Genomic DNA, 288,358 nt, shown 5'->3' with positions numbered 1-288,358 from the left:
TCTGTCAAAATGGATGACATAGAAGCTTTTTCTTTCCTTGGAATTTCAAATTTGGTTAATTTAGATACAGTGTGATGTTGTGAAAACTATACCAACACGGTTTTATATTCTTTGCAAATATTTGCCAAATATTGCAAATATTGCCAACTTTCCTATCATTTTCAAGGAAATCTTGAATTGGAGTTAATAGTACAGTAAAACTTTCTAAAACTGTTCCACAACTCAAGCAGAGAACATTGGCAAAGATATCATGGAACCATGAAGTTCATTGTCTTCTATTTCTTTCAACAGTTCCATAAACTTATAATGATTCATTGCATTTGCATGTATACACTGAATGATTTTAACAACAGTATCCAGGACACATTTCATGGAGCCTGCTTCAAAAAACTGAGCATAAATATTTGTAACATGTATCATGCAGTGAAACAAAGAAATAAAGGAAACATCAGTCTGTTTTGAAAAACTCCAATAAATCTGCAGTTTTGAACTAACATAACTGGAGAACTGTTGTTGTTGTGTTAGGAACTAATATTTTTTAATATCTAGCCAAAATTCTTCTTTGACAGATGTAAACTATTGAAAAATATTTATTCCATGAGTTTGATATTTTAGGCCATGAATGAATAATATTTCTCAGTAAATTTAAAAGTCTTAGGGGACAAAACGTACCCAAAGTACTAATTGGACAGTGTATTTTATATCTCCTGACTCATCTAAAGCTAAACAAACAAACAACAACAACAACAACAAAAACCTCAAAAAATGAACTTGCACTTGCAGTTTTTCAGAATTTGAATCAATTCATTTTTTTATTGTTATGGATTTATATTCTTCAAACACTTGTTTGCTGATTGCATTGAAGTTTTTATTTTTTTGTGAAGTATATTTGTTAAGTCTTTTCCTTATAATTTCCTCACAAAATTCTTGTAACTGAAAAAATTTCTTTTACCATTTTTCCAACTAAAAATGTCTGTATATGTATATGCATATGTGAGAATCAAAGCAATTTAATATCTGGCCAAAGAGAAGAACTTGGATCCTGTTAAAAGTCTTCAGATTTTATGGGGAAAAAACAAACTGACTTAAATTTTTCATCTTTGATATTCAGTTTTTATTTCAGGTAAATACTTTCATCAAGTCTCATTTGAATGTTGGGAGTAAATTGACAAAATTTACTATGTATCTGTTGAAAAAGTCTCATTAACTAATGTAGAGTGCTTTATTCTCTTTAAACAAATTACAACAATCAGCTTTCTGCTTTTGCTCCATTTGAGTAAATCATAATTGCCATCCACTGTGGAATTTGCAACATACCTTCTTTCAATCTCTCTCATTTTTAACTCTTTGTCTCATGGGATTGGCATTTGTACCTCTCCACAATTCTCCATCAGTAATACATCTACATTTTGGATTTAAATTTTTGTCTATGTTTATTTCAAACTAGAAAAATAGTTGAATCAAGGACAATGACATTTTTATTCCATTACCAATTATGATTTGTAAAGCCATAACTGTAACTTGTGCTGTTTTCCTAAATTATTCAAAAGCACATTATAAAGTTGTATCACCACGTAGCAAAACAATAATTCAAACTCAATCAATACGTGAACATAGATGAGATTAGTGATGTGTTTATGTTCTGTAAAGTCACATATGCACCAGAGAATATTAGTGCTTTATGTGAGAGAAAAGTGCAATGTAGAGCTGCCAAAATGATCAAGTTGGAAAATACTGGAAAAATATGTACACTGCTTCAGTTTTTAATGTAAAGTAATTACAATGAAGTAAAAATAAGAAATCTGGTGTTACAATGGCACTAGCCATATTTCAAGTGATTGCAACCCAAACGTGGTTGGATTAGCATATTGAAATGTGCAGTCTCCCATATGTAGTCTCTAGACCTGGTAGCCAGTCTCCCAGCTCAGCCTAAAAGCCCTCCTCACAAAGCTTTTGATTCCATTTCCTTAAATGAATAATTTAGAACTCCCATGAACAGATATTTTTAAAATATGATTAAGCTACAATCAATCGTGACTCATTCCAAATAACGATGCAATGAAATAAAACACAAATTAAGAATAAAACAATCTTGACTTTCAGAAAATCTGGCTTTCATGCTTTCCACATTTTCATTTATTGCATAGTATATTAAAGGAGAGTTCCATGTAAATCATTAAGCACAATGTCTGGAACATAATAAGTCACATGCTTGTTTGTTTTCTCCCTGTGTCATCTGATTGCTGATGATTTTGAGCCAAGAGAGGGTGGTGCTGTTGTCCATTTGCTGCTGGTGCTGGGGACAAGGGGAGGGTCAAGGGTGGTTGACGGTTGAGAGCTGAGGCTGGACTTCCAAGGTAGCAGATGTCCATTGCCTTCCCCAATCATGACTTCATTCCTTGACTGCCAGGGTGTGGAGATGGCTCACCATCTGGGGTCATCATCTCAAGCTGGTGTCTTCTAGGCCCCCTCCTCTGGAAACACATGTACAGGGAGTGCTGGCCACTATGGAGGACCTACTCATGGTTAACTTGTATAGAGAGCAGAGGAGATTCTCATTCAGCATTTATTTAGGAAGCAAGAAAGATTTCCTTTCCTCCAACCCAATGCTTGTGCATCCTGGTCAGGGGAAGGGTTATATGGCTTTACTCCCAGCCTATGGGTTATCAAGCCTTGAGCTCTTCTTCCATGATCACAGCTGCTCTACCTTGGCCAGGTGCCTGTTAAAGATTGCCATATATCATTTTCTATCGAAAACAAAATTAAGATTTTTCCAATATTTCTCATTTGGGGGACACATCCCATCCTGCCCTAAAACAGGTAAGCCTACTGGTCAACTTCTGTATATTGGTCTTTGAATATGTCAGGAATACTGTTATTATTAATAAAAGGGGAGTTGGAAGAATGAAAGCTAGTGTTTATTGAGAGCGTACCATATTCTAAGTATTTTATAACTTCTCAAAACATTGTGACTGTTTTTGTCTGCAATTTTGAGATGATGAAACTGAAGCAATGCAAAGTAACTTACCAAGGCCGAGAACACACTGCTGGTAAAAGTGGTGCTAGGATTCAGATTTAGGTGGTCTGACTCTAGTATTTATATCTTTGTTCTTATACAGTGGTGATTATCTAATTAAAACGTCCCTAGGTTTTTTTTTTTTTTTTTTTTGTCTCACGCAGGGATTGAACTCCAGGATGCTTAACCAGTGAGTCACATTCCCAGTGTTTTTTTGTTTTGTTTTGTTTTTTGAAACAGGGTCTCCTTAAGTTGCTTAGGGCCTCGCTAAGTTGCTAAAGCTGGTGGCAATCCTGAGTTCCCCCTGCCTCAGCCTCCTGATTTGCTGGGATTACAGGCAGGTGTCACTGTGCCCTGCTCCTAGTTTTTTCTTAACTTCTATTTAAGTCTTTCTGAACAGAAATATATTAACTATTTGATGCAGCAATTTACTCACACTTGCTAATGTGACTGACCCAGTATTTTTTTTGTTGTTGATATTGTTGAATTAAGTAAACTAATTTTTGTTTTCCTTTAAGGTTTGGAAGTTGTCCTGCCTGCTACTCCAAAAGGACCCCAGAGTAAGACACAGTGCAAGGCAAGATAATTCACAATGAAGTCCTGAAGATTCCACTGGAAGAATGGAGGGTGGACAGGCAAAATTCAGGCACTGACACTGAATGAGTTGGACACGTGATAATAACCTGACTTTATATAAGCTTTCTGGCAGGCAAAGCAAAAGCTGAAGATGTTGGATTGCATAGTTGTCATTTACTGACAATCAGAAAGATAAAAATTCATCTGCAGACAACTCAAGTAGAAATTGATTGCATGAGCCTTTAAAAAGGGAACTGAAAGACAACATGGAAAATATCTCACTCTGGCTTTATGAGGCACAGAAGAGTCATTTAGATACTTGGTTGTCATATTGCTCTTAAGTAAGAGCAGATGCCCTTTTATACAAACCTGATACTTGTTAAATCCTTTCCACGAGGCTTAAGAAACATAATTCTGTGCTTCCTTCAAGGCCTGAGGTTACAAGATTGGAACCTGGAGAAACTCTTATGGGTAATTTATGTGCTCCGACTCGCTCAAATCCCAGATGTCTAAACAATCACCGGGCATGTGTAAAATACCTATAAATAATGAGCACATCCTCTAAACAATATAGATTTTTCTGAACTGTTGGTTCAAATGACAGCTATATGCTTTAGATACAAGGTTGGTAAAAAATAAATGTTTCATTGGCATTTGCGGCCCTGGGCATGTCATGCTGCCCAGACAGGCTGACCACTGCAGAAGCCTGAGCCACAGGGAGTGGGAGAATGAAGAACAATGGACTGTGAAATCATGTGCTAGGTATTGTTTGGTATAACTCTAGGAGGGAGCTATTGTTATCTACATTCTCCAGATGAGAAAACTGAAGATAGCAAAACCAAAGGTTCCTTCTGAACAGCACTGACTGCAAAGCGCCCCCCTCCCTAAACACAGTGCTATTATCCAAAGACACTTAACTTTAATGCATACTTTTGGGCAAATCTTTAGCCTGACAAGTCATTTGCTCAGTGTTAGCACCTGTCTACACCTTCCCAATGCAAACTTCATTATTGTACTTATTTTTTTGAAGAAAGCATCTATTGGATGCCACAAACAAAAATAGTGTTAAAAAAAGCAATGATTCCCTTTAACCAGTTGGATAAGACTGTATAAACTTCCCTTTTAAATTTTGATAAATGCCTACTTAGTTCTATGATTTAATCATGGTATAATTAATAATAGTTGATGTTCCTTCTGACCACAGCCGAACAACAAATTCAACTGCTGCTAAGGCCTCTCCTATTTGGAGACAATAAAACAATGCCACTTGTTCAAAGGAGAAAGCCCGGCCTTCCTGCTTCCTATGGCAGAGGCGCATGAACCCAATTGTCCTGGGACCATAAAGATTAGAAAAGAAGCAGTGCTAGGTCATTGCCCAAGTTGACGCCATTTAAAATTGGCACTTTATTTACCGTGAGAACCAAACTGTTCTAATGGGCCTGTTTTCCTAGAACTGCTGAAGAACCAGGCCTACAGTGAGTGGTACATATTAATGATGTTGAGTTGCTCAAGTATCCTTGAGGTTTTCACACTGGGAAGGAAAACATGCTCTGACATAAAGCACTTTTTACTAGTAAGGGTAGGAATAGGACAGTGGTGCAGATAGGAAGTCAAATTATTGGACAGAGGGACTGTAGTGATATCAGGGCTATGGGCGGAGTTAAAGATGACAGGAATTTTAAGTTTCAGTAGTCCAGATGGTTAAGCAGAAGTAGGAAAATTAAGAACCAGATAGTTTCAGGTTTAGAGGGAGAGGAACATGTGTAAGTCTACTTGAAGGTGGCTGATAAATTCACAGTCACCTTCCTTGTTTGGGACCTGTGCTGTCACTTTAGTATTCCCCATTAATATTGACAAGCATCAAGAGTTCCTTAACAGTGTGATAAAGGTCTGCAAAGGGGTAAGACTTAGTGGGGCTGACACTTTCATTTCACAACCTGATCCAATTTATAGAACCAGGTTTGGGTTGTCCTTCTATCTATTCTTCTATTTGTTTGAAGTTCATTCAGAAAATCAGCAAGCACTTCCAGGCCAGGCATTGTGCTGGTTACTGGGGATGAAATGGTCAACAGCACAGGTCTTATTGGAGATACAGAAAACAGTCAGTAACACCAGAGTGAGCACGCAATGTGGGATCATAGGAAAAGCATTATGAGTGCCCCTAGGAGAAGCATCCAACTCAGTCCTAGTGAGTCTAAGAAACCTGCCTGGAAGAGGCGATGCTCAAGAGCAGACCAGAAGGATAGGGGAGAGAGCCAATGAAGTAGCTCCTACCTCGTAAGAAGGCAACTTCCAGGAGGAGCTGGGAGAGGGCCAGCATGGTTGGAGTGTGAAAGTGAGGTGAGATGAGAGTAGGGGCAGAAGAGGTAATCATGAAGGACTAGATCATGAAGCATCTTGTAATCCTTGTTTAAGAGTTGGGACTTGATTCTAAGAGTGGTCTGGTGCTAATGTACTAGAATGATCTCTCTGTCTTAAGTGGGAAGGATGGAGTGGGCTTGAAGGAGAGCTTTGAGCAGTGCTTGTTGCCTTTGATCATCTGCCAGCCCCATCAAGCTCTTTGGCTCACACTTCAATGGGGAGAATCTAAAAAAAATCAGAGTTAAAGATAGTGAGACCTTTGGCACCAGAGTTATTCAGCCCTCCATCTCTGAGTCTGTCTATCCGACTAGCACTTTAACAGTGCTTATCAAGGAATAAATAATAACCTGACTTTCATAAGCACTATCTGTGTATATAAGCCCTTCATGGCCTCCTCATAACAACCCTATGTTATAGGGATTATTGTCTCCATTTCACAGATGAGGCAACAATGGCTCAAAAACTTGACTACCTTGTCCCAGATGACAAAGGTAGTAAGTGACAAGGGAAGATCTGATCCCAGGCAAATTGACACTAAAGCCCTTATGAGTGGCTGCCAGTTATGAAAATTCAGGTAGCATTTATATCTCTAATCTGGATATTACCATGACTCAGGGGAAGAGTCTGAAAGATAAAACTACATGATTTTTTTTTTGTGTGTGTGTGTGTGGTATGCCATTCAAACCATTGAATGACATCCATATTATTATGTAACCATCACCACTCTCCACCTCAAAACTTTTCCAGCATCCCTATTAGAAACTTACTACTCGTTAAACTCTCCCCACCTCACCGTCGATGAAATAAGCTGGACATGAAAAGACAAATACTGTGAGATTCTAGCCCATGGTAACCTCTACTTTCTATCTCTGTGAATTTGCCTTGTCTAGATGTTTTGTATAAATGGAATCATATAGCATTTGTCCTTTTGTGTCTGGCTTATATCACCTAGCATAATTAGGTTCATTCATTTAGCAGCATGCATCGAATGTCATTCTCTTTATGACCAAATGATCTTCCATTGTATGTATGCAGCAGGTTTTGTTTATATACTTCTCATTTGTGGGACACCCGGATTTTTCTCCACCTGTTTTTACTATTGTACATAATGCTACAGTGAACACTGGTGTACAAGTCTTAAAAAGGATCTTGCAGAGTATTTAGTTAGCTCTTTTTCTTTACAGCTTGGGCAGATAATAATACTTTAAATATTAATTGCCATTTTTGAGCATTGACTACATATGCCAACCATTTTATGTGTATCATTCCATTTAATCCTCTCTAAAGCCTTTTGAAGTGTCTATTATCTCAGTTTTACAGACCAAGAAACTGGTGCTCAGAGAGGCTAGACACCATGACTGGCATCTCTCCAATGGTAAATGGTAGAGCTGAGCTTAGAACTCTACTTGTACCTAATTCCAAGTTAACTCAAGACTCTGAACATAAATATTCTTGGTGGCATGGAGGTACTCGGGGTTACTTGCAGGAAACCAGATTTTAGTTTTGTCCATCTCTGGACTGTGCTTGTAGAAGCTTTTGACTATTTCTTTAAATTTATCTTGCATTTTACCTTTTGTGTGTGTGGGTGAGTGTTTTCTTTTTACCTGGGTTTATGTTTTGAAAATGTGCCTTCATTGTCAGTGAACAATGAAACAGGCAGGAAACCAAACGCTTTGTTGTTATTAGTGGGTAAATATAGCATTGGGGCTGGTTTTTCCTCTTCTGAATCTTTTCCAAAGTATTTCTCCATATAGCAACTGTAATATGAGCCTTAATAAACATTCTGCTCATTTGGATGCCCTTACTAGTTGGGAGAACTCATTTGATTTTCATGTCTTTTTGCTCTCCTTGGGTGAGCTTATCAATCATCTCTTGTCCAATTTTCTTTGTTACAGATTGAATTTCGAAATGCGTCTCACAGTGCCTGTAGGCTTTCTTCCCAAAGATCTCTTTCCTGTCTTAGACAGTTCACACACCATTGTTAAAGCACAGGCACACACCATCTTTAGCCAAGGATAACATCTCCTCCAAGACTTCTGTTTTACAGGTGTTTGATTCCATTCATTTGTTGTTGAATGTCTCCATTACTAATGTAATGTGTTCTGAATTCCTCTTTCATTTTGCTCTCTAAGCAAATTAGTTGACCATTTTGAGGATCATATTACTTTTTTTTTTTTTCCTACTTAGGATTTTGAATTCTGTTCTTGGTAATGCTGAGAATTAGCCTAGTATGTTGCCTTAGTCTGCTTTTCTCACTTGGGTAAGAAAGCACACTCAAGAGGAGACATAGCCCTTGCAGCTATTCCCTAAAGCCTTCTCCAAGGGGCCCTTTTTCTCTCTGCAGGTTTCTAGATGTTCAAACTGGGACTTTCTCTGGTGCTGGCTCACCTGGCTGCCCTGAGCATCCTGCTGGTTGTTCTGATTTAAAAATAGTAGCTTGCATTTAAATACAGGCTTTTATTTTTAAAGCACATTGAAATATACTGACTTAAGTCTCGCTTAAATGCAGTGAGTAAGCATTATAATCCCTATTTGATAGATGAGGAACTAAGATGTATGGGGGTGAAGTAATTTTCTCAAAGAGTATAAACTAAGTGGCAGGTTCAGGGTGCAGACTTTATCTTTTGCTTATATTTCATCAGCACTTGGGTATAATCACATTCTTTCTAGTTCCTAGTAATCAGATTTTTTTTTTTTTTGTACTTGTAAATGGACAGCATGCCTTCATTTTATTTGTTTATTTTTATGTGGTGCTGAGGATTGAACCTAGGGCTTCACACGTGCAAGGCAAGCGCTCTGCTACTGAGCTACAGCCCCAGCCCTAGTAATCAGATTTTGAATTAAAAATATTTATAAAGAAACTAATGGAAAACAAAAAGGAAATAAGTGTGGGGAAAGCAAGGTACATGAAGTCAGATGAAAATGAGCAGGTTTGTCCTAAGTTTGAACCACATATTTCTTCATGGATCTGTATGCATTTTCTTTTTTTGCAAAAGAAATCACCACAAATTTAGCAACATAAAAGAATATCCATTTATTAGCCCAGAGTCCTGCAGGCCAGACAGATTTGGAGTCTTGTATGGCACACCTGAGTTCCCTGCTTGGAGGATCTCAAGGCTGAGGTCAAAGTGTTGACCAGTTTGGGCTCTTCTCTAGAAGCTCTGGGGAAGAATTCACTTCCCAGATCAAGCTTGTTGGCAGAATGGAGAGTTGCAGACCTGAGATGCCTCTTTCCTGGCTGTCTGTCAGATGGAGGCTACTCTTAGCTCTGAAGCCACTTAAATGTCCTGAAAAGTACCCCCTCCATTTTCAGGACGCCTCAAATCTTCCCACCTGAAGACTCCAACCTCCCTTCTGTGATCAGACAGACAGAACTCTCTGCTTTCACAGAGCTCATATGATTAGGTCTGGTTCACCCAAGTAATTCTCTGATCTTGGGGCCCACTATACCATTTAACATAACCTAATGATGAGAGTAAACATCGTAATATTCAGTCTTGGGGATTATGCAGGATGTGTACACCAGGCAGATGAAAAATCTTAGAATCCTATCTTCTGGGAAAAAAATGTTATTTTGAGGAACACAGATCTTGTTATTCTCCACCATTTTAGGTAATACTAAGGGTGTTGGGACCTTAATTGTAGGGCCCGCAGGGAACCCTAAAACCTCAACACTATTTGTTGATTTGGTCTCTGAGTGTGGCCTTAAGCAGCCATATTGGACATCCTGGTGCTCAGATGGAGGCCACTCATGACTCCAGCCCCAAGAATTCCTAAATCTGTCTTTCCCCATGCCCCTAAAGGTCTTTTGGTAACTGTTCTTGTCCTGAGCCCTCTGTTAATATTCTGAGTGGCTGGCCTCAGTGTCAATCACCAAGAAGGTACAGTGGCCTGTGCCTCCCGTGCACTTTAGCTTCTTCCCTTATTGTCCTAGACAGTGTCAGGAATGGATTCTATTTCATCCCAAGTAGTATGAAATGATGAATGATACCTGGGCTCAGCACTGAAAGCCTCTTTGGCTTCTTCCCATTTCCTAGTTTCCGATTAACACGAAAGAACATGTCTTTGTCTCAGTTGCCTGCCACCAACTTGGCACCTTCCAGCCACTTCTCATTCCTGATCAGATGATCCCATGGAATTCTAAGCTCATTTGCTGAGTTGGGTGACAGACATTACCGGACCTGAACAATACTGTGGACCAGTGCTTCTGACCATAAATTCTCAGATAGCCCACCTGCCTCAGAAAAACAATCTTTTAGAATTATAGCACTAAAATGCCTTATTATGTCCCCAACATGTTCTTAGGTGCCTCACTATAAATAAGAATTGTGGCCACACTTCCCCATGGTACAGGAAAGTATCATTAAACACATTTCACCAATGAAGAAATGGAGGCTCAGGAAGTTCACAGAGCTTGCAGGCATAATGGTGCATGCCTATAATTCCAGTGGCTCTGGAGGCTGAGATAGGAAGATTGTGAGTTCAAAGCCAGGCTCAGCAAAAGCAATGTGCTAAGCAACTCAGTGAGACCCTGTCTCTAAATAAAATACAAACTAGGGCTGGGGATGTGGCTCAGTGATTGGGTGCCCCTGAGTTCAATTCCCTGTACCTGAAAAACAATAACAACAACAACAACAACAGCAACAACAAAAAAGTTCACACAGATTACCTAAGGCTACAGAACTGGAAAGTGACAGAAATACCAGTTTAGACTACTTACCCTCCTTTGATTACTTGTTCATAGGGAAAGATAACACTCCCACTATGAGAACACCAAAAACATAGGGAAAGCAGTGCTGCTTTCTCACACTGGGCTACTAGATGCTTCTACCCCATATGTTTTCTTAAAACTTTGTTTTAGGAAATATTCTGCTGCTGTCGATGCTGGCATTCTGTTCCCAGTTCTATCAGTATGGCTGCTGCCTGCACATCCCAACACAACACTGCACTGAGAAGGGTTTCACAATGTCTAAATTAACAAAACAACTCTTAGAACATTTCCCACAAAGTGCTATATGCAAAACTCATGTGTGGTGTGCACATTTTGGATAGCAGCCGTGTCTCTGCTTCCTGTGTGGATATGTGGTGGGGGCACCTGCAGCAGGGATATTTTCTGAGCTGCCTGACTTGATTGGGGGCACATCTAGATGGTCAGGCAGACATTTTGGCCAGGCGCCCCTTCCTCTTGGGTGTGCAATGACAGAGAGAGGTTGCAGTGGGAGTGGATTCCTTTGTCCTCACCCTGGTTGGCTCAGCTCTATTGTTTCACTGCTGGGCTCACAAGTTTACCCAGGGCACAGTCTCCTCCTCATGGAACTTCCCAGCCCAGGGCCTCTGCGGGGACCTCAGGCTGAGTGGGGTTGGCCATTTCCTGTATTCACTCTCTTGTATTCACTCTGATTCATCAAGAAGTGAAACCTGATTCAAAGATAGCCAATCCATAGACTGACCATGACCTATGAGGTGGCCCAGACTTTTCCCTATCAGAAGCTCTGGGAAATCCAGTTCTCCTTCTTGAAAATCTGAACCAGAAGATAAAGAAAGAACCAGTCAGTTGGTAGACAGAACAGCAGACACAAAATGGGCAGATGACCAGAGTAACTGCCCACTCTGGTGGTGAAGCATTGAGGCTCAGAATTGGGAACTCAGGAGATTGATGTAGAAACAAAATAATGCAATGCTTAGAGTTGCCAGAGATCCCAAATGTCCCCTTGACATCTCTTTTTCATACCTGACTGGACTTTTGTTTCTGTTCATGTATTTTAGCAAGATTCTGGTCTCACTATTGTATCCATGATGATGGTTTGGGCTGCAAGTAATAGAAAACTTAGCTAAAAGTGGTCTGAATAAGAAATTCATCTCACTTAACAGAACAATCCCAAGGGGTTTCTTTCCTTCCTGTGTTGATTAATTTTGTGACACAATAATACCACAAAGATCCCAAGTGTTTTCTGAATTTCTCCCATCACCCTTGTATTTTGCTTGACCTTCTATCTTAGCTTCTTTTATGATTTTGCAAGACTACAGAAGTTTCAGGCAATGACACCCCGAAATAAAAAAATAAAACTTAAAAAAAGGTAAATATGGTTCTCCAGTGTCCTTTTAAAGATGGAGGAAAAGTCTCCATCAGCTCCCTACAAGCTCCTCCCAGGTCTCATTGGTTAGAATTGTAGCCTGTGCCCATTCCTAACCAATCACCAGGGTCAGTAGATAGGAACCCAGTTTCCTTGAAGCACAAGGTAGCTCTATGCTTTAACCAGTCAGCACTAGCTTTCTATTAGCCCAGGAGAAGCCACTCAGCAGTGTGTTCCACTTATTATCTCCTACACCAAACACACAGTTCCATTTCATGAGATGACCTCCTTGTACCTGTTTCTTTCACTCCAAAGATCAGCTAACATTCAGATCATCATTAGCAAGTCAAGGAAGTGGTCCTCAATAGGTATCCTTAGAGAACAATTGAGAGCTGAGTAGGTACACACATGCAACATTGGATAGATCCCTTAAAGTTCCCATTGTTTTCCCATACTTTATGGGGCTCCCAAGATTTACATAGGTGCATATATACACACACTTCACAGAAACAAACACCAAGGAATGATCTTTCACCCTGCTGCTAACCACTGGGATTCTCAGTTCATTTCTTGCCTTCAAGGGCCTCTGAAGTACTGTGGCAGTCAATCTGTTGTTTGCAGGGACTTCCTCCAGCTGACACAGAAGGTTTTCTAGAACAGTGGTTCTTAAAAGTCCTTGTGCATCACAGAATCACATGAAGGTCTCCTTAGAACAGAAAATTGCAGGGTGGGCTCTACTATTACTGAGAGTGAAAACTCAGTCCTTGTCCCTGATGCCAATTCATGCCAATGTAATAATGAGTACACAGTTTTAAGTAAATGTAAAAAGAAGGTTTATTGCTTTGCTAGCAAAAGAAGAAACACAGGGGACTACAGTCCCAGAGGCTGTGGCTCTGCCTAGTAGGGAAAACAGAGGGCTTTTAAAGAAGCTATTCAAAGGCTATATTTGTGCCCAGGCAGGGGGTCCCAGGTGAGCTCTGATGGTGTGTTGAAATTCACTTGTTAATTGGGAGATAGTCACTTCCTAGTTCTTCTGGTAACATCTCCTGCCTGTGGAGGACAGATAACTCAAGGTAATCTTGTTCTATGCCTCCAGGTTAGAGAGGGAGAGAGGGAGAAGAGGAAAAGGAAAAAAGAAAAACATGTTCTTTTAAAAATAAGCAGCAAGGGTTATATTCAAAAGATAAAATGGACCACGGTTACACTACCTCCACAATTTCTAATCCACTGGGTCTAGGTGGAGCAGATAATGTGATTTTTCACAGATTTCCAGGGAATGATCATGCTATTGGCCCAGGGGGAATGCACTTACAATCACCACCAGAAGGCAAGGGGTTCAAACCTTTATCCCAACTGGCAGCTCAGCATCTAAGGAGGCCACGCATGTACCTTCTCTCAGGAAAATGTACTTCCTCCTCACTTGCAATCACCACTCCTCCACACAGCAGGGGTTGGCAGGCCTAACTCAGAGAAGCAGAGGCCTCCTTTCTCTAGGAATGTTGGAGGGTGGAAACTTGGCTTTCTGCCAGGAGAGAAAGGCAAAAGGCCTTCAACCTTTGGTGACAGAACCTAACTAGGCAAATGGCACAGGATCCCTTGCATTTCTCACTCCATTTGCTTTCACAGCTTTAAAATGAACTGATAGCAGTCCGGAGGTTACTCAGGTTTCTTTAAGATAATCCTTGTGGAAGGGACCCTACGCAATGCAAAGCTCTTCAGATTTACAGTCTTTTTTTTTTTTTTTTAAAGAGAGAGAGAGAGAGAGAGTTTTTTTTAGTATCTATTTTTTAGTTATCGGGGGACACAACATCTTTGTTTGTATGTGGTGCTAAGGATCGAACCCGGGCTGCACGCATGCCAGGCGAGCGCGCTACCGCTTGAGCCACATCCCCAGCCCAGATTTACAGTCTTAATCACAATAAGGGGGACTAAACCAGGTCTGGGTTAGGGCCCTTCTAAAAGGGGCTCAGCACAGGGAACTTTCTGGGCTTTTTCACCTCTTCCTAAAGCAGGAGCCCTTTTTTTTCCGGGAATTGTGCACACCCACCCTCAACCTCAGCTCCAGAAGGACTACCTGACCTGGGCATGCGCGTGTATGTGTGGTTTTCTAGTGAAAATCATAACTGCCTTTCCCCGGTTTCTTCTTTCGTCAACTCCGGGATCCTTATCCCACGGGAGAGCCGGGGAACCCGGAGGTGCTGAGGCAGGGAGGAAGCCGGTGCTTCCCGTCAAGTGCCGGCGCCGCCCTGCCAGAGCTCCGGGGGGACACCGAGTTTTCGCAGCACCTCGAGGACGCGGCGCAGGCCGCTTGGCAGAGTGTCCCAGGGAGCGCTTTGGCCGCCCCTCCAGCGGGTCTCCGCCAGGCCCTGGGGGCTGCGCCGGCTCCTCCACACATTATTCAGAATCGCGCGTCAGCCTTGGCTAGGGCGCCTGGCGCGAGCGCTCCGGGCTTTGGCCGCCTCGGCCCGGTCTGAACCCTACGGGCCGCGGGCCAGGGCGGGCCCGAGAGCTGCGCGCCAGGACCTTGTCCCGACGCCTCCCGCACCAAGTTCCTCCAGCCGGGCCTCGCGCCTGTGGTCCCTGCTTGCAAAGCAAGGACTGCACTTTGGAGCTCGCCACTTGGTCTGCGCCCGAGGCTCCCTGCGCTCGGTCTTGGGCTCGCAGCACCCAGCTCTCGACCCGGCAGCGTCGAGCCCCAGGAGTGCCACTCCTAAGCTGTGGCACTCCATCGTCCAACGGCGCCCGAGCGGGAGTGGGAAACAGGGGCGGGAGCGGAGGACGCGCTCTGCACAGGGCAGCAGCCCTCACGTCTCCTCGCGGCGAGATTTCGGGTGGAGAGCACCCCTCCGGGATCCAGCTGGGCGGTGTTCCAGATGTGTGCAGCTGTGCAGCGGGAGACTTTCCCCGGGTTCTGGGAGGGGACCGGCGCAAAAGTAGTCGCTGCTGCTCCCTCTCTGTGTGAGTCAGTGGGGAAGATTTGCCTTGTAGGACTTGCACCTTGCACCTTGCACCTGAGCACAGAGGGTGTGAAACTTTTTTTTTTTTTTTTTTTTTGGCGGGGGGGGGGGGAGTAAAAGGGACTTTAGATGAAGAACTGAGGGCTCCGTAGTTGAGGTTTGAATCTTAGTTCCACCATTTACCAGCTGCCCAGCCTTCACAAATCCACTCCCCCTCTCTTTTTTCTGGGTTATAAATAATTATAGCTACCACTTGAGTGCCTATTATTTTCCATGTACTTTACATGCATTATTTTTGTCTTCCCAAAGATTTTGCAGGCTAGGTGTTATTATCCACATTCTGCGGATGGAAAAGTGGGATCCCGTCCAAGGAAAATGACTTGCCAAGTTTGTACCACTGGTAAGTGGGGACAATGACTTGATCCTTTCTCTATCTCCAGAGACAGTACTGTCTCTGAAAGTGAGACTGATACCATACAAAGAATTTTTAAAATGTGAAAGGATGATGGAGACTTCTCTTTTAACCTGTCCTGGGGCCAGGTGAAGTCCAGGTATTTTACTGGCATGACCATACCTCCTCTCAACCTCCACAGCAACACTTGCTTGGGTCGGTCAGGGTACAAGGGAATGGGGCTTAGACTCACATTCCTGACAGTCAGCCTTACCTACCTCCCCAACTTGGAACCAAAGGGTTCACCTCCCTCTTTCCCATTCTCATTTACACCCACATCACCACATTCCTCTGTTTTCTTCAGAAGGATGTGGTTCACTGTTGTGGAACTTCCCTCCTCCACCAGTTATAGTCAAATAGATTTTCTCTTCTGTTCAGAATGGGAAAAAGAAGGTCAAGGAGGTCTCCATGAGGATTTTTCCCCACACCCTGGTCTTGAGAGGCCAACAGTGACTTAATTTCTCATCTGTGTCTAGAATCTATCTACTTTGCAGATAAAATATTGGAATGCTGAGGAGGGCCTGGGTGTTAGAGAAATTTGGGTGGTAGTCTTTTATAAAATTAAATCTGCTAATAATAATACCACCAGTCTTGGAGCCACAAGAGCTGTGGTAAGACTCAAAATGGATAATGGCCAAACATGTGCTTTGAGAAGTGTGAAGAGCCTTGCAAATATAAGATCCATTCATTTAAGGAACTCGGTCGAGACAACAAATATAAAGGTGAATGCTATCTTGGAATCTTCCAGACCATCAGGGCAAATAAACATGGCTATACAGGAGAAAGGGGATCCCTAGTGCACCATTGGTGAGAATGTAAACTAGAGCTAGTATAGAGAACAATATGGAGATGCTTCATACTAGAAATAGATGGAATTATTCCACTACTGGGTAATTATCCAAAGGAAATGAAATCCATATGTCAAACAGACATCAGAAATCCCATGATTATTTCAGCTTATTCACAATAGCCAAGATATGGAATCAACCTAGGTGTCCATCAGCAGATGAATGGATTTAAAAATGTGGTATGTATTCAGATAATACTATTCAGCCACAAAAAGAATGAAATCTGTCATTTGCAGCAACACGGATGGAATGGAGGACATTATGTTAAGTGAAATAAGTCAGGCACAGAAAGAAAAGTACTACCTAATTTCACTTTATTTTTTACAAAGTTGATCTCATAGAATTATAGTAGAAAAGTAGTTACCAGAGGCTGGGAAGAGTGGAGGTGGGTAAAAGAAATGGAGAGGGCTAATGGATACAAAGGTACAGTTTTTTAAACTTCTAATGTTCTGCAGCACAGTAGGGAAACTGTGATTGACAGCCATCAATCATATATTTCAAAAAAGCTAGGTCAGAGAATGTTCCCAACATAAAGAAATGATAAATGTTTGAGATAACAGATATTCCAGTTACCACCATCTGATTACTACATGTATTGTAATACCATGCTGTACCCCATAAATATATGCAATTATTATGTCAATTAGAAATAAAAAAATTTTAAATGACTATACAAATAGTTAAAATATAAGATACATCACATGCAAATACTGTACAAATATATTCCCATTATGTAAACTTACACTTTTTTTGGAATAACAAAGAATATGGGCATCTGGTTGTATTTAACATTCCTACTCTTATAAGTACTCCTTTTTTCAACAGGAGCTCTTCAGTTAGTTTCCTTCTTTCCACTTGTGTGGGTCTATGGCAGGGGAGTGTGTGTGTGTGTGTGTGTGTGTGTGTGTGTATGTGTGTATTAGTTCCCTATTGCTGCTGCAACAACTTACTGCAAACTTAGTAGTTTAGAACAATACCATTTTATTATCTTGCATCAAAAGTCCAACCTCTGTCGGACTTGGCTAAAGTCAAGGTATTAGCAGGAAGAGTATCCAAAAGGAGGCTCCAGGGGGATTTTTCCTGGCCTCTTCCAGGTATTAGAGGCTGTTGCATTCCTTGGCCTGTGCCCTTTTCCATCTTTGAAGCTGGTGGTGCATTACCAGTTGAGTCTTACACACACTGAATCACTGTGCCTCTGCTTCTGTCAGCACATCTTCTGTCCCAACACTGATTCTGATGCTCCTTATAAGGACTCTTATGATTGTATCAGGCCCATGTGGATAATCCAGAATAATCTCCCCATGTTGAGATTTTTTAATGTACTCATCCCCATAAAGTTCCTTTTGCCTGATAAGTAACATTCTCAGTTTCCAGGGACTAGGACTTGGACATCTTTGTAGGGGAAGAGCATTAAAAAAAATTCTAGGGCTTCAAACCAAACAGTTTTATGTATATACACATATGTTTTTTCTACTCTCCCTCTTCTTCAAATAAGAAGTCATAAAGCAGCTTTATAAAGGTAACAAATCATGAAATAAAACTATATCCATTAAAAATCAGATCCTTTGCTATCAGGGAAGAAAAAAACAAAGGATAACAACACAGGCCCCACATAAAAGGTAAGGAGAAGGGCTTGGTAGACTGGAAAGTCATAATACTGTATGTGCTTCACTGGGAATGCTGGCTACAGCCCTTGGAAATGATTAGCTGTTAACAATTGTTCACAGCTCTTCAGTTGCTCTAATCTACAATTCTTTGTCTGTGTAGACTTCAAAACATTTTTTTTAAATCAATAAACTATATTTTGTAGAGCAGTTTTAGGTTCACAGCAAAATTGAACAAAAAGTACAAAGTGTTTCTATATACCCAGTCCCCACGCCCACACCCTCCTCCACTTGAAACATTTTTTAAGGCAGTAATAGAATTCTTGGCTCCTTTTCTTTTCCAAAAGTAAAGCTAGTTAAAAAATAAAAGTGATACTGCTCTGGTTGAAGTGGGTACACACAGCCCCTCAACCTCTGTCAAATCCCAGCACAAGATTTGAAACCTGTTCTTAAGTTACTTCTCTTAGTTAAATGAAGAGAACACTTTAAGGTAGAAAGCACCCTCTGCACTACAGAAGTAGGGAGACTATCATGTTGGAAATTCCTCTCCAGTCTTAAGAGACAAAACTTAAAATGTTCTGCCAAGAACTGAAAGGATAGGCTTTCTCGCTGAGACTTGGTTTCCCCACTTCTGTCACATAGCATAGGAATCTCCATGCTGGAATCTGCTATTTTAGTTACCAGAGTGACAGGGCCAGGGGGCAGCACCTGAATATTACAGCAATGCGGGTGTGCATGGCATAGCTCTGATTCATTCATTGTATACTTACGGAGTCCCTATCATGGCCTGGATTTATATGCTGGGGACATAATATTAACTAGGACTTACTGTGGGCCTTTTGCAGTCTGGTGGGTGGTGGTGCAGAGAAGTGAATAGCAGGCGGCCCTGAAATAATGTTGGATAGGATTCTACAAGCTAGGTAGAGAAAGACTGAAAGATTTCCAGAGGGAAAGGTCTCTAAGCAAAATCTGAAATGGTCAGAAGGGAGATTGGGACGGGGGAGTCAAATGTGCAAGGTCACAAGATGGTGAAGAAATGGAATAGAACCGGGTATTTTGGAAAATAAACACGGGCAGATGATGATGGAAGGCCTTGAGGCTGTGTAAGTGTGTAAGTCTGGGCAGCCACTTGAGGGTCCTAAGCAGAGGACTGAGGTGGTCTGATTTGCTTTTCATTGGCGAACTCCATGACTTTGGCCAGTTTTCTCTTCCATATGCCTCGCGGATCCCTGTGGCGCTTCCCTGCTGTGGTTCTGCAACTCTTTAAGCAGTGGAAAACACGCAGTTTGCAGGCCTATCTATCAGTGGAGGCTCACATGCAAAGTGGAGGTCCCATGCTTGGGTCCTCTGGGTCAGTGCAAATTCTGTAGTCAAAGACGGAAGCGACCGTGCTCAAGCTGGATGGACGGAGAGTGGGCCAGAGGAGGGGCTTTGGCCGGGCTGCGAGAGGCCGGTGGACTTGGGAGACTAAGGCAAAGTGGCAGCCGGTCCGAAGCCTCCGGGTCAGCCGGGCGATTCTTTCCAAATCCTCGGTCATCACCGCAGCTCACTGCGTCTTATCGCGTCTCTGGGGCCTCAGAGGAAGGCTGCCCGACCTGGACGCCCGAAATCCGCCCATTGTTCCCTCCCCGGGCCGCAGAACCACAGCTCGCGGCGGGCGGCAGACAGCAACCCCGGCAGCCGGAAGCGCGGGCCGGGCGCGGGGCCCAGGGCGGCGGACTCGGGTCTGCGCAGGCGCAGGTGGAGCTGCCTAAGGAAGACGGACGCGGTCCTGGTTCTGCGGCCCGCGGCTGCCATCTGGTGGATATGCAGCAAGGTGGCCGCTTCCACCCCGCAGAGGCGGGCGCTGGCTGAAAGCGGACGCTGAAACCTTGCCGGGGAGCCCAGCCAAGCGCTGTGTTTTTCCAGGTCCGCGCAGGCCAGGGGAGCCCTGCGTGTTTGCTTGGTAGGAGTGGATTACCGGGAAACTAGACGGAAGGTACCCTGCAAATAGGCATGTACTGTATTGTTTGGGAGTGAACAGCGTGTAAAGTAAATGTCAGGTGAGAGCAGTGCCGGGAACCACCGCCCGCCCCCTCCTGCTGGCCTTGGTTGCTCCCTGACCTTGAACTGAAGCACCGCGGGCAAAACAGCTCTGAGAGTGCGAGCATTGAGAGGAGGCGGGGTGGGAGGAAGAGGTGTCAAGACAGAAATAAGAGCTAGCCTGCCCAGCCCACGCATTCCACGGCAGAGAGCACACCCCTTCTGCCCACCCCACCAATGCCGTAGATACGTGGTGAGCCAGTTTTCTGCCAGATGTGAGGGGTGGCTCAGGGCCGGCTCATTGATGACAGGAACAGAACCCATGCAGAAAGGGGACCCCCAGCCCATGGGCTTAGAATTGCATATCTCTCTTAGGGAGCCACTACTTACAGTTGTCTTGGCCTTCACTGGCTGGGTGTGGCCAAGTAGTTCCCTATCTCCTGGTTCTGAGCTGTCCTTGATCTTGTGGGTTCCCACCCTGTTCTTGTATCAAGCAGTCCCTTTAAGTGTGTTTCCTCTCTTCAGGGATTTAAAGATTAGTCCTGAACATCTTCTTTCGCCTTCTGTCCTTGCTCAAGGGCATGTTGACTATTTCTTCACCCCACCTGAATTTTCCTGGGCTGCCTGCTGGGAAATGGCTTCTTTAGGGCTCCTCCTGTTGCAGAGCAAGGACATTTTTTCCCCTGGATCCTTAGCGACTGGGAGGTCCTCAATCGCCAGTTCTTTGTGATCATGCCATACAGATTTCAGACAAGTCACTCAGAGTAGCAAGCATTTGTTTATTAGAAGGGTTTGGAAAAGGGAAAAGGGGACCCTCTGAAGGAAAGGGAGGGAATGGGTCCTCTGGGGAGAGGTGCAGGCCACGCCTTACCTTCTGTTTTATTGGGGAATCCCAGAGAAGTTTCCAGAGTCCTGACTACATCCACCTCTTGACTTTTGACTGGTTGAATAACTTTCAAGTCACCACTGTGCATGGTCTTACCCCACGGAGGGGGAATTTTATTATTATAAAGACATGCTAAAGATCCAAGGCAACTGTGGGTCACCTTGGCCCACACTGACTGGTTCTAATTGGAACTTGTTCTTACAGATTTTATGGTTGGGGGGTTTGCCTCTAATCCTGTCCCTCTTAGTCCTGGAATCTGGTCTGTGTGAAAGTCACAAAACTCTGCCCTTCAGGGTAACTTGTATTCTTATCTGCAGGGCTGAGCCTTTTGGGCTGGTGGTTGTTCCCTGAGGAATGTAACATGTCCTATTGACTTAAGCCAGACAAGGCCAGAGCGGCCTCAGGCAAACTGCCCTTCAAAAGAAAGCATGGGGGTGGGGGTGGGAATCTACAGAGAAGGCTCAACTCACAGAACTCCCTCCAGCGGAAAATTTATGTTCCCACTTCTTATGTCTGCCACCTATTACATCCCACCACCATCATTTTTATGCTCCCCCAGTTCTCCTTCATTCTACTGACGGACATCATCCAGTGTCATCAAAGGGAATTTTTGTGCCTAGATTTTCAGTGGGCAGAGAACAACTTCAGAAATGAGATTACAGCAGACAGTGGTTTTACCACTTTAATAGAATTCATGTATTCCATTCATAGATATTCCTTTCTCTAGTTTCTAAATACTCCCCTGGTTGCAGGTGACATGGGTTTTATTATTTGACTCCATCACATCTGCATCTGTGGAAGTTAGCAAGAGACTTCATGACTGGGAAGGAAAAAGACAGGGACAGACCACAGGTCTGGAAGGCTCTTGGCATGAACTTGAATGTGGTAAATTGATGTCTCATGTTCTTCAAGAAATGTCCAGACAAGGTGACCTCACTGGGGATCTGGCCAATGCCCTTGCCGCACAAAAGGACACATTGAGATCCAGAGAGAAGTGACTGGCTCAGGTTACTCAGCAAGCTGGTGACCTAGCTGGAATTCGGTCCTAGCTCTCTGGACATTCAGCTCTTTCATTGATTGCACATATTTATTGAGGACCTACTATGTGCCAGGGACTGTGCCAAGCATTGGGAATACTGATATGAGTAAAAGGAAGTACTTTTGAGATGGGGATTTAGGGATACAGAGAGAACACTTGAGTCTCAAAAGAGAAACACTCATAAACTGTTGGAATGCAGAACAAACAACCCAGCCAGTGTCCTTGTGCCAGCATCCTTGTCTGCAGCTTGATGATTGGCTAATGAAAAGAAACAAAATTGCAAGATGACCACAAGAAGTCTGGAGGAACCCCTCCTTTAGGAAGCATGGGTATTAAAGAGAGAAATGACCCTAGAACACTAGAGGGCAATGTGCAAACCCAAGGAAAACCGCATGAAATTGAATAACTCTGCCCTGACTCCACCTCTAGTCCAGCTCAATAGTTACTGTCCCTTTATAAATGTTAAAATAACAGACCGAGATTAGGTGACTCATTTTCTCTCTCTCAGGTCACCCATACGTCTATTCTTGAGTATACTTTCTTTCCATAATAAATCTCTTGTTCTTCATTTCATACCTGATGCATTCTAAAGTTTTTTCTTTAATGTCATCAAGAACCCCGATACCTTCCTGTACAATGACACTTGTATAGTGCTTGTATCCTCTAGTGTATAAGAGATTGTAGGCAGACAAATAAATCTACCCCATAATGCCTTATGGTTAGAAGTGCTAAGATAATCTGTGCGTCTTTTCTGGTATTTTGGAGGGTTTGAGGCTTAGGAGATGTTCATGAATATGTTCACTAATCAAATAAATATTGGTGGGTGTCTCACTCTGTGTGAGGCGTATGGGGGACAAACATATATAGTGCTGCATAATGATGTTTCAGTCACCAAAGAACCACATATACAAGGGTGATCCCATAAGATCATAATGAGGAAAGATCTACTTTCAAAGACTGCCACTCAGCTGGATAGAGAGCGTGCCTCTTAGCATCCTTACATACACTTTATAATTTTTGTGTTCAATGTTTCCTCTCCTGATTTCTTCCAAAGAGGAGGCTTGTAGAAAACTCTGATTCTGAAATGGTGCCAATCCCTGCCCCAAAAGGCATCTCAAATCCAGCCGCTGCTACTGACTTATTGATGGGCACCATCCAGTGGCCTTGGGGAGGTGGTGGGCAGCCCAGCCATGGCTTATAATAAGGAGAGACAACTCAGCATCCACCCCGCAGTGAATAATAGAACAAAAGCTGCTAGCGCCTGCAGGATCAAAGCGCATGAGCAATCACAGTGTGTCTGGGTTAAATAGATCAGCAGAGGGGGCTGGGGCAGCAGGCCGATGCCATGGACGCTTCTCGCTTCTCGGGGGAAGTCTGGGCTGCAGAGGAAACTTCAGCAGGAGAGAGGTTTCCTGTTTCTCACAAGATACTCTCCTGTGGCTCTTCTGTTAACCTTCCCTGGAGAGAGGGGACTCATTCCTCTATCCATTTTCTCCACCACCTGTCCTCAAAGCCTAAAGAGATGGGTGGCTATGTCAAGAGGGGACAGGAAAAGAGTACTGAACCATGAGGCAGGAGACACTGGACCTGTGAATTTAAGCCACCCTGACATTCTTCCTAGGCCTAAATCTCCCCATCTGTGAAACGAGGAAGTTGAATATAATATGATTTCAGACTTTCTCTTCACTTTGGAAACTACATTTCTCTGAAAAGAGGCAGAAGGATCTGTTGCCTGCTGGCTTCCTGTCCAGTTACCTCTAGTCCAGGTGGAATGATTACCATCACTATTCCCAGTCCATCCTTAAACTCAGTGTATAAAACCCCATTTTTGTGGAGGAATCAGGAAGAGAGCAGGAAGCCAGATTATATTGTTTATTTCCTCCTGCAGCCTGCTCCCCTGGCTAATGGACAAACCAGAAGTAGCCTCCAAGTAATTTGGGGGGAGGTAAATTCTTATTGGGATTTTTTTTTAAAGGCATATTTTTAGATTGAATCTCAATGTATATGCAGTTCTAGAGGAGAAGCTTCTGATGGAGTAGGGGCGCTCTGGAAGATTTGTAGGTGTTTAACTCAATCCAGAAGACCCCCTGGGATTATGAGCATGCTCTGAGAACATAGCCTAACTGCTCCTTGTGAAAGTTTGTATGTGTGGTGTGTGTACATATGTGCATGTTTGTGTGTGGTGTGTGTACGTGGGGGGGTGGTGCATGTGGGTGTGTGTGTGGGTGTGCTTGCCCTGAGTCAGCCCAAGTCCAAAGATTTTTATTGTTCCTCTTAAATAAGCCAATGGGGGAAGTTAGTATATAATTAGAGGAAGAAATGTGTCAGGAAATAACTAATTTTACTAGTGGAAAATTGCTGTAAGCCTTTCCTTTTTTTGTGTAAGCCCAGCAGCCTGCAGGCAGGTGAGAAGTCTGAGAACAGAGGCAGGGGGATGGCTCAAGACACTTCCCCATTTGAAATAATGTGTGGGTCCACAGATAGATCACATGTGCATGTGCACACACGGACTCTCACGCACATCACATGGACTTGTGTGATGGCATACCTGGACGTGGGTACAACTGAATATCTTGCTAGATAAATTTCAATGTAGGGTAAATACTAAGTATTGTGAATTGAACTGTGTTCCCCAAAATGATGTGTATAAGTCCTATCCCCAGTACATGTTTCTGAGACCTTGTTTGGAATAGGGTCTTTGCAGATGTAAAGTGATTAAGATGTGGTCCTACTGAAGTAGGGCGTGTGAACCCTCATCCAATATGACTGGTGTCTTTATATGAAGAAAATTTGGGCACGGTATGCAGAAAGAAGATGGTGAAAACAAGCAGAGATTGGAGAATGCTGCCACATGCCAAGGAAATCCTGGGCCATCAGAAACTGGAAGAAATAAAGATCCTTCCATTCGGAGACTTATGGGGAGCAGTATCCTGTAACTTGGTTTTGGACTTCTAGCTCCAGATCTATAAAAGAGTGATTTTCTGTTGTTTTATGCCCGGTTTGTCATTCTTCATTACAGTAGCCCCAGGGAATGAAGACATCAGAGGTATAGGGTGTGAGTTTTCACGCCCAGGCTGAGGGTGTAGGGGAACTTTGGCACACAGGAGTGGATGGGTGTCCCTGCTCCTCTGCTCCCTCCCAGAAACCTCCACCTTCCCCGCCTCTGACCTCACCTGTCCACTGACCTTAGGCCACCTCCACTATCCAGCAGCCAACGTTTATCACGCACTTCTCTCTGCAGAGCTCTACTCTAAATGCTTCAGCTCAGTTAACTGAATCTTCACGGCAACCCATATAACCCCTGTGGATGAAGTGTTCCCATCCACAGGTGAGAAAACTGAGGCCAGAGGAGTTTAATAACTTGCCCCGGTAAGTGGGGACAGAAAACACTGGAGTTGGTAGCAGAGTCAGCCTTCCATCTCCTGCAGCGAGGACTGCCTCTTTCCTAAGGGACTTTGTTCCCAATCATGCCTGGACTTGTCACTGGCTTAATGGTCTCCTGGGCTGAGATGTCCAAAGAAGAGGACCAGGGTGCTGTGTGGGGAAGTCAGAGGCGGGCACCGTGGGATCTGAGCGTTTGTCACCCTTCTCTTGGATTACTTGTTTTGAGTGAAGAATATATTATTTATTGAAAATTGATTTACACCCCCTAAAATGCACATATTGGCAGTGTACAGTGTGACAAAATTGGACAAGTATATCTAGTCATATAATCACCAAAGCAATTAAGAAACATTAATATCATCATAGACAGGTTCCTTGTGCCCTATTCCACCGCCATCTCCATCCCAGGACACACCTGATCCCTGATCCTGTTGTTAGCATTACAGGTTATTTTACCTGTTCTCATACTAAAAATATGTGGAAATATGTTATATATATATAATAATAACAATATTATATGTTTATAATGTTATTATATATATAACATATAAACATCTATTATATGTTTATAATGTTATTATTATATATAAGATATTATTTTTTACTTACCATAATGTTTTTGAAAATGATGTTTTTGGGGCTGGGGATGTGGCTCAAGCGGTAGCACACTCGCCTGGCATGCGTGCAGCCCGAGTTTGATCCTCAGCACCACATACAAACAAAGATGTTGTGTCCGCCGAAAACTAAAAAATAAATATTAAAATTCTCTCTCTCTCTCTTTAAAAAAAATCATGTTTTTGGTTACATATGCCAATACTACTACTACTACTACTACTTCTTCTTCTTCTTTTCCTTCTCCTTCTCCTTCTCCTTCTTCTTTTTTTAATATATTAGGGATTGAACCCAGGGATGCCTAACCTCTGAGCCACACCCCCAGCCTTTTAAATTTTTTTTTTTTTTTAATTTTGAGACAGTGTCTCACTAAGTTGCTTAGGGCCTTGCTAAGTTGCTGAGGTTGGCCTCGAACTTGTGATCTTTCTGCCTCAGCCTCCCAAGCTGCTGGGATTACAGGCATGTGCCACTGCACCCAGATTCATTTTCAATTGCCAAATAATATTCCATTATATAGGTGAATCAAAACTTGTTTTTTTCCTTCACATATTGATAGATATTTATGCTGTTTACAGTCTTTCATGATTACAGATAAACTTTCTCTGAACATTTATTTATGTCTTTGTGAGAACATGTGATTTTTATTTCTTATTTCTTATGGGTAGATACCTAATAGTTGATGGCTAGATTATATTTTTAAATTTTTTGAGAAATTGCAAAAACTCTTTTCCAAAGTGGTTGCATTATTTTACGCTCCCACTGGTAGGGTATGAGTTCCAGTTGCTTCATATCCACCAATACTTGGCATTGTCTATTTTTAATATTTTTGCTATTCTATTGGTTGTGAAGTGGTGGCTTATTGTGGCCTTAATTTGTACTTCCCTGACAACTGAACAGGTTGAATATCTTAATGGGCTTATTGGAAGAAGGTTCTATACCTTCTTTTGTGAATTGTTTAAGTATATTAACAGTTCTTCAATTGGGTTGTTTGCTTTCTTATGATTGAGTTGTAGGAATTCTTTCTGTATTCTGGATATGAATCCACTGTTGGATATATAAGTTGTGCATGTTTTCTCTCTGTGGTGTGTCTTCTTTAAAAATAAAAGATGTCTTTTGAAGATCAAAACTCTTAAACTTTTGTTAAAATCCAATTGTGTATACTTTTTCTTTTGCAGTGTATATTTTAGTGTACTAAAAAAAAAAAAAAAAAAAATCTTTGCCTCCCTCTAGATCACTGATATTCGCCTATATTTTCTTATAGCTCTAGAGTTTATGTTTGGGGGGTCTATATCTCATCTTAAATCACTTTTTGGTTGAATATGAGCTAAGGGTTCATATTTTTTTGTATAGAAATAGCCATTGTAGCAGGGCATGTTGGTGCACACCTGTCATCCTGGCAACTTGGGAGGGTGAGGAAGGAGGATTTCAAGTTCAAGCCAGCCTTGGCAACTTAATGAAGCACTAAGCAACTTGGTGAGACCCTGTCTCAAAATAAAAAGGGCTAGGAATGTGGCTTAGTGGTTCAGTGCCCCTGTGTTTTATCCCTGGTACAAAAAAAAAAAAAAAATTCAATCGCATCATCACTTAAAATTGAAAAGATGATGATTTTCCCATTGAATTGCTCTGCACTCTATAAAAAATAAGTTGATAATATAAGTACAGGTCTATTTCCGGAGTTGCTATTCTGTTCCATACATCTATCTTTTTAAAATTTTTTAAATTGTAGATGGACACAATGCCTTTGTATTTATTTTATTATTAACTTATTTATTTTTATGTGGTACTGAGGATCAAAACCAGTGCCTCATACATGCCAGATGAGTGCGCTACCACTGAGCCCCACCATCAATCCATCTTTATGTTTGTTTTGACCTGTCTTGATTATAGTAGTTGTTTAGTAGGTCTCAAAAAGATGGTAAATGCTTTATTTTGTTTTGTTTAAACATTTGATATTGGGCTGGGGATGTGGCTCAAGCGGTAGCGCGCTCGCCTGGCATGCGTGCGGCCCGGGTTTGATCCTCAGCACCACATACAAACAAAGATGTTGTGTCCGCTGATAACTAAAAAAATAAATATTAAAAAATTCTCTCTCTCTCTCCATCTCTCACTCTCTCTTTAAAAATAAATAAATAAATAAATAAATAAATAAACTTTTGATATTATCCTGAATTTTTTGCGTGAAGTTTAATTTCTAAAAATATTGAATAAAATATTATTTATCTTGATTACTAGAACTTTACACGTGAAGTGAATGTCTTACTTTCTTCAACCTTAGACCAGCGTGACTCACCTCCAACTTTGTTTTCTTAAACTTCTTTTGGTCACTCAAGGTAGTTGTATTTTCATACAAACCTTAGGATCAGTTTGTTAATTTTGACAAAAAAACCCTCTTTTTTTTTTAATAAAGAGAGAGAGAGAGAGAGAGAGAGAATCTTTTTTGTAGAGGGACACAACACAATGCCTTTATTTTTATGTGGTGCTGAGAATTGAACCTGGGTCAACCTGGTCAACCTGTGCTAAGCAAGCACTCTACTGCTAAGCCACAATCCCAGCCCCACAAAAAAATCTTTTAATTAATTATCTTTTAAAAAAAAATTTTTAGTCGTAGATGGACACAATACATTTATTTTATTTATTTATTTTTTATGTGATGCTAAGGATTGAAGCCAGTTCTGCATACATGCTAGGCAAGTACTCTGCCTCTGAGCTATAGCCCCAGCCTGAAAAAAAATTCCTGTTGGGATTTTGACTGTGATTACATTCAATTTATAGATCAATTTGTGGCTCTTACTATAGTGAGTATTTCCATGCATGAGCTTTGTACATTTTATTATTAATTTAGATGGTCCTTAAAATCTCTAAGCATTGTTTTATAATATTCAGTTAGAATTCTCACATATATTTTATTAAATTTATTCCTAAGAATTCTACATTTTGATGTTTATTGCTAATGCTTTATTAAAAACATTTAAAATAAAATATTCAAAATAAAACATTCAAATGTTTAAAATAAAAAATTGTTTTATTTCCATTTCCATCTCAGTAAATTTTGGTTTCCAATTGTTTGTTGCAAGTCTGTAGAAGCACAATTGATTTTGTACCTGTACATTTGCTAAATTAATGCATTAGTAGTGTGTGTGTAGGTTTCTCAGGGTTTTCTATGTAGACAATCGGGATGCCTGTGAATACACAGAACAATCCTTCTTTCTTTAATAATGTGTGCTCTTTTCATTTCTTTCAGAACCTCAGTACTATATTAAATAAAAAATTTAAATAAAGGCAGACATCCTACCCTTGCTTCTGATCTTGGGAGGACACAACTCAGTCTTTTGTGCTTGTCTATATTAAATGCATCCAAAGCCTGTGCTGCTGTGGGAAATGTTGCTCTGTGGACCAGCCACAGTGCCAATGTGTGAATAGGGTGTGGCCTTAGGAACATGCTCCAGGGGAAAGCAGGACAGAGTTAAGGAAGTAAACACTTCCTTTATGTCTTCCTTCCCCCATGTATCAGCAACCACAGCTTCAGGTTCCTTCGGTAGAAGGTAAGGTCTGAAGAAATAACACAAAACCAGCTGGACTTACTTTGCAGAGCCTCCCAGATTCTGCAGACTCAAATCTCAAGGAGTTATTTGCTCAGATCTTTATTCTCTCCCTCTCTCTCCCTCCCCTAGCTTATAGTGTTTATACCTCTTGCAGTTTTTCCTTCTCCATCCCTCCATATCCTGAAGCACATGCCAATATACAAGTAAACACTCATACACCCTCAAACCAGATTTCACATCAGAGATTTGAAAACATTAGACCAAAAATTGATGGAGACAAAGACAGTCTGGAAGTGGTTGCTCAGTCTATCTCAGGGAGTTCACCATCATTAATGGAAATAAACATCATTAGGAAAAGGGTAGGGGAAACTTGACAAACTCAGCTGTCTGCAGACATGGTGACAATAATAGAACCGGGAAGCCTTGCATACCTGTTGTCCCAGCTACTTGGGAGGCTGATGTGGGAAGATCGCTTGAGCCAAGGAGTTTGAGACCAGCCTAGGCAATATAGTAAGACCCTATCTCAAAAAAAAAAAAAAAAAAAAAAAATCATAGAGGATAGAGATGCTATGGTGTATCATCTCCAAAACTCATGTTGAAACTTACTGCTTATAATGAGATATTAGGAAGTTGGACAGATGCGATGTTTAGGAGATTGATTAGAGCTCTACCTTTATGAATGGGTTAATCTATTCATGTGATTAATAGATTTATCCACCCATGTGACTAGTGGATTAATGGGTTAATGGGGTATCTCTAGAGTGTTTGCTGTAAAAGCCAGTTTGGCCAGGTCTCTTAAGCACTGTCTCTTGCCATGTGATGCCCTATGTTAACTACTTCAGGGTTCTGCCAAGCAAGAAGGCCATCAGCAATGTGGTCCATTCATCTGGACCAGAACCATGAGCCAAAATAAACTTCTTTTCTTTATGACTTACCCAGTCAGTGATATTGTGTTATTAGCAACAGAAAATAGGCAAGATGAAGCTTTAATAGAAGAGGAGTGTTTGGGAACTAGAAGGGTCTCACAAAACTAACTTCTGTTGAGATGCAGGAGACTATCCCAGATCCTAATCCTTCTTTAACTGACCCTTTGAATTTGTGAGATAAAGTCTGAGTATGGGTAGGAGGTCCCAATTATAGTCAATATTAATGAGATTTTGTACGACAGAAACACAACTAATACTGCCAGCCCCAAAGGGAGTATTTAGGCTCATATAATTGAAAAGTCCAGAGGATAGGTCTGGCTTCATTCATAACTGAGTTTGAGACCACAACAAATTCATCAGGAGGCTTTGTGCCTCCATATTCTGGGCATAGTGGCCACCAGTTATGTAAGGCTCACGACCTACAAAGATATTCAACTACAGGAAGAATAAAGCTTCTTCTCCATAAGTATTAGTAGAAAAGTCTCATGGAAGGATTAGATTGGCTGGCTTTAGGTCATGTGACCATCTCTGATCCAGTTGCTTGAGCCAATTGGACATGGTTGCTTAGCCTATTTCAGGGATTTCACTATCATTAATGGAGATAGAAGTCATTAGGAAGAGGGTAGAGGAAACTGCCAAGGGTATGATGTATTCTGGCTTTCTAGCCAGGATCTTGTGCTCATCCCTGAAGGACAATGGCAGTCTTATCCACTGGGAATAGCTTCCTTATAGAAAAAAGGGCTCTTCTACCAGAAGCAAAGAGGCAGGTCTGGACACAACACAATAGCAGCCTATTGCAGCTTAAACCCTGACTCACGTATGGTTATATAAGACAAATTATTTGTCCTAATTGTGCATCAGTTTTGTCATTTGAAAGAGAGAGGTAACACTCTTGGTTCATGTAATATTTACACAATGGATAACATGGACCTATGGTCAAGAATGCACTTGGAGATGGAGGGGGTTTCTATTCAGCTGTAGCCCATGGCACAGTTTCTCTGTGGGGAGCTGAAGAGTAGGTGACTCTATTCCATGAACCTCACTATCTTAATAGCAAACCCAGGTAACAGATTGTCCTTGGAAACACCAAGGCACAAAAATCACTGAAAAGAGAAGGCAGTAAAGATTCTCAAGTTCTCCTGTTCTCTCTCCCTGCATGGAATGCCACGAGTACATCCTTGGACCCCAGAGCAAGAACAGGTGTCAAGTAGGAGGCCTTCAGACATGCATTACGGGGTCTTCTTTCCCCACCCAGTTGCCTTAATACAAGAACAAATAAGATTACAGAAGCCAAGAAGGCAGCATTTGGAAATGTAAAAGATAAACATGCAGAGCCTAATTGAAGAGTTCCCTGATGAGAAGGGAGCTGTCAGAGTTCATAATCAAGGCTATGCTTTACCAAAGGGCTCTCCCTGCTCTCTTTGCAAACCCAGGAGGCCAGCAGCTTTAACCCTTTGGGAGGACTCTGCTAGGGGAAGGCAGGTTTGGGTTGTGTGAGGACTGTCTGAGGAGCCCATGAAAAAAGTCTGTGATAGTGTGAGCTGCTGATGTGGGAGGATGCTCTATGTCACCGCAGTTTTCACCTAAGGTTGGAGGGGAGGGGTGAACCTTGTGATAGGCCAAGAGGCCTGTCAGCTCCAGGATTCTAATTCTACCATTATGATTTTTCAGATTCAGTCATCAGAAGCCTATCAGACGTGCTTGGACTCAGCCCTGAAGAATCAAAATACAAATAGACGATAATATGGTGAGTAGTCGATGAAGCAGTTCATATGTGTCAAGCATTGTTTTAAGTGCTTTTCTATAGAAGCAAATTGGATCCTCGTGGCAATCATAGGAGGTATGTAATATTACTGTCCTGATTTTCCAGTTAAGGAAACTGAGGCACAGAGTCTAAGTAACTCCCCCAAATTCATATAGGCAACAAAGACTGGAGAGGGATTTGGACCCAGAAAACAGAAGAAAGAATACAACATATATTTAAGTCTAAAGAACATGGTAACACAACCTCTGCTGGCTTGACCTCACCATCTTGGGGAGAGCAGGAAGTGTGAGGGTTTGAAGATGAGGGACACCTCATGAGACTCAGACTTAAAGGCCATCAGGGTCTTTTCTGTCAATCCCTTGCTTCTGAGGCTTTGGCCTCCTCGGCCACCCTGGGAGGTGGCTGGGGATGGATGGATGTTATGCCTGGGCCATAACTCACCAATGTGCTGGCACACCCCCACTTCCCTAATCTACCTCCCACTCCCCATTTTTCCCTTTCTCTGGTTATCGTAATTATTGAGAATTTACAGAATAATCCGTCACGAAGTCCTCCAGAACAAATTGAATGTCAGGTTTATAAAACAACCTAATAAAGCAGATGGCATTACCCGCTGGTAAATCTCTTCCCGTTTCCTGCCCCACCCCCCCTCCCCACTTCAGTGTCTCAGAAAGCTGACAGATTATCCATTTACAGGCAGATTAATCCTGAACAGTATAAACATGGGGAGAAAATTACACTTTCTTGTCTCCATAATTGATAAGAAGGACGCATTAATCTATAAAGCCTGGAGGAAAGGCCCATCTGTCTACCGAGACAGTCATGGGGGTGTCTGGGAAGGAAGGAGACCTGTCCATATGTCTGTCTGACTGCATGCCTGACTTTTTATCACAAACCACTTTCCCAGAGGCTGGGCACCTGCAACCTTAGACAAATGCCCATCGCTGCCCATAAGCTGGCAGGGCACAAGGTCCCGTACTTGGAATTCTAGGCCACATAGAGATGCTGCCACTTTCCTGCTTTCTTCTTACTACACGGTTCTACTGTACTTTCCTAAGCTGGCATTGGATGTCCACTTGCTAACCCTCAAGGGGAATTCCAGGAGGAATTTGTTCAATAAGATTCTGATTTAGTTCCCTCCTCCCTTTCTGCTATTGCTTCATAACTTTTTGTTATGTGTTATCTGGCACCGTTAGAGACAGCGGTGAGGCCTTAATTGTCTCCTTGAGGCCTGTCAGAGCTGGTCAGTGTGTAGGTGCACTGAGTGCTAAGGATCTGAAGTGTCCTGCCAGCCCGTTGCCCTCTGCTGAGGGACAGAGGTGGAGTGAGGGTTTTTGAGTAGACTCTGCCCCAGGACCAACTGTCTCTCTCTCCCAACTCAGAGATGACATTGACAGGGACACACAATCACTGCCATGCCCCAGTCCTGTTTGGAAGATTTAGGGCAGGCTCCGTCTGTCATTGTGATTGGGATGGCTTGAGGTGGAGATGAAAGGAACATGGCAAGTAAGGCAGAGGGTCCAGGAGAAGTCCTGGCAGACTTTGTTCCTGGCCAGGAGGACCTTATTGGATGAGAGAGAGAAATGAACAATGAAGATGGAAAGGGGAGACAGGCAGAGACCACCAATGCTGAGGAAGCAGGGAAAAGGAATGAGGAGAGATTAAGTAAAGGAGAAATACAGAAGATTGTGGCATGAACTCATAATTTCCCCTCCAGGATGGGTGGGCATTTCTGGGTGTGTGTGTGTGTAGGTGCACTGAGTGCTAAGGATCTGAATGAAGAGCAGAAACTTCTCAACAGCATATTGTGCTTTATAAAACCCAGCACACCCGCCCCTAGGACTGGACACACACTTTGACTAGGTTTCTCCAAAGAGGTGAGCTAGGGAAGGAGGGCCATGGGCTGATCACCCCAGGCCACTTCCCACTGCTAGGCATCTGGCACAAAAGGCTCCCAACAAATGTTCCAGTCTTTGCCTTGGGACTCCAAGGTCTTTATACAAATGACACACTGCTCCTGCCTAGAGTTTGAGGATGGCTCTAACAGGATTTCCCAGACCATGTCCCTTGGAGCACTGGTGGTACTTGAGCTATTCTTTGGGTCCCATTGTTAAACAAATTTAGAAGATGCTGGGTTAAGTAAATTAAATAATGTTATCTCCTCTGTTTTATATTTTTGGTGTATTTTGCTTCTCTTCTCTAGCTGATTTTTCTCCATTTTTTGTTTTTTTTTCTCTCCTACTCCATCTTGATTGTGAATTTGACAGAATCCAGTAAAACTGTAAATAGTAACTCATTTGGTTTCATGCTTTCCTATTTAAAATAAATGATTTTATACACACACACAAATATATCTATCTATCTATCTATCTATCTATATATGTATATATGTATATATACATATATATTTAAATTTTTATATATGTATATATAATATATATTTAAATTTTTATATATGTATATATAATATATATTTAAATTTTTATATAAAAGATTAGTGACTCACCCCAGGGTCTTACAAGCTTGAAGGTAATATCATTCATTTTTCACTGACTCATTTTAATAAAAATTATTAGGACATGAATTGTAAAGTAATGATATGTAAATTATCTAGAGAAACCAACAAAGCACTTAATTTTAGCCCCTTAAATGTAGTAATTAATGTTGGATGAACATCTAAGGTTTGGAGGGTTAGTTTTAAAAGGTATAAGTTTGGGTGATAAAATGAATCTTTTTTTTTTTTGCATATTATTTTTTTGCTTGAATGTTTCAAACCACTTAAACCAATTAACTTGTTTCTGTCTAAAGAAGCGAGTTTTGTGCTCTTGTAGTTGAGAGAGCTGTTTTTAGGCCTGTCACTTCATCTTTATAAATCACAACTAAGATTGGCCTCCCATATGCTGTCCAAAGAGCCGTGTTTTTTGTTTGTTTTGTGGTTTTTGTTTTAAAATTTCAAAGCCTTATGTTCATTATCCTCAGAAATACAGGGGAAGTGGGAAATACTATCTTTGCTCTTAAAAAGAAAAGGCAGAGTGAGAAAACGTTCCCGTCTTGAGGATGCCATTAAAGGATGTCACCAAACAGCCACGTGCAGAGGCACACGCCTATAATCCCAGGGGCTCTGGAGCATGAGGCAGGAAAATTTTGAGTTCAAAGCCAGCCTCAGCAACTTAATGAGGCCTTAAACAATTCAGAGAGACCCTGTCTCTAAATAAAATATAAAAAATATAAAAAGTAAAATATAAAAAAGGGCTGTGGCTGTGGCTCAGTGGTTAAGCTCCCCAGGTTCAATCCCTACTATCCCTGCCCCCCCCCAAAAAAAGACATAAAATAAAGTCATCTGGTTAAAAGAGAAGAAAAATAAAGGGATGTGATATGAAAGAGCATCGGAGACTGAAGAACTAGGTTCTGTATGGGTTACCTGTTATGGTGCTGCTCACAGCCCTCTGCCTGAACTGCCTCGCTCATACTCTGTGTCCCATGCATTTCTGACATCTCTTCCCCTTCCCCTTCATGGTAGAAGGAAGAGGGATCCTTTGAATTGAATCTTCTCCATTTTTCTACTAATATGTTATTGAATTTTTATTTTATCTTGTGTTTTCAGCTGTCAGATTCAGAAGCTTAGTGAACTCCAATAAGATAAGTTAAAGGAAAGCCACACCTAGACTCATCATAATCAAAGTGGTGGAAATCAAAGCAAAAAAGGTCCTTGAGAGTAACTAGAGGAAAAATTATATTTCACATATAGGGGAACACAAATTGTAAGGCTGCAGATTTCTTCTAACCCACAAAGGTCAGAAGGCAGCAGAAAATTACATTTAAAATATCGAAAGAAAAAAAAATAGTCAATCCAGAATTCTATATCCAGCAAAAATATCCTCTGGGTATGAAGTCAGACTAAACCTATTCTCTAATGGAGGAAAACTAAGAGAATTTATCATCAGGATATATTTTCTGTAATGACTGTTAAAGGAAATTCAACAGAGGCTGAAGGAAAATGTTAACAAAAGAAAGTTCATGCTCCTGCCCACCTTGCGGGGAGGAGGAGAAGTGACCTCACTGTACCCCCCACCCCCATCTATCATTACGTGGCTCTCCAGCCTGCTTCCATCCAGAGACAACAGCCAAGACCTAGAAGACTATCACCAAGGTCCCCACAGGTCTGATTACACCAGAGGTATCCCTACTAGCCTACTTCTCTTGATTCCTTTTTCACTCTTCCTATGATCTATTACCTCTATATTCTTACCTCCTACCTCATAAATCCCACATCCTATACCTCCCCATCTTTGTCTACCATTGGAAAACGTAGACCCTTATGCAAACCTACCATTTATATAGTAGACATTAATAGAACACATCTGTTATTGTGACAAAACACGTCTGTAATTGTCTAAACGAGCTATTTGCTTTAATGCTGCATATTGTTTGCATTGCATGCTGTAAATATTGATCTGCTCCTTAAAGGTGAGGTATTGGTAACCTGAAGGGATACCACAGGATTAGAGGGTAGAAACTGTAATACATCAGATCTGCTCTGCTAGAGAGGAAGACATATAGACAATATGGGGAAAAAAAAAAAGGGAAGAAAGTGTCCAAAACAAACCAAGATGCTTTAACTTACAACAATAGAATCCATTGACAGTAGGTGAAGTCTCAGAGAAGGAGTTCAGAATGTACACATTTAAAATTATCTGTGAAGCAAAGAATGCTATAAGAGAGCAAATACAGGCAATAATTGATTACTCCAACAAAGAGATAAGAGAGGAAATTCAGGTAGCAAAAGAAATTTCTCCAAGAAAAAGTTAGAGATTTGAATAATAATAATAATAATACAGAAATCCTTGAAATTAAGGAAACAATAAACCAAATAAAAAATTCAATAGAAAGCATCACCAATGGAATAGATCATTTGGAAGACCAAACCTCAGGCAATGAAGACAAAATATATAATCTTGGAAATAAAGTTGACCACACAATGAAGATGGTAAGAAACCATGATCAGAACCACCAAGAATTATGGGATAACATGAAAAGACCACATTTAAGAATTATTGGGATAGAGGAAGGCTCAGAGATACAAACCAATGGAATGCATAATCTCTTCAATGGAATAATATCAGAAAATTTCCCAAACATGAAGAATGAATTGGAAAATCAAATACAAGAATGAAGTAAGTATAACAGAAATGGTCCCAAATGTACAAAATTACAACAGAGCCACACCAAGGCTCATTATGATGAAAATACCTAGCATACAAAATAAGGATGGAATTTGAAAGCTATAAGAGAAAAGTTTCAGGTTACATAAAGGGGAAAACAATTTGGATCTCAGCAGATTTTTCAACTGAGACCATCAAAGCTAAGAGATCCTGGAACAACATATACCAAGCTATGAAATAAAATGGATGCCAACCAAAATTCTTATATCCAGCAAAATTAAGCTTCATATTTGGTGATGAACTAAAAACCTTCCATGGCAAACAAAAGTTAAAAGAATTTACAGGGAGAAAGCCTGCACTACAGAACATTCTTGGCAAAATATTCCATGAGAAGGAAATGAAAAACAACAATGAAAACAGCAAAAGGAGGAACTATGGTAAAGGGAAAGCCAATCAAAGAAGAAACCAAGTCAAGTTAAAAACCAAAATTAAACTAAAATGACCAGGAATACAAACCATATTTCAATAATAAAAGAAAGTTCGCTTTTCAAGAATGAAGAAAGTGTAACAGAAATGGTAAGTATCTAGGTAAATGTAAGGGACTATCTTTTTTTTTTTTTTCTCTTCAAGTACTTTCAAACACATGACCATTAAAAATAAAATTTATAACATTATCTGGTAGAGTTTTCAATGAGTGAGATACAACACAAATGATAATTATAACATATAGATCAGTTGAGAGGAAGAGTAAAAAAGTTTATATGGTTGCAAAGCTTTTACATTTCACTTGAATGTGTATATATTTGCATGTGTGTGTGAAATAATTTCTACAGCAGCCACTAATATGGAGACATTTGGCCAAATTACCAATGATAAATTTAAACAATACAAAAATTATTTAAATAACTCAAAACACTGAAAAGGGGTCAAGAAGAAACAAAATAGAAGGTAAAATAGAAATCAAGTAAGAAAATGGCAGGACTAAATCTAACAGTATGAATAATTATATTAAATGCTGATGGTCTAAATCCTTCAATTAAAAGGCAAGGATTGGTAGAGCAGATAATGAAGTCCTTGCTATATATTGCCTTCAAATGACACATTTCAACTATAAAGACATAGATTTTAAATATATATTATGTATATATTTAATAAGCATAAAATACTAGAATTGCTATTTTTAAGACCAGATAAAATTATCTTCAAGGCAAATACTACCACTAAAGATAAAAAGGGATAATTCATGTGGAGAACATAACACTTATAAACTTACATTAACCTAGGAAGAGTCATTCTGATCCTGGGAATAAAAGCACTGTTAGACAAAGTTCAACATTTCTTTATAGTTATTATTTTATTTAGAATAGGTCCCATTGAGGAGGTATAACTCAAATATCATGGTCAAAAATTATTTAGATTCCCCCAAGAACTTTGGGTTGCTTCTCCCAACTTTGCCCTCTTTCAGCAGGAAGAACCTTGGAGACGTCATAGCCCATTTTTCCATAAAAATGGAATGTAGAAATTGACAGTGGGGAAATGTAACAGTAGTCCACTTTATGCTTTCTGCCTCCTTCTCTGAAAAAAACAAAAAATTATTTGGATCGATTTTTCCCCTTCTGTCTAGATACCTTATTAATTTCATATATATATATATGTTGGTTCATTTGTTTCTGTTTATATTTTATCTTAGGACCTTTATTCCATGTTTGACAGTTTTATTTTATTTTTCCATAGTAACATATTCTTGTAGAGTAAAATATTTATGTGGGTCAAAATTGAAACTAAACAAAAGGTATATTTTGAGAAGTTTCCTTTCCTTAGCATCTCTTCCTTATTTTAACTCATTCCTTCTAGGTAACCAATTTCACTAGATTCTGATTTATCCCTCCTATGCCTCTTTTGCAAAAATTGGTGTATATTTTTAATTTATCATCTTTTTGGGGGGCAGTGAATGGGGTATTGAAGGTGAGTGAACACCCAAGGGCAGCTGAAGTCCACATCTGGTACCATTATCTCTTACCCAAGCTGGATTTTAGGATTTCTCCAATAATACTCTTGGACTCCTGGAGGTCTTGGCTGTGATGCTGCTTGTGCATCTGGCAGTGTGTGTGTTCGTGTGTGTGTGTGTGTGTGTGTGTGTGTAGGGATTACAAGACAACAACTTTAGAACTGATCCCCCACTTCTCCTTCCTCTATTCCCATTTATCCACCACCCATTCCCTCTGCAAGTATACCTGTTCTCAGTTTTCTAAAGTGTTTAATCTCTTTGAAATTTCTCATGGTTTTTAATCTTTAGATCGTCAGATCTATGACTTATTTTCTATGCTGTCATTTCCTCAATATTAATTTTTGGGGAGTCAGCCATCAGCCTATGCTCATTTGCCATCTTGTCAGGAAACAGTGACTCATTCTGTCCGGGTAAGCAGTCAGTCTCTGAGATGTGTTCTCCTTGTCTTCTGGCCCTCTTCATTGTGGTAGAGGGTTTTCAAGACCTCGTGTAGCTAAGGGGAGAAGGATGTCTTCTAAATGGGGCTACTGTGTCCTGCAGAATGACTGATCTGGGCTAGTGCCTGGTCTGGTGAACCCACTGAGGTCCTGTCTGGCTGTTTGGGGCATCATCCCTGCAGTCCACCCTAGAGTGGAACTAGGAGCTGAGACCTCAGCCTCATGCTCATCTCTGCAGCAAGCATTCTCTCCAATGACTGCTTGTATGCTGTGTGCCATGTGGTTGTGCCTGTGTGCTGAGCTTCTCTTACATGGAAAGTTCCAGCGTCCCCTCACCTACACCCAAGAGGGTAGTGCAATTCTTCTAATGTTCTTCAGCTCCCTACATCTATCTGGATGTTTTCATAGTGTTTGCTTTCACTAAAACCCAGAGTTTTCCTTTCACCCAAACTCCATACAAACTCCTGTTCTGACCTCTGTCCCTCTGCATCGTAAGTATTTACGCTATCTCCTCCCCAGATAGATTATGAGCTCCCCTAGGGCGAGTATGGTGTGTCGTATTTTTTTCTTGCACTACTCAGTGTCTGGCCTTGGGCTCAGCATAAAATAAGCACCAGATAAATGTGTGTTGAATCACATTGAATAATGCAAGTTAAAAAGAGATGAGTGCTTTAAACGAAGTGTTTGGGGGAGAAAGACATTATGTTTTAGGGAAATAGAAATATTTCTTAAGAAGGTGACGTTGGTCGGTTTTGACCAATGGAAAAAGCACTTGGGGAGAGAGGAACATCATGATCAAAGGCAGGAAGATGGGTAGGCACAGGATGTTTGTTCCTTTTCAGAGGAGGAATTGTTCCTTGGGCTTCCTTGCAAACATTTTATATAGAACCTCAAACATAAGTGATGTTGAGACTAAACTGCCCTGAGTAGAATAATGTCCGTCTCCCCCTGCATCTCTAGGAAGATGAGCAGGAGTTGCGGGTGCACAGAGGTCATAGAAGACTTTAGCTCAGAGAGAAAAGGGCCTTTACTTGGTTCAAGACATATCCAAGGTTATAGTAATTCACAGGCTCTATCATTGGAGGTCCTTGCAGGAAATAATTAACACACACAGACTAGGTAATTGGAGAGAACTATTTACAAAGGTGTGGCTGTTAAAGGAGACCAACAAGGGGTGGCAAGGCACCCCTGGGCTAGCAAAGTCCCGTCTGGGTAGTAGGGACAGAAAAGGGAGGAGTTACCTTGTGCAAAGGAGGAGGCTGTCCTACAAGAGCTCTGCCTTCCCTGGAGGTGTAGCCCATTCTGTGTGTATACACCTTGTGCACACATGTGTTACACAGGTGTGTATGTAGGAGGGGATCCTTTTTTTTTCCTGCTGCCCTCTGGGGTCTCCCACCAGTGCCTGCCATTGATTAAACTCAACTGAAAGCCTCCGGGGGTGCAAAGCAGGGCACGGAAGGTGGAGAAACAAATGCAGAATATTTTGTACAAACCCACTGTCTATTTTAAATCTCAGAACAGCCCAACAATTAACACCTGCATATTGTTTTTGAGGGAAATAAGGCCACACAGGTTGATTTGCCTAAGATCAAAACACTACATGGTAAGGAAGACTCAGGTTTTCACCATTTGTAGGAATAATTGTTTCATGCATGTGTGTGTGTGTGTGTGTGTGTGTGTGTGTGAGAGAGAGAGAGAGAGAGAGAGAGAGAGAGAGGAGAGCAGGAGGCAGGTGATGAGAAAAACAGGGGCACACAGCAGGCTAGAGCCTTCTCAGGCCATGGGAAGCAGAATCCCTGGAAGGAATTCTAAAGACCTGACTGGCATTATGAGCCAGGACCTTGACCTTGATCCTGGGGCTTGGGTGCAGGAGAAGCATTAGGGCCTCAGATCCAAGGAGAGCAGAAAGTGGTGGGATACACTTATCTCCAGCAGAGAGTTTCAGCCCTTGGGAATTTTTTTTTTTTTTTTTGTACCCAGGGGCTCTCAATTATTGAGCCACATCCCCACCTATTTTTGTATTTTATTTTGAGATAGAGTCTCACTAAGTGGCTTAGGGCCACACTGAGTAGTTGAGGCTGGCATTGAACTGCCTCAACCTCCAAGGACACACCAGCAGGAATTTTTAAAAATTGTTTATTTATTCTAATTTGTTATACATGATGGCAGAATGCAATTCATTTCATATTACACATATAGAGCACAGTTTTTAAGTCACTGATTGTACACAAACTATTTTCACATTATTCACGTCTTCATACATGTACTTAGGGTAATGATGTCATTCCACCGTCATTCAGGCAGGAATCTTTTCTAGACTTAAAAATGATAAAGGACTCCAAAGAGTTTTCATGTATATGGGTTGACTGACTGACTGACTTTCTTTCTTTCTAATATTTTTTTAATTGTAGTTGGACACAAATCTTTATTTTATTTATTTATTTTCATGTGGTGCTGAGGATCAAACCCAGCGCCTTACACATGCTAAGCAAGCACTCTACTGCCAAGCCACCACCCTAGCCCTGGGTTGACTTTCTAATACAATATTTTCTGTGCTAGATATTACAACAGAAATTTAATAAATACTTATTTTCAGCTAATTTAAAAGTGACAATAATAAACAGAGTACATGTTAATATAAATAACATATTTTTATGAAAAATGATTTTTCCATAACAAAAAAAATTAGTCCATGAGCAGGGTGGCACATTTTACATTGTTACAAATCTCTTTAATGTCTAACTGGATTCCCCATCTGCTTTTGCAATCAATCTGTTGGGGTATGTTGTTTTGGTTGAAATATGTGAAGAAAATCTGGCCATTACAGATACATAGTTGGGGCTGTTCAGTTTTGATTCTAAACTTAACCTCCCTAAATGCTAGTTACTTGAAGGTTATTTATGATGTGGAATTAGAAACCATAACAGTGAACCTTCTATGCTCTATTGCATGTTTTGTATAAAGTGTAAAAACATCGTATGAAAACACATTGGTGGTTCTTCAACTGCTGACAGTGCTTGGATTCTTTCATGATCTTATGGAACTACTCACTGAGCATTTGACAAGTATTACTTCACAGAATTATGCAGCTTTCCTGAATGTTCCCACATGCCATTATACAAAAATAAATAAATAAATAAATAAAAAATAAAAGCAGATTTGTCACTATCACCACTGACCTCATCAGGAAGATTTGAAGTATTGGGAAGCTATCAAGTTCACCGTGGTGAACACAAATTTTCCAAAATTCTAGTCATTACATGAAAGCTCAAATCACAGCCTTGGCCTCAAATTTGTCAGTTGTTTTCCTTAAAGTGACAGGCTCACTTTGTTCACTTTCGAGATGATTTGTATCAAAAGCACAATTCTGAATAACTATGGCTTGTTGGTCGTCCTTTCAAAGAAAAATGACATTCCAAGAAAGCAATGGAGGGTTCAGCTCTGAACTCACCTCGCCCCAGAGCTCCCTCCTTGAGATGAGCATCGGGTTTCCATTGGCAGCAGGAATTGCTTTGTGTGTACTTCTGAGTTAGTCGCACAGCATATTAAAAAGATGTGTGCTCAAGGATTGGGATTTAATAAAACTAATTATTCCCACTGATTCATAAAGAACATTCATAAATAAAAATGGCTTAAGACTGTTAGTGTGTGGTGAGGGGAAAAAAAGCTATTAATAGAATTTGGTGCTTTTCTTGGTCCATGTGGGTATTGACAGTTTATGTTACCACAGCCTTTGCACCCCCAGGGCAAATGGCCATGCAGTAAAAAGGACAGTGTCTTCATATTATTACAAAAATGTTTGGACCTCGTGGATCCTTGAAGGTATCCTGGGAGACACCGGAGGATCTATGGGACCACACAGATGTGCTGAGCGAGGGAGAGGATGAGGAACAGATGGGAATAAGGCTTGGGAAGGCAGAGCCCATCCTGCAGGAGGGGCTGGCTCCAGCTTCTTCACAGGAGCTTTGTTGCATCCAGGGAGTGGCAGATGTCCGAGCTGGGGATGTGGGTGCCTGGTGGAGCCACGCCCAGCTGAAGTTTGTCTTGGTTGAAGGAGGCGACCTTAGTGGAAACCAGGGTCTGAAAATGAAGCAGAGCTCACCTGGAGCAGCACTTGCTAAAAGAGGAAGCCCCAGAAGGACCCTTGGGTGGGCCGTCCTTTCAAAGATTCTCCAGCAGGTGTCTGGCTGTAGGTGTGCTGATGTGGCTCTGGGGCCCCGCCCTCTCCACCTGGTCCAGGGCCTTTATCCACTGCCTTTAGGTGCATAGAAAGGCAGATGCCTTAAGCTGAGGAAGTCGAGTCCTAGTGTCATCTCACAGATCTGAAGAGGGGGCAGGAATTGGTTTGGAGGATCTGAATTTGGTCCTATTTTAATGTAAAACCCTGCACACAGACCCATTACATGTTTATTAAGAAGAATCTTCCCAATAGAACGCCAATGGATTCTTAAGTCTGATGACTCACAACACCAAACCTATGTCTGGTCCCTTCCTTCCTGCCTCCCTCCAGAAATGCCTGACACCCTCCTCTTCCACCCCCATCTCAGTGCACTTCCTTCCTCCACTTTAAACTTGCCTTCCAATTTGCCTCTTCCAGAAACCTCTGTCCATTCCACCGGCTCCTGACCTACCTTGTGGAAGCCTCATCCTCACTGTCTAACTCCTTCAGAGCTCCTAATGTGAGAAGTCCTCACCCCAGGATGGACTTGGTGCTGTGCTGAGTACCTTCAGCATATAGTTTCTAGTTTGGGTAGTAGGAGTTAACCTTTTCCTCGCCCCACCCCCCACCCCCGTGGCTCTCACATCCCTTCTATCTGCAAACCCTTCTATTTGCAAAACCCATGCAGGGTAACACTCCCAGCCCCTCATGAACAGGCCACTAGGGGATGTGGGGGGATGTGTTGATTCTGTTATCATTCAACACAAAACTTACTTCCATTATTTTTCTCTTCATCCATCCCTGTGGCCACCACCCTGACTGGAGTCTTGATATCTCTGCCCTGTGCTACAGCAGAGCCTCTTACTAGTCTCCCTCCACTCCCTCCCCAAACTGGAATATGAGCTCCCCAAGGGCAGGCCTTGCAATGTTGGTTGGATCCAGCACTGTATCTCCAGGGTCTGGCATGATGCCTGCCTTATGGTTTCTGTTCAGTATTCACTTTTGCATGCATGAATGGAAAAAGTGAGTAAATGAAAGAAGGAGACCTATTATACAGTTGAACTTATTGAGGCTTATTAGTAAAGTGCCCATGATCTCAACCTCAATCTTGATCTCACTGTGGGAGAGATGGCTCAGGACTCTAGCCTGTGTACGGATCACGAAAGCCTGTGTTCTTTCTACTCTCGACTATCTTGGTATAAACTCCGTTTTGTACCAGGGTCATATTTGCTCTATGCATTTTTACCTTTGTACACTTTTGGTATTTCTTTAATTAAAACATAACTGCATATGTTTATGGGGTACAGTATGATGATCCCATACATATATTCAATGTGTAATGATCAAATCAAGGTAATTAGTATTTCCATCCTTGTAAGCATTTGTCATTTCTTACCATTGGGCGCTCTCCATCACCTGTCTTCTAGATCTTTATGCAACATGTATAAATTATAATCACCTAGAACTCATTCCTCCTGTTGGTATCTGTTTTCTGACTTCCCTCTATTCTCATTCCCCTCCTTCCTAGACTCTCTAGAAAGCATTTCTTGCTATGGTTAAGTATGGTCATCTACTAAGAAATTCATGTTGAAGTTAAATCTCCACCATGATAGGGTGGAAACTCCTACATGTTTGATTTGGAATTGTGTATGTGCACGTGTGTGTGTGTGCCTCAAAGTGTAAGCGAGAGAGGCTGCATGCAATGAGCACATGCGGAGTGCCAGGAAGGGTGTGCAGATCTGCATGGATGGTCAGCAGGGCTCCTGGCAGCCTGTGAGCCTCTGGGAGTGAGACTCAGGCTTGGGTCCCTATGATTTGTGCTCACTGAGTCCATATTTGCCTGCCGTCCACCCCTCCTTTAAAGTTCAAGCCACTCTCCCTTTGCATACATGAGCTGGAAGTTAAAGAATAAAGCAGGAGGAGAAATGGAAAGGACTTGGATTTGCAGTATTTTTGTTCGTCCAGCGACTTCCCCTGCCCCAAATCCACACACCCTAAAGAGCTGTTTTCGGTGCCAGCTTGGCCTACCCATTCCCACAGCCCAGCAGAAGGACTGTCCTCACTTGGCTTTTGCAAATCCTGGCCCGGTGACAATGTGAGTCGCCTTCCCAGTGCCTCCCCCTCCCCTTCCTATTGCCACTTTGCTTTGGCAGGTGTGAAATATTAATTGCCTCACTGGGGACTGGGCTCTTTCTGTCTGTCGTGTCTGACCAGAATATCATTCTCTCCTGCAAATATAATTACTGGGGTGGGGGGTGGGGGCCAGGGGACGAGGGAGGGGTCCTGCTGCAAGGTAGGGAGGGGGTGCGTGTAGGGGAGGGGTGTCGAGAAGGGGCTGTGGCGTTTTTTTCCTAATCGCCTCTCGCCTGTCTGTTAATTAGGAGCCGTGCTTTGCTACATGCTGTGATATTTTGGTTAATTATGAAAGAGAAAAGGACAAATTTGTCACGTCTTTTGTTTTCGTTCCACCACGTCTGGTGGTGACAGCGGTGTGAAGGCTGATGGACTGCTCAGGCGGCAGCGCCAGATGCTCACACACGCCAGGGGCAGGGCTGTGAGGGGTCCTCTGGGCCGGGAGGTGGGCAGGGGCCACCAGGCAGACGGGTGGGCATGGAGCCTGTCTGTGCCAGGTTCACAGGGTCAAATGGAGAGAGTCACATTCTTGAATATGGCTGCCAGGGAGGAGCCCCAGACCCCACTGGCAGGAGGGGGATGGGACACTCATTCCCATGCTGTCCAGTATCTGGGGTTGGCCTCCAGTAAATACTCTAGTGATCAAAATTAAACTTGCTGTTAGCAATCAGAGCAGACAGGAAGCTTCAGGGGTCTTGAGGAAGAGGAGTGGGTGCTCATGGTTGAGCATAATGCAGGGTAACAAGCCATTAGGGGATGTGGGGGAATATGCTGATTCTGTTACCATTCACTGGCCAAGGCCCATTTCAGGTCCCAGCTTACACATCATGCCCTGTGCACACACATGGGATAGAACCCCCATCTTTGGACTCTGAGGCTCACTAAGCTTCTGTCATATGAAAATTGTATATGTCAACTGGTCAGTGGTGGTGCCAAGTTGTTTGGTCAAACCCATCTAGCTCTTTATTTGATTACCACTGATAACCAGTAGACTTTGAGTAAAGCATTCTAGTGTGAGTGGATCTCATCCAATCAGAGGAAGGCTTAAGATCAAAGACTGAGTTTTTTGAAGAAAAAGAAACTCTGCCTCAAAATGCTACACAGAAACTGTGTCTGAGCTTCTACCTGCTGACCTGGCCTACAGACTACAGACTTGCCAGTCCTCATAATTGCATGGGTCAGCTTTGAAACTTCAATCTCTGTCTGTCTGTTAGTCTCCTATTGGTTCTCTGTCTCCTATTGGTTCTGTTTCTCTGATGAACTCTGACAGATACTTACCCTACTGCAGTGCTGAACACTAATTCCAGGCTCTCCCGATCCTGAACCTGTTTCTTCCAATGTGAGGACAAAAACTGACCTGGGCCCTGTGGACTGCAGCATCCTCTGGCCTAGCATAGGGTCTGCCTGTAATAGGCCTTAATGTGTTTGTTACATATTGAATGAATTCATTTGGGAAACAAGAAAGACCTACATCCCTGAACCAATCAAATAACCATCCAAGACAGCACAGGCGGTTCCTGGCTTATAAATAGGTTGAGTTCCAAAAATTCATTTGAGTTAGTTGTCTGAAGCTTTTTCCCATAACAACAAGGATATCAGAGTTGGCAAGGCTCCCGGGCTGGCTGCCAGAAACCTATTTAACCCATAGTATAGATTAAGTACTGTGCATTTGCCATGAAAAATAGTAGAAAACAATACTCTTGCAGGCTAGTAATTAAATGAGAAATATGATAGTATTGAATAAAAATAGGTATAAAGTTTCATTTTGAATATGAGAGTTTGAGGAAAAGTAGTTAGAAATGGATGAATAAGCAAAGAGAGATGAAGAAACATCTGAATGGAATTTCCGAGTATTTTCAAGCTTTTCAGAAGTAGATGGAACTGATTTTCTTTGATCTCATTTCTTCTCACAACTCTTAGTTGATCTTTCCCCTCCATGATTGCTCTATGAAGTCAGTTCTTATTGTTCTCAATTAAGATTATTAGTTTGTTCACAAAAGTAATAAGACGGAGAAGGAAAGGAATTGGGGAGTGCTTGGGCAAAGACATGGAGGAAGAGAACCAGTGTCCAGCAGGAAAGGGTGTGCAGTGCCTCTATGTGGGAGTGAGGTGGCCTCCTTGGGTGAAATCAGCTGAGCCACACTGGGTGAAGGAAGGTTTGTGGATGCCCAAAGGGTGGGGAGGAAAGGTGAAGAGAGGTGTGTCAGTTCTGAGGATCAGGCACCAGGAGGCGCTGTTGCTCTGTTTTGGCTGTGGCCTGGAGATGAGCAGGCTTTGAGGAGTTGGTGGGAAAGTGGGAGGGAAAGAGGGCTGTGGGCATTTCCAAATTGCTGATGCTGCAAAGGCACCCTTAGTTTTAAAGAAGCAAATGAGTGATGTGGATGACAAATCCTGTGGGTCCAACAGAGAGAGGGTGGAGGGTGGGAGAATTGGTGGGGTGAGCTGGGGCGAGCGGGGAATCAGGGTGGCAGGGTCCTAGCTAGGAGGACTGCAAGAACAGTGTCCATGAGGCCAAAGGAGGCTTGGTGTGTTTGGTGAAGAGAAATCCAAATATTTACTTTGTCAAACATAGCAACTTAAATAGGAATGTTAGGATGGAGAGTTTTGTTTTGTTTTTTTTTCCTTCAATGCGTAAGACAGTGAGTTCTTATACAAAATTTATTTTGAAATAATTTAAGAAAAATTACAAAGTTAGACTCCCAGGGTACCCTTCACCCAGTTCCCCCAAGTTTAACATCTTGCATAATGTTGTAGTTTGTATCTTCAAAGTCCCTCAAAGGCTCAAGTGTTAGAGCATTTGGTCCTCAGGGTGGAGCTATTGGGAAGTGATGGGGTCTAATAGGAGGTCTTCAGGTCATTAGGGGTGTGCCCCCCAGTGTACTGTGGGAACCTTGGTCTCTTCCTCTTTCTCTTTTTTTTTTTTTTTTGGTTCTTGGTCAAAAGGTGTACATCCTGCTCTATCACAATGTGCTGCCTTGCCACAGGCCTAAAAGTAATGAGTCAACCTGATCATGGACTGAAACCTCCCAAACTATGAGCCAGCTGGGTATGATGGTGCACACCTGAAATCCCAACTGCTTTGGAGGTTGAGTCAGGAGGATAGCAAGTTTGAACCAGCCTTGGCAATTTAGTGTCTTGTCTCAAAATAAAAAAATAAATAAATAAAAGAGGCCTATAAATGTAGCTCAGTGGTAAAGCACTTGCTTTGCATGCTTGAAGTCCTGGGTTTAATCCTCAGTACCACAAAAGAAAATCATGAGCCAAAATAACCCTTTTTACTTTAAAGTTGATTATCTCAGATATTTTGTTATAGTGGCAGAGAGCTGACTAACACACCTAACCATGGTACACTTATCAAAATGAAGGGATTGTCACTGGTACAATACTATTAGGATAAATATAGACCTTGTTCTAATTTTTCTAGTTTTCCCAGTAATGTTCTTTTTCTTTTTCAGGGTCCAATTCAGGATACCATGTTATATTTAGTTGCCCTTTATCTCTCCCAGTCTGTGGCTGTTTTTCAGTCTATCCTCATTTTTCATGAGCCTGACAGTTCTGAGGAATATCCATCAGTTTACTTCAGTTTAGGTTTGTCTAATGTCTTCTCATGATTCAAGTGAGCGGGTGGTTTTAGGAAGCAAACCACCGAGGCATAGCGCCCTTCTCACCATATCAAGGTAGGAGGCATGTAGTATGAATAAAGCTTATTCCTGGGGCTATGAGTTCTTCAGAGTCTTCTCTTAGGGTACAGCAAGCCTAATTTTCCAGAATAATCTAGCATCTCTGCCTATACACACCTTATTTTATCCATACACTAGACAAGGTCTCTTGCTCTGGAAAAGCTCCATACCTCTGGATTCTCCACTGAAACCTACTATTTTCCCTTTCTATACTCTGTTAGAAGCTACCCACCAAGTCCAGCCCACACTCATGAGGATGCAAATTAAGCTCCCCCTCCCAGGGGAAAGAGTAGTAAGAAATTGTGAGATGTGTTAAAAGCTATGCAGTTATTAATAACTATTTTCAGGGAGATGCTTTGAGATCGTGCAGAGATCCTATTTTGATGGGTTGATTATTGGGTAGGCTGATTTTGCTGTGATGACAGAGGACATATTTAGAAGGAAAGTAGAGAACTCTGGGGGGTGCCTTGAAATAGAGACGATGTCAGAGCCAGAGAGGAGTTAGCTGTCTTGCCTATGGCCAGTTCTTCCCACAGCTTGACAGTGGTGGGAGGGTGGGGGTTGGGGTGTGAGAGGAGAGAGGTGTAATTTGCACATGTCCATCCTAATGAATTCTTGGCCATCTTTTGCAGGGGAGGGATCAGGAACTTGATCAGCTGTAAGGATGCAATCTGTTTTGTCCCATGGCCCTGCCTGCTTGGTCCTGGGAATGACAAAAGGTGGTGAGAAGATGGCCTTCAGCTTTGTCGAGGGCCACACTTCGAAGTTGCAGTTGGAACCTGTTTCCCAGCCCACTCAGGAGCTATTGGCAGCTTCTGCTTCAGGTTTGTGACCTGACTCGCTGATCCACTGATTGGTGGTCTGTTCCTGATCCATCTTCCCTGTCTTACTTCCTTCCCAGATTTGGGGAGTCAGTCATCAGCTGAGGTTCACCATAGCTCTGCTGTATGCCAGTAGCTGCAGTAGAGCATGACCTAAAGTTGACATCCCAGCCTTGGAACCTTTGAAATCTAGCTTCTCTGTTTTTTTTTTTTTTTTCCCTCCACATCTCAGCTTTAAACTCAGGTGTTTGGATTGCGGAGCTCTGTTTTTGCGAGATAGGTTTGGATTGGCTGCAGGGTGGCCCATAGACTGATTAGGAACCACTTTTGCTGAAATGACTTCTTAATTTAGATGCATAAATGTTCGTGTGTGTGTATGTGTGTGTGTGTGTGTGTGTGTGAGAGAGAGAGAGAGAGAGAGAGAGAGAGAGAGAGAGAGAGAGAGAGAAATGAATTGTGTGGATTGTGTCTTTCAGCATCTACAGCCTGTCTTTGGTTTATTTGATTCCGTTCATCTGAGCTGGCTCCATCTCATCTCTTCCAAAAAGAGATGATTGATTGACATCAACCTAATTCGATTTAGCTAATTTAACTGAGGTTCTATGCTGTCCGCACATATTACTAAGTCATTTAAATGTGAGCATCCAGACGCCCCAACTTGAACATAAGCTCTTTGAGGGAGTCTCCTGTCTCCTTCCATCTGTGCTATTGACAGGCAGATGTAAAGATGAAAATAGAAGGTGTTTTTTTTTTTTTTTTCTTCTCCCAATCTTTTATGATGCTTAGTGACTTGTAACTCTGTCCATCCTTTGGGAGCGTTGATCTAGATGAAACTGCTGGGAATCTAGGCTTTTCATTCATCCTCCTTCCTTGGTACATGTGTGTGGGAACTGGATTATATGTGGAGAAAAGGGCTTCTTATTTTGAACATGTGGCAAGGTGTTGGGACTGCAGCTCCTCCATTTCCAAACAAAATGATCTGGAAACAGAATTACACCTCCTCAAAAGGGGTCCAACGAATCCCCCTTATCTGAGTCAACCACCTGTCCCTGGTGCCTGCAGAAAAAGGGTCCCATACCTAAATTAACGATACCATGGACCAGTATCTTCTTATTTCTACCCAGAATGGACAGTCTTTCTTTCTTTCTCCCTCCCTTCTTCCCTCCCTCCCTCTCTCTTTCTTCCTTCCTTCCTTCCTTTCTCTCTCTCTTTCTTCTTTCTTTCTCTCTTTTTTTTTTGCCTCCTTATTTGTATTCAGTAAGGAGGGGACACATTCTAGAACATAACCCCCCCTTTCATTCCCAGAATCTAATTGTTATTTCTGTGTTTGTGAAAGATAAAGGATTAGGGAGAATGCTTTGCATTAAGACACCATTTGTAAATGCTTTATAATTATTTATGAAATTATCCCACATTTTATAGCATGGGAGATAATAACTTAAATTGATGTATTAAACATGCAAAATCATTATTTTAACAATATTAAATGCACCTCTGTAGAATAATCATTTCATAAATATGAAGAAAGCATTCAGAAGTGGCACCTTAATTTAAGACATTACAGGATTCATGACACCCAAATCCACGACCCTTTTTCTTGAAGACAGATGGAGTTTCTTATCTGGCTTCAGTTTTCCTCTTTCTTGAAGTGAAAATGAATTCTTAAATTAAAAAATATATTATCGAGGTAATTTTGGCAATGAGATGAAGCAATGGGAGAGGAGATAAGAAGCGGGATTTCCAGGGACCAGAACAAATTGGACAAACCTTATCTTTGCTCAGCTCATTCCCCCCATGCCCAGGGTACTGGGAGAGCCATCCAGCCTCTGGGAATCCTGCAGGGATGGGGAGGAATTAAGAATTGACTGATGGTGGGGACAGTTTCATTATTCCCCTATAATGCCAAGGCTCTAGGCTGTTTGAACAAGAGAGACCCCTAAAAAAACATCCCAAGGTGTCTGCAGTGAGGGAAAGAATTCAGAGGGGACTTAAAATTTGGCAAATAGGCAAAGAAAGAGGAGAGAGGAAAAACATGAATCCCCAATTGTCATTTGTGTAAATGTACTTACTGGAGGGAAGACTGCCTTCTGCAGATGGTGCCCTCTACTGGCCATCGTTGGAATTTCATCACCATACATTCAAAGAGGCTAATGGGTGGTGTCTTAATCCTCTCCATTAGTAATGAAGCACTTTCTAAGGCTTAGGCCCTGCCCTAAGGGTTTTATGAACAGGATCCTGTTTAATTCTTTTTTCTTTTTCTTTTTTTTTCACGGTACTGGAGATTGAACACAAGGGTGCTCTACCATTAAATTACATATCCAGCCCTTTTTATTTTGAGATCCAGTTTCATTTAGTTGCTGGCCTTAAGAGACTGGCCTTGAACTTGTGATCCTCCTGCATGAGTCTCCCAAGTAACTGGAATCACAAGCATATGCCTCCATGGCTAGTGATCCTGATTCTTACAATAATCTTGGGATAAGAAAGCTGAGCCCCAGGCAGTTTAAGGGCAGGTCCTTCACTACTGGGCAGGCCAGAGAGGTGAAAGTGGCCATATTATCCATCCCCATCAAGGCCAGGGATGAGTGAAAATCGATTCTGCATTTAAAGACATATTCCAGGGTCTTAATGATCCAAATGGATGTTCATCTTAGTCTCTAGAAACATCTCAAGTGCATGTCCTTTGCGGGTAGCATAGGTCTTAGAAATTCATATTACTTATCATAAGCACCTAGTATTGGCCCCTGTGGGTTCCAACACCGGAAGTCAGGCTGATTCATCTTTTTCTCTCTTGCCCTATACTCAAATCCCATCAGGAAAACCTGAGAGAATTTCCTTCGAAATACAACCAGAATCCAGTTTCTTTCAGCCTCTTTGACTATAACCATTTTGGTCTAAGGCACCATCATCGCTTATTTGTATCACTGAATCAACTTCCCAAACTGGTCTTTCTACAGTCTATTCTGAGCACAGTAGCCACCAGTTGGATTGTGTCTCTCCCTCCATCTCATTCCAGGTAAAAACCAAATGGTCTTACAATGGTCTAGAATCACTACAAAATTTGGCCTCTCTGACTTTATCTACTAACTTTCTTCCCTTCATTACTCTCTGCTCACTCTGTTCCAACCCCGTGGGCCTCCTTTGAGTTTCTGGAATATGCAGCTCAAGCTCTACCTCTGAGCTTTGCTCTGGCTGATCCCTTTGGCTAAAATGCTCTTTCCTCAGGTATCCTTATAACTTGTTCCTTCATCACTTTCAAACTTCTGTTCAAATGCCACCTTCTTAGTAAGCCTCCCCGATCACCCTTCTTAAAATTACATCTCCCACTTGTCATTGCCAATCTCCCTTCCCTGTTTTTCTTTTCTCCACAACATTTATCACATTTATCATTTTCTAATATATTATGTGCTTATTCACAAAGTTTATTGTTTGCCTCCCTCCACGAGAACGAACTCCCTGATGGCATAATTTTTTTTGTCTGCTTTGTACATTTCTTATTTTCTACCATCTGGGAACGCGCCTGGCACATTGTCAGTACTTAACAAATCCTTGTTAAGTGCACAAATGGGCATGTAGTTAGTTAATGGTACAGTATTTGACCCTGGGTTCAATTCCAACACCACACACACACACACACACAAACATTCACATACACACAATGCACAAATGATGGGCTGCTTCCTTGTGCCAGTTGGTGACAGGTATGGTGACTAACTGTCCTAGCCCTGTACTAACCTGGTTTTAGCATTGAAAATTCAGCATCCTGGGAAACTCCTTAGTCACCTGTGTGATTGGCAGGCACAGCATCAAGAAGGAACAGCTGGCCAGGTGTGGTGGTGCACTCCTATAATCCCAGAAGCTTAGGGGAGGCTGAGGCAGGAGGATGGTGAGTTTAAAGCCAGCCTCAGCAAAAAGTGAGGTGCTAAGCAACTCAGTGAGACCTGTCTCTAAGTAAAATGTAAAATAGGGCTGGGGATGTGGCTCAGTGGTTGAGTGCACCTGAATTTAATCCCTGGTTACCCCCCTCCCCAGTAAAAAAGAAGGAACAGCTGTTTTCAAAAGATGGGAGACTGGATGAGGTGCCTGTCTTCACCTGTATCCTGAGAGCATGGGGTGGGGGCGAGGGAATGGCTCCATCTCAGAAAGATCCTTTTGAGTTATTGAAATTGCAGCTTATTATGAGGCAGAAAGTGAGTTTCTATTTCCTTGTAAGTGGCACAGGAGTAGAAAAATGATAGTGTAATGATGTTCCAGTGGAACAATTATTTTCCCGAGATGGAGCAACGTAAAGTATCACCTTGGTTATGCTCTGCTGTCTCATCCCACCCACTCTCGCCTAGTTTAGTAGTCAGTAAATCTCCAGCCTTCGTGACCTGTGGCTGCCATCTCTGCAGGAGCTCATGGATGAACTGGTCCTCCGCTGTCCAACCAGTCCTGCTTCTTCTCCTAACTGTGGTGTAGAATGATGAATCCAGGCCAGTGCCAAGAGCAGAGGTGAAAGGAGACTGAGGCAAGGTGAGAGAGGTAACCTTGAGTAAGAGATGAAGTCCTGAAGTGGATCCAGGCAGGTCTGTGGTGAAGAAATGGGGAGAGGAAGAAGGACCAGAAAGAGATCTGCAGGCAGCCTGGATCCGGTTGTTTCGGGAGGGAAGCAAATAAGAGGATCAGTTCGAAGGCGAGGATGGGTCTGAAAGAGCAGGGGCCACGGAGGGTCTCCTCTGTGCAGCCTCTGTGGGGACATGGGAGATCTCTCATTATTATCATCATCTCACCCCTCTTTTGTCCCTGAGTCTGCCTGTCTCATCCCCTTGGGCTGCTACAATAAAAGACCTCAGACTGGGTGGCTTGAATAAAAGTTATTTCTCACAGTTCTGGAGACTAGGTTCAAGGTAAAAGACCTAGATAAGGCATTTGGTTCTTGCTATCAGACAGCCTCTTTTTCAGAGAGCGAGATCTGGTGTCTCTTTCTCTTCCTAGGAGAACACTAGCTCTATTAGGTTAAGGCCCTATGCTTTGTCACTTCTTCCTGGGCCCTATTGATGCCAATATTGGAAATCAGGATGGGGGTCCTTGTTCCCCTGGTGTTGAAGATTAAACACCTGAGAAATGCCTCAAGAGAATCAGAGACTTCTCTGGAGAGAAGGGGATTACAGCTGGGTATCTGTGAGAATGGGTGTGTCTTGCCGTTTTTATAGATCCCAGGTTTCCTCTTTCTCCCACCTGCCTATGCCCTAAGGGCAGGAAAAGAGCAGCCCGAGAGTGGTCATTAGCAACTCCTTCTGGTGGGGGGAGGGATTCCCTGGAGGTGTTAGCAACCCGGTTCCTTGGTTCCTTTTCTTTGATAATTAGCCAATTAGCCCTCATCTTTCCCACCAGATCCTTTACTACCTACATTGATCACCTGTCGATTGCCCATCTTGCTAACTCCTAATATATGGATTTCAGGAGGACACACACCTTTAGGCCATAATACCAGTGCTGTAGATTGAGTTTAGTTCCCCCCAAATTAATATGTTGAAATCCTAAATCACAAGGAGAGTAGAGCCCTTGCAAATGGGATTAAAGTCCTATAAGACAGGCCCCATAGAATTCCCTCACACCAGTTATGGTGAACCAGGAAGCAGGTCCTAACTAGACTAGACCCTGAATCCAACTAGCACCTTGACCTTGGACTTCCTGGCTTCCAGAACTGTAAGAAATAAATCTCTGTTGTTGAAGTCATTCAGTTTGTAGCATTATTACTGGAGCCTAATGGACTAAGATAACTGCCTAATTGGACTCATTCCTTTTTTGGGCCTTCTTTTCCCCCCTGGGCCCAGAGATTTCATCTGACACTAGCTCCCTTTCAACCTAAGATGGTGTATTTTCCCCAGATATTAAAATCAGTGGTTCTCAAAGTGTGGCCCTTAGAAAAGCAGCATCATTGTCACCTGGAAACTAGTTACAAATACAAATTCTCAGCCCCTACCCCAGGCCTCCTGAATCAGGGACTTGGGGGCAATATGAGTCCAGCAATATGGGTTTTAACAATTTCTCTAGATGATTCTGGTGCAAAGTAGAGTTTGAGAACAACCTCTTGAATGAAGAAATCCCTCCACTGAGAATTGCTGTTTTGTTTTCAAGTTTTAGCATCACCTGGAAAGCTGATAAAAACAGAGTTCTGGGCATTACCTCCAGATTTTTGATTCTGAAAGACCGGGCTGAGGACCAATAATCTGCATTTCTATCAAGTACCCAGGTGATCAGTTTGCTGGTCCAGAAAACACTTCCTTATATGAAATCTTTTGTCATTTTTTTTTTTTTCTGAGAAATTGCCCTTCTGACCAGGTCAGGACATTCACTCTGGATCCACTTCCAAAGTGTTCTGTTTCCTTAACTTGGATCAGACTGCTTCTGACTTCTGAGGTTCCTTTGCCGTGGGTTATGATTACTCAGTACCCACTGTCTAGCCCTGGTGGAGAGATGCCTGCCACTCTCTAGCCAGAACCCACCAAAGCATCTGTGGCATCTCGATTCAGGCTCAAACTGGAGGAGGGTAATGGGCCCATTTAATCCAGCTTCAGAGCTGCTTCTCTGTCCCTGACCAGGCTTCTCTTGCTATCTGTATTTCTGGGCTAAACAAGACTCTAGTCAGGACACTTGAGCCCAGCATTTGATCTTGATCCTGTTTCCTCACTGCTGGTGGAATATTGTCTTCTCTGGTGCTTTTATCTCCTTTCAAGTACCTTGATCCTCTTTAGCACCCAGCTGTTATACATCACTGGATCCTTGTTTTAATTTCTGTAGCTGAAGCTGGATGCTGTAGTCACAGAGTGGTTCAGGGTCTTATGATTGCCAAACTTCACTGATTCCCTTCTCCGCTGACTCCAAATTTTCAAATATGGGCTGCTGGGAGGCAAGTCCCAGCCACTGTAGTTGTCTGCGTGTGATGTCCCTCTGAGGTGCATCCTGAGGGCCTGGGCTGCCAGCTCCAACTATTCCTTCCTCCCAGCCTGCATCTGTTGGCTGGACAAACCTCAATACTAGCATCAGCCTCAACCTTCATGAGCTTGCCCACCCCAGTGGGCAGTTCTGGCCCCATGCACTCCCACCTCTTAGCCTTCCTATCCAGCTGTAGTCCTTCTAGGCTGGACCATATAGTAGAATATGATAGGTCCCGGGTTGTTCCTGGGGTGATGCTGGCACTTTAGAGATTCAATGTTGCTAAATTCCACATTTCTCTGGCCACTGAAATTTGGGCTAAATTGTTGACGAGGTTGCCAAGTCCTTAGGATAAAAGACAGGTGGTGGGTTTTTATCACATTGTTTTAAATTAAAGGGGGTCCTTCAGCAATTGTTGGCTGGGAATGAGGGAAATGGAGAAGCCTGTGGTTTTTGTCCTAATTTGTTTGGTTTGGGGCTGGACCCCAAACCCAGGAACCACAGTAATTAGCCCAGCTGCAGAGTTGGGCAAACGTAGCACATGGCTGTCACTGCTAAAAAGGACTGGGTTGGCACTAGAGCCATTGGCTGGAACAAGGGCTTTTGTCAGCTTGGGGGTTGTGATTGCAGTGGTGGATGTGGAGGCGACTGGGGCTTTGATTTCAAAGTCTCTCCCTCCCCACTCTCTCACCCACCCCTTTTGGCTTGTGGAGCTGTCCTATTGCTGAGGTTAGAGAGGAGGCTTTGGGATTAGGAGGGCAGAGAACAATTGAAGTGGGGATGACACAGCCTGTGGAGGTTTATTTGATGCAGAGGTTGGGGTTTGGTGCTCACAGAACAGAGAAGAGCAGAGGAGAGGGAATAGCAGCCACATGCCTACAGAAATCATGCACAGGCCTAGGGCTCTGGGGAAAGAGCATCTGCAATTTGCCAAGCCAACCAGAAAATTAAAAAGATGGCTCAACATGCATGTTAAGGCTCTGCGTGGGAGTGGGTTGGCAAAAGCCAAAGATGTTGGAGAGACCGGGTCTACAGAGAGAGGCTGTGTGTCAACCAATGACAGGAATGATGGGACTGGGGGTCACCTTTCCATGGTGGGACTGGTCAGTTTCATTGGGAAGTGCATTTGCAAGGCCTGTGACTAGAACTACAAGCCATGGGGGACAAATACACTGGGATACTCCCTATGCTCCCATGCAGGCTCCTGGGCCTCTGGGGGAGTCAGTCTCACCATGATTTTCCTCTGTTCTTCCCAAACCCCACTTGAGATATTCTGTCCTCAGCTTAATAGTGTGAACATCTGGCAACTTCAGGGACTTCACGTCTGTGTGCTGCAGTGTCCAGAATCTGGGACATTTTGTTAACTCTAGTTCTTTGCTTTCCCTTGTAGAAAGCAAACAGTGGTTGGAAGGAAGAAACTCTTACCTGTAACAGGAGGTGAGGACTGGAAAAAATGACTCAGAGTTGCTTCAGCAGTCTTTTCAAGTACCGTGGCCAGAAAGTCCACTGGTGTTGAACTGATTGCTGGCCTCTAGGGAGGCTGGTGAGGAATCCACCAATCTGAGACATTTGGATTCTCTGAAGAGACTGAAGGTAGATGCCTACTTCAGAGCTGGAGACTCAGTGGCTGCTATTTTCTTCCTTCTCTGAGTCTGTCTTCCCTGTAGCATGTTCATAGCACAATTGTGAGTAGGGCAAGAGAAGAGAGTGGGCCTCCCTTGTTTTGGAACAAATGCCCCTCTACCTCTCCCATGTAGAGATCTGTTGGACATACTTCCTTCGTCTTCCTGTCAGCAAGACTGGAGAAAGCTGCTTATTTCTAAACTCATGGCAAACAGCAGCCGTTGACTTTTGTCTTTCCAAAGAATCTGAATGGACCAAGGAAGAGGTATGGCAAGGCTACAATCCCCAGATCCTGAGAGTTGGACAGCATAGTGAAGGATGGAGAGAGAAGTGGACCTGAGAGTTGGAACAGAACTCAAACACTGGGCTCTTGGGCTGTAGCCCAAATCCAGGGCTCGGGTTTGGTGTGCAAAAGGTTTGGAGGGACATTTTACCTCAGATTGGTTCTCTTGTAGGTGGGCTGCAGACCAGCAGGACACGGATTCTGCTTTGTAGTAAGATGACCTCAATTTCTTTGGCTCATACCATTTCATCCTAATGACCTGCAACCTCCCTTGTGAGCTTTGTTGTTTTGGTTCCATTTCTCTATCTCCTCTCTAAGGGACTCTGAGAGAACAGCAACAATTTGCCACACTTTGGAAGTTAAGTGTTCCCCAAAGGTCCATGTATTCAAGGCTTGGTCCTCAAGGTGGCCCTGTTGGGAAGTGGTGGGATTTTTGGAGGCGGGGCCTATTGGGAGGAAGTTAGGTCATTGGGGGTGTGCCCTTGAAGGGGATTGTGGGATCCTTGTCCCTTCCTTCCTCTCTTTTTCTTTCTGGCAAGGAGGTAAGTGGTTGTGCTGTGCCATGGGCTGTCACCATGGTGTGTTGCCTTTCTACAGGCCCAAAGCAATGGGACTAATTGATCACAGATTGGAAACTCCCAAACTGTGAGCCAAAACAAACCTTTTCTCTCTATAAGTTGAATATCTCAGGTATCTGTTATAGTGACAGAAAGCTAACACAGCTGTCCATTTCATTCATTGTTGCATCCTAAGGGCCTAAAACATAGTAGGGACTCCATGATGTTGGTTACATGAATTTGCTCTTGAGGGATCACTGCTGGAAACCCAAGTGGCTACTGTGGGTTCTTCCATCAAGTTTCTCTTTTCATATCCACTGTCTTCTTTATATTTTACTACTGTCCATTTTTTTTTTTATTATTTTCGTTATTTTCTTTCCGTAGAAGTGGCCTGGTTTCTGATTGTCCCTAACCATATGGGCAGATGTATTTATAGCATACATTCTCAACAGGAATCTACCCAAATGCCTAGTTTCAGTATGAAAATATGCAGCCAGAGGTTCGCTGTGTTCCTTCTATGGACCTTCCCAGAATTCCAACTCCTTCTCTCCCAGACATTCTGAAAGGACTGAGTCAGACTTCTCCACAGGGCAGCTGGGCAGGCCCAGAATAAGACCTGACTTGATGTGCGGTCACTCACTGTATATCATACCCCATGTTCTTACCAGACTTGCTGATTCTTAAAATTCCTTTATGAAAGTAGAAACCTTTCCAAGCCACTGAGAGAAATAAGCTTTATTTTCCTAAAGTGACTGACTCTGGATATTGCAGCTCTGCTCCCAGAAGATGTATTAATCAAGGTAACATTGTGAGATAGTGCAGATGCCTAGAGGCTAGTGCCTTTTGTATATGAGGCTAATTTGTGGCACAGAATAAAACTGTAGAATTTTTGAAAAGATGGGATCAGTGAGGTAGCAAGGACAAATGTCAGAATTTCATCAGTGATTTGGTCAAAAAGTCAACTTTCTAGAGAAAATCTGGGACTCAGTCTAATCACCCTATCTGTCTAATCACCCTATCTGTCTACACCTTCCTCTTGACATCTGCTGCCATAGATAATAGTAACCCACGTGGAATACATATGAGTCAGAGATTCTGCAAGATTCTCTTCCAGCACAGGAGTTTATCCTACATATTGGCCTCCAGGTTGTAATGATCCTCACATGAACCTGGCTTGCCCACACACATTCCCTTACTTTGCATCTCTAAGAGCAACCCCAGTGCAGTAGGCAGCCTTTAAGATGGTTCCAAGTGTTCTCCATCTTTTGTATTCACTCAATTGCTTAACTCCTTCCCCTTCAGCATTGGTGGGGCTTATTGATTTGTTTCCCTCTCCAGACTTGCGATTTTTTTCATGTCATGCCTTGAGATTAAGTTAGAAAGAGACTATAGTGTCTATCTTGGATGTTTGCTTTCTACCACTTGTGTTCTTGCTTTCTGATTCTTCCTCTCTCTCTCTCATTCTCCAATCACCAGCAACCATGCTTGAGGAACCCCAAGCCACCTAGAGGGAAACCTGTGGGTTAAGGGTTGAGATCTTCACAGTACTCAGTTGAGTGAGCAGATCCTCTCTCCCATCCAGACCCCAGTCCAGCCTACACAGAAGCTTCCACCTAAGATATGCCTAGATTCCTGTCTCTAAACAGCGAAATACTAAATCTTTGTTGTTTCAAACCACTGAGATTTTGGGGGGTAATTTGTTTTGCAGCAATGGATAACTAAGACACCCAGATATCACCAAGTCTTTATCTCTGGAGTTCCTTGGACCCTCCCTATCTCCACTACTCCTATTTACTGTGCTTACTTTCCTGACTACCCACTTCCCCCATCTCCTAACTTCTTGTTTTGGCTCTGTATCTTTAGCTTCTCCTCTAACTGCTTTGACTGAAGGTCAGGACTTGGACTTATCATGTGGTTTTAACCTTGGTACCTCTTCAAACACAAGGATGGGCATCTGACTTTTGACTTCACCCCTCTATCTTATGTAAGAAACCACCTCCTGAACCCTACCCTGGGCCTTTCAGCTGCCCCAGGTCTGACCCAGAAGTAAGATCAGAAAACAAACTGTCTTATTAGAGGAAGAAAGTTTAACCAGACCCTCTGGCAAGACTTTCAATGAAAGCTGAAACAACCTTCTTATCTTGAGAAAATTCATTGCATTTCACCCTTCTCCCCATTCTCCTGGTGTGCCTGTCAATCAGGGCTTTCCTGCATTTGTTAGCTGATGGATGGCAAATGGCGGGTTCATTTCTTTGTAAAAACAAGATGCCGTTTTCAGATATTATTCTTTCCTCCCTCTTCCTCCCACCCCTGACTCACTTAAAAGCTTTCATTCTTTATATCTAGTCAGCATTTCATTCATTATTATCATTATTTTTGGCATTCAGACATTCAAATGATCAGGTCTGGGTTCCATTACTGGGCTCTGGTGACTTAGGGTAAATAGTCCATGGAACTGAGAGAGTATTTAGCTACATTTCCTCAGTCATCCCAGTCTCATCATAGTTCAGGCCTTGGAGTAAATCAGAGGCCACCCCACAGTTAGGCAGTCGAACTGGAATTCAATCACTGTATTGCCAATGGATACTGATGACTCAAATTAAATTCAATGCTTCCAACCTAGCATCTTGCCTAGGTTGGAAATTGGACACGACAGTCCTCATATATTGTCACTAAGGAAACATTATAGCAATAGATCAAAATGCTTGGTGACAAGAGATAAGTGCCTTGCGCACTAGGGGATGATGTGTGGTGAAGGTGAGCTGAAAGCGTGAGCCGGGATGGTGAAGGCCCACTGAGGACCTGTATGGCCATTCTGCCCACTGTCCCTGCAGAATTTTATCTATGACCATCTTCCAATCATCATCTCTGACCTAATAATTCCTAATGCATCTCCCCAAGTCATAATTTCTCTATATCCATTTAGTAACCCACTGGACACCTGACTTTGAATACCCTTCAGAAACTGAGAGCTCCTTATGTCCAAAATTGAACTTGCTATCTTTCAGCCCTCATCTTCTCTTTTTTATCTTTGGGAATCCCTCCACTTTGCTCAAGCCAGAAAAACTGGGTCCAATGTGGCTCCTACTTCTCCCTCACACTGGACTTGGGGTTGGTCACTGAACTTGGTTGTTTCTGTCTCTTGCCTGTCTTTGGAAGGGGCACTTCCCTCATCCCCATTACTACTCTCCTGCTCTTTTGCCTGACTCCTCACTGGCCACTGGCTACCAGGGTGGCCTGTGGCCAGTTCATCCTCCATACCTATCAGAGGGATGGACCCAAAAGTCAGTTCTGACTCTAGCCCGTGGCTAGTGCCCGCACGTGATTATGGCAGGCAAGGGCATGCCTGATCTGATCTGACCCTGCTTCCCTCTCCAGACTTGCAATTTTTTTCATGTCATGCCTTGAGTTGTGTGTTTCAGGTGCAACAAGTTACTGACAGCTACTCTTTCATGCCTTCACATGCATGGCTTTCTTGCCGGGATCTCTCTTCCCCCTTTCTCACCGCTTGGTATGGGCTTTGTCTCTTTGTCCTTCCAAATTTAGTGAGATGCCTCTACTCTGAGAGATCTTCCCTACTCTCAAGTCTGGGCTGGGCATTCCCTGTGTGCTGCTATAGCCCCTATTCTTGCTTGGCCATCACAAGTACTTGCTTGCTTCCCTGGGAGCAGGGACAGTCATAGTATCCTGTGCACAGGAAGTGTCGGACTCCCAGGAAGGGATGTGGAAAGATGTACTGGTCAGCAATAAAATGCTGAAAATCTGGGGCTAGGGATATAGTTTAGAGGCAGAGCACTTGCTTAGCATGGGTAAGACCCTGGATTTCATCCCCAGAACTGGAAAAAGAAATTGTTGACATCTACTAAAGGGGAAGTTTCCCGCCTGCTAGGTATCAATGCATAAAGAACATCTTCCACACACCCAGATCATTCAGCCCGGAAAAGCAGCTTGTGTAATAGAGTGAGAGCTGGACTCGGGTTCTGAGGACACAGGTTTGATTCCCAGCCCTGGCTCTTTTTTAGGAGACATTACTGAACATGGAAGTGTCAGTTTGCTCAACTGTGGATCAGAGAGCACAGCACGCACCAGACCTGTTTTAGTGTGTGATAATACCTGCCTCTGTGAATGGCTGATGAGGATGCAGTTACCCCCGTTGCTCCCACAGAAGCCTGTACCCAGGGCAATGAACTTGTGCTTTGAAGAGTGAGGCTGACGGAGCAGACTTGATAAGAGCCTTGGTTGTCGGATATGATAATAATAGTCTCATTTATTAATATAAAAGCCCGCTAATAGAGGCGGCACTTTTAATTAGCCAACACGGCCACGATATTAATTTTTATCCAGAGTTATTTAAGTCCAGGAGCCTTCCTCCCCTCTTCTGTTAGCACTTAGCTGGAGGGCGATTGAGAACATTTGTAATTGGATTTCTGTGCAGGACTTAATTATAAGGAGACAATAAAGCCCCTGAAATGCGGCAGGTTCTACCCTGCTAACTATTATTTTCCAGAGACATGCTCAGGCCAATGAATGCGCAGATTTATCTAAATTATAATTTTTAAACTTAACAAAGCTTTACCTCTCCTTCCCCCCCAGGCTGGAGAGGAATCTGCCGGGAGTACAGATTTGCAGGGAGGCAGGCACAGAGGCGGAATACCTCATTCCTGTAATCAAGTCTTTCACTCCATGGGCCACTGAGCGGCTTCCCCAGGCCCCTTGGGATCTCGGAAGTATATTTTCTTCCCTTGGCCAAATGGCTTATTAATAGAATTGGCTTATTTATATCTCACCCAGAAAAAATCCCAAAGTGATACAGCAACAGGGAGATATCGAGCCAATTAGTTGTTGGGCTTGTTGTCATGGGGGGAAATCTAGTTATTAATTTACTGCCCTTCACCAGTGGCGGAATCGATTCAGAGGAAACCAGAAGAAAAAGAGAGAAAAGAGCCGCGTGTCTCAGACCACCTGAGAAAACTCAAAGAGACAAGGCTAAGCCACTTATACCTGCCGCATAACTGTCTGAGCTTAGGAGAGCCAGGAGCGGAAGGCCTTCTCTGTGGTCAACCGGGGATGCCATGGAACCCAACATTGACAGAACGTCTACAGTGGGCCTGAATGTTAACAGATTTCATTGTGTTTGGTTCTCATAATCACTCTGTGAAAGAGGCTTAGTTCACCCACTTCACAGATGAAACTGACTTTTCATTCATTCATTCATCCATTTGATATTTGTTGAATCCCCTCTGAGCCAGGCTCCAGAGAAATGATGGTAGACAAGAAAGAACCTGTCCCCCTGGAACATACTTTCTAGTTCAACAGACCTACCCAAGCTCATCAGCTGGCATTTGTGCTCCACAGGGCCAAGACAGGAGCCTAGGTGGGTTCTGACAGTGCCACAGTCTGGAGAATGGCTTCTCCTGGGTGCTAGGCCCTGTGGGTGGTGTGGCCATCTACAAAGCACACTCTGAAGGGCAACCATCCTCCTGACTGCATCCTAAAGGAGGAAGAGAGATCACCAATGAGAGTAGCCTAGTTTAGCTCCTGGGAGTGGAGGGTCCACTGAGTTTGGGAGATGGGAGAGGTCCTTTGCTGGCCTCCAGGAGTGATTGTGGAAGATGAGGAACTCAGGAGCACATACTTTTTCTTTCTTTAAAGAAATGATGGGGCAGGGATGTAGTCAGTGTAGAGCACTTGCCTAGCATGTGTGAGGCCCTAGGCTTGACGTTCAGCACTAATACACACACATGCACACACACAGTTTCAGTTGTCATTACACTTTTAGAAGCTAGTGGTGGGATGGGGTGGCAAAAAGAATAAGTAAGATGCTGCAGTCTGGCTGCGCACAAAATCACGAGCCACTCAAACGGGAACAAACTTTATTTTTGAAACTCCCGCTAATGCCCTGTATGCTCCCGGGAAATATGCGGACCCACACACACAGGAAATCCCCCCTCCGGAATTCCCTCCTACCTCACTTCCCCAACCAATGGGAACTCTACAGGAGTAGGAGGACTCTAGCAGGCCGAGGTGGACAGCAGGGGTCTAATATCCGTTTGAATGCAGAACTTAACATAATCATATCATCTCAATGGCTTGCTAGCGTCACCTTTCAACCAAAAATGCCATGCATCATTACTACTTGGCTATGGCTCTTAGCAGTAAGAAAATTCACTCCCAATCCCACTGCCTTATTCAAATCACACTGTATCATTGTGAGCAGTTATTTATTTATTTATTTATTTTGGTACTAGGGATTTAACCACTAGCCACATTCCCAGCCCTTTTTTATTTTTTATTTTGAGATAAAGTCTCACTGAGTTGCTTATTAGGGCCTCAATAAGTTGCTGAAGCTGTCCTGAAGCTTGTGATCCTCCTGCCTCATTTTCCAAAGTTGCTGGAATTATCAGTGTGTACCACACCCAGCTTGTGTGCAATTTTACAAAGCATTAAAAATCCTTTGTAGACATAGCTTTAAATGAGAATATAATATTCCATTTTGTGGATGTAGTATAATTTATTTAACTTTCCCATACTGGCGATATTTCTTTCCTATTTATTATTATAAAGAAAAGAGATGGGTGCATGAATTTGTCCTTATTTTCACTTGCTCAAAATTGAAGTGGAATTGTTGCAACAAAGAGAATGAATCCTTTAAAGACTCTTGAGACTTTACTATCATATCACATGCTAGAAATATTATACACATTTCTATTGTGTTAGCAGGATGTGAAACGATCCATCATTGTACATCCTTCCTTTATCAATACTCTGCATTTGCTTTTACAAATATTTGCTAATTTGATAGGGCAAAATTTGTATTTCATTTATTGTATTTTCTTTACTTACTTTGGTTACTAAAGAGCTTCAGCATTTCTTTGTTTGTTCAAACCATCATTTGTATTTCTCCAAATGGGCTATTCTTGTTCTTTGCACATTTTTCTTTAAGGTTTAGTAGTTTTTTAATGTTTATAAATGCCATTTCATATTTTAAGAATATTAACTTTTTGATGTTTTTCTTGCAGCCATTTTTCTTAGGGTGATTTTGCTTTTATTTTTACTTTCTGTGCTGTTCTTTTATGGAGATGGTTTGAATTTTTATGTGAACAAAAATATCAATTTTTCTTTGTGATTTCTTCAATTGCTTTTAAGCTTAGAAATTTCATCTCCACAGTGAGATATACATGCAATTTATATTTTATTCTAAGGATTTTTATGGTTTCTTTTTTTTTTTACATTCAACTTTTTAATTCATCTGAAATTTATTTTATCCTGTATTGTGTGGTAATGATTTAAATTGATTTCCCCCCCCAAATAGTTAATCATTTACTCTAGCATTGTTTACTGAAGAATGTTTTCTTACCCTATTGGCTTGAAAGCTGTCTTTATCATGTGGTTATTTTTTCTAATTTACAGTAGACTATTTGAGCTGTTTTATTCTGTTCAATTGTGTTTTTTTTTTAATTTTTAAGCACACTGATTTATTATTGTATTCCTATACTTCCTTGTATTTTACAATATGACACATTTTAAAATGACATGTAACATTTTAATATCTGGTAAAACAAATCTCTCACAATTTCTCAATTTTTAAGAAAAAAAATTGCTTTTCCTGCTCGTTTATTTTCCAGATTCATTTTAGAATCACATTATCTAGCTCTGGAAAAAAACAACCCCTTTTGGGATTTTTGTAAGAGATTCAACATATATCATAACTCATGAAACATTTGTATCTTTATACTATTTATTTTGACTATTATGGAAAATGGCATGTTATAGGGTTTTTCTTTTTTTTCCTTCTATTTATGTTGTTTTTACAGTTTAACTCTTTGATCTAAATGGAAATTTAGTATACACTGTGAGATGAGAATCAAGATGCGATTGTTTTTCAAGTCCTTTTAACCTAAATCCCAGTTTTTGTGTAACTTCTACCTTCTCCAATGACTTCAGTGCTTTTTTATTAATTCCTTATGTGTGTATGTTAGGATCTGTTTCTAGGTTATCTAATCCCATTGATCTGTTCTATTCTGTGCCAATGCCACACTATTTATTACAGCTTGATCTTTCAATTACTAATCAGAAGTGCTATGCCCTCTAGATGGTTCTTGGAGTCCCTTCTGGCTTCCTCCAAAAAACAGGATTTGTTTGCTGAATACAAAGTCAGCCCATTGGTCAGCATCTCTATTCACAAGGATCTTGGATGGAGCAATTTAATGCCAGGTTTCAGGTTTGAGTTCAAAAACTGCCTGGGCTGATAGAGACTGATCCCAGATCCTGGTGCATTTGAGGGAGATGGTGCAGGACAATAATACTAGACTGAAGACCTCTGTATTTCTCAGGTGCTCTCTCAGTGCCAGACCTGTGATAGGGACATACATTAGCTCTGATTTTCACCATAGCCACCTGAGCTCATACTAACCAAATTTTATACATTAGAAGACTAGCTCAAGGGGAATAGGAACCTTATAGAATATCACCCTGCTACTAAGTGGCAGTGCCTATTTTTCACCCCAGTTGTGTGTGATCCCCAAACCCACGATCATTACTCCTGTCTGTGGGTGGTTGACTTGGCCAGAAAAAAACAGCACAACCCCTCCCCTAGACTCATCTGACAGGGGACAGATCACCTCCAGAAAGTATTTGAGGCTTCTTTGGCTTCAAGGAGTCCAACTCCAGCTCTGTGGTGATAAGAATCCAGGTGTTTGAAGCTGGTGACCTGAGCCAAAGGCTAGTGGTCATCTCTCCACCGTAGGTCCATACGGTCCTTGACTGGGGTGCAAACTCTGCCTCCCTGTCCCTTCCTCTGTTCTGACCACTGTGCCCTCTCCTCTCAGCCTCCTCCTCTTGGCCTTGTTGGCCACTGGTGTCCACATGAGTGGGAGAGTGCCTGAGTGTACAGTGAGGTGGGAAGCAGAGGTGTGGGGGCTGCTGGGAGGAGGGAGAAGGGGAAGCCATTGCTTGAAAGAGGATTCTGTGACCTTGGTCTCCTTCTGTTCAAAACAGTAGCTCTGGTGATGACAACAGCCAGAATTATTAAAACAATAGCATTCATTGATTGAACATCTACTACTGAAAAATACAATCTAAATTTTTCGTCTGATTTTGGTCAATCACATGGTTACATTCCTATCCATGTAATCACTGCATGGGTTACAGTGGTGTAGCCACTTGAAGTTTCTCTGTAATCACATGTTTCTTGTGTATTGACACAGTTCTCCCATTTAGTTTTTAATGGTCTATGTAGCATGCCATCATGTTAATAATCCATAATTTAATAAAAAACATTATTTCGAAAGCTATCTGGAGTGGACAAGGCATGAGCAGAGAGAGAAGGATCCGTCATGGGAGGAGAGATCCATTCCCGGTGTGATGAGGTTTTGCTTTGGGAGACCTGTGAAATAAGACCACACAAAGGATGATTCTTACAGCTTTCCTTTGGCATGGATGAAGGCCTGGGCTAGGGATTCAGGCACCTGGGTTCTGATTTTGACTTCTCCTTTTGTTTCCTTGGTATTTCTCTGTGAGATGCTTTCTTTCCGTGCTTCTCAAATTTTATTTGTGCCACTCTAATAATCTTAGAAATCATGAAACTGCAGAGATAGAGGCAGCCCTGGAGGTCAGGTGACTTGCCTGAGGTCACAGAGTCAGCCATACATAGTTTTTGCAGGCATCACCTCTGCCAGCCTCATGGTTCTGGGGAATTAAGTCAGAGGTGGAGGCTTAACCTTGCTTTGAAGAAGGGCCTGAAGGAACCTTCATTAGCTTCACGCCCAGCCTAACTGAACCTTCAGAGCGTTTTTCCATCTAAGGAGCAGCCATGTGCCTCTTGGACTTAGATCTTTTATCCTGAATGCCCAGTGGGTTTATTGGACTATACTTCATAGAAAAGAGGTGTAAGAGACAGGAGGGTCCCCTTGGAGCCCCCAGGCTGTCCTGTTTTAGGACTTATCTTTTCATCCATATGATCTGAGCCACATCGTGGAGCAGGTCCAAGCAGTCACAGTGTTTTTGGAATGTGCATTATTTATTTATTTATTTATTTATTTATTTATTTATTTTTGGTACCAGGGATTGAACCCAGGGATGCTTAACCACTGAGCCACATCCCCAGAACTTTTTATATTTTATTTAGAGACAGGGTCTCACTAAGTTGCTTATGGCATCACTAATTTGCTGAGGCTGACTTTGAACTTGAGATCCTTCTGCCTCAGCTTCTCAGGCTGTTGGGATTATAGGCATGTGCACTATGCCCGGCTGGTGTGTGCATTATTCTTAGGCCAGGATACTGCAGTCATTGATGAGTTCAGGAGAAAAACTGATGGGAAATTGCTTCTAATTTTTCATATTATTCCCTATGGTAAATTCAAGGGTCATTCACATCCCTGGGCCAAAGTCAAAACCTTCTTAGGTCCACATCATTACTAGCCTTAAGGGGCCTTCACACTCCATTGATGGGAGAGCCTTTTCTTCTTTGGTTGGCCAGCAAAGATTAGAATCTTTCAAAAGTATATATATATATATATATATATATATATATATATATATATATATATATATATATATATAACTAAGGGTGAAAAAAAAAAGATAGCTAAGAAAGCACCAAAGAGAGTGGATTTACAGATCATGTGCTTTTAACTTAATTTCAGCATTTGATAAGGACATCGACTTGGGTTTTCCTCCTTGTGATGGTTAGTTTTATGAGTCCATTTGGCTGGATTATGGTGCTCAGTTATTTCGTCAAACACTAGTCTAGTTGCAAAGGTATTTTTTAAGATATGACTAACATTTAAATGGGCAGACTTTGAGAAAAGCAGATTACTCTCCATCATGTGGATGGACCTCATCCAACAGTTGAAGGTCTTAAGAGAAAAGAGAGAGATTTCTCAGAAAAGAAGAAATTCTGCCTCAGACTAGAACTGTAGCATAAACACTTGCTAGAATTCCCAGACTGTCAGCCTGTCCTGAAGATTTCAGACTTGCTAGCACCCACAATTGCATGATCCAGTTCCATAAAATCTTTTCCTCTCTTTTCTGTCTCTCTCTCTACACACACACACACACACACACACACACACACACACTCACTCACTCACTCACACACACACCCTATTGGTCTATTGATTCTCTTTCTTAGGAAAACCCTAATACCCTTAAGACCAGTTGGGGATAGATGTGCCTGGACTTCTCTGTTCACCCTGCCAGTTCTGCTGAACACTTGATTCTTTTTCCCACTATGCTTTCCTGGCTTAATGCTGTTAATAGACCTTCCTGGGTCTGTGACTTCTGCCTTCCCTACCTTCTACCTGTCCTTCTCTGTTGTCTCTGTCTTCTGTGCCCTTGGCTCTAGGTCCAAGGGGTATCTTTCCTACTAGGCCCTAAACACTTTTTGGTGTGATTTTTTTTTTCTTTTTCTGATACTGAGGATGGAACCCAGGGGTAATTTACTCCTGAGCTACAACCCCAGCCCTTTTGGGGTTAGGATCTTGCTAAATTGCCAAGGCTGACCTTGAACTGCCTCAGCCTCCCAAGTTGCTGGGATTATAGGTACGTCCCACTGCACCCAGCTCCTTGGCCAGGCTTTCACCAATCCATCAACTAATGTGATAGCCAACTGGGTCCTATCTGTGGCCTCAGCACAAGGAACCTTAGCTTCATCTGCTTTTCTCCACTAAATTCCATTTACCTGTGGAATCTTAACTGGCTGGTCTTGCTTTGGGGAAAAACCTTGATTCATCTCCTGCGTTCACAGGTCAGCATCTGTGCCTAGTTTCCTAAGGGCTTAACTCTTCAACACCAGCTTTCATTTCTGAAACTACGTATATTAATTAAACTTCTTTCCACAGCCTTATGGAAACCCTCATCTCTTCCTACCTGTATATCCTAATGGACGGCCTATGAAAGAAGGAAGCACAGTTAATTTTCTCTTTCTTCACTTACCTTTTGTAATATTCATTGAGTCTGTTACATTCATTATCTTATTTAACTTTTACAAAAATCTTATTTGATACATATCCAATATATTTGATTATTACCTCATTTGAAAGATTTGAAAGTTGATGCACCAAGAGTTTATGTAACTTTCTTCAGACCACACAGTTTGAAAATGAAATTTGACCTGGGGCAATCTGAACCCATAGCCTGGGCTCTTAGCCAGGGACACCTGAAACCCAGCAAGGAGAAAAGAATCAGGGGCGAGGAATAAAGACGAGGCAGGGATGTAAAGCAATTCCAGGAATAAGGTGAATATAATAACATGCAGCAGAAAGTCCTGTATGTGAGCCAGGGATGGGGCACACATTGGTTCTAAGCTTCTAACAGCTAATGCAAACAGGTACGTGCTGCCTCTGTCTTTCGGCTCACAGACAGCAGAGATAGTGCCAGCTCCTGCTGTCAATGTGATCGAGCATGGCTTACCAGCATCCCACTCTCTAAATTCTCTTTAGTGACTTTTCATACAGGTTTTACCCTCGAGTTATAGATCCCTGCTCTCTGAGATTCTTATTGCAGCAATTTGACAAAATTATTTTGTATTTATGGTAAAAATGATAATCTAATTTCCTCTAAGAAGGAGGATGAGTCTTTCATGGAATATGGATTTAGTTCTGATATGAGATCATGAACTCCTGGGAAGTTGAGTTCTGAATCCTGTAGGACTCAGCTTTTGCTCCCTTTATACACCTAACCATGCCTAGTCTAGCATTGTGCTCACAGTGACTGGTGAACAGATATTGATTGTGTTGAACAAATATGAATATAAATAAATGCTGAACATGCTCATATAGCACCTACTTGCTACATGAGGAAGGATTCACTTCAGGGGAGGACTAGTCAGTACTAAATTGTTTTAGAGCAAAGAGAAGGCAGGGACTAGGAATGTGGCTCAGTGATAGAATATTTGCCTGGCACATGTGAGGCCCTGGGTTCAATCTTCAGAAATGCAAAAAAAAAAAAAAAATAAATAAATAAATAAAAAACAAAGGAAAAGCAGTATTGATTGGGAAGTGAAAAAAGCATGTGATCTGAACTCTGGAGTCTGACATTGATGGTGCTGCTATTTATTAACTATGTGATTTTTAGAAAAGTCCTTAATCTCTAAGGAATGCTTTTGTCATAGGTGAGAAGCCTACAAGGGAGTATGTGTAGGGCCTGGCATTTTGTAGATGGTTCACAGGTTCTGTTCATTTAATCATTTGCTCATTCTGAGCATGCTCACTGGGTTTCTTTGGTAGGTCAGGCACTGCACTCTGTCGCAGGAATACAGCAGTGAACAGAACAGCTCAGGCACCTGGTGGATTCCCTTCTGATCTTTCTCTTTCTTTCCTGAGGATGGTAGTTCCTGCAGTAGGTATTTAATAACAATATGGTATCCCAAGTCCAAGGCGCTGAGAGGAGTGGCCGGAAGATCTATTGGGGGGCAGGTGGTGGTGTCAAAATCCCATGCAGAGGAAAGGCTGTGTCCAGGTTCCCCTGTGACCCAGAAGGCTCCTCTTGCAAAACCAGGGTCTGTCAGGTAATGACAGAGGCTGGTCTCATCTGGCTGCCCATACACAGTATGAATATGGCCATGAACACACTGGAGCCACATTATTGCTTCTGAGAAATGAATGCACCTTCTTCACAGTGGAATAGAACCTCTCCAGTGCTCTAGGTCTGCATCCCAGACAAGAGCAGAGGATGATTTAATGTTAATAAACCAGGGGCGAGAGCCCAGATTCTCCTTGCTACTGAAAACAATGCACTAATCCCAGGCAGGCCTCAGCCCTGTGCTTTTCCCTCCTCCTCAGTGTATTTTGTTTGCATTTTTCTCACTTTCAGAACAAGCATTTGCATTTCTCCTCTCTCTCCAGGGAGAGGGAGATAGAGAGAGCGTGAGAGCAAGCGCGCACACGCACATGTGGTACATGGGGAACATACAAATGCCATGAACTCAGAAGATGCTACATAGAGACTGAAAAATGTTCACCAGAATTACTTCCTTGAACTGAAAATCCTACAGCTCTCAACCACACCATGTTTATTAACATGCACTTGTTGGAATGCTTTTGTCTCAGGCCCCCTTCTTGGGCTTGTTGGCTATTCACATCAGACTGGGGATCTCCTTAAGAGCAGGTCTGTTTTGCCTTCAGACTGAGGCCCTGAGGGTGGGGCTGCACTTCCTCCTTCAGGAGACTCTACTCTTGGCACCAGTTGCCAGCTATGGTCCCAGAAACTCTCCTAGTCCCCACTGTCAGGAAGAGGAGGACCAGCCATTTCTGTGCACACTTAGTTGAGATGTCGGGTGGATGGGCTCTTGAGCTATTCTCTATTTGTCTGCTACTCTAAGGGCAGGAGTGCCACCCACACACCTTGGAATCTCAGAAAAATAGAGAAATGGAGGGACATGGAGGAAGAGGACATGGCATCCTCAAGTTGGAGGAGCCCAAGGGTTGGGGAATCACATGATCCCTTCCCCGTCTCTAAGCCTCATTGCATTTCTGTGAAATTTCTCCTCCCTCTGGGCTTCATTTTCTCCCCCAGGCCAGGGCTGCCCTCTTCCATTTAGATCTACTGTGTTGGATCTGAAATACACTGGTATTTTTTCCTCTGATTCACCTTTAATCCTTCAACTGAAAAACAAAAACAAACAAACAAACAAACAAACAAAAAACCCCCAAAATCCTTCTCAGCACCTGGCTGAAACATCCCTTTTCCAGGATCCATGAGGTGGATCCAGGATTTCACCCCATGGAAAGGGTGGCGAGGGCAAGGCGGATGCCTTCCTCATTTACTATTTCAGCCCCTGTACTCACCATGGTGCCAGGCCATGCTTAGCAGAGGTTTGGAACAAATGCATGAGTGCATTTTTTGTGAAGGGCTAGAGGTGGATGTCCTCCTTCTTCTGTGACCTCATTTCACTCTGGGAAGGGGCCTCAACCCTTGGAGTCTGCAGTAGCAGTCTCTCCTGGAGGAAAGCTGTATTCTGGGGTCCTGGGACTAGGGGGCAGTGCTCACCCATGGTACTGTGTGTGTGTGTGTGTGTGTGTGTGTGTGTGTTGAGGACTGGACATTAATAAGCTCTAGCTCCAGGAAGAATTCAAAAACTCCCTGAAAACAACTTAGTTCATCTTTCTGTGAGTACTCTGTTTCAATTTAAGGCCCATGAAGTTATTCTGCCCATATGCTGCCAAACAACCATGTTTATTTAAAGATCTAAGTTTTTTTTTTTTTTTTATCCAGTAAACTTTATTTATATATAACAACAGTACAAATTGTGTCCTTGGCTTGCAAAATAGGAGTGTTTCATATTTACAATAGGTACACGATAATATATTAGAATAACAAAAAAATTCCATTTTATTGGAACATTTTAAATACTTAATTTTCTTATTATTCCACAACACCTGTAAAAACAACAAAACCAGACAACCATCATTGTATTTTCTTAAAAATAGATATAATACAGATTCCAGTGTGTCAAGGGGAGTGGGTCTGAGTTGGAGGAGCAGGGGGTGGAAAGACAGGTGGGTTCTGGTCCCTAGTCCTGCGGTGTAAAGGGCTTGTCACTTCTTTCCCTGTCTGCTCAGGAACATCTGTTCGGTTTGATGGGGACCCTGCCCCATTATGCTCTCCACCTGTGATACCAATATGGGGACAAACAAAGTCAGAGTGAGGACCTTGACTGAGCTTTGGAAGAAGCGTCCCACCTTCCTTCAGCTGGGGCAGTGGGCAGCAGGCTGCACGGCAGCTCAGAGGACATGGCTCCATGGGGAGAGCGAGCTTTGCTGTGGGGAGCAGCGAGATGTGGTGGCCATAAAGGCCAAGGAATCTCCAGTTTGCTTACTGGGCAGAGGCCCTGTCTCACAAGCAGAGATCTTGATGGCCTCTCAGGACATTCCCTAGGGCTAGTTTGAATGTACCAAGAGTGAAACTTCATCCTTCATTTCCGGGCACCCATCTCTGAGCCCCAGATGCTGAAACTTCACTCTGGGGAAACCAGGAGAAAGGATAGAGATGGGGAAAAGAGACCGCGGAGTTATGAAAAGAATGCCACTGTTCTCTCTCACCAAGCACATTCCTGAGATGGGGCATCCGAAGGCCTTGAACTTCACCTCCCAAGTCCTCTGACCCCCCTGGGATCGGCTCCCACAGCCCTGGGACCATGAGGCCACTGTACATGTTCTCACCCACAGAGCCCTCTGCATCTCAATTCTTCCTTGTGTCCAGGTCCCGGGAGTCCCTCCATGACACAGTGAAGCTAGGAAAAACCAAAGGGCCTCAGGAGGTGTGGGCTCAGTGTTTCCAGGCAGCAGGTAATAGGGACAGGTGTGTGACCACTGGGATACTCCTGAAGATTGTTCAGCCAGGGGCTGGCCAACATTCTTTGCTTGTTTGGTCCATGTCATTTTATAGTCTTTGCACACCCCTGCCCCCCCATTGCTTCTGCTTTGTGCTCAGCAGGTCCAGAGGCCTTGATTGCTATTTCTTGTCCTCATTTGGTGGAATTGAGGGAAGGTCAGGAGCTCAAGCAGCAGGGGAGGTGCCACTAGAAGAGCCAGTGGCAGTAGAAAAGAGAGCAGCTCTCAGTGCTGGGGGAACGTCCCCAGGCTAAGGTAAGGCAGCTGGGTGGGTCGCTTTCTTCCCTCACTGCATCCCCTTTTGTATGCAAATGGCACCCTCTGCTAGTTGGGGAGACCTGTGCCTGCTTCTTGGTGGCAGGAACAGGCAACCGGGAGAATATACATTTGCTAGAAGGACCTTCTTGGTCTTGCTCATGGCTGCTTTCCATCACCTAGAACAGTGCCTGGCAGATAGTTGCTGCTCAAGATTCCTCAAATGAATGGATGCAGGAATGGTTACCTCCCTCCAGTGAGGTTCACAGTTCATTCATGCTTTAAATGACTGATCTGTGTAAGGAGAGGCGGATCAGAAATAGTTTTGAGAGACGCGCTATGCAAAGAGGTAGGACAGCCAACACAGAAGCACCTGACCCATGCAGCGGGTGGGAGGTGGCAATAGGGTCCAGCCAGAGGGATCTGGTCCCCATCTTGTCCATTGGCATCCTCTGTCTAGCCAAACCTTTCTGGAGTCCTGTTCCTTTTCCAGAGAATTGTCTTGGGCAGATCAATGAAACAAAGCAGAATTGGATAGACTAAAGAGAGAGACTTCCTGTCTTCGCCCAAAATGGATGGCTTCTAAGAGGGAGGAGCTGTGGCTTTAACTTCTTTCACGAGACAAAAATTGGATAATAGCAAGAAGAGAGGTCACCCAACTCCCTCTCCTCCCCAGTTCAAGGGTGTGGACTCCATAGGTTCTTGGTGGTTTAAAGCAAGGAGTTGGTGGAGGAGGTGTTAGGTGAGAAGCTAGAACTGAGTCAAAGTTCCACAACAATTTGCCCTCCTGGTTGGCCTGTGTCCAACTGAGTTTTCCTTTTTCTTAATTGTCTCCTTAAGGACATTTCTCTGCCATTTCCTTTGCAAGCTCAAGTTCCCCAACCCTCTCATGGAATCCTGAGAATTGTGGCCAGGCTACTCACAGCTGGCCCTGGCTTCTTTCTTCACCCCTCTCCAGCCAGGTACCCCCCCACCAATTCTCCACACTCTCCACACACCTTCAAGGAAGCATCCCTGGTGCAGTGAGTTGTCACTCAGAGTGGCTGTTGGGAGACACCAGGTAGATGCACAGAAGTGAGGGTTGGGTAAGATACTGTTCAACGAGAAATCTGACTTTCTTTTATTTCTTGGGGGTAACAAAGACCTAGTTGCTAGCTTGAATAGTAATGCCATCAGGAAACCATTCAAACGGAGCTCAGCAGTGAAATCAGGGTGGGATGGAATTTTTCATGGGCCGTACAATGTCTCCCGCTCACATTCTTCTTGCCCATATCTCTTCTCCTTCCATTTCCATAAATTATGGGCTTTGAGCTGATAAGCTTTGGGTGCTGTGAAGAGCAAACACTTTGGCTTAGCGTGGAAGGGCAGTCATTAGTATTTCTTTCAGGCTATTAATAGGGCCCCAAGAAATTTTAACAGAAGTAGATTATCAGAAGAAAGTGGCCTTGGCATGGCTGGTTGTGAATTATAATGAAAACAGCAAGTTTCCTGAGTGTTTTGCTGAATGCTTTTCTCTTCCCATTTGTCAGCTGCATTCAGGCAAGAAACTGGAGCTGAAGAGACCAGGCGACGTCCGCTGTGTGCTTAGACAGCGATCCAAAGCCACACACCCAGGATGGAAGCCAGCTCTCTGAGCTCTCTTCCCCCAGCCCTTTCCTGGGAATCACATGTGGTCAGCAGAGCCTTTGGAAACTGGAATTTCCTGGAGGTATAGCAGGGCACATAGAAGCTGGGGCCCAGAGTTAATGACAGAGGAAATGACTCTGGTCTATCTCTCTTGGGGCAGCTGGTCCAGTTTCCCAACATTGCAATCTGGGATTCCTGACCCCTTGAAGAGCAAAAGGTGGGAAGGGGAGAGTGTTGCTCTCCTGCCTCTTCCTCTCCACCCTGGGCCTTTCTCTTGCAAGGTTGCCTGCAGAGAAGTTGGATCTATGCCAAGGTGGAAGGCCTGGGCTTCTTGATGGCTACTCCAGTCACCAATGACCTGTTACCACAGAGCTGTCTTCCTCTGGGTAGTTCCCACTAGCTTTTTTGGGTGACTCTAGACCTAAGCATGAAGCTTTAGTCTCTGTTGGAAAATTGCACTCAGAAGATCTGGCTGTCCATGGTTTTAGGTGTCCACAGGAGACAGAATAGGAATGGAGCCCATGGAGAAACCATCTGCTTGTTCTTCCAACACACATGTCCATGAGAGGCAGAAGACAGCAACATGGGGATGTTTCACTCATTTCTATTGAAGCAGGTGTGGTAAGCCCAGGTGGCCAGGAGCTTCTGAATATGTCCGCATATGACTGAAGGGTTGTCTCCCCTCTCCAGGCACGAGAGAATGAAAGAAAGTGTAACAATAAATACCGAAGCTTCTTAAACCTATGCTCTTCAAGTATTGCTTGCTGTAAACAGTGTTTGATTTTTGCTTTCTGTTTAATTGCCAGAAACCACCAGATGATTGGAATGGAATCCAGTGCCAAACACCTGTGTCCTCAATTCAATTCCCAAAGGGTACCATCTGGAGGCCTGTTCTGCACATCCTCCAAGCCATTCATTCCCCAGGGTCCCCGGGTTGTGACAGGGACTGATGTAGGGCAGAGCCGCTCAGCATCCTCAGGGAGGCCAGGTGTCTGGTCTGGGAGAAGCCGACCTTGCCCACTTCCCATATTAACTTTAGGAAAACCAAAAGGAAAAGAACCCAAGGCCAGATCCTTATTTGTTGAGGGTTAGGATTAAATAAACCAAAAACAGTAGCAAAAAGCATTGGTACGATACAGATACCGCCCTCCTCTCAAGAGATGAGAATCCGCAGGTGTGTGGTAGGTAAAGCTCAGCTTCCTGCCAGCCAGGCACAGCCACGGGATGGCTTTGCAGTTGTGTGCAAAGTTCTGCGATCCCCACACTCTTCTGGCCTTTGGGAGGACTACCGGTTGTATTGGCCTCTCCGTTTGCGAAGTGTTTGGTTTGAACTTGTGCTCATTCATTCTCCTCTTCCTCTTTTTATTTTTTATTTTTTGTGTTTTCATCACAGGAAAGGAGACCATTTTCCCGCTCAGTTTCTCTCAGCATCTCTTTGCAGGGTTTTCCTGACATTCAGAAAGAGGAGTTACATGAAGAAGGAGAGAGACGAGGGGACAGACAGAGGCAGAAATCAGAATTAAACAAAAGTTGGACGGGATGAACAGGGCAGCTTTTTGTTTTGTTTTATTTCTGTTTTTTTTTTTTTTTTTTCCGTTTTTCTTAAAAAAAATTAAATAAAGTTCTCATTATTTCCCCAATATACATCAAATGAGTTTTCATGCAAAGCAGCAGTTATGGAGGCAGGACTGTCCCCGCTCCAGCTTGAAGAGCCACCTTCTCCTGGCTGGTCCTTGTCTCTTGTTCTGGCTGTGGATGAATGGTGCCCTCGGTCTTTCCTGGCAGGAACTGGCTGTGAGGAAACCTGCTGGCGTCAGGAGAGGGGCCCTCCCCTCTTCCCGGGGTGGGATCTCAGGGGCTGCCAGCTCTTGGGCCTGATCCCCTTTACTGTCCTTCCTTCTGAGACTCCAGCATGACAGCGTGTGGGTCCATCTTCCCAGGAATTCGGTCCCTCCTCTCAGCTCTCAATGGACATGGCACTAATGAGCTGCTCCACCTTGTAAGCCAGCCGCTGCCGCCGGGCCTGCTCGTCCTGCTCTAGTGCCCCAATGAGCTGAGGGACAGAACAAAGGAGAATGATATCAAGACTCAGCATAAAACACACCACTTCCTAGAGTTCTCTACCCTTCGCCCATCCACCTAGCTTTCCATTCTGCCTTAATGAACAGAACCTTAAACAACTGAAATGATTAATGGAATGAATGCATAGACAGTCATGCTTTGCTCAGCGACAAGGATACTTTCTGAGAAGTGGAGTGGTTTGTTGCGTTTTGTCATCATGCAAACATCTAGAGTGTACGCATACAAACATGAGATCAGATCAAGCATAAGAGAAAAAGTTGCCATCAAGAGATGTGCTGTATAATGTTGCTGCTCCTGTAACATGGTACATTGTTACACTGTAAACTTTTGGAGAGGGGAGTGAGGGATATGGGGGATTGAACTCAGGGGCACTCAACCACTGAGCCACATCTCCAGCCCTATTTCGTATTTTATTTATAGACAGGGTCTCACTGAGTTGCTTTAGCGCCTTGCTTTTGCTGAGGCTGGCTTTAAACTTGATATTCTCCTGCCTCTGCCTCCCAAGCCACTGGGATTACAGGTGTGCACCATGGCATGTAAACTTTTTCTTTCTTTCTTTCTTTTTTTTTGCATGTAAACTTTTTAAGTAGAAGAAATATACTCTAAAATTATGATAGTAAGTATAGTGAACTCATAAACCAGTAACAATTGTTTACTATCAAGTAATTGTATGTACTATATTTTTATACAACTGGCAGTGCAGTAGGGTTGTTTATATACTGACATCCCTGCAAATTACACCTGGGCAATGCTTCATGGCATTAGGATGGCTATGAGGCCATAGAGGGATTTTTTTGGCTTCCATTAAAATCTCTTGGGATCACTATCATACATGTGATTGGTTGATGACTGAAATGTCATCACACAGTGGGTGAATGTATATAAGCATACATTTACATAGATGTACATGAATAAATATATGTATGTCCATATATGCAAAGTGTTTAAAACAATATTCAGCATATAGGGCAGATAGGAAGCATTATGTGTTAATTATTATTATTATCATTATTATTATTATTATCATTACTATTATTATTACTACTACTACTACTACTCCTGCTGCTGCTTCTTTCAGGTTCAATGTTACTGCATGACTTCTCATCTCCCTAAGCATCCTATTGAACCTCTATTTATATTAAGGTCCACCTGTCTTTCTGCAATGTGACTGACAGGATCTGCCTAAGAGCAAAATACTTTGATTCATTGTTTAAGAAAGAATGAAATTCACCATACAACACTTTGAATTGGAAAACAATTCAATTATTAAAAGTGCTATTTATTGTGCTAACAATGACTGAAAGACAATGATGTGTATATAAGCAAGTGTTCAGTGAATCAGCAGAGGTTAGGCTGCCTTATAAAGGAATGACAATGATTTTGAGCTTATGGGCTTTTTGACTCCGTGAGCTCAGTTTGTAAATTACCCTCTATTGTTATTTAAGGACCGAGTCAAGCTTCCTGCTTAAGGGCCTTGCTTCCTACATGTGGGTTTCTGTCCCTTCTAGGGCCCTGTCTTACCTCCTCACTATACTTGCTGACATAAGAGTAGATCTCATTGAGGGCGCTCAGCATGTTGAACTCCACGGCGTGCAGGCGTGACTGCTCCGCGAGGTAGGCGTTCATGTCCTGGTCGCTGATGGCGGGGAGCTTGGCAATGTCTGCATAGTATCTGCCATAGATAAGACAAGGTCCTTGATGGGGACTCAGCAAAATTTGCCCCCACCAACCCTGGTCCTGGGGCCCCTGATAGCATTAGGTGTCTCCAGTTGTTCCTGTCTTCCCATGTCTCCTCTAATGTGTCTTCTGCCTCTGGCCTCAAGTTGAGGCTGACGCCGACGGCCAAAGTCTCTAAGAGACACCGCCCAGCTGAGCACTCTTAGCCTCAATGCCCAGCAGAAAAGCCAAGACTCTGGTCATACTTCTCATGTTCAAATCCCATCTCTGCTTTCTGCTCGCTGGTCATCTTGGGCAACTTCTCTGTGCCACAGATAATAATAATGGGGATAATAACAGCTACTTTCCAAGTCTATTGAACATTTGAATGAGATGATACCTACAAAATCCCTATCACACAATGCAGGGTGCTTAGCAAGAACTCCATGAATGGTAATTAGGATGATAACAATCAGACCTCCAAGGGCGCGAAGCCACCCTTTCTCCCCACAGTAGGAAGTTTAGAAGAAGGAGGGGAGCAAGAAGTCTAAAGGGATCGCAAGTAGAGCGTCCTCATTGACGCCACAGGGCAGGCAGTGCAGCAGAGAGACCGGGCCAGCCTATCCTGAGGAGCTACTGACCTCTCCACCCAGCTCTTGTAGCTGGGAATGTCCTTGGCATAGAGCAGCTTGTTGGAGGGGGAGTCCTTGCCCAGCCGGTGCTCTGACGTGGAGCAGGAGTCCATGAAGGTCTGGGCCACCACAGAGAGGCAGGCGTCCGTGATGCTGCCCTTGTGGATGTCAAATACAAACTGGGGGTTCTTGATGACATTCACCCAGAAGCGCAGAGGGAGGCTGCAGGAAAAGGCAGAGAAGACCTGAGAATGCACTTTGGCCGTGACCTTGGCGCCATCCACTAATATTCCTCCCCTCACCCCCAAATGTCAAATGGCCTATCCAAAAGGCAAGCGGATGAAATCAGGAAAAAACGGACCTCGCTGGGGCTGCTCATTCAGCCCAAGCTGTTGCTGACCCTGGGAGAAAAGGCGAGGGGCGTTGTACCTTAACAGGGCACTGACCCTGTTCCCTGACAACTGAGGAGTGGGCGTGGCTGGACCCGGTTCCCTCTTGGCAGGCTTTTCTGAAGGCTTCCGTGCCCCAAGGGAAGCCCGAGTACACAGGACAGCATGATTTTCTCAGGGCTTCAAACAAAGCCACCAGGCTCCTAGAGTCCCCTCACAGTGCTGGTGGCCATTGTGCGCAAGGATGCAGCCGGCAGCCCCGGGCCCTGCCTGAGAGCGGGCACAAAGGGCACCACCTGCCCTCCCCGCCCAGGCCGGCTGCTGGAGCTGCTTCCCAGGGCTGGCCTGCCTGGCTGGGCCGAGGAATGGGCTCCCCTGGGGGACATTCTTTCACGACTCTCCCCAGGGCTTTCTTGTGTCTGGGCAGGGGCAGAGGGAGGAGAGGAGGCCATTGTTGGCACCCTGGGAATGGCTTACTGTAGCACAGAGCTTTTCCCACCCCAAGAGGAACCCATCAGTAGTTAGGAGACTTCCTTGTGCGATTCAGGAATTTATAAGCAGAGAGGAATGAGCTTCCCCTGCTCCTGGGGCCATAAGGCGGATAAGCCCATTTACCCTCCTTCAAATCCAGAACAGCTGCTGTTTTGCCTCTTTCTCAACTCTGCCTTCTCTTCCAGCTGCCTTCCGGCCTTAACTCTTTTGATGCCTGTGTGGAGTGAGCCCTGTCCCCAGGCCTGTCCTTCTAGCCTGAGTGACGTCCCTAGCTTCCTCACTTTTCCCCTTCTTCATCTTCTCTTGAGTCTCATAGACCCAGATGTCCCCAAATGTCTTCATCGTGCCAGGTCTTGGGAAAGGTCAGCGTTCCCCACCCCAAGCCCTTCCATCAATGTGCAGCAGGATGGCTCACTTTCCCGTGACCCAGGAGAAGCCGCCTCAGCCGAGTCTGGGCAACTCTTCCGCCTTCCCCTTCTCTCCGCAGCTCTGGGGGCTTCTGATCATCTCTCCTTGGACATTTGCTATTTGGACTTTCCCCACCACAACACTAGGAGAGTGCATTTCTATTATTTGGCCTGGCCAGTCTATAGGAGGCACAAAGATGAGAATAACCCAGAACCTTCTCTTGATTTCCCCCAAATCACCCATTCCTGGAATTGAGCTGGGAATCCTCCAAAGCCAAGGAGATAGTGGGGTTCTGCCCTGAGAATGCAGACAGAAAGCCGATCCTGGCATAGTGCACTGTGGGCTCCTCACCCCATGGCCATACGGCAATCAAAGCTGCAGACTTAGGAGGACTCAGTGCCCTGGACAAGGAAGGAATATATGGGTTTGGGGTTGGCTCTTTTCAAAGTGTTTTGTTGGTTGCTAGGACTTTTGATTCCCAAATAACAGCCTGGGCCCATCTGTGCCGGCTCTGTTCTCTGAGGAGATCGTTGACTCCAGACAGCTGTGTGGGCCGCCTGCCCAAGCCAAATGCCTGGATCTCCCCTCCCTGTGCTCTGCCGAAGGAGCCTTTTAAGTCCGGCTCTTGGCCAGGCCCTGTCTGACCTAAAAGTCAGTCCTTAGCATGTTTTGTGGTCCAGGTTCAAAACCTAGGAGGGGAAGGTCTCATGCCAGGGGCCTGAGGAGCTGCTTCTCCCACTGCTGGTCTGGGGTAGAGGTGACTCTAGGGAAGACAGTCTTGTCTGCAGTACATGCTGCCTGCTGCTTCCTGAAGCTGTGGTGCCAGGGTAGTAACTTGTCCCTAAGAGATCGTTTTCCAGTGAATCCTTAGTTTGTGGGCTCAAGTCGATAGCAGGTGTGTGTTCTTTCCTGGCACTGACCAAACTTCACCCGGGCTCCCATCTCAGGAAGTGCCCTCTCAGAAGCCTGGCTCTGAAGTTCTGCTACAGGTTTTAAATGTGGCTCTTTGCCTAGGTTCCCCCAGCTCTCTTTTCCTAAGAACGAGGGGAGGGGGGCTCTCCCTGGGGAAGGATCTTGGGTTGAAAGGGCAGAGCTCCAGTGTATGTGCAGAGCTCATGCCAGGTAGGCCCTGCTTGGAGCAGGCAGCCTGGAGACCATGCTGGCTCTGCAGAGCATGCGTGTGTTGCATGTTCTAGGAGCCTCCCATCACCCAGGCCCAGTTTGGGAACAGGCTGCCCTCTCATCTCCAGGGTTCCTGCTGTTCTCTGCCTCTCCAGGCTGCACCTCCCACTGAGCTCCCCTAGGGGTTACCAGTTGCTCTTCCAGGTGTGTCGCACATCTGTGTCGTGGATGCTGTGTCTGTCTGCCTGCTCATCCAGGAAATCAAACATGTATTTGATGGCCAGGGGGAGTGCGCTGCCCCGGTGCACAGTGCTGAACAAGGTCTCAAACAAGTCGTCCACGAACTTCTGGAGGGTACCCTAAGGGAGGAGTGGAGGGACAGTGTGAGGTGAAGGGGGAGGCAGTGGCAGGAAGCAGACAGGCATACCAGATGGTGCCTGGAACCATTCTGCCTTGAAAATTTGTCTGTAATGTGAGGCTGTGCAATGTGGCAAAGGTGCAGATGGGTACTAGCTGGGGTGTCCTGGAGGCAGGAGGAACTGAATGGGCTGGGGATCTCTGGGAAGAATGTCTCCTCCAAACCGAAGTAGCATGCCACATTGATGCTGCATCTGTGTCCAGGAAGGGTGAATGGGAGGGCATGGGCTGCAGCCCCATCTGTAGAAGGTATCCGAGGAACAAGTTGGAGAACTGGGCAGGACCCTGGAGGGTCTGATAGGAAATATGAAGAGCCTTAAAATATCAGTGATCTGGGACAGATGAGGTCTGAAGCATGAGCTGAGGAGTGAAGGTTTAGATTTCAGAACACCTAGGTACAGCGAGGACCGAAAGGCATCGAAGGGTCTCCAGGGCAGGGACAAGACTAGGCTGTCTTGTCCCTGAGGATCAGTGAAACCTCTAACATTTCCTAGTGTCTCTTTGCTGGTCTCTTATTGGTATGCTGAGCCTATTATGCATAGCAAAATGGACATTCTGAGAGCAAGTCTGGGAGCTTTAAGTTCGATGCCACTATATGAGGATCTCAGAAGCATTGTTTTAAGGGCAGAGAATTTAAATCTAACTTGCCCTGGAAAATGCAGGCCATGTGATCGCCATCCTTAAAGGCTTATCTTGTTCTCAGCTAGGAAGGCTAAAGACAATAACTTTCATCAATATGTGGGGACAGATGGAATGGGGTCGGGGAGGGGGCTTTCCCTTGGATTACTGGACCTGGCTTCGTGCTTTCTCTCCCATTGTGGAGTGGAAAGGCAGTGATGATGGAGGCTGGCACATCTGTTCAGCTACGACAGACAAGAAACCCTAAGTGTCTTCCTAAGGGAGAGAGTTGCTCCTCTGAAGGGCAACGGAGTCTTGAGAGTGGGCAGAAGGCAATGGTACCATTCCTGTTTTTGCCAAAGGGCAGAGGATAGCAGTGGCCTGATTCTCTGGAAGCCCTCCCCAGGGTCCTAGACCAGGGGTCATCTGAATGGGTCCCCTTAAAGAACACATGCTATGATCTCCTTCCTGTGTGTGGAGGGCCAGGACATGCCTCTCTGAGAAGCCCTCCCTGGCCTGAGTAAAGCAGAAGTTACCTTGGTGGCCAGTAGCCGAGTCAGGTAGATCTCAGACACCATCTTGCTGCCCCGGTCACCCTCCTTCTGGTCACCGTGGTCATGGTTCTTCACCAGATGCCACACCTTGACCCCGCTCTCCAGGTCTGGGGTGATCATGGGGGCTCTGGACCGCAGGCTGTCGGGACTGCCTGTGTACCTGAAGGAGGAGTCTGAGGAGAAGGAGCGGTGAAGGGCTGAGTGACCGAGGCAGAGCCCTGCTTGCAGCATCCTCCCCAAATCCTGCCCATCTGCTGCTGCACCCACTCAGAACAAACTTGTTTCAATTGGGAGGAGACCGTTGGGACCTCATATTTGGTGGATTATTTTAGGGGTCCTTAGTTGTCATGAGGACAGAGGAGCCTGATGTCTTTTTTAGAAAGAGGTTTAGAAATTCCATGGACTAGAGAGACCCTTGGGGATTGGAAAGCCCCCTCCTCTGATACTTCCAGCAATGAATAGTCAACAGGTAAAATGTCAACAGGCTACTCTGGCAGGTACTTTAGTAAAACTATGGATACTAAAGAGTTGCAAGCTGTAATGATCCTTTTGGGAATCAACGGGTCCCTTTATTCTTGGGCCCTGCAATGTGACATTTCCTGACCCCATTTGGAGCTGCTGGGTTTTGTCCTGTGGTGTCTTTCCGAGAACATTCAGAGGCCCAACGTTCCTCAGCAGTGGAAAGACAATGATGGTCAATTTATTGTCCAAGTCGGGACAACTTTCCAGAATAAAACAGGATGCTGTTCATCATTCAGCCAGGACAATAGGCATCAACTGGAACTGGCTCACCTAAACTGGGATGTACGAATCTCCCACCAGGTGCCTCCCTATACTGGGCCACTCTGAGTCGCTCACCAGGGCTGGGATATCAAAGGAAGGACAGATGGTGCCACCTGCTCCCCCTGTTTGGAGATGAAGCACCAAGAATTACTGGACTAGGGACAAGTGAGTGAGTGACTCTGAAGGAGGCCAGGCAGCAGCAGGAACTTCCTGCTGTGAGGAGGGGTGGTTAGGGGTCCCTGGAGGGTGGCAGAAGCCTCCATTCTGAGCTGCCCAAACTGCCTTCGTGGTGCTCACCGTATCTGCTGATGGACGTCCTGGAGATGCTGGCAGAGGCAGGGATGTTGTAGGAGGAGGTCTGTTTGGGGACCAGAGCTACCACCGACCTGTCTGATACCTGAGAATGGTACAAAAGGTACAGTGTGTGTGAATATAGGTGTCTTGGGTAGGTGAATAGCCAGGTTATTCCAGAGGGTTATGGGATAGGAGTGGGTAGAGAGGAAGAAGTTCAGGAATACTATAAATAACTAGTCCTGTTTCTGAGTTTTTATTGAACCAGAACAGCTTGGCTCAATAGGGCAGCTTCTTGTAATATGTGGCTATCAAGCACCTGAAATGTAGTTAGTCCCAACTGAGACACATTCTAACTGTCTGAGTTGAAATGTGCTAAAAATGTACAAAACACACGAGAGTCAATGATTGAGTATGGATAAAAGAATATAAACTATCTCAGTGATTTTTATATTTCTCACACATTGAAACAACAATGATTTTAGACTGACTGGGTTAAACAAATACATTGTTAATTTCATCTATTTACTTTTGTTCGTTAACGTGGCTAATAAACATTTTAAATTAAACATGTGACTTGCGTCTCTAGGCTTGTTCTCTATTTCTGCTGGACAGAGGTCCCCTGTGGCCTCCCATCATCTTTGGGAGTACCAGATAATTATTCCCATTTTACAGATGAAGAGATGGAAGGGTGGCGTCAGGGTCACATTACTAATACAAGGTAAAGCCAATATTTGTAGCCAGATGTGTCAGGCTCCAGAGCACATATCCTCTTTATATATCCTAATTTGGGATTTTATTTCTAGTCACACTGGTCTGAAGCCCATTTTCCCTTTAGGCTCTGATTTCATTCTGGCCTGGTTCCCATTATGCCTGGGCCACCTTGAACAGTTTTAGCACAAAGGTAGCTGCCCTTGGGGAGTCAGAAAGATAGTGTCTTGCCCCATCCTCTGTAAGGATGCCAGGCTCAGTGCCCAGCCTGTAGGGAAAGGGCTGATAAATGAGGCGCCATATTGAAGACATTTGGGGCCATTTTGATTTAAGATTACCCTCCATCCAATAAAAACGGAGAATCCCCAGAATTGTGGCGATCCAATTAAACCCCTAACGCAGAGGGAATAAAACAGCTATAATAATGTTATGGGCCATAAAACATTCCTATTAAACCATTTTTTATTTTAACAATTTTTATGAACTTTATAAGTTTGATTTATAGCTGCACCAGCCATAAAACCATCTTTCTGGGTCTTAAATTGTCAGTCCCTCTCTCCCACCAAAAAAGAATTAAATGTTGGGAAGTCAAACTATAAATGAACATTAGTGCTAACGAGATTCCCTGATAGCTGGTTTTAGTGATGGTGTTTAATTTTACCCTCCCTATAAATCTGCAGGAGCCCAGGCAGTTTTTAACATCTCTTTGTTAATTAAGATTATGCAGATTTTCTTCTGTAGGGGCTCCAAGGACCTTTGACTCCAGGGAGGGTAACGAGAGGGCAATGCTTGACTTGCGGGCATAGAGTTCCAGGGTACTGAGCCCTTCTCAGTGCTAGTCTGATGCCCCGAAGGTCCGCACGCTATGACTTCCAAGCTGGGGGAAGCGCTCTAGACTTGCCAGCAGTTGCCATCATTAGTATCCGGTCTAGGACTGAGGGAGACTCTCTACCTCTGCCTTTCAGAAATTCTTCTTGCCACCAACAGCCCAGAAATGATACTCTGGAAGCTCAGTCAAGGCAGGGGCATTATACTCGTGGGGCGAACAGATTAGATTATTTGTGGTTTGCTGTCATCTAAAAGGAAGATCCACAAGGTGACTCACATCACCATGGTTCAGCTCAATTCCGGATCTAGTCACTAAATCTCTGTTGTCCTTGGTTTTTCTCTCTCTCTGAAGCCACAGGCAGCGCAAGTCTGTGTTCAACGTATCTCGCTGGGTCTGACTGAGGCTCTGCCATTTCCCAGCTGGATGAATTAACCTTCTGGACCTCAGTGATCTCTTTTGTCAATGTGGACAACCCTCGGGTCTAACAATCACTATTGTGGGAATTAGCAAAGGAATTAAACCACATAAAGGCTAAACACGGTGCTTGGTGCCCAGTGAGCGCTCAGCAAGCATTGGCATTAGTGTTGCCATTATGAGCATCATCGTCATCATCATCCTGGTCATTACCATCCTATTCCAAAGGGAAGAAGAGTCTTTGCTGTCCCTGTCACTCAGAGCTAGCATGTGGGAAGTACCTCACACTCAGCAAAGCTCAGTAAATATTTGAGGAACGAATGAATACATGAATGATAAATGACATCAGGGAATTGGAAGTGCTTTGTATGATGAGCACCATTAGAACAGGATATTCCTTTCTTCAGGTTGGAAGCCATAGGATGGGCAGCCCAGCATTAGGGCATCAGACACAGAGGCAGACAAACCCTACTCCTGCCCTTTAGATGTAGAATTTGGGTGCATAGTGCTATTCTCTTTTGCACTTTCTTATTCATCACTAACTGGTTCATTACAATCATTCTACAGGATGCACTAACCACATGGGGTAGTGGTGTGTGTGCATACATGTGTAGAATTAATGGGGAGTGATCACAGCTGCAACCTTGGGGACCTCACCTGTTGTTTTTAAGCCTTCCAGCCACTTCATACCTTCACCAGTCAGGGTTATAATCTTCATTTTGCAGATGACAATCCCAAGGTTGGGAGAGATTAAAATCATGCCCAATGAGTGGGGAGGTGGGGTTTAAATACAGCTCCCCAAACCTTAGTTCTTCCCTTCTACAACTATCCTCACTCCATGTGGGGCTGGGGTCCAGGCAGGGTGCCACTTAGGGGAGGCTGGTCAGAGAGGGGGATGGAGCCCAGAAAAGAGCAGTTGGGTTATCCCCAGTGGCCCCAGCCTCCTCTGTAACCTCGAGGCCAGCTCCAGGGCCTCCCAGCATCCTGGTCATTGGCAGCTCAGCGTTCGCAAGCCCAGACTGCCAGCCTTTCTGCACGTCTCCCTTTGTGAGACAGGGACATAGGAGGATATTATTAATCAGACAATCCCATGGGTCTTGCAGCCTGAGGCACTTCCTCTGGTTGGTTTAATTTCCCTTGGTGTCTCTCATTTCCAGTTTCTATTTTAGTATTTTTCCTGAATCTCAATCTGTCTACCTGTGCTTAATCTTACAGAGACCCCCCCCACAGCTGTGAGCACTTCCCGTGGGAGGGAAGGGGAGGTGGGAGTGAGTGTTCCTGGATCCTGTGTTCTCGGCTGGATTTTTTTGGACTATTCATTCTGTGTGTCTGCCAGTATATCAACATTGCACCTTCGACATTTAACTAGTCCACATGTCTGTATGGGGCAGGGATTGCTAGAAGCCACCTTTTACAGGAGAGAAGAGAGCTTAAGTAACTTTTCTAAGGACACCAGTTAGTAAGTGGCAGAACGTAAGACCTAAAGGCAAGCCCATCCAATTTCCAGCTAAACTGCAAGCCAGAGCATCGGCTGCAAGAGTAAGAGGCCAAAGAGAGAAAGTGCCAGGCATCTTAAGATAGTTGTCCAGGTGAAGGACTTTGTAATATGCAGGGCTTTCTGAATATGTAGAGATAATAGAAATGCCTACACCTTGCTCCTGACCTGTTACAGCTGTTTTGAAGGTGGAATCTCAGGACTCATGTTTTTTACAAGTTTTTTTTTTTTTTTTTAAAAACGTTCCCCAATCTAATGAGAATCTCTGCCCCAGCATCAGCGGAGAGGAAGAAAAGGAAGAGAAGAAAATCCCTTTTAGGCTTCTGAGCTAATATAGCAAAGTTGAGAGGGAAAGGGACATTCTGGGATGCTAAAGGTCTTGAGGGCAGAGCTCCTGTGGAAAGGAACACCCACTCTACCTGGTAGTGCATCAGGGTGTTGAGCCGCTTCCAGTCGCCCTCAATCTTGGTAGTGATGTCCTCATCCTGCAGCACGACTCGGGCGATCCGGCCTTGGCGCCACTCTGGGTAGAGAAGGTGATACATGTGGCAGTGTGAGGGGGTAGGGCCAAGAGCCAGGGCCACTTGGTCTGTGCCAACCCTGGCTCTCTCCAGCTGGGGTCCCTGATAGAGCTCAGAGACATTCAGAATTCCATGGAGTCAGGGGAGCAGGGGAGGATGTGTGGGCTTCTGCAGAGACGGACAGGTCTGCCTGAGCAGGCAGTGCCAGGAGGGGGGAGCAATGCCTGTGGCCCTCACCTGGCCAGGACCCAGTCCCTCCCGGGAGGGGAGTGGAAGGTCAGGGCAGAGCTTCTTATCTTCCCACCCCTCTCATGACCTGAATGTCCTCCAGGAGGCCACAGGTCTCCCCTCACCCTCACCCTCCAAGGCCAGGCTTCCTACCCAAGTCCATGTCCACGGCCCTGGGCCGCTGGGAGTAGGGCACATTCTTATACACGGCGTCGAGGATCTTCTCCTTGACTTGTGTGATGGTGTCGCAGTTCAGCACCTTCACTGGGATCTCAGGACTGTTCTCATTGTCGGGGTTGACACAGTTCAGGATCTACAAGGTGGGGATCTAGGGTGAGCAGATCAGCCCGTGAGGACAGTTTGAGGCAGAGGGGTCGAGGACTCAGAATCTTCTTTTTCCAAGGTTTGCCCTCTTCTCCTTGTAGGAGAAATAAGGCTTTGTTCTTTGCCTCAGTTTCTCTTACCTGCCTGCCCTCTGCCACATGGCAGCCTGAGTCACTATGTCCACTCCTTCTTTCCCAAAGAAACAGGACTCTACTCTTTAGCTCACCAGTGGCTGAGGGGAGTCTACGATCCTGGATTGAGGCACCCGAGGGGTTCAAAGATGGTTCCGGGTGCATCGGGGGGCCGGTCTCACACTTCGCAAAGTTTCTCCACTAGGAATCAGTGCATCAGTGATGATGGTAATTACCCCATTCCTAGGGTGGAGTGACCTTTTTCCTTCCCCCGATATTATCTAGGGTAAGTGGAGGCGTAGAGCTCTCTTAAGGCTCACCAAATGAGATGGGAAGAGGGGAGCCCAGGAGAGTCTTGACCTTGCTACGTTTCACATACCCCTTGGGCTTGCCCCAGACTGGTCCCTCCACCTCTGTGCTGATCCCCACAGACTGCCTCTGGGGTCAGAAGGTAGAGTATGGATGAGAGCAGGAGGTGTATGTGCTGTCCCCTGAGCGGGTGGCCTCCTCACCAGGGTCTTGTATTCGATCTGCTGCCGAATGAGCTTGTCCTCGCTCAGGGAGTAGCGGGCCTCGCCTGTGATGGCATCGATGGGGCCCTTCTCCATCTGCTGTTTGATGGCGCAGTACAGCATGAAGAGCGGTTCCCCCGCGCACTCCTAGGGACACAAGCGAGGCATGGGAGGATGGGCTTGGGCCCCTCTTTTCTGCCTCTGGAGCGGAGGCAGTGGGAAAGACCTCCTTGGCCTGCTTTGCTTGGGAGCATCCAGGACCAGGAGTCCCTGTTTCTCAGGGCGGGGACCCCCATGCAACCCTGGAAGCCAGGCTTGTGCTCCCAGCTCTGGACCCATCTCACTCCCCTCACCTTGAGGAACTTATGCAGGAGGAAGGCAAACCAATTGGTCAGCATCTTCTCAGCCACAGACTCGGTCCTGGGGGAGGCAGAAGGAGGATGAGGGTCAGTCCTTTATGGAGGGGTCTTGGTGGTGGGATCTGGGCTTGTTGTGTGGACAGGAGAGAATACAGGGCTAGGAGTCAGGAGGATCCCTGGGTCCCAGCCCACCTCTCCTAGTATGTAACTAGGAGTGTGACTTGAGCCAGGGATGGCTTCTTTCTGGGTCTCAATTTCCTATGAAAATGGAGGGCCAGGACCTTTCATCCCTGCTGGTTGGTGGCACCATAAACTGCTTTGGCTGCACCCAACACGGGGAATGCAGAAACAGGTCACCATCCCACAAGGTTATACTACACTCCCTTCTGGTCTCTGGGCGATGAAGAGTTTTCCTCTTCCTGGGGGGTGTCTTGCAAGTCTCTCTGCTGCTTTGCATCCCTGGTACCTGCCCCTCCAAATGCTCAGAGGCAGGCTGCCTTGGGTTCTCAGACTGGTTGAGGGACCTTGGGCAAGTAATTTAACCTCTCTGGGTTAAGCTCCCCATCTCTAAGTGCAGACAGTCATGACACCTATCTGACACAGTTGTTGCTAGCATCGAATGAGTTAATCCATTTAAAGTGCTAAGAATAACGCCTGGCGCCCCAGCAATATTATGTATGTAAATATTAGCTATCATTACTGCCGTCTTTAGGGCTCTCAGATCCCAGCCCTGCAGGTAGAGGCAGTGCTTAAGAGTGTAGCCAACAGGAGATCTGTTTCTGCGAATGGAATGGCTTCTCTCTCCCCTCCCCCATTCCCAGGCTTGCAGATCTGGGCACTTGGGAAGAAACAAAGCAGCCATGACAGACCCTTGGAAATGGGGATGCCGGAAGGGTATTTTAACTCCCTGCACGTGGTGCAAATTATACCCTCTGGCTGCAGTAAATCCCAGGCATTTGCCAGGGCTGCTCAGCAATCTGGGGCTGGGAGAGAGTGACAATGGCAGAAAAAATTGTAGCTTTCTCCCCGGGCCCACCCAGCACCCGCTCTCGGCATTGTGCCTGAGATTAGCTCTAATTTAAATACAACAGTTCTTAATGAGAGTTTCTAATGCTCAGATTGGCAGGATGGGGGCTCAGTACTCATAAAACAAAGCCATCCTTCTTCCCTCCTCACCCCACGTGGGGCCTGGAAGCCTGAGACCTCCTGAGCAGAAGGCTAGGGAGGAGGGGCGCTGAGTGGAGAGGGGGTGTTCCAACTCCTGAAGCCCAAAGGAGCTCCAGAGCCATGTGTGGTTCCCCGTGGCCTTGGGAGGCAGGGGTGGCAGGGTCTCCAACCCTCTCGCCTGCCAGGAAAGTGGCACCTGGGGCTTGTGGTGGATGCTGATGACCCCAATCCAGAGAGCTGGACATGGAAGCCACACACGGACTCTCTAAATCAGCGCTGTCCTTCACAAAGGTCTGCGATGATGGAAATGGTTTCTATCTATGCTGTCCAATATGGTGGCCACTGGACATAGATGGTGGGTCACTGAGCACTTGGAACATGGCCAGCATGATAGAGGAATTGAAGTTATATTTTATTTTATATGGCTAGTGGCTACCTCGTTGTGTCTGTGAAGAAACTAAACAACAGAGAGGTTACGCCATTGACCCAAGATCACAGAGCTAGCAGATAGCAGGGTTGGGTTCCAGCTGAACTCCTAGCCTAGGCACGGGCTCTTCCGTCATACTTGGGTGACTTCAGACCCTGCAGTCCCCTGGGATGGCCAGAAGGTCAGATAGATGTCAGGAGACAGGCTGCTTTGCCCAGGTACCATTTTTTGGGGAATGGAATCTCTGGGCTCCACAGGGGCTCATCGAATAGGGTGCCATGTCCCTGTACAGATACGGGCCACCCTCCCACATCCTGCCACAGGTCAGACCTCCGGAGAAGCAGCTTGGGGTGGTTCTTGTTCTCCAAGTTCTTGTCAATGAGGTCAGACAGCAGCTGCTTGAGGACGTCAGTGGCATACTCCAGGCGACCCTGCAGGCCAGTCATGATGAGGGAAGCCACGTTGCCCCGGTCCCGCATGGAGAAGCTGCGCTGCAGCTCCAGGGTGCGGATAAAGGTCAACAGGAACACCTTGTTGTTGATGAGCTGGGCGAAGAGCTTCAGGGCTTTCTCCACGTGCTGCTGTCCGTTCCCGGGCACCTGGGGCAGGTGTGGAGGGGCGACAGCTCAGAGGACAGGCTCCTGGCCTCCTACCCCAGGCTCTCAGCAGGGCCTGCTGGTGATGGGACCCTCTCATGAGGCCTGTAAGTACCCCCACCCTGAGGCGCCTCTGAAGGCTGCACCTGCCTTGGCCTTCCACAGGGGGCAGGGAGCTTGGGCTCCGCGAGCCGCCCGCCCAGGGGACCGTGTGATTTCCCAGGATGCCACAGGACATCACCCTTCAGACTTCTTCCGTTGACTAGTCTTCCCTTAATCTCCTCCGTCCTGATTTATTAACTTCAGGAAAACAAACCAACAAGTGAGCCAACAAATCTCTCAGAGTCCCAAGTCTTTCTTTAAGCCACCTTAAATCCATTCTAGAATGAGTCAGGATCTCAGTTCATTAATTCAGTCATTAATTAAAAGCTCACAAACAATGTTCCTTGTGCTGTCACTGTCCCCAAATGCCCGGGTGCCCCCTTTGCCCATGATCATTCCTGACAGCCCCGCTGCTGTCATGCTGGGATCGACTTTTGGCCCCGCCTCACCGGTCACCTTACTCTATGCTGCTGAGTCCCATCTGGACTTCCTGGGAGAAACCCTGTACTGCATCCCTGCCGGGAGATGGGCATTACCTCCAGCTCCCGCAGGACAGGGTGGTCCTCAATGCCCGGGAACAGGACCCTCATGGCATAGGTACGATAGTCCAGGTAGGGGATTCCTGAGCGGTCCAGGTCGCTGGTGAGCTCATTGATGTCCGTCTGGAGCTCAGCAAAAGCTGTGAGAGTGAGTGAAACAGGTTGGCTTTGTAAAGAAGGAGTGAGGTGCAGAGATTGGGAGGGTGGGAAGGGAGCATCTGGGTGGGAGAAGAAATTCCCAGGTTGCCTGCTCTAGTCTGGATATTAGATGTCTCCCAAAGGCGCATGGGTTAAAGTCTTGGTCCCCAGGTGGGCACTATTGGGAAGTAGAGGAGCCTTTGAATTGGGGACGGGTGGGAGATCCTGGGTCATTGAGAAAAGGCCCTTGAGGAAAGAGCAGGGCCCCAGCCTCTTCTTCTTCTTCTCTTTTACTTCCTGGCTGTGAAGTGAGTAATTCAGCTCTACTTCGTACTCCTGCCGTGACCTGCTGCCTCATCACAGGCCTAAAGCAGCAGGGCCAAATGACCATGGACAAAAAATCTCTAAAACTGTGAGCCAAAAAAACCTTTTATCTTTATAAGCTGATTATCTCATGTATTTGTTACAGTGACGGAAAGCTGACAGACACACTGCTTTTCTTAGGTATTAAGATGGACAATTTGTATTGTCTCCTGTGCTTGTCTATAATTTTGATTTTCTTCCTACATACTGAAAATGTGGTTAAAACAAAGAAAAAGGAAGAATACCCCAAACTGGGCCATTCAGTAGAGACCCTCCTGGAGGAGCTAGCAGCAGGTAAAGAAGTGGCGGGGGCTCTGGCAAAGACCCAAACAGGCAAATTGCTGCCCTTTCTTAAGCAAGAGGATGAATCAAGATGCAAAAACCTTGGGGAGACCTGGTCATCAGATGCTGGGCCAACAGGCAAGCCTGGGCAGCACAGGGCTTCCGAGGTCTCACCCTGGGCCTGTCTCCTTGGTGCCTGAGCTCTGTGGGCCTGGCGCCAGGAGAGCCTCTGCTGCTCTTCTCCCAGCCAGCCCCTCCCTTCCATCAGCAGAGGGCTTGTTTCTGAGAATGATGTTTGCAACAAAGGGAGAAATGTTTTGATTTCTAATTGAGATGTTTACCCAGAGAGCCTGCCAGGTCCTCAGCTCAGGAGGATGCCAGGTATACTAGTCACCCTATGACGGGCGCTGCGTGGGAGTCGGGAGCCATCACAATCCCCATTCCCACACAGATTCCTGGCCAGGGGTGCCAGCAAGCGTGGCCTTCCAAGCTCAGCCTGCAGTACTGGTAGGAACCAACCCAGGGGGAGGTGACAGGGCCCAGCAGAGGTGAGGTGCTCTCCTGCCTTCCGGCTGCTGCTCCCACACTCTGGCCTAAGCAGGAGCTGGATGCTCCACTGGGCCGAGACAATGGGTCTGCGTGGCTCTGACTGTGTGGGGGCATAGAGTCTCTGAAAGGGAAATGGAGTCAGCCAGATTGTGAGTGGAGTGAGGGGAGGGGGTGGACAAGAACAGTGCAGGGGGACCTGGGTCCTCGTCACATGTGGCCATTCTTTTTTTTTGTGTGTGGTACTAGGGATTGAACTCAGAGGTGCTCTATTCCCACTGAGCTACATCCCCAGTCATTAAAAAAAAATATTTATTTATATATGTATCTTTAGTTTTAGGTGGATACATTCGTTTGTTTTTATGTGGTGCTGAGGATTGAACCCAGTGCCTCATGCATGATAGGCGAGCGCTCTACCACTGAGCCATGACCCCAGCCCCATCATTTCTATTTTTTATTTTGAGATGGCACCCAGTTGCTCAGGCTAGCCTCAAACCTGCAATCCTCCTGCCTCCCAATAATTGGGATTACACGTGTACAATACCTCACCTGGCTACCTGTGGGTATTCTTCATAGGGCTTCTGTGGCCCTAGAGGCAAAGGAAGTTTCTGGAAAAACCGAGGCTGGCGGTGGGAGATTGAGAGTGAAGATGGGACTCATGTGCAAAGAAGAGGGAGATAAGATCAGTGGAGGATGGGGGTCCGAGAAGCGGAGGTATGTATGCCTCACTCACCTTCCTTACACTCCAAGGCCACGCGAGATTCCAGGTTGTCCATCTGCATTTGGAGCCGCTTGAGCGTGAGGTCATTTTCTCGAGACTTGCGTTTGTAGGCAATGAGGACGATGATGACGATGATGAGCAGGAGGCTGCCGCCGGCCGCGATGCTGACGATGGCTGGCAGGGTCAGCAAGCTGTCTGAGATGACACTCACCGAGCCAGGCGAGAACACCATCCCGCCCACGTGAACCTGTGCATTGTACACACACAGACGCACACGGATGCACACAGGTGTAGAGCCCTGGCATGCCATCAAATCCTTGGACATGACAGATCACAACCACATGGTACAGATTTGGATACAGAGCAACTTCCTGCCTTGGTATCTGCCTTCGGTTTCTTGTGTCCTAAACTTTCTAACCATTTCAATGTAGAACACGGAGATGAGGAGATACTTGAGGGTGTGAGTCAGGCAACGAGGTGGAAGAGAGAGCTTTTCTTTATGACAGATCATGCATGCACAGTGGTGGGAGGAGGGACAGAAGGAAGAAACAGAAGAAGGGCTCACTCACCATGACCTTGTGCTGCCCTGTGAGGTTGGGGGGTTCGCAGAGGAGCTGCGTTTCAGACACGGTGACAGCGCAAGGGGTCTCTCCAATCAGCACCGTGTAGTTGAGTTTCGCTCCTCCAGAGGCGGGGGGACAGAGGTTTTTGCCCTGTGGAGAACAGTCATTTTAACAGGAGTGATTGACACCTGCCCACAGATGCTAATTGTGTACTTAAAAAGACACTCAGGAGCCCAGAGGAAGGAAAGCAATGAGAGAACCAATAAATGGTTCCATGGCAGGGTTTTTGGAGCCACAATTTAGTGAGGAAACAAAGGAAGGAGATAATGAAAGGGAAGAAGAGAGTAGGAAAGACCAAATCCTGAAAAGGAAATATCTGGGGGAGGATCCCTGGGATTTAACCAAAATGGCAGGTAGAGTAACGAAACTCTTGAACGGACAGCATCTGGAGACTACAAGCTCTTGGTGTGGAGACCACTGTGGCCACGGAGGTGGCACAGACAAGGAAACAGTTACCCCCAAGTCTCTGCAGAACCTCTGCTTCCCCAAGTTCCCCAGAACAGCAGAGAGTCGAAAGCATTATTTGAGAATCCCACGTGCACTCTACGTGGCTCAGTGGGTCAATACCTTCCTTCAAACAAGCTCTGCCCATTGGGAGATGGAAGCTTTAAGGGTCCAAAGCACAGACAGGAGACGCAGAGAGACAAGCAGGAGAAGTGGGGTGCTCCGTCCCACCATGGTCTATGGGGAGGGGCAACTCTCCTCTCTGCAGACCCGTACCTTCAGGATGATGGGCGATCCTGGCTTTTGATCCAAGACTCCTGTGGGGCTGAGCAGTTCAAAGGTGGGGTTGGGGTAGTAGATGAACTTGGTGTCGTTGTAAATCAGCAAGGACTGGACATTGTTAAAGACGAAACCGAACTCATCTGGCCGCTCCACAGTGTCCAAGCCTGGCCGGTAGTCCGTGGTCAGGGAGGGTGCCAGGCAGGTCAGGGTGGTCGTGTTCACAACTTTACACACCTATGAGACCCAGAGAAGAGGATTTGAATGTGAGCACCAGTGGGCAGAGGCCGGGATCCCACAGCCCGTCTCCTACTCTGTGCTTGCTTGAGTTTGCTGGCTTTGGGTTACTTGCTTATTTTAATCACATGGTGGGGTTCTGAATGAGAGGTGGTGGCATTTGGGAGGAAGTGCATTTTAATCTCATTTATCTATTCATTCATTCACTCATTATCTGGAGCTGCTACTCTGTGGCAGGTACTGTGCTTAGAGTTGAGGCCACAGAGTGAAACAGACCCAACCCCGGGGGCAGACTGCTGATTAAACCAGCCTTGCAGTGGCCACCTGGCAGAGGGCCTGCGGCATTGTAGGGCACAACACAATGCTGAAATGCAAGAATGGATGTGAAACACACAGTCCCTGGGAGGATCAGGGACTCTGGGAGTGTGTGTGAATGGGGGAAGGATGGCCTGCAGCAGGGTGGTGGTGACTCATCCAAGTTTTCCTTTGGAAGAAAGGAATGCACTTTAATCTCAAGAATGAGAAGGCTTATCTAGACAAAGAGAGGGAGGTGTTGGGGAACAAGTTCCAGGAGGGACCAGCACTTCAAGGGCCTGGGGGTGAGGAAGCAGGGGATGTTTGAGAAAGAAGTAGGACAGAAGCAGTGTAGGGTATGTGGGCAGGTGGGTAGCATGGAGCAGAAAGTGGTATGAGATGAGCACTTTGCCCTGCTTAGCACATAGTAGATGTTCAGTTAGTGTTTACTGAATAAACAGGACTGTGCAATTCCACGTCTTACCCAGGATATCTCTCTCTCTCTCTCTCTCTTACAGAATTGACACTGAATTCATGTTGTACTTTTTTCTTTGGTCTGCCATTTAAAAATCCTAGCTGGCTCCGCCACCCGCCTTTTCCTCTGGTGGTTAGTTCTGGAGGTGCCCCAGGTGGCAGCCAGACTGAAGAAACCACTAAAGAGGACTCAGGCAGGCCTTGGGAAGGAACTCAGACTCCTGCCCCATCCCCTGGCTCTCCCACTGGGCACAGCTCAGTTTCAGCTCTGGGAGCCAGGAGGCCCCAGGAATAGCCAAGGGTATCTCTGAGAACTCGGACTGCTCAAGTACACACTGTCCTGGCAGGGCCCCACACGTGTTGTGTAACTGGCCAACACACACACACACACACACACACACACACACACACACGGGCTTCATGTTCAGAAATAAGAATTGTGTGTGAAATTGCAAAAGAGCTGACACTTGCATAGAGATTTTATCTGGAGATTATGTCAGAGCTTCAAGTCCAAGTCTTAACCCTTCCTTTCTAGAGGGAGCTCCACAGTTTAAACCAAATGGCTCACTGTGGCCTTCTCGCTGTAGTGGTGGTCAGTACCCACTCCTGCCCTCTTCATTGCACACTTCTGCAGTTCCCTTTGAACTTGATGCACTTTTCATGTTGCAGCTGGGGACACTGAGGCACAGGAATGCAAGGGCTGCAGTCAAATAGGTAGAGTTGAGCCAAGGACTGGAAACCCTGGCTCAGGAGGGAAGCAACCAGCTTTACTCAGAGTGTCTCTCCATCCTCGATCCCCACCGGCCTCCCTGCTTCTCCTGGTTTCCTTGTGAATAAGCAAATCAGTCCCAAACAAGAGGCCTCTGTGTTTCCTGCCCTGTGCTGCATCCGCATTTTTGTCTGCCAAACATTCCTTTGGGCCTTGCAGCTTTGCCCTGGCCCTCCTCGCCATCCACTCGGATTGCTTCAACCTAGAGGTAAGAGATGGCTCCGGGTGGGCTGAGATAGGACCCGAAAAGGGTGATGACAAGGAGGGGGGGGGGCGGGCAAAGTGCTTCCTTCCCTCTGTCCTGCAAGCTTCCCACTGTGGGGCCAGACTTGAGGGACGCTGTGTTCCCACAGGCCTTTCCTGTGGGCCTGTGGACTACAGGCAGGGAGGCCCAGGGCCCCCAGCTCTCCAGAGGTGGAACTAAATCTTAGTCCCTTGAAACCCTGAGATCCATGGTGTGGGGGGCTGGGGGAAGTGCTGGGGAGATTCCTGCCAGGCTGCCAATGAGTCCTTGTGAGGCGCGGGGACCCGAGGCTCAAGCCCCATCAGTCTTCATTCCCATTGGCTTCCCTGGGATGAAGACTGTGGGCTTCGGGGGTCACTCTTGTCAGTCAGGTACTCACTCCAGAAAGTTCTCTGTGTATGGTGGTCATTATGTCTTTGGTTTTCTGTATACTGAAGCTTGGCATCTAGGACCCAGCTCTTTGGAAAGAGCTGCCAATTCCTAGAGATGGCAAAGGACTTGCCGGCTAGGGACATGCCTTTCAGATGCAAACCAATCAACCCAGCCCCACTTTCTAACCACCTCCTTTTACACTGAGTCACTGTCCACATTCCCTAATCACCCCAGGGCTCAGTACCAAACAACCAGGGAGGACAGTCCCTATGCACATTGCCACTGAAATGACTCCAGCCAGCTGACCTGAAACCCATGGCCCTGCATGCCTATCCCTTCCTGCCGAGACCTCAACAGAGACTCTAGCTGCCGTTTCTCCTCTCCCTCTGCCTCCTGATAGGGCTGGGGTTTCCCCATGTGGCCCCCATGGCATGGCCCCCTTTTTCTTGAACTCGGCTCTGTGTGTAGGACAAACTACACTCTGGCCTTGCTGTGTCTGAATAATAATAAACTCTATTTTAAAACATGTGTTTAATTTTCTTGGGGAGATGGCTTGTCCATCAAGGCTGTCTGGGACTGTTCCCGATCCTGCGTCTCACCTCCTCCCAGAGACCCTGGGAATGGGGGTGATCTGTGAGCTTCTGGGAACACTTAGATTCTTACAGAAGCCAAATGGGGTACAGGCTCTTTCCCCATGGCTCCAGCCTACACCTGGGGGAAGAGGCCTGTGCTCACCTAACTGGAAGTGTGTGACCAACTGTGGTGGGTCCTGAAGTGTGCTCCTATATCTCTGGCAAAATGGGAATACCTGGCTCACCAGCATGAACAGTCCAGATGTTTGGGATCTAGCGTGGCCCTGCCACCAGTCCCCTTTATGGTTGCAGCAAGTCATTTATCCATCTGGCCTTAGTTTCCTCAGTCAGCTATGCAAGGAGCGGGCTGGACCAGATGAGCCCTGAGAACTTTTTGGGCCCAGTGTTCTAGCACTCCATCATTTAGTGTATTTTAACGGTCTCTAAGCATGCTGGGAATGGGTCGGAGATAAGAGAAGAGATGACACCATCTTTGGCATCTCCATCTTAGCCTCTCCAATCCTCTGAAGGTCAGAGCAGTAATCACAGAACTGCCTATGAAAATCAATGGCCTTGACAGCATCTTCTGGGCTATAATGGTGAATATGATAATATTTCAGAAAATACTGGCTTTAAGAGTGAAATGGAGCCACTAGACTCAACTGAAAACTTTATGATAACTTATCAGACATTCTGTTCTCATCAGAATAAGAGAACTTCTTTAAACTCACAAAAACCCACCCTGGGGTTGGCGGGGGGGAATAAAATTATGTGGCCCTGAGCAAAGGAATAAAGTAAAATGTTCAACCTGATCATCCCAGCAATTAGGTTCTGGGCAAGGTCAGAATTATTTGTCCGAAGCGACTAATATTTATCAAATGCCAACCAAGCATTGGCCAAGGGCTGCCACATTACAAATCTGCAAAGCGAGTCTTAGCACCGCCATGTACCACATGGATCAGAAAGAGTAAGTGACTTGATCATAACAGATGGCAGAGTCCTGCTTCCAATCCAGAAATGTCTGCACGCGGAGCCGGAATCTCTCCCCCAGCCACCCAGCGTTTCTCAATGAACCTTGAAGGGAACGTGCCATAAAATAGGAATCCTTTTATGCTCTGTCATAAGCTCTGAAACCATACACTCAATACATCACCTCTGACAAGAAATTATCTGTAATTATAAAAATGATTTTAAAGCTCTGGTATTTGGGATCCTGATTCCAGGCCCAGAGTCTTGAGCCGATTCCCCTCTCCAGTATCTAGGTGTCTCTATGCCTGACCCATAGTTCACAGGGAACTGTGATAACTGAGGACTGGGGTGGACCGATGGCTACTCACATTGACAGATTCTTTGCCATTAAACTTGACCCGGATCCTTGGTTCCTGAATGACATCCAGGTTGAAGCCTGTGATGGTCAGGGGTGTGTGGCCGCTGAGGACAAGCAGAGGCTAGATTAGGTAAGAGATCCCTCAAACCTGGAATGGTGAACCTCAACCTCTGGGATCCCTCCCATGAACCACCCTTGGGCCACAGAGGTCATGCCACTTGGCAGCCAGGTACATTCCACCATTAGCCTCACCTGGCAATGCTCCACTCTGGTTCAATGCGCTGGACGCGAGGGTCATCTATGTACTCAAACTGCAGGCTGTTATCCACACGGGCCCTGTCAACACTCACGGAAACCGGGACTGGACCCAGTCCATTGGCTGATGGGGGTGAGACACACACGATCTCATTCATGGACCTCCTGATGGGAAGAAAACATGATGTTTGAGAAAAAAGGCATGGGGACTAGGGAGTGCCCTTTGGCTTGAAAAGATACTTCCCTTGGTCAAAGGTGTGGCCCAGAAATTTTCTGCTATTCCTTTATGCTCTATGCTATGGCTCACACCCCTCACCTGTGCCCTCTTTTTACCTGAGATCCAACCCTAGAAGGGTCAGGGAAGGAACACATTGGAAAAGTAGATTAGAGAATGTGGAGCAGGGGTTAGGTTCCATGGGCTTTGTGAATTCCTTCTTATCTGGATTTTTCTAGACGATAGACAGTCTGGTCAGGCTGTCAATAAATATTCATTGAATACTTACTATGCATAGTGATTACCACACAGTGCTTGCTTTTGTAGAATTTATAGTTTATTATCAGGCAATACTGGGCAGACTGAGTTCTCAGGCATGGAGTCTTTCAGAATTCTTTCAGGAGTCTCTGCATCCCCAGGGCTCATAGGAGTGGCTGATAATAGTAAGTGTACATTTTTTTTTTAAATGCAGGGGATTCCTGGAGCATCAGTATCTGTGCTTAAAAAGCAGACCATGCAGCCTCCATGTTTCTCAAGCCACTATAGTGGGGACTCAATGAATGCCCCATCCTCATGGTGACTAGGAGAGCTCCTAGGAGCCTTCTCATGGCCCTCACTTCCAATGACTTTTTGAAGTAACCAGTCCCTGTGATGCATGGGACATAAATTGACAAGTGGATTGTATGTCTCACAATGGCTGGAACAGTTTGGGCCCAGGAAGTAGCAAATAACACGGAGGCAATGGGGCAGGCCTATGCACGAACATTCAGAGGAGCGTGTGGGCACAAGATCCAGAGGCAGTCTTCTAGCTAGGTTTCAAGTTCATCTCACCCGTAGAACTCGCAGGTCTGGTTGCCCAGGTATACGGCCACGCGGCTCCCAGCACCAAGGTAATGGCCTGTGATGGTCACCATGGTGCCTCCAGACTCTGGCCCTCGGATGGGGTTGAGTGACAGCACGGAAGGGTTCTTTGGGAAGAAGCAGAGAAATACTTGCAGCTTACGTCCAGGGTTAGAATTAAAGTTAGAAGAAGGGACTATCTTCCTGTTAGGAGTGGAGGTACTTTTCTTGGGCTTTGCAGTCCCAAATGCTCTCTCAGGAGCTGAAACCCTTTCTAAGAGTCTCTGGGCATGTCCAGGGAAGGCAGAAGGCCACGTATTGGAATTAATTAACTCCCTGGGGAGTCTTATGCTCATAACATTGAAGGGAAAGCAGAGGTGACACTGACTAATCTATCAATTAGTTTACAAATTGAGAACAATTTGAAAATGCTTCTCTATCTAGAGCCTGTCCTGATTTTTTTGGCACAAAATCGATAAGGCTGAATAAAGCATCCTTGCCTAAGTTGGGCAGCCAAGAGCCTACAGCCCTCCACAAATGGTCTGTACACTTGGCCTTTTATCCCTCCCTAAGCACGTTAGGATTTCCAGCGCTGAGAGCCATCAGTAAATGTCAGATATGACTTCTCCCGCCCTCCCCAAGAGGGTGGCATGCTGCTGGCTGGGACTTTCTAGAAAACTCACTGAGTTATAAGAGTAAGCCTAATACGGAAAAGGCATGTCTAGGCTACATCATGTCTGGCCTACATCAGAGAGGAATTACTTCTGCCTAGAGGGTAATGGAGGGAAAAGTACATTTAACTGAACGACTACACAGGTAAAAACTCTAGTCTGTATTAGCCACTCACTGGCTGTGGGCCCCGAGCTAAGTTTCGGGATCATTCTGGACATCAGTTTGCTCCCTTGTCCAGGGAGGAAGGGGCGCTGGGTTGTTCCTAAAGCCCCACCCAGCTCTCCCATGGACGGTTCTCTCCTCATCTCACTCTTCTCTGTCTGCCTCTCATCTGCAGTGGGCCCAAGATAGGCCGTGGTACTCTCCATTCTGAGAGGAAAGTACGAGAAAAAGGTATAAATGCCAAGACGAGAAGACAGAGGCCTGGAAAACCTAAAATCAGCAGTAAAATGTTTGAGAGAGAAGAGAATTTCGTGGCCTAATGATTTTTCAAAACCCTTAGCAAGGTTGGTTTGACCCCATCTGCTAGTGTTAAAACTTTTAATGAAGTATTCAACGTGGCAATGTAAGTAGTGTTAGAAAAGGGACTTCGGGACCCCAGAAACAAGTTATTGATTCAGTATGAATTTAGCCCTGGCAAGCACCGGGGCCTCGGAAGCAAGTTATTGATTCTGTGTGAAGTTAGCGCCAGCCTAACAGAAAGCCTTTGTGATCCTACTACCTGTTGGCTGAGTGCAAAGAGGCGTTTTCAGGCGTGAGTGTGTGTACTCTGTGTGTGTGTGTGTGTGTGTGTGTGTGTGTGTGTGTGTAACCATACTGACACATAGAGCCACGCCCTCCTAGGTCCACCTCTCCTGGTCCTGTGCACAAAGGCACATCCCCGCTAGATCTCATTCAAGTATCATTGGCAGAAAACAAAACATGAGGATAAATATGGACCCATTGAATTAGGTCCCTCAGGCCATGTGTCCTCATTAGGCTGGAATTAGTCCAAGATATCACACTGAAGGGACAAAGGGCAGCCCCCAGCCCTCCACATCTAGGATCCACTTTCTAAGAAAGTTCCATTTGGCCTTATTTAGAACTCTGGCCTGTGGCCCCCCCAGGACTCCAACGTCTCCACAGCTTTGTTAATCACACGTCCACCCCACCCCAGCAAGACAGGCCAGAAGTCCTCTTTTTCTGGTCTTCTCTATAGTTTGGGAGAAGCTCCGGAGGGGAGGGGCATGTGGAGCCTTCTTGGGGGAAGTCGAGAACAGGTGTGTGTGTGCCCTTGCTGGGTACCCGCAGCCCAGCCCTCGACCCAGCACTCACCACAAAGGTGTACTGTTGATGAGACTTGGTCATGAACTCTGGCTTGCACTCGCCAATGCACAGGCGCACTGGCCCAGAGGCGGTTCCCACGAGGGCATGGCCCATCTCACAGACGATCCTGAGGAGAGAGCAAACCTTCCAGTGAGCAAACCCTGCCAGCTTGCCTTCCCGGTCATAGTGAATGACTCGTCACAGTCTTTCAGGAGTGCTGAACCAAGAACCTAGCTGGGTCACCCATCTAGCTGTGTGACCTGGGATACAGGGCTTTCCCTCTCTGGGCTTTATTCTCATTTGGACTGTGGGAGGTTGGATTCGATTACTCTAAATCCCTGTGTACCTTTGATATACTATGTTGCTGAATTCTATGACCAAGCCTGTGTTTCCCAGTGCCTAGCACGGTGCCTAGCCTTGGGTAGATTCCCCGTATTGGTGGAATAGACTGAATGTCCAACAGAGAGATCTAGCGGCAGCAATTTAGTTGGTATCCTCTGCTATGTGACAAGCCAACGGGGCCACTCTCTCTAAAAGAGCAGGTGAGGCCTGTCTGCCAAGCTGATTCAATTGTGGTCTATTTCCTGCAGTGAGTTTTTAAAAGGGGGATAGATAATCTGGTGAGATATAGGGAGAGCAGAGCTCTAAACAGGAGCTCCCAGGAAAACGGGAGGGGTGTAGATCTGTGGCGGCAGGAGAAGCGGGGGGAGGCGGATGAGTTCATTAGGCCAGCAGTGGACACTAGACTCCCACTTAATCAAGGTCTGAGCACACTAAGCTGGTAGGCAAGAGAGTGCACTTGGCCCTGGGCTGGGAGTCCTGTCTCACACTAACAGGAGAGCTCGCGGGGAGAGGTGTGTGGCTCTCTCTCTTAAGCAGCCCAGATCAATACCCCCAGCGAGACTTCCCTGGTGCCTATGATAAGTGACACAGTCACATTTAGACAACTGGATGCCTTAGCCGCAGCAGCCTTTTAGCAAGGGGCGGGGGTCAGCTGGAGGACAGGGGAGGGCCTGAAGAAATCAGGGCCTGGGGTACCTCTCGCCTGGACCTGGGTTGGATGGGAGAGGGTGCCTCTGGGCTCAGCAAAAATTAGGCTGGAAATGGAGGGAAGGAAGAATCTTCCTCGTCTCCCACACCATTTAAGAGTTCTGAGCAGCCTGGTGTTTCTGGTAGGTTTGCTTAGTGGGGAGTCGGAAAAACAGGCCCCCTCTCTGCTAATCCCCAGCATTATCCTGGCACGGTGGGGAAGATCCATGTTTAACTGAGTGATGCTTATCTCAACAGCTTCTCTAGGAAGGAAGGTAACTAAACAGAGATTTCATTTCGATGTAATAAAACTTGCATTAAACAAATACGCTGCATGCTTACACACACGGCATGCCGCTGGTCTCCATCTCCTTCATAACTGTTAATCCTAAATAAGTACTTTCACTCCTGGCGAATATTTACTTAACATGCAATAACTGTCTTATTACGTTTAGCATATTAGATGCAACAAGAAAGTACTGAACGTGCATGGAAGAATAGTCTCCCTTCCCTTTCTCTATGAATAAATAAATTAATGATGAGCCTGAATAAACAGGATGGTGATGATCAATTAGTATTTGACACGTAACTGTCTCCCTAAAGCTCATTAGTGGAGCATTTGAGAAGCTTAATTTAATGTACAATGTGCAGTTCCTTTCCTACTGCTACCTGCGGTGGAGTAGCAACTCCTCCATCTTGTTTCGTGGGCGCTGGCACCTGCTCCAGCTGGTCCCTGCTACCCTATAATCCATGCCCTGCACCCTCAGTGAGCTGCAGAGGAGAGTCCACTATTTATGGAGGCGATGGGGGCAGGGAGAGAAGAGGAGGCAGATAAGCCCCCTCCCTGCTGCTAATCAGGGCTCACTTATTCCTGACTCCTTTGCCCTTGAACGCTGCAGGAGCGATCCTTGAGAAGAATAAGGGGAAGAAATCATCACTGGCTTGAAAATGGGGAAAAAGGAAACAGGAGAACACGTGAGAGGTCACGGGCAACACTGAAATTTCCTGGGCCTGTTCAGGAAAGGAGAAGTGCTCGTGTGGCCCTGTGCTGCTGTCCCTGTAGGAGGCTGACATTGGGCTAGGGCTTCTGTGCACTGTATTTTCCCAGGATATTTTCATGGGTTCATCGTGTATTGTCAAGAACCTGGGAGAAGAGCAACAGATGGAATGGAAGCTCCCTGATCCGTGCAACGCTAAGCATTTGCAGTTGGCTCTGAATGTCCCTGCACAGTGGCACATGAGGAAGGGGCTTGAAGCTGAGCTGCAGTGAGCACCCAGAGCTAGCCCAGGTTGTCCTCCTGGACATTGCAGCTGAGCTCTTTCCTTGCTCAGGGAGTGGGTGAGACAGGGCTGTGGTGAGCAGGAGGCCATGGGCAAAGGTCTGGGTGGGTAGGTCTAAGATCTGAATGGGAATGTGAGCAGGACCTCCTGCCATCCTCCGACTCTGCTATCGGGAGGGTCTTGGTATCTCTGGTTTACAGACAGTGACACTTGGGCTCAGAGATGCTAAGTGATTTATCTATAGCCACAATTCCAGTAAGTGGCTGATTGAAATACAGGTTAGTTGGACTCCAAAGCTCATGGACTTTTGACCACTCCATTCTATTGACACAGCATTTAATGGGATGCTTTGGATGTCTGTAGGGAGGGGACAGTACATACATGGGAGCCATGACAGAGCTCTGAGAGCTAACCACTTTGCCTCCTTCTTGGTTGTGGAACAACCATAGGCCATGGCGCATGTGACTTCTTCCTCTAGGCTTTACATGCTGGGTGCTGTGGTTGGATTTCAGGGGACTTCCCACCTTCCTGGTCTCCTCCCTGTGTCTCTGGTGGCTCCAGGCCCTATGTATTATCAGGAGGCACCAGTTAGAGATGTCCAGATTTTCTCTTTGTAAAATGAGGAGATAGACCAAACTAGCTAGTGTTGAAATTTGAAGTTTTGACTCCTGCTTGACAGAGTATTCTGGAGATACATAAGTGCCACCGATAAGCTTTCTAATGGAGGACGTTGCAGATTCCAGGAGACAGACTGCTTCAGCAACCCAAAGACCATCCAGTTGATTGTAGAGATCATCTATTCTTCATATTTATTTTTCAGATGAGACATTTGAAGATCAGGGAGCAAAGTGACTTACCCAGAGCCACTTAGTTCACAAATAGCTGAGTTACATCTTAACCTCCAGTTTCCCGGCACTAACTAGCCTAGTGCCCTAGCTTCTATACCACAACCACCTCCCACAGATTGGTGTGACTGTCGCCTATTCCCTGGTGTGGTAGGCACATGTATCTCACATCCATCCAGCTGGGTCTGAGTCCACAGGTCTATAAAGCAGGCAAGAGGAAAGGTGGTCTGAACTTAGTCTGCCTTGCACAGAGCCCCCATCCCAGGAGGCACTGAAGAGCGCCCTCAACCTGTGTCCCATTACTCAGAAAATGTCCTGTGACAGAACCATCCGGCTTCTCCTCAGACCTGTGGGGTGCTGATTGCAGGACTAAGCAGGGCCCTTTAACCAACATTAACCTAATTGCTGAGTGATAGATGGCATGGCACAAACATATGGTGAATCATTACTGTGCCTGCTAATGCTGCCTGGGCCCAGGACTCTGCACTGAGCCCGTTTAGCCAAATTCATCTCTTGCAGACATCTGTAATGATTGTGCCTGCTGCTCACTACCCGGGATGGAGGCTTTAATGATGTTAACAAACTCTGAAACCTCGAGAGTGGTAATGAGTCTGGCACGGCTGGAAACCAGTGCTGCATCCAGCAAGGCACAGGGTGTGCTCACAGCCTCCTGCCTGTCCCATGCCTGAGGATGGCAGTGGTTTTCTAGGATCACCACCAGTCTTGGCAAGGGATCTTGGTGACCATTCACCCACTAAGGCTCCTTTCATATCCTCACTTCCAGTTTCTCTTGACACTTTCTCCCTCATGGCCCTGGGTGAATGCAGTGCATTGGATTTCATAAACAGAACTAAACTTCTTTACATTTGTATGGCACATTAGGCTGATGAAGGTCGGAGAGACTGGACAGCTTGCTGAGGTCTCAGGGCTGGTCAATACAGCAGCTGGGGCTAAAATGCAGTTTAATTCCACATCTCATGAGATTCTGTGGTCCAGCTGCCTAGCAATTTGCACTCCTCAGCTAAAAGTCTGACCCCTCCTACCCTTCCAACAAGTTGGAGTCTGGTCTGTATCCAGAGGCCCAAGGCAGGTCCTCGAGGCTGGGGTGGATTTGGGGTCAGAATGACTGAGTGCCTAGTGTAGTCTGGCACAAAACTGGCCTCTGTGGAGACTGTCTGGCTGTGAGGGCCTCTGAAGGCTGTCCTGGCTCCTCCCTGGCAACTCTTACCAACTCTGTCATTTTCCTTGTCACCCTCTTTCATCTCTTTCCTGTAGGCCTAGCCAGCATTTCCGCCAAGTCTCATCCCTTGCAAGCATAATGTTCAGTGAAGGATTAGATGCAAGGATTGAAGGGATCAAGTTAGCTCTTTTACTTCCATGTCTGTGGGCAGTAGCCATCACCTAGTATCCAGAGTCTGGGGATTCACCCCTTCTGCCTCTCATACTTCTCTGGGCCATACTGAATCATGGTCCCTTGGAGTCTCAAAGCCACATGCCGATGAATCATGGAATATTCAGGCCTCTCCTGTCCAGGAGTCTTGCCCACAGTTGCTATGGAAAGGAAGCACCCTAGACCAGGGGTCAAAAGACTGGAGCTCGAATTCTGCCTTGTGCGCCTAGTGAACTGGGGATAGTTATTTCACTTCTCTGAGTCTTTCACTCTCTTGCTTTGCAAAACGGCAATGACAATAATTTCCTGGTCAGGGCCATGAACAATTAAAAAGGAGATAATGGATGAGAAAATATTATCTTAACTGAAACGAGTGGATGAAAGAAAGATACAGTGGTGAGATTTTTATGGTTGCTATTGAGGGTTGGTTCTCAGGAGGTCAAAGGGGAGGACCTAAGGCTGCAGAGAAGTGAGGCTAAGGGAGGGGAAACCCCTGCCCCAAAGTCAAGCTCCTGTTATGCTCCAAGTAGTTCATGCAAAGCTGCATCCTCAGCGGAATCACTTGACCCAACTTCACATGACGAATCAGGCAGAAAGATCTGATGGCTCCCTCCCTTCTTCCTGTGGAGGGGTGGCATCCCGCCTTCTATCCTCTCATCCCCAGCTTCGTGCCCACCTCCTGCCCACCAACTCACAGCGGCCGCCACTGCCAAATGAACACCCCAAATTGGAACATATGTCACTCCTGGAGCCCCGGTCGCTTGTCCGCCACTACATGCCTATTTTCTAATTTCCAGCTGGCATTTCCCTTAGTGAAATAAATGAATTTGCTCCGGCGGAGGCCCCGCTCGGATTAAGCTGCTGTCAGAGCACCATGCACCAAACAAATTGTTGCCCGCAGCCCACCGTGCAGGATGCATTCCAATGGGGGCTGGCAGGAGGGGCCTGGGGAGACCAAGGAGGAGCCTGAGCTTGTTGGGAAACTGGCTCAGTCATGCCAGCGGGCAGGCATGGACTGAATGAAGGGCAGGATTGGTGCCGAGAGTCTTGATGCCCAAGGAGTCAGGGAACAGGAAATCAAACAAAACTCCACCTTCTGGGGGTGGAGGTGGGTAGGAGTGCCCTGGGAGGGTTTCTGGGACAGGTTGCCTGGCAGAAGGGGGTGATGGGAGATGGATCTGGAAAAGCCCCAAAGAAGGAAGAGGAATGTCTCCACCCTGAAGCATTAATAGGAAATAGGCCAGCTAGGGCCGACTTACTGCTCAGCGATGATGTATTCCCCTGGGAGGGGTGTGCAGGGCACACCAGCCACCTGCACGTGGTGAGCGATCTCGGAAAAGTCCAGACCCAAGTTCACACCATGGATGGTCACTCGAGTTCCTCCTTCGGGTGGTCCTGATACTGTCAAGATCTGCAAGAGAGAATTGCCATTAGTCAACATGGTCAGCCACAGGAATGGAGCAACAGCCTTTTTCCCCTCCCCTAGGCTGGTGGGGGTTGGTATACTGCTTAAGGACTTTGAGAGGCACTTGGATTCTGGGTATGTATGTCTTTGTATGTCTTCTACACTTTTAAGTTTATCTAGGATCCTGACATCATCTTCTGCTTTGCACTACTTCCTTGGTTAAGACATCCATTCATCCATTTATTAAAAAAATAAATCAGAAAGAATTCTGGACTCAAGGCAGAAAAGAATTGTTTGAGATGCATCTCTAATGCACGAGTTGCCTGATTGTGATCAAGTCACATAATCTCTTCGAACTTCAATTCTTAGCTGCAAAGAGAGTATTATCATGTCTACCAACCTTGCAGGGAGCTTGGGAACCCCCAACACAAGGTGTGCTGGGAGCATTTTATAAACCAGAAGGGTTTTGTGACTGTGACAGTGTTATTATTGCCACTCCTATGTGCTGGATCCTATGGGGGGTACAAGGATGAATACCACTGCAGATTTGCCCTCAAGAAACTTACAGTCAGGGAGGATAAGATAACAAAGGCTCATAAATAACACTGATTCAGGGTCTATTGCGATAAGATAGAGAGGAAATGGGGTGGGAGCTCAGTGAGGGATGAGATTAGGTATGGCTGCAGGGGAACCATCAAAGACCTGGAGTGTGTTTGCCATTATTCTGGGGGAAAAAAAAATCCTATGACACATATTAGATGTTAGGACCAAGAAGAAATAACTTTAGGGTTTTCCAAATCCTTGCTGTCTTCCTATTAGCAAGGATCATTTATTTATTCATTCCCTAATCCAGTCACCAAATGCTGAATGTCTCATTTTGCTTTGAACCAATAGGAAAAGTAATGGCAGAATTCATTTCTCCCAAGGGGTAAACTTCTGTCTGGGAAGAGATCAGGCTCTTGGAAAAATGCAGTTCTTTTGAGACCCATCAGATTCCAGTGAACAAATTCATGCTTTGTGTCCAATGAGCCAGGCATGGTGGCATGCACCTGTAATCCCAGTAGCTCAGGAGACTGAGGCAGGAGGATTACAAATTCAAAGCCAGCCTCAGAAAAAGCAAGGTGCTAAACAACTCAGTGAGACCCTGTCTCTAAATAAAATACAAAATAGGGCTGGGGATGTGGCTCAGTGGTCAAATGCCCCAGAGTTCCATCCCTGGTACCACCCCCCCAACAAAATTATCATATATTCTGACTGCTCCACTCTCCTCTGGTACAGTTTCCTCAGGGGTCTGAGACTCCTGGGTCTTGGGGGATAGACCCTAGTCAACGAGAAACAGGGAGGGGGCTGCTTCCACTCTGTGGCAGAGCATCGGGAGAGAATTTGCTCTTAGCTCCTGGTTCTTTTTGATCCACTTGAACTGAGCTTCAGCAGCACCTCCATCTCCTCCCCCAGCCACCTGGGTGACATGAACCCACCTACCCAAAGGAACTGACGAAAGTGTGGCAATTGGTTCCTCTCTCCTTCCCCCACTTTTATTTTTAAAAATACATTCTTTTGCTCACTGCAGTTAATTACAACCTTTCAAAAAAAAAAAAAAAACTGTGAAATGAAATCTTTCTGGAAAGCCTAAAAATATTTTTGTCTTGCAGGTAGCCTGTGGGAGATTACATTGTGGATTCGCAGTGGCACTGGTGGGTTGTACAGGACAGTGTCCTCTTCCTGGTAAGTTAGTGCAGTCTTTCCTTCCAGTATCCAAGGGTTATGGTCAGACACATGGTTTCTGGTGCTGAACTGCTGTAGGGTCAGTTTATTGGCAGAGAAATGCTCGAAGCACAAGTCACCATATATTGTTTAAAGAAAGAAGAACTTGTGATCTTCCTGCCTCAGTCTCCTGGGCTACTGTGATTACAGGTGCATGCCACCATGCCTAGCTCATTGGACCACAAAACAATGTAATAATTTCCAACCCCATTTGTAAATTATTAGCAAGTACTATGATCTTGGCATGAAGGTATATGTTATGGAGATGGGTAGTTCCAGCTAATCCTGCTGGATTTCAAACTAGGAGAAACATTATCCCCTGGGGTCATTATACTGGGTCCTCAAGGCTTGGAAAGTATCTGGGGAATGTTGGGTCTTCATGAGAGTTTTCTTTTCAGTCTACATCTGATGCTGCCACCATGTGGGGTAGGTGACAAGGGAGTTTGAAGGCAGGGGAAGCCTCTAAACAGCTACCCTGCCACGAGGCTTAGAAGGGATGTGGAGCTTGCAATTTCTTTGCTTAAAGCAAAACCGGTGTGCAAAAATCTAGATTTCCAAAATTTAGATGAGGTGGTGATTATTTGATTTGCAAGAGGATTCCCAAGGTCTCCATTAGTGATGTCTTCCAAATCTATATGGTTGGCTCTGACCTCTCTCCTGAGCGCCAGTCATATATCCAATCGCTTCTGGATATCTCTACTTTCATATGTATGTCCCTCAGGCACCTCAAATTTCACCATGTCTAAAAATGAACTCTTAATTTTTCTTCTTCCCAACCCCAACCCAATTATCCTCCCAGATTCTCTTTCAAGGTTAATGGAATTACTGTGTACCCAGCCAGGAATCTTATAAGCATCTTAAGTTGTCCCTTTTCCTCACTTACCACATATACCAAATAAGGTCCCCTGGCCCCAAGGGTGCCTTTGGAATCTGTGAGTTCCAGAGTAGGTGTTAAGCAGGGCTCCATAGTCTCTCACCCAATCTAACCACAGGGTCTCCATGCTTCTCCTTGTAAATCTCATTTCCTCTTGGTTGCCAGGAAGAAAATATACATACTTGATGAGGTGGCTAAGTGCTTGCTATAAGAACCCTCCATGGCTCTGACCACTGCCAAGGCAAAGTCCTTAATTTCCTGGCCTGGCCTTTGTGGGCCTTTGGGTTCTGGCATCCTTTACTTCTTCAGCCACATCATCCATTCTATAATACGTCCTCCATGTCCTGCCAGATACCAGTAGCTCCTGTACATACAATGCACTTAAAGTCTTCTGTGTGTTTGCATGTATTGTTTGCATTTCCCCAGCTCTACGATCAGAGAGGATCAAGGTAGAAGTCTGTGCTCAGAGTGCAAAGGAAGAGAGGAAGGCATCCTACAGAATGTAGTTGCCCACCTAAGGCCTTCCAGGAGGCTGTGAATGAGGTGAAGGGCGATGTCTGTGTGGCAGCCTGGGGTAGCAAGAGCCTGGCATACTGCTATTCTCCTTTTTCCTCAGGATTGAATATCTAGAGCACGGCCACAAAGGAGAGCTGTGGTGGGTAAGGATTTCTCCGGAAAGGGAGTAAAGAGGACCCTTCAGGACACACCACCTCAGACCGGGCAGCTGCAGGGTTTCCAGCTCCTTTCCACTGTGAGACTCTGTCCTGGGATTTTCTCTTAAAAGTAATATCAGATTGCAGGTCATGATGGGCTGCATTTCACAAAACTTGGTTCTCTTGGAACCAGGCCTGGCCTTTCTGCATGGGTCTATAATGAGGAAAAAAGGTTGAGTCTCCAGCTATGACTCTCAGAACTCCAGTGAAGGCCTTCCAGATATGAAAAGATCTGGAGAGCTGCAGGGAAGGCTGAGAGGTGAGGGCAGGAGGGATGGTGGAGTTATGTAGAGTCCCCCATCCACACAGAATAAGCTAAAATATGGCTGGGATGTCAGGCAGGCCCACGTGTCTTGGTTTCCAATTGCAGATGGCCCCTGTGCTGCTGGCTACTCTAGGGAGGGAAGAGAGACCATGTTCGAGTAGTATATGCAGCAGGAAGGCTGGGGCTTCTGCAGTCAGACAGACCTGAATGTGAATAGCAACTCTGAAACTTATGAGCTATGTGACCTTGAATCTAATGTCCTCATCTGGAAACAGATGATACTGCTTGCCTCACAGGGGTGGTGTGAGGATTAAGTGAGATAACATTTGGAAATTCCCTGTATGTTGGTTTAGAGAGCAGGTCTTGATGATTGCTAATTTCCTTCTTGTATATCCCTGCGCCTATGCCCCTGAAGACTAGAAAAACACTGGATGCTGGAGTTAGTGGGGAGCTTAGAGAGGATGAAGATCTTCCTATTGATCTGGAAAGAGAAGACGTGGTTCAGGGAGCTCATGGCAGAGATGCTGGGATGACCCAGGGTAACAAGCTCTGCTTACTTCGGATTGGAGAATGTCTGGGACTTTCCTGCAGCTCAAGCTTGAGCAGGGAGGGGGTGAGGCCGAGGGCAAAGTCTTGGCTTTGCTGGTTCCGAGCCCCACGTGGAAGCTTATTCTGAGCCAGACATTACCCTTTCATGGACAATAAATTTGGAAGGACACTGACCCCATCCAAAATGGTGTTCATTCTTTGCTCCCTTCCTTCTTGCCATTTCTTTTTCCCCTGGCCATTAACCACTGTGGGGTGTGCACAGTATTTCACAATGTAAGCAATGAGTTCTTTCAGGAAAGTGACTCTGAATGAGATACTCCAACCCCACACACAAATGACTTAAGAGTGTGTGTGTGTGTGTGTGTGTGTGTGTGTGTGTTTAGTCAGGAGTAGTGGAGAGAGGGAAAAAGGAGATGAAAGGAAGATCTTTAGTTTATTGACTAATTTCAGCCTCATGCTTGTCAACACATACTGTTCTGAGCTCCATGTGGACCTCAGAAGTGAGATCTAGAAGAGGAGGCCTGGGGAGAGAAGAGCCCAGAAGCAGCTGCTGTGTCTGGGTTGGGTGAAGGTTGTTGTGGAGACTCTCCCCTAAGTTCTCTGTGCCCCTTCACTATCTACCCTTCAGACTTGGCGGGGAGGGCGGGGGGCGTGCTCCCCGGACTCTGGCTCAGCCCTCTGATGTACTATGTGTGCTACTTGGAGACTTTAGTGGCTCCCAAAGCTACAGGCTGTGAAGCCCATGTGCATTTGGTGTGCTAATCCCTCTGCTGGCCAGGCATGCCCACTGACACATGCCTGCTCCTCCTGCCCAGCTCTGCTCAAAAGATGCCTCCATGAGACCTTCCCTCACTCTCTGGCAGAGGCTGCAGCCCCAATTCTGTTCCTACTGACCTCTACAAACACCTCCAAGACAGCCATGCTACATGGATTATAACCACTCATTGTCTGGAACTATCTTGGCACAGGGACTGTCTCACTCTTCTTAGCAATCTAATATATAGTGTACTATCTGGCATAGAGCAACCATTAGGAAATATTCCCAAAGTTCTGTTATTGGGGTACTCTGGTCTCAATCATATTTTAGAACAAACTGCATTCTTTAATGATGCCTGGAAGAGTAGAGGTGCCTAAGTGTTGCTTGTGAGTGGTGAAGTATTTGAACATTGAAATCATTAAGAAGTTTTCCCTGCTTTAATTTAAGCCAACTTCTGGTTTGATTCCTTATCAAATAGAGGACTGAACAGCTGCCTCCTCATTACACATCTTTCAAGTACTGAAGACAGCAATTAAGTCACCCCTGGCCTTTGCTTTTGCAATTCTGTTAGCCTTTCCTCTGAAGATATTATTTTCTAAACCCTTTGATCATTCTGGAAGCTTTTCTCTGGACCTTTGGATTTCCATGCATTCTGAGTGTAGTGACCCAAACCAGGCAGGTGGCTTGAGCAAGTGCCTGATTGATTAGTGTGCACCAGGTAAAGGCTGTGAAGATGGTTTCCCTCTGCTTGTCACATACACCATTAACCAGGCTGGTCCTGGGCAAAACCCAGTGGAGGGTAAACCCTTGGTACCTTTTCTGTGCTTTGTTTTGATTTTCTCCCAAAGGTTTCTCCCTCCATTTAGGCACCTATCACTCAGCCTTTCTCTCCTCCCTAAAGAAACCTGTATTTGCATTTTAATGGGATTTTAAGTTGCCTTGTTGTCTTACCTTAAGGGGTTTGGCATTTTGGTTGTGGAATAAAAGGTTTGTCTACTTTTTGCAGGATGCAGAAGGAAAATATATAGAACACTTTAGGGCTCATTCCAGCATCTCCGAATCCTGTCCTAGAAACAGTTCCAGAACCCTCCTCACATGTAAAGGAGGTCAGTCCACGTCCTGGCCATGCACTTGCTGATTGACTCATCTTAGGCCAGGAGGATTAGGCCAATAGGAAGTGGGAGCAGGTTGGCATGCTTAGGCCGCAGTACATGAGCTGATGGTAGAGGACTAACTGGGAGATCCCTGTCTTTAGCAAGGCCCTCTTCCAGGAACTCCTGGTTTGGGGAGCCACTTCTCCACCTGCTCAGACCCTACCTTAACAGCAGCATAGCCCAACTGAGCCCTGGCTAGTGCCCAAGGGGGTACCCCAGCCAAATCTGCATTCCAGCCAGACTCTGTCATGTTTGTTTTCCTCCGTGGGTGCTGTGACCTGGAAAGCAGCCGCCGTGATGCTGCAGCCGCCCTCGTTCTTGCAGCCACTAATTGAACAGTTCGGCGGGAACTGTGCCACAAAGCTGCCCAAGGGCGAGAGCAGATGCAGCCGATTAATTACAGCTGGGGAGATCCGAAGGGCTGCACCAGGGAGCAGGGCAGGAGGCCCTGGAAGCCCAGGGGTTTGGCAGCCTGATGAGAGAGTGCAGGCTCACTGCACAGGGATGGCCATTCCTGGGTTCAGACTCCGGTGGAGACTCAGGCAGAGTCTTAGAGGGGCAGAGTCGGGGCCTCCTTTAGAGAAGGGGCTTGAAGGGTCAGAGGAACTTAGTGGGAGCTTCACAAAGCTCAGTTCCCATCCTAGAGACCCTGTCTTCCTCGTTTTATGTCTCCAGACCCACAGTGATGGTGGGAGAGAAGATGGGCATTGACTCCAGTTTACTGAAGAGTTTTCTGATAATGATGCCTGCCATTTATTTTTCCACTTATTAAATATTCATAATGAGTCAGGAATCGGACCCGGGGCTTTATCTATTGTATCCCACTTAAAGTGATGCGAGTAGTACTAATATCATCCGCATTTTACAGATGGGGAACAGGGTCCTAGGGAGGCTTGGGCTGCACACTGGATGGCAGACACAGCTGGGTCTTTCTAACCTGTGTTTTTAGCCTCCATAGAGCTCTGCCTGAGCTGACCATCCTCCTACTCTGGGAGAGGGTCCAGGCCACCAGCCACGAGCACTCATGCTCCAGTCTGCTTATCATTTCCCCCTGCTCAGCTTCTGACCCCTTTCCCTTGGCTAAGGCCAGAGCTCATGCTTTCAGAGGAGCCTTGGACTTGGCTTTACTCCTGCCACCTCTCTGAGCTTCTGTATCCATCTCCCTTCTCACTGCCCCTCCCCCCAGTGAATGTCCACACTTGCCTCTTGGCCTTGCCCCCCTATCGTCTCTCCCTGACCAAGCTCCCCAGATGAGGCTGGCCATGGGGATTTTTGGTTTTCTTCCTATCTCTGAAGTGGGCCTGGGCAAGATCATAGTGTCCATTCCTTTCTCTCCTCTGACTCTGTAGCTGTAGAATCTTATTTGTCCAAGTGAGCTCAGACAAGGATAGTAACCAGGTCAAATGCAGGGATTCAGAGTCAAGTAGCTGAGGAGTCAATCTTAGCTATGCAATTTTAAGAAAGAGACAAAAGAAAGAAAGAAAGAAATCCGGTCAGAAACCAGGCTAGCTGAGGTCTGGAGGAAAAGTGGCTGAGATCTGAAGAGTGTCCCATGCAGGTGGAGCCTTTGGGCATTGCTGTTGGTGGGGACTCAGGGCTGGTGCAGACAGCAGGGCTTGCCATGTTGGCTGCCTCTGTGGCCTGAGCATCCCTCCCCATTGTCTCTGCAGGTTGTCATACTATGGGGGTTTTAAGAGGAGACAGGAGAGACTGACATCAGAGCCTCTAGGAGGTTGTGGTTGGGGGGAGGTTTGTGTCCAGGAAAGACACTCCAGGATGATCTCAGCCCCAATAGCATCTCCAATTCCAGAATGACCTTGGTCTCCTGTCCATGTCCCTAGCTGATGTGAACCCTCTGCATTAGATGCCTCTGTGTCTAGGGTAGGGTTTCAGGAGCAGCCAGAGAGGAAACATCCTGGTGTGTAGCTTGCTCATCCTCTCTTTCCTTATCTACTTACTCCCTTCCTGTCACTTAGTGTTTTCCTGACTTCAGAGGGTGCTGATGTCAACTGCATGTTTGCAAATTTCCATCCTATCCTGGCTCCCAGAGACACCTGGATATTGCGTTCCAAGGCAGCAAATGGTCCCATTCTTTTCCAACTTGTGACGAGTGTGTGTGTGTGTGTGTGTGTGTGTGTGTGTGTGTGTGTGTATGCACTCTTCACAGCAGGCTAGGGCTCAGCTCTGCAGGAATCTATGGCACCGGCAGCACCAGCTCTCCTGCTTGGCGTGAATCCTTGCTGGCTCTGTCTTAGCTGATAGTACATTCAAAACCTAATTGTTATCTCAGCAGAGTAACTCCATTATTCATCCTGACACCATCCCCCGTTAGCTGTTTGTTGCAGTGTTGTTATATTAATGAGGCCTGCAAATAAATGAACAGGAGATCAGAGTGCTGGCTTGTTCCTCAGGAAAACTGACTGACTTTATTTTTGTTGTTGTTGAGAACTTTGCAGCACATGACTTTGGCCCTGGGCAGGTGGCTTTTGACTTTTCCTGCAGAGATCTGGTGAAGGCTTGCGGATAAATACTTGTAAATGTCCCAGCTTCCTGAATAGTTTCACAAATGCATTTGCATGGGAGAGAATCTGGGAAAAAACAATGTCCTTTAAATTATTTGGGCCACATGGAGAGCAGGAGGCAGCAGGAGTAAAGGATCATCTCGAACTATTATTGCATCAAAAATCATTTCTGCTTGGTTTTGGAGGGCAGTGTATATTGTTTTCTACAATCGATTCTCTTTCCCAGATAAATGTACCTAAGATAATGTTAGAGAATTTATATTCCCTAAGCATGGATCAGTGAGGTTGGGGAAGTTACAGAAGTTGAAAAATTGATAAAGTAAAATTTACACAGTGGTCAATGGAGAAGCAGCTGTAAAACCCTACACCCCTCCTGCCTGGCACTAGTGCATTCTTACTGGACCAACATGGCAGGTGGCTACAGGAGCATTCTAAGGTTGATAAGGTCCTGAGGCCCCAATTAGGGGATTAATCCCTGTCTCTGTCCCACTGTGCCTTTATTCCACCTGATGCTCTAGCCTGCAGGTGTACACCACCTGGGTCCTCTCCACTGGGCCGTCCCATCTCTTTGGGTGGCAGTACTTGTGAGGTCAGACCCCAGGCCAAGGACTCCAGCTTTCACTCTAACCGTCATTGCCTCAGTAGGCAAAGACCAAAACCAACAGCATCAAGCTTGGAGGATTCACACAGCACCTGGGGTAGGCATTAAAGCAGTGCCAATGCCCGAAAGGCAAAACGTGATTTCCCTAAGCTCAAATGCAGCCCCGAATTCCCTCATTGCTTTCCTCCACTCATAGGAGTAAGTATCAACCTTAGAAAGTCAGGCAAAGTTGACCTTAAGTTTCAATAAAAAGGGTGGTCAATGTCCCCAGTTTATCTGGCATCTCTTTTCCTAGAGGATTCTGATACTGGATACAGACATTTTTGGTATATTTGGGGTAGGGTCAGATGGGGGATACAGGACGATCTCTGTGACCAAAAGAGGTAGCAGGGTGGGTGTGTGTTGGGGGGGAGGGGATGGAGGAGTCTGCCTTCTGCAGTCAGAAGTCACTCATTTTCATCCCTGTTCTGCCACTAACCAGATGTGTGACTTTGGGCAAATTATTTATTTCCCCAAGCACTGTTTTCCCCACTCTTAAAATAATTATAGTCATCTTGTTGGATTTTTTTTTTTTTTTGAATAAGCAAACTGCACCAAGCTTGGCACATGGTAGAATACTGTTAAAGAAACGCTAATAACATTTTCTTTCCACACTAGAGAATAAACCTAGGGACACTCTACATTCAGTTACATTCCAATACCTTTTTTCAAAATTTTTTTTTTTTTCTTTTGAGACAGGGTCTCACTAAGTTGCCAAGACTGGCCTTGAACTTGCAATCTTCCTGCCTCAGCCTCACAATTGCTGGGATTACAGGTATGTGCCACTTCATTGACTTAAAAAACTGTTTTTATTAAGAGTGCTAAAATTAGGCATTTTATGTCCCTGATCTAGGGTAGTGTCCTCATTAACTATAGAGACCACCTATGTCCCTACTGCAATCCTCTTTCTGTACGGGAGACATCTGCCAAGGGTGTATTTTAAAAGTTTCTATCCTAGGCTCTTTAGAGCAAGCAGTGTGGCTTGCAAAGCCTCTTCCAGGTGACCAATATTCAAGGACGGGCTGGGGGCTACACAGGACAGGCTACATCCCCCTGTGCTCAACCCAGGACTTACTCGACCACATTACAACCTCCAGCCCCAGTTCCTATCTGATTGCTTTTGGTATTTGCTGACCAATGCAATGATGCCTACAGTGAAGGTCTGACCTCTCAAGCATCTCCACCTTTGAGAGATTCTGGAGGAGGGAACCCAGGTGGTGCACAAGCATGGCATATAGTAGCCACTAATTAAATATTCATTTATGACTGAATTAATTTCTTTGGAACTGTGGCATTGCCTCTCTTTTCTCATAATTCTTACTCTTATGGATTGAATTCTGTCCTTCTCTCCAATTCATATGTTGAAGCCCTAACTCTCAGGACCTCAAAATGTGACCTTATTTGGAGACAGAGTCTTTATAGAAGTAATCATGTTAAAACAGGTTCATTAGTGTGGGCCTTAATCCAATCTAATTGGTTTTTTAGGAGACAGATGCATGTCCATGGAGAATGTCATATGAACATTGAGACATTTGATGCTTCCATAAGCCAAAGAAGGCCAGAGATTGCCATCAAAGCCCTAGAAGCCAGGAGAGGCCTGGGACAGATTCTCCCTCAGAGCTCTCAGAGGGAACCAGCCCTGTCCATTCCTTGATCTTGATCTTCTAATTTCCAGGTCTCTGAGAAACTATATTTCTGTGGTTTAAGACAACTCGTGTATAGCATTTTTTATGGCCATCCAAGGAAACCGGTCCTCAGTAGAGACCAGAGTGGAGACCTATATGAAATTATCTCTGAAGCCCCTTTACCTTCCCTAAGTTTATATTCCCCAGATCATATTCAGTCTCCTTTTCCTTTCTGCTGAATCCTGCCCATTCCCGGCTTCTTGGGCAATGATTTCTCTGGGTCTCCTTTCCAGTGCATGGCTCATAATATTCTCCTTTGAGGTCCCAGCAGGTCCTGAGGCCCTGGCTGAGGAGAACAGAAATGTGGTGGGCCAGGCATCTCCTGGGCTTTCCAGTCCTCTGCACATTTCCTGTTCCTGGAGTTGAACAGGTGACACATGCACAGATGCCCGGATGACAGCTGGAAATGGGAGCAGCCTGGGATGCCTCCCACAGGGGACAGCGTCATTATCACACCATGAGGAGGCTGAGAAGGAGCAGACGGTGAGTCCTGAGGGGGTCCTAACCTGAGCTTTATGCAAACTGGGAAATTCAATAGGTTGTACAACTTGTCCTACATGAAGCTGCCATAAAGGATGGGTCTCTAGGGGTGGGCTTGGTTGCCATGGAGACAACAGGGTAAGGAGGGGTTAAGGAAGAACACAGCTGTTCATCTAACTGTGCACGAGCCCACTCCTTTTCCTAAAGTAGAGCTTCTTTGAGGTCATCTCACTTATCTCTCTGCTGTCAGGCAGGATGGCAGCCATTTCAGCCCCCATTTATTGCCAGGATTGGAAATCCTGCCACCCCCTGTAGCCATCACAGGCTGCTATGGAATCCTTCTCTTTTTACCCTTCTGGGAGGATCTTTCTAGCAAGTGGCTTATGTTTACTGCACAGAAAGTGCTTGCACTGAGGAGGGAACCCATTCTGCAGATAGGGGCTAGTGACAAGGAGTTATGCGTGAAATAGTATGAAGCTCATTGAATCTGATCATTGGCAGGTTTAAGAAAAAGATCTATGCCAGTGTGAGGGGATTAACCAAGAGAGCTGAAGAAAAGAAAATGCGTTGATTCCTCTTCAAGGTTACTTTTAGTTAATGATTCATTTTTGCCAAAAATGCCATAGAGATGAGGACTTGCCTTTATTGGGGGTATTCTATTGGGGGGCATATGAAATTGATTTTCTGCATCATGGGTGATGGGAACTTTGATCTCTCGCTCACCATGGGGTCTACCTGATTTCTTCATCATAAGGTTGTAATTAATAAGCATCTTATGGGAGGATAGGGAGGATAGATTAAGACCATACAGATATCCTGTTTCTCTTCGGACTTTCATCCACTAATTTTAGCATCCATTGCCCATTCTTGCCTGAAACAATTATTACTGTGAACTTTGCAAATGATGACTTTTTTTTTTTTTTTTTTTTTGGTACCAGGGATTGAACCCAGGGTTGCTTAACTACTGAGCCACATCCCAGTCCTTTTTATTTTTTATTTTGAGATAGGGTCTTTCTAAGTTGCTTAGGGCCTTCCCTGAGTTTCTGAGGCTGGCTTTGAATTTGTGATCTCCTGCCTCAGCCTCCCTAGCAGCTGGAAACATATGTGCACACCACCACACCCTGCTGCTGATTTTTTATTTCCATTTTTTTTTCCATATTTATTAGTTGAGCTTAAAGAAGGGTACCCCTCTTACCATTTGTTTGTCAAATGTCAGTAAAGACCATGAATCCTTATTTTATTCTGTTGGTAAAGACCATGATTATCATTATTTCCCTGCTCAAATTGCTCCAGATTTGACCACTGGGATCCCCCCTTCAAGTTGGCTTTGAGGTCCTTTTAATATGTACCCTACTTTTTTTTTCAGTACTTCTTGCCAAGAATAAAAATAATAACCTGAATTTAATCATGATGAAGCATCAATCATATCCAAATCAAAGGACATTCTACAAAATAACCGGCCTGGATTCTTCAAGGACATGAAGGACAAAGAAAGACTTCAGATCAAATGACTAAGGAGACATGACAATGGGATGTCACACAGGCTCCTGGATTAGATCCCAGCTTAAATTCTGGCCCAGAAAAGAGAGATTATTGGAACAACTGACAAAGTGTTAATAAAGCATGTATATGAAATGGTCTTATTGAACTAATGTTAATTTTATGATTTTGATAATTGTACTATGGTTATGTTAAGATGTTAACTTGAAAAATCTGGATGAAGGGAATATGAAAGTTCTTTGTACTATTTTTATATCTTTTTATAAATTTAAAATTATTTCAAAAATAGAAAGTTAAACAAAATGACTTTTACAAGGAGAGGAGAGTCAGCTGGGCGGTACGAGATACAGAACGAAGGAAAATATGACAGATAATAGTGCATAAATTGTTCCGGGCCTGGATTCTTCCTCCCACAAATCCTGTCCAGAGTGATGGGCCCTGAGTGGCTTGGAACACAGCATGGATTTGTCTCTTCCCAGAGATGCTTTTTTTTTTTTTATTTCTCAACAGCCTCAACATGAAAATCACCAACAGGAGTCTTGGGGCCTCCGACTCCTGCTGATATGTTCACTGGGAAAAATCAATTACAGCCTAATTACCTCAGGGGGTTAATTAGCCTCCTGTAACTTGGGTGTCCTCTGTGAACGGAGCAGCCTGTCAGTCCTCGGTCAGTGAGCAGGGGTGGCTGCGCCAGAGGCTCCCCTAGGGAACAGCCTGCCTCAGGGCTGGGAAGGGGCCCCAGCCGGTCTGGGAGAGGAGCAGACAGACAACTGACCCCGGGCAGTCACCAGGGCTGGCAGAGGTGTGGTGCCGATGGACTTGAGTCCCCACTAATTTAAGCTCCTCTCCACCACAGGTGCTGACGGGGCTGAGATGACAACTGCAGCAGAAAGAAGAATTACAGACCCGTGCAAGTTCTCAGGCCAGCAGTTGCCGGAAATCACTGGAATCAGGGAGAAGGCACGGAGCCCTGAGCAGCTCAGGAAACTGACTCTCTGAGGGCAGAGACCAGGCACCACCAGCCACCCCCGCAAACACTCTTCCAGTAGCATAAAGACGCAGGGACCAGTCAGCAGTCACGGTCACTGGCCACATCTGAGAGTAAAATGGGATCAAAGCAGCCCACTCTGTGAGGGGCAGTGTGTATATCACGTAACCCCTTCTTACTCAGATGGACAAGGCCAAGATACAGTAGATATCTCCCTCAGTACAGCACCGCCATGTGGATGGGTTGCATCTGTGAGGTCTATACCAGCTGGGAAAGACTTGGATATTAGGGAAGTGGAAATACTTCCCGTTTTATTGTGTGGTTTTTTTTTTGGGGGGGGGGATTAATTTGTAGAGAATTTGTAAATGATTTTATAATTAAATCTGAATTCAAATATTGTCCTTGCCATTTTATTCACTGTGTGAACTTGAGCATGTCACTCAACTTCTCTGAGCGTCATTTTCTTCATGGGCACCACGGAGGTGAGAATACTTACCTTCCGATATTGTTGTAAGGGTTAAATAATTAAATGCTAAGCAACATTGCTCCCTGTTCAAAGCATCTCTATATTAACATCATCCATTTAAACCCATCCTTGCGGTTTGCTTTTGTTTGTTTTTTAAACTGATCTGAATCTTTGAAATGCTCACAGGGGTGCTCTAGAAGGTTTTCAATATTCCATCGTAGGTAAGAACCAGAGCAGCTTTCTTTGGACAACAGGCAGGACGAGGCAGGAAAAGGACAGGGCATCAGCTTGGGGAAGATGGAGTCAAGGAGCAGCCCCTCCCTTGCTTTTTTAAACCTGCAGACCACAGTGGTACCTGCCCAGGTCTTTGTTCCTAGTCACCATAAGGGAATGTGCAATTAGTTTCAAAGCACAAGTGACAGTCGTTGAATAGGGGAGCTGTGAAGAGTGATGGGCACACAATGCAACTAAAGTTAAGCACAACTCTTCCTCTCCCAGGCCATTCAAAACCCTAGCAGCTGCGTTTTCACTCCCATCATCTATTCATCTTCCTTTGCAATTTGCTATTTTGGAAACATCATTCCCCCCACCTCCCGTATAATTAATTACCTATTTCTTCCCATTAAAATCACAAACAAATGGGGACAGACACTAAACCCTGGGAAATGGCGCGGTGGCTAATGTAGTGCTTTTCTTTATTTCTCCCATGTCCAACTTTGCAACTCTGAGCTAATGGTAACTACTGAAATCAATGTTTCTGCTGAGAAGAGCTAAACCTGCTTTGTGAAATATTCACCCACCATGGAACCAATTTCTTAGCTGTACATGGTTCAGCCAGCCTGGCCGGGGCCACTGGGCTGGCTCTGTGGCCCTTGTGGTATGCAGGTGCACTTGCATATACACGCATGCATAGGCACAAGGACACGCTCTATAATCTTGTCATTTATGTCTGGACATGGACCATCCAGTCACTTGAGAGGCTGTCTATGTCCCCAAATTAAATAAACTCAAATCTGAGAATTTATCTAAAAAGGCTCAATTTGTACTTTTTCCCTACAATCCTGGTTGTCCCCCCCTGCTCTGAAAACTTAGGGACTCACCTCAGTGATTTGGGGGTTGGAGCACTTGACATTGTGGCTGGACCAGTCCAGCCAGGGACTGGAGGGGCTGGTACAGTGCTGGTGGAGGGTGCATCTGCGCTCGCCGCTGCACCAGCCACACTCGAACTTGCGGTCGGCCTTGAGGCAGAGCCCACAGCTCTCCCGCTGGGCTGCACACTTGTAGAGGTGCACTGTAAAGAGAGGAGGGCTGTCAAGATGGGATCGCAGAGGCAGCTCACCGCGTACCCTCTTCTAGCAAGTACAACAGACACCATCCCTAACCGTGGATAACACCCCATCATCATTGCAAGAATAATGGATGGGAAATTAATAATAAATTGAACCTCTTAGTAGTCATTTAAAGGCACTACAGAAAATAATATTATTTCAGAGTTTCTGGTTCAAGATTGAATCAGATCAGGGCTTTAATTGTGGCTTCCTGACTTCCGAGCAATGTGACAAACTATTTAACCTCCCTGAACCTCATTTATCTATCTCTAACACAGAGATAATCATTGTTTTTTGGGAGGTTTGAATGAGATGTTGTATAGTAAGCGCTTAGCGCAGTGCCTGTGACATATCTGATGTTCTATACGTGCTTATTATCTTTTCTTTGAGCTCAAACTGTATTCTTTTGCTGCTGTCTTTCCTACTCACAGATGGCCCCTATTTCGAGAGGTAAGGGCTTATTTCCTCACTGCAGGTTAAAATGAAGCTCAAAGAGCAACGTAATGACTATTACAGCTTACTAAGCTTAGTGCCCCAAACGGGAGTCCTGAGGCTCCAGTTGGCTCTGCTGCTAGTTGGACATCCCGAGAAGAGAGGAATCTCACCTTATATGCTGGAGATTGTGTGGATCTGGGACAGGAGTCAGCCTGAGCTTAAAGAAAGGCTGGGTAGCTGGGGAGGTATTGCTGGTAAGAAAAGTGGATGACAGAGTCCTGTTGTCAGCCCCTGTGGATGGACAGCACGTCCCAGAAAGGACAAACCGGCTCCTTAACAGGTCACATGTGCAATCTACAAGCCTGTTTCCTTTGCTTTTTGTCTCCTACTGACCAGCCAGTTAGTGAAAATGTGCTGTGTGAGTCTGGGGCTTAGTTTCTTTCCTGCTAGGGTTTTGAACTCAGAGTCCCAAAAGAATTCTACAAAACCAGAGCAAAGCTGACCCTCTGTATTCACCAGTTCTGTATTTGTGGATTCAACCAACCATGGATTGAAAATATTTTAAAAAATGCATCTGTACTGAACATGTACAGACTTTTTATCTGATTGTTATTCCTTAAGCATAGTGTATAACAACTCTGAATAGCACATTTACATTGTATGAGGTATTAGAAGTAAGCTAGACATTGCTGAAAGCATATAGGGACATGTGCAGGTTATGCGCACACACTGTGCCATTTTATAGAAGAGACTTGAGAGGCCCCAGACTTTGGTCTCAGCAGGGGGTCCTGAAACCAATCCAATGTGGAGACCGAAGGATGACTGTACTCAGTCATTTTTCAACCCTTCTGGTCAAGCAGACATTAGCTTTTAGGATTGGGCACTGTACCTCTGCTGGAGGTCAGGTACACGCCTTGGGGGAGAGGTACTTTTTATTCTTTCATAGGTTCTCCTCCCATTCCTCTGGTCTGCCCAGCATTCCCTGGTCCGGGCTGAAGGACTATGTAAGCATCCTTATGCCTATGGCTCCTTAAGGTAGAGGGCAGGAAATGGGAGTCTTAAAATAAACAAGTACACACTGAGCATTTATAAATATGGACCACATGCTCTCCAGCCATGAACTTATCGGGTCCTCATGATGACCCTGTGCCATGGGCATCCCTTTCTCCATGGCGCAGGCAAGGACACTGGGGTGTAGAAAGGAGCTGTAATTAGCCCAAGTTCACACTGCTGCAAGTTCAAGTGCCTGCAGTTGAACCTTGGTTTGTTGGATTCTAGAACCTTAGTCCTTAGACACTGTGGCCTTATCCCCCCAACACCTGGGTTGTTGTCACCCTGACACCCAGGGTTCCAGGGGCAAAGGCAATCTCTGGGATCTAGGCCTAGCTCCTCAGCAAAGAAAGAGACTCCTCTTGGTGGTGAGAAAATTTTGGCCTGGGAATGAGGAAAAATAGTATGAAAAAATCTCCCAGAATCAAGTTGCTCTCTCGCAGTCCAAGGAGCATTTATTTTAAAGGCAGCAAAGAGGCAAATCCCCAGATGCTGAAATACTTATAGACCACTCCCTACTGTGTCCTCAGGCCCCTTCCCAGCACCCAGGGGGTGACTCAGATGAAAACAGAGTCTGTGACAGCTTCAACTAAGATACGTGGCTCGTGGTGGGAGCGAACTGGGGTATATTCTGGGGGAAAGGGGTTCAAATCCCACAGTGAGCTGAGCAGCAGGTCTTCACTGTGATGTGGGTAGCTTGTGAGTGAGTTCTGAAATTAAATTGGCTTGGTTCAGATCCTGGCTCTTGCTATCCAACTTGGCCCTATTCTTAACCTGTTTAGGTCTCACTTTCCTCATCTACAAAATGGGAACAAAAATAGTACATGCCTTTTGGAGTTGCGATGATTAAGAGAAATAATGACAAACGAATCACTTAATGATGATTTTGCCACTGAATGCTCAGCAAACTGGAGAGACTTTCACCGTCCTTACCAACGCAGCTAGAATTTGGTATCTGTCACATTAAAGGAGGGGCCACTCTTGGCCCAAGGAAAAAGCTCAACATATGTTTGTAGGATGGTAAATGAAGGTGGCCCTTGTGCGGTACCCCCTCCTGCTCTGGTCCGGTCCCCTTCCTGAACTTCTTTGCTCCAGATGTGGGCCTGACTACGCACGCTGGTCCCTCCCACCTGCCTCAGGACCAGGAGTGCAGCCTTAAAAACCTTCTTTGTGCGGTGACCGTGACCAGGGCCAAGGACAGAGAAACGAGAGCTGAGTGGAAACAATATCTCCATTTCCAGGGAAACTGGCGGGACGTTCCTGCCTGCTGTTCTCCTAGGTCAGGTTCCACAGACACTTCAAAGCCACCGGGAGCCAAAGAATAGCGTGGATGAGTTGGCAGCCGCCCGATGAATGCTCTGGTTGTAATAAAACAGGGCTCCCAACAGGACTCCTTTGATGGCTCCAAATGTTGCTTTAGGATCCTCTGAAGAGTTCCGCTGACAGAGGGAGTGTATTATTCAAGGCACAGCAGCCGGCTGGCTCTGATTCCTCCAGCCCCAGTCTTTCCCGGGGTCGTGAAAAGATCAAACCTCTACCCGGAAGTAGCTGCTTACCTTTCAAGTCCTGAGGGTTGTCAATGATGAAATTGCCATTCCACACGACGGCGAAGTCCACGGCCAGGTTGCTGATGTCCATCCCGTCATACTGGTACTGTGGGGAGGGGGCAGAGGCACATGGCTCAAGAGGCTGTCTGTCAGGAGGAGCCAGAGGCTCAGAGCTACCCTTCATCCTGCTCGAAGGAGCCCTAGAATGCCCTTTACCTGAATCCCCAATCATGAATGCCTCCAGGATCCCACCCCAAACACCCAGCTGGGCATTCGGTGCCTTGTCTAAGCTGATCCAAATGGACTTCTCCAATTTTCTTCTCTACTGCTTTCCTGCAGAAATCTTGAATCTACCTGTCTCCAAACACACCTGCCTAGCTCCCTCTCTGTGTCTTGGTTGAGTTTCTATCTCATAAGAAATGCCATCCTTTCCCCACAATCTCCATCCTTGTAACTCAGCCTCATCATTCTCCCAGCCCAGCTCTGGTCCACCTTCCCCGGGTAACTTCTCCAAAATCCCTGCCACCCCTCCCCAACCTCCCTGTCCCCTGGCATTGCTGCTCTCCTCCAGGAACTGCTGTGCATCTTTTCACACACAAGTCTAGTCTTCTAGAAAGTCGGTGAATTCTTGGAGGTAAAGTCATCCCCTTCCACTATCCCCGGAGAGGCGGAGCTTGGAATAGGGCTTGTGGTGACACTTGTGGATCAGCTGGCTGGCTAGGCCCGTGCTCGTCCTCTCTTTCTATACATGAGCCTTACTTTGGTCCCTGGTCCACTAAGGAGAAGTGTCCATAGCTTTCTGGACAGAGATCTCCTCTGCTCCTCCATGAAAGGTATCCAGCTATGGATAAGAGTCCACTTTCTCTCCTGCTAATCACACTGAGGACTTAGAGACCTTTCGCGCATCAGAAACAGCCCCTCTGGGTGGTCCAGCTCCCACCGCCACCTCTGAAGAAAACCTTTTGGCATCTCCTCTCGGGCTGCCCAGTCCTAGCCACTTAGCTCTGGAGGGCACGTCCCTGTGGGCCCTCTTGCCCCCGGCCCTTCCCGCTGCCTTCCTCCTTTGTTGAGTTCCATTTCTTTCTCATCCCACCTTCCCCTTGCGCTTGGCCGCCTTCCACCGATTACAAATTCTATCAAGCGCCTGTGACCCCGGAATCTGACAGCTCCCTGATAAGAGGCCCAGATTCTCTTTATCTCTCCCAGGCGAATTAGCTTCCCTCAACACCTTTGTCACGTCCCCATCTCCGAGCTGACCCCCCACAGTCAGACACAGGGAGTTGGCAGATAAAAAGATCTTCTCTGGGCTAGAATTATAATTAAACACCTCGGTGCTTGCTGTCCGCCATTCGGGACTGGTTTAACCCTTGCGGCTCTTGAAACACGCTGCTTCCCCCTTCCTCTCCCCTCCCAACTCACTTCCTCTCCCCTCTTTTCTATTACCTTTGGGGTGATGCCCTCTGGTTTTGCATGTGGGCAAGGTGTGGGGGACAGGGTGGGGTGGAGCTGCTTCACGCTGGTTGGAGTTTCCACACAGGCAAAGGCAGGCTCTTTAAACTTCAGAAAGGGTACTGAGATCCCCGCTTCTGCCATTAGGACAGTTCATTTCCTCTGACACCATTCATTTGATCTGCCCTGGCTGACGGTCCAGGGTACCTGCACATTCTTCTGTCCCTGGGGACACAGGGTCAGTTTGGGACCCTGGATGGTTCTAGAAGCTGGGAGCACCAGTCTGAGGGCTTGGCGCAGGTGGGAGAGAAAGTCCTGCTCCAGGCAGGGCCCCAGCTCTAGTCCTCTTACCGAACTATTCTGACACTGGACGCTGGAGCTGTTGAATCGCAGGGCAGGGACCCGGTGGATGGCCCCCTGGATGTTGAGAACACATTCGTAGCCTCGCTGGCCCGACTGAGGCTGGGGCAAGTTTCGAGCCTTAAGGGTGATGGGTTTCACCTCTCCCACTGGAATCAGAATCTCCTCCGTGGGCACCAGCTGGGGACAGTCCTGAGAGAGCAAGAAAAGGGGTTCCATTTGTCTTCAGCTCATGCTTTCTTACTTACCTAAGGAAAGACAAGGTCAGAACCAGGAGGCTGAGAATCTGGTGAATCCAGGTGGGCTCCCCACGAGAAGGACATTACCTCACTTAAGAAGCGTGTGAGTCAGCAGGGAAAATGAAATCTCTCCTAGCTCCTGGGCTTTGATATTGTCATCACCATCCCACAAACTGTCCTGGGTCTGATGTGTGTGTTACAATTCAGGAATTAATTTGCAAGCACCAGTACGGCAAGCTGTGGATTTTATCTCCAGAGAAGCTGGATGAAAGAGCCTCTACGTGTCCCTGTCCCCAGCTCCGGCACCCCACCTCTGGTTTCATCTGGTTCCCCAGCTCTGTCTCCTCTGCCCCTCACATGGTCAATGCCCGGGGCATCCTGTTATCAGCAGCTTCAGCTTCCCAGCTCCAGCTGAGCTGGGCTTTCCAGGAGGTGGATCAGGCTCTCCCAGCAATGCTCTAAATACTTGCTCTGGCTTTTTATCTTATTTCATTACCAAGCCCTGCATGAATGCCATGTTCCTTTAGAAAACAAAACCCAGACAAGAAAGTCATGGTAGGGAGGGGCTGTGGGAAGGACCATGAGAGAGAAGGTGAGAAAGAGATTGATTTTCTTCAGTTCTAAGTCTGGATGCTGCTTTTCTCTCTCAGAGGTCAAATGTCATCGCTTAACGGCTCTGATCCCCTCCTTCCCCCCACTCCAGGGAAGATCTGAGCCCAGTAGCCCCTGGCCATGAAGATGTAGAAACCTTCTCCTTGAAGAATCATTTCCTATCTCCAGGGTTCAACTGGAGGAATTCTTGCAGGAGGCTCTACTTCCCTTTGGATGTTTGTACCTGGGGAGAGCTTTTGAGAATGTTATGGGGGGGTCCCAATACTATGAGCCCTGCAGAGGAGGTGCTACTGGTACTAAATGACCCAGAATCAAGATTGCTAGATTTCTTGCAAGGTGTGGACAGTCTGCAATAGTAAGAGAGATAAGAGATTGTCCCTTTTGGGGTGACAGAGGTGATCCCCAATAAGAAGCCTTATATAACTCAGGTAACGTTAAGCAATGGCACAGCCTCGCTGGTCAGCCTGTTACTTATGGGGCAGATTTAGGCAGTCACTTCTTTTCTGTAGATCCCAGTTGCAGGCCTGACATGCCTGTTGGCCTCTTAACCCCACAATCTTGCATGCCATATTCTGACCATACCAAATGTACAGCAAGTTCTGATGTGCCATCTCCCTTACTGGATTTTTTTTCTCCTGGACTTTTTTGAACATGCTTTTCTCTCTCCCAAACACTAACACTCACTTACTGGGCTGTGAATTTCTTGAGGATTAGGTGGTGGTATATTCAAGCCCACATACCCGTTCTTCATTTCAGTGCCTGAAGTGTAATGGACACTGGTCATTGTTTGTGGGTGTGTGAATATAAAGAAGAAAATAAAGCAACGGATAAAAAGATCTTGAAATTTCTTTATAGTTCCAACTTTTCAGAGTTGTTGGAGATGAGGGTAAAACTCTTCTTTCTAGACATTAAGACACTTGAAGAGAAGTTTGATTCCCAAGAACTGGGGTTGGAAACTGCCCTGGTTTCTGGAGTCTTCGATGATCTAACCAGCATGTCTGAATCTACTAAGGCATCTCGAGGAACCATGAAGAACTGGATCCAGGGGACATTTCCCATGGGAATCTGCCTAGGAGGGCTTGGATGGACCTCCAGGATCACTGGTGCCATCCCTTGCCTGTCAGCCAACCACACGTGAGGACTCCAGGCAGGCAGAGTCTCCACGAGGGACAGGATCACACAGCAGTGCCGGAACAGATGGGCCCGTTCAGGAGCCAGTCACTCAGGCTGCCAACTCATAAACTTGCTCTTTACTGCACTTTTACTTTCATTCCCTGCGGGCACTCTTGACAGAGTCTTTCATATATTTATAGCCAAGGAAAAAAAAAAAAAAAAGAATACCGCTTTAGGGAAGCCCAGGCATCTCATGGAAAAGGAGATGCCATGTCCTGTTAGTGGCTAAAAATCAACATCGAATTTCATAAGTTAGACTCTTAACTTAGGATAGAAATAAAGCTGAGGTATAATGGTGTGTGTGTGTGTGTGTGTGTGTGTATGTGTGGAGAGAGAGAGAGAGAGAGAGAGAGAGAGAGAGAAGAGAAGAGAGAGAGAGAATAGATTTTCAGATTCTGAACCTGTTGGTATACTGTAAAAGATGAGCAGTTATTTCTCATCTCTAATGAGCTCAGAGAACAAATTCAAATTTCAGTAGCAGGGTCCTAAAGATGTACTTTTGGAGCTGTGATGTCTCCAGTAAGTAAACAATATTGTAGAATCCTTTTAACTCTGACCTCTCTCTCTCTCTCTCTCTCTCTCTCTCTCTCTCTCTCTCTCACACACACACACACACACACACACACACACACAAGGAAAAACAAAACAAATCAAAAACCCACAATGGGCCCTAGAGTACAAGGATTCTGCCAATTGAGGATCAAAAATATTTGAAAAGAAATCACATCTGTACTAACTATGTACAGACCTTTTTCTTGTCATCATTCCCTAAACAATACAGTGTAACCACTATTCACACAGACTTGCATTGTATTGGTTATTATAAAGAACGTAGAGATGATTTAAAGTATTTGAGAGGATGTTCATAGGTTACATTCAAGTATCATGTAAAGGACTTAAGCCTTCGGCATTTTTGTATTGACAAAGGTCCTGGAACCAATCCCCCATGGATGATTGTGTGTGTCTGTGTCACACACACACACACACACACACACACACACACCCCTTTTTGCCTGGGCTAAGTCCAGTTGGAGAAGCATGAGTAGAATTTATGAGTACTATTCTGAGTCTTTTAAAAAGAAATTCTAGAATTTTAGACACCCTCCCACAACCTGTGGCTTTAGGCCTTTTGCAACTAGACTTAGGAATAATTATTAGGGTCTTCCCAAATGTTCAAATCTGCTACAGGATTGCCCCCCATAGTAAAAAAAAAAAAAAGTCGTAGGCTTTGTGTATTTGACTCTTGCTCTTAGGTTAAATGGAATAGGATGATTCTATCCCTTCTCTAGGGTAAAGGAAAGAAGTGGTTGGAGTCCCAAGTACACTCTCTGCATCTTGGACAACAGATGAGATTCAGACCTTCTGGGTTGTGGATGGTTCTGGGGAGACTCAGTGAACAGACAGTGTGAGTTGGGTGGCAATGGCAGTACTGAGGCTGCAGGCAGGTGCAGGAGGGCCTGCACCTTGGAAAGTTGCCAAGATGCTGGAACTTCAATACATCTGGGGTTTGAGGAAAATGATGGATATAATAAAGCCACTTCCAAACCATTTGCTTCTGTGTGTGTGAGTGTGTGTGTGTGCGCGTGCGCACACACACACCTCCCTCTCTCTCTCTCTCTCACACACACACACACACATATACACATACACAGAGTTTTTATCTTAAGGACAAAAAGGCAAATAATCATAAATGCTTTTTCTGCATAATGTTAAGACTGTTATGAATGTTCTTAAAAATACTGATTGCTCCTGCCAATCCTCACAGTCTTCTGAGTGACATCTTCGGGTCATCCTATTCCTCCTTTGCATGCAGGCCAGCTGGAGCCAGAATCACCTCCTCAAGACAGCCGGCTCAGTTTAAGTCAAAATGAACAGATGTCCTGTTTGGGACTATCCTAGAGCTGGGCAGCAGGGGGTTGGGGACAGGGAAGAGGAAATGCAACTGTAGGGAGGGCAGGAGGGCCAGGGCCTGGCGTAGAGCCCTGGGAGTCTTGGGGCCCTGTTGCCTCTTCTGTCTGGTTGTGCTCTACCAGGTTCCCGTGCTGGGGACCCGTTAGCCTTTCGAAACAACCTCTCCCATGTGGAAATGGCATTATCTGCACCCACTGGACTTCAAAGAGAGAGAGCAGCCGGCATCCTGGGAAGCTAATCGGATTTATTTGGTTCTATCTTTCCCCTGGGACGGGGCGTAAAGAAGATATTTATGTATCTACATCTCACTAGGCCTGGTTTAGCCATGGAGGAAGATGAGCTTTCAAAGCTGAAAGCCATACATACTCCTGTGCACTCCCGCTTGCTAACACCCTGTCATAGTCTGATCCGGCCCAGGGAGGTAGAGATTTGGGAGCCCCATCAGAAATCTGCTGGACTCTGAGTGCTAGTAAAGTCTGGTTTGTTACCTTAAAAGGGCTCAAGGGATGGTTCAATTGAAATTCAGTTTCCTCAAATCTAAAATGGTGCCAATAATACCTGACAATCCTAGATTACATGAAAGAGGGATATGAAAGTATGCGGTAAGTGGTAATGAGCTGGATGAACACTCATTGTTAAATATTATTACTGCAAATCTCTCTCTCTCTCTCTCTCTCTCTCTGTGTGTGTGTGTGTGTGTATGTGTGTATATATACGCAGAAGCTGAGGACATCATCTTATTCAAGGCCAGCATGGAACATTGACTCTGAATCCTGATGTCTGCATTTATTTGATGATAATAGGAAAATTATTGTACTTATCTAAGTTTCAGTTTATCTGTAATAGAATCTCCTCCATACAGTAGTCAAGATTAAATAGATTTATATATATGTATATATATATGTGTGTGTATCTATCTATATATAGTGCTGCATATATAATAAGCACTCAATAGACGTTAACTTCTAAAACTTTCCTTTTTGAACTGTAGACTCTACAGCACAGCTGTTCTTCATCATCAGGCTTAAGCATGGAGTTGGCCCAGCAGACCTCTGGAAAGATGTGGGCAAACCCACCTCATATGCTGGCTGTCCTTTTATCTGAAAGTGGCATGGCCAACCCATCTTCATGGGAAATTTTTCCATCTGTAGAGATGGATTTGTGCAGGTCCAGCCATACTCTCTGAACCCTCATGACCAACAGCAAGGGCCAGATTGAAGTCACACCTGCAAGGGTAGCTGTGGCCATGGAGACTAACACACTCAAGCCTGATTTTCTGTAGAAAACAAACTGTACTGCTTTTTTGGATGCCTGAGTTCTCTGTAGCCTTGGGCAAAAATCACTAAATTTTTGGCATCTTGGTTACTACAGATGTCAAATATGAATTATGTGAATCTGCAGGGTTGTTTCAGAATCAACCGAAACACCGTATGTCAGGGGTTCTCAATCTTTAGCCTCATCTGGGATGGGGTCCAAGAATTTGAATTTCTAACACGTTTGGGGGTGACGTTGATGGAGCACACCCTGGTTGGCACACATTGAGAACTTCGGCCACATGTGCAAAAACTATAAATGTGAGATGCATTAATGTTGCTATATTACTCAATGAAGCCCATCAGTTATATATTATCTCTAGGAAGTCGACAGACATAAAATTTTGATTCAAAGTTTAGGTCAGGGGCTTACTAGAACTATAAAAGAGATATTCTAGGAACCCCAAAGAGACACCTATAGAGATTTCCAGTCTCGAAAACAACATAAAGACACAGATGGCACTCCTCATAGAGCCAGGAAAACCTTACCCAAGCTGGCCATGGGTGTTTTTGCTGTTCCTCAAATTTTCAGGAATAGGGGTCCCCTAAAATGGAACTTTGGTTCAAATAGAGCAGGGCTTCAGAGCTATTTTCTGGGCAGGGAGGTGTGATAGGTTGTGGGTGAGAGCTAGAGTAGTATTTTTCAGAAGCCAAGGAAGTGACCCCGCAACCTTGCAGGCTAGCTGCACCCTATTTGGGAGCTGGGTAGAGTCTGGGTTTCCATCACACCCTCCAGAGAGTTACTCCCTGGGCCTGCCTGGGGCCACAAACATGAGGCGACCACCCAGCCCCGCTCAGGCAGATGGGAAGATGGGAGGCAAGGGTATGGCTCTTCTTGAGGCTGAAAGGAGATAGGAAGTCTCTGGATTGGGTCTCAGGGTTCTTTTAGTATTGACTTAATACCGATTTGCAGAGAGTCAACAGCTTTTTTCCAACCGGCTCTCTGGAATGTCCAGGCCTCTCATCTGTGGCTGACAGGGAGCTGTGTTTCAGTGGCTTCTACACAGTGTGAAGGAGGCCCGGCCTGCTTCCAATTAGCCTTCTGGGGCTCAGCCCTCGGGCCTCTACGCACATCCCGGCTGAGTTTATTTGTCTTGCTCCATGTGACACCCTGCTTGCCCTCACTCCAGCTGCAGGTCGAGATCAGGCTTGGCTTTCCGTTTCTTTCTGCCTGAGGGGGCGGCCCCAGTAGAAAGTGGGGCAGCTGCTCCTTCTTGTCTAAATCTATCCTTCACCCTTTTTCTGGGTTCTGAGTTCCTCCTCCTCCTATTTAATTAAGTAACTTAGAAGTTTTGAGTGGCCAAAGTGAAGGCCAGTTTCTAAGACCAATGATCTCCATCTTCTACTGCCCAACCTGCACCTCTGATCAGGCCCTCTGCAACTTGTTTTCTTCAGTCATTTTCCCATGGGCTCCCTAGCTGCAATCCTACCACCCCATACCTTCAGCTCTCAGGCCCTTTTCTCTGAGTAAGAAGGCTGGTTCAGACCTCTGCAGAGTTCCAGGGCTGTGATTAATTTCCAGTGATCACTAAGACCAGTGTAGTGATTTCAGGCCAGCTGCATCCCAGCATACCAACTGGCAAGGGAAATCCTTTTTGGATCATTCCCAGGGTAACTACGTGCCTGATTCTATCCTTTTGAGGCAACTGTGGACGGGTCTGCCTTCAATGTTCCCATTAGGGACCATCTATGTCTCTCCCTTTTAAGATAGACAAATTCCATTTTTTTCCTGACTCAATATAACACATGTTGTTTCAGAAACTAAAAAGAGCTCAAGGTCATGGGTGTGTGTTTCAGAAACCTTTCAAGGTCTACTTTCTTATGTTTACTCATGAAAGCTACCGGCACAGCTGTTGAGATGAGGAGATACAAGAGACACCATTTCTGGAAGTCTTAGACAAGCAGACCCCAATGTTCATCAATGGGACTTGGATACAGAAGTGACTAGTTTATCCATGTGTTCCACACACTCATTCTACTCATATTCACTTAAGAAGATACTAAGGATATAAAGATAAGCTGTGATCCTTGCCTTTAAGGAGACTGTAGTCTACTGGAGAAAAATATCTGTGCAGAAAGGTTTAGTAATATATGAAAATGTACACTGTCACCTATAAATAGTTGCGGATTTCTAAATGGTAGAACAAGAGAGAAACTTGTGTATATGCACTTGGGCATATATATGAATACATAAGGTCTCTATAGTTCTTCAAACTCAACCGGTCATCCATGGCTAAAAGTACCAGAAAGGGAAATTGACCCAGTAGCCTTCATCATCCTGAGGTATGCTGGGGACATATAAGAAAGAGTCAACATCAATGAGTAATCATGAAATGGAATATTCACTGGAAGATAAGCAGTATGATATTTCACTGTGTTGATAAGAGAGATGGATCAGCCTTTAGAGATGGAGCTTCAGCTACATAATGAGATTGGACTTTTAGCAATGCCTGGTTCTTTCACTAGTTGAATTTTCTTCTCTTTCTATAAGGCCACCCACCCAGACACACATCAAAGAATCATTGAATTTGAGAGTTGGAAGAGAAGTTGGCATGAAAGAATGGTTGAGAGTGAATGTTCTATTGAACTCAGTTATGTCTACAGCCAAGCAAACGGCCAGACTCAAAGAATACATGCCATTCACTACCCTCTTCCAGATCACAGAGTCTGTTGGGTTGGATATGTTTCCTCTAAGCTTCTAGACTCAATCCCTGAATGCAGAGTTTGAGGAGTCCACTTGTTATGGCCTTTGCCTCTGGGGTCATTTGCTGACAGTTTCTCGAGATTTATAACAACATGGCTTTTAAGCATGTAGAAGGACCAAATCTAATCAAAGGACCAAATTGGGTCAGCACAAGAGATGCTCAAGCCATTGGATTGACCATCTGAAAAGGAAGGTCTTTGGCACATTTCAGATTCTTTGGCACATCGCCATGCCAGGGTGAGCCTTTTTTACCTCTGAAATGTTGATCCGGCCCTCTTGGAAGGAGCAGGTAGTGGGGTCATGAGTGCAGAGGTTCCGGTACTTGCACCAATGGCAGCGGAAGGCGCTGTTGACACAGGACAGGCACCTGCAAGGATGGAGACAAGAAGAGGACAAGCCAAGGAGCCACAGGTCATGATAGAAATCTATTATCTTATATTTAAATCCTAGTTTTACTCTCAAGAGGGCAGATGACTAGAGCGTCCTCTAGTACCGAGAACTATGAATTCTTGAGCCAGGATGTTCATGAGACCAGAAAGAAATCAGGACTGGAGTAGAAATAATGCACTTAGAATGCAGCAGTGGGCTGTACCTTCCCTGTAGCACATGTGAGAACCGATTGTTTATATTTTCAGTCATTTTGCAAACTGGTAGACATCACATAGGAAGCTTGAATTAGCCATGGGGGGAAAGTTTAAACTACAGAAATTGGTAAATGGCCAGATGTGGTGGTTCACACCTGTGATCCCAGAGGCTCAGGAGGCTGAGGCAGGAGGATCTCGAGTTCAAAGCTAACCTCAGCAACTTAGCTAGGCCCTAAGAAACTTAGTGAGATCCTGTCTCAAAATAAAAAAATAAAAGAGCTGGGGATGTGGTACAGTGGGTAAGTCGTCCTCGGTTCAATCTCTGGTACCCCCCCCCCCCAAAAATAGTAAATGTTACCAAACTAGTTTTTCTTTCTTTCTTTTTTTTGTCCCATGATTGCTGGTAGTTAAACCTTTACCAAGATACCACTGTTTGTAAGACTGAGTAAAAAGAACATAGAGGTAGAAATTGGACAGGTCTGATTATAGTCTTGCTTCTGCTATTGCCACTGGGTCACCCTAAGTAAGTCACTTAACTTTCTGAATTGGAGTTTCTTTATCTATCTGTAACAAAACATTCCTATCTACTCCACAGGGCTGTTTGGTAATCAAATAAGATAATGTACAGAAAATGGTTTTGAAAAGTACGATGCTAAATATGTTATTTTCGAGTGCTTAAATCACCTGTTATTTCAACCTCTTAAATAACATTTGAGAATCAACAATTGGTTCATAGCACCTCTGTTATAGGGCTGGGGGAGTTAACAGGATTAAATGGTAAATTTGTCTTATACTCCTAAAAATCCAGGGAGGAAGCATCAGAATAGGTGCATAACACACACCTTTCTTGCCAGAGTGAGCATTTATTTCCCCCTGGTTTCATCTGGAGGCTGTGTATATTACTTTGTCTCTGTTTGTGTGATCAGACCATTATAATAGAAATGCATTTTCTAGAGGGGGATGGTCTTCCAAGCTCTCCTACTCTAGTTTTTCATAACTAGACTAATCTGGCTTGGACAGGACCAAGTCTGCAATCTGGCGCCACCTGGTGGGAGTCTGGGTACAACTGGGTGATTGGGCATCGATCGAGAGGTCGTGGGTTAATGGGCCCCAGTGTGTTAGGGGCATTTGCTTATCTAACTTCATCTTCCCCATGCTGATTATTTTTATTCTTTTATGTTTACGTCCAAAGTTATTTAGTTTCTGAGCTTAGGCCAATGTTATTTTGTGAACTCCCTGATTGATTAGTTTTTGATAATATCTTGCGATTCAGCAAGTAAATAATGAAAACAGACCAAGGACCAAAGGATGATGGTATCTATTTATTTGGATTGTAGACCTGGATCTTCCACTGGCTAATAGTGTGACCATCATTGTATTCTCCGTGGGCCTCAGTTTACCATATTAAAAGGAAAGAAGTAAATTTGATTCTGTGACTTTGAACTGTGAATGCCAGAGGTAGAGTGGGGCAAGATAGATAATATTTGACAATAAAATCTTTGCTGTCAAGAAGATCTGCTTTTTTTTTCCCTGCTAAAATTTGCTGCCTGTGACAGCATCTTTGTTGCCATAGCAATCCATCATTGAAAGTGGTGACATCACACTAGATTGCCATGGAGATGAGGGTGCTCTCACAAACAATGGATTCTGTTACCACTGTGTTGTTTGTGAAGGAAGTTGAGAGGTTCTCTCTCCATGATGCTTGCATATCCAAGGCGGAGTTAGATGGGGTTGGAATGCAGTGGTTAGCGGGCACTTGGGTCCTAATTTTAGCTTGCACCACTGTCTGCCCTACCCTGGTTCCTGCCTGCCATTTTTACCTCTTGTTCTTTTTTTTTCAGGGTTATCTATTGAGTCACCCCAATGGGGTTCAGATATGTCTCCTTTCCTGACTACTGCAAAGATGCTAGGACTCTAGAAAATTATTCTAATCATGAAAATCAAGATCAGAAAAGGGGAGACGAGGGAGAACTAGCTCATTTATCTATTTTATGGCTAAAGGTTCTTTTAAGGCTTATCTGCAAACAGATCCTTTCCCCACCTTGATTGCTGAGCCCTTTGTGCCCACAACTTGGATCCTACAGACTCAATGACCCTGGAATTATGTCTATTATATAGATCTCAGTGGTTCCTATTCTAGAAAATGGGAGGAATAACTCTATAAAATACTTCCAATTACTAGTGCCTTTGGCATGTTGATGGGCTTGACATCTTTCCCCTTGTTATTAGTCTTATGACAATTGACAATCATGTGGCCCTGTTATAGAACCACATGTAGTTCCCTTTCTCTAAACTAAATAGTCTCAAAATGTCCAGCTTATATGGGAATCTTCTGTGTCTTGGCTCTTCTTCCAGAGAAAATCAGAAGAAACCAAGCGTAGGTCTCTCTATCCTGCACTCCTGACCTTGCTTTTTCTTGTGCAATACTCCCAGCTGCCCAAACAGTTGTGGGATCTCCCAGCTGGAAGGCACCAGTTGGTAGGCATTCAGCTGCTGGAGGGGGCTGGTGAGGTCAGGCTGTTGAGGCTTTGGAGATTGGTGTTTTGGTCTGTCTGGCTTCCCCACCTTTTTTTTTTTTTTTTTTTTTTTAAGTTAAAGGATGAGTTTGGGACATGGTGGGCTTAAAGCCTCCACTGTTCCTACCTAGTCCAGCTCCTTCCTCTGTGTGCTGAGAGAGGCTGCTTCCCCCTTGCCCTGACCTCCTTTGTGGGTGCCTGAGTGCCGAGCTGAGTCCCCTTGCTCTGAGTCCCTCTTCATTTGCTTTTGGGGGACATGTCCAAACTCCATTCACTGGCAATCTCTATTTAGGAAACCAATGTAGTTGGCTTCAAGAAAGGACCTTTTCTTAAGGTTCTTGGGTCAAGGCTCTCTTTTTACCATTTTTAACTTTTTAACTTGAGGGTGGTACGGGGGAGAGTAGGCTGGGATGGGGGCCAAGGAACAGTGATTGAGATCAGGGATGGAGGAGTGTGACCAGACAGCATCCTCTGTCTAAGCCATGTTCCGGACCCCCGAGGGATGCTGTGAAGTGACTACTATACGATTCCTGTCCTACAGGAGCTTAGAACCAAGGAAGGGAAACCCCACACCCATATCTAGACCAAAGGCAAGACTCCTCCTGAGAAGTGCTTACAGTTGGTGGGCGCTGCAGTTGTAAAATTTGAACTCGGTGCTGACAAATATCTTCCCCGTCTCCTTGGACCTCAGCTGTAGCTCCAGCCCAAACCAGTCTGGGGAAAAGAAAAGAATGGGGTGTAGTGAAAACCAGGGGACCTGATGGACGGCCTAAGGGAGAGGGCAAATTGTTCAGCCATCCCAGGGCTCTCTGAGAGCGCAGATGGCAGATGGAACGAACCTGCCTGTACCTTCTCCTGAGAGAATCCCTTTGGCTAGTTACCAGTCCATTCCTCAGACCCAGACCCAGGAGCAGAGTTCACAGAGCCCCTTGCCTTGGTTAAGCATGTTCAGTTACCGAAATAATTTTAGAAATATTAGGCCAGAACCCCTCAAGCCCCCAGTTCTGTAGAGATAACCCACTAAAAACCATTGACCGAAGCCACCCCCGTTCCCAAAAGGGACAGGCAGTCTGCAGACTGCGCACAGACTTAATCCATGTGGGAGCAAGCATTTTATATCTTCCTGAATTTTGCTTGGGGGCATGGCAGTTTGCTTTCAAATTCAAACAAGTTGAATAAGACAATATTAGCATCTGGTATTTGAAGATTCGGTCAGACCACACGACTTGTGACCCTCATCTCCACCATGATAGAATACAACAGCCCCCCACATGTGGCTCTCCCAACAGACACTTCTTACCTTGATCCACAGGGATGACAGGGACATCTTTGGGCCCAGGGGAGACACAGATGACCTGGCTCCCAGACACCTGCCCCTCTACCTCCGTCAGGTTCCCAAAGGCACAGGCGATACCAGTGGAGAGATCAGGAGCATCACTCACAACGAGGCTGAGCTGTGGGAGGAACAAAGAGCTCAGAAGACCCAGCTGCAAGTTCAGCCCTGCAGGGACCTATTGCTCACCCATCTCCCTTAACTCATCTCTAAAAGAAGGGCGCTGGTCTAGGTGACCTTCCAGGTCTGTCACAGAACAATTACAGAAATTAGTTGCTCATTGGTGTGTAGGATCTTTATTAATATTATTATTAATTGATTTTTCAATCTTATCGAGCATCAGAAAACACAGGGATTTAGGGCCTTAGAGGGAAAGGCACCAAAATCCATCCCAGACCCTGATCAATTTGACATGAAAATTAATTGCAAGACTCCATGGGACCTTGGAAGCGTGTCCTGAGCTGAAGTCTTCATCTACAAGGCCTTAATCTGGGCCCCTGGTAGAGTAGGTATGGCCAGTCTCGTGGTCTGCTAGGAGTGCACTAGCTGGGGGGTTACAGCCGCTCTCCAACCTGGCTCTTACTCATTCAACGGCTGCTTATCAGGCTGTGGGATTCCTTGAGTTTCTGCTCCTATGTTCCTTCCCAGCCCTCTGCTCTCTGGAAGGTCCTGGAGTGGGGCAGGAAGTTCACAAGGAGCTCAGAGGACCAGAGAAGGGAGGCCACCAACAGCTTCATGGTGTCTGGGACCTAGGGGTTCCAGTCATTTAGTCAGTGGTTTCCAGCCTTATCAAGTTTGAGGGCCCTCTTTTTAGTGGTAAAAATATCGTAGATGTTCAGAAGAATTTCTTAACAGAAAATGAGAAAATGCTGCTCTCAGTTCAGGGCACTTTTCGATGAGTTTGTGCTCAGCGACAATATATGTGCTCGCTATGCTTGAATAGGTAAGAAGTGTAACTGGCTCCCTCTGGTGATGAGGAGTGAACTGGTTCACGGTGAAAATACCCCTGTGGGGCTGCCTTCAAGTTGAAGGCCACAGGTCAGGCCAGCTTCCCTTGGTCCTCCTACTAACACCTGGCAGCCGCTTCTCTAGTCACTATGGCTGTTCCCTGGCCTTGCCATGTGTCTGTGGGCCAGTGAATCTCTGCCCCAGTTTCATTTCCATGGGGCAAGAGACTTAGGTACAAACCCCACTGCTGGTTCTCTTAGCTCCCTTGGAGCCTACACCTCCTGGTAGGATGAATGAATCCAAATCTTGGAAGGCTCATTAACTAATTAACATTCGTGAATGCTCATAAAAATCCGCAGGATGAAAAAGCAGTCAAGGCTTGAGGACATGAACTATTTGGGGTTGTAACTTGACAGGTGGTTCGTGGCTATTCTATTCTTTTGAATACTCTCTTTAAGCACACACTGACTTCAAATTGAGTCTTGGTCTCTGTCTTATCACCACCCTCACACCCCTCAACACAAAGACAACTTGCAGATTTCTTGAGAGAGTGAAATACTGTCAACACAGCCCACACTAAAGAATGTGCCGTTTGGTATTGGATTGGTATTGTCACAGACGTTTGCCACTACACGCAAAATTTAGATTTACAAAAGAGATCAATGGGCAATAAATTTTCAGGGAGGATGACCCTTTACAATAAGAGTTACCCCTAGGTTTTCTGAAAAGTTTCCTCAGACATTTCAGGTGGGATCGATGTTCAGATACTTGTGCAAGCCTTAAAGGAGCCCACCCACAAAGATGCGTGCCCCATGCTTCCTCCCTCTGCCTCCCTGCTAAGATACCTACCAGCCGGCTGTGCTCAGACACGGAGATGCTGCTCGGATGTACTGCGAGGCTCATGCACCGGCTGATGCTGGCAGCAAATCGATTTGGTTCCCAGGCCCGCTGGCACTTGTCCCTGCGGGAGCACCTGACACAGACACAGATTCACAAGAGGTCAGGCCTCTGGGACCCGTGTGTTTGATGCCATTGTCCCCTGGTGAGAGGGGTTTGCTGCCCAGAGGCCGGTGGCTTGTCTGCTGCTGGTGACTTTCACTGTACTTCAGAGAACTTTAGTGACTTCCAGATGGTATTTATGGCATGCAGCTAAGGACAGACTAAGGGGAAGGAGCATTAATTCTCAATACAAGGGACACAGTTTAGATATTTAAAAAAATCCCTTACCAGGACCATAGGAATGCTCAGATGAGTGAGTGAGGGAAGTTTTGGGGAACTTAAGATATAGCATAGCAATGGGCTAAGAACTTACACTCTGGAGCCAAGATTATGGGTCCTAACCCCAGACCTATTACCCTATAGCTGTGGCTCCTTGGGCAAGTGACTGATTCACTCTGTTCTAAGTTTCCTCAACTGTAAAAGGGTAAGAGTGGCAATACTATCCTACCTTACAGGGCTGGAATAAGATAATGCTTAGAATATAGCCTGACACTTAGGAGCCATGCCAGGGTCAGCACTTGTAATACCAATATTATTGATGATGATGATTAATATCATTATTCACCTCCAGAAGAATTTAGAAAATGAGACTGGGCCTAAGCTGTGTGGGACAATGTGCATATGATCCTGTGTGTGGATTGATGGCTCTTTAAATGGAGAGGTCATGTTTTATTCATTGAGATGTTCTACCTGTCACAGGGTATATTTTAAATAAATGTTTGTGTCGTGAAATAATGCCTCCAGACAGAGAGGCAGAAAGGAGCTGTGGCCAGGGTTGCCTCTGTCAGAAAGCTTGTGTGGCTATTTCTCTGGACATCTTCATCTTGGGCTCCAGGCTCCTCTGCCCACAGTAGCAGGTGGACGCAGTGATGCCCACAAGCAGGAGCTTCAGGCTGCCACCTGCTGTGTCCCATGGGGACACACTCCAGGGCTTGGTGTTGCTCCAAACCAAATAGCTCAGGGACAAGACAAGATTCCACGATCAAGCTGTGATTCCCACCCCAAATTCCCCCAAGCTCCTCCCCCTCTTCCTTTCCAGGCACATAATGGATCTAAATATGAATGCTGTCAAAGAAAAGAATTATTGAGGTTTAAGTGAATCCTTAAGATAGCTCTAAAGTGAGCTCTTGACTGGAGCCTTTATCTCATTGACTCACTGAAATGGCTCTTTTTTATCATACTATTTATGGCAACAGCCCTAACAGAGATAAATAGCCTGGGAGACAATAACACACTTGCAAGAGCAAGGCATACAGAAGAGACAGGAGGGTTTCCAATCCCCCTGGGCCCAGAGGCTCTTTAGCAATCTCCCTCAGCCCTCTGGCTCCATTAAAGAAGCCAGTCTGTGAGCCCCGGAGGTGAGGTCCTGTCTTTTCATCATCTGGGCAGGCAAGAGAGTATTGCAGAAGGGTCTGTAAACATGAGAATGACCAGGCATGGAGAAACTTCTGTTCTCGACGTGTTCTTGGCAGGTGGAATACTGGGTGGTCAGTAAGTAGGATTCTCTGAGGACAGGTAAGAAGTTCAGGGAGCAGAGGAAACTGTCCTGATGAGGCTCAGTCATTCAAAGAGACACAACTGACATGTACCAGGAGGATAATGGTGTGACATGGGGCAGCTGGAAGACTTGGGTATTGTTGACCCAACCATGGGTGGTGGTACAAGTTGGGGAAAGCAGATGTGCTTGCTGTTGACTAAATGAGCATCTCTGATCTTTAATTCTGCATGGTGTTCTACATGTGAGAAGTGTCAGAGGCAGGTTGGGAAGATACAGCTGGTCATGGCCACTGCAGAGCCACGGAGCATGTAGCCCAGAGCTGCAGGCAGGCAGACTGTACTACTGTCTCCTTCCTTCCTTCCTCCCTCCCTCCCTCCCTCCCTCCCTCCCTTCCTTCCTTCCTTCCTTCCTTCCTTCCTTCCTTCCTTCCTTCCTTCCCTTCCTTCCTCCCTCCCTTATTTCTACAGCACTGCACCGGGCCTCGCACATGGCTAGGCAAGCACTCTAACTGGGAGTTCATTTTGTAGCAGAGTCTCATTAAGCTGCCCAGGCTGGCCTTGAACTTGTAATCCTCCTGCTTTAGCCTCTCAAGTAACTGGAATTACAGATATGTGCCACTGCACCCAGCTTTGTTAGGTTCATCAGAGACAGACATTCTCTTCAAGAGAGACCCTGCTGGCTGGTGGGTTACCCTCACTGAAGGGAGCCCAAATTTACTCCCTTTGCCAGTCCTGGGGTGCAGATTGGGTGGCCTCGGCATCTTTACCACATGTCTGACCTACCTGGAGACTCGCTGTCAGGGTTTTGCTAAGAGTATTTTTGCAAAACTTTCTGTGGCATCTTGTCCCTCCAAAACCCCAAGTAGGGAACCCAGTGTTCATGGAAACAAATCCAGTCCAGATTTTGCATCTGTGAAGCGCCAGCCTCTCTCCCTCCCTCCCAGCTCTCCCAACACCTGCTGCAGAGGCTGCAAGCCAAGAGCTATTGTCCAGGACCCTGAACTCTGGCCCTCCGCCTCCGCCTCCACCCCAAACCCAGCACATTTCATGGAGATGCTTCGCTGGCTGGCCCTGAGCCATGGAGTTTCCAGCTCCATTGGGCAACAGAATTCCTAGCCAGCTCCCGCCTTTCGGGTTTTCACCCTTTTCTCTCCCTCTGGGGCTCTTCGAATTAGGAAGTTTAAGTGTGATTTTGCATTTCTATTGAGCTGGTATTCAATGGCGGGGATGTATCTGAATAGGGATAAGAGGCCAGTTGGAGTGAGATGCGGACTTCTTGGAATCATGAAATAATGAGGCCAGAAGGGTCCTCCCAAGGGTAAAGCATCCATAATAGTTATTTTGATTTGTGTAGCCTCTCCTGGGCTTCCTTATTTCCAAAGCACTTATTATTTCATTTAGTTGTAACAATTCACCTGTGAAACAGGCATTTTTCCTATTTAGCAACAGGGAAATGGAGGCCTAGAGTTGTCAGAGGACCCATCCAGGGTCACACGGCAGCTAGCTGGAGAGCAAACGTCCCAACTCCAGTGCGGCACCTTTGGCATGTCCTGCAAGCCCTAAGGCCTGGAGATTCTTCCACAACTTCCCTGTGAGTTCTCTAATGATACAAGGATACCACCACATCACTCCAACATGGCTGAGAAGGCAAGACAGAGAGGCAAATGCACTACACACAGATAGAAGTCCCCTCTCCCTGCCTCCCACCTCTGCATCACCTTTAGAATTACTCCTCATAAGAGGGAAATTCCTCCTTTCTGCAAATTGCTGTCCCATACCATCATTCCAGGACCCCCCCCCCCACACACACACATCTTCTGCATTCCAGCTCCCCTTCCAGAACATTCCCAACTTACATGTTGTGCAGAGTGCACCAGCCACAGTGAGGGTCGCCGGAGCTCAGGCACTCCCCACAAGTTGTGTACTGTTCACATGACTCCACAGGGACCCTGGTGACCTGGTGGGGAGAGGAAAGGGAGCACAGGGAGGTCAGGTTGTGACAATTTGAGAATGTTTGTTCAGACTCACCTATTTCCAGGCACTCTGCCCTAACATGTCCCATAAGAAAGTGACACTGGTGGCAAATCAGTGACCTTGATGTTTTTCATGTCTTTTCTGGCTAGGTCAGGTAGGGCTAAGCAGAATGCACGGCAGTCCCAAGATTTCTTGACTTTGCTAGAGGTAAAAGAAAACTCCCCAACCTATTGCTGCCAGCCTCCGACGTCCTCCCTAGAGCTGGGCAAACCACGGGCAAGTGCTGAAAATGGTTAACTCTGCTGAAAGGCTATTGAGTGGCACAAACTCATCTCTGAAGAGCTTTCAGCTGGGCTTGGGCTGAGACATCCTGCCTGCACAGAACACATTTTAAAAGGGAGAGAAGGAGAAACTTTTCCCATCAAATAATATTCATAGTATGGCACAGGCTCTTTACAGCCAACCAAACATACCACCTGGATCCAATTATCCCATTCTCTGATGGCTGCATTCAGTTTCCCTAGTAAATCTCCCATCCTTTCAAAAGTCTGGCTAAATGGGAACCTCCACAGAGAAGAGCTGCTTGTCTGATTCTGTCTTGCCTGGAAAGTGGGGATTTGCAGATCAAGTCCCTGCCCCCAGAAAGGACAGCCCTTGGAAACTCCTCCTGGCTTTCTGGTGGGGCCCTGTAGGGATGTGAGCTGGACCTGTTTGGACATCACTCTCTCCCACCTGCTTAACACGTGTGTAAAGGTCAGTCAATGGGTCAGGGGACTGAAGTCTTCCATTTGATGTGTCCTAGGTTTCTGTTGCTGGATGGGGCAGAAGGCCGTTGGGCTACAAAAACATTTGTTGGACTGACAATGGGTTCTCATTTGCTAGGGCATAGAGGTCCCCCACCAACTGGATGTGTAAGCTCGGGTGAAAATAAACTGTGGTCCAGCTTCTGGCAGCAGGATGAAGGCTATGATGAAGATAATTTCCCAGCATCCTCCTCCTGGGAGGTTCAGGATGGACCCCAACACTGTTCATTCAGCTAAGGTTTCTCAGATGTCCACTCTGGTGCTAAGCAATAAAGAAACCACAGCAAACTACACGCAGGTTCTGCCCTTGTGGAGCTCCACAGTCAGGGGGACTTGGTAATTACCAAATGAGAATTGCTTCACATTGTGCCAAGTGTTTGTAATACAGGATTGGTTTGATTGCAGGGGACCTTGGGAGCTTAGAGTAGGGTCACTGAGGACAACCTTTCAGGAGGAAGAGACCAGGGGGTGGAAGGGTGAGTCTTGAAGTATAAGAATGAGCCAGTTGCAGGAACTTGGAAGTCCAATCTCAGCGGAGGGATCATAACGAGCAAAGGAGGCATAGACAAGTTCAGTGTAACTGAATGGAGGGTGTCCACTGGGTGGGCAGAGACCAGCCTGCCTTTACTCTGTTGTGCCCTACCTGTCTTTAGCATATCCTAACACTTAACATTCCACAACACAAGGCTTTTCTGTAAATGAGTGTCATGATTGGCCTTAAACATCCCTAACCTGCCCTCAATAAAAAAACAACAACAACAACAACAAAACACATGAAATGCTGAGAGGACAAGTGTAAAATCTTGCAAACTGACTTTTAAAATGGATACTGTAAGTGTAGATTGGGATATCTGGTTTAAACACAACCTGAGAGCTTGAGTTGCCTCTAAGTCTAATATGTCCTGACAGGGTCAGAACTAACATTGCTAATTTGATTATGGGCTACCCAAATCCACAGAGTGTCAGACCCAAGAGGGGCTGACACACTGGGGAGTTATGAGCAGCTTGTCTTCATGGGGTACTGCTCAACTTAAGATCCTTCCCAGAGGCCATCTGAGGTAGGGCACAGATGAGGTCCCTCTGGGACCCGGATGGACCTAGGATTTTTGGTTAGCCCACTCCACAGAAGAGGAGTCTCAAAGTAGCCTTGAAGGCTATTTTCCAGTGTGTGAAGGGCTGCAGTGTGGCTGCAGTAGGATCCATGAATAAAAACTTTCAGGAAAGCTCAACAGAAGAAAGTTGGAGCCTGCCAGTATGCCAACGACCTGCTTGCTGCCCAGGTGAACACCTATTCCCGGGGAGCACGAGCAGTTCGGGGGATATTTGCCTTCAGAGGAAGGGTGCATCTGTCCCTTCCAATTTTGACATTCCAGGATTCTATTTCCCACAGTTTACCCAATTCCTCTGTGAGACTATTTGTGATTTCTGACCTGTATAACTTGACAGTAGAAAGATAACATCCAGTCATCCCACCCCTGACTGATTTCACATGGCTTTAAAGAGCAACCTTTGAACCCTGACTCGTGGCCTGTGATGCCTACTTGAAGTACCTTCCTAACAGGTGCCTACTGGAGACCTTCTAAGGTGGCTGTCCTGGAACTGATGGCTCACAGCCCCTCAGGTTAGTTGGGACCCTAGCTGCCTGGTGGGCTTCCGCTTGCCCCCTCCAACCCACCCTCCAGGGCCTGAGAGCAGCAGTCCAGTGCCCAGCTCCCTTTCTTGGGTTTCGGGCTCCTTGTGAGTGATGTCTGCATCTGGCTGGAAATTAAAACAACTGTCTGCATTGCATTCGGCCTGTCTGTCAAAACACAGCCCGGCTCTCAGCAGCTGGGAAAGGGGGCCCTGAATAGGAGCAGTGTCTCCAGCAACAAAGCCCACTTTCACGCCAAGTGCCACGGAGATAGTGAAACCCTGTTCTTCTCCAAACATGAAACCAACAGCACAACTATTTTTCCTGTTTCCTGGGCCCTCCTGGTGGGATTTTTTTTTTTTTAATGCACTGAGTTGAAGAGTTAAGTGAAACAGGAAACGTATCAGGGGGAGGGTCCTAAAACTTGAATTATTCTCTCCTCTAAGATCTAATAGCCATGCATAAACCAGAGAAAAGAAATGTCACAGTGACTGGGAGGAGACCCTCAAAGTCAGATGTTCCCATGGGTCTTTCTCTGTCCTAATATTCATGTGTTTCTATGTTCATTCATCAACCAATGCTCATTGATCATGTCCTCCATACAGGCCAGTACTAGGCACTTCAGGAGAATAAAAAAAATAGCAGCATTAAAACACAGCCATCACCTTCAAGTTGTAAACAGACTAGGATTAAAAACAAGAAAGTGATGTGTGTTCCAAGAGGGACATTGAAAGACAGCTGAGGGAATTCAGAGTAAAGAAAAAAAAATACATTGGTATCTGAGCTACCTAGTATGAGAGCTACTAACACCATTGAGCATTTGAAGGTAGCAAGTCCTAATTGAAGTAAGCTGTAAGTACACAACATATATTGGGTTCTGAAGATTTAATATGGAAAAGAAAATGAATAAAATATCACATCCATACTTTGTTATTGGCATATTGAAAGATAACATTTTCTATATATTGGGTTAAAAAAAATCTGCTTCTCCTACATTTTGAAATTTAGTTGCCAGAAAAGCAAAAATTACACATGTAGTTAGTTCATGTTTGTGGCTGGTGATTTATTTCTCTCCTACAGTGCTGCCTCAAAGGCAGAGATCCCAGGAAGGCTTCATGAGAGGCCTGACATGTGTCTGGTTACACAATGAAGACTATTTATTTCTACGGTTTATGCAGATTCTAGGAGGAACGAGCCCATAAGCCAACACAGGAGAGCAGAGTTTCTTCAGAAACTTTGTGTGAGGCCAGGGAGCCATGGGTGTGAAACCGGAAGGGAAGGCTTAGGTTCACTTGGGAAGGATGGGGAAGACACAGAGTGGGAATGTGCGATGTCTCTTGAGTGCTCCAGCCTGTCACTCCTTGGCCAAAAGAATGTCCTCCATAGACAGGTGGCCTGTGGCTATCAAGGACCATGGATGGTCCTTGAACCAGCCCAGCTGCCATCACCTGTGAGCTTATTAGACAAGGAAATCCAGGGCTCAGTTAATCAGAATTGCTGGGCTGGTCCAGGAAATGGCTCTAAACATCTTTTCCCAGCAGATTTGCAGATGTGCTTAAAGTTTGAGAAGGCTGTTATAGATGACCTCAGCTCCTTGGGGAAGTCTTTTTTAAATGACAGGTCTTGGGCCCAGAAAAAAACAAACCTGCCTTGAGGCTCTGGCAGAGAATAGAGTGACTTGCGGTAGGGGGCTGGGGTGTGTGTGTGTGTGTGTGTGTAGGAAAGTGACAGAACTCTTGGGGACCACTGATACCCAGGGAGAAATTGATTTTGCTAACTCTGAGGCTCTGACATCCTCAAAAGATCAAGGTCAAGCCTCTGGGGTCAGGGGCAGCCTCTCGGTGGCCCATCAGGGGTGGCGCTCTCTTGGGAAGCTCCAGGAGGCCAGAGCGCTTTCTTCTGACAGTGTCGCCTGCACCGGGCGGCAAGCAGTCAGGCTTGGCTTTGTCAGGGCTGATTCCTGGTTAATGGGACACTCCCCTGAGACTTTAATTAGTGTTCATTTATGATTATTGCATTTTAATTATGCTTGAGGCTCCCCGTCCCCCCCTCCACCCTGAGTTGACCAGAAGCGGGCTCATGAGAGCCACACGGCGGGGAGGACCCTCTGTACCCGCCTCCTCTACTGCTGTCACCCCAGGACCCGTGGTGCTGTGTGGTGCTGCCTGGAACTGGATTCCACCCTCGCACTCCACATTCTTTTCTGCTTGATCTTATGTCTTGTAATTACGCCTCTAATGAATATAACTGTCCTATTAAGTCATTTACTTAAGAAATACTCTTAATTAAAGGTGACTCATACTGTGCTCTTGACTCCTTTGGCCCCAGGGCCCAGCGTCACTTCCCTGTGTCTTCTTGGCCTGATTCACTGGGACTGGAGATCCCGTGGGAAGGGCGCAGCAAGGTGTGCAGAGCATGAGGGTGGCCCCCACTCCCACCACCACTCTCTCCCTGTGCAACACACTGGGCAGCCCAGTACTGTTGGACTGGGGACATGAGATTATGATTCGCCACGGGGACAAGTCACTAAGGGAAATGGCTGGAACCAGCCTTGTTCCTGAAGATCTTGACAGACATGGTGTATCCTTAGGGTTTGGAACACAAAGAGTGAATCCAGGAGGGCCTCTGAGGCCCTGATAGTTGCTGTCATCCTTATTGTTGTAGACAGAGGTTCTGGACAGTTATGGCCACCAGAGGCAAAGGAATCATTTTTCAGATAGAAGGATTCTCTGAGGTGGTTGTAAGAACAAAAGCCCTGGGCCAGATGAGCTTGGGGACAGGGCATCTCTGCCACCCTGGTTGGACACATGGAAGGAGCTCCATGGTTCTAAGCCCCTGGAAGATCTTCCAGAGAAATGCCTGATTGAAAGCAGAAAATCCCACAGAATTCTGACGATGAATTTTGGACTGGGTCGCATTGAGTCCTTAGACATTACTGAGCACTTACATTGTGTTAGTTACCCTCTGTTAGGCATGGGGGTTACATTCTCTGCCCTCCCAGAGCCCACCATTGAGTTGAGAAGAAATCCAAGGAAACAGGTAATCTCATTACAGTGGGACAGATGCCATAATGGAGGTAAAATCAAGACACAGTCATGGGTCAGAGGACAGAGAGTGGCAGCTGGCCTCAGGGGGCTCAGGCAGGAGCACTCAGTGTTCCGAGAAGCCTGTGGGATTCTTTGCAACTATGCAAACCAGAGACAGAGCGCCAGGGAAGGAGTAGGGAAAGCTGTTCTCCAGGCAGCGTGGTCCTTCCGACACTGAGCATTTAATCCCCTGCTTCTCTGGAATCTGCTCTCCCCTGCCAGATGGTCCACCTGTCCCTGCATGTGTGCCCTGCTCCTGACACAAGGAAAGGAACAGAGGCCTTCTCAGTGGCCTGGAGCCAGGTGGTGGGGGTGGGAGGTGGCACCGACAGCCTGGATGGAGCATGCAGTTGGCCTGATCATCAGCCTCCTGGTCCCCAGGGCTCAGGGCAAAGTATTCAGCAGCTGAAGCTGTTGGGACTGTCTCCCTGGGTCTCTTTCCTTCCTTTGTGATTTTCTTGCTGGTCCCTCCCTACCAGCCTCTCTCTTCTCTCCTTCAAGTTTGCAGGATTTCAGGCCCATTTTCTTCTCTTTTCCCCAATCCAAACCCTTTTTCAAGAAATGATCTGACACTCATTGATATACCCTGCTGATGGCAGATGGAACAGAGGCCCCACCAGGGCTGCTGTATGGGCTGAGATCAATAGCACAATCACAGAAATACTGGCAGAGGGTTTTAGCATTTTCAAAATGCTTTCATACATATTATCTCATTTGATCTTCACAGCTCCCCAGGGAGGAAGAAAGGACAGGTATTGTTATGTATTATGATTACCATTTGATCCATCAGGAAATTAAGGTCCCCAAAGGCTGTCTTAACTCTAATCTCACAGCAAGTGGCCAGTGGCCAACTGGAGGAGAATCCTCCATTTCCCAAGATGGAGTCTTTACTCCTCTTGGATATGCTTTCAGGGTTGTTATTGCAGGATGATAAGGGAGGAGTTGGCTCTGGGGTCAGTTCCAGGAGAGAGAGGCTGGGCCAGATCTGGGGCAAGACTAGAGCAGGGCTGAAGTGGCTAGAAGCAACCTAGGGGAAGATAAGTCTCTGCTGTGGGCAGCTGTGGGTGCCCCACAGCTATGAGCTGATGGAACGGATGGGTGGTGTTTTCTCTTCTTTGCAGGCTCACCCTGAGTCCTATCAACCTTGAAACCAATATATGTACTGGGCATGGAGAGGCAGGAAGAGGTTCTGCCTGGGAGCTTAAAGTTCTATCCTTCTCTTTATACCTGATGGTGGCCAAGGCTCAGAGTCCCCACAGGGAGGAAAATGGGGGCCAGTGGTTGGGGATGCCTAGCCAAGCCCCAATTCCTGACCTGATTCTCTCAGGCATAGAAACCAAAGGGGACTCTCTGGGATATGGCCCTGCTTCCCCCAGCTCCTGACATAACTCATACTACATTCCCCTGGGCTCAGCATGAAAAAGCACCCACACCTCTCTCCTGTCCTGGGAGCAAAGAGCTGATGGGATGAATGCCTGAATGGAAGTATCTTAATGGAAATCTCCCCTGCTGGGAGAGCTTGAGGAGGGTGTGGAAGCTCGGGTGAGGGCATGTCCCCTTCCTGAATATGCTCCCCAGGGACTTGGGGGAAGCAAGGGCACTGAGGACTCCTGCTGATATCTGACAGGCTGCTGGATGCTCTGAGCCTGGCAGTTGATGGAGCTTGTGGAATGGAACAAAGCAGCGAGAACAATAGTAATCATAACCGCCGCTTATCCAGTGTCTACTGCATGCCAGGCACTTGACATACATTATCTCATTTAATCCTGACGCCCACCTTGCAGAGAAGTGCTCTTAGTCCCACTTTACCTAACAGAAAATGAAGTTTCAGGTTAGGTAACTAGCTCGAGGTCACATGCCTTGCAGGTGGCAGAAGCAGAGTTTGAGTCCAGGTCTTTCTGACTTGCACATTGAGGCTGTGGGGTTGAGACAGAGGTGAGGACTAAAGGGGAAATGGGTTCTCCCTCCTGGGGCTGCCCCAGGGCTGGCTGCTAGACATCAGTGCCCGGGCTTGCTGATGGGCAATGCAATTATGTTCAGCTACCGGACCACTGCATGTCTCTTAGCTCATTTGCTCTCCTCTGTTTTCTCACAATGATTCATCCAGTGAATCAGAAGGCAGAAAGCAAGAGAGTGGATACCAAAGGGTAAAGAGGGAGAGAGGTGGGGAGGGTGGGAGAGTCCCTGCTGGGCTGTTCTCGAAGCTGACTAGGGCCACTCTTCTAGTGGTAGAAGAGGCTGTGAGCAAGTGCCCTGTTTTCTATCCCAGCCTCCTGTGGACCATCTGAGCCCTCTGATCACACAGCTTGCAGGGTGCAGGAAGCAGGAAGCAGGGCTTCCCAGCCTGGACTTGTCTATTTTGAGCTGTGTGGCTCTGGGCACTTCTATCTACCGCTTCAAGCCTCCAAGTCCTTATCATCCAAACAGAGCCACCACCACCTGTTCTGCATGTATCAGGGCATCCCAGAGGGCAGAGCACCACACTTTCAGCTGAGCTCTTTGCTACCAATCAGCTTCCCAGTAATTAATGTGAAGAACTATTATTGTTCTTTCCCCGGGTTGAATCCATTTCTTTAAAAAACTAAGAATGATGTATCCAGGTCCCTGTCAGCCCCCATAAAGTGAACACCAACCCAGGCCCTGGGCCATCCTCTAAGCTGTGACAGTGGTAGGAATGTGGTCATCAAGAGGGAGGCACGTGCTCCCAGCCAAGCTGCTGGTGACTCCAGAGCCTGCGACTGCAGCTAAAGTGACATGCTGACCAGAAGCTGACCCCAAGGCTGTGTCCTCGGGACTCTGGACTATCTGGAGACCCGAGGGTGGAGTGGAGTTCAAAGAGCAAATCTATTTTTAATGACTTGGGGGAGAAAAGTAGAGTGGCTGAGTAATTCAGAGTAATTAAAGCTATCTATCACTCAGAGAGAGGAGTCCAAAGTTGGTTGAAGTTTTAAAAGACTTTTTTCCCCCTCCTCATTCATAAAAAAACCCAGCAGAGGTCCTACAGGAGTCAAAGAAGAGAGGACAATGGCGGAAGAAGCTTCTGGCTTCATACAATGAAATTCAGCCTTTGGATAGCACTGGGGAGGGGCCTGTCTTATTTCAGATGCCAGAAGGCCCTGAACCCTGCTGTGGTTTGCCTTGGGTCTGGCCTGTCTCTGTCTCCTGACTTCTGAACAGTTTTCAGGTAGAGGCCATATTGTGGACTTTGAAGGAGACCATCCTCAGTTTCTAATGCAGTTCCTGTGCTCATCAGTTATATGACCACCTAGAATCTCAGTTTCCTCCTCTGCAAAAGGAGAATAATGATAAGGATGTCAGTTTTGCAAGGTCATTTTGAGATGCACATGACAACTATTCCCAAAGAACCTTGCACACAGTTGGTGGTGCTCCATCCTGGTGTCTATCATGCTCAATTTCCAGGTGCAGACCCCACTGAAGGTGGCAGTGTTGGCACAGAAAAGTTGTAGGAGACCCTTGCCCCCAGGCTTTACACTGCTGCTCAGGTGACCTTGGGAGATTCACCTGGCCTTTTGGGGCTGAGATTGCTTACCTATCAAATGGGGAGAATTAGGTCTGCCCTGTAGATGAGGACTGAGGCAGCCCTCAATCTATTGTCCTTATTCCTGACATAATCCAATGCTGCACATCTGCTCAAACTTGGCATCCTTGGCTGGAAAATATCACATTAAACCTGGTCTCCTAGGGATGAAGGCAAAACTTAGGTAATGAAAAAATACAAAGAGGGTAGAAAACCCAGTGGGCAAAGCAGACATTCCCAATACCACACCGTCTGCTTTTAAGACAGCACTCCCGTGCCAGGAATACAAGGGAGGCAGAAGTAGTTCAGGATTTTGGAAGGATCTACAAAGAAGCAGAGATGCTGATACCATTGTCTCCATGACAACAGTGGATTTATTCAGTTAGGGAAAGCAGGTGGGATAGGAAATGGGGGATGAGAAGGATTTGGGAAATAAGGTCTAAGAAATAACTAAAACAGATCTCTCACCTGGGAGCCAGATGCCTGGGATTAGCAGGGCCCTACAAAGCCCCGTGTAGGGCCCACACTGACTCATGTACCCCAGGAGGGGGAGGCGATGATGGCAAAGGCTGGAGAATCAAGGCAGGGGTGCCTCCTCACCTGGCCACTTCCATCCATCCATTCCACACTGGTTATTGGCCCAGAACTTGTTCCCATGAGGGCCCTGGCCATGCAGGGTCCAAGTCCAGCCTTACCACATGGAAGCTGAGTTTAAAGGCACCTCCTAATAGGCCCTGGTCTCTGGGTCCTGCCCTCTGGATTTCTGGCCCTTGCCTTCTGGCCATCAGGAAAGAATGGAAGGAAGGGTTTGGAGCTCAGTTAACACTAAATTCTCGTTTGAAACTGGAAGGCCTTCAGCTTATAAAGGGGAGATTTGGGGCAGGAATCAGGGGAAGGAGCCCAAGAGGAAAGTGGCCAGGAATCTGGAGTTAAGAACACCTTTGCTCTTGTCTAAGTCGAAGGTTAGAAGCTAAATGAAGAGACAGAGCTCATAGGACTTATATTTGGGGGAATCCTTTTATAATAGGGAAAGGGGGTCTTTTGGACACCACTGCTCCTGAAAGAGACAGAAAAAATGAGCTCCCTTGGGCAAAGCTCCTGACATCGCTTCCTAACCCAGCTCTGGTTCCTGCCCTTGGTGCCCAACTGTCTGTCCTGCTCTGATATTGCCACTCATGATTATTGATGCACATGTGTGGGCCCTCGGTGACTCCTGGTTTACTAGTCTTCCTTCCTTGATACTGTTCCTGGAATCTACTCATGAAGTAATCCAGGTTGAGGTTCCTGGGCCATGTTTATAGGTGGGGAGCAATCCTACTGAATGGAATGCATCTTCTCAACTACCTCACAGCTTTACTTTCTGGCCGTGTGAGACTTGGGCATCTTGCCTGCCCCGACATAGGACTTATCCTGGAATATATTCACTCTGACTCTCCTTGATGTGCTAAGTGGCTTTCTTTCTTGGAATGGTTTATAGAGCAGCTTTTTGGTCATTCGAAGCTTCCTTGGACAAAATAAGTGAGTATGTGAGGTGAGAGGGAGACAGACAGGGCAAGAGAAAGGAAAGATATGAATATGTTTTAAATCTTTAATGAAAAAATGAGTCTCCTACACTTATATTAAAAAAAATAGAATTTCCTTTCTATACAGCTCATTTATTCATTCACATCATTCATTCATTCATTCATTTAATACAGGCAAAGTGGTATGATGAGAGGCAGGGAGGCCCCCAGGCTTTGCTGAATTTAGTGTCCCTATGCTGCCTTGGGAACCTGTGTAGACTGGTCAATTGGATAAAGAGCATTCTGCCAAGGTAGCAAGACCACACAGCCTTAGAGCACTTTGTTCCCAGGGGTTACTCAGGGTGGGCGGATTGGCTTGGCCCCATGAATCTACTTTCACATTGGCTTTATTTATAACTTGCAAATGGTTGGAATATACTTGGCATTTATAATTTGTCCACTTTTGTTTCTTCATTTACTCACTCATGCATTAGTCCATCCAGGTGTGAATCAATCCATCCATCCATCCATCTATCCACCCATCCATCCACCAGATCAAGTATCAAATCCTGCACCGTGATGCTACAAATGGGAGTGAGTCTTGATCTTAAAGTGCCTTCCAGAGGTATGACCTCTGTCAGGTAAGCTAGAAAGTGGAAAGGGTCATTCTAGAGAGTCCAAGCTGGGAGCATTACTATTGTATCTACATGAGTAGAAGCAGGGAAAACTCCAAGAATGGGCAAGGAGTAGGAAGGACCAGGGAGTCGATCAGAAAAGTGAAGGAGCATGGACTGTGGCAGGCAGGCCAGGTTGGTGGTGACCGAATGGAAAGGAGGAAAGGAGAAATTTTGCTTTTCTTTTTTCTTTTTGGTATCAAGAATTGAGCCCATGGTGCTTAACCACCGAGCCATATTCCCACCCATTTTTATATTTTGTTAGAGACAGGGTCTCACTGAGTGGCTTAGGGCCTTGCTAAGTTGCTGAGGCTGGGTTTGAACTCTTGATCCTCCTGCCTCAGCCTCCTGAGTCACTGGGATTACAGGTGTGCGCCACTGTGCCTTTCTTCTTTCTGTGTCACTGCCATGGGGGTTCTGACTGCCCTGCATCCTTGCAGCAGGATGGGGACTCATGGCCTCATCAGTCTGCCTTCAAGCCTTCCCACATAGGATGTGTTCTACACACCCTAAATTTCAAGGTGGGATGGACTCTGTGAGAAAAACTACTTGGGTCCAAACCTTAGCTCTTTTGCTTATTAGCTGTGTGACTTGGGAAAGTTACTGATCTCTGAGCTTCTCCTACTGACTTATAAAGTAGTTGTGAAAATAATGCATTTACTTATATAAAAATTTTCTGCAGATGAGGAAATCATTGAGGGAGTCTTAGTAAATTCTAACGAGCTCCCGTTCTTAACTGGCTCTTTGGCACGAAGGATGCACAGCTTAGAAAAACCTGAGTCCAGTGCCTTGCACATAGATGATGGCTATTGTTAATAATCACATATTAAGCATCAGCTGCACACTCTATGTAGACATTAAGTTCAAAGAATGAATAGACAAACCCTGATCCTAAATACTCAAGAGTGTGGTCAGCAAGATAAACAAATGTCCCCAGTTATGATGAAATATTAGTGCTCAGATGGAGATGTGTAAAGCTACACGAGCAAAGAGGAACTGCAAATCAGGGAAGGCTTTTGAAAGGTTGTGTTTTTTTCTGATGATCTCCACCAAATAATAATAATAATAATAATAATAATAATAATACCTCCCCCACAATCAGGAAAAAGAAAAACTGACCCTGGACGGAGACTGTAATCCAAACACTCAAACTGGATACTTCAGCTCTTTGACTGGGCTCCCAAGATGACCCTTCTCACATCCTTGCTGCCCTGCCTGTCTGCCTGCGCTGCTCAGACCCTCCTCGCCTTGACAGCTAACTATAGGACCTTGGTTCCCTTCTTCAAGAAACCTTCCTCTATCAACCTCTGGAAACTTGATCTCTGAATTAAAAGTCCACCTGTCTCCCCAAATAGTAGGATTCTAATGTACATTTTATACTCTTTTCAGATGTGTACCTTTTTAGATTATACCCAGTCCCTGACTTACAATGACTTAACTTTTTAATTTTTTTAGATGTTGATGGACCTTTATTTTATTCATATATTTATTTGTGGTGCTGAGAATCGAACCCAGTGCCTCACACATGCTAGGCAAGTGCTCTACCACTGAGCCACAACCCCAGCCCCAGTGGCTTTACTTTTTATGAAACAAAAGCAATGCATATTCAGGGGAAACCCTACTTCAAATTTTGAATTTCAATCTTTTCCCAGGATGATGGTATGTGGCTACTCTCTGATGATACTGGGCAGGAGCAGTGAGCTGAGGCTCCCAGTCAGCCACCTGATCATGAGGATATAAAACAGATATTTTTCAGTGACTGTGTTGCCAGTGTTTTGGGATATTGTGCACGTTTGACATTTTTGTATCTCATCAAGTCTGCAAAATGCCTATCTGTGAGTAGACATGAGTTATTCAATACTTTAGTATCAAATAGGCTTTGTGTTCAACGATTGTTCCCAATTGTCGGCTCATGTGAGTTTAAGGAGGGCTAAGCTAAGCTAGGGTGTCTGATAGGTGTGGTAAAAACATTTCCAACTTCCATACTCTCAACTTAGGATGGGTTTGTCAGGATGTAACCCCATCATAAGTCGAGCATCTCTATCCACAGGGCTCTGCTTATTCCTTCATGTGAGATGTCCCTGTATGCTCCCACTTCAGTTTCTCATACAACAGAGTCTATAAATACCTACTGAGAAGCTAATCACACGTGTCTAATGATCCAAGTTCTATTTTAAGCTCCTTAAGTAACTGCAGCCTGCTAAGGTTCTCGAGGTGTGGCTGAGCCCCCTGGCATCCTGCTACCATCCATTCAGTGACTTGAGGACTTTTAAAAAATAGACAATGTTTATAACACAGCAGAGGCTCCTGGTATTATGGAAAAGACACAATTCCAGAATTGTGAGGAATCTGGCTCAGCCTTACCACATCCTCCACTGTGTTGGCCAAGTCTCTTAACCTCCTTGAGTTTCAGTTTTCATATTTGTAAACCTTACTGAATGCTAAAATCGAAGCTTCCACCAAGGCCCCAAGGTGCCCTCTAAAGTAAGGTGGGCTTTGAAGAAAAGTGGCAGAATGGTCTGAGAATTTTCCGAGTAGGTTCTCAAGATCCAGGGTCATAATTCTTCTGCTCCTTACCGTTGGTTTCCTGACCCAGATTAATGACATAAATGCGTGGAAGAAAAATGAAAGAAAAGAAATTTTATGTGATTTTTTTTTGGGGGGGGGTGGGGAGCCCTGGGGATGTTATAACCTAGCCACCCTTCAATTGGACCACATGGAAAGATTAAGGTGCCTGTCCTGGGCCACAGGAGGACAGGAGAGGACAGGAGAATGCAGAAGGCAGCGAATCCCAGGGGCTGGTGAGCTCTCTGCAGGTGGAAGCGCAGAGTGCAGGTGAACTATTGAAATCACTATGGCAGGCCCAGGACGAGCAAGTGCCTCTCATGCACCAGATGTGACCGCTGTAGGAGGCCTGGGGGCAGTTTACACCTGTCTGAGAAGTTCCCCCAGAGGTGGTGCTGGGACCTCTCTGTGAACATGTAGACAGGGGTGACTTCTCCAAAATGAGAGCTGCAGGAGATGGCCAGCAAGAGGAGCACCCCTGCTTGGTGGCACTCCAGTCAGAGATGCTCAGCAGCAGGCCACCCAAAGGCCACTAAGCACCCAGCCCTGGAGCAATCAGAGACATCAGCCGCTCAGGGAACAGGGGACTAGCTTGTGACATTTCCAGTTCAAGAGAGAAAGCACCTCTTGGACATCTCCCTTTCCTTCCTCCAAAGGAGTCAGTACCAGTGGTTCTGATGGGGGAAGGACGGGAGAGAAAGAGAGGAGTGAGGAGGCCCACTCCTTGTGGCCGCAAACAGGAGCATGCATGCAGCAGGGCCAGGCTGGGGGAGGAACCGAATCTGAGCTTTGGTGGAATCCAGAGTTTCATTCTCATCTGGAACTGGTGATTGTGACTCTGAATCGAGACTGTGTTTGGGACTTGGAGTGACCAGAGGGCTTCTTATCCCAGAGTGAGCTTCTAGCGATGCAGGCTGTCTGAGACCTCAGTGGCTCTGCCCCACCATAAACCCTTTGAAGGGACAGTGGATTTAAAATAAAGCTGTTTGGGTGGGAACTCCCCGCACACTGGCTGGATGCAATAATGTTAATGACTGCTGTTGCTAGCTCACCCATTGTCAGATGGTCACGAGAAGTGAGAATCATCACATGGCACTGCTCAGTATCGGGCTTATTGCATGAATCTGGGGGAATTATTGCTATTATTACTTCTGTACAGGTTGATAACTTACCGTCAAAGCAAAAAAAAAAAAAAATTTTTTTTTTGTTGTTTTTTTTTGTTTGTTTTTTAAAGGAAAGTTCTGGGTATCATCTCTGGGATAAGAAGTCCTCTGGTTGCTCCAAGTCTCAAACACAGTCTCAATTCAGAGTCACAATGCCCAGTTCTGAGCCCGGCAGAACATTCTTCCTGAAACCCCTGTGGCTTTCCAGGGAGTGAATGGGCTATGTGGTCTCTTCTACTGAAGTGGCTCCCAGGTAGGAAGAAACTGAGAACTGATACCAGGGAGAGGGGCCTCTTGGCCCATTTGCCTCTGGCTTTCAGCAGATACAAGGGCAGCTGTTGGGTAGGACATCTGCATCTGAGGAAGACTGAGCCTCGGAGAGGAGGTGGCTGGAACCAAGTTAGAAGCCCTCTGGGTGCTCCTGCATCCTCACCGCTGTTAGATCCCACCTGAGCCACCAATGGGGATTAGAATTGTGCAGCCCCCCCTTGCCTGAAGGCTGTCTGTGGGGACTGTTCAGATCTCTACTGTCCTCACTGCTTCCTATACCTGACCCTCCGCTGTGGCTGCTTCAACTGTAATCAACGTCTTAGAGTCTCTGGGGGTCATAAGCAGAAACTTGTGGGGGCTAGACAGAAGAGAGACAAAAGAGCCTCCCCTTTTTAAACAGGTGCTTAGGAAATTAATTAGAGAAAATAATCACTGAGTTGTCTGAGTATTTTATTTGGTGCACGCCGGGTCTGGTGGTAAAAAAAAAGCAGAATTTTAAATAATTTTGGAGTTATAACTGATGTAATTAGGTGCTCAGTGAACACTTAGCATCGAGCTGTGCTTATTAAAATTACTGTTTTAATCAGAACATTGCCAGAGAATCATTAATAATACAATGGCTTGATTCCCTGGATCTCCAATTAGACCTGGACTTTTAACCACCTGAGTATAATCTGGCTCTGTCTTGGTACGCTCTGTGGGTGATGCATCATCATCTCTAGGCACGAGGGGTGGGCATCTGCACTGCTGTTGAGTGACTGCCTGAATGCTTTATTTTGGACCAGGGGAGACAGCTGGGGAGGCAGGGGTACTGAGAAGACGGAAGGTGGCAGTGGGGGATGTGGGTCTTCAGATGGCCAGAGAGGTTACTGCAGGCGAGACCCACTGTGCACACCTCTAAGGGAACAATAAGCCACAATCTCACAGACCCAACAGAAGGCCTCTGCCCTGATGCTGCCCTCACACAGGCCTGTCCCTCATCTGAACCCAGTAGCTGGCAGGGAGTGTACAGCTCTGTCCTTGTGGAGCCACCGCCCATCCAAAACGGAGGCCACAACGCCAGGTTAACTGGGAGACCCTGGGGCCGCTTAATGCTCACACTGTGAGAGAGACGACAAGACTGGCCAAGTTTTTCCGGAACTTCCCACAGCTCAGGGACATTTTTGTGGCAAGGAGGTCCAGAGCTGAATGATGTGCGTGGGTGAATTCATGTTCCCTGAGGTGCCTGGCTGAGCTGGCATCTAAGGAGCAGGTCCGTGGCCAGGCACATAACGCTGAACACAGGGCTTTGGTGTCTGCACCTTCCGCTGGTGACTCAGTGTGTCCACAGCGCTGATTAAGCTCCCACTGGGGACCGAGTCATCAGATAGATGTCACGGGGGTAGCCCGAAAGCAAAAGAAATGGAAATGTGCTCTCTGGTCTCCTGGAGCTTGCTAACTAGTTGGAAGGACATAACAAAGATGTGACAGAAAAGATTCAGGACACTTAAAAGGCGGAGACTGAGAAGTGAAAATTAAGCTAGAGCCTGAGAAGGGCATGTGGAGTTAAGTGGTGATCAGAGAGGGTGGGATTAATCAGAGAGAGGGTGATGTCTTCTGAAGGAGGACTGTGGGTACCGCTTCATCTGCTGAGACATGAGGAAGGGGGACAGCGCTCCGCGTTGTCTTTCATTAAGATTTCTCTAGCCGCTCCTGCAGATTCAACTCTCTTGAGAGTTCCGTTTTGAACCATCACTAGCCAATATAGCACTTTTGTGCAGCCGAAAACAGTGTCACCGGAACGCATCTTGCCCCTCAGCCAGTGAGTGGCCTGTGAGCAAAGCACAACCTGAACCATCACATTTGGCAGCCCCCATGCCCAAAGTCTCTAGAGAAGTAGGCAGTTGAAATGGAGGCAGTTGGTGGATCTATCAGAGTTCTGGCTCAGCTGACCCAAAAGGAATATTTTTAAGCCCTAAATATTGTGATGCCTTTTATCATTTCTGTAATGGGGGTGAGCACGTGTAGAAAGATTGGAATCCACTGTGGATTCAGAAGTGGGGAGGTCTCCATGGAAACAGCAGGACTTGAGAAGGGCCAAGGTGGGAGCATCATGGGCAAGAAGGTATCTTAAACTAAAGTCAGGAGAATGAGCTGTGGCATGTGTTCTGTGGACAGTGAAGGACACAATAAGGGACCACTTAGGGTTCTTTTCTTCCTGGTTTCTTAGGAGTTAACATTGTAAGTAATCATCAAAAAAGCAAAAGCATCCTAGACCTCCCTCAAGGAAGAGGAGCCCAGAGGAAGAATTTCTCTGGAAACCAGTGCTGCAGGAAGGGAGGTTCGAGTCCCTGGGGGAAGCTAGACAGGGACTCAGTTCCACTGTGAGCAGAGCAGGACTCCAAGGTTGCTCCAATTCTCTCTCCTTTCCTGCATCCCCACCAACTTTCTATCCACCATGGAAGATGTTCAGGGGACAAGGACCTCTGTGATTTAGAAGCAGGTAGTTAGGTCTCAACTCAAGAATTCTTGCATTTCAAAAAAGAAATCCCCTCCAGACAACACACACATGCACACACACAAACCACTCCACGAACTCAAGTTCTCATAGGAACATGCTCGTGAACACAAACACGTGCGCACCACACACACCATGCACTAACACGCTGACACCACACACACCTGCCACACGCTCCTGCTGATGCTCTGTGTGCACACTCTGTGCACACTTAGAGCACAGGCAGATGGGCCTACCACCCTCAGGGCCCTCCTCCCCGCCTGCACACAATTGAGAGGAGAAAAGAGCCACCCGGAGCTGTCTTCCTCTGGCTCCTAGTGAAGAAGGATCGGCTGCCCAAGATTAAACAGAGGAGTTAAAAGTGACAAACAGACTTCTAAACGGGATTAGAGACTTAATGAAAACTATAATGAATGGAAGAGCCTCGCAGATATCACCCATGAGTGGCCATAAATATCAGACCAACAGATGAGATCCTAGATACTGCCGTTTTGAACCCCATCAAATTCCTCCTATTACAATTCATCAATACATAACCAAGCCCAGCCTGATATTTAAGGTCCCACAATGCTCCAGAAGGTGGGTGCTGGGGGCGAGCAGAGGCGGGTTAGATTCTGTTTGTGCCCCTGACTAGCTGGATTTTCTTGCTTCTTTCTTTCTGCTTCTACACAATGTGGTTGACTGTTTCCCTAATAGGGACATGGTGTGGGTTAAAGTAAGTTCTAGAAAGCTAGAATGATAATGTACAGTAATATTAACAATTCAAAGTTAGATACTGTTGATTTTGATCATTATCTCTCCCCTACCTGTCTGCTTCAGCTTCCTGGGGTCAAGAGACTCTCACAGGATGTACCCATTGGACGGTGGGACTGGTAAGGATGAAAGGGGAAGGGAGATAGAAGGAATGGGAACTAGTTAGAGACTAGGGTAGAAGAAAAGGTGGGGAGAGGAAGGGAAAGGGAGAAAAGCCCTAAGGAGGATAGCAGGCCCCTCAAATGCCACATGTCTGTGGCATGGTGTCTACTCCCTCTGTGGTTGGTGGTTGTCAGAAGGAGGGGCCATGGAGTACTAGCTGGATAATTGGGACACAGTCTTCCTAAGATTTTTTTACAAGTTACTTAAGATTTATAACTCACGTACCATAGCATTTACCCACTGAGTGGACAACTCAATGGTGTTTAGTATATTTACAGAATTGCACAACTGTTACATCAATTTTAGGATATTTTCAATCACCCCCGACAAGAAAATAATCCTACTCCCATTTCCTCTCCCTTCCCCACCCCAGTTACTCCAGCCCTGGCCACCTGCCACTTGACTCTGTCCCCTGGAATTTTCTTTTTCTATACATTTCTTAGCCACAGAACCATACAATACTTCATTCATGGTGTCTGGCTTCTTTCACCTATCCTAATGTCTTTCAAAGTTCATTCATTATTCTAACGTATATTAACAACTTCTTAAATTTATTAATTCAAATCCAAGAAGGTGAGAGAAATGTTGAACATTACTACACATAAGCAAGTGCCATGATAAAAACTTGCCCAATTGTTCAATCTCACTGAGTTAATTCCTCATTAATTTTGGGGCTTTGAGATCAGGCAGTTGGGTTCATTCTTTTTTATGAGAAGGGAAACCAAAACAAGGTGAGATGATGTGTTTTTGAGTGTGGGTTTTTTGGACTCTCTGCATACTTCTCATGAAGAAATGTGAGAGTCCTAAATGTAAGAGTGCCTTGCTATGGTTTTATGATTTAGATTTAATGTTAAGAGACAAATAAGAGTCTCTAGGTATTCTGTTCCATATGTCTCTCTCTTACCTCTTAAAAGTGACAATTCCCAACTCAATTTTTACAATGTAAAAGGATGACTCTCCTCTAATGGTTATCTGTCATTGTTTGTGTTTAAAGTAATTTTATACGTTAAGGCTGTGGTCTCAGGATGCAGGAAAGCAGAAAGCGACACCCTTGGGCCAGAGGCAGCTCTGGAGGTAGGCGGAGCTCATCAATCACCTTGGAAAGGAATAGGTGTTTGCTGGACTCAGGAAACATCCCTCCTTTGCTCTGAACTGAAGTGAGATGTGTCAGTCCCTTAGTGCAGCTATCTTGAGAATTACAGGAATGACAAGGTATCCTATTCCATCCAGGTGACCCCAGAGACAGACGATATGAACCGACAAAATTGTGTGCGCAGCTTTACTCTCTGAACTGATGTCTACCAACGTTACCCCACGGCCACTAGATGTTAGTCTAGGGCCACACGTAAAGAACTTGAACTTCATGAAAAATGAGAAACAGAGATTCCACCAACTAGTAAACACACACACATACACACACACACACACACACACACACACGCGCGCGCGCGTGCGCTTTCAGCAAACTCCACTAAAGATGGACAAGAAAATATATTTTTCTGTATGTGAGAGGCCTTTTTTCTTTCCTATTTTTCTGTATGTGAGAGGCCTTTTTTCTTTCCTATAAATATTGATTCAGCTTGAATCAATTGTAGGTAGGCCAAGATGGTGCCACCAACCACAGTGCCCTTGGAGGCCAGGCATTGTGGCAGTGGTAGCAGGCATAGCTAGAGAAACGAGAAAGGGCTCAGACAAGGAGGTGTGAACGCAAAGTTCAGGTTTGAATACTGGTTATTTCCTCTGTGGATTATCCTGTGATTAGTGTCTCCAACTGCCTCAGTGGATACCCAGTGCATTTCCAGCAGCAAATTCATTTCAAAACATAACAATAACTAAACCCAATGGCCTTTTGTGTAGGCCCTATTTCATGAAATAAAACAATACAATGTTACCACTCTAAAAAGGTCAGACAGGCATTGTTTATTAACAATGCCCAAGGAATCTCATTAAATCTGGGAGCATGAACATAGTACAAACTAATAGAATACATTGGAAATGATGTGCATCCCAGTGAAGACTCCCTGGGACCCCAGGAGCGAGCAGCCTGCGGTTCTCTTGGCCATTGTCTACAACTCCCTGTGCTCCACTGAGTCCTGTCATTTTGTCCTCAGTTTATCCAGTCTGGAGGAGGTGCTGCCCCAGAGTTCCTTCCTCTCCTGGAATTGACTTCTTAGTGCACCCTTGGGCAAACAAATAGGTGAATAGGTAACAAAAATAGGTTTCTGGAGAAAGTGGGGTGACTAGAATTTTCTCTATTAATCTGGACATGCTCCAATTTGCACTAGGAGCATAAATTTGCATGTTGAATTCCAGAGGCCCCAAATCAAACAATATTAGATAAAATAAAATTAATTTTTATAATCCTCTGTGATCATATTCAAACCCAATATTCTCAGCTTGGCACACAGAATAGATTTGCCTGCCTGCTTTTCTCTGCGCTTTCCTATTAAAATTATTTTCTCAAACACTGATTGAGTTCTGGCTGTACAGCTGGCACTGGGAGGGGTTGGGGTTCTCTGACCTTCCCCTGGTCCCTAGTAGCTTAGAGCCTAATGGGGTAAGACATCAAATAGATAGAGATTTATTGGATGTGTGGTTTTACCATAAAAGTTAGAGAGAAGCCCAGAGGACTGAATATGTTCTGACTGGGATGAATAGGAATGGTTTGAGTTCTAATGGGGACACAGGAGGAAGGATAGTAAGGAGGTGGCCGCAAGTGGATACTCTTGTTTTTCCATGGATTCAAAATGCAAGCACGATTCTTTAGACTATTTCGGCTTCCCCTCCTTCTAGGGAGGCAGCTGTGAGATGACATGGTTGCCAGCTGAGCCAGCAGGCCACAGAGATCTGGGAAAAGACCCACAGCTATGAGTACTTGCTAGGTGGGCCTGAGATGGTGAGACCAGGCAGAGGGAGGGAGGCCTGTATGGTCAGACCTGCAGAATCTGCTAGAACCCCAGGAGGCAATCCTGACATCATCACGTGGTGGGTGGTTTGGTTCCTCCTGGCTCCTCTACAAACTTAGGATTTTCCTGTGGTTCTGGAGATGGGATCCAACATAGAATGTGAGGGTTTCATTTTTCTTGGAAAAACCAGACAGACTTCCTGCGTACCAGTTTCTAGTGGTTAATGATCCAGTTTCTAGTGGTTAGTGATCTAATGACTGTCCAACAGTGCCAGGGCTTGTCCAGGACAGCTAAAGATATTTTTTTTTCAAAGTTCCCATGTAATGAATTCACTGTGTGCCAGGGATTATGCTCCCTGAGTTTTGTACGTCATCTCATTTAATCCTTGCAGCACCCAATGGAGAAGATTCCAACATTACCCATTAGCAACAACCCACCTCAAAGGGAGCTGAGCACTTGCAATTAGAAAACTTGGTCAAGGTCAATGCTTAAAAGGGCCAGAGGCAGGATTCCAGACATATTTAACACAGAGTCTGCCCTGCCCACCACCCTACTCTGCCCTCCTAAAGGAAGCAGATAATGTGAAAGTGTATTCAGAACCCCTAACATCCACTTGCCTGCCCAGCCTTTCTGGGAGCCTCAGACTCTTCTATTGCTCTCTTGCTTGCTTTTCACCTCACCTCCCCACCTCTAGAACACTCCTGGAAGGAAGAGAGGCAGGCACACTGTGTCCTGGGCCCGGGGACAGGTGACCTTTCCAATTCAGCACCTTTATAAATCTTACCTAATGAAGTTAAAGGGAAAAAGGAATTAATGAATAAATGAAGGTTAAATCACTCCCTGCAGAAAATTGATGCTGACAGCGAGGGCCAAGAAGAGAGCCTGGAAATCAGGAAGCTGATTTGCAGAAGGTTTTTAAGATTCCCTTCCCCAAGTGCGAGGGGGATGTAAAACTCACTAACTCTGACGGAGGCGGTGGTGGCTATGGGGAGTCCAAGGGAGAGGACCTAAAGGAATGGGATGAGAAAGTCATATTCTGTTTCAGATCATTTTTTTTCCCCCAAAGCTGATTTGGGTATGATGCACAAATGTGCATGCACACGTGCACTTGCTGGCACACACACACACACACACACACACACACACACTATACCCTGTTAACTCCTGTAACCAATCAAGGCTGTTCAGTTCTGCTTGGCTCATGCCTGGCCTCCTGGGGACTTCTGTGGCATGTCTCCTTGTCAGCAAACACTTGTTAGCCTGCCTCTTTGTCACCTCTGTGATTATCACCACCCTCAACTGCCCATCCCCCCAGACTGCATGCCTCAGCCCCACTGGCTCAGGAGGGCTGTAGAGAGATGCATGACTAAGCCTGAGGAGGAGGGGGAAGGACAGCAGGAATGGCCAGCTGACCACAGCAGGGCAGCCAGGTCCGAGGCTGACCTGGGAACAGAGGTTGAGGGGAAGTGGATGGAAAGGAGGATATATCTGGTGAAGCTGAAAGGGAAAAATTTGCAGATGAGGGCTGGGAGGAGCATATCTTTCTTGGGAGCAAGGCTGCTGACTTCCCAAGCAGTGCTGGGCAGGTCTGTCAGTGGCCTATGCCTTAGTGGAACTCCTCCGTGAAATGGGTATGAAGCGGGTCTGCAGGAAGTGAGTCTGCAGGAGAGCAGCAAAAATTCTCCCTGGGAGCAGTGAGGAGGAAAGACCAGCTACTCTAGTGCCCCGCCTCTCAGTGCCCACAGGTTTTAGGAATCTGGTCATGATGCCAGGGAGGCTTGGGGGTTCTAGCACAGCATCCTGTAGCCCCTGGAGGAACTGGAGACAGTGAGTGAGCAACTGGCTGCGGGAGGGGCTGGGATGCTGGAGGTTGGGCTGAGAGACTCGGAGCCAAGAGCTGGCCAGATCAACCAGTGAATGAAAGGTCACTGTGATTTTTCTAGGCACCCTGGGAGAAGTAGACAGAGAGCTCTGCTGACAGCAGGAGCTGACAATTGGCAAATGAGCCTCTGCCGTTATCTGTTTTCCTTCCTTATTCTTGTCTCATAAGACAGAGGCTAGAAATAGATGCCACTGGCAGATGACTTCAGGATGAAAAATGAGCAACATGTTAGTTGTGGGGGGTTTAGTGGCAGTGAAACAGGAACCTCATGAGTGAACCACAGAAAAGCCCTGGGCTTAGATGCAGCCATTTCCATGGGGCTGGCTCTTGCTCTGTCCCAAGCATTCAATGGGGATTATTGTTTAATTTTCTCAGCAATCCTAAATCTGGCTATTATTGTTAATCCCACTTTACAGAAGGTAAAACTGAGACTTAGAGGGGATAAGCCAGGCCATAAGGAAGAGTGGCAGGGTCCAAATCCGAGCACAGTTCTAAATGTCTCCACGGATGAATCTTCATGCTATCCTAAGGGCCTCCTTTCTGTCTCTACCTTCTTTTCTTCTTTCCTTTTAAATTTCACCCTGTATTTATTGAGCAACTACAAAGTACCAAATAATATGTTACTTCCTGGGGAGAAAGAAGCAGCCCTGGCAAGCAAAATCTGTGACACCAATAAAAGTTTTAAAATGAGGGAATGGATGACAGGGGTACACTAGCCCCTTCATCTTCCCATTAGCCTGGGATGGGCAGAGACCTTTCTTGTACAGTTAGAGAAATGGTCCTCCTGAGGGGAATGGACTGGCATGATCACAGAAGATGCCTGTTGGAGCTCTGCCCAATGCTGGCATTTTTTTCTTGATGATACTGCTGAAATCCATGGCCTATGCAGGGGGCCAGCTGTTGGCCTTGGTGCCAGAGAGCACCAGGAACTGGGTGCATGTTTGCTCCCTCCCATGTTCTACGTGGCAGCAGATGGGGGGGGGAATGAAGCCCCCTTTTTTTCTGTGCTGGGTCCCTTTCTTCTGGAGATGAGTAGTGGGTGGAGCTCATCTCAAGTCTTCAGATCCATGACACAGAAACTCTGCAAGCATTGATGCCTCTGAACTTTTCCTTGGGCTCCAACAATATCAAGTTTGGGGAAATGTTTCCTGAGTAGGCTCAACTTCCTGCTTTGAAGTTTTCCTTCACTTAATCAATACTCTTTTGTTTTTGATCACAATGGATGAACCGTTCCTTTTCACAGATCACCTGGAGCATCTCTTCCTCAGGGGAAGCCTTCTTTGACTCACAAGTTGTGCTGGGTGGTGGCCTCTCCTGTTCCCAGACTCTGCATGCTGCTGCTTCTTCAGCTGCTCACTTGTGGCTTTCCTTGTGTAGGTGTGATCGTGCAGGGACAAAGCCTGTGCTGCCAACCTAGCAGTCCTCAAAGGTTGTTGGATGAACCATGGCGGCTGAGTCTCTGCCCATCTCCTTTCTCAGTCTCCTTTCTTCCTGACCCTCATTTTTGCCCACCTGTCTTTTCTCATCTCTAAACACTGCCTGAAGGACAGAGGCTGAACCCTGGACTGTTTGCTAAGCCACAGCTGATGACACAGCCACTCTTCCTCCCCCGGTGGATGCTGCAAACCCTAGCCTGTTTGTGGAGGGAGGCGGGAGTGGGAATGATTGGGAGGACTGGGTGGGGAAGGTCACTTGAGGCAGGATGGTGAAGGCAGATTCAGGGTATAGTGTGAAAACTACGGAGACTGTGGCTGAGACTCAGAGTCTCTGAGCTGGGCCTACCACAGAAAGATCAGAAGGCCAACTGGAAAAAATACAGTCAAGCTGGCCTCTGAAAACAGCACTGGAGGGGAGCAACCTTCCCCTTCTCCTCGGGGTGCATATAATGGTGTTGCATGAAGGAGCAAGTGTCCCCATCCCACAGGGGCATTTTCTACATCTTACTTGCTGGCCCCCATGCCTCTGTTCTCACCAGCACATGCGCACTCAGACCCAGGCCAGCCTCCAAGCATCTCCAAGCACAAGTGAACTTTGGCACTGTTTGAAACTGTCCATGTCTAGAAAGAATGTGCCAAATGTCCTGGCCGAGAGGGATATTTAAATACTTTTGACCATCAGGGAAACTGAGGCTTCAGTTGACCTTGACTTAGCTGCACCAGTAAGTGACTCAGATGACTCACAAGGGCAGACTCTCATTATACCTGGTCCTGGCTGCTCTCTCACCACCCCTCTACCTCCCTCTCCCTAGAACTCCCCTGTAGCCTCAAGTTTGAGCCTAGATCCCTTCCAAAGGACCAGCAGCTGTCTGGTCAGAACCCACAGGCAGCGGGGAGGAAAGCCACCAAGTGTTTCCGTAAATGGGCTCAGCTGGCCACTTCTGGCTAAGGAGTTCAGATCCAGCAGAGATCAGCATTTGCCTCCTGGGGTATATCCTGGATCTAAGTCCTGAGAGGGTCCGTCCAAGCCTCACCATTTGTGTAAGAAACCTGCTGGAATGGAGACCCCATTCTTTTTCCCCATGTGTCCCCCAGGGCTCTGGCCCCATACAGAGGAGACTTGTCAAGTCCCCGAGTGCCCAAGGTCTGCTTCCTGTCCCTAGGGGAGGCCTCTGCCCTTCAGATGGTGCATCTTGCCAAGGTTTGCAGGCTTCCCCTTCCCGGCCTCTTGTTCTGCTGATGCTCATGCCCCTCTCCACACCTCTGAAACTGTATCTTCACATCACAGCCACTGTCTCAGTCATCAGCGGATGGAAATAACTTTTCACGACAGCTCCTCTGATGTTGCCATCTTTTGTGTTGATCAAAACAACAAAACGAATCAGACTCTCAGCATCTGATTGAAGCCTAATTGGAAACCCAAAGTGGCATTAAATGTTATGGTCTAAATAAAACACATTCAATTACTGAACCTCGACAGGAGGAGCACCAGGGAGAGCGCCTAGAAGGAGATAGGAAGCAGGTTGCCGAGTCCTGGGGCGAGCCTGCTGGGCCAGGCAGGTGTCTGGATGAGACTCCAGGCTGTGGGCACAGGAGGCTTCTGTGAGCCCGAGAACCCCTCGCATTGAGCTGCTCCCTGGTAGCGCGGCTCACTCTTGGAATGGCATTGGAGGCTGAATGGGGCTTGGATGCAGTTTCTCCCAAGTGTACTGGACTTGCCCTCCTGGCCAGGGGTTTCCTTTGCCAAGTTGAGCAATGGATGGGGTAGGAAAATGTGCAGGAGTGTCACCATGTCACCTGCTGGGTCCCTGAATGGCCATTTGATGTTGGGGGAAGGTGGGAAGGCAGGAGCTTTGGGACCACCCAGGCTTGTCCTCTGCTCTGCCTCTTAGGAGCCCTCTGGGGTCGTAGTGGGGAGGGGAGAGGGTCTTGTGAGACTTCTGCACGGGAAGAATGGAGCTGCAGTAACTTCCTTGGGGCCTGGGGCTTTTTCTCCCTCCACTCTGACCATTAGAGACGTTTCCTCTGATTGGCCGCCATGCAGGGCCTGGGGCAGTGTTGACTTTTTTTTTTTTTTTTCTTTCTTTCTTTCTTTTTTAAGTAAAACAGTCCAGTACTCCAAATTCCTTGCATGTGTCAGGTGAGAAGATTAGGAGTCTGTGCTGGCTTCCTGGAGTTTAACCCTTTCCTTAATGTGGAGCCCGGAGGAGGAAGTGCAGGAGGGGAGCCGGACAGCAGCCAGGGGGCGCTGTCTCAGAAATAAGGAGGCGTGGGTCGGCCTCCAGAAGTGTGGGGTGGAGGCCTAAACCGGCTGTTTGCCAGCTTTGTTGCTCTGGGCAAATTACTTAGCGAGATTAAATTTCAGTTTTCTTTCTTATCTGTAGAGAAGGCTAGGAAAATAATGCTTATTAGTTGAGGTCATGTTTGTCAACTAAAATAAGCAAAGCATGACATAAATATTAGATTTCAACATCTTAAAGTAGAGCTCAAAAGCCTCATAGGCGGTGGAGTTGTTTTTTTTTTTTTTTTTTTTTTTTTTTAAAGGTGTGGCTATATGCACAGCGTGAACTGCAGGGCTTGGCCTGGTGATGAGACATGGGGGTACAACCATAAAAATATAATTGCCACTACTAACATTTATTAAGCAGGTAACACATGCCAGGTACTTTTCAGAGTGCTTTTCATGCATTAATTCATTGAATTTAATCCTCATGCAAATGCCATAATTATGTCCATTTACAGATGAGGTTATTGAAGCACAGAGAGGTGAAGCAATTTGCCCCAGGCCTCGCAGCAGTCAGTGATGGGGCTGGGACTTATCTAAGAGTCGGGAAACTGCTCACAGTCGCTGATACCAGCCTCCTCTCACTGGCTTGGTACACCCTTCATTCTCCACAGTCACTTCTCCCCAGATCCTTGACTCTTTTTCTAAAAAACAGAGGGCTGCTTATCACTAAGTAGTCTCTGGGCCTCAACCAGCTCTGCATTCCTGTGTCAGGCTCTCTGAGAGACTCCCAGCATGGACAGGCTTCTTTCTGGTAGGTATGAGCTAATGTAATCATCAAACACATCATCCCTGTCTTCTGTAGCACTGCTCACCTTATTTTCCCTTTCACCTACATTTCATTCCTTCTCTCCAGAATGTGATCATCCTGAGGGCAGGAATTCTACTTTACTTATCTGTACACAAAATCACCGTTAACAGGGTTGTTGTTGTGCTGAAAAGAGCAGAAAGAAATCAAGAAAGTACCTAAGATCTTTGCTGGAATATTCCTTAGAAAGACAGCCCTGTCTGTATCTGCATATGCAAATGACTTTCCAGTGGACAGCTCTATGCATTATACATGGTAGACATTTAATGGTCTGTTGAATGAATGGGTCTGTGTATGCTAATGATATGCAAATCACCTCTATTTTAATTTGACCCTTGGGAACATCTTCAGGGACTCTCTCTTGGGCCTGGCTTGTTTTCCTTGGTTTTTTTTTCAACTTTAGTTTTTAAACATGCCAGTGTCTTCCCATGCCTGCCTGTGCTGAATGAAGCCATGTCAAGTTGGGAAAAGAATGCTGGGCTGGGCCAGGTGGATCAGCATGATGACCCAGGTAAGCGAGTCTCCTCTCTAGGCATCAGTTCCTCAGATTTAAAAGACTGGGGGAGGGTAGGCTTCCTTCTGGTACAGAGACACTGCGATTTCCCATCCCTCTGTCTAGGAGCATCATCTTAGAGTGTGAGCCTTCAGCTGTCCTACCTAGAAAGAGAAAGCAAAGCCCTTGCCAAGGATTAGAGAGAGTCTCCAGGCCCCCTGCCCATTTAGAGAAATGAGGGTTTTTGGCACCAGTTCGCCCGGCCTGGGCATTGTGTTCAATCATTTCTTTCCAAACCCAAGGATTTTAAAATAAGAGGCTGGAGTTCTCTCTCTTAAATACAGTAAGCCAAGCGTCTGATTAAAAGGGTGGGTTTGCATTTCTCTTCCCTCATGTGAAAATATTTATTTAAAAAAAAATGCTCCCCTGAGAATATTAATAGCCAGGGAGTCGGCTTCGGGTCAGCCTCTGGATCCTTGACATTGGAAATGTGGGAAAGACAGAGGGAAAAGGGAAACCTAGGTTGAGGTGGTCCCTGTGCCCTGTGCAGAATTCCGCCCTCCCTCTGGGGAAGGCACTGATGTGAGCATTCAGCTCCTGGGCCACACTGGGGTCTTGCGTCCTTAACCAGAAACACATGTGCATCAAAGGCTTGGATGGAAAGTGACACTTTCTAAAACAAAGTGCAGCCCTGATTCTCTCTTCCTCACTCGCCTAATCCCCAAACGCTATAATTCTCCCCAGGTCCCTCAGGCTCAGCTCTCTCCTGCCCCCTCACATTACTGCCTCCCTCAGGGCCAAGGCCTCCAGGCCCAGGCGGCAGCGGGGCTCCTGTTACTGAAACTTGTCAAAATACACCCTGGCGAACTCTGCAGGCGCCCAGGAAGTCTGCTCACCTGCACTAAACATGCACCATCACAATAATAGTCTGAAATGCCAAGACCCAGGAGCAAGAGACGTCTAGAAGTGTGGTTCCTCACATTTTTTCTTTTCTTTCCCAAGGTCTTCAGGTGACCTAGGGGACTGACAGGCAGTTCAGTAGTTTTGGCTACAGGTAGGAAATTTACTACCCCAAGTATGACAACAGCCCCTTTGAAAAGGTTCTTATTTTGGGGCCTCAAACCAAGTTGGTATTTGACAGGGAATTCTCCAAACCAGGGAGAACAAAATTAGTCCCTTGGAGAAGCCCTCTGGACAGTGCTGCAGGAGCATTTGAGAGGCTGACCTAAACTTCCCCCAGCCCCATACAAGAATTAGAACCAGAGCAGCGACCTGCTGCGGGGTTTCTCCTGTAGTGAATTATGTCTGGGAAGGTGGCTTTACACACTTTGTTTCTGATACTGAAGCCAGATTTAAAATTAGGTAGTCAGTGTAGTTAGGTAAATCAGGTCTAATATTGAGTGCTGAGAATGAATTCCCAGAAAAGTTGAGCAACTCTTGAAATGTTAATGAAGTCCAAGAAACAGCCCCCAGCAGATTTGAAGATAGCCTATCCCAAAGAAGTGTTAATGAACAGCAGACTTGAAGATGCTGTCTCAGAAGTCCTTCCTGCCCAGATTACTTCTTTGGCCCACCTGTGTCCCACCCCTTGGGCCTTCCCACCTATATTCCATCACTGAAAGAACTATAAAAAGGGGAAACAAAAAAGGGGAAACAACCGCACTTCCACGGATTCCACCTCTTGGGTCCCCTTCTTCCTCCGGGAGAAGTCTTTTCTGCTGTCCTTTAATAAACTTCTAACTTCTACTCTGACCTTGCCTCCGCGTGCTTCTCTGGTGTTATTCTTCAACATTGGGGAAGCAAGGACTCATCACCGGTCAACAGCGGTGACAATACCTCCAGGCCAGACTCCTCCCTGCCCCATCTCTGTTAAACCAGAAAGGCAGGGTTGGTGAAAATGTCTGTTTCCTGTAATCCCTGGGGATGAGGAGCCATGGCCCTGTGTCCTGAAGGAGGACCACTTCTGAGTGGTTCCCATGCAACCTGTCACAGGAAGGCTTCCTGGAAGAACATTAAAAGCCAACATGCCCTCAACGTGTGACCCCCTCCTGATAGATTCCCACAAGCACTTTCTTTGCCCATGGACATTTGATGTGGGACTTACAAAACCTTCAGCAGTTGATCAGCAGCACACTTTAAGGCCACTAATGGGTCCGTATGTGTTTTGGGAAATAAGGGCAGTTCTGCTGACCCTGGAGCTAGGTGCTGGGAGTACACAGTGCTGAAAGGGGCAGTCACATGGTGCCTTCTGAGCCTTGAGTTCCTCATCTGGGGTCAGAATCTCTGAAGTCCCCTTCTGCTCTGGTGCTTTGTGTTTCCATGCCCCTGCGGATGGGGAACCCAGCCCTGCATCTTCTCCTAGCCTGCTTTTCAAGTGTGCCAACTGAGTGATGGGCAGCAGAGTGGTGACACTGGGATTTCCAAAACCAAGTCGTTGAGAAAGGTAATAAATGTCCTACCTAGGGCTGGGGTTGTAGCTCAGTGGAAGAGCGCGTGCCTAGCATGTGTGAGGCACTGGGTTTGAGTCTCAGCACCAGATATAAATAAATAAAATAAAGGTCGATTAACAACTAAAAAAAAATGTATATTTTTTTAAAAAAAACTCCTCCTTAATTTGCTGGGGGTGCTCACTCTTAGAGCCCTGAGCTGCTGTGTCTGCCGTGAGCTGTCATACTCAAGAAGTCTGACTATTTTGGGGCCAGCAGGCTGTGAGGAAACTCAAGACACATGGAGAAGCCTTGTCTAAGGCACTCTAGTTAAAAAATCCCAACTGATCCCAACTTCTAGTTTCCAAGTGCCAGACATGGAGAAGCTTCCAGAAGAATCCAGCCCCTCATGCTACCCACCCATGGCCATTCACATCATCTCCACAGAAGCTGTGGATATATAGAAGAGATACACATTGCCTTCACTTCTTCCTGCACCCCTTCTGTTCCCAAATCCTTAACTCAGACATTTTGGGATGGTTTGTTATGTAGCCATAGATAAACACAGCAGTGTGCCAACTCCTGTCACACGCATGAGGGCACTCAGGGCTGGGGTCTGAGTGCTTCCTACCTGGAAAAGGTAGTTTTGTCTTTTGCATTGAACTTGAGACTTGGTTATATACCTGAGGAAACCAGAAATGAAAAGCCCCTTGGAGAGTCCCTGGCTGACCAAGCATCCATACCTGTGGTCATTCAGGCCCGTGGGCTTGGGGGATGGCCAGGGCTCAGGTGGCCCTCCCTATTCCCTATGGATGCCTGCTTTCAAGTCTCCCGAGCCTCACATATGGGCCTGGGGCTGCCTCCAGCCCCAGGAGGGGGGTAGGATTGTTTAGTCTGCTGGGCACATTCCTAGATTTTTAAAATAAATAGCAGATTATGAGCGACTCAGCCCAATGCTGCCATTTGGCCAGGCCAGAGTCTTTTGAGGTGTCCCTCGGGAGGGAGCAGCAGGAATGGCAGGTTGGAGGCCATTGCTGGAACATAAGAATGCTTTCCCAGCCATAATTTATAGGGGATATGCTTCTAGTCCTTTCTGAGGTCCCCAGAAAGTTTTAGTCCTGACACTACTACTAATACATTTCTATCTCATTTGAAAGCATCGACTAAGTCAGATATGGCACTAGGTGACTTATCTAGTCACAACTACTAGCCCATCTGCTATTACACAGATGAAGCAACTGAGGTTTGGAGAAGTCAAATTACTTTCTCAAAGCCATATACCACCTAGCAAGAAGCTATGAAAAGGAAGGTACATCTCACTTTCACGTGCCAGATCTTAATCACTATGCTCTTTTGCTCCTCCACGCCTAGAAATAGAGAGCAGAATCCCACGTCCCCCACCCGCTCCCAACATGCTCACCCTTTGCCAGCCTATCTGCTATTCCCAAGGCTCTTTCCAGCCTGCACGGAGCCATTCTCCACTGTGACTCCCTTTTTCCATTTCACCCTTCGCTGGATCATTTTATGCCTCTATTCCCTCTGCTAATTCAAACTAATTAAAGTATAAAATAGAATAATTGCTTCCATCCCCATACTCTTTTCTCATCCACCCCGAGGATGGAGTGGTGTTCTCTTTCTGGGAGTGGCCAGCCTGACAAGTTGGGTGGAAACTAGGGCCATTCAGTTTCTTTTCATCTTGTTGCTTGGTTTTTAACTTGGCCCGTAGCCTGATTTTCCCTGGACTCTCTGTCTGACTTCCATGAGACACTGAGGACAGGGGTGCAACTTGGAGTCATGCTGTAACATCTGTTGACTCACTGCTGAGTCTGGGGCGGGCTTTCTAGAGAAGAGCCAGGCATCTTCACGGTGGAGCACCTGGGCAATTAGCAGCAGGATTGGGGAATCAGTCCCCAAACTTCCCCCTGGGACTGGCCAGCCGCAGATCTATTAACAGTACATTAACATTGACTTGTTAGGAAGTGGCACTAACGACCCAACACTTCCTACTAGTCCTATTTCTTAATTACATTTAGTTAATTGAGAGAGAGAGAGAGAGAGAGAGAGAGAGAGAGAGAGAGAGAGAAGAACGAGTGCTATATTGGTATTAAATTGTTAACTTTGCAGGTAGATTAGAACCCCTTTTGCAGAATGTGAGACCAGGGACTACACTGTACTTTTACCTGGTCTCAAGGATAGGACAGATGCCATGTTTTGGAGAAGGGGTGAGTACAGAGAGATAAGTAAGTGCTGTGGATAGGGTGGAAGGAAGGGATGAGATTAGGCTACCCAGAGATTTGTTATAAAGTGAAGTTTTGGGAAGCCCCAATCCCTTGATGTCATACAAGGTCTTAGGACTTTTAGAGAACCCCAAAATCTTAAATTTCTACCTGCCATGGTTTAGATATGGTTTGAGTGTATCCCCCAGGTGTTCGTGTATAGAAACTTTAAGAGGTGGGACCTAGTGGCATACACATTGATCATTGAGGGTGCTTTCCTCAGAAGAAATTGATGTAGTTCTCACAGGATCCAGGTTATTTCTTGCAACAGAGTTGTTATAAAAAAGCAAGCCTGGCCCCTCCCAACCTTCTTTGGCTTCTTGTCTGGTCATGTGAGCTCTTCCTTTTGCATACACTCTTGTTGTGATATCATCTGCCATGATATGATGCAGTCAGGGAGACCCTTGCCAGAGCCTGGGCTATACTGTTTCGACTTTCAGCTTCCAAAGCCATAACTGAATAAACCTCTTCACTTTCTAAGTTACTCTGTTATTTTGTTATGCTAATGGAAAAAGGACTAATACACTGCCTCAGCACAGGAATATACTTATTCATAAGCAAACCAGCATTCCTACTCTCTATAATGTTCATTGTTTAGGGAAGAAGCTCATGAAAACACGCATGACCTCACAGACCTCTTTTTCAGCAAGTTCTTTTGTTCTAACTTTAAGCTTATTAGTGGTGATTTTGATGTCACCTGCAAAAAGAGAAGTTCCAATACCAGGACCTTCAATGAACTCTTCAAGAATTAAAAGGACATCTGAGTCGGGTTTTTCATCTCCATCTTTAAATGTGGTGAATCCAAGTCCCTGAGAAGATAAAAGCCCAGGTCACCTGGGGAACTAGAGGCAGGGCCTGTTATCTGGGTCACAAACCACTTAGCTCCCTAATCAGCACATATAGTTTCTATTCTCCTAAGTAATGAAATCAGAATGCAAGAGGTGGAAGAAGCCACGTAGAATCTTAATGACCAGTGGAGTCTTAGTCTGCATGGAGACAGAGTAAGAAGAACTTCCCTAGCTATTGTTTCAACTGAGTCTCACCCTGACCTTGTTTGACACTCACAGAGGTTAAGTGGCTTGTCTAAGGCCTCTCTGCTATAGAACAGCCAGAATCGGAACTGTGGACTTTAGAGGCAATCCTGTTATCTAATGTCACTCCTCTAACTCAAAAAGGAGGAAATGGAAGCTGTGAGTCATGCTACTGGTTATTGCAAAAGCTGAACTAGAATCCAGGACATCTGACTTCATTTTTACTGACCGTTCTCCAACCATACATTAAACTGCCTCCTGAAGAGGTCCTGGCTGTCTGTGAATACTCTGTGCTCAGCCGGCCTCAGACAGATGGGCCTCCTGAGCTGCCCTTGGCCCTCCTCCCTGGACTCAGCCCCCGGTGAAGTCACCTGGCTACCTATTTCTACACAATTTATGGCTGTCCAAGTGACAGGCTTCAGAGCTCCACCACAAATCCCCCTTAGACTTGGCCTCCTGACTGCAGCTCCACCTGGTACAGAGAGCTCCCCTATTAATATCTCACTTGGCCAGAGACAGCCCCATGGCAGTAAACCCACATTCTTCCTCTATCTGTTCGTTTGCTCATTGCAACTGGCTACTACTCAACCTATTTGGTGCAGATTGGAACAAGAACAGGACACCCGAAGCAGAGGATGAGGACAAAGGAGAGGATATTTACAGAGAAACTGTATTTTGACCAGGAGGCATGCTCTCAGATGTGGCATCACACATGAACTCAAGATCATTCTATATCCTCAAGCCTTCTTGTCAGCCTCTAGCCCTGACCCAGCGCCTCTTCTTTGGTTCTATTTTGAATGCATTTTCAAAAGCATCCCATTTGACAAAGGACATGCAGCCAAAATGTGCCTTGGCACTTTTTCAGTTTCCACTAAGGTTTTGTTGGTCACTTCCATTTGCTGCTTCTGCTTTTTCACTACATTGGACTCAAAAAAAACCCAAGAGAGAGCTCTTATCCAGAGCTTCCTGCCTGGTCTTGAGCCATACAGTGTGTCTCTCAAAAAATATCATGCATAGTGTGGGTTCAATCCTCTTCTTCATCCACCTATGTAGGTTGCCATTTATCCACCAGCCTTCTACGTATTCCTGTGAAAGTGTCTCAGAATCCTGTTAACGTGATGTTAATTTTGGATAGTGGGACTTGAGGCTGTTGTCTATAGGTAATGCTTGAACTGGTATTGAACAGGTAAGCATCTACTATTTTTATTTTAAAAATAACGTTCAGTCTTAAAGGTGAAGAAGAATAGGAAGAGAACACAGAGCACCCATAGAACTCAATCTGATGTCATAGATACCCGGGTACCTGTCTCTCTCCCTCATTAGATGGTAACCAACTGCAGGGTAGAGATCAAGTCCCACTCCTTTTCATGTTTTCCCAGTATTTTGTCTCTAATAAATATGTGCCCAGTAATGGTTTCTCTTAGGCCCGTTGCCTGTTTTATTGGGATGAAAGGCTGGTGTTTATTTCCAAGACTCTCTCACCCACTCTAGGTTAGGTAAAGCGTCCTCCAATTCCTCCCAGTTCCCATCTGGACCTGTTTATGCCTCCATTGCAGGGGCCACATGAAAGAAGGTAAAAAAGACAGGTGGGTTCAAGAGGCTCTGGATGTAATTTGCATGCAATTAGCATATGATTTGTGTCATCTATTCTCAAGAAGTAATTTTCAAGTTAGAACTGCATCACTGCGTCCCTTAATGCTGTCATGTGCCTGCTGGCCCCTTTCTTACTTTTTCTGCTTATCCCACATCCCCTGATTCAGATTCCTTACATTCAAAAACAAAGGAGGGAAAGACAACTCGGAGAAGGGGGAAGCTGATCAAGGACACTGGAATCCTGGCAGAATATTCTGAATGACATACGAGCTGGGAGGCACCTTGTGAAAGTGGCTGGTCCTCTAGTCCCAGCACAATTCTCCAGCCTCTGTCAGTATCCTCAGCTGCTGAGACAGACTCATAATCCTTTTTAATCCTTCTTTGACCTTTATCTGACTTCTCCTTTTCAGGAAAATGATAAAGACCATTGCTGCAGCTCAACAACTGTTAACCCACTGACCAAGTGAATGGAATGAACCAGTCTTGGTGAAAACTAGGTGTTCGCTTGGTTTTCTGGATCTGCAGGGATCTGGTGAATCTCCTGTCTTCCCTGCTTCTTTTCTTCACCACACCTCCCCCTGCATTACCCTTCTCTGGGCTGCCACACATTCAGAGTGAGTACAATCTGGGAGAGTAATCCTCCTCCCCACCATCCTTGAGGGTGAGGAACTTGCTCAGTTGCTACCTAGCAGAGGGTAGAAGTCTGTTTTGCAGGACTCCCCATCTCTGCAGGCATAGTTTCAGCTTCCCAGAGCTGACCAGTTTCTACCCTGCACCAGTTTAAGACTCATGCCAAGATTTTATCTCCTTCTGGGGCCCTATCTTGGTTCTGTCTCTCTCAGGAGCAGGCCCAGCCTGGAGGCCTGGATTATTTACACCTCTTTGGCTCCCTTGAGCAGCAGACTCTGTGGGCCCGAGAGCAGTAAATCTACCTCCTAATCACACCAAGCTGCTCCATGCAGTCTGGCCTGTTCTTGCGGGGCTGTTCATCACTGGCTGAGACAGGGGCTGTGGCCTAGAGAGAAGCCTCCGGGAAGTGGCTGGCCCCGGCTTGCTTCCCTGTGGTTCCCTGCAAAATCCTACAGGGATTCTGCCTCTTCCGGGACCCTGGTGCAGCAAGAGCAGAGGTCTCCCTTATTAGATGGAACAGCTTCTGAACTAAGGTGACAGATCATCAGCAGTTTCCTGGAGTCTGGAAAGGATATATGGATTGGCAGCAACACTCACCTGTCTCTCAGACATGACATATAGGTAGCGCTGATCAATGGAGAAGGCCATGTCCCGAAGGATGGGGCTCCCATCTTTGAGCACAGAGACCATCTCATACTGGACCCCACCATGGGGGGGACCATCAGCTCGAATCTGCAAGAGAAACAAGGGTATCCTTAGCATGTATACACTCTGCCTTCCCTGTTGGCTACCTACTTCTACCTAGAAGAAGTAGCTTTCAAAAAACCATTGCTACCCATTCCAATTGCTACTCTGTAGCCAGAAACACCACATACTTCAAAATCCCAATCTCCATACAGAGAATACTTTCCTAAGCCATCTGAGTGCACTGGCTGGGATTTCTGATGGTGGATTTATTTTTGTGTGCACGGGCCCTCCTGAATAATTCTGACTATCTATATGTGGTTATTCTTGTGTACGTTACAGATATTTATAGCTGTATGTGATATATGAATATGCAAGTTAGTGGGAGCTTGGGCACACTTATTTGTGGATGGAAAGGGAGAATCAACATCTATACACAGTATCCTTACCTCAGGCAGATATAGGGAAATGCTGGGCAATTATACAAACCACCAAAAAGTGGTCATCAAGAGATTCCAGATTTTTGGACATTATGATGTCTTTATTTCCGCAGATATAGGTTCTGACTATCTGCAAGTCCACCCAGTAGGATGTGGTAATCTAGGAATCCTGGCTTTTTCTGTCCAAGTGCATCCCAGGACAATAAGTCAGAAAGGACTTGGTTGTCATTTAGTCCAGGGTTTCTCAGCCCTGCCTGCACATTTGTATCATCTGGGGAGTTTTTAAAAATATGAATGCCAGGGCCAGATGCATTAATCAGAATCTCTGTGGGTGGGGCCTGGGCATCTTCATTGGGTTTAAAATCTCTCAAAATGAATTTAATGAGTAGCCAGGGTCAAGAAGCAGTGATAAAATCCAATATTCTCCAATCAGAGTGGCCTCAGAATTGCCTGCAGGGCTTGGTAAGATGTGTGGCTGAGCCCACCCCAAGAATTTCAGATTGGGGAGGAATGAGCTCCATGGGCATTCATTTTTAACCCATTCTCAGGTGCTGCTGCTTCTGCTGGTACAGAAATATGAGAAGTACTAATTCAGGCTGAGCCCCATATACAAAATACTGAAACTCAAAAGAGAGAGGTCCCTAAAGTCATGCAAAAAGTTGGCAGCATGGGCTGGGATTGTAGCTCAGTGGTGGAGTGCCTGCCTAGCATGTGTGAGGCACTGGGTTTGATTCTCAGCACCACATATAAATAAATAAATAAAAGGTCCATTAACTACTAAAAATATTTAAAAAAATATGGTGGCAAGAAGTTCTTGGTTAGATCTGCTCCATCCCCAGTCTCTTTTCCCAGAGTAGGAGCTGACTCTTGATCAGTGTTCTCTCCCCCCAGCTCCTTTACTTTGTCTTCTGCCCACCTAGATACCCTGGAGCCTGGGCCCCACCTCTTCCAGGAAGCCTTCCCAGCCTCTCTAATGGCTTATTAATGACATTTAGACTGATGCTTTTTTTCTACCAGACATCCTGTCCTAGGATTATAATCAATCGATTTGTTCATTGTATGTGTACTAGCTAACATGTATTGACCATCTATTTGAATTGTTTTCTAATTGCTTCCCATGTGCATAAGTCCTGCCAAAGCTTTGAAGATAGGAATATGTTTTCTATTTCTCCTGCAACTCTCTGAGGGCCTGCATAAGCTGGGGGACATAGCTGGTGATGGATTAAAGGGAATACTTGAGACATGTGTGTTGAAAGGAACTTAGATGGTGAACTGATGGAGTATCCTGGATTTTGCATTGCTAAATTAAAGTTAGGCCAAACACATTTTCTTTGGAAAATCTGAAGAATATATCTTCTCCTTTTTTTATGTTTGTGTTCTCAGGGCATGATCTGCACTGCTGGGTTGGGCTGGACTGGAGTGAGTGGGAAGCAGACCATGAGCCTCTACTGGGGTGGAAAGCTCTGGCTCTGGAGTTCTCAATGGTAGAGCAGATTCCTGCCTGAGGCCCTTGGCCTAGATTCCAGGGATGGGGTACAGTGGTCTAGCGTCAAGGCATAGAGTGAGGGGTACCATGTTTTCTTCCTCACCTGCTTTGGTGGGTGACTGGGGGGCTCTGGATTGAAGTAGAGGAGGAAACCTCACCTTGTGGGTTGGAATCTACTTTCTCCTAAGCTCCATCCTTATTCTTTTACTACCTCACAGGGGGCTTCCAGCATTCATAGATGCTGCCTTGACAACTATCACTGAAGCCCCTCCTTCCAGGGTTGGGGGAACGGGGGTAGGTAGAGGTCAACTCCAAAAGTCAGCCATGATGTTATGGGGTTGAGGCGTCTATTCTCAACCCTGGAGCAATTATGATTATAAGAGTTAAGCAGAAGGAAGAACAGAGTCTCTATTTGGGGAAAACTTTCCATGATTAAAATGGTTCCCCTTATCATTCAAAGCAGGGTTCTCCTTTGGATGGACAGGGCCAACTTTCTATAAGGTCCTTGCAGAAATGTGGTAGCACTGACTCTCAAAAATTCTTGATTACTGTAGGAGGTAGAGGGAAGATGTGTTGGCCATGGCTTCTGGTTGGCTTGGCCTTAGTTTTCTGTCTTCTACAAACTGGGGAATTTAGGGTCTGCTTCTTGCATGACTCTGAACCATACCTTACCTCTGAAGGAGAAACCCTCCCTTGACAGCTGCTCCTCTCCAGGGAGATTTATGTCTCCTTAAGCTGGTTTGGCTCAGGAGTTGTAGAAGCAGCCCTCTGGGCCCAGGCCTGGCCCAGGACCTCCTCCTTAGGAGGCTGGTTGACCCACTGCCAGCTGGAGCAGCCACCCTCTCCATGAGCCTGGGCCCTGGCTTGGATCCCCAGAAGGTCTGACACAAAGTCAGAAGGAAGAACAAATGCCACGAGTCTGGCCCTCCCTCAGTGGTCCCTGGGACTAGATGGTATTGTGGCCAGACTGGAGCTGTAGCTGACCCAGCCACCACGCTGACACACGCCGCTGCTGTCTATTGGGACCAATCCCAATCATTCACTTCTTACTGAATCAGAGACCTAATCAGAATCTTTTTTTTTTTTTAAAAAAAACATTGTTTTAGTTGTCCGTGAACTTTATTCATTTATACATGGTGCTGAGAATTGAACCCAGTGCCTCACACATGCTAGGCAAGCACTCTATCACTGAGACACAACCCCAGCCCCTAACCAGAAGCTTTTTAAAACTCCCTGTCTGCAACCCCAATCTTTTAATAAACTAGTGAAGCCAGAATCAAATCTACATAAGTCTCAAATGTGAGCACTAAAACCAAACCAGAACAGAAAAATGTTGTTGGTCCTGAACTTGAACTAAGCTCTCTTATTCTATTTAGTCTCCATCCGTGAAGAGGGGCAGTCCTGGCCAAGAAGTCTGTGCTTCCCTGGGCATCTTCCTACTCCCTGATACCTGCTGCAGCTTGAGTAGCCCTTCAAGACACCTACAGGAAGTCAGAGAAAATGGAGAATGGGGGCCAGAGGGCCAGGGGTTAAGGAGAATGAGGTGGGCCAGGACAGGTGGCAGAAGGCAGGCAGACAACTGGACAGCAGAGATCTTTCTCTTTACTGGATACCTTCTGCTCCCTCTGGCTCACACATCAGCATGGGGAGAATATCGTTCTGGGACTCAGACATCCTGGGATTCACTTCTGATTCTCTTCTTACCTGGGCATGGCACACTTTTAGGAGAATTACCTCCCTGAGCCTCAGTTTTCCTCTCAGGCTCAGCACCTATTCCAGAAGGATCACTGACATCGCTGCCAGATGGCAAGGGCTTTGCAGCTCATAGCCTAAGCTTTTCTATTAGAGGCACCCACCAGGGTTGGAGCCAGCCAGTGCTATTCAGAGAAAGCACACAACAATGGAGAGATTAGCCCCAGAGAGATTAGGGAAGTTTTTAGGTCAAAATTGTCCCTCCTTGCCAGACACAGGGTGCCTAGTGGCGAGGAACTATCAGGGAGTCATGAAACAAAAGTGAGATTTTGAAAGCCAATTAGTTGGGTTTATTGTGTGGGCCCCACCAAGTCACAGTTCTCTTCAGCGTTTAAGCTTGCATCCTTGGGGCCAGATTTCAAGGACCACAAGGTCAGCCATAAATGGAAACAGACCACAAATCCAGTCTGAGGGCATGCATTATCAGGTCAAGCTGCAGAGGTCTTAATATCCAACCAGGCAGTGGAGGTGCCAGAGATGGGGCAGAGAAGGAAATGATACCGACAGGTGGAACCAGTCACCTGAGCTTGCTTTTCTAGTTGGGTTCTTCATGTCCTGGGAGGACTTGACCTTAGTGGACATGCAGAAGCCATGGGGCCTTTGTGCTTGGCCAAGATTGAGAAGAGCAGTACCACAGGGGGCATAGTCGACTACAGAGGAGGGTGACAGTCTTTACTGAGACCTACAGAAGACAAATTGTGCCTAAACTTTTGCACAAGGACATTTAGATGAGCTTGAATAAGAATTCCTGCTCTGAAGACACCTGACTGTAGAATGGGTGACCACAGAAGTCTGTGATCTTCTTAGAAGGAGTTTTAACACAGGACAAACCCTTTTGCTGTATAGTTCAACCTGGTCCTGCCTCAAGGCACTATGTTAGACTTGGTAAATTTTCAAAGGTCCCTGTTCACCCAATGAATTTATTAATAGCTGCTACTTATATAGCTTTTATGACATGCTGGGCACTTTTGAAAGTTGGTAATAAAAATTAGCTCATTTAGTCCTTAAGGGTACCCCTGATGTAAATAATATTATCATTCTTCTTTTACAGATAAGAAATCTGAGGCCAGGAGAGGCAACTTTTCCTGAGCTAAAGAGTGGCAGAACCAAGCTTTGTATATTGCCCCAATTCTCGCCACTGTGTAACTCTCGCAAGACACGGTAATAAGCATTTCTCTGTTCCCTGTAGCTGAGCAGAACGGAAGGGTAGCTTAGAGTCCAAGTTCTCCCCTTCATTCCCCCACAGTCAACGAGGGACAATCACCTTTTTTTCTTTTTTCCTGGGGGGCAACAACAAACTCAGAACCTAATTTAGGAGAGCTTTACTTGAGGTCTAAAACTCAGTTTAACAGGTCTGGCTTTGGGGCAGAAACATGAGAGATAAAGCCCAGGGAGATTTACTGTCCAGTTTCCAGGTGGGAGGGGACCCTTGGAAATGAAAATGAAATAGTAGCTCTGTTAGTATCTTTCCTTTAAATCACAGCTATGAAATTAATGACATCCTCTTTACTTGAACATCCAATTCAAATCAGCATATCCAATTAACTGCTTACCTATAGGCCCCTCAAACTCTTTTTCTTGTGCATCAATTTCTTCCCTAGTTAGCCTTAAATTATGAGGCCCTTACTTGGGATTTGGCGCTCTTTATTACTTTATCAGTACAGTAGTAGTGGTAGTAATAGCCAAAAAAAAAAAAAAAAAAAAAAAAGATTTTTTTTTTTTTTTTCAAAAGCTGCTGGAGAGCATGGAATTGGGGATCTTCTTAGGTCTCTCAGTAGGAAAGAAATTGATTTGACAGGCACCACCATGCAGAGGGAGGCCCTGGATCCTGTCTGGAGGGTGGGGATCTAATCCCTGTTTTCTCATTAATTGGCTGGGTGACTTCAGGCTAGCTGCTTCACTTGTTGATATCATAGTTTCTGTAGCTGCCAAATAAGGGCGGTAACTCCTGTCCTTCCTAGTTTGAAAAGGATATTGTAAAAACGCAATGAGTTATTAGCTATGAATTTCAGGCCTGTCCATGTTTACTTATTACGTGGCTACCATGAGCTAGGCCTGTGTTACAGAGTTGAGGACACCATGATGAATGGCTCAGGACCCCTCAGGAAGCCTGGGCAAGGGAAATGGACAATCTAATCCATCTTCCCAAACACATGTGGCACTTGTGAGAAGAGGTTTGCCTGGGGACTCCAGGGGGAGCAGTGTGGGGATGGGGCAGTGCTCAGCTGGTCTGGAGGAGGACCTGATGGGGAGCTGCCTGGAGGAGGTGAGGCCTCGCTGAAAAGCAGGGGTGGAAATGGGACTTCTTTGGGAAACGTACAGTTTGATACAACTATAAATGTGATTTTGTTATGTCTGAGTTTGGATATCTTGAAAACTTGGGTTTTCAGACTTGAGCATTTGGGAGGGGTAAGATTGACATGGAGTAACTGAGGACTCCACAGTAATTCCAGTAGGTCTCCTGCACTTCCATCCATCTTTAAAAGAGGCCTTTGTCACTTGGTTCCCTGCTTGCACAGGATTCTGGGCTCCTATAGTATACCACTGTGTGAGTGGCATGTGTGTGGTGTGTGTATGTGTGGCATATGTGGCTTGTGGCACGGTGCGTGGTGGGTGGAGGGTGTGTGCGTGTGCACATTCAGATCTTTAAAGAGGGGAAGGGTGGAGAAGGCCTGGCGCTGCTCAGCCTGCCCTCTGAGTGAGTTAATGAGCAAGCGTAGCTGCACCTGTGCGTTTAGTGCTGCGCACTGATTCAAGCTCAAGTTTATTTTTGTAGAGCTTCATGACCCGAATTATTTATAGAGTGAAGTCTGGTAAATTCAGTATCTAAGGTTTTTCCTCCCTCTCTTCTGCACACATATTCACACACATCACACACACACACACACACACACACACACACACACGGGTGCATGTACAGAGAGGCAATAGCAACTTGCAGGGTGCCTGCGTGGGCCCTGTCTTCTGAGCTGTATGGAGGAAGGAACATTAAGCAGAGTCACGGATCAGCAGGCCGAGGCTCCCTGGAGGACAGCTGGGGGCCTGGCCCTAAACACTTGGGTAATTGGAGGGGACTTAAGAGCCTGGCCTGTGGGCTGCACTGAGCCAGAAGAGGAGAGGAACAGGGGAGATACGGTGAAGGGTCCTCCCTGTTCACAAAGAGGAAGGAGGTACTAAGATGTGCTGAGCTTTAGGAATGCCCACGTCCCCCCCCCCCAACACACACTCACACAACCTCCCACATACATGCAGATTCTTCCAGCACTTGTCCCCAGCGAGTTGTCGGTCAATCACCAGGGCTTTGACATTGAAGATTGACATTTCCTGGTACAATTATTTCTATTTCTGTGCATGTTAAGAATCTGCCCCAGATATTCAACTGGGGGAGGGGGCTAGCAGAGGGGTGCATGGGGCTAGAGGAGTCTGCATTTTAGGGGGCCAGGCTTTCTCCTGGAATGTGGGGTCAGGTCTCCAGAGAACCCACTTGTTCTCTGGACTTCTGCACCTTGGAATAGTCAGAATTAATAGCCCAGTGAATAGGCAGCAGATATGGCGACTAGTTCTTGAGCATTGACTGTGAGTAAGGTAATGTTTGGGACTAGGTTGGAAAGATTGACTGGAGGGAGCCACAGAGGCCACTTTTCTTTTTCTAAACTGTAGCTTTTCTGGTCATTAGCCAGGGAAAGATGGCCAAGCAACCACTATTCTCTGCCACTCCTGGAATGGAGAGGAGCCACCTCTGCTTTATACTTCCTGATGGCTAATGACAATCTGCACCTTACAAAGAAACCTGGTCCCCATCTTTGGGGTGTCTCCTTCTACTATGCAATGGAGAGTGACACCAAGACAAGGAAACAAAAAGAATCCAGATCTCTTGGCTCTACCACTGTTAGGGAGCATTCGAAGGCCTGAGAAGAAACGTGGGCTAATGAGGGGTGAAATGAACCGGGCAATGCAGGAACACAGGGCTTGGCCCTCAGACCAGACCCACTTTAAAACACAGCTCCAGCTCCAGGCTTGGTCATATCAGAGGCTCAGGGAAGAAGAAGCTGCCAGGGGCAGAGGAAGCACTTGATTGTTCTGGGAAACAATAAGATAAACACAGCGAGGGGCAGCCGAAGCATTAAGCAGCCTCAGATGAAATCAAATCACGCAGAGGCAGAGCAATAATTCACATGGAGTGCACAGAGTTGGGGGGGGCATGTAGAGGGGTGGTAGGAGGAATTTAATAAAGAATAATGAGGAACTTCTGCCAAATTGGAATCTTTGTTTATCCAAAGCTAGGTGGGGTGCTCAGAATTTCTATTTAAGGAACTGCACACAGGTTCTTTTCCTGGGGATGCCCTGGTGGCTTAGGGATAGAACTGAAGCTCATAGGCACCTTGAGCAGGGACTGGTTTAGATTTACCCTTTGGAGTCTGTGAGGAGGGGAGAGTAGCCTTTCTCACCAGGCGCTGGAAGAGGTTGTTTGGAAGTGAGGGAAGTACATATTGACAGGTCAACTCCCTTGAAAATGCCCCATCCCACCCCCCAGGAGGGAACAGGAAAAGAAAACTAGTGCTTCCTGGGACTAGATACACATAGTGCTTTTTTTGAACATCTTTCTCTCTTTATTAATTTATTTCTGTATGTTCACTGAGTGTCTATTCAATGTCAACCAATGTGCAAAAGTTTGGGAGAATGAGCATAAATAATTTTCAAAACACTGTAGGCCTTCCATTTTTCCGGATAAGAAACGCTAAATGTTTATAGCTGGATCCCACAGCTGGTAAGTGGCAGTGTGGAACTCAAAGCTGGGTCTACCTGATTCCAAAGCCTGCATGCTGTCTTTTTCTTTCATTCTGCCTCTCTCTGGGGCCTCCATTTTTCCTAAGTCAAACAGGAGAGCAATGCCTTCATCATCAGGACTAAAAATTACATTTAAAAAGAGCTGGGTGTCTGGGGAACAGAATAGATCATATGGCTGTCTACTCCAGTGTGACAAAGAAGGCCACCTGCAGTTTGGAAAAAAAAAAAATCCTTAAAGGGTGGGGAGCTTAAGAGGGTTATTACCCTCTTTAATTAACTGGTTCTTTTCAATGGTCTGTGATTGCCCTGCATTGTATCATCTGGAACAGTAGTATTTTGCTTTCATCAACACCAAGGATGGCATTTGATCTGCAGGGATGGGAAGGGAGGTCTAGCGCTCTTAGCACCACTATCTGGCACTGGACTTATGTCTGAATACAGGAGACTCCCTGAGATTTTAAAAGGAGAAATCATTTAAAAAATGCACGTGGCATGGGGATACCGTGGTGCAGAAAATCACATGGTAACTAGGAGAAATGGAGACCATATCCATGCTGCTGTATCTCCCTTCCCATAGCTAATGAGTGGGGTCTGAGTTTTTATTGCCTTTTATCTGTTATACTGCAATAACCTGAGAAATCTCCCTGCCTCCGGCATATTCCTACACTAATCTATTCTACCAAACACAGCCAGATTAATCTTCTTAAAACACTTATTTGATCCTGCCTTTTCTGTATGCAAAATCCTTAAATTTCAGGTGTTTGTAATTTTCTTTCTTTTGCTTATCTCAGTCTCCTAATTTTTTAAAAAAATGATGAACATACTTGTAAAAAAGTAAATCATTGCATCATATGCGTGTGCATGCACGCACACACACACACACACACACACACACACCACCTTAGCTGTCCCCACTTGACAATTTAGAAAAGTTCACACTCTCCAGTTTGTCATTCAATTAACATAGCCTTTGCAACATTTTTCAATTTTGTTCCCATCCAAGAAGGCCCCATCTTTTTGATCTTTGTGACTTCGGAAGACAATTTATTCTACCCCATAGATCCTAACAGTCCTTCAAGACCTTACCCAAATGCCATTTCCTCCAGCATTGATCCCACCTTTGAATTCCCATAATATCTGGCATGTCCCTTGGCGAAGCTACAGGTAAACATATGTAGTTACCGTTCCCAGGATTAAAGTGCCTGGAGAAGAGATTATGTTCTTCACTTGCCTAACTCTGCTTGGTACTTCTGTGCACATAGTAGGCTCCCCAGAACATATCAGTGCAGTGAATAAAGTCCTGTTGCTGAGGCTGGGCAAAGTGACACATAACTCAGCGCTCCTGCTTATTTTACCTCTTTGATTGTTAGACATTGTGCTAAAGGCTTTATATTCATTTTCTCACTCAGTCCTCACAAAGACCCATGGAAGTAGGCACTCTCCTTTTCCTCACAGTCAGATGAGAAACTTGAGGCAGGAAGGGGTGAGGTAATTTCTCCAAGGCCCTAGGGCTGGCAGGCAGAGGAGCCAGAATCTGAACTCTGTCGGCCCTCCATTTTCCTTAGACCTGTTTTCCCATCTCTAGGAAAAAGTGGGTAAGGAGAGAGGCCACTTGTCCACACCACCCTGCCTGACAGGATCTTCCAGAACCTGGCACATAAGCACTATGTACATTCGTTTCTGTTCAAATGATCTCCTGGCTCCCCAAATGGACGGGCAAGAGCTCTTAGGAGGGAAGCACTGTAAACACTCAGGTGCTGCTCTGAAAAGAACTCCAGGGCCTCAGGGCTGGGGCTGGAGCCCTACTGGCCAGGAGGCAGGAAGAAGGCAAAGCAAGGGTTGAGCTCAACAAGGTCAGGTGGGAGCTGGGGTCCGAGCAACTGTGTTGGGGAGGAGAGAGGAAAGAAACCCTTCATCTTCCAAGGCCCCAGGAACCTGCTTGGGGTGTCCCCTGTGCCCTCTGGTCTGTCTGACTTCCTGGCAGAGCCCAAGGGCAGAAGAGACAGCTGGGGGAGGGTCTAGGTGTGCTAAAGGATTCTGTTGGAGTAGCTGTCATCTTCACACCTTTCCCCATCTCCCCTCCCAGGAGAGGGACTTTAATAATGAGCTGCTTCATGACAACAGACCCCTAATTAATTCATTGCTATTCTCCTGGGGCCAAATCATTCTAATCAAGGTGGGGTGGGGGTAAGGGGTGGTGAACAAGGATTGTCTTGCTTGATTGGATGCATAGACGCTAGATTTGCTCTTTGCCATCGCTGCTCTGAGGCCACCCCTCGTCACCTTGTTCTCTTTGGCTGGACACCTGCTTCTCCCCAATGGCCACTCTTCCTTGTGCTGACACTCCACAGTTCCCAGGTACAATGCCAGCAGCCACTCTGCTGGTGGTTAGGTAGTGTGCAATAGGGGCCAGGATTTCACCGGGAGGGTGAATGGGGGGAAGCTGAGCTTGGCCTTGGCTTTGTGAGGAATAAACTTTGTACTCCCCTTTCTTTGGGCATCAGCGGAGCACCCAATGGGCTTAATGCTGAGCAAAGTGCAGGCCTGGTTCTCCTCTTTAGATGTCCCTTCACCCTCCGGACCCGAGAGGCTTCTACTATCCTGACGCTGTGTGCTCCTGGGACCTTGACAGCCACAATGTCACCATACACAAGGAGCAGCTTCAGAGGATATGAATGCTCCAGAGGGTCTAGGGACCACGTGGAACAAAATAACCTTTAAAAATCCTCCCCGATGCCAGATCACACTTAGAGACAATGCAAATGAGAGATTGCACAGGTCTCGCCTCAGGCAGCCTCTTCACAGGGCTTCTTCTTTCCTTTCTAGATAGTTCAAGGCCCACGTTTCAATCTTCCCTTTCCAAAGGTGCTCCCTGGCAGGTCATGGCTGCTGACTTAAACCTGTGGGGTGGAGGTCACACTGGGGCACTCGGCCAAGGGCGTTAATTCTCTTTTTCCTCATCTGCAAAATGGTAAAAACAATTCTGCCAGCACGACAAGACTTCAGAAGGAAGAGATGAGATAAGGAGCACCAAAGTGTTTAGGAAACTGGAGAGGGATGCGATTTTTGATTATTTACCTTCTAACCACAGGCTTGGGTGGGGCCAGACTAAGGGGAATGACTGGGCAGGGAGAGAATTCTTTGGGGGACCAGGTGGGCTGTCAGTCACCTCTACCCTATCCTTTCCAGGAGAGCAGGCCAAGAAGGAGGATAAGTAGGCAGGGTGCAGGGGTGAGTCTGGGGTCAGTGTCCTTTGCCTGGTGACACTCCCTCCCAGCCTGCTTGTGAAGACAGCCTCTCTCTGAGGGACAAACAGCTTAGCTAGGGGTCTCCACAGGACCTGTTCTGGGTGCTGGGGATGCAGAGCACCGAGGCCACTGGACCCAAAGGAGGGCAGCGATGTGACTCAGGCCTGTTTTTACTTTTTGAAAAAGAGAAAAGCAAGGGGGAGGCTCCAGTCCTTCATCCACGGGGAGAAAGCAGCTCGGGGCAAACCTTCCCCTCTTCTAATCTGTTCCTTGAAAAGAGCTGGAAGGAGCTGTAGCTCGGCTTTTGTGTAAAGTACTAAAGCATCCCCCCCCCACCCCTCCCACGCCCCCACTCTCCTCTGACTTTCTTCTCTTAAAAGAGCGCTGCACCTCTCCAGGGACTGGGATCATTAACTCAACAGCACTTCGCCTCTCATAGCTTTTGACAATTTGTCAGTGAGCTGGAAAGTACCAGAGAAGCTGCAAAGAAGCTGGGGGAGAGCGTGGGGCCAAGGGGAAGGTCTGAAGGACCGTCTGGCCTCACATGTGCTTGGCCCCTGGCCCAACACCTGGCCGCTCTGTCTCAAGGGACACAGGGGCCTGAGCTGTCAGAGAGGTGTGGTGGGGTGGGAGGGGTAGTGTCACGAGGCTTCCCATCTTCACCCCCTTTGGCTGTTGCCTGGAGGCTGCCTGGGGCTGGCTGACAACCAATCTGGACAAGGGATCTCTCCAGGAGAAAGGAGATTGGATGCTCCTCATTCTACCTGATGCCAGAACCTCCCAGGGCCAAGCAGTGAAGGGTGCCTGAGGGTTGAGGTATGAGGCTGGGTCAGGAAGGATGCAAGTGAGTACTGACCTTCCAGCGTAGTGAAACCCCTAAGCGGAAGGAAAACAGGTTGAGAGAAAGGAGGGTCATAGATTTTCCCCAGTCAAGTTGCGATGTAGACGGATCAAAAAGACAGACAATTCCGGGGCTCCTGAGAGACCATCTATGTTGATGTATCTCCAGAATTGGCTTTGAACACTCCCAGCCATTAGGCAGCAGATGGCTTTGAGGGAAATTCACAGAAGAGGCAATGGGTCCCTAGCATACCCAGAGAACATCATGGATCTCTCCTCCTCTGGCTCCCCTCCCTATACTAGGAACCTAGCTAGCCTTACTTGATAATCCTAGAATGGAGTATAGTTACCTCACACAAGGCGCATGCTACACATTGGGCACAGTACCAGGCACCTTACACAAAGGACGGACCTTAATCCCCCAAGTCCACTTCACTGGTGAAGAACCTGGGACTCAGAGAGTGAGGTGACTGGTCTCAGTCACACAGCTGGCCGGTAGTAGATAGAGACTTGAACTTGAGTCAGTTTGATTATTAATCCTCTTCCATCCCTAAAAGACGCTCACCTTTGTCTTGTGTATCATGTTAACATCTTACTGACATTTTAATGCTCTTCTTCTGCTCTCCAAGCCCCTATCTAAGTGCCAACATAAATTATAAATTCCCAGAGGTAGAAGTGGAATCCATAGAGTTCATTTTATTCAAATTTGAGCGGAGCGCCAAGTGCAACGGGCGCTTAAACAATTGCATTCTATCCTTGCATCCACGTGGAGTGTTGGAAAGCTACAAACTTGGACCACAAAAGCTTAACCAGCAAGTTCCACTTTCCTTAATGGCCTCAGGTACTTTGTTTTACTGTTTGTTGTTGCTCCCTGAGAGGAACTCATTGAAGGCTGGCTGCCGCAGCTATGTCGCAGTCTTGGCACTTTCTCAGGAGTTAATATAAGAAATTGCCGTATAAAAGAAGACTCTGATTTTGATGTTAAACTCTTGTCCTGGTTTCTGTACAAGGTCTCACATGATCATAAATCACTTAGAGGATGTAATGTCTGGGAATCGTCTCTCCTGAAAAAACAGGGACACTTCCTTCTATCAGAGAGTGAAGGCTTCTAGCTCCTTTTATTTCCCTTTATGATTTGGCTGCTGGGGCCCTCAGGCCAGATCTGATACTGGTCCTGGTACCTACATTAACTTTGGTAGCATATTTTACTTCCACTCTTTTTGTGACTTGGATGTTGTACTTCTTATTGCCTATGCTTGCCAAATCATTTATTATATGTCACCTTAATTCCTTCTTTAGAAAAAAGTGGAGTATGAATACATACAAATAATTATACTCATGTCTTTTTTTTTTTTGGACTGTTGTATATTGTCTTGGTATATTCTCAGGTTTTTGGATTATGGGCTCACAATCCAACAATTTTGTCTTTGCAGAGAGCAGATGGACAGTGGGTGTTTTTGAGTGAGGGCCTGGGATGGCTTAAGTATAAGTGAGCTGCTGGAAGAGGTGGGAGAGAGCACTCCAGAGCCAGTGGATGACTCGGATTTTGCTGCACTCATAGAAACTTATAGACAGGTGATGGGTCAGGCCCTTAATAATGCTCTGGATCTATTTGTAAAATGAAAGAATGAATGAAAAAATTAATGAATCAGTGCTTTTCTGAGCCAAGAGATCCTTCTCACAGGAGTGCAAGCAAGTGCTATTTGGCAGAAAGCCCCATCCTCAGGCCACAGAGGAGACTCAAGATCACTATGAGCCCAGTGGAATCCAAGTTCACCGCCCCATCCTTGCCAGGCCAGATGCAGTACTCGCCTGCGTTGCTGAATGAGATCAGTATGCTGGATGCCAGAGGAAAGTGAGTGGAAAGAGGGAAAGAAAAAGAGAGGGGTAGAAGGATCTAGGTGCATGGTTCTGTGGACTTTTTCTTCTTCTTCCACTTGTACGGGAAATGCTGGCCCACGGGCATGTGGGGACAAAGGGACTCTTAATGTGTCTCTGTTTTCACTTGTAATCTTTCGATTACCACTTGCTTCTCTATTTCTCCCTTCCTTTATGGTCTCTTTCCTGTCAATCCCCAAAGTTCCTGCACACTAGTAGTCTTGATTTTTCTCCCTGATGTCTCTGTCTCTCTTTCCACATACACCCCCCTCTCTCAGATCCACAAAGGAGAAGCTCTTCGGAGCCCTTCTTCTCCCTGATTGCCCCAGGATCCAGATCCAGCTAGGAGCAGGAGACACCAGCCACAGAGTTTAGGGGCACTCCCACCTCCCAACTGACCTATGTCCAAATCTCAACTTTACTTCTAATCCCAGTGGCCTTGCCGACATCAGTTGGGCTAATTTTTTCCTGTAATTAAAAGGGAGCCCCCCCAATTCCATCTCTAATCCCAGATAATTAGCTCTCTGATTGCCAGTGGTGGGCAGGAAACCTCGTGTTTGGAGAGGGATTTTGGACAGACAGATTAGGCAAACACTATGCAGGAAACTGCACTGGGAAAACAGGCTGTTCTCAAAGTTTGTTGTTAAAAGAGATTTGGGGTGGGCAAAAGGGCCTGGTTCCCTCCAGGTGGTCTGAGTTGCCTCTGACCTCATGGGGCTTTCCAACAAATGGGGAGCTTGTCTTGGCTTTCAGCATTCTCCTGTTCATCCCTGAGTGAGCTATCTCTCCCACAAGCCAGCAAAGGGCTTGCTCAGGGAGCCTGTTCCTTCCTGCTCACAGAGGTGTGCCTGTCTGCCTGGGAAAGGGACAGATAGCCCTTCAGATGGTCACTCCTACATGCTGGCTGGTTAATGGTCAAAGGTCTCAAAATATGATGAGTGACAGCAAAACTGCCATGATTCCTCCAACCCAGGGAGTAATGCTAGGAGCACAGGTTGTCCCCGTCCGGTAGGTTTTGGGGAGGACTTCCCAGAGTCGGGTACGATGCTCCCAAACAGGCTGCCCCATGTCCACATAGCAGTCATTGCATTATCATCTGTTCTGCTGATGTGGGCTCTGGTAATGACATTTTATTTTCTTTCTGCCACCTAATTTTCTGAGCCTGTGGTGGCACGTAACCTCTTACAGAAGAGGAAACTGAATCTTGCAGAAAGCAAATGACTCCCTCAAGCTCATAGAGCAAACCACCACATAGCTGAGGACAAAGCACCAGGCTGCAGGCAAAGGGCTCTTCCCTGCTCTTTGTTCAATCCTATGTCCTCCAGTTCCTAGATGTGAGAGTTTGGGTTTTTAGGACGTTGGAGAGATGGGCGGCTTGGGAGATTCTGGACTCCGATGGTCAAAGCCTGGTCGACTTCTCCCTGGGGATCCAGAAGCCCATTGCTACCTTGATGGCCTCCTGGACAACTTGGTGCCATGGAATGGGGCTGGCATTTTCAGGCCCCATAAATAACTGGGCATGGGCGACACCACCATGCTGTCTCCTCTTCTTCCTGCACCACTTGGAGCCCTAAGATTAGCCCACTTTGGTTCTCAGAGAGGAAGGGGATAAGAACTGAAGCCAGGAGTGGGTGTGGTGCGGTGCATGGAGGGACCTGTGCTCTCAGAGTGCAGAGGCAGCAGCAGGAGCCTGTGAGCTGGCACCTGGGGGATTGCCCAGACTGCTGGTCGAGGCTCCTGGCCCTGCTCTCGCACTGTGGCTCCTCCAATGAGCTCAGGGTACAGGAGAAGGAGCCAGGCCATGGATGGATGGATTCCAGATGGGCTATCAGGTTTGCCCACAGTCGACCATGAGGCTCCTTTGGTCTCGGCAGCTCCCTGGGCTCTGATTCAGCTGCCCAATGAAGGCCTGCTATGGAATGCCAGTGAAACCCAAGCCCTGTTCCACCAGCACCCCCCATTCCCTCTGCTACTAGGGACAACACATTTCTTCCTTTTCCTTTCTCTTCTTCATTAGCACAAACCCCCCCCAGAAGTAGAAAGAACTGGAGCTGGAAATTTGGCTGACAGCTGAGCCCCTGGCTCTGGAGTGCTGGACTATTTCCTCCTAGGAAGAAGTAGCTATGTACAGTTTTGGGTTCAAGTGCTGTATATTTGGGAACAGCGTGTCTACATGGGGACCCTGGGCTGGTGGCAGAAGCTCCTTGTATTCCTCTGAGTGCAAGATCTGTCCAGCTGGTGGTGACCTAGCCATGGGAGGGAAGAAAGGAGAAACAGAGGACACAGAACTAGGTAGAACAAGGCAACCAGACACGTGATGGCATGACAGCATCTCACTGCCTCACGGCTTGCATCTCATTCAACCTGTCCATCAGACCGGGGGAAAGACTAGCTTTCCTCATGTCCATCCTACAGATGAATATATTGAGGCTCTTGGAGATTCAGATCACAGATTTGGTTTTGGTCTGTTAAATATCGCCATAAACATTTATAAGAACCTACTATGTGCTAGGGATCGTGCTTATGTTTTGGAGGTATAGAAACAAATGCAGGATGGGCATGGTAGCACAGGCCTGTAATCCTAGCAGCTTGGGATGGTGAAGCAGGAGGATTTCAAGTTCAAAGCCAGCCTCAACAATTTAGTGAGACTCTAAGCAACTTAGCAAGACCATGTTTCAAAATAAAATAAAATAAAAAATCAAAAGGGCTGGGCATGTGGCTCGGTGATTAAGCACCCCTGGGTTCAATCCTGGTACAAAAAACAAACCAAAACAAAAAAACCCCACAGATCATGCCACATGCCATAGGAGCCAGGGCTGTTTTCCTGTGTTACATAATTAATAAACTAATTATTCTCAGAGAAGGTCCAGTGGGCCTTGTAATATAATAGACTTTCACACATCCTTACCCATTCGCTACTATTCAAACAAGATCACATCCATTTCTCCTTGTCGAGAGAGGAAGGAATTGTTACAAATGTCATGAGAAGTCACATCAAGGTTTTCTGTCTGGTATAATGTGCCTCAGTTTCCCCTTTGTTATCAAGATTCTGCTCTATGGTGATTTGATTTTGGAGTTTCTAGAAACTTCCATCATGGCCTCCTGTACCCGTAGTCTTTAGGGTCTGCTCTGGATTGTTTGTTAATGACTGGAAGACTTGAGTTGATGTTGCACTGCCAGGGTTGATGAGTTGGGCTGAAATTTGCATTTTGTTCAGAAAACCAGTTTGGGATCTCTGGCAGAGAGCAGCAGGACTCCAGCTTCAATGGAGAATACCCCGGAGGCCAGACGTTTGAATCAACCAGGGAAGACTTTTCTCCCCTCTCCTCTCCTTCCTCTCGCCTCTTCCTCACCTCTCCCCTATGCCAGCAGGCTGGCTAGCTACAGCAAAGGGCTCTCAGAACATGCTTGCAGAAGAAAAGACTTTTTTACCCCTTTCTTTCTTTCTTTTTTTTCCCCTTCTTCAAAGAAGATGCGAAGCTCCCTCCAGCCTCTCTGGAGAATCAGCGAGGGAACAGACTGTCTCAAAATGCCATTAAAACATCGCTCAAATTAAAAACAGTCTTGGAATGTGCAACTTCATGAGGAGAGAGGTTTGGCGATGTGCAAAAGGTGGTCTTTGACATCCCGAAGGGCTGGGCAGGTGGTGTCAAAGGCCCTGGTCCAGGTCTCAGCTCCCTGCTCTGGGCTGTTATAGGCAAGTGCCCTTGGGCTAGACATTCGGTCTCTCTGAACCTCAGTGTCACCCCATTACTAGAAATAAAATAATTTCCCTCCTCCCTTCCTAATTTCAATGTGCTTTAGAGAGAGAAGCGGCCCTGTTATTCTCAGAGATAACGTTCTTGGTTCTCATCACACACCATCTTCCTAGCCTCCCTCCCCTGCCCTTCCTTCCCCCACAGTCATGGTGCTATTTTAAGTTGAGGCTTCCAGCCAAAATCTGTACTTTATTAATTACGCGTCAACTACTCTGTGTAACGTTTAATGTGTTTTCCAGATTGTATCAAATCCACAGTGAAAGGAGGAGTCTGATGGCTGCCTGGGTCCCTGGCAGGGTGGGTGCTGGGGTGGGGGGATGGGCATCATGAGCCAGCTTGAGTCCATCTTGACTTGGTCTCTCCCTTTCTTTGCCCTGGAATCTCTGTTCAGGCCAAGCCCAAATCCTGCTTGCTGCTCCCTATTTAAAGAACACTGAAGCTCCCCACGCAGAATTGAGGCTCCCTGATGGGAAGACAGTGAAACCCATCTCATTAGAAAAGGCCAAAGGGCTCAGACAACTGAGCCCCATTAGCAGGGAAGGCAGAAGGCCGAGGGTGGTTTGGAAAGGTGGCTCCGTGATATGCCAAGGGAAGGCTGGAGATGACACTGACCATCTGTTCTTCTCCAAAGAGGAGATAGAAATAGTGTTTGCATTGGGCAGCAAGATGCAAGGGAGCCCCAGGTGCCATATTCCCGCCTGCTAGGTTTCTAAGCTGTCTGATTTGGGGCAAATCTTTCAACTCCTCTGGGCCTCAGTTTACTGATTTTTAAAATTAGAATTTGGTCAAGATGAGTTCTCAGGGACTTTCTAGTTTTAGCAGAGTATAGGGAGAAGCAGAATGCCCTGGGGTAGTACATGAATTCTGCATGCTTCCTGTCCTTCAGGAGATCACAATCAAGGAGGGAAGGCAAAAATAACGGGACATAAGAATAACAGTAAGAGGTATTCATTGTTGTGTGCTTTACCTATCTGAAGATGTTAAATGCCCTCACAGCCCACCGAGGTAGGTCCTACTGTGACTGTTATGTTTACTGATGAACAAAGTAAGGCGCAGAGAGATGCAGTAACTTGTCCAGTGTTGTCATGCTTCTAGTATGTGGCCAGATGTTGAACACAAGGCCCACTCTAAAGCTTGCAAAGTTCACCCCTGTGCACACTGCCTTGGGGAAGGGAATGTCAATGATTGACATTCTAGGGGGATCGACTAAGTCCCAGTGGGCCAATCTGGGAAGGCTTCACTGAGGAAGTGGAATCTGAGCTTAGCCTGAAAGAGCTAGGTGTTCCTCAGGCAGAGGTGGGGAGACATGGGGAGGACAGAAAAGGGGGAATGTAGGGCAGAAGGGGAACTGGCGGGGCTGGAGCAAAGAAGTGTGAATGCGGCAGAGGAGAGGCGGAGAAGAGATGTAGGGAGAGATGGAGCGTTTCTGGTGGAGGGATGCCAGGACCGTGCTCAGGAGTCTGAGCTGTTTCCCAAAAGCTGTGGGGAGCCACTAAAAGGTTTTTAAACACATGGAAGCTAACTTCTTAAAGCAGGAGGGGCAGGAGGCAGCACAAGTTCAGGATCAGATCATAAAAGCCTCAGCCAGGGCTGGGGCAGGGAGGTGTGCAGGAGGGAGGGGGGGCGGGGCGCGGATCTACAGAAGACAGATGGGATTTGGCTATGAACTGGATGTGGAAACCAGGGCTGGGGCGCGGTGAAGGAGTCACAGAGAACTCACCTGTTCTTGGAACAGGTGATGAGAGATGTGGATGGGTGCCCCCCAGGTGCGTGGGATGGGAGCTCTAAGCTGTGCACATGAGGGGTGAAACAGAGAGGTAGAACAAGTGTCTACAGGTCAGCTTGTTGAACTACATCCCCAGTCCTTTTTAATTTTTTAAATTTGAGACAAGGTCTTGCTAAGTTGCTGAAGGTCTCACTAAGTTGCCAAGGCTGGCCTTGAACTCGTGATCTTCCTGCCTCAGCCTCCTGGGTCACTGGGATTACAGGTGGGCACCATAGCACCCAGCTTAGTGGTCACTTTCCCAGGAGGCCTTGTCTGAGCCCCTCTTCCCCCACAGCACGATTCCCTAGTTATAGGTTCTCACCCTGCTTATGGGATGCTGTCGGTCTATCTAACACTGGACACCCCGGTAAAAAGTAGTCACTCAGACAAAGACTTGCAACTGCCCTTTCCCCCATCCATTCTGTGGGTTGTTCAGTATCATGTCCCCAGTGCCACTCGTGGTGCCTACGACCCTGATGCTCATCAATACTTGCTGAGTAAATGGATGTGCTCAGCCTCTGGGCCGGATGCCCTTCTCTCACCCTTGGATGTTGGCATCCTGACTTCTCATCACTATTTCCCCAGGGGCTGTGCCTCCCCGCGGAGTACGAGGAGCCAGATGTATTCATATGTGCACCTGTCCACTCTCCCCACACTTATGGGTTCTGACACTTCTGTACAGTGCTGCCGGGTGGCAATAATGAACAGTTTAGCATGGAAATTGGCCTTCGCAGGAGGGGGCTGGTGTGTGCGTGCGTGATTAGATAGCACTTGGGTGGGGGACACCTTCAGCCCTGCAGGCTCCAGGGGAAGAGACCTCTGACTCCCCTTGCCAGGCAAGCCCTTCCAGTCTGAGCCCCTCCCCGCCCCTTCTTTGTGTCCCCGAGCAGGGGAAGAGGGTCAAATGATTCTGTCCCCCTCCTACCAATCTCCTTCTCAGGATTCTGAAGTTCCTTATCTCCTCTGCTCCCGTTCTTCTAAAAGGAAAGAAAGGACAGCTGGGGCTCCTTGTCCCCATTTAATAAGGGGGTTCACTACCAGTTGCCCCTTGGCCTTCCTTTGAAGGCCAATTCCAGACATTGCCTAAGAAATATTCTTCCTAAACCTCAGCAGGGATCTGAAGGGACCAGGGAAGATGAAGATATCTGATGCTTTTAGAAATGGTAACATTTACTTTCTTAAAATCCAAAGGCAGGGGTTATCCCTGGAAATTCTGAAAATAAAGAGAATGCAAAGCCTTTTTTAGGGACTGGAGTAGAGATGCTGGACTTCCTTCACGTAGGTCCTCAACCCAGCCTGCGTCTCCCCATCTCTGGGTGTCCGTGGGCAGCGGCCGCTGGGTGGAGGAGGAAGCTTCTAAGGACGCACTTAGCAGGCGCTGCCTGACTCTAGCGGCACTAATGGATTCTGTTATCTTGCAGGGACCCTTGTCTGCAGATCGGCAAAGCGGAAGGAGGTGGCAGGTTAAAAATACTCTGTTAGCAAAGAGGCTTAGGTGGGGGCCATGCCACAGGATTACAGCCATGAGAAGCCTCTGGGCAGCAACCAAACCTGCTAGACCCCCAGCTTCTCTTTTGCCTCTGGTTTGAATTTGCCTCCATGCTTGATAAAGAACTGCAGAGATGGGGGATTGATTTTTTTTTTTCTCTTTGATAAGGGCTGGACAACCATATATTGGGTCACCTAGCCCTCTGTCCTCATCAGCCTGGTGCCTGGGCATCATCAGATGCCAGCAGTCATGTGGTGGGATTGGCCAAGGTCTCATTCATTTTATAGCTCATGCTCTCTTACTTAGAAAAAGGAACTGGGTCCCTTATGGGAGGAAATAATAATACCCTACATTTAGAGAATGTTTTTATTGCTTCTGAAGTGTTTCCACATACAATGCCTTACTGTAGCCTCACGGCCTGCCTGAGGGGGAGAATTATCTCCCTGGTTTTGTAGTTGGGGAACAAGACTCTGAGAGTTTATGAGACTTGCCCAAGGTGACATATGTAGGTATTGGTGGAGTGACCTCTATGTGAGCTTCCTGATTTCCCATCCAAGTCTCACCTCACATCCTCTATTCTTTCCATTTTTCTGCTCTGCTTAATACTCTGGGGAAAAACCCCTGGGGCTCTCCCCATTGGCTCAGGGGAAAATCTTCCTTCAACTTCATTTGTCTTAGAAGCCCTCTTGACTTGGTCTTAGAAGCTGCTCCTAATTTGTCCAGGCCTGGCCCATCACTAGGCTGGTTATGTGGTCATTTGTCTCATTCCTACAGGACTGGGAGGGAAACTTGCAGCTGTGATGTCCCTCCTTGGGTCAGAATGGCAGAGACTGAGAAGAACCTTAGGCCTCCAGGTGGGACTCCATCTTCCCTCGTGAGCCCAAGGGATTTGAGCTTTATTTGCTGACCGAAGAGAACAAAAGTTCCAGAACTCCCATTGGAAAAATGATTCAGCCTTTACTTTACTCCTCCCTCCTTCTCAGAAAGGTCCCCCTAAGATGGACTTCCCACCAGAGCTAGGGGCCCTTTCTTCTTCCTAGATAAACTGAAGTTACCTTCCCATGAGGGAGCAGCCCCCTCTCTAACGGTCTAAGGTGCAACGACTATCAAAAGGGACTTGCCTCCTGCCACCTCCCCCTACAAAGAAAATGGTAAGGGCACCTTGTTTTTTCACATGGATCACCCAACACAGAAAGAAATCAACCACAGACATTGAGCAGGGACTCCAAAAGACAAAGAAGACAAGCTTGTTGACCTTCAGGGACTTCTGAAGGTCCGGCAAGGGTGGAACGCACTCGTTTCAAACACGGCTTAAACGTGTCCTGGGAAAAGTATGGTGTAGCACAGAAAGTTGACTGTGATCTGGTCCTTCCCCCAGCAACTTGCATTTGGAGGGAGTGACACAGATACCTATGAGGCTTAGTGACAAGCACCTGGAGCCATTTAGAAAGTACCTTTATGAGTCCCAAAGAATGAAAGATAAAGTTTGTGGGTTTGGGGATAAGGGAAGGAAAAATCGACAAATGTATTAAGTCATACAACAAGGAGATTTGGACAGAGCACTAAAGGGGGGCTTCACGCACTGGCATAAGAATTAACCAAAGGCAGGAGGGGCTGTGGAGCTGGAGGAGTAGGTGGGGGACACATATTGGAAGGGACATAGGAGAAAGGCCCCTTTCTTTCAGTTTCTAGATAGATGGATTCTTCGCTTCGGGCTTCAGTTCCTTGCCCCTCCCTGCAGGCTCGCTCTCAGCACCCTCTCTCCTCACCCCAAGCTCCAAAGTTCCCAACACAATGGTACTCTGTACAGTGAGGCTGCAGCTCCCCACCTGAGTCTGCACCTGGGGCTACTGAGCCAGAAAGGGAGTTCCCAAAATAGCGGAGCTTGGGGCTACATCGGAATGTGTGTGCTGACTCCCTGCATTTCTAGGTCGCTGGGGATCGGCATCAACTAGACAAAGGAAATCCATGTATGATTTCCAAGCTTCATGTCTCCCTGTGCTGAATTTTAACCTCCTTCTCTCATTGAATCTTGACCCAGAACCCCTAATAGGGACTGCCCCTGCGTTTCATAGAGCTTCTAAAAGAAAAAGATTCAGAGGAAGAGAGGAACAGGCAGGGAGAGGAGGACCCCAGGAAAAGCTGTCCCCTCTCTCCCACACCCCCTCCTAGCAAAGTGAGCTGCTAATGCATTAATTAACTAAGTAGTTTTGAATGTATGCCATTGTACCTCATTGTCTGCAACTGCCATTCCCTGGAGGAGCCATAATATACTCAGTGCACACTATATAATTAAATAGCAACACATGTGTCCCCTGCCCAGTGCTGGGATGCATATTTACTTGTGTTAATGAGAACTGGCATGGCCTTACGGATGACAGGACCACAGAGAGGTAGGAGGAGATGAGCCACAAATCTCCGGAAGCTGAGGTGCATAAACTCCACTCTTCTTACTTTCCCATCACGGCCTCCCACCTCCCATCCCTGGAAGAGCATCTCAGGATCCCTGGTGGAAGTTCTCTCCAGACCACAGGCCAGAGTGCCACCTGCCTCCCTCTTCTCTAATGCGAGTGAGCAGCAGCAGCCTGCACGTGGTGCATAATGACTATGTTTCTGCTTAATACAAATTGTGGTTATTTAGCAGCCCAAATACCAATTCCCTACTGAGATCCCTGTCGTTGAAACCCCACACACATACACAGACATGGCAGACTCAGACGCAAACCCACCTGCCTGCCGTCCCCGCCCAATGCATTGCAGAACTGTGCCCTGGCTTAGTAACACTGGGTCAGTGACCAAGTGGATGTGTTATGTGGATGCAGCTTGGTGAAACTCAAGGCAGGTCTTTGAGTCAGAAGGTCTCACTGCAAATCCTGGTTTTGCTACTTACTGTTTGTGAAATGTTGGCCAAGTCACCTAACCCTCTGGAGCTTTTTCTGGAAAATGGAGACAGTGATACCTAGGCTATAGGTAGAGTGAACAGTGTAATCTGTGATGCTCATTAACTGTTTATGTTTTGCTTTCTCTTCTTTTCCCTCTGCAGATGTGTCCACAGCTGGATGGGAAGTGGAGGTACCTGTCTAGAGGCAGGGAATGGACCACGGGGGTTGCAATATATTGTACTCAGCTTTCAGTTGACGGCATCCTCATTTTAATTTAAAGCAAGTTGTTTGAATGCAACAGGCTCTCATCTGTTTGTGGTTTGCTGATATATCCCTAACATCTAGGAGAGTAGCCAATATATAGTAAGTGCTCAGGAAATAGTTACTAAATAAATAAATGCCATATTTCTCTTATCTAATTCTCATCATAACCCCATGCAGTAAGTATATTGCCACCATTTTTGAGGAGAAAAATAGGCTCAGAGAGGTTAAACGCCTTGCCTAAGGCACACAGTTTGCCTGGGATTAAAAACCTCAAGCATCTGAATCAAATGCTGTTTCTGCAGCCACTCGCAGCCTCCAAGAACTTGAATAGTCTCTAATTTTATAGTAAGAAGGGAAAATAAAGACAGAAAGAAGATAAATAGTGTGTGGTTTTTTTAAGAATGAGTGTTCCCAAGAGGTTAATGGGCCTGAGCGTGGTCCTTAATTAGTCATCAGTGGCCAGGTCATGGCATCCCAGTAAGTCCGGTTTCCATCAGGACTTCGAGGCCAGGGAACAGACTTGAATTTCAGAGCAGACGCAAGAGGAGGAACCTCTGGGAGGCAGAGACTGGGCTCCTCCAGGATCACCAAGTCCACCCCCACATTCACTCAAAAGCCACCCTGCCTCTTTGTGGGTTTTCTGATAGTCTGAGCTGATCAGCTGCCCTGCGTGCACTCTTTGGAGTGAACTCCCTAGAGAGCGACTTAATTGTCCTCGCTCAGACCTTAGGATGCTCCCAGACCAAGTTACTGGACATGGAACAGCTGGGCTGGGGACAGGCAGGCCCCTCCCTGCATTGAGCTCTCAGCAGGTCTCAGGGACAATCTTGGGGAAGAAGAGACTCCCAGTCTGACCTTTCGGAGGGGAGGGACAGGAGTGACAGGACACACACTGCAGATGTGACACATTCTCAAACACTGATAAACAGGTGCAGACTCATGGCATGACGACAGGGAGAGTTCAGATGGGTCACACATGATCAGCGAGTCTGGATCACCCGCCTTGTCTGCTGGTGGGTGGACCATTAACTCGTCACCAGCAGTTCCTGGTCTCCCACCGTGGGCTTGATGTGGCAGAGACCCAGCCCCAGGGCAGACCAGAGTTGGATCTAACGGTATAGTTTGAGTGTATCTGGCTCTATTGGGGAATAAACCAAGGCTGCTCTCCTAGAAAATAAACTCCAGAGCCACCGTCTTGGTGGGCAAGAGGGCAAGAGCCGGAGCACTAGAATCACATAGAAGACTGGGACTAGAAGTCACTCCGGGGTGACAGAACAAGACTCTAGGAGAGAAGAGAGATTAGGGGCAGGACTGGGGAAAGGGAGAAGAAGGAGAACAGATGATGTGTTCAACAGGTAAAAAAATGATTCATTCAGCAGAGGAGGGACCAAATCTACCAAGAAATCTAGATTCTAGCTGTGGTTTGGGCACAATTCAAAGGTGGCTTTTGGCAATCACTCCTCTTTTACAGTCTTGGTGGGAGAGAGAGAGAAGGAGAAAGATGCTCAGATTGGATAAGACCTAAAATCATTATTGACTATTGAATACTAAGAGAAATGCTCTAGTTTCAGGCTTATTACTGAAGTATCTACTACCTCCCAGTCACAGAAACCAGGATCTCCCATGAACTTTTCCAGCTAGCTATGGGGGACCCTGTGCACCCCTCATTAGATATTCACCACCTCTTCTCACTCCCCAGCCCCCCTTCACTTCCCCATATGCAGATGACTTAGTTTTCCAAACCTGATAGATGCTGACAGGTATATTGTTCTCAGCGTCTCCAGACTGCCAGAGGCTGCTTAAGTCAAATGATTTTTTCTTTCCCCTAATAACTTGGAGGAATTTTTTTTCTCTTAAAAGGCAAAAAAAAAAAAAAAAAAAAAAAAAAAAATAGGTCTTTTTTTTTTAAATGCCTCTTTTTTACCTTAAAGAGACAGAGTGTCATTTATCTTCCTCTTTGCCCAAAGTCAAATGAAAGGAACATTAAACAAAGACCAGCCTGCCTTGAAGCAGTCATTTGTGACTGGAGGCTCTGGAGAACTGGGCTGGGCCTTGGGGACCATCTCCAGGGACTGGTGATTGACAGGTTGAGGGGAAGTAAGGGCGGGTGGATCTGAATGGCAGCCAGGAGGAGAGGCATAGCCACCCACAGAGGCAGGGGAGCAGGGGGCCCTGTGAGGTTGGATGTCTGCTAGGTGTGGGGCATGGGGCTGGATGGCAGGCAAGAGCTACCGGTGGGCATGCTCCAAAAGGGGCTAGTTTGGCCAAGCACAAGAAAATAGAACAAATCTGGTGGTGTGGTCAAACTCCTCTACGTTTCATGGTATGAATCTGTGATCACAAAATTAGATTGACCTTCGAAATACAACTAAGTGCTGACAAAAATTGCCTTTTACCCTATAACCTATTGTTTTAAATGAGCAGTAAACCATTATTGGCTGATCCACTGACCAATAGGTTTTTAAAACCCTGCCTAGTGATAAATATCCAGGTAGATAAATAAAATTCAGTCCTTGCTAAGAAATCTGCAACATTACGGAAAGGAGAAGACAGAGAGGAGAAAAAAACAAGAAGACCGAGCAAATGCCAGACACAGAGGACTGTGGTGCCAGGAATTCAGGGGTTCCAATGGGCCTGAGGAAGGAAGGAAGGTTTTCTGGAGGGGGCTTTGCTTCTGGGGGTGCTTTAAAGGGTGGTATCATCCCTCAATAAGCTACAATATGGTTGTAAGATGCAACAAGGGAACGTGGATTAAACGTACATATTAAGTTTGTTTGGACTTCAGCGAACTTAGGAAGAGGCAAGAGGTCAATATTAAAGATCCATGGAGTGGGGGGCTGTCATGTATTGTCACTGCCACTGTTTGAGTCCAAAGGTCTGATAAGATCTGAGTAAGCAGGCAGCCGCTCTTTCAATCAGCGATAAGGTAATGACAATAAAAGCTAATTTTTTGTTGAATGCTTACAACAGCTAGCCACTATTTTAAATGTTTTACGGGAGCCCTGCCATTTAATTCTTAAAATAAATTTAATCCTTAATATTATGAGCAAATGTTCCATTTTGGAGGTGAAAAAAACTAAAGCAGAGAAAGATTAAAGAAACTTGCCTTAGGTACCTAACTTACTCTCTTAACTTTGATCTCTTTAAGTATTAACTGATATAACAATAGCTCTTATCTTCTTGTAGATGAGGGTTAAATAAGAAAATGTATGTGAAGCACTTAGCACAGTACCTGGCATGTAGTACGAGCTCAATAAATATTAGCAATTACCATCATCAGCAATGGGTCGGAGGGAAAGTTACACATTACTTGTGCAAGCTTAAGTAAAAACTACTGTTCTGGGCCCCTGTTGATTTGCAGTTACTGTTTCTGGCTAGGGAAAGTCTAATGGAAAGGTAGGTGGAATCCTGTAGTGAAAGGGCAGAGATGCCTGGATTTTGCTTTGTGAAACATCACGTTCTGTTCTTTCCTCTATTTCTAGCTCTCTACTTTGGCCCTGCTTTAAAGACAATTCCGAGTCCTCCCAACTTATTGCTGCCCCCGTCTTCTCCCATTTCCCCTCATGTTTCCTCAAGGATATGCCCACAACTCTGCCCACATCAGTGGATGACACTGGGCTCACAAGGTGATCTCAGCCCTGGGTAGGCTGAGCCGAGCACATGTCCTGACACTTATCTCACCATGAGCAGCCTGGCATCTGAGATCTAGGGTGGCAACCATCCCGAGGAAGTAGCCTTCTCTTTTAAAAAGATCCTGGAGGATGGAAGGAGCTGATCTCATCACATCCTTGAACAGCAGCAGGATCAAAGTCCAGCTTTGCAGACGCAGCCTTGGGAATGCTCTGGCCTTATCTGGAAGCCCTTTGGGGAGGCTACCTAAAGCTGCTTTTTGTATTCAGGGAACACTTGCAAGTAGCAGAAGGGAAGAGGTAACTGAGTTACTCTGAGACCACCTGGCTGCAGAAGACAGTACCTTGGCACCTCCTAAGAAATAAGGCTGATTGGCTAAGTGTTAGATTAACACTGGCCTGGATTAACAGTGAGGGGACATTGAGCCAGCTCTTCCTCTCTGAGTTATGCTGCCTCACTGGTACATGTGAGAGGCAGAGTTGGGTAGTAGTTAAGAACAAAATCTAGAGCCAGTTTCCCTAGGCTGGGCTCCAGGTTACAGGTAGTTCTATGAGCCAAATTTCCTCATTTGTAAAATGGGTTCATGCAGGACTTGGAGCTAACACTTCTGGAGCACTTTGGACTACAGCTGGCACAGAAAGCATTAGTTGTGTTTTTGAGTATCACTGTCACCACTTTGCTGCACCAGGGACAGTAGATTAGTGAATCTTCTGAAAGTCTCTTACAAAAGACATAGGAAGACAAATGTCACATGTTTTCTCTCCTATGTGGAAAGCAAACAAACAAAAACCCCAACAACCTTAAAGTAGAAGAGAAGCTATTAAGAAAGTGAAAGCAGAGGGGAGAAGAGGGCAAGGAAAGGGAGTAGAGAAGGTGGACCTGGTAGCAATACAATATGTGCTGTATGCATGCATGGAAATGTCACAGTGAATCCCATTAATTTGTACAATGAATGAGTTAATATTTATAATAAAAAGTAAAAGGGGAAAAAAAAGATCATCACAAAAAAAAAATGGTGTCTGTGGTTCTATTTCCCTACACTGTGAGCCCCATTTAGATTTCAGATTTTTCTAGCATTTGCAGAGTGCTTGCTACATGTGCATATATTATCGTAATTATCTTATTTAATTATCTTGAAACAAGTCCTGCGAGTCCCATGTTATGTTCATTAAGAGCTGAGACAGGGGAGGTTCGGAGAATCTCATTGAGGTTCTCGTTATCGCACGGTGGGTGCCTGGCAGAGGGGGATTCACCTGCAGGCCAGCTCAGTACTCTCTCTGCTCTAATTTGTCTGCATTGCAACGGAGGCTTGGTCTTTTGGTACTGATCTAAAACATCTACTGAAGATCTAGGACCAAAGCTCCTGTTCTAGGTGGATCCAGAGCTGGGGTTAAGTGTGTATGCTGAAGCTGTCTCTAGGGTAGATGGAGGATTCACTAGTGAAAATGTTACCAGCTAAACCAGCATTAGCCAAGCCATATTGGGCTGAGATGGAGGGGAACTAAGCTAATCCTGTCATTACCAGCTGGACCTGCAGAGGGATAGGCAGCACCTAGTCAGGGAGAACTCAGGCATCTGCTACTATAGTCAGCTTGACTTTCCTTCTCTGGGAATGCCACCTAGCACTAAGATGCCAAGCTGTGGGGTGTGTATGTACACACACACACAAACACACACACCAATGTCAGGAAAGAAATTAGTGGACTATGTGGGTCTTGTCCCTCATGCCAAGTTCTCTCTGAGGAGGGTACTCTGAGGCCAGAGTCTCAGAGTCATGAAGTGACTTGTTCCTGCAAGGATTTGCCTAGAAATGGAGTGCCCCTACCCACCGAAAGGACTCAGTTCCTTTCAGTGAGGGACTTCCAAATACGGGGAAAAAAGAGTGAGGCTTGATAAGGCCTGGCAGCCTATCTGTGTGGCGCCGGGAGATGGGGAGAGAAGGGATGACTCTTTGGAAAGCCTTGTGCCGGTTCTATTCTTGCCGAGGCCGCTGGGGGAAGTGGGGAGCGAACACAGAAGGCAGTCATAAGGAGACACAGCGGGCGGAGGTGGGGGAGGTAAGGGATGCTGAGAGGGAAGGAGGTACTGTCAAAAATCTCTGGATGGTCATCAGCCAGATGTGGAGACCATATGGAGGAGAAGGGCTGGAGGAGGAGAGGGGAGGAAGAGGACAAAATGAGGGAGGGTGGATGGGAAGGACAGGTGACAATGGCTGCTAAGCCATCAGGGTGGGAAGTGAGAAGAGTTCCTGCTGCCCTGTTAGGACACCAGGCCCACAGGGATCCACAGGCCTTCCTGCTCAAGGCCCCGGCCAGTCCAGACACTTTCAGTTTCTACCAGGACTTGAATGTGGCCCTGCTGTACTAGCCCTTCGGCCTCCTCTTCTCCAAGGAGATAAACTAGTGTTCCCTGATGTCCCTCGGTGTCTCTGGGATGAAACTGGATTTGGCTTCTGCCAATCTGAACCCTCCCTGGTGCTGGAAGCTCTCTGGCCAGGACTGGCCTCTTGTTTCTTGGGGGAAGCTGGGACAGCTGCGAACCAGCTGTGGTTAGCACTTTGCACACTAGCCGCTTTGTGGGAGCTCTGGCACGCCTTGGAAAACAGACCTCCGTGGCACGTCCACCAGCCCTCCAGCAGCGAGCAGACGGCTGATCCTGCAGGAATCTGGGAGGAGAAGGTGCGACGAGTGAACCAGAACACCTGGAGACCTTTACCTAAAGAGAACTTGGAAACTGGACTGAGACAGGAGGGGGGGAAAGGCTGGGGGAAGGGCAGAGAGGTGATGAATGAAGGACACAGCGTGTTCTTCCCACATTCCATGAGGTCCACTCATCCTGGCTGAGCATCTGACAGTGAAATGGGGCCTTCAGGGTGCAATACTGCCAGTCACTGCCAAGAGCCCTTCCTCCCAGGGGAGGCCCCTTCTCCCACCCCCATCGCATCCCCCAGGGCTGGCAAGTCCTCTGAACAGGGACACAAAGGCTCCAGCAACCACATAAAAAGGAACAGACCCTACTCAGCCTGAAGTCCCGGGAAGATGGAAAATCACCTCTGAAAGATTCTATCAGGACAAAGAAGGCCCCATTTTGTTGGTGTCCCCCCAAAAGCTAGGTGGTCTGGTGAGGACTATGGTTTCCACATGGGTCATATCTTGTAAGAAGCTTCAGATGGAGGTCTGGGGCCAGCTGTCTCCACACCAGTAATCACCACTCTCCTGAGGAAATCTGGGAAGGTCATCCAGCAGGAGATGAGGCCCTGGAGGGCAGAGGTCAGGCTGAAGAGAGGGTGTAAGAACGATCGTCTTCCTAAGAGAGTGCCTAAGAAAACCTGACAGCCAGAGACGGAACATCCTACAGCTGAAAAGAAAGTTAAAAGGTGCCCAGGGACTCATTGGCAGGGTTATAGGGTTGGACACGGGTTGGCTTCCCATTACGTGGTATCTTGGGGTTTTTGTTTGAAGTGAATTGACGGATGGCTCAATTCTGTCCCTGTCTGAAGCATCCATTCTTACACGGGCTCTTTCTCTGTCCTGCCTGCTGCTTTACAGTTGGCAACATACATTCAAATGCAGGTTCCATCTTGGGTTACAGTAACTTCATGGAATCCATGTGGAAGGAAGGAACTTTAGCTATTTCACAGGTGAGAAAGTGGAGGCTGGAGAATGGTTTTAGCATTAGCTCCCAGCAGAGGTCCAGCACCCTCAAACTAACTCTGGGACTCATCCATTCCATGGTAGGTAGTGGGGGAGTCTGTGACCTCTGTACCCCTTGAATTATGCACATATTCCAGATCACCTTTACTGGATAGAGCAGGAGCATGGGCTTTGTGTGTGGCTATGGACAATAACATGGCTACAGATGTCTTGCGGTCATAGGGAACAGGACCCAAAGAAGATGAGTGATAAGGCCAGAATTACATTTCTATGCTAGGAAATGTCTTGAGGAGAACAGGAAAGATCAACTAGAAAATGGCCCTAAGTAGAAAACAGACAGTAAAGGGATGTTGTCCAGGGAGTGCTACGGAAAGAGAGTGATTTTATCCAGGAAAATGTAAGTGACTGAGGAAGCAGGGGGGAGCTTGGTGTGTGTGAAATATAGCCCATACTGAATTAAAGGCTCCAATCTGAAGTTATCTTTCAAAATTGCATATCTGATTACATTCTTGACTTTCTCAAAGGTCTCAATGGCATCCCCTTGGTTACTAAAATCCCTACCCTTGAACATGCCTTTCAAAATCACTAACAGGGCCCTGGCCTGTCTTTGCAGTGGCTCCATCTCCCCCACCCAGCCCTGGGCTCCTCTGTGCCATTCATAATCCCCTGGCCTTGCTGTGTTCAAGTTCACACACAGTGCCTTTGCACAGACTGCTGCCTGAGAGTGGCCTTTAGTCTCGTTTCCAGTTCAAAACTCCTTGCATTTATGAGTCCAGTTGGAACGTCCCTTTTTCTTTGATGCCTTCTCTACTCTCCCAGGCTGAGTTATTCACCCTCTGTGCTCCAGGCCCTTAGTAATGGGCAAAAATTTCTCTTGATACTGTCCTGTGATGCTCCAGTTGCTAACATAAAGCAAGGCTGTGACTTAGTCCCTTTTATATTCTTCCTGGCTAACCTGTGCCAGCACAGGGCCCAACTCATGACTCAATGAGGGCTAGATAGGAACACAGATTCTGGAACTAGACTGCCTGGTTTTCCTCCCTGCTCTGCCTCTGATTATCTGGGTAACCTTAACTTCTTTGTGCCTCTGTTGCTTCATGTGCAAAATGGGGATAATAATTACAGGCAACCTCAGGATTATTATGAGGATTAAAAGAGCTAATATATGCAGAGCTCTAGGAAAGTGGCCCTGAGTAAGCACTACTCGAGTATTTACTATGATTATTATCTTCTGAATGAATAATAAAAAAAACAACAATAATATAGAACTAGCAAGCTGGTCACATTTTTCCTAAGTGACCTCAAAAGAACCTAGGAAGAGTTTTGTTTAGGGTGGGAAATACAGTTCTGTTGAAGAGGAACCTGAAATAATAGCAGAAAAAGTTGAACTAATGGGCCGTACAACTACATCAGTGGTTCTCCAAATATGGTCTCCAGAGCACCAGTGTCAGCCCCACCTAGAAACCAGTTAGAAATGCCAATTCTCTGGCCTCGCCCCTGCCCAGTGCTACTGCATCACAAACCCTGGGGGTGGGGCCAGCGATGTGTGTTTTAACAAGGTGTCAGGTGATTCCCATCCACTCAAATTTGAGAACCACTGGGCTAGACTTTGCCCATCTCTTGTTGTCTGTGTACCGCCGGTGCCTTGAGATTTCAAACCTGCTATTGCAAAACAGGTGTGGGGCCTTACCCTGAGGACTTAAGCAAATATCAGGCAGAGGCATTCCTGATTCCAGGAGATGATATGCAATGCACAGATCTCAGCCTCTGCACTGTGATGGGAATCCATGAGTGCCAATTCCTATCTTTCCCCTCCTTTTTCCTACAGAGAGGAGAGAGAAAAGGCCATGTTCCCATAGCACTGTTTTTGCTCAGAATCCTGGAGCTCTCTTGAGTGAAGGGGAGGGGGAGGCCATAGCAAAGAACTGTGGGAAGTCTGGCTGAGAATTAAGGTTCACAATATGCCCATGGGTGCCCATTCCCATGGGTGTGGGGACAGGGTGCATGAGGATGTCACTCTCTGCTGAGTCTGAAGCTGCGCTAAAGGAACAGGTGGGAAAGAATGAGGGTGGGCCTGACCGAGGGACGGGAGCTTGGCTGGGGTCCAGCGTTCCCAACAGAGGTTTGCACAGTGAGTCAGGCTGGCCCTAGCCTCCCCCTGGAGAAGGCCTGAGGTGCCAAATGAAGAAGTATATCTGCAGAGGGTGAAGCTGGAGGTGTTGCCTGCCTCTGCCTTCCCTCCAAGGGGCCCCTGTGTGTGGGAGTAAGCTGCACTCACCCACCTCTCACCACCTGGGCCTTGGACCCTTGCTGGGAACCCCATTTCCAGGGTTTTGAAGGAGGCACAATGTAAACACCTGTATATCCACGTGGTTGGGGAAGACAGAGAGTTCTGGTGACTTACCCCTTAAATGTATCCAAATTGGGATGATTTAAAGAGGTGTTTTACAAAGTCGTGTCCCCAGACCAACAGCATCAGCATCATTAGGAACTTGCAATATCAGTATCTGGGAGATGCAAATTCCCAGGCTTCATTCCCAGATCCATTCAAGGAGAAACTCTGGGGTGTGACCCAGAGATGTGTACTTCAACAAGCTCTCCAGGAGACACTGACACATGCTCAAGTTTGAGCACCACTGGTTTAGGGCCTGGGTTGAAGAAGAGGGACAGGTGCTATCCACAGCAAAGGCCCCTCCCCTTTGTCCTGGCATTTAGCTCCTGCCTTACAGTCTCTGTGCGAGGATGACAGCATGCAGGGCCTGGGCCAGGGAGACTCTGGTGACAGAGACAGGGCAGAAGCCCTGCAGGTGGCAAGGCGGAGGAGAGAGGCGGAGAGGTTGCCACAACTCATTTTCTCTTAACATGAAAGCCCAGAGGAGACCTAAGCCTCCTTGCCATTGAAACGGGTAAATTACAGGATGATGATGGTGATATTACCAATAATGATGATAATAGCACCAATAAGGCGAGGTCAGACAGGCACTTTCCCGTCTTCGGTCAAGGGGTAAGGCTGCAGCTTTGGTGCATTTGTTTCTGATTTAGAGAAATTCTGGATGACAGCCATCTCCATTTGCATGCCAGGGGGTGCAGCTGGGGTTCCTCGCTCTTTATCCTCCCTCTCTCCTGCTGGACTCACCCTGCAGTCAGTCAGCTATTCTTCCCCCTGGCACAGGGGTCTACCCCATGCCTGGGCAGGTAAAGGGTGGAGGGAAAATAATCAAGAGGCAGGCAGCACCCTGCCTCCCCTGGCCAGATGACCCCTGAATTCATAGACTGAAGTCAGATCTGGAGGACAGAAGATGGAGAGTAGAGGGAGATCTTCACCCTGGATACCGCCAACACTGAGATGTGAACCCTGGAGCCTTGGGGTTCCCACAGTCCCTCTGGCAAGCACAAAGACAAACCAGAGGCAGGAACCGTGTATCTGGGAAGGGGCTTCAGCATTTGCATAAATAGCTCGGGTTAGAGTCTCCCTAAGAGATCTCTCCTCCCCTCCCCCTGCCCAGAGAAGCCAGACCAAATGTCAAGGACAGGAAAGGTCATCAGATAGCATCCTTCTTCCACACTATCCCCTGACATGACACTGTTCACCCCTGCCCAAAGGCATCTTTCTTACTCTTCAAGATTGCCCAAGATGAAATATTTCCCTAAATGCTACAGCATTTCCTGGAGGATCAAAGGGAACAAGGAAATACTCAAGCCCTGGGTCTCTTCCCTCTGGCTGCCTCTGGCCCTGCCCCTCCCCCCTGGGGCTTCAAACACTGAGGAAATTAGCAAGAGGTCCCCTGTCATCACAGGCAGTGACTTGTGAACATGTGCTTGGGTTGTTTCTCCTCCATCACACGAGGTTTAGAGCAGCTCACTGGGGGCTTGTATTTTCTTTTTTTTAAAGGGCTGTGTGTATGTTAAAGTCATTAAGGTTGGGAAGGCGGGGTAGGGTAGGGGAGTAAAGGCCATTATATGGGAGGAGAAGAAAAATGACCTGTCTTCAGGCTGTCAGTGGAGGAAACGCCTCTGCACCAGGGAGTGGGAGGGGGCTGGGTCTGAGGCCTGCGGGCACCTCTGTGCCTGGCCGCTGGGCGCAGGGGGCCAAGGCCGCCCAGGTAGGCAGGGAAGAGTCCATCCCTGTGACATCACTCAGTCCTGGCCTTGGCCCCGGCAGTGACTATGGCCACCTGCGAGTGGACTGTCACTATTTATGTGCTGGAGAGCCACCAACAGAGAAGAGAGCTGGGAAACTACACCAAAGAGGGGACACTCGCTGAGCCCCTCTGAGGCCTGAGGACCATGCTCTGCGCTCCTCACCTGCTCCATGGCGAATGCACACCATCTCCACGTCCACCCGGGGCCACTGTAATCACCCTGTTCACAGAGGAGGAAGCTGAGAGTCACCGTGGTTCGGTGTCTTCCCAAAGCCACTGCCAGCAAGAGGTGGACAAAGCATGGAGATCATGGCCTGTGTTTTGGGAGACTGCTCCAGTGAAGACCAGTTCATTTTACAGAGTCCCTGCCGGTCGGGAGGACTTGCCGCCACTGCCCCCACCACAGAGCAATCAAGAGGACCCGGGGCAGGAGCCACTAAGAGGGCATAAAGAGAGGAGGGGCTGAGGGAACTGGGGACAGCACAACTGCTCTTGGCCCAGCTCAGGTCAGGCCTTCTGTGCCTCCCCTCTGAGAAGCTTGAGAGGAGATGATGGAGGTTGTCTCCGTGGGAACCCCAAAGTTCCAGCCTCCTGGGCCTCCCAACCTGCAGTAGGACCCCCCTTGTCTCCAGGCCCTGAGTCCGTGAACTCTTACTTCCCTTCAAAATTTCACAGGCTAGTGGGAGGCGGATCTGTACAGAAGGCCCTCTACAGTGAGATGGGTATGTGGAGGGCCACAAGAAGCCACAGAGAAGCTCCTTCCTGTGGGGCTCTGAGGATCCCCTAGCCCCCCAGCCCCCTCACTCAGGCCAGCCATACTAAGCCCTTTTCCTCCAGAGCAAACCCCTCTGAAGACAGGCAGCTGCCTTCCCAGGCACTTTGGTCCCCTCCTGAGGCTGAGAGGCAGCCGGCAGGGAAAGGCCCCCTCTGTTACCTAATCCTTCTCTGGGTAGTAGGACCCTGAAGGGTGAGTCCTGGCTCCCTGGGACACATGCTCCAAATCACCGCTCCAGTGACAGCTTTTGCTTTACACGTCAGGGAAGCCTGCAAGGATGAAAGCCCCAGCCCCCTGTCTGCCCCCCAGGCCTCCCTTGCCAAAACATACTGTGAAAGGACCCCTGACCTCCACCTCATACTTTCTCTGCTCCACCTCCCGTCAGCCCTGTGTGCTGCCCTCCTCCCTAGAGAGGGGCAGACAGCCCAGTAATTTAGGGATCACTAGTCAGAAAAGTGCAAAGGTCAGAAGTCAGGGAGGGTCTGGGAGAGGGGGTCCCACCCCTGCTTTCTGTCTGGCAAGACCCCCTCCTCCAGGAGTCCACCTCTTTCTCCATCTGCAGAGCCGGTCCCTGTGGGCCTCAGGTCACTTCCAGGATAGGGACAGGGTCTGGGATGGAAAGGGATGCACATCCTGAAAAATAACTTTCACCATGCAAATGCACCCCTCCAACTTTCTTCTTTTGGGTTTTCGTATCAAAGGAGATGCTACACTTCCCCCGAGATCGCTTCCCATTTAGGAAGTTCTTTCTCTAATCACACTTCAAACTCTTGCCTGCTCTAGCTGCTATACAAACAAAAGCTAATTTACTTAGGGCTCTCGTTTCTCTCCTACTATGACCTGTGCCTGGCTCAGTCCAGCAAGGATCCAAAGCTTAGAAACTGAGAAGCAGTGACTCAAACCAATTCAGGAAAATGAGCGGTTAGCTCATCTCTGCTCATCAGAGTATTGGAACCACCAAAACAAACAAACAAACAAATCGCAATTCCATAGCTACTAAAAACGGCTTGCTGTCCCTATAAGAGCAGACATGTGGGAAATGACACTTGTGGAATGTAGCTCTGGAATCTCTCCATCTTGCAGATAGAGACACTGAGGCACATTTTCTATCCCTCTCCTGGTTAATAGCAAAGCAAGGGCTCCTGTTTTCTTCTGCAGCTGTGAGAAAGCAAAGGGGTTGAAGAGCAGTCCAGGGAGCTGGGGAGGGAGTCTGCACCCAGTGCTCTGGGGTGCTAGATCATTACTAGGGTGGGTAGCTCAGCCCCTGGCTGAGGAGAACCCAGTCGCCGGTAGCACCTTACAGGGTGGCTATATCCCCAGCTGCAGGGAGCTAGTAAAGACCACGGGGCCAGGGTCAGAAAGAAGACCCCCTCAGTCCCTCTAGGCATTCTCCACATGTGGCATCCAGCTGGGGCTGCCAACCTTCTGTCCCAGGAGAGCTTTGCTTTCTTCCTTTTGTTTGCCCAGAGGAACTGGGAAATGCTGGAGTCAGAGGGGGAGGCTGACTGTGTTAGTCCGGGTGAGCAAGGGTGAGCTCTTCTGGGTCTCCCTCCCCCCCTGGGGACAAGGTCAGACCAAAGGTCACAGATGGACCTGCCATGGTGTGGGAGGAGACACATGTGTTATTGTGTGCATGTCAGGGGACGGTGAGGAAGTCACTCACTGATGGCTTCTAAACCAGAGAAGGTTCATCCTGCATCTACAGGGAGGGCAGGGGGAGCCCTGCGAAGTCGCTTTCTTGAATGTCACTTAACCCTCACTCTGTCTTCCTGTCTCCTTTTTTCCTCTTTCCCCCTTGACCTTCCTCAGCAGGGAATGGGGGAGTCGTCGAAGGAGCCAGAAAACAGGTCTGCAGGGCCCCTGTGACTCTGCTGACCATCAGCGGCCAAGAGCCGTTGCTGACAGAAAAGAAATGAAGGTGCAGAGATTGGGGGGAGAAGCAGATGTCAGCAGCTGCAGCCCAGCACTGCAGGGCGCCCCTGCCAGGGTCCCATGCTGTGAACGCTGCCGCTGCTGAGCCAGGGCCAGGTGTGCTGGCTGGCGGGTGGGAGGTCCTGGGGGGAGTGCTGGGGCCCCCTCCAGCAAATTCTACCCCTCGGCTTCTTTTGCCTGGGGAACAGATCACAGAAAGGGGCCCTGTCTGATGCTTTGGGCTGGGAATTTGGCATATTCTGCAGTAGATGGGAAAGAAATCGCACCATGGCACCGTAGGAAACTGCCACTTCTCAACTGGGACAGGGACAGGGAGAGTACTCCTTCAAGCATCAGTCATGTCCTAGGCTTCTAAGTTGTTTCTACCTCATAGTGTAGAAGGGTCCCCTGCAGTAGAGTAGCCACTAGCCACATGGAGCTCTTCACCTTTAAATTAATTAAAAGTAAGTAAAATCAGAAACCCAGCTTCTCAGGTGCACTAACATCTCCATCTCTCAATGGAGATGTCTCAATAACCACATCTGGACAGTGATTACTGTATGAGCTGCATAAACGTAAAAAGAAAAAAAAAATCTTTGCCATAGGAAGTTATCTTGGATAGCATCATTCTAGAAAGTTCTTACTTGAATCTAACTTTCATTCTTGATTTTCCCTGATGTTCACATGCTAGTGTGCTCCTTAGGAATGAGGGATGATGGGCTCTAGGGAGGGTGTGGGTGGGTTGAAGAGGGGGAGGAGGGAAGGTAGGGGTAAGTATGTTCATTCTGCCAACCTGCAGGCTTTCTCTAGCCCTCGAGTCTCTTTCCAGTGCTAAGCAATTCAGCCTGCCTGGGAGGAGAAGAGGCTGTGCTTAGCAGAGGAGGGATTTAGCCAAACGGGTTTTGCAATAATATTCTGCCTTGCATCCACACCCCTGCTTAAAAAAATGTCAAAGAAAGTATACGGAGGCCAGCTTTAGATAAGGTGGGTGTAGTGCCATTAGCCCGACTTACTCATCACACCCCAGGCCACCGCTTGGGCGGGTGTAGACAGGGATGAGGAAGGGGGACACAGGCTGGGATGAGGCAAGCAGTTTTGCTTCAATCGTTTTGAAAGCTGTTGACATGATGGAGATGGAATGAGAGATGTCAGAGGCAGATAGTGGGCACACCCAGCCAAACCTCCCACCAGCCTTGCCCATCCACCGGGCTGCTTTACCCACCCCATGAGGTCCCTTGATGGAGAGAACTCAGAGCTGGTGCAGGCACACACACGTGCACACACACGCACACTGGGGTGTTCCAGGGGGATTTCTGGAAAGAACCATTGGTATGATTTCTCAGTAAGCCTCAGCTGTTTCTCCAGGCTCCAAGGGGACCAACAGATGGTCCCAGCAAAACAGGCCAGCTTCGCGGTGCATCTAAAATCAGAGCCTAGGCGCCTCCAAGGCCAATAATCCAAAATGAGCTTTTTATCCCACAGGTGGAAGCAAAAATGAACACGGAGCCACTCATCTCCTTCGTTTACGCAAATCCCATGAAAATCCATATGAAAATTTTTTCATATGGAATTCTGGCCTCTTACAATCTTGCTCTAAAGATTAGGTTACTCAGGGGCCATGGACCCCTTCAGAAAGATTTCTTCCCAAGGTAGGAAAACTCTCGGCTCAGAGGCTTGGCCTCCATTAGGTGGTCACTCTGGCCAGGATGTGAGTCAGAGCAAGGATGCAGCTACCTTCCCTGATGCACAGATTCTTTCTCCCAAGGGCCAGAAAGAGCTGGAGGGAGATCCCAGGCCCTGATCCTTTTCCAGAGGCACCGCCTCCTCATTGCTGAGCTAATTGGCATGACTGGCATAAATATACCCATATATCTCTCTATAAATATACACATTTTAGCTATATATATCTTTTCTTCTAAAGACTTGGCAAGAATTCCCTAGAAGCCTTTTCCATGACAGGATAGAAAACCAGCAGAGTCATCAGTTTGATTGTTCCCACAAACCCAGCTTCGGATGACCTTTGCAAAGCTCCCTCAAACTTGGCTTCCAGTAACCCAACTCCTCTAGCCCCTGCCAGCCCCCAGCCCCTTGGCAAACATAAAATGCAACTTGGTTTCCTAAGGCTGCTGCTCATTCCTCGTTGGCTTCTAACTGAAGGTTAAAAAAAAAAAAAAAAAAAAAAAAAACCTATCATTTTTGACCTGTCGCCTTGAAAAAAAATCATAGGCAGTGTCTAGGCTCCAGTTGGGGACAGGAGGAAAGGAGCAGTGGGATCTTGGTGCTGAGGGACAGGTGTGCGTGAGGATGAGTGTTGATGGCTTCCCAGCAGCTTACATCTCTGTGGGCAGGAGGGTGGGGTAGGCAGGGGAGGTATCTAGCAAGGTTCAGCAACCACTGGAGCAGGTGGGTCTCCTGATGTGGGTGCCATGGATACACAGGAGAGGCACCAGGGTTTGAGCACAGGGTTAGGAAAGCAATCGGGTGATGACTTTCTGGGAGTAATCATTAGGCACAGATTCTCACAACACTATCTTACTATCTTCATCACCCTGCATCAGCATTTGTTGGAAAGAGGCCCAGGAAGGGAGGAGGGAAAGGCTGGGCTGTCTCTTCCATCTTCTTTTCTTTTTTCTTTTTTGTCGACAGTTAAAGGTTTGGGAGGGTGGAGACAGCACCCCCGTGACTTTTCTTTGAGGTATTAAGATCCTAGCCACATGTTGACACCATATTTAATCCTGAAACAAGTTTTCCTTCTTGATTTTCAAAGTAGGGGGTTGGGATCGGGGATTCATAAATAGAGGGTATAAAATACAAAAATGTAGACTCAACAGAGAAGGGCAGAAAATGTAATTTGGAGGAAAAGAAAAAAAAAACCCTCCAAAAAGCAATAAAACCCAAACCCACAACTACACCTCCCATAGCCTTTCTTGTTTCATATTCTTTCTTCTTAAAGCTGGATTGTTATCCTTGTACCAAAGAATGCCAGCAGGTGCTGCTGGCAGCTGTTTAATGACAGTGTCAAGAATGTCTTTCAGGAAGGTAGACTTAGAGGCAGGAGGCTGTGATGGGAAAATGGGATGGGGGTTGGTGGCCCCACATCTGCAGAGAGGCAGTTAAGGCAGGGGGTGCTGCACTGGGCATTGCTATATTATTTTGTACAAAATCCTTCCTGTAAGAAGGCGGGTGGGGAAGGGACCAGAGACATTTTTCAAGGTTTCTTGGGGAAAGAATTTCGAAGTGAAATTATGAGCAGCTTGCTGTCTCTGGGCAAATATCTTAGTTCCCCCAGCTCAGCATCTTCCACTTTCTTCTCTATAGTTAGTGATCCTCATGAGGATTAAATAAAAGGATCCGAGACCCTGGCGAGGGATCCCGCAGACCTCAGGAGTTATTAGCCTTGTGATTTGTCTGCATCTGGAAAAGGTAATGGCTCCCAGATTGGCAGGGTGTGTCACTGACCAAAGGAAAGAGGGTTTTTGTTACCTAGCCCAGAGAGGCTGATCACAGTTCTTCAGTGTGTGGGGGAGAGGGTGTGAGGCTGGATTTGGAAGGAGGAAGCAGTAGCAGCGACAGAGCCTTAATGAGGAATGTACTGCAGAGAAAACCAGGAGCCCTTCAACTCAGAAACTCCACTCTGCTCTGTGCTTTCTACTTCTTCTCTAAAACTGACCTCGTGAGAGCACTCCTGAAAACTTCCCATGCCCCCAATTTTCCTCAGCAAGCACATGGAAGCCTGTGTTAAGAGATGTCTGCAAGATCCTCTGCCCTTCCTGAGAGGTTGGTTCCATTCTTGTTGGGACAATGATCAAGAACTTAGGAAAGGTCCCAGAAATTGTTTTCTCCAGGGAGGCACCATGGGGGCTGTCTGCTGCAGGGTGATGAAGATAGTAAGATAGTGTTCTGAGAATCTGTGCCTAATGATAACTCCCAGAAAGTCATGTCCAGGGCTGCACCGCTTCCTGAATGAGCAATATGCTGGGGTCTCTGGCCAACCCACTTTCAGAATGGAGACGAGAATGTCCACCTCTGTAGCTGCTACGGGAAATAAGTGAAGGGGAAATGAGAACATATGTTGTATGCCATAGTGTGCAAAGTTAGGTCTTCCTGATCCTGAGGTTCCAGAGGTCAGATGTCCAAAGATAAGGTGGCTTGCACTCCTGCCCCAGGTGGGTTGAGTGTGGTGTGCCAGGAGGGTCAGATGTGCCATGTTTGCAAAAGGCCTAGTGCATAGTGAGCTCTCAATGATGAGTCCTCTCTGCCTCTAAGTCTACCTTCCTGGAAGACATTCTTGACACTGAGAAACAAGGGAAAGGGCAGAAGGACAATGGTGACGACAATCATGAGGACAAGGCTTCCTCCCTGCCTAGGATCTTAAATGATTTCAGGACACATCTTTCAAATGGGTCAATTGGCACTGCACCTTAGCTCTTCCGGGCCATTTCTTGGATCTCTGCTGAGTTGAAGGGTTAATATGAAGAGTCAAATGGTGATGACTTTCCTGGACATGGTTATGCCTGGGGAGGTGGTGGCAGCTGTGGTCTAAGTCACCTGGCTCACTGCAGACGTAGGGCAAAGGGGATAAGTTTGTGGTTGACCCAGGGGTTTGGACTGACAAATACACAGTGCCTCTGCAGGAGGCCTGGAGTAGGGAGGCAGGCATGGCTTAGCAAGCCCATGAGAATGGTGCACTGGCTGCTGTTCCCCAACTCTTTGAGACTGACAAGAGCCAAACTGGGGCTCAGGCAGAAGGATGAGCATAATTTCTTGTGTGCTCCCTCTTTGCCAAGCACTGTGCTCTAAAATGAACATCCTTGGCCTTATTGAATTTTCTAGAGAAACTCTGCAAGGTACGTATCATCATGCTCACCTTGCAGATGGAGAAACTAAATAAATAAACTAAATAAGGTTAACTAATTTACCCAATAGGGCCTACTTAGTAGGTGACAAAGACAGGTTTTCAACCAAGATGGTCTGACCACAGAGTCCATCTTCTTCCCATTGCACATGCTGCCCCTGTCCAAACAGCCCACCAGTCACGAGCTGCAAATAAAAGCCCACGCCTCCCACAGCAGGCACTAAATCAGCATGGGGAGAAGCTGGAGGCTGGCAGAGAGCAGATCTTTATCAAGCCGCTTCAGGAGCAAGAGAAGTATCTCCACCCTCTTCCCAGCCAGAGGGCTGGCTGTGTGTGGAAGATGAGAAACATTCGGGGGGTTGGGGGTGGGGAGGGTGGAATCCGAAGCTAAAATCACCACCCACATCAAAACAAACCTGAAGGCAAACGGAGGCCTCAGGGATTTTGTTTGCTCGTGTACATGTGTATATATATGTGAGCATAGATGGGGGACTGGGAGAAGAATGGGGTGGAAAAAGAATATCTTTTTTCACACTCGGTGGCTTTTATGCACGATAAGTTCCTCAGCAAATTCACACTTCTTCCTCACTCATTTATTCCACGTTTCACTTTCCTGACCTTGTACAGAGAAGTAGCTTGGTTTAGTGGGGAAGCCGACTTTGGGACCGGATAACTGGGTTTGCTTTTTCCAAATCTACTGCCTTCTATGTTGTCCAATACACATATCTTGATATAAATAAATGGGAAAATAATCTCACCCCATTGGGTCTTAGTATTCTCCTCTGGAAAAATAAGTTATCTTGGTGCCTGTGTGGCAAGGTAGTTAGGAGGATTAAATGAGTAGTGTTTAATATACTGATTGGCACAGAAGCCCAGTAGGTGCTTCTTGCCTTGATCAGGGGTTTTCAATGTTAGTACTACTGATATTTTAGAGTAGATGATACTTTGTTGGTAGGGGGCGAGCTGACCTGTGCATTGTAGGATGTTTAACAGCATCCCTGGTCTCTGCCATGCCTCTGGCACCATCTGCCCTGGATATATTAATCAAAGATGTATCCAGACATTGCCAATCATCTACAAACACCACCTCCTCTGGAGAACCGCTGGCTTGAGGTAATTAATACTGATAGAATCAACAAGTATACATTGAAAGCACACAGTAGGCAACTATGGTAATATTCACTTTTTTGAATGAGTGAATGAATGGATACATGAATGAACACTCTAAGTAGTAAGTAGCATAAATCTGTGTCTTTAAATCTTTGGTGGTTGGAGGAATACAGTCTGTGAAGTTCTGGTTCCTTATAAGGTGGATGGAATCACAGAGGAAGATGGGAAGGGCATCTCCTGTCACTTATCCCCCGCCCCATCCCCCGCCCCATCTCTCTGCTGCTGTCTTTCAGTGCTGACCTGGCATCTGCTGGGATTTGCAGTTGGGGCACAGACAGGTGAGGGAGGCTGCAAGCTAGAAGAGAGGTTGAAGGTTTCCTCTCTGGAAAAGGGCAGTCGCAGAGGGATTGGGCTGTAGCAGTGATGGCTTGAACTTCTGTGTATGAGATGTGATTGTTAAATCCTGTGCACTCTCAAATAACCCTATCTATCCATTGCCCATGGCCAACCATGAACATGAGCAGGGACCCCTGAAGTCCCACCTCACTTAGAGGCACAGCATATATCTGCAAGCCCTCTTTGGCTCACCTAATGCAGATTCTTTGCAACTGGAGCACAGAGATGGCTCTTGTCCTAGGAATTTTTTCTTTCTTTCTTTTTGGTACTGGGGATGGAACACAGCTTAACCACTGAGCCACCTCCCCCCAGGCCTTTTTTATATTTTATTTAGAAACAGGGACTTGCAGAGTTGCTTAGGGATAAGTGAGGTTTCTGAGGCTGGCATTGAACTTGTGATCCTCCTGCTTCAGCTTCCTGAGACGCTGGGAGTACAGGCTACGGTGCCTGGAGGATATTTTCCTTTCTTATCTCTCCACTTTCCCCCTTGCCTTTCCTTCCTTTTAAACAGTTTGGAATGTCTGTTACATTGGCAGGGACTATAGGTACAGCGAGGATAAGCCCACCCTATCCTAAAATTGCTGAGTGTACTGAAAGAGAGAGAAAAGAAAAAGGAAAAGCAAAATACATATAATAATAATAGGTAACATTTATCGGGTATCTACTCTAATTTGGTCACTGATCTGTGTTCCCAAAGCATTAACTCATTTACATGTCCCCCAACACAAGCCCACGAGGGGGAAATTACGATTCTTTCCAGTTTTTCCAATAAGGAAAAAGGCACAGAGAGGTGGGGTGACTCTTACTGTGTCACATAGATATTATGTGGCAGAGTCGGGAGTTGAAGGGGGACCCTCTGGCTCCAGGGCTTTTCTTACCCCTCTGCCCTGATGACCAGGTGTTGGGGTGATAGATGCACATGGGAAGGGGGTTCCTGAGAGCAAGGGCTGTTATAGCACAGGAAGATGAGGAGGAGCGAGTTGGATGGGGGAAGGGCCAACATTCCTTGTAAGGAAGAATATAGTACCCAGAGTCCCCGGTTAGGAGGAGCACAGAGATGCACCAGGGATCTGTGAAACACTCCCCCAGAGTGTGCTCTCTCCGCAGGCCTGTGCCCCATGGCTGGCTTAAGTCCACCCAACTGGGTGGACTTAACTCTCTGCCTTGATCTGGCACTCTTAACAGTGACTTTCAACCACCTGTGAGGCCTCCCCTCCTAATCTCTGCTGTTGAAATCCTGCCTTTACAACCAAGACCATGACCACATTCTGTCCCCTGAAGGTCCACCCTTCAACAACCCATGCTTCCAATAGGCCATAAACTGCTCTTTGGTTTTTGTCTTGGCCATGATCTGGCCTTTTTACAGATTGTCTTGTTCTCCTGTCGCTGTCACTGCTACTGAGTTTGGAGTGTGTGTGTGTGTGTGTGTGTGTGTGTGAGAGAGAGAGAGAGAGAGAGAGAGAGAGAGAGAGAGAGAGAGAGAGAGAGAGGCCTGTTTGTTTGACCACAACATCAGGTGATGTCAAGCAGGCCATCTGTCATTTGAATCTTTTTAAAAACATTGAAAAAGTTGTATTCCTATTGGGCACGGTGGTGCACTCCTGTAATCCCAGCAGCTTGGGAGGCTGAGGCAGGAGGATTGCAAGTGCAAAGCCAGCCTCAGCAAAAAGCAAGACGCTAAGCAACTCAAAATAGGGCTGAGGATGTGGCTCAGTGGTTAAGTGCCTCTGAGTTCAATCCCTCTATCAAAAAAAATATATATATTCCTAACCTTGATATTTAAAATGAATGAAAGCAAGATGCTTTGATTGAAGGAGAATGGAATTGGAAGTGGGAGTGGTCACCCTACATTTCAAAGGCACACTGTCTCAAAACCAGTGACAAAGGATCTTCACACTTCAGATTCATAGATAACTTTAAGAATCTGATGAAAGACACAGGCCCTCTACTCAAAATTTTTTACATCCAAATATTTGAGAGTCATTTTTTTGTTGTTGATTACACATCCTGCTTCAACCTTGGAACGTGGGTTAAAGAGCCTATTCATTCAACTCCTACAATATCCTCCACTTGGGCCTCCCTGCCTCCCTGAAGGTTTGGGCTGCTATGGCACAGTAAATGAATCATAAAACCCAGGCAAAACTGGCATTGCTTTCTTTGCTCAAAGAGACCTGAAGCCCGGGTTTGGAAAACACAATGCAGATAAACTTGTCAAATTTCTATAGCTAAGGCATTGGTGTTATCATTACTCCCACACAGCCTAGGGGTCCTAGGTATTAGAGATGGTTTGTGTCTGTTTGCACACTGGCCCAAGGCTAGTGAACTCTCACATCTAGGTGATGACCAGAGTGAACAAAGGATGGGCACCCAGATTCCAATCTCAGGGGTTATTTCTGGATGATTGTGTACAAATCCCTCCACCACAAAGGGCAGTTTCCTCATCTGTAAACTCATAGCCATGGGATTATTAAGGTTAGAAAATGAGCTCAAAATGGGATATACATATATATGCAAGTTCTTAATAGAATTTAAACTATTAAGCAAGTGGAAGGGTGTTATTATTATCTTGGCATTTAGAGAATGACCAGGAAGTCCATACTGAGAGAAGTACCCTCAGGCCTCTGAGTCAGGAAAGTTAATGAAAATCTCCTCTACTTAAAAAGGGGCAAATTGAGGCCCAAGATATAAAAGATTTGCAGGTCATCCATCCCTAAGCCCTGTGAGTGGATGGCCTGAGGGGGGTGTCATACCTTAGGGCACATAGATTTGGGCAATCCAGCAATGGCCTGAGGCCCTGAAGTCATTTACTCCATCTTCTAGGCCACCCCCCTCAAGCAGGGAAAGAGGCTTCCTGGTTCTTTTTGCTCAGGTTGGGGCCCTTGTCTCTACTGTATGCAAATCAATTTCTAAGTTTGCAGTGATGGGAAAATGAGAAGGTTCTTCCTAGGGTCTGCCAGCTGTTAATGAGCCAATGTGGGGAAAAAGGTCAAGTAAGAACGAGCTATCACTAGCTGTAGTCACCTGCATGCTCCAAGCAGCTGGCCGACGTATGTATTTTATGCAGTGTTTCGGCTGCTGGTGCTGGGGGCCTGAAGGCAGGTTTATGAGATTAAAGCCCAGTGCCCAATAAATAATTTAGCAGCTTACTGCAAAAAACATACACGCAGTATAATAGCTACTATCTCCAGCAGTCTGATGTGTACATACATTTTAAATTCACATCACTTTCATCTGCATGTTTCCATTTGATGTGGAGTCCAAAACCAAATAAGGAGAAGAAAAGGAACACCATCCTTCTACCCTCTCTGTACGTCCTGCCACCAAGATGGGGCCAATGAGGAAGAAACCCAGTCTACGTGCTAATTATTTGGAGCTCTGCTGCAGGTCCTCCTTCCACCCCCTCCATCTCCTTCTTTGCTTTCGTTTGCTGTTTGCGTGTGCAGGGAGAATCTGAAATCTCTCCTAGACCAATTATTCATTCAAAATTTGGTTTTCTTCTCCCAGGGGTGCCTTTTATGGAGCAAAGCTGGCTCCAGGTGCTGTCTTCTGTGGCTTCACAAGTGACTTGCTTGTGGGTGCAGCTCAAAAGCTGGATAAATAAATATCACTGCCACGGCCACTGGAGTCCAGGCTGAAGTTTTAATGAGCCAGAAGCAGTGGTGATGGATTGGTTAGACTTGGTCTTGGTCATGAGGGAGGGAAGTGTATTGGAGAGGGAAGGAGGGGGGATTGGGTTGCGTGTCACACCGAGAGTAGAGAGTAGCTGGGAGAAGACAGAGAAACTTGCAAGAAGTTGCAACAAGATCTAGAAGCATCTGTGGGAGGTGGGAGGCACACAGATATCTATGTAGCAACACGAGTGGGTAGGAGAAAATGATGCTAGAGGGAGCCCTCTTCTCCTGATTGAAAACTTTACTAGTTCTGATTGTAGTTAAGGGATGAGTGGTTCAATGGGGGAGAAGAGTGTGAGGTGGGTGGTAGGATTTCTTTCCAGCTTCTGTGGGGATCTGAGAGGGTGACATCCCTTTCTGTTCCAATCCCCTGACTCTTTCTGTGAGCAGCATCTACCCCAGGCCCACCAGGCACTGGGCTTATACAGACAGCATCCAGTTTACTCCCTCCCCACTTTTTGCACCTTTTTGGCCTTGGCTGCATTTACTGCCAGTGGCTGTGGTTTATCTCCCGTTGTTTATGGCCTGGGACAGGCTGCCTACAAATAGCTCCCCAAAGAGTGGGGAAATGCAGGCATCTGCCATTCTGTGAGGCTCTTTCCAGAAATGAAAAGGACAGTCATAAAATGTTGCATGGGGGTGGGGTGGGGAGGGGTGGGTAACATGCATCATAAAAAGCGTAATGGACTAATGCTAATACACAGACTGGCTACAGCCCAGGGGTGTCTGCTGAGCTCAGACATAAATATTGGGGAGGCACCAAGGAGACAGGTTTTCTATTTCTTTGATTTGATGGTAGGGGGAGGTTGGGCATATTTTTTCCTCCATTTCTCTGTCTGTGACCATTCCTCTGGGGATACCACCAATCTGCCTGAGACTGAGCTACCCAACATTTTATGACTTTGAGAGGGTCATCAATTAGATCACTGGAAAGACTGGAGGTGCCGAGGGGATTTGTGGGCACATAATAGTGCCTCATAGGGTGAGTCCGACTCTCGGGTTTTGGTTGTACCTTTTTAAGTTTTGGTTGCACCATCTAAGACCTTGAAAGCAATAAGATAGCTGAACAGAATAGATATTAAATGTCTAACTGAATGCATGTATGAGAAACTGTCCTTGGCTAACAGGCTTATTTTCAATAGTAAGGGGACTGCTTAACATTCTCTATTTAGAGAGAATCAAAACAAGAGAAAACTAGCAATCTCTCAACAATCCCCATCCCTGCCCAACTTTAAGTCTGAAGAGTAAAATACATGTTTGGCAATTAATGAAAAAGTCAACACTTGAGGACTCAACCACACACTGTTATTTTGTATTAGAAGTACCAATGTTTTCTGCAAATGGGCCACAGGCCCATTGATACCTAGGTACACATAACCACACATTGGATTTCAAGTGCAATTTGTGTGCATTTACACAGAATGGGTGGATGTTCAGGGTGTGAGTGGGGCAGATGTCAGAAGTGCATTAAAACATCCTGTCAGCAAGTAGCGACCATCCTGGTGGATGAGACAACACTTACGCTCCTGTCTCCCTGTCATTGAACACTGAGCCACTGTGAGCTGGGGTACAGCTCTGAGTCCTGCACTTGAGGATGGTCTCAGTGCACCTAAGACCCTGGCTTAGTTGAGAAGAAAGAAACAGCAGAAACTCCAGTTAGTAGTGACAGAAGCCCAGTGCAGCCCTTGAGTGTGTGGAGAAAAGGACTGAAAGCATTTGGAATTCAGGTTCCAGGGCACCATTTGCTTTGAGGAAATGCCCATTTTCTGTGTGCAGTCCCTGAGAATGGTAGAAAATGAAGTGACCACCATTATTCGAAATGTCATGGATATCAAAAGCAGGGGAAAGTGGGGGAGGGGCAGTAAAACTCCTTCTGTCTTCTGTCTCTAGGTAGAGGTGAGAGGAAAGAGAGGGAGAGGCAGAGAATCTTATTGGGTAGTACACCTGGGCTAAGTGATTTAGAGGCTTATTTAACCTTATGGGAATCCTTATGTAGAGATATTATTATCTCCCTTTTAAAGATGAGAACTCCCAACTCTTGAGAGGTTAAGTAACTCAGCCAAGGTCCCACACGTGGTAAATAATAGAGTTAGGACTTGAACTCGAATCACTGTCATCTCACAATGACCTAAAAATATGAAAGGAAAAAAAATCAATAAATAATGGTTTGGAAGAAAAATTATGTTCAGTCTGAAGGTCAAAAGAGCAGGGACTAATGCATCCCTGAAGCCAATAATGGTGCACATCATTATTCCAAGTGTTAAAGGGGGGAGGGTCACCACGTGTGCTGATGTTGGAAAAGGGTCAGTCGACCCTAGCGCGTGGTAAGATGGGATTACTTAGGCCGAGGGTGAATGAAGCAAGGAGAGTCTCCAAAGCAGAACTGGGGCCTGATCGTAGGCAAGTCTGGGCCCTCCGGTGATTAAATATGCTGTAAATCTGCCCGGGAACACATGGCAACATGAGAGCGAGCTCATCCATTCCACCACGTGCAGCGTGACTCTGGGTGTGGTTAACAGGTTCTCTGTGGCTCCGGGTGATCCCTGAGTCGGGATCTGGCTCATTCATCCCCTTAAAACAAGGCCCCACTGGGGCCTATCAACAGGGTTTGTCTCAGCCTCTTTCAACTAAGCTTCTCTCAGTTGGCCCACAGCCATGTTAAAGTCTAAGAAAGGAGTTAGTGTCTTAGCCTTGGCTGGATGGTATTAGGTCAGACTTAAGGGAAGACCTTCCTGGGACCACGCTTGACTGGGAATGAGCAGCTCTGGTTCTGGAGCATCCTTCCTTTAGGACTTCTGAGAGCAGCAGAGATACCTGACAGCTTCCTGCCCACAGCAGTAGGTAGGACCTCCTCCCAGGCTCACCTTTGCTTGCTGGCATTTCAGTAAAGGCCCAATACAAATATAGAATGTATAATTTTCACATCCTTTGTGGCAAATCCCAGGTGTGCCCCATTAGCAGAGTTCCAAGGATGCCATTTTCTATCAAGAAAAAGACACGCTGCATCGTGGTGCTTAGCTAAGGGCCCTATTAATAGCAATCCTAATTATATGGCTGCAAATTTAATTCATAGCAATGATTAGTGTCAGAATCAAAGGCATCAGGCATCAATATTGATGGAATTGCATAAGCCCCATAAACAGAGAACGAGCATTCGGGCCCATCCCCCTAGCAGTGGTCTGCTGTTAACTATTGCATTAATGTCTCTTCCAATTTTGCCAGATCAAAATGACTCCATTTCTCAGAGTTCTCCTCCTCCCCACTGAAACTGTTGCCCAGCCAGCTCTGAATGGGTATGACTGGCACACAAAAGATCCCAGACAATGTCTTTGAAGAAGAGCCTGGGGGCTCCAAGGGATGCATGGGTGATGGGCCCAGGCCCCACGCTTTTACACAGCAGCTTTTGGCCTAGTCAGCAACCCTCTTTTGTCTCCCCTTCAGAAAGCTCCTGGCAAACAATGGTGCCTGGAGAAAGAGGAGTCAGCTGGGGACTTCGTGTGGCACAAAAGGCTGCCACCCCATCCACTGTGACCCGGAGGAGGAGGCCTGAGGAGAGTGACACAAGGCAGCGTGTGCCGAGGTGACAGCTGCCATGTCCCAGGTTTCCAGGGCATCTTCACTCCACAGACTGCAAAATGTTAGCCTTTCCACTCTTCTCTCAGGCATCTCCTTGCTGCTTTCTGAAGGGCAGGTGGGAGTCTACAGAAAGACCAGTGAAATCTTGCAGAAGATGCTGGAGTGCTAAAGTCTAGTGGTGAAAGCACAGGGCTGGTGTCTCAGACCAGGGATTCAAATCCCACATCTCTACTTAGTAGCACTGTGGCTCTGGCAAGTTCTTAACTTTGTTAAGCCTCAGTTTGTTCATATGTTAAATGGACAGAATACTAATTCTTACCTTGTAAGGATTGATTAAGCTTAATTGAAAAAACAGTTAGGGATTAGCTTATAGTAAGTGTTTAGCTGAAGAAAGAAAGAAAGAATGAAAGAAAGAAAGGAAGGAAGGAAGGAAGGAAGAAAGAAATGGGTGCTATGTCTGGAATGATTGGAGAAAGGACTAACATGTAAGACTTGAGAGCCCCAACTCATTGCTCTTACTTGTCAGAACTTCTTAGCCCTAGGTCAAGCATTTTGTGGCTAAGTAGCCTTCCTGATGGACAGGCTCCATTAAGACTTCTGGGCATGTGGTGTTAGGGTTCAGGGACAGCAGTCACCCCAGAGTAAGGCTGCATGGTCAGGCCTGGCTGAATCTTGGCCAAACTCTTTCCCTGGGGGAACAATCCCCAGATCAATTTTGGGTTCTGCTCAGGAAAGGCTTGCATGCTAGGGAGAGGCAGAGTCCATCTAATGTTTTGTGCAGAGGAACGTTCTTTCATGTGATAGAGAGAAAGCCCTCCAAGTGGCGTTCAAAAACCTGGATTCTGGTCTTTCCTCTGATCCTAACCTGGGTGATTTTGTGCAGATCACTCAATCTGTCTGAGCCTTCATTGTCTTAACCACAGAATGGAACAATACACATATCACTGCCCAAGGTCATTCCACAGTCTGGACCAGTTTCTGGAGGTCTTCTCTAGATGTAAAATCAGTGATGCACATTTATGGGAAGCCTCCTGATCTTGTGCAGTGGTGCCAACCTTCTTCCCTAGGGGTACAAACCCTTCTGCAGAGTCCCGACTCTCCAGCCTCTCCCTGTGCCTAGCTGCCTGCTCTCTCACATACCCCTTAACAGTGAAGCCTGGGAAAATTTCTGATTGATACTAGCACCTCTTATTGATGCCATTTTCCCTTTCTGGGTTGGGTGAAGATGCTCAGCTGGTGGCATGAGCCCTTGCACAGTAACCAGAACACAGTGCAGGAGGTGACCCCCTAACTGGGATGTCAGTGGCACCAGCTCTGGAACTTCTTTCCCACCTTGGAGCCTGGAGACCTTTCCGAAGCTGAGGTCAGAAGATGGGTAGAATCTCAGGAAGAGACTCAGAAGGACAAAACCTCTGGTTCATCTCCTCCACTTTCCATCTCCATATGTTTCCTGCTTCCGTGGATAGCAGGGCAGGGTAACAAGAAGGAAAGAGACAAGTAGCTACTCCATAACCAACAGCTTTTGTTTAAGCCATCTTGGATTGTGCAAGAGATCTAGGTATATGTTGGGCTCATTTCCACCCTGAAATACTTATAGTTCTGGCTCCAATTCTCCTATCTTCTCTTGATTTACTTGACCACAAGTAAGTCCATTATCTTTCTGAATGTTAGTATCACCATTGGCAACATCATACTAGGATTAATAGTGCAAATAGCAGTAATGGTTGCTATTTATTAAGCACCTACAGTATGTCAGGCTTTGCATTAGCTACTTCAGATTCCCCATGGTTGACATGCATAGCAATCTTGAAGATGGGCATTAGTGGTCCGGTTGAGAAAAGTGAGATTCCCCACAAGATCATACAGTTCTTATGAGCAGAACTGTGCAAAACCAGGATATTGTGGTTGGCTTGGGAGCATGCAAAGGGAGAGAACGGCTCTGGCTTAGTTAATTCTGCAAAGCTGCAAAAGCGGAACCGACACTTCCCCCCAGCCCCGCCCTGGGGAGGGGGTCAGTACATATTGTTTGGTGATATGGGACTCGGAAAGCTCTCACTGGTGACTAATGCAACTGGATGCCAAAGTCCGGCAGGATCAGATTAGTTCGGCTCAGCTGGGCCAGTCTTCTAAATATTTTTTTCCCATGACTCAGGGATGGGGGCAGGGGGCAGGATTCTCTTCCTCTATCTGACCTTGCAAACAAGTCACTAAAAAGGAGGCTGATCTGACAGCTTCACTTCCCCCGTGCGAGCCAGGGAAGAAGTGGGATTTGGGGAAAGACTCAATGATGTTAGTAATACAGAAAGCACATTTGTGGCACGCACTATATTAAGTATTTTTTATGCATGATCTTATTTAATCCTCACAACAAATATGCAGTATTTATTACTATCTCACTCCATGGAAGAAAAAAAATTGAGACTCACAAGTTAAGTAACAATAGTAGTACTGTTTAGTGCGTATACACCCAAGCTCCACATTCTACGCTTCACCCCAATTAGTTCCTGATGCTCTATTTTTCCCATGAGTACTTATCACCTTGGAACCATGGTGCATATTGTGCTTACCTATAGATTTTGTCTGTTTTCCCACATTAAAGTGTAATCTCCTTTAGGGTAGGCATTTTTGACAGTTTTGATCGCTACTCTATAACCAGTCCCTGGTATATAGTAGGTATTCCATAAATACAGATTAAATAATAAATTATTTCATTTAATGTTCATTATCAAATCATGTGGCAGGTATGCAAAGTATCCTCATTTTGCAGTTGCAGACTGAAATTGAGAGGCCAAACTGCTAGTAGACTGGATCCCACAAACTCATATAATTATCATTATGCAAATTGGTCCCTGCCTGAAGGCAAGAGACTAGACCTGGTGGTCTTTGGAAGTCCCTTCTGACCCTGAAATATATGTCCATGCCCCAAATGCACAGGCAGGCAAGGCTTAATAGTCTAAAGGTTTGCATTTTCCTAAAATAGAGAGATATAAACACTACACCCTAGCCTTTGGCCTGGTTTTTTAAAAAATTGCTTTGATTTGTTTTGTTTTTAATGGTGCTACGGATCAAACCCAGGGCTTGATGCATGCTAAGCAAGTGCTGTACCACTGAGCCATATCCCCAACCCAATACCTTGACCTCTTGACAATTTTGCATGGCCTATATGGGTCACCTGGTTTCTGTGAGCTTGAATCATTACCTCCAAACCCATCTGTCCCCAAAACACAGTTCCCTGTATTTCACCTGCCCTGCAATAAAGCTCTGAGCTGCAGAGGCTCAATCTTGGACTACAAAACAACCAGCTGAACACACAGCCTGATGCCTCATACAGGAATTATCCAAGATTGAATTATAGAAGAGATTGCACAAAAGGTGCAAAACATATAAATGAGTCCTTAGTTAGTTCCTTTTCAGAACAGCTCTGGAAGATCAGAGCCTTCATCACCCAGGTCAGCTGCAGCTCTGGATAGAACTGACACCCTCTGCCTACACCTGTTGTGATCAAGCAGGGGGATGTGCTGGTGGGGTGTACATGCTGGTGGTGGTGGTGGGGGGTGTTCTGTAAATACGCCTCTTTCCTTGTGCCAACCATATGCAGCTTCCCCCAGCTTTCGGAAGACCAGTTCTCCAGACCCAAGAGGCCTATAAAACAACAAAACAAACATCGAGTTTGGCGGCAGAAGCCTGGGCAGGGAGCCAAATTCATTACTAGGGATGTGGTGGTGAACTCCCGGAGCACTACCCCAACTCTTCGATGCAGGCTCTGGGGAAGGGAAGGGGGCATCTGCTCCCCACTACCTCAGACTCCAGCATCGCTGAGATGACTGGGGAGCCAGGTATCAGATCAGAGGTCACAAGCTTCGGGACAGCCTCTAGATCTCCTGGAACTGGACCCACAATCCTGGCTGTTTACTCGATCAAGGGTTCATGCTGAGAGATGAGTGAATCATTTCCACCGAGAAGAATGAGTGGCTATCGTTTGGTGGGATTGGCACAGGAGAAAGGCATGTTTCTCAGCTTTTCATTCAACTTGGCCTTTGGTGGGCCCAGGCAACTCCACCCATGCGGGGAGCCAAGTAACAGGTTAGCATACTCTGGGTGTTTTGGGAGGAAGTCTGACTGCCAACATCAATATTGCCAATGGAGGGTGGGGGTGGGCATATAAACTCAGGCAAGATATTTAATATCTCTGTGGCTCCTTTTCCACATCTGCACAATGGGGCAGAGATGCAAGGGATGATCACTATGTTAGTTAAAGTTCTTTTTTTTAAATATTCATTTATTAATTTTAGGTGGACACAGTATCTTTAATTTTTAGATTTTTTTATGTGGTGCTGAGGATGGAACCCGGTGCCTCATGCATGCTAAGCGAGCACTCTACCACTGAGCCACAACCCCAGCCCTTAGTTGAAGTTCTTGAGGAAGATGGAATGGAGTAGAAAGATATCTTGTAAATAGTCAGCATTATCAATAGCTGAGCACTAACCCCTGGGCTTGGGAGAGGTGCAGTTTGGTGTTCCAAATGGACTTTTTCCAAGGTCCAAGCTGCTACTGCAAGAAGCTCACAGTTTTCCTGGCTTCACTTCAGTAAATCGTTTCTGAGATTACAAAGAGAAAAATAGGATGGGGACGTCAGGGCTTCCCGTGGGCTGGAGACCGGAGACTTTGTGTTGGTGGGTCCCTTAGGAAAAGGCGGAAAGAATTTTCCTTAAGAATTTCACAGGCATTCCAGTGGCTTCCATTAGGTAACTGTAAAGATGGTGATATGAAAAGAAGCCAGGGCCCTCCCCAGAGCTTGGAAAGGCTCTGTGGATTTGCAAAAATGTCTAGGAATCCCATAATCAGAAGGCTGATGGGGGCCCAGTGGTTACGTGGGCCTCTGTACCTGCCTGCCTGATGCAGAGAAGTCTATGCGTGACTCAGGTGATCCAGCTGGTCCTGGGTGTTGTTCTACAGTTGACCTCTGGGCAACTGTAAATGCTCAACCAATGTTTCTGAGTACCACCCTTCTCTTGCAAATGTTTTTAACCTGAAAACAAACTCTTTTCCCATAACCCACTGGAAGTTCTTCTGTTTCCTTGACCCACTCATGCCAAACCCCAGCTGACTTACCCAACACATCATAACTTCTATTGTGTGTCAACTACACATCACCAGGATCATTCTTGATATGCGATTCCACTGCAATCAGTGCAAACAAGGGTCTGGCATAGAGGAGGGACCCAATACAATCAAGATCAATTTAATGATTCCCTGGGGTGTGAGAGATGTTGGATCTGGCAATGCAGATGGGTGGTATGAATAAGAAAGGGAAGGTCCTGACTCTCAAGGACCTCTGAATCTTCAGGGAAGTAGATGCCTTAGCAGACGCTCCCCTGTCAGATGCTGTGGGGTGCAAAGAGGGCGCTATTCACAGTGGATGAAGGGATAGGGCAAAGCGCATGTCACCAGCACTTGGACAGAAGGCAAGGTTTCTAGGGTAGAGAGGGAACAGAGAGCCAACAGCTCCCATTGCTGTTTCCCAGGACCGAGGGGCTGGAAAGCAGAACACAATCCCCACTTTCTGTGAGAAGCTCTGGAGGAACTCAGGGTGCAGGCAGCAGCGGCAGCAAATGGTAGAAGAAATGGTGGGAAGAAATCAGAAGAGCTTCACCCTGAGCCCTGGAAGAGTCCTTCCACCCCATATCTTCCACCTGCTCAGTGGAGTCACTTCCCTCCTAGGTCCCATGACCTATGCTTCATTTGTCCTTTTGATGCCTCCCTGAAACCTGGAAAGTCGTATTCAGTGTTTCCAGCTCCTGTTGCCTCTCTTCCTCCATATGCTTTGATATTAGCTCAGTGAGTCTCTCACCTGGACCTCAGAGCCCGGTCTTCACCAGGAGGGATGTCACCAGTCAGTGGTGTCAGGCCCCAAGATACCCTGATTTCCCTTCCCTGCATTCTGCCCCAGGCCTGCCCACCCTCATCATCTTTGCCATGCCTTACCCAGTCTGTGCCCAGCACCTCCCCCATGATCTTAAGGCCAGGTGATGTGATGCAGCATCCCTGACTAAACATGTCCACTCACTGGGAACTCACTGCCTCTTGAGTCAACTCTTTCTATTATGGGACAATTCAGTTATAAGAAACTTGTTCCTTGCATTAATGGGAAAGTTACTTTGCTGCAACTTCTATGCATTGGCCCTGGTCTGACCTTTAGGGCCACCGTGAATAAGTCTAACTCATCTTCCACAGCTTCATGGCTAAGCATGCAGACAACCAAGATTCAAGTCCCTGCTCTGTCATTCACTTGCTAGGTAGTGCTGGACGATTGATTTCCTTACCTTCCTCGGCATCCATTTCCTCATCTGGAAAATGGAGGCGATAACAGCACTTACCTCATAAGAGTTATATCAAGATTGAGTGAATTAATAGATACAAAGCTCTTAAGATAGCAACTGACACATAATAAGTGCTCAGTAAATTCTATTATCTGAAGAGAGCTGTCTTATGTCCTGCTTTAGTCACTCCCTTTTTCCTTAACATCCTTTAAAAAAATACACTTCACATAGCATGAATCCTACATCCCTCCAGCCTTTGTTTATCTTCCATTTTAGTTTGATTCACACTCTCATGATGCCACCCCCCACTGTAAAGTGGAGTCACTGCTTCACATTACCTGGAAGCTGTTCTTCTATTAATGTGGTGATGACTAACTTTGATGAAGCTGTATGACCCAGGGGCTCACGGTGACCTTGTGGCCAGCTCAAATCCCAGGGATGAGTGCTCTAAGAAGTTCGCCCTCATCTTCCACCTGTGCAAGTGCTCCAAGCTCCTCTGCACCCTCTAGACTTTCCAGGTATGCAATCTGTATGTTCTCATGTGTCACTTCCTCCCTACTCCCTAGGCTCCATAGTGGCTCTTTACTTAAAGGGTGCCTAGTCTTAAAGCAGACCCGGTAATCTTCCTCTTCAACAACACCTTGCAAATTGAGCACATGATCATTGCAGGTTTTGCTTGAGTTGTGTCTGCCTTATGGTGAACCTTTGCCTGTCTTCCTGTCCTCTGTGAAGCATTGACTTTACCCTATGCAAGAGTAAGGTCTTATCCTTATTCTATCTATTCCTTCCCTATGCTCAAGGCTCACAGGGCAGTGGCCTGGCCTGTGGTGTTTTCTATGTGTCTCACAGCACGTGATCAAATACGTGATGTAGCACCTAGGAGGATCTTGTGGTCCTGCTGTTGCTTGTGAGTCTCTGTTTCCTCTCAGCTTCCCCACTTGGGGACATCCTGTTCCTCTGGCTGCTATGGATGAGGGCCCGACAGTCTGAAAGACGCCTGGCCAGGCAGGGAAGAAGTGAGTAGCTCTGACGCACCCTACTTCCCTCCCCTCTCCAAACTCTTGGCTATTTTTTTCTTTATTTTCCTTCCTGTGTTGAAAGAGCTATGGGGCCTGGACCATGGTAGGGTTTCCTGGGGACATTCCATAAATTCCTCATGGGCTGTTTCTCTGGAGAGGGTGGGGGCAAGTGGCTGGGTAAATGGGAGGCCAGCGGGAGGGAGCCCGGGTGTGAAATCAGGTACCTCAAAGGAGTGTGGGTGGAAAGGAAGGGTAAGCTGCATAGAGGAGGAAGGAGGGGTATAATGAGCTCATATCAACAGTCAAAGAGAGGACAAGAACAGTGAGAAAGAGCAGGCAACTCACAGGTTGGCACAAGCTGTGGGCGACCACGCCCCCAGCCTTGCTCTTGAACCCACTGACTTGCTTCCACAGTGACTTGTCTGCTAGGGCTCCTGTAGGGCTCTGAGAACTTGGCCAGCCTGGGTGTGTGGCTTGGAAAGATGCCAAGGAGCCCCCTGCATGTGCTGTGTGAGATGCACAGAAATATGGAGAGGATCAGCACAGGGGTCCCTTGAAGACAGGCTGGGTCATTCTTCCCCATTCACCTCATGCATCCAGCCAATGCTCATCCCTTAATTCAAATCCAGGGCTAAAAGAGTGGAGATGGTAGCCTCTGGCTGAACTCTGTAGCAAGCCTGAGCCTGAAAATGATTCCTAGCCTCCATCCCTGGGCTCCACAGCTGCTTCTTTAAGTAAAAAGGGTGCCAAGTTGGGGGTCAGGGCAAGAAGTGACTTGTCCTTGGTCTTTCTGAGTGAGCAAGTCAAGTTTCTTCCCTAGGTCTCATTTTCCCTGCTGAGAAATGGGGGTATTGGGCAGCTATTAGGCTCTCTAAGACTTCTTATTTTCAACAGTTTTGGAACCCATCCCATGAGTGAGCACTTGGTGAAGCAACTAAGGAGGAAAGAGAGAATACGTATGAAGAAAGCATGATTTTCCTTGAATAGAACTTTCGAGAGAATGAAGAAGACAAGAGACTCACACAAATAGAATCCGTACCAGCAACCAACCTTGAGAGAAAAGGACAGCGGAAAGCTCTGATCACCAGCCTGTGGTGGCTTCTACTGCTCCTTAGAAAGGCTTGGTGCAGTTTAGAAAAAGGTGGCCCCTTTGGGCAGAGGAACTAGGAAGAGAAAGCTCCACTGGGCAGATGCCTAAACCACAGAGTAGATGGCAGGACAAGGAGAGCTCAGGCTGAAGTTCAACCCCCACGAGGCCTGTTGGCCCAATGCCGTGTACCAGAAGAAATTTTCCCAACTAGATGTTGTAACCCTGGCTGAGAAGGGAAGTGGCCAGCCTCAAGGGTCCAAGAGGAGCTGTGTCCAGTAGAATAGGCCACTTTTCGATCTTAGTGAACAAACAGGACAAGTCTTTCCTGTTCCCATTTTGAGAAAGCAAACCAAAGGACTAGGTTTGTCCCCTCTGAAATGTACTGGAAAGTCAAGACAAGGTCCACAGCCCCAGGCAGAGTACAGAACACAGAATAAGAGCAAGTAGGGTCCTTTTCCAAGAACCAGAGAGCTCTAGAAGGTTCAGCATCGTCTCATAAGCCCAGACAGGTTCTTGTCACCTTCTCTGTGGTGAAGCAGAATAAGCACAACATGGAAATTCTTCCTCAGGCTCAATCCCAGCCACCCTCCTTCTACATTCCAGGCAGCAGCCCTCCCAGGTCTCTGAATGGATTAAGAGGAAGGAGCTCCAGGGGTAATGATGTCAACATCAAAAGGTGAGACACAGGAGGTTCCGCATGTGCGCTGACCCACAGGTGCTGGGACTGAGGAGAGGTAGCGGGAGGTAAACTGGGAAAAGGGGATTAGCTAGGAGCGGAAAGAACGTAGCTGCTATAATCCCACATAATGAACCGGATTGTGCTCCCTGTCCGCGCCCTAAGCACTAGACAAGCAGGTACATGCTCCTGGCTTCAGCTTGCTGCACCAGAGGACTCCCATGCTGCCAGCCTCAGACAGCCTGTTCCCTCCAGCTGGCAGAGGCACCCAGGGAGGCACGGGATGAAATGTCTACTTCCTCCAAACTGCTCAGATCTGAGTGAGGAGATGGGGAGGGAAAAGTCTGCGACTGCAGGAAAAGACAGACGAATGGCCTCTCGCCTGGGCTTCACCCACCATCAGAGAGCAGCGACTGTCCTTTGCCCTAGCTCTTCAGAATTCAGACCCATAATGTGCTTCAACCAACTTCTTTCAGTCCTCAAATGCTCTTGACCAGCACAATCAATTCTACAAGTCCTAGCGAGAGGTTTGTAATGTGGGTTATTCATAGCATACATACTAAAAAAAAAAAAAAAAAAAAAAAAAAAAAATTCAGTTCTAGTTGATTTGAGAATGAGGAGTGATTTTTTTCCCCTTTAGGCAAGGTACTGTCCCCATTTCTTGAGGTTTGGCAGTACTGAAATATGTTTGTGTTCCCTAGACATCCACTGACTGATGGCCAGAGGACACAGCCAGAAGATGAGCCACAAAATTGACCCCTGCCTCTCTCTCCCTTTCTACCCTGTTTCCCCCAAGAAAATGAAGAGGTGTTTGTAGTTAAATCTTTGCCAACAGCCACCTTCCAGAAAAGACCCTCCGTTGAGGGGCGGAAGGGCATCAGAGCAGCCCAGCTCACAGACTCTTACCTTCTTCAGTTTGCCACTCTTGGTGCCCACAAAGACCACACTGTAGCCATTGTAAACGTAGGAGGCCACGGAGGTCATACGGTCCCGACTGGTGGTGTAGAGAGTCAGCCCCTCCACTGGAGTGGAGCCTCCAAGGGGCTGATTGATGTCCAGTCCACAGAAGTTGTCATCGATGGGGACCGGCTGGAAGGGAAAGGAGTTGGCATGAAGAACAGTGAAGGCATGGCAGAGTCACTTCAAATTATTCCCATTTTTAGTCACCAGCCAGAGGCCACACAGCCTCACACAGTCACAGGCATGGGGATCCGGGCTGTAACACGTGCTGTGAACCAAAGTTCTCCACAAACTGAACCACAAATTGCATACGTGCTGGCTCTGGTGGCATCGATCATGAGCAGTCATCTTCACTCACCTGGAGTCACCTGTACCCACCCTTCTGCCAGGAGAAGCAAGCTCCATTTGTAAAGTTTATTGCTTGAATTCATTTTCTTGTGATTTTAATGTCCCTGTGGACCACGTCATTCTGTGACACTCTTTCTATTTTAGACAAGGGTCTCCTCAGTGGACATTAACCCTTAAGGTAACATAAAAAAATTTCTACATCCTGGAGAGAGTTTCTCTCTCTCTCTCTGTCTCTCTCTGTCTCTCTCTCTCTCTCTCTCTCTCTCTCTCTCTCTCTCTCTCTCTCTCTCTCTCTTCTCTTGAGAAAGCTCATGTTCCTTGAGACACATCTTGAACCACTCAACTCTCATTGCTATCTGCTACCCTGGGAATACTTGGCAACTGTCAAAATAATATTGGACACTGCCTTCTACTTTGGAACAAAGTAATCAACCAAAGCCTTAGTTTCTTCATTTGAAATAATATCTTCCCATTTTTTTTTCTGATAGAATGATGGAGGAACAAATGAAATAATGCATTTGAAAGAATTCTGCTAAGTTATATAACCATTTCCACTATTGTACATTATAGGTTAGTGTTTGGGAAACAAAATTTAAAGATAATTTTTCCTACCGCCAACCTTTTAAAGGGAGTGGTGGTGTGCTGGTATAAAGAGTAATTGTCGGGAGGGACTGGGTCATCTTTGAAAGATCACCTTCAGCAAGTAAAAAAAAAAAAAAAAAAAAAAAAAAAAATTGTAGGACATAACTGGGGAGACCTGGATCCCTGTTCTACTGCTAACTGGCTGTGTCATCTCAGGTCAGCAGCATCCTATTTTGGAGGCATTAAAGGGACCATGAAATGAATGATTTTTAACATTTCTTTCAGATAATGAATGAATGAATGAATCAATCAATCAATCAATCAAGGAAGGAAAAGAGGCTGCGTGCTTCCTGAGGGCAGGGCTCATGGAAGAGTTTTCATTCTCTGAACCATGCCTGGCATGAGCTGGGCCCTGATGGGTACCCTGAGACACCCCAGTTGTCTGCACAACATAGAATCTTGTGGAAAGACTGCAGAATCTGGGTCTGAAAGAGGTCTGAGTCTTGGGGCAGCTGCTTCTTCCAGGTCTGGAAAGGTGGAGGAAGAAAAGAGAAGTAAGAAAATGGCCATCTGGAGAAGCCCAGAAAGCGTCAAGGAGATGCTTCCCTTGTATTCCCCTCAAACGCCTTTTCTCACCCTCACCAGGGAAGAGCGGCCGACACATCACTTGTTGACAGCCTCATTTCCTTGGAATAATTGGTTTATAAGCTACAGCATGTGATTTTTTTTTTTTTTTTTAAGCCAGGGACTTCCCTTCCATTCTCTTCTCCATTCCCAAGGGAATAGAGACTTATTTATTTCTTGTGGTTCCTTGGTGTTTTGTAGAGATCAGCTGCTCTTGCTACTAGTAGGAACGATGGAGCAGTGGTGTATTCTTTAGGACAGGAAATCAGTTTTTAGGTTAGGCATGACCTTGAACTCTGGGCAAAATGTAGCCCCCACACAGCGGAAGGAATGAGCTTCCTGGGAAGAAGACGCAGCAGTGACATGCTGGTGCCAGCTCACAAGAGATGACTGTGTGCATTTCTGCTTTCGGTGACATTGTGTTGGTGCTTGAAGTCAGCCATGGTGGGAATATTTACACCATGGGAAACTGGCAAATGCTGCCAACGAGGGCTTTTTCTCCCTGCTCTGCCTGCATAGAGCCAGTTATTTACTATTTACCAGCATATCACTGGGCCAGTGATAGAAACTTCTAGCTCCCTACAAAGGCTGATGGTGTCGTCAGTCACTACCTTTTACACTATCTGTTTCTCCTTCTCATCCTACACAGTAGGCAGTAGCTACTTTGGTAAAAGTTAGCCGATCCACACTGTAGTCCTGTCTTTATTGCTACCCAGAGGCATGACCTTGATATTACATGTAGACTCTCAGCCTCAGTTTTCTCCTCTGCAAAGTACAAGGACTGGACCAGTGATCATCAAGCTTCCTTTCAGCTCCAAGTCCTTGATTTCATGACTTTGGCTTTTCTCCAGAAGCTTGTAAAACTACAGAGTCTGAGCACAGTTGTAACTATTGAGAAATAAGATACCAAAGCACAACCAAAATAAAACCCTGGTAATTGTGGATTTCTCTACATTCTTCCTGACTCTAGAATCTCTAGCTTCATAAATGAAATGGTTTGTACTGAGGCCAAACCCCTGGGATTGGCTGGCATTTCTTTCTCTCCTCTATTTCTTTCTCAACACATTGCTAGATATTCCCAACCACCTGATGCTCCTTTACTTTTGCTCGAAATGGTGAGAGCTTGAAGTATGACTTTCCTTAGAGGCGGGGCAGCTAAATAGAGCTTGAACTCAGAAGTCATTTGGAAGGAACTGAATTCAAACTCCTGCTTTATTGTTTGGAGTTATATGGATTTAAGAAATTTGTGTAGTCTACTGAGTCTTTGTTTTCCCATCTGAAAAATGGAGATGAGAATTCTTGCTTGGTAGGGTCACTGTAAAAACGAAGTGAGCTAACACATAAATGGCCCAGCACAGCCTTTAGCATATGGCTGTTATTCCACAAGTGACAATCCCTCTTCCTCACACCTTTTCTGAAGGTAAAGCTCAAATTTTTGTCCTGAAAGTTCTATGGTAGTTCAGAGATAATTTCAAGCTAAATTCTGGGATTACAGAATCTCTGGTTGATACTTAGCCCCCTCAAAGATCACCAAAATACCTCTGGATCCCCAGTTCTGGGATGCTTTTGATAAGATAGACCTATAAGGGGCACTTCCTCTTGCATACCTGCTGTTAAGGCCACACTCAGAAGGTATGACCCAGCGGCTGAGGGGTGGAAGGCGAGGGGCTATTCTCTCTGAGGTTTCTGGACCCTCTGCTGTCACCTCTCTCCCACTGCCTTTGCTATCCTTTGGTCGCTAGCCCGGGCTTGTCTCTCTGCACCACCACTGGAGCAGAGCAGGGTGTCGTCTTCCTCTTTCCTCTGGCTCAGAAGCATGCAGGAATCAGTGGTTTCCTCCTGACAAGACCCACTCTGGATTATGGGAACCTGGCTGGACTCTGCATGGAGTTAACCCTTGCATCTCCTCTCTGCTTCTCCTGATAGGTTAGGGAAATTGATCATAACGTTTCAGTTGGAGATTATCTGGTCCAGCTTCCTCATTTTATAAAAGTAAGATAAGTAAGCAAATAACTGGCTCTTTATCATTATGATTAGAATTAATAATCATAGCTGCCCACTTTTTAAATAAATGCTCATTATGTGCAAGGTATTGTACTGTGCATTTTATGGGCATTTTCTCTTTGATCCTCATAATAACCATGAAAAGGGGGTAATATTATTTCTATTTTAAAGATAAAAAAAAATATGGCTCAGACCAGGTACCTAACTTGCCCAAGGTCACATAGGGCATAAGTGGTAAAAGTAATTTTTAACCTCATCTGTTGGACTTCAAAGCCTATTGCCTTAACCCTTATCCTAGAGGATTGGCACATTAAGAGAGGAACAGAAACAGCTGGGACCTGGTCTGAATTCTTTCTCCAGAAGTGGGTTTTGGGTGTAACAGCAGGCACCCTCAATTCCAGGTACTCAGAAGACAGTTGTGTGCCTCAATCTCAGGTTATTTCCCCAGCTGTAGATGCAGAGGCCAAAGCCCTTTGCACAGAGAACTATTTTTAGCATTTAACATACCCTCCAACTGTTAACTAACATGCCAGGCATGGTGCTAATGTTGTCATATATTTTCTCATCTGATCATCCCATGAGATGGACAACATACTCCCCATTTCACAGATCAGAATCTAAAGATGTTAAGTTACTTTTGAAGCAGGAAATAGAACAGATAAGATTTGAACCCTGGTTTTGGTTACAGAAGGCCAAACCCTTGATTACTACATTTAGTTACCAAGTTCCTCTCCCCCCTCTTTCTCTATCCCTTTCTCTCACTAGATTATGAGATCTGGGAGAGTGGTGATCATGGGGTTTTTTTTTTTTTCATGTTAGGATCTCCAGTACCTAGAACAGTGCCTGGAACTCAGATGACTTTCAATACCCTCTTTTTAAATTGATGGAAAGATGGTAGATGAATGGATGATGGAAGGGTATAGAGATGGAGAGAAGAAAGGTTACAGGAAGGGAGGGAAATAGGAGAGATGGATGAATGGATGGATGGACAGATTAAGAGATTAAGGGAAGCAGAAAGGGAAGACAAATGGAGAGATGGAGGATAGATGAATGGACGCAGAGAGAGGGAAGGGGGAATGGATGGATGCAGGGATAAGTGGATGGAAGGGATGGTGGATCACTTCAATGGTAGCATCCTGACTCTCTGACAGGTGCTTTGTTTATTTATTTATTTTTGTCTCTGATTTTCTTGTCTCTACTGTCTTCATATTTAAATCTTGAGGATAGCCTTCTCCTTTTCATCCTTTGCACGGACTCCTGATTTTTCTTTTTCAGTTTTCAAGCTATCTTTGAGTTTGATTTCCTTCCTTCTCCTCTGACTCAGCTACCCAGTGCCCCCTCACTTGGCCCCCACGGTGGCCTATTGCCTGCATGTACACATCGGGTCTCATTCCCTCTGTCCAGGCTCACCTACTGCTCTCTCTCTCACTTCATCTGGCTGCAGTGGTCTCCTTGCTGTTCTTCAAACACTCCAGACATGTCCTGAATTCTTTTACTTGCTGCCCCATCTCTGGAACACTTTCCCCAATACTTGCATGGCTCCCTCTCTTCCCTTGCTCCGTGTTTGCTGCAACACCATTCTCAGTGACCCAATCCTCTCAGCTATTTACTTTCTCCCTCTCCCTTGTTTGATTTTTTCTCCCCTTAATGATTACCATTTCCCAGACTGCAAATTTATGTGTTACCAGTTTGTTCTCTAGTAGGTAAGCTCCATGAGGGCAGGGAGCTTGATTGCATGGCTCACCAAGCACATAAAACAGCACCTGGAATATACTTTGAATTATTTAATGAACTGACAAGTCCCAAGTATCTGGGGTAAGCAAGACCTTGGGTTATGGGTTTGATACTACTTGATAATCTGAGCCTAACAATCTTTCTCATTTATAGCCCCTGGAAGTTTGGAAAAGAGGTGTGCAGAGGGACATGGAAAGCAAAGGCAGAGCCCCATCGTGAACAATGGGGAGCAGAGGCACCTCCTTACCGCTTTGGTGCACTGCACATCTTTCCCCAGCAGCCAGTTGAGCTCCAAATTGCCCTCGCCCTGGTAGCAGGACTGCAGGCGCTCCTTGATCTGCAAGTTGATGGCCCGGATGGGGAAGGCACAGAGGGCGGAGTCATCGGGTGGATGGTGATACTGCTTCTGCCCTTTGGAGAAGATGGCGAAGAGCACATCATCCTGGCTGCTGATGTTGAAGGCCTGGGCTAGCGCATCCCCGGGCTTGGCGAGGTAAGCAGCCTGCAGGAGGCGGTATTCCACCCCTGCACGTGTGCAGCCGAAGGGCAGAGACACGTAGGAGTGGAACTTGGGGTCATCCTTGCAAAGACGCACGATACGGGAAGTGTAGAAGAGGTCCCCGGCGGAGTTGATGGCCACACCCTCGGGGGTCTCGGGCTGGACAGTGAGAAAGTAGACGAAGCCCCCGCTGGCGAAGCCATAGATGTAGAAGATGTCAAAGTGGGAGACCAGGGCCAAGGTGTCAGAGGGGATCTTAATGAGGGAGGAGACAAAATCGCTGTGGAGCTCATAGTCCAGCATGGCCGAGGACTCAGGGTCGCGGGGCAGCTTCCGGCTGGACAGCGTGGGGAAGTAATCCTGCTTGCCGTCCACCGCCGTGCCGATGAAGAGCTTGCCGTCCTCCCCCTCGGAGCGCACGATCACTCCGTACATGGTGCCGGTCTTGTTGACGCTGGACAAGTAGTGCTCCTTCTTGTGGGATGGCTCCACTAAGATGAAGAGGTCATCGAGACGCAGCAGCTTGCAGACGCCCTGGTAGAGGCTGCCACAAGCCAGCAGGCGGTTCTCGGAGTAGTCGATGATGAGCAACTTGTTGACGTTGTTGGTGAGGGTGAGCACCTCGCTGCAGGGCTGCACAATCAGGGGCGGGTAGCAAGACTTGTTGTCCTCCTCTGGCCCTGTCTTGTGAGCCACCTGGATGGTCAGGTTGCCCGTTAGCTTGTAGACCCGGTTGATGGCCCCCACATACACCGCCCCTGTCCCGCGGTGCACAGTCAAGTGATTGAAGGTCCAGTCTCGGTTCTCCGAGTGGAAGGTGCTGAACTGAGGCATGCCGGCTGCTGGGGGGGCCAGCAGCACCCAGACCACTGAGAGTAGGACCACAGACCGGCTATCAATCTGTGAGGCCCATGGCCAGGGCCTCCTCTGTTCCATCCTGAGAGGGGCAGGGTGGAGGAGACCGCTCCTCCGAGTTCTTCTACTCCACTTTCCTGGCTTGGCCCTCACATGGTTCTGGAAAACACAAGGCAGAGTGAGTGGTCAGACTGACAATAAGTTGCAGGGGAAGTGAATTGGATTGCTTGACCCAGGGTCCCAGCCCTGGCTAGCTCTGTGAGTCTCTTCCTTCTGTATGTCAGTTTTTCTATTTTTAACATACTTTTTCCCTCTTAGGGATGTTCAGGGAATCCTATTATCTATTTTGGTCTCCAGCCTTTACGCTGTAAAATACTTTTCTTTTTTTTTTTTTAACTTTACAAAGCATCTCTATTTCTGTCCTCTGAAGACATCGTTTTATCTCTCAGAGAGGTTAAAAGACTGCTTAAGTTCACCCAGCCAGTCAATGCCCATGTCAAGACTGAAGCCAGTTTTCCCCACCCAATTGTCAGGTCTTACCCCAGGCGAGTAGACATCTCTCCTGGATTTTAAAAGCTTGTTAGGAAGCCCTCCTCCCTCCTGTTCTCCTGAGAGTCTGATATCACAAATAAAATTCCTTCTTATTTCAGACTCCCATTGCCTCACACTGCTATGCTTTTTTACTTTCACCCTGAGTGACGATGGTGCCCCTCGGCCTCTTCTCCAGAAAGAAGCACCTCCGATCTTTAGCTGTTAAAACTCATTAGGAAAGGAAAATATGTTGTACCCATTAAGATTGGGATTCTCATAAGTGCCATTCAGGAGCCTGAAAAGCCTTCAAGGGAAGGGTAGCCAACTCCTATCCCTTTGACTAGAGAATGTGCAGCCGCTGCCTCCCAGGAGCCCGGCGGTCAGGTCCTGGGGCCACTTTCAACTTCTCAGCAGGTGGAAACACGGGGAGCTGGTCTTGCTAAAGGGTCTGGCTATCTGGGTCCAGCTTCAGTCGCCTGGGGTAGGAGCTCTGGATTGGGAACATGCAAGGAGGAGCAGAGAGAGGCAAGCTGAGATCAGTCTCATCCAGCCACACAGAGGCCTCCCAAGTGCTCAGGCATCCGTGAAATCAACACTGGGCCCCAGTGGCCATGCCCCAAGCCCTGTCTCCAGCCCTGACTGCTTGACTCCTGTCTGCATTCCAAGGAAGCTGCCCAGAGAGCTGAGTAGGGCTCCAGAGGACAGCCTGCAGAGACAGCCCCCCACTCCAGGCAAGAGGGTGGGAGGGCAGAGAGTTGAGCCAGTGGTGATCACGCTGTTCCTGACTTTCAGGGAGAGGGACTGTGACTGCATGGCAGCAGCACCAGGAGGAGGAAGCAGTGAGCCGTCTGGCAGAGAGATCTTTTCTCCAGCTGGACAGATCACCCGGCAACCTCCTCAGACAAGTCCAGACAGGCACAGGGGGAGGCAGGAATGGAAATGGTCAAGCAGGGGATGGAGGATTTGCTCTGAGGCAGCTTAAGAGAGCCCAATCTGTCCCTTCTATTCCGCAATCTGGCTGGACTGGGTTGTCAGTAGAACAGACACCACTTTGAGAATCCCTACCAGTTTTTTCTGAATGTATTTAGAAATTCTTCTTCCTGCTCCTCAACTTTGTATCCGAGACCTGGCAGCCACCATGGTGCCAGGGGAGGTCCCACCTAACTAACTGCTCCCTCTAACTAGACTCCACCGGGGTGTTTTAGGGTGACTCAGGAGGCCTCGTGCTTCCTTGGAAAGAGGAAGGCAGCAGGAGACTCAGGCTGACCTCAGCTACTCCACCACAGCCCTTCCGGCCCCACGCGCACACACCACACCGGCAAAGGCTCCCAATAGACACAGCTTTCGGTTTGAAAACCAAAAGTTATTTTTAGCTATGTCCTGAGGCCGGTAGCAGGACGTGAATTCCTCAAGAGGAGCTGCGGAAAGGAAATAACAGAATCCTCAAATCCTCCAGCTGGACAGGGAATTGCAAGAGATGGTTCTTTGTAAATCTCTCTCCCTGGGTAGGAAAGTGTCTTTAGCTACAGGTGGAGAGTAGTGCCCCACCAGGAGTGGTGAGAAGGAGGCTAATTGTCAGCACACTGTGCCTGGGGTTTTGCATTCAGGAAAGTGTTCTCTGAAACATAATTGCACTGAATTTGTGCAGAGGATAATCCTGCTTTCTCTACAACATACATGCACATAGGTGTTTAGCTTGTGTGCAGGGGAGGGGTCCTAGTAGTGGAGCTAATATCAAAGAACATGTGTGAGGTTAAAGTCAATCATCTCACCTCCCTTCAGAGTATCCTCTCAAGATATAGTTTAAATAGTGAGTGGCTTTTGTTGTTAGAATTGGGAACAAGTTTGGGACCTTGGGCAACTCGAGCCTCATCTCCCTTTCTGGTAGAATGGGGATAATTACAGTACCTAGCTCTCTGGACCTCATGAAAGTTAATGTGATAATGTGGAGAGAGCTTAGCATGGCTGCTGATACACAATGAGCACTTCACTCTTATTAGTTGTTATTATTATCATTGAAAGCTCCCAGAGAAACAGCACTTTAGAAATCCTGCCAGTGAGCTCCTTCTCTTTTTGATTATATTTATTCTTCCTTCCCATGGGATGAGCATTATGAGTGGATCTTGGCTCCACACCCCTCCCTGACCAGTGACAGAGCTCAATCTGGGAAGCAGGTGGCAGGAAAAGGGAAGAGACTCAAGATGATCACCTCTGTCATACTACTTGCACCAGTCCCAATATAGCCTCACCATAGACTTCAGGGAGGCTGGTACAAATGCAGGACCATGGCAGCTGGACTGAAAATAGGACACTTTGCCTGATGACTAGAAAGCATGGAGTCACAGGGCAGGAGGAAGACTGGAACCCTGAGTTAATCTGTGCCTGTTGTCATTCATGAATTGTACCTGTGGCTTTAGACTGATCTAGCATCTCCCTGAGCCCTATTTCTTGATCTTAAAATAGAGTATGTTGAATTAGTCAGTCTGTAAGATTTCTTCTTCCAGATGAAATGAGGACTTGAGGCCTGGTTCCTTCAGTTCCTGGAGTCTCAGATTCCCGTAGCAGCTACAGTCCTTCTCTCCTACCTGGTGAGGCTCATTAGGCTAGGTGTCCTCAACAGACTGTAGTCACAGTCTGCCCCTTTTCCTCTCACCCCTCTAGCAGCATCTGTTCTGGGACACTCTGGTGCTGGTGACCAGCCAGGGAATGCATCCCACTGGGCCCAGTGACCACCCACTCTGGGACAGCTGTTGCTCAATATGGAATAGCCAAGAGGAGGGATGCTCTCATGCTGCGGCAGGTGGAGGGGAGGTTTGCAACCCACCTTGTTGAGTATGAGCTTCATAAGGACAGTGATTGCAAGACCAAGAAAGAACCTCCTTATTACCATGTCAGAATTGAAGTTATCAAGTGAGTCTTCTAAAACAAGGCTCTAGGGACAAGTGTCAGGCCTCCTATGTGAGTTCAGAATAAGTGAAAGGATGCCCACCTTATGTCTTTGATGCATGATGGTGTCACAGTTAAGTGCAGGAGCTCTGGATTTAGATGCTGAGATTCAAACAGAGCTATAGCTTTGTAAATGTGATCAAGGTACTTGGCCATTCTGTGATGCCTTCTCACTGCCTATCAAAATGGGTTTAGTACCAGCATCTTCCATGCAGGATTATTAGGATGAAATCAATGAATACCTATAAAGAGCTTAGAAGAGTGCCCAACCCATTTTAAGTGTTCAGGATATACTAGCTTTTATTATTAGCAAGTATGTGTTGATATTTCCAGTTCCTCTCCTCCATCCACCCCATGATCTGTCTTAGAATGAATTTCCATCCTCAGTTTGGTAAAAGCCAGGGAACATATATCATGACCTCACGCACCTAGCATTTCCTCGTAACCCCTATTTTCTGCTAGCACCCGCCTCAGGGTTTTATTTTTAATAACAATGTCCTCTTCTATCACATCTTCTCTCTCTGTTTAGCTTATGAAGTCACTTGTCACATGCATTCTCAAGAGCTGAAACTGGCCTAGCTTCTGTTTTTCTATCAACTTCCCTCTCCCCCATGGCCATTCTCAAACCAGGACATGCTGCTTTGGGACTCTCACCTTATCTGCAGAGCCTCCCATTACATCTTAGAATGCTCCCCATGCCAAGGAGAGGGCATGTTTGCCTCTTTGGGAAGCAAATGCCATTAAATATTTTATTGGGAGGGCCTGATGACACCATCTCCCTCTCAGGATCCAGGAGGCAGGTGTTGGTGACAGCCAGTGAAGCCATCTGATCCCTTCCTGATCAGCTGCTGCAGGCATCAGGGGCAAAAGCACAGGGGAAATGACAATTAGCCATTTGCAGTTCAGCTCAGTAGAAGGTTCTCTCTGCCACCCTGTTCTGAAGCTTTTCAGAAGGTCTGGGTGTCGCTGCTCCACGTTTTACTTATTGGGAATGGAGCTGGGGGCAGAGTAGGGCTTAGAGTTGGATACAGTTCTGCCAGCTTGAGCTACAAGCTCACATTAGTAGATCTCACACCTTGGGACCCACCTGTAGACCCACCATCACCACTCCCTCCATTGCCATCACTGCTGTCACCACCATCATCTTCTCCAGCACCATCCTAATGCTGAGGGTTTTCAAAATGGTAGCAGTAAATGGTGCCAATTACTATTACTGCACTTATGGGTGGGGACCAAAGCCAGGATCCTGAGGAGCCAGATGGAGATGGGGAAAAGTCAGCATGAAAATGAGGGCTGAGAGATCAGAGAAGAGTTGGAAGCTGCTCCTGGAACCCACCCGACCTCCTGCTTCTCTGTGGCACAGGGAAGTCCATCGTCTTGTCTTTCTAACTAGCTGTGCCTCTGAGCAGGACTTTGGGGGTGGGTGCTGGATGGTTAGGAGATTACTCCAACTCACCACCTTTATTTTTTCAGATGAGGAAATCAAAGTCTGTAGAAAGAAAAATCAATTGTTCAAGGTGACTCAGAATGAGTCAGGGAAAGGTTGCAATCAGAACCCAGATCTTTGTGACAAGAAATCTGGGACTTACTTCCTCCATCCTAGGTGGAAGGGTCCTGGGAGGTGGCTATGCTCTGCCTCAAGGCTGTCCTGTCAGGGCAAAAAAAAGGTGCCTTTGATGCTGGTTCCAAGTGAGGGTGGCACTCACTGGGCCCGCACTGGGAGATGGCAGATTCAAAGAGGTGCAGGATGAAGGGGCAGAGAGATGAAAGAGATGTTGTCGGAATGGCTCCCTTTCCTGTCAAGGGAGAATGACCTCCTCTAGCCTCCTGTAGCTCAGGCAGGCCCAAGAAAATGTCACACTGAGGAATGTTACCTACATTGTGTTGGGGGAGGGGGCTAGGGTGTCCTGTGCCACATCCCCCTGCCTGATGGAGTCTGATGGAAAAGGGGAAAAGGTAAGCATGAAAATGAGGGCTGTGAGGTCAGGGGAGAGTTGGCAGCTGCTCCTGAGACCCACCTGGCCTCCTGCCTCTCTGTGGCAGAGGGGACAGGTCAGATTTCATCTAAGCACAGAATACTGCTCCCTCTTACAAGAGTTAGCTGCACAGGAAGAAACAGAAGGTAGATATTCAGGGGTTCAGCCTATCTAGAGAGGATCCTGGGCATGCACTGCCAAGGAGATTGTGGAATTTGCTGACACTGAATTTTCTTGCTGGCTGTCTAGGAACAAGTTTACCCAGAGGCAGGGGATCGGTCCTGATGATGTCAGAAGGCTCCTTTTGGTTTCAGATTTCTATGCATTCAAATCCATGAGAATTATCATCTAAATGTGAGATTCTGAGGCCCCTGCTTGTCCCATGTGAGTGGAGTGGTGCTGAAGGGCCCATCTGAAGGTCCCTTGGGCAGTAGAACGTGCAAACATTCCAGTGTCATTGTAACGCCGACCTCAGAGGTAGTCCAGGCACGTTGGGCAGCACAAGGTGAGGAAGAGGGCGAACGTGGAGGCCCCGGGTGACGCCTGCAGCTGAAAGGCCTCAATTAGAGTGAAAGGAGTTATCTGGTATTTAAATAATTATTAGATTGAAGGAATAATCATGGGTTTGAGCTGATTTTTTCCCCACTGTCACCCTGATGGCGTCTATAATATTATTATTCAAATGCCCATGCTTCTCATTGAGAAGGGACCAAGAGAGAGAGGGAGGGTGGGGGAGGGGTGGGGAGCGGCAAGGGGGTGGGGAGAGCTGCTCATTTAATCTCCATGTGACAGGGCTGCAGGAGGTACGATTAGTCTTTTTCTTATTTCAGCTGTCACTCATGCACAGACACCAAGATTGTTATTAGCGTTATTTTATGCACGCGATTTAAAGGGAAAGCGGGGGAGGGGTGTGGGGTGAGAGGGAGAATTTCTTACTGAAAATAACGGGACCAAAGGAACAATTTAGATGTCACTGCTCTACCAGCTGCGTTTGCTTCATTAATCGAATGTCATTTTCCCCCTAGACTCTGTGCTGTTATGTGAAGCTAAGTGGCTAGACCCCACTCCAGAGCAGAGGATAAGGTAGGGGAGAGGGGAGAGGGGAGAGGGAAGAGGGGAGAAAAACGGAGCTCTTGCCCGTTGGCACCCTTGGCATGTCCTGAGGTGAGGTGGGTGACACCAGGGCTTCTCCAGGGTGGGTCAAGGCAACTTGGAGGGAAAATTTCTACCCAATCAACCTTTCTCACTATGAGAAGTGAGAGATGGGCCTCTACTTGTCTTCACAGACACAATTCATTTCACAGGTGGGATAAAGTAGATTCAACTTCCAATGATCATAGAGCCGGAGAAGGAAATTTAAGGTACTTCACCAGTCCCCATCAGTAATGCAGGAAGAAGCCGCTTTCCAGGTGGGTCCTGGGCTGCCTGACCAGGGCTGTATGTAGCTCTCTGTTTTGGCAAAGGTCCTTGGATCCCACAAAAGGGCATGACAACAACAGGCTGGGTGTGACCCCAGTAGTGGGCAGGGGAAGGGCAACACACTAGTGTGAGGACTGGGTTTGGGGCAAGAAATGTGGGACAACAGGTGTTAAAGTTTGAATTGTGTCCTCTGTGTTGAAGTCCTAACCCCAGGACCTCAGGCTGTGAGGTCTTTGGAGCAAGGATCTTTGCAGAGGTAGTGCAGTTAACATGAGGATGTGACAGGAGGCTGCATGTCTGGTGTTCTCATAAGAAGGGGAACTGCTGGCCCAAAGACAGAGGTACACAAAGGCACAACAATGTGAAGAGGCATAGGTGGAAGACATCCTCTACAAGCCAAGGACAGAAGCCTGGAGCGAATGTCTCCCTCACAGCCCTCAAAAGGACTCAACCTCTCAGACTCCATGATGTTGGACTTCCCAGCCTTCTGAACACAGAGAAAGTGTCTCTTGCTAAAGCCACGTGGCCCACGATACTTTGCTATGGCAACCCTGGTGAACTAATGCAGCAGGGACGAGTGATGGATTCTAACTTTTCTGTTCAGGAATTCTCTTTTAAAGAAAAGGGGTATGTGCACATGCATGCTTGTGAGGAGGGGGTGGGTCTAAATGGCCACGGGCTGGGTACTGTAGAGATGCAGAGTTTGAACATCTCCATGAGAACCCAGGGCAGCCACCCATGCTTCTTTAACTCCCCAGGAAGACAGTGGCCCAGACAACCCACTTGCTGGGCACGTCACATCTCTGGGATGAGAATTAGGTTTGTTGATCTCTGTTTTGCCTGCTGAGTGGGTCTTACTGTTTTTGGCCTCTCCTGCCCATGTCCTCAGCCTCTGCCCAGGAGAGTGACTTTGTCACTTGCCAGACCCCAAGAACACATGATGAGATATTTTGCAACTCCCAGGGAGAGATTTTGCTTCGTTCCCACCCCAGCTCCTCCTTCACTATGGGCTTTTATCCTGGGACCACTGCTTTTTCATACCAGGGGGGAGTTTCTGGTGTATTTTTTTCCCAGGTCTCGCAGTGGGTTCTGACTGAGCCCTGGAAACCACACCAGCTCTCCCAGGGCCTTAGAAAAACATCCAGTGTTTGTCCTCTCCTTGCGTGGGCTATAAAAGTTTGGAGTTGTCTCCCTGAATTATGAAGGGTTCTAAGATGAGTGCTTATTTGAGGGGCTGGCAGTGGGGAGGGGATGGCTCTGGTCCTTTCTGGGGCACAGACTGGGCTGGATTTGCAAAGTCAAAATAAGATTCATTACCCTGGGGCCAGAGCAGGGAGATACACCGCCTGACCCTGCAGACCCGCCCCATATGTCATGGGCCTGTCAGAAATCTCCCAGAATTCCCTTTATTATCTAAAGGTCGCCACCCGGGCAGAGCTGAGAGAGCCGCATGGTATAAACTCAACTACAAGAGCAATCAATTTCAAGCAGCTGCCTTCCCTGACACCCCTATCCTGCTCCCCCTTCCTGCGGCTCTGTCCTCTTCAACCCCCTCTGGGGGACAGCCAGGGAGAAGGGCTGACTTGCTATGGCCACCTCCCTCCTGGGTCAGAAAAGATTTCTGCAAATGAGCAGGGCGCTGAGGCTATGAGAGGCAAGTCCCGGGAGTGTGCCTATCCTCTGCACTAAGTGGGGCTGGGAAGAGGTCCCCCCACATCTCCCCTAATCCTAGGCAGGATCCTGTTTAAACCTGGTGGTGGTGTTCCGATAGGCATGACTGGCTTAACTAACAGGAAAAGGAATCCCCAGTTCCTTCCAAAGGCAGACAAAGGATGAAAGAGGGGATATGACTTTGCTAAGTCAAGTCAAAATTCATGTTAAGGGACTTCATGTCCTAAGGCCCATGAGTAGCATGATAATATCAACTCCTATTTGTTTTTTATAACAAAATCAATGAAGAGTAGCTGCTACCATTATTATTACCAATCATCTGCTATGTGGCATGCTGTGCTCTGAATATACACTACTGATACTTTTGTGATTGCCTTGCAAAGTGGCTATGAACATCCCCACTTCACAGATGAAGGCACTGAGTCTTAGCAGGCTTGAATACCTTGACCAGGAGCACTCAGCTAGGAAGCAGAGCTTTCTGAGGCCCAGGCTTTCTCCATTATTATACATTGTCTAGATTTTTAAAAATTTATATTTCAGTCAAATGTTCTTATCACCAATCAGGAAAAATTCACCAAAATGTTAAATAAGACTTGGTGAATCCTTCACTTTAAAGGTCACATCTTGAAGCTCTACAGTTCCATTGACGTCTATCCTGAGCTGATCCTGTGTTTTGGAAATGGAGCTGGGCTAGAGTCGGGGCTGGCAGGAGCCGTGGTTATCAGTTATCAGGTGGGGTCCGTGGCTCTTTTGTGGCAAGAGGTTTGACAGCTGCCGTTGTTGTCAAGAGAAATCTCACATGATGTTTTCAAGGAGCCTGGGAAAGCTATCTTCTGCCTTCTCCTCTCATCCTTACTATACAAGGGAAAGCTGGGGCCTCTTCAAGATTGAAACGGGGCAGGAGAGCGGGTTAAAAAGTGCCCAACCAAATGATTAAATAAATTACAGTTACTCCACATAATGGCATATTACGCTGCCATTAAACATAATGTTTTCAAAGAATAATGACATGGCTCCAATTCACACTAGTGGGAGGGAACAAGAGAAACAAAGGACTGGGGAGGGCAAAGCCCAAGGAAGCGCCAGGCACTCATCTGAATGGTGGTCCCTGGGCTGACCCTAAAACCCCACCTTCTCCCCTCCCCCAATCCCAGCTGTCCACATGTTTTTCCTCTTGAAGAAAAATGTTAATAGACCCAGGAGAACCCAGGTGAGGTGCTTCCTGCTTTCTCTTGCAGACCACCCTTCCTTTCTGTGCTCAGTGGCTTCCTGCAGCCAGTCCCTGATAAGTTTCAGGGACAAGGAGCACTCTCCATTCCTGATGCTTCCACTCCGTGTCAGGGAAAGTGGCCATTGGTGCAAGATCAAGATGCATTTCTTAGTGCTGTCCATTCCCAGAAGCTAGGGTTCCCCCAAATTCACAAGGGTGGCCTCTTTCCCTAGAAGCCTGGCATTGCCTCTCCAAAAATGATACCATCTAGGCCTTCCTCTGCTATAGACCCTGCTGAAAGCCACTGGCAACGAAGACCCAGGACAGACATTCTGCCATGTATGTCTCTGGCCACTTTGTTTCTTCTGCCTCAGCCCTCCTGTCTCACTTTGCCAGGCCCATGGCCAAAGGGCTAGGATTCACCTGTGGAAACACTTTCCATGCCTTCTGCTGTTGTCCAAACCGGCTCAGAACCCCAAGTACCCTGAGTTCAAATCCCTTGCATTCTGATGCCCAACTCTCCCAGAAGGATTCTACTCTCAACAAACTGGTTTGTTTGCTGAGTCCCACAAACACCTGGCTCAATGTCACCTCTGTAGTGCCCTCTCCCTAGAATGTTGGTCTCCACTTTCTTCTTTGCCTATGCAAACCTGCCCATCCTTCAAAGCTCTCTCTCTCAAGTCAGTTTAAAACTGCTGGTTTGGCACACTCTTGATATTAGGACATACTGCACACAGCCTTGACGCTCTGTCTCTCTCTCTTTTTTTAATGTGACTATGTCTGATCTTCTCATTGAGACAGAGGCTCTTTGAGGACAGGAATAGTACCTTCTGCTTCTCGGCGTGCCGTGCAATGCTGGCACGGACACTTTCACTCCAGACTTTCACTCAGTCTGAATTGTGGAGAGGGAACACAGGGGCACTCTCTTGATTTTGTCAGCTGACACCATCCCTGCTAATCTGCTCTAAGAAATGATTTGAACTAACATGCTAGGCCCAGAGACTTGTCATCCGAAATCTTTGAGAGGCAGCGGAGAAGGGAGACAACATTTCAGGAAGGATCCTGGCTCTTGTTGTCCATGAACCCACTGGGTGAAGATCAAGTTCACCGGCTAGGTGGATGGAGTGGGGGAAAATGAAGAACAGGACTATCCCACCTGTCTCGGAAGGATTCATTATCCAGACTTTTACTAGAAAGTGTGGGCAAGAGAGCTCCAGAGCCACATTCCATCTAATAAAGTAAGAAGTGTATAATATTAGTAAGTGGTGAATTGATAAAGTGATCAAGAGCAGAGTGGGGTGGGAAGAGACTTCTCTAGGAAGGTTTAAAATGGGGTGTGTCCATAAGGAGGTCAAACTCACTCTGGTACATGCTGCCAGGCAGCAGGTGCAGAGAAAAGACCATGGCCTTTGGAGACAGACCTGGGCTCCAGTCTTGTTCTTCCACTAACTAGTTGGGTGACCCTGCACATGTTACTTAGCCTTTTGAAGGGAGCCTCACTTTCCTCGGCTGTAAAGTGACACCTCATGGGGTTATGGTGAGACTCAATGGGATGATGATTATGAAACTGTTTTGTCAACTCTATGGCTTTGAGTAAACACCAGTTACTCTTGTTTCTGTTTTTGGAGAAACACTAGACAAGGGCACCGACTCCTTGACAAGAGCGGCCACCTAGATCTCGAGGGCCGTGCTTCAGCTCTGAGTGAGGGCAATCATTGAGCAGTGGAATTAGCTCCTAGACCCGGCCCTCATGGATGGTTCCCCTCTCACCTCAGGAACTTTGAATGATTTAAGGACCACTTGTGCTGGTTTTGCTGACTTGTCCAGGCACCTATGTCAGGAAAGGAGGGGGCAAAGGAGGAAAGAGGAAAGTGGGAAGCAGGTCATGGGGAGGAGATCTCCACCCGCCACATCTCCTTTGTCTGCTTTTCTGAGCCAGTAGCCAGCCACTGAATGGAAGCTTCACCTCCTTTTCATGAGGAAACATCCTAAGGGGACTGTGTCCTACCCCGATCCTTCCCATCTTCAGTTCCTATTATTTTTCTCTCTTTGTCTGAGACTTCTGCTCCAGCAGAACAGATCCTGAGCTGTCAAGCAGCCTCTCTTAGGTGGCAAGTGTGTTCACACTCACGCACCCAGCAGGGGACGTGCGGTAGAGCTGCATAAAAGGGACACATGGAAACTGAAGGTGGTTGGAATTCCAGGCAGAGGTCTGGCTCTTTCAGGGCTCCGTCTGTGCAGAGATGCACATGAGCTGGGCTTGGGGAACGCTTAAATACCTTCAGCTCCTTGACAAGGAAGCAGGGGAGACAGACTTTGGAGGCCCCTGAAGCCCTATCTGCACTGGAGGGATGGATGTCTAGGACCCTTCAGCTCTCCTGTGAGGGAATGTGAAGGGCATAATTATCTGAGGCTGGGACATGCAGAAGAATGTGCTGAAGGGAAGCAGGGGCTATGTCAGGCTGGCTGGGCTGGGCGGGAGGACCTGGGCTCCGAGATGAAAAGAACTCCCGAGTGAGAAGCAGGCACCGGATGATGAATGGGGTGTGAGAGAGCAGCCTGGAAAAGGGTAAACAGCCAGGAGGGAACCAGGAGGGACTGGGAGGGAGGGCTGGGTGAGGAGAAAGAATGTCGAGGTCAAAGAGCAAAGAAAATGCTCCTGCAATGATTGACTCAAGATCCAGCACGTTACACACCCGGATGGATGCACATGTGCGCACAGATGTGCGGCCACCCGCCCGCCCTCCCCTCCACAGCCCTAGACGGGGTGAGCAAGGCTGCCTCCTCCCAAGCACACCCCCTCCCTTCAGGAAAACCGGTCTTCTGATATGTTTTTTTTGTTTTCTCTTTGTACAGTGATCGTACCGTTCCCTAAGAATGTCACCTATATCATCTCCTCTGTGTGTCCCTCCTGCAATCCTGGAGGGTGGCAGTGGCCTGAGCATCACTATTTTATAGGTGAGAAGACTTAGGTATATTTGAGGTTAAATGTTTTGGTTAAGGGACTGGATCCAGAAGGAGGCCTTGGCCTCAGGGCTCCAGTGGTTAAACACGTTACCCTATTTCTCAGCTGTCTGGAGTTGCAGGCTAGCTAACTGATACCGCAAAGGAGATATCACGTACTCTAGAGGTCACTCTTCGCTTCCAGTTAGGCAATACTGTGCCCATAGTGGCGGGAGTTGGGGGGGATCCTGTTACCACTCTTTGGGAACGGAGGGGGCCTATAAAAAGCCACGACTCAGTGTTAAGCTCTGAGAGACCCCCTGTGAAATTTGGGAGCAAAAGGCCAGGGACTGGGAGCTGTTGAATGCCACTTGGCTCCTGCTCAGTGCTGGCTGGTGAGAAGGCTGGGCAAGGGTTAAGGCCTAGCGATAGTCCCAGGAGCCTGCCCAGGTGGTGGCAGATGGAAAGAATCCAGAAACACAAATTTTTACAGAGTGACACTACTGTGCTAAAGTCCCCCTTCCTCGATTTGTCCTTATCTGTGGGCAGCAAGTCCCCTGACAGCTTCCCTTCTAAAGACCTCAGTCCCTGCGGCCAGCCCCAGATGCCAGTGGCTCCTACATGCCTTCCTGGGGGCTTCTCTCCCCCACCCACCTCTCCCAGCTCTCAGCCCTGGCCTGGCTGCTCCTCAATCCCCCACCGTGGCAGATCACTGATTAATTCAGGGCTGTTTAATAACCCTTCTATTTCGATGAAACAAGCTGTCTTGTTTTCTTTATTTTTAACACTGACTTTCGTTTCTTTGCTAAGCATCTTACTGTCATTTAAATTTCTCTGTCTCCAACCAAGCTGATAATAGACTGGAGTGAGCAGCTGCTTCAGTCCTGTTTATGACAATGATTAGAAGTTAGCGCCGTGCAAGCAGAGAATTGACCAAATCTCAGTTCAGCGGGTCTGGCCCTTCTTGTAGAGGGAGTGCTAATTTTGACATGATTAGGAGAATTCTGGCTCCAGGGGAGATCAGGACTAATCCCACCTAGCCTTCCCGGCACCCCACTCTGAGGGCAGCCAGGGTGTGAGAACCAACCTTGCTTACTTTGGAATTAAAGAAAGTAGCTGTGGGTTATTTGGATGAACCTGACACTCAACTCCACTTTTTGGAGGCCTTCTATTCCTCCAGTGTATTTACTGAGTAGAAAAGAGGAAGATGCAAAGTTAGAGGAATTGGGGTGGGTGGGGATCTCAGCAATCACCTGTTACAACTTTCTGCTTCCCATTTGAATTCCCACATGCATCTTTCCAATTACTGCTTGGATTCTCCAAATGATGTAGAGCTCATTCTCTTCTCAGGCAACCCTCTCCAGGTTGGATGGCTCTGGCCCATCTCTCTCCTCTATTTTCCTTCAATACCCATTTTGAATGTGTATGACCAGGATTTATGAGCACATCTTTTTCTCACTTGCCACAATGTCAGCTTGTCCAGATCCAGGGCAGTAACTTACTTCCCACCCATCACACTTGGTACATAGTAGATATTCTATAAACATTTGTTTAACCAAATTAAACCAAGGGCTACCAACTTCAGACTCTTTGCAAATAATGTACCTTTCTTCTACCTGAACAGCTTCCTGGTGAAGCTTTCCATTTTCTTTCTTTCTTTCTATTTATTTGGATAAACATTTTGTTCCTTCCTGGCCACCAGCCAGAAAAGGTTATGTCTTCCGGACCAGGACCCGCTTTTGTCCTCCGGAGTTCCAGAAACCTCAGTTGGTGGAAATCTTCACCAACAATGCTGGGAGCATAAATAGAAGTCATCAGGTGGCCTGAACCACTCCTCTGGATTCCAGGCCCCCTCCCCTTGTGCCCTCTGGGTCAGCTGTGGCTGCCTGGGAAAGCTCCCAGGTGCGCTCAGTTCCTGGCTGGCCTGATACTCCCTGCCTCTTGCCTTCCCGTAGCTTGGTGAGACTGGGGAGCCCTCTGCGCTTCCCAGCCAGCACAGTCTGCAGGCAGCTGCTGGGGTCATTGTCTCAGCCTCTTCAAGTTGTGAATGCTGAGTCTATAGAGACCGAAACACAAACAGTGCCTACAGTGCCTCTTGGGGAGGGAGGGGTGGCTTGGCCTTGCCAGAGCCATTGACTGTACAAATAGCAAGGCTTGCTATGGATGGAGGAAAGCTGGTTGCAGCTATTTAAGAGAGGGGGCCATTTCTTCACCACACTACCCAGTGCCCAGGAGGGGCAGTGGGTGTGTGCTAAAGGCCAGCAGATGGGCAGAGAAGAGGAGAGGCTGGTTCTCTGGGGGAAGACTGCTTCGTCATGAGCTGTTTGCCCAAATTCAAGGAACAGAAAGATGGAGGAAATTGCTGGGCACCGGGTGGGAGAGCAAGCAACTGGGGAGAACAAGTGGCTAAATGGGCAGATCAAGAGAATGTGCAGGATGGGCAGGGGCAAACAAACCTCCTAGCCATTGGAGAGCAGTGAATGATGCCCTGCTGTGTGACCCAGGGCAAGCCACTTACCCAGTTCAGACTTGGGTTTCACATCTATTATTTGGGTTTTGGTAAAAGCTGCTATCAAATACTCAGAGACATTTCCCAAGTATTCTAAACAGAATGCTTGTTTCATTTGTAATTCAAATTGCTTGAAAAATAATATTTAGGAAAAAAAAAATATCAAGGCACCACATCACCCCCATTTTCTGCAACAGGCCCTTAGTGCCGTCAAATACACAGGGCTCTAGCCACTCAATAGTCACCTTCTCAGGCTCTGCACTGCCAATACAGGACAAGGCCCTTTGTGCTCCAGCTGGGAGGGCCATGGGTGAGTTTGGGTCTGGCACAAGACAGCTGATGTTCCTCCCAAGATATCCTGCTATGTCTTGATCTATAATCCACATTGGTTGAGGATACAACTCCTAAGCCCCAAGGTCCAGCCTGGGCTCCTGCTAATGTTCTTCATGCTGTGTCTACCCCATCCCTGCCCCTCCTGCAAGAAGCTATTTCTGCATGGGAGGCATGAGCCCGATTGCAGCCAGGCAGCTAGGGCCCGTGAGATCTTCCTCTGACCCAGGGTGGTGGTGGTGGGAGGATTGGGGGACAGTGACTCTCAGAGCAAGGCCTACTTATCAGTTCTATGACAGTATCATTCACCTCTTAGAGCTGAACTTATTAAAACCCTAAGCAGAGCAAATTTAGAATTTAAATTCTAACCCCCCTGACTCAGTGTTGGCCTTGAACCCTGCCTGTGACCTCATTGCCAAAGTCACCAATGACTTCCTTCTGTCTCTGGTCCTCACTGAGCCTTTAGCCCTTTATATTTTAGCCCCCCAATTTTCTTTAATTAGATCTTATTTTTTTTCCAGAAAATTCTAAATAAATTCAGGGAGTAGCGGGGAGACACTAAGACGAAAAATAGAAATATGACGCAAGCTTGACTTTTAGTCTGCTCTAAATTTTAGAATAGTTGTTCATGTTTGTGGCAACTGTCACTTTTCTAACTCTGTAAGACTGTTTTTCTCTTCCTGGCTCCAGAAGCAAAGATGAGCAAGTGCACTTAAGCAATCATGAAAAAGCTCACTCCCATTGTACAGACGGAGAAACTGAGGTGCTGGGTCAGAGGCAGGAGCCAATTCTGCCAGAGTATCTGTGGCTCTCTTATCTCCTCCCTGTGACCAGAGAGCAAATGGAAGGCGACCACTGGGCAACAGGTGAGAAATCCTTCAGGAAGAGGGCAGAGCTTACATGTGAAGGGCGGCACTTTGTTCCTGTGTGTTAGGAGCCTGCTTTTGACACCAGGCTCTTCCTGACCATCTGTCGGTCTCCTCCTGGTAGGGCTCCAATCTCCTGTGTGAGCAGCCTGGGTGGCTTCCCAGCTCCACATGCAGTTCAGGTCTCTGAGACTCGGAAACCTGGTCCTTGGCACACTCAGTGGGACAGCAGACTAGAACTTTGTTCATTTCCTGGTCAACCTCAGGGGGCACTGGCCTTAGGAAAGCACCCATGAGGTGGAGTTGCATGTCCGCGGAGTGGAGGGAGGTCTGGGCAGTTGGGGTGAGGGCGGGCGGTCAGCCTTCTAGGCAGGGAAACCTCCTCCTCTGTGAAGCTCAGAACACAGGATCTTCTCTCTCAGGTGTTTTTGTTTCTTCTTCAGGAAAAAAAAAAAAAAAAAAGGGGAAGCCAGGGGAGCAGTCAGGGGAGGTGGGAGGTCAAAGGCCAACGTAATATTTACCCAGCCCAGCCGAGGCCTTTCGCTTTTATAAGGCAGGAAACCACTTCAAAGCGGCAACATCCCCTCTTGCCACTTCTATCTGCCTGCTGGTCCTCCTGCTTCTCCAAACAGGCAGGGCTTTCCACATACTCCTTCCTCTCCTCCTGAACCTTCTGTCCTCTCCGCCTTAGAGGCAGAAGCCCTCGGCCTGGCTTCCCGCTCAGAGAGGTTCACCAACTTGCCCATAGTCACAGGGGCCATGGCAACACACAGGACATTCTGAACTGTCCCTGGAAGGTTCCCGTTCACTTTAAGAGTGGGATGTCTACATTGGGGACTGGTAGGAGGCATTGGAGTTGCAGTTCTTCATCTGAATCTCCACCGTCCCACCAAATCAGAAGCTGGGAATAAGGAGAATGAAGGCCCGAGAGGTACTGGAATCTAGAGACTGGAGTCTATGGTTCTTCATATTGGGAATGGTGTCACAAACTCCTTCTCTTCAGAAAGATCATTCCACATATCCACATAATTCTTGAAAGTGTAGAACTGCAGAAGTTTCCCAGGCCTCTTGAAACTTGGGCCTCCCCTGATCCTGTGCATTGCAGTACAGGGGTCCTCATCCCAACACCCTCCCTGGGGTAGCTCCCGAAGCCTTGATTTGAGCACTCTGGGTGCAGGGAGAGCACTCTGTCCCATTATGGGATTAGAGGATGTTTTAAACATCAGTTGAAATCTGCCACCTTTTAACCTCCCTCCATTAGCTCTCCTTTGCCTTCTTCCTGGAAAGAAACTTTAAAAAAGAGGATGGGTCCTTCTCCAGGGATCTAACACATGGCCGACACTCCCAAGGAGTGTCTTCCCCCGCTCAGCCAAGGTATAGGGGTTGTATTAGTCAGGGTTCTCTAGAGGGGTAAAGTTTGAATTTTCTATCTCAGGTCCTACCCTTTCAATAAACTTCTTCAGATAACAGTGGGTGAGTAACAGCAGGACTCCAGACACTGCCCTGTGAATAGGGATGAGTAATAACATTTCCTGGCCAACCACACTGGCATCCACACTGCCCGCTCCAGAGGCACCGGAAAGGGATGCAATTTACATAGAATGCAACATGAAAACTGTTGCAGCAGAGTGTGCACCTTGGAGATCTTGCTCTAGGATGTTGACCAAGAGAGAATAAATCCAGTGCTGTCAGTTTAAAATTCACAGAGGAGGATGAGGGGAAAAATGGGCTGGAATCTGGGAGGGCATTGATTGTCGCTCTTGACAGGAAACTGAAGTTCTCAGGCACCTCCCAGTCTCTCTCCTGAAAATCTACATTACTATGGACTCAGAGTAAAAGCTTTGAGGGGCTGTCAGCCTTTGCTTTCTCTGAAATTCCAGTCCCATGCTTCTTACTGTATTCTGCCTCTCACTAAGGGCAGTAGGGGTACTTGGCTTATGTGACACTCTCCTTTGTCCCCAGCGTTCTGCACATTTCTTGAACGGAAGAGCTTTGACTTTTTCATCCTTATGCTGATAGCTACTACATTCTTGGCACTACATACGTGATCGATCCCTATTTATTTAAACTCAAATGGATTCCAATTCCCGCTTTCTGTGTCTTTCTATTTGGTTCAGAGAAAGGGGCAAGACCACTGGTGTAGCAATTCAAATCAGCAGGCATAGTTGGAGATGTGCCGTGCTTCTCCCTCACTTGTCCTTTGATCTCTCCATCCGCAAACAAGAAAATAAGGTTGTGTTTAAATACAAAACCCAGAAAGCCTGGGAGTCTCCATCCTCAGGGAGGACTGAGAAGTGCTGGGGCACCTCTAAACCTGCTATCCTCTTAAAGCTTCAGTGTGTGTGTATGTGTGTGTGTGTGTGTGTATGTGTGTGTGTGTGTGTGTGTGTGTGTGTGTGTGTGTGTGTGTGTTGGAGGGGTCACAGAGGGGAGAGAATCATTCACCAGCTATTCACTCTGAGCCCCAGGACCCCTCCTCCTCTTCTTTCTGAAAGACAGGTTGAACTTTCCAAGGGCAACTCCATTGCCTTTTATCTCTCATCCTGAAAGTAATTTTAGCCAAGGAAAAGCAGGATTAAACTTTCATAACATGATACATTTATCTTGTTTTTCCTCTTTCTTTTCTCCGCCCTCCCTTTCCTTCACTCTTGACCCTAGGTAAATTTGAGCCAAAGGGAAACCGAGATTAAATATCAGAGGATGGTATCAGATCTGAAGAGATGCTGTTCTCTGGCCCCCTGCCCATCCCCAAACTTCAATATTTTCCCATTCCCTGTTAGACAGTTATTATCTCCTAGATGAGAGAAGCCTCTGGATCTGTGCGCGCTCTCTCTCTCTCTCCTCAATATTGTCCTCTGCTGAAATGAAAGGGGGAATTTGAATTCAGAGAAAGACTCCCACGGAGAACATGAAGACAAAGATTAAATCAGTGATACAACGTTGACATGCGTTCAGTTCCTGAAAGGTCTTTAAAAAAAAAAAAGTCTCCTCCAGAGCAGCCTTGCCACCACCTGAGATTGTTTCCAAAAAAAAAAAAAAAAAAAAAAGTGCATTTGGGGAGTTCAGAGAAAGGAAGGCATGTGAAGGCATCTTGGGGATGGGCCAAAAACTACTCTTGCTGATAGAGACAGGCAAGAGCCTCCTGGCTAGGGTCAGCAACTTGTACTGCCTGCCACCTTGAGGATATGTCACCCGCTGCCCACCCCAGGCGTCCAGTAGGCCAGGCCTCTCCAAGTCACTCATAGCCCCTCCTTCCCACGCCCTGCAACCAGACAGAGGCTCAGAGGGCCCATAGCCACAGGACCTGACCAGTTATGGTCTCTAACTAGTGGCAGCTGTGAGTTTCTAATTTATCTCATCCATTTTTTTTTTTCCTCTAAAAAAAAGCACAAAAGCCACTGTTTCAAGCCAAGCCTGGTTTTCAAGAGTCCCCTCTAGTGGAGATGACCTGCTACTTCGGCTTCCCTGTGAGCCCAGAGCCTCCCCTGGCCTGGGTGGACTGAGAAGAGCTTCTCTTGCCCCTCTTGGCTGCCTCCCAGCCCCCAGGCCCCTGCTTGCTCCCTGGGTTACGGCTTAGCTCCCTCCGCCCTGGCACACTGTCAGTTTCTCCTTCTTTATCTTCCCTTTCTGTCTCTCTGCCTCTTCACGTTTATCTGCGACCCTGTCTTCATCTTGACATCTGTCTTTCCACGTGTGCCTGCCTGCTTGCATCTTGATCTGCATCTTCTGTCCACATGCTGCTTTTCTCGAAAGTTCAGGAGGACAGGTCTGACTAGTGAGAATGTTTCAGTAGGAGCCTCTTACATCCAATGGTCCAACTTCAGAGGCCAATTCAGGACCCCTAAGCTGAAGCCAATGAGAAGCAGTCTGGAATTGAGCTTTCCTGCAGGTAAATGGAGCTTTGGCAAAAACTCCCTCCTCTACCCCCCTCCCCTGCCCTGTCCCGATCCCAAGCAAACTTGGGCCTAATGGGTTTATCTATATTTTGGAAGCTGTCTATATCTGATCTCCTGCCTTGAGGTCTTATGTGAAACCAGATGGCTCCCTTTGATCAGGTCTCCCCACCACTCTGCCTGTTACCCAGTCTCTGACCTGCAGCCTGCCATGCAAACGTCAGGCAATGCTTGGGTGAAGGGACAGGTGGCAGGGGCTGGGAAGAGCAGTGATGCAGAGCAAGAGAGAGAGAAAAGGGTAGGTAAGGGCCAGAAACTGGCCCTCTGTAGTGGCGGTGAGCACCTGCTGGTCCTGTGGGTTTCCTAGAGATATCCTTTCACCCAAGTGGGAGATAAGGCCAGGACAGGGCAGGAGGTTAATAGTTAACCAAGTTCAGGAGCAGGAAACTTCCACAGGGCTCAGGCCCAAGGCCTTTTCTTTAACTCCCTGTCTTCCCTTCCTCTTCTCTCTTACCATTCTTTCCCAGTAGGGACCCTGCTCCCCAACAAAGAACTTTCTCACCTCTATTTCTGCCCTCCAATTCCAGATGGATCAGTGTGGAACTAGATAAGAGGTTCCATATGCCCAAATGCCAGGGAGTGGGGCTGAGAGCCTGAGGGCTAAGCAGAGGAGAAAGAGAGTGACCCTTTCCTACCAGTCATCCCTCCTGGGTGCCTTGGGACCAGCTGTTTGACCCCTGGAAGAACTGCCTTTCTTTCTCTCTCCACAGGGCTCACCTTTAGAAATGACCAATAGGAGAGGGAGAGAAAAAAAAAAAAAAAAGGACACCCACTTACCCCTCATTTACTTTAATCAGGCATGAAATCTTTGTAACTAAGTGAAAAAACTGTTTCCCATAAGGGAATCGGTTCCATTCATCATTGTTTGAACTGAGCATATGTGAAGGGGAGAAATAGAATATTCACATAGAATGAATTGATAACAGACTGCCCCGGGTGAGGGTGGTAGTGATGGGGTGGGGTGTGCACATGAGCTGTAAAACTCCAGCACCTCAAAGCTTGTTCCTAGCAGTTTCCCTATGGACGGTCCTGAATTATTTCTAGTTAACAGACTGTAACACAATGCTCCAGTCTCTTTATGATCAGAATGGGGGTGGGGGTGGGGGCTTGGCTCAGCACTCCTTGCCTCTCCATTTGCCATGATGGACAGAAGTATATTGTGTCCCCTCTGTGTGTGCGGGGACAGCTGTGTGGCAATGCAGGAAGACAGCTGGAGGTGGGGGTTTGCAGGAGACAGGAATTGCCTCCCCCACAAACCCTATATGCTGGGGAGGCAATCAGAGAGAACAAGGTAGGCCAGAAATTATTTTAAAATCCCAGATAGCGACAACTCCAGCACCAGAAATATTTCATAGTACCTGAATTGGTGACTTTAGGCTGCTGCCAGCTGCTGCCTTGTATATTTAACCATGTCACTGGTTTCCCCTCCTGTTCCTATGTTTTCTTGTAACATGCCCATGAAATAAAGATTAGCTGAATAATCAGAAGTATTTGTAAATGGGAAAGGGACCTAGTAGAGAAGAGGCTGTTCTTGCTGGGTTTTCTTTCTAACCTCATTTTGAGCACAGACTCCTGCAAAACAGATGGTGAACTTTTACATTCACCACATCTGCAGCTTTTGATGGTCAAGAGAGTTGGAGGGTGAATGTTCCTTGGCACTCTGGAGAGAGAGGGAGGAATTTAGGCCAGCTGTGACAGGGGTTCACCAGTCTTGGAATAACACAGTTTGGGTGATGGTTAGATGATATTACTTATTTGCTCTTTACCTAGACATAGGCTGAAAGGCCAACCAACCCTCCTTCTTGGCTCTGGACTGGGAGGCACCCCTCTGAGGATCATCCTGTGGTCCAGGAGACTTGTGGTCCCAGGAGCAGCGGAGACTTTCTGGTCTTTTACCACTATGGGTCCGACTGCTCCTCAGCAGCAACTGCACATTGCTCAAGATGCCATTTCCATTTAACTACTTTGCAAGCCAGTTTGCCCCCAGCCTAATACAATTTGCTGAAGAGAATGAGGGAGCATAGATGGTAGTCTGCATTGCTCTCCCTTTCTCATCAGGTCCCTAAAGAGGATCAGTGATGGGAGAGAGGGTTGATGGCAGCGGGGGCAAATTCTGGGATTGGATAGGGGTGGGACTTGAGGGTGAGAGGCAGTGACGCCAGATGGAAAATGGGGAGAGAAAAAACAACCTGGAAAGGGTACTCTGACAGATTCCGCTCTCTTTCCTTGGTTCCCTACCCTCTCTCCTTAACCTCCCACCTAGGAGAGATCAGAGGTAATTAGTTCAAATGGTGCTCTGTGAGGAGAGGGGGAAGTTAATGAATTCTTCTCTCTTCTTGCCTGGAGGTCAGAGGGGAGAGGACAGAGAGCAACTTCAGGAGCTTTCTGGGGTGACCCGCACAGAAGCTGTGCATTTCAATTAGGAATAGCTGAATTCCTCCAGCTCTTGAGAGGATTGAGGACTCTGTTGCTCAGTTGAAGGCTCCAGAATTCAAAGCCAGCCCAGGGGAGAGTGAAGTTTCAAGGTCTGGGAAAGAAGCAGAGCAAGATAGGAGCCTGCTATTGTGTGGGAAGTGGGAGGGCTGAACCCGACTCCTGTTCCAAAATCCAGCCCAGCCCGTCCCATATACTCATCTTGGTAAACCTGGTTCACTGCACTCATCAACAGGAAGGGATGGATATGCCCCAAATGTGGGTTTCTCCAGTGGATGGACCCCCATGCCACTGTCTGGAGCTACTGTAGGCAGCTCCACTCCCTGAAATCATCCTGCCTTTAAGGCTCTTGCACACTCATGGCTGGTGTGTCATGATTCCCTAGGATCTTGGATTTTACAGGAGACCTGATTATATATATTTCCATCGCCCATTTCTCGGGGCTTTCATTTCTAGACCTGAAACTAACCTAGAATCCCAAATCTTTTACTTAGCTTCTTCTCTCCCATTACATCTATCAGGATCTGACCTGAGCTATAGTGGGGTAGCTTCTCCTAGGGCAAGGGTCATGCCAAACAGGTGGACATTTTTCCGGGGCCTAGAATGGCAGTTTCTGGTGACTCTCTCTTGGCCAACTAACCCGTGATTAACATTTACAGAGACTACCTGTGGGATAAACAAATGGGGCTAGAATTTTCTAAGATACCTTTATGACTAGTAGGGTGAGACAAGACCGAGGGAAATATTCTCACCCAGGTTGCCAGGTTGCCACTGGGACCCTGGGCAAACTCCCACTTCAACCCCCAACACATCAAGTGTTGCTCCAACCAGAGGACTGGGTTCCAAGTAGGGCACTACACCACGGTGCTGATAGTGGTGGAGGGACCCGGAACACTTATCCTTATTCAGTGCCTTGGAATTGCTTTCAGAGCCTTCCGGAACCCGCGCAAATGATGCATTCCCTTTCCCCTGATCCCAAGTCCCCTGATCTGAAGGAACAGCTAGCGGCCACCAGGGACTCCAGCATCGGAGTGAACGCCCCCAAATCGATGGCTGGCCACAGTGGCCTTGGGCTGTCTTGTCGTGCTACCGAGGCCCTCTCTGGGCTCCAGCTCTCGGGACAGCCTCACCGCCCAGATGCTCCCCCAAGCCGCAGAGCGCCGGCAGGTGCGCGGTGGAGCGCGCCACGGAGCGCTGTCGCCGCCCGCAGCCAGTGCTGGGAAGCCGGTGGCCAGCCGTGAAGCCCGCGGTGGGAGGCAGTGGCTGCGAGTCCACCCGCACTCGCGCGCACGCCGCTTTCCGGCTAGCGAAAGTGACCGAGCCCGCTCGGGGACTCTCCCGCAGCAGCCGAGCCCGGGTGCTCGGGGTGGGACCCCAAAGAAGCGGGCGCGGGAGAAACCGCGGCGGGTGTGCGCGCGTTTGGGGAGAGGGTGGAGGGCGCTGCCTACTCGGAGCGCCCGGCCCAGCCGCCGCTTACCCAGCTCAGCGACGTCGGTCTGTCCTTCCGTCCCTGCTTGGTCCGCCTGGGCCGCCGGCTGCCGAGGGCGGCGCGTGCCCCTCTCCCTGCCCGCAGCTCGGAATCACAGAGACGGCCAAATCCACCAGGAGTCCAAATTCATTAAAATCCACGTCAAGCCACCAGCCACTTATCTGTATTCCTGAAGTGGCCCCTCGGTCTCCGGTCCGCGCGCCCCTCTGTCCTCCGTCGCCCCGCAGCAGCCCCGCCGGGCGCTATAGCCGGTTCGCGTGAGGCACCCCGAGGCGCCGAGGGGGCGTGTGGGGGTGGCTGGCGGTGTCTCTCCTGGGGAAGAAGCAGATCCCCGGCTGTCTTCAGATTTTTCCAGCGCGACTTTCCGGGCTCCTCTGACATCAGCAATCCCGGCGTTTCCTTCCCTTCTTGCTCCCCGGTTGGTTCACAGTCCCATTTCCTCCGGGAACCTGGCTTTCTAGATTATTTCGAGGTTTGCTCCGCTCGCTGGGGCGCTCGCGCTCCCTACCGCTCCTGGGCTCGCGGGGTCTCGCGCTGGATCGCTCGCCCTCTCGGCTGAAAAATTCCCAGCAACTGCGCTCCGCCGCCTCCCGCTCCAGTCTGGCGCGGAGGCTGCTCCGCCGGGCAGCTCCGGCTTCCGCGGCGGCGGCGGCGGCGGCGGCGGCGGCGGCAGCAGAGCCCTCAGCGCCGGCCTCCCTATATTACCATGCAGCTCATTATCATAGAGGCCGTGCGTTAACCCTCTCCCTGCCGGCCAAGCTGCCCGGGCTGGGGCCGCGCCCGCCGCTGGCACCGCCCGCCGCAGACAGCCCCCTGCCCCCTCCCCCGCCCGCGCGGACTTCCTCCTCCGCAAGCTGTCAACAAAGGAGAATCAGATTGGGCATCGGGTGGCCGGCTCCGCTGTCGCCCCGCTCTCAGCTCAGCCCGGACCCACTAGCCACCTTAAGTGGCCAAGGGGGCAACGAAAATGCTGCCGGGGCCTGGGGATTCAGGTCGAGGCCTTGCAAGCCAGCTGACATAGTCCCGGGAGGTGGGGGCGGGAGGAGTCCAGAAGACAGCCAGAGTGGGTGAGGGCAGTGGGGACCAGGGCTCCTCTTGCCTTAACATCACCTGTCACCATGAGCATCCTGCACACCTCCCTCTTCATCTTTGAGTAAGGAGTGAGGGCGGAGGAACCGTCCTTGTTTGATGGGGAGACTGGGTCTCAGGATCTGTGGGAGCAGATTCTCTCTTCTCACGAATTTCGGAAAGCCAACAAGCTGTCAGATGAGGTTTGAAGTTGTTGTTAATTATTATTTTTACAACGAGAAGATGAGCTTTCTACTCATCTTTCTACTTGGAATCTCCAGCTTCCAGCTCTGTTAGGGATCCTGGGCGTCAGGCAAGTCCTGACTCGGATGGGGTCAATGGGAACTGGAGCAGAGCTTTCTTTAACCAGGGAGGCTTCCTGGCAGGGGATTCAGAGAGGTGGCGGCTAAGAGGTTAAGAGAACTTATTTTAATAACCTAAGATGAGAGGTTTCTGGATTTCGGATGATCATGCTTCCGTGCTCTCACGGTCTGCGGATCCTTGGCCATATAGTGTCAGTATCTCTGCAAGGTCAGGACATGGCTTTCCCACAGGGGACCTGCAAACTAGACCCCAGGGAGTTTGCAGGATCTGCGTAGTCCCTGCTCCAGATTGGAGCATCCAGAGTTTACTCAACATGTCCAAATAGTCTGATAACCTTCCTCTACTGCCCTCTGGTGGGCACTATCTTCAGTGGTATACATAGGAAAAAAATCACTCTTGAAACCTTAAAAGCAGTTATGTGAAATTCTTAGCACTAAGGGCCTTTAGAAAGAAAAGGTAGGGAGAGAGGAGGAGGAGGAGGAGGGAGGAAGATAGAGAGGGGGAGGAATATGAATTTGCTCTTAACAATCATCTCAAATGATCCTCCTTTGCCGAGTTCGGAGAATTTAGGCTTTACTCCAGTTAGCTAATTCTTTAAAACTTTTATAGAAGTTAGCTAATACTTCAAAAGTTTTCCAGTATAGTTAATTAATTTTAGTTTATGCCCTGTAACCCTGACTTTGTCATGTGTTGCCACAAATAATCTAAACTGTTTTCTCTGATTCTTACCTGTTCTTTTCTTTGAATTTCTTCAGCATGAATTGTTGGTAACACTCCAGGAAATTATCATATTTTTCCTATATTATTTATTTCTCTCTGTAAGTGGATCTTGTCTCCCCATCCAGACAGTCTTGTTATCCTCTTATCTCTGAGTAGACAGAATTTAAACCACAATTTATTAAGGAAGATGATTTGAAGAAGATGCTCAAAGATTCTGGAACATTTGCTCCATTTTTTAAATGTATGGAACATCAGTTTGGCCAACTATACCTAAGACTGTCAGCGATAGAGTTGGAAATATCTAACTGATAAAGCTCACAGCTAAAAATTAGGGCCTCTGATTCTAAATCAAGTGCTGTATAACTTAGAGAAATTGAATATTTTTCCTATGTCTTGATTTAATCACATCTTGAGAAGATTATAATACAGTTTAAATAATTTTCAGATACCACTCCCATACTCTGTGATCCAGAAATAAATTCTAGAACGAAGAGCAAGGAAACATAAAATGATGCAGAATCCTTCATTCACCATTCACTACATATTTCACCTCCATCCTTGCCTCCCCCTTCCCTAATAAAGGGAGAGAAGGGGAGGAGGAAGAGAGAGAGCACAGTCAGGAGACTACTTTACAGGCAGGGTGACACAGTGCCACTCGGTTTCCACACTGCCATTGAACAGCATCTGAGATCTGTTCCTATGGGATTACGGGAGTTCCAGGCACTCTTTGGAGATTGCATAACCATGGCAAGACACTAACATGATGCACTGGGAGGTTGAAGTACTCTTAACTTCTCTAGGTCTCAGTTTGTCCAATCTGTATAATTTTGCCTTCATTCACCAGAGAACCGAGGGAATTAAATATACATATGTATATACATACCTATATATAACAACAGTGTTTGAAATATTGATAGTATCTTTAAAATGAAAGACTATTATTACTGTTAGTCCTATAGGCTAAACAAATATGGATCTTATTAAGTGTATAATTACAATATACTTAGGAATTAAAACAACAGCTCAAGTTTATAGTTGTGTTTCAATAAAACATCCTCTGAAACAATGCAATATATGTGAGTCTCTAGTTTCTAAACTAGAAAAAAGTCTCTAGTTATCTAGTTAGATAACTCCATCTCTTTGCTCACTGGGTATTCATTCATTCAGTCATCCAAAAATATTTGAGAGCAAGTTTACTATCTTTCTTTCTTGTGTAGAAATCTATTTTGTGCCTAATTACCTCTTCAGAACATTTAAAATTTTTTAATTGATACTTGTACATATTTATGTGGTGTGCTGTGATTAGTTTACTATATACCACATGGGATGACCAAACCAGGGTAATTAGCATATCGTCATTCCCAACATTTATCATTTCTTTGTGTGGAGAACATTCAGAGTACTTCCTTCTACCTACTTTGAAATATATGATAAATTTACTGTTGATTATAATCACCCTACTGCACTACAAAGCACTAGAACTTGCTGCTTCCAACTGTAACTTTTTATCTGATAACCAACTTCTCTTATCCTTTCCTCACACTCTTCTTTCCAGTTTCTGAAATTACTACTCTACTCTCTGCCTGTATGAAATCAACTTTTTTTAGTTTCTGCACATGACTGAGATCATGCAATGCTTGTCTCTCTGTCCCTTGCTTATTTCATTTAACATAATTTCCTCCAGGCTCATACATGTTGTTGAAAAGGACAGAGAATTTCATTCTTTTAAATTTTTGAATATTGTTCCATTGTTGAGTACATATTTACCCCCATATTTTTTAAAAAAGAACACCAGTAACCCAATAGACTACATACTCCCAGACTATGTCTTTTTGGGGACTCAGATTTTCTTATATCTGTTTGGCCTGAGACTCTTTCTTATCTAGTCCAACTAATGTCAAACCCATAGCCCCTGGGGGCTAATGAGTCCTCTACTGGTGTCTGGTGGTTCACCCCATTTCCATCAGGCGGGACAGCTATGGCTCAGCATGGTTGTGGGCATGTAGCAGGTGTTTAGTAAATATGTATCAAATGAATGAATAAATGAGAAAATATTTATTTATGCTAAATCCTCATCTTAAAAAATTATAGCACATTCCATATACTTCTCCCTGCCCCCCACCCTAACCCACACACCTGCTCTGGTCACAGTACTCTTGGAACCTCACCCTTAGAAAAGCCATCGATGGCTACTATATTGTTATCCCTGGCCCCAGGCCTCTTCTTTGCTTGTCAGGAGATGGGCAACTTAAGGAAGAAGATAAGACAAGTGGGAGAGAACAGGGCTCCAGCATTCTAGAACAGAGTTGTATTTTTCCAGTGGGAAATGGCTTTGCTGTGAATGCTGGTCTGGCTAGCAGCAACGTCTGCGTTTCCCAGGCAGGACCAGGCCTCCTCAGGCCCTGGGAAGCAAGCTCTCAGGCTTGGGGAGCATAGGCCCAAATGGGCAACCAGCCCATCCCTGGGGGAAGTCCTCTCTGTCGTAGCAGCAGCTTCAGCCCCACAAATAGATGCCAGGACGGTAGCCCCTTGGATCACAGGAGGTATTTTTGGTCCTGGAAGCTGGCCACACTTTGGCAGTCTTTCAGCCTCTAGTCTGCTCCTTCTTTAGGTGGGGGTGGCAAACCATCAGTGTTCAGAACGCATGGGAACGCTGCCTGCGAGTGTGCGTGCGCATACATTTAGGGTGCTGGGAGTGGGGTGGGGGCTGGGTTCAGGAGTTCTGCGAGGGGACCCCTGGTGGGAAGGGAGCTGGCTCCTGCTTGCCAGTGTCGGTGGGTAATCTTTGGCGGTTGCCGGGATTGCATCTGGCTCTTTAAGCTGAGACCCCGTATGCCATCACCAACTTGACCTATCTCTCCGCTGTGAGACGTGTCCCATGTTTCACTTCCCCGATTCCAGGTTTGTCACTTTGAGAGGCAGGAACATGCTCCCTTTGTGTGCATGAGGAGGGGCCCTTCTGTCTCCCCAGGCTGTACCTTACCTTCACCCCACAGACACTGTCAGGCAGCCACAATGGCAGAAGCAGCAGCCTCCTCTACCCCCCACATTGTTAGGAACAAAGGCATCCGTCTGACAGGCCAGATTGGAGTGTGTGGGCCAAGTCCCATGAATGGAAAGGAGAGGCCGCCGGGCTGCCAGAGTGGTGGGCCTCTGCCCAGGCAACGGGGCCTGGGGCCCAGGACACAGGAACAGGGCACCTGCCCCGGGATTCTCAGCACCATTTATAAAGATGTCACCCTCCTCTCTCCTCTTTTCACAAATCCCACTTTCCTGTGTAATTTAAACAGTAGCAAACCTGTTAAGGCTCCAAACCAAACACGGTGGGATTTTACTCTTTTCTTACTAAACCTCCCATGAGCAGAGCTTATGTCCCTGTATACATTGCCCTCTTCCCCTAATCTCGCTCCCTTCCTACATCCAATGTTATTCCTCTGGCAGGAGAATATCTTTTTCGAATCCTGGGCAACTACAGCCCCAACCCTATATCACAGGGCTCTGAGATATTTTGTAGGGCTTTGCATTTGCAAGGTGAGAGACTAAAGGGGAGAGGGCCAGAAGGGACTGCTGCACTTGAGGAATAGAAGGCACAGGTTAGGTGAAGGATGCTTTCCTGCTTCTGCTGTGTGCCAGGCACTAAGACCTGAAAAAGGGTATTGCTTATTTATTTATTTATTTATTTTGGAAAAGATTCCCCCAAAAGGAAACATTGTCCATTTGATCATGTACTCCTTGGTGAAATCTCCTGGTAGCTCAGTTTGCTCATCTAAAAAGTGGAAGTAATATCCATTTCCTTGAATATCTTATAAGGATTCATAGAAATACACAAAACACTTTCTGGGCTTTGTACACCAGACAACATTATAGGAATGAACAGTGATGTAGTCTTCAAACTGGGAAGTGCCATCCAAAGACAAGCCTGCTTCCCATCTGCCACACCTGCACTTGATTCTTTTCTTTGGTTTTCCAGGGAAAACAGCTGGGCTCACCAAACTATCTCTCTGTGTATAGATGACTGCATTGTCCTCTCCCCTGCCACTTCAGATCCCTTCTTTTCTCTCCCTCTTCCACGTGAAAATGCTGCAAAATTCTGAATAGTTACTTCCCCATATAGATTCTGAATAGTTACTTCCCCATATAGAATCACCAAGTACATCCATGCTGGAGTTGACCCTCATTACCAGACATTGCGTACACACCCATGCCCTCCCAGGCAGGAAGAGAAGAGTGGGGTGGCTGAGAAGCCTTGGCAAACATGCCTGAATTTCACAGGAATTTGGATGATGCTGACTCTCATCAGCTGGGATGTAGTGGGAATATGCACTTTTGGGATCCATCCCTGCTCAGCAGCCCTCACCAACCAGGAGTCTCCTGATGTGAAGTCGCTGGCTTTGATATCCAGCATGGGTCAGATGACTATTGCTTTTGGAACTTCCACCAGGACTACCTGAAGGCTTAGCGTCTGATTGACAGGCTGGATCTTCTGGGGCACAGGCAAGTAAGACTGATAAAAAGCAATGAAATTGTTGTCTTTGAGGTTGGAAACTCTCAGAGCCAACAAGAGGTGATCATTTAATCCAGGATTCTTCATTTAAAGCAATACCTTCCACTCAGTCACTGATGATTGTTATAATGCAGTATAATGATAAGTGTTAAAGTGGATTGAGTGTCCCCACGATGTCGATTAGTCACAGTTCTTTTAGGGAAATGCATATTTGCTTCCTAGGCCTCCCCTATCTAATCCTATAAGCAA

The 288,358-nt window shown here is 46.6% G+C and overlaps 1 protein-coding gene across 1 annotated transcript; it reads right to left on the bottom strand.

The window, feature by feature from the left end:
- Window positions 1–75,062: 75,062 nt before the first annotated feature.
- Window positions 75,063–282,130, bottom strand: Plxna2 (plexin A2). Its single transcript, XM_076832484.1, has 32 exons — window positions 281,482–282,130; window positions 256,111–257,376; window positions 250,518–250,700; window positions 188,111–188,245; window positions 150,988–151,088; window positions 147,485–147,608; window positions 145,655–145,808; window positions 144,972–145,068; window positions 141,507–141,621; window positions 133,294–133,494; window positions 131,503–131,599; window positions 128,234–128,424; window positions 112,631–112,782; window positions 106,836–106,953; window positions 104,841–104,977; window positions 103,793–103,960; window positions 103,551–103,644; window positions 99,249–99,488; window positions 98,475–98,618; window positions 97,918–98,152; window positions 95,853–95,995; window positions 94,949–95,217; window positions 93,019–93,085; window positions 92,666–92,812; window positions 91,852–92,011; window positions 91,369–91,472; window positions 87,507–87,606; window positions 86,409–86,599; window positions 85,027–85,196; window positions 82,436–82,648; window positions 81,660–81,810; window positions 75,063–80,109 (listed from the first exon to the last, which is right to left on the bottom strand). The coding sequence occupies exons 2-32, from the start codon at window positions 257,296–257,298 to the stop codon at window positions 80,014–80,016; spliced, it is 5,685 nt and encodes a 1,894-aa protein (XP_076688599.1). The 5' UTR covers window positions 257,299–257,376; window positions 281,482–282,130; the 3' UTR covers window positions 75,063–80,013.
- Window positions 282,131–288,358: the final 6,228 nt, after the last annotated feature.

Source organism: Callospermophilus lateralis, chromosome 13, assembly GCF_048772815.1.
Source record: "Callospermophilus lateralis isolate mCalLat2 chromosome 13, mCalLat2.hap1, whole genome shotgun sequence".
NCBI classification, from domain to species: Eukaryota; Metazoa; Chordata; class Mammalia; order Rodentia; family Sciuridae; genus Callospermophilus; species Callospermophilus lateralis.
This window is presented reverse-complemented; position numbering and strand designations above follow the sequence as displayed.

Coding starts and splice junctions, on each gene's coding strand:
- Plxna2 (XM_076832484.1), bottom strand. CDS start 257,298: ATGGAACAGAGGAGGCCCTGGCCATGGGCCTCACAGATTGATAGCCGG. Junction 112,783..128,233: donor CCAACCCCCAAATCACTGAG/GTGAGTCCCTAA, acceptor TCTCTCTTGCAG/ATCTTGACAGTATCAGGACC. Junction 98,619..99,248: donor GATCGCCCATCATCCTGAAG/GTACGGGTCTGC, acceptor TGTTCTCCACAG/GGCAAAAACCTCTGTCCCCC.